Below are 261,112 nucleotides of genomic sequence, written 5' to 3'. Positions count from 1 at the left end.
AAACAGTGAGTGTGCCCATCCAGCTGCAGAGCAGCTGTTAGTAGTAGAGGAGGGTCTCACTAGACCAACACAGAAAGATGTTTTGCCAGCTGCATTTCCTCCTTCACAACAGCTTTCCTCCAGTCTACCTCATCCAAACTTTCATCTATTTGTTTCAACCTCTCTCTGTTTATCACACCACCACTTTCTCCGGAGTCCTGCTCTAATCCTCTTTTCATAGTCTGTAGACAGTGGCTTGCACTATTTCAGTCCCTAGATACAACTCCTAATTTAGTATCACCATGTGGCACAACTGAGAGACTAGAAGAGCTTTGGCCTAGTTTCAGATCAGAAACTTTTGGTACGATTAAAGATGACATCTTCGAGACCTACAGGACTTCCTAGGGCTCCATGGCAGGATTTCTCTGAGTCTACCTGCTCCCTTACACCTACGCTTTCTCCCTGTTGCCGATACAAACCCATCCCAGACAGTAGGCAGCAGATGTAGGTGCTGATCTTCATAAAACTTTCTGTAAGAAATTCACTGTCTTCAGAGAAAACCAATAGATATAGCCAGGAAATATTCCACTACAGCTGGGATATTTGGGAATAAAGGTTCTCACCTTGAATTTTTCCACTAAATGCCACGAGTCTTACCATGAACTACTGAACACACACGTTCAGAACAGAGACATCAGTAACTTATCACTTCTCTATGGATTGACAGAGCATTTGATCTCCAGTCTGGGAACGTCCACCTTCATGAAGCTGGGCAACGGGGTCGAGTTTGGTAACATGAGAAGCAGACCAGGGAAGGGATTGAATTTTCCAGGTGCAAAACAACAAAAGTATTTAGGCAACTGATTCCTCGTGGAACTTTCAAGCTTAAATATTGCACTGTGCTTATTTGTAGCTAGACAACTAGTTCATTTTTTGATGTCTACATGAAAGAGACCAGAGCTCTAGAGAAGAGCTTGTCATAGGTATGAGCGCGCTGCAGAAAGAAAGCACACTGACACCTCTGGAACACAGAGCTGCCCATTAGAAAATTCATCTTCCAAGAAGTCATCATAGGTAATTATAAAACATCAGGTTCACCCACCCATAGATGTCTTCTACAAGCTCAGAGGCTTCAGAACGGTGTCAGCTAGGCAACGGTGTCAGCTAGGCAACGGTGTCAGCTAGGCAACGGTGTCAGCTAGGGCATAAAAATGCCAACGCCTGGTCCGCATAGTGACCAAAACTATTAGTATTTGGTTGAGTTTTGAGCCTGTTTCCCAGTTACTCCTGCACAACTGGAGGTTAAACTCTGCAAACTCACTGATGTATTCAGCAGCATTTGGTTTCATCCCTGTTTTTCTATCGTTTGAAAGAGCAGTAAGTACTTGTCTAAGATTTCAGTACTGATTTCACACACAACCCCCTCCTCCCCTGATTTTTCTTGAAAGACTATATCCAACCCAAGCTTCCCCTGGTGTGCAAGCTAACTTCAAGAGTAAAGGAAGAGAAAGCAAGCAGCTCAGTAGTGGTAGCCTGAGTAACATCGCACACAGCGTGCAGTTTACATTCATATATGGCTAGAGAAGCCCTTTGCATTGCAAACTTTTCACATCTTTTATTGCCACTAGCTTAAATACTGGATATACTGGATCTTCAGTACAAACAAGGAAATATCTAAGCTTAATTCTTTTATTAGTCTTCTCACTAAAGGGTTGTTTTTATACAAACAGCTCCTGTGGGTATCAGTTTTTAGTTTGCATGGCCAGCCAGTACATGGAAACATGAAGCATCTGCTCAGCATTACTGATTAAAACCCAAAATCTATAAGGGTATTTTCACAAGACACGTGGCTAAACATGAACCATGAAAGGGATGACAACACGCACACTTCTTTGAGTCAAAAATGCCGTTCTGCATTTGTTTCTTTCGTACTGTGCTCAGTCATGGTGTGAGATAACCTGTTTAGTGGCATCTACTGTTTTCTGTTCATTGTGAGTACACAAAGCAGTTTTTCTCATAAAGCCAGCAAAGTGGTCCAAATCTCATATACAAAGAACACACTGGTTTTGCATTCAGTACCATAATACTCGGGCCTTGGCTTCTCCAAGCCGAAAACACAGATCTCTGTTTTTCTTTCTCCAGAAGAATAAGTTCCTTCCAAAAGAAGAACTTTGAAACATCGGAGTCTGAATTATTTTCAGGTTGCTTATATGACATTTACCAAGAAGATAAGTAGGAACAAGCATTGCATACCACCACCACTGACAGCATTTTTCCAATAGCCTCACTTACACCAAACAAGCCGTCAGAATCATCTCGTGGAGCCCTCTTCCACCCTCTGCTCCTATAACCAATCCCGCACTAAGCCATCCATCATGCATTTTGTTCATTCACAGCTACAGGATTGCCACCTTGCTTGGAACTCAGCTCCAAAAGCCTTGTGGGCAGTCCATTTCCTTTCTTTTTTGGGATCCTCACAATCTTTCCTTTTTCATTGCACAGCTCATTGGGTGGGGGCTTAGTTGGGTTATGCTGTTCTTTGTCACAGAAAAGAGTATTTTGGGAAGTATTTTTGATTTTTTCAAGCTGTTGAGGAAAGGCATCATCATCTAAGCTAAAGAAACCTCTCAAAAGCAAACAAGCTCCACACAACACAAGAACCATTGGAGGGTGGAGGATCAGGAGCCATGAGATGCACAGGCACCCTCTGAGACCTACCCTGAGGCCCCTTCACTGAGAAAACTAGGTGAGGAAAATAATCAGCAGCTCTTCCCCCACACCAAGAGAAACTTCTCAGTGATGGAGAAGCTGGTGTTTTTGCAGCTCATCCCACCGCATGAGGCACACCACTCAGCACACCTGGCCAAGCAGGGGCTCTGTCAATGCCAGAAGCACCACAGTGGCTTCCGCAATAGTGAGGACGCACCAAAACTTGAACTAATGTCCTTGACTTGACCCCAGCAGATCACAGATACACCAGGACACTCACCTCTCTGCACCCCAGCACACTCAGCCCTCTCTGCGATCACAAATCAGGTGGTTTGGCTGCTACTAAAGCCGGTCAGACAGGGACCTTTGAAAGCTGATCCCACGGCATCACTAAACCTGGTCCCTTCAAAGCAGCCATGTCCTGACAACAACAACAACAAAAAAAGGAAGTGCTCATCAAAAGCCTTTAAAGACTGATCCTCTGTTTTGATTCAAGCTGCATAAAGTGTTATCAGTTCTCCAGCCTGACAGCCATGGGGACTTTTTCCTCTCTTTTCTCACCATTTGCCTTGGCATCAAGGCAGTAGCTCGCCCTTTGGCAAGTGACAGCCCAGTTTCATCTGCAGCCAAGGCACTGCCACTCACAAATGCTCAGGCACAGGTTTTTCCCCAAGGGAAAACAACTCTGGAAACCAAGGATTTCTAGGTCTCAGCCCATTTGTCACACAACACAGTTGTCATTGCTAAATCTGAGTTCAGCAGCCTGTTTTAAACAGACCACATCAATGCAACACTACACTGTGGCAAGCTAACACAGGGAGGCTTGGCTTTGCTGCAGTCATTTCTTTCCAATCATAGGGCCAGGTTTCCTGGGTTCCCTTCAATTCAGACATCTTTAGATAGGCAAAAGTAGTGGTGAATATCGTCTCCAAACTTTAAACTGGTATTACATGGTACTATCCAGGAGTACCCATCCCCACACACTCGGCAAATGGAGGTTGCTAAGCTTCCATGTGTTGGGAGACTACATTTGTGCACACCCACAAAGGGCAGAAATACAGGCAAGCAGATTTTAAAGCACTTCAGGATTTAAGCATTTTCTACACCTCACTTTCCACACCACTTTTGTGGCTCATGGCAAAACTGGAAAGCACCAAGGCAAGGGGGCATGCTTGTGACTGGAACACCAAGCCCCCTCCCATGGCATTGCAAAGATAGAGGGACAAGAGCCCACAGACACAGTTTCCCATGCTGATACATGTGAAAATTTTCACATGTATCAGCATCCACACCCCCAGGAAAAGGCCAGACAGCCAAAAGCCTCATGAAGGTGACAGAGCAGCCAAGGAGAGGAGAGAGGTGGCTGCGGAGGGTCTCCCCCACCTCTCAGGGACCAGAACCAGGCAGGAGAGCACTGTCTGGACACAGCAGGCCCAGGGCTGAGCCCAGCTGGGCTCCCCAGAGGCTCATGCCCAAGGGAGCCAGAACAGGATTTAACATCATTTAACCCAGCCCACAGAGCTAGGAAACTGGGGGGGGGGGTTGGCCCCAGGTTTAGCAAGCAGATGGATTAGCAATTCAGCAGCCTCGCATGAGGTAAGGACACGCTGCACCCACAGCTGCTGCATACAAGCAATGACAAGTTTTTACAGTGAAACAGCTGGGGGATATTACAGCAGGAACACAGGCAAGGGGAGCTTCTCCTGGAGGAGTTGGACGACACTCATAGGAAATGGCCAATGCCACCTTTCTCCAAAAATAACTTCTGCTTAGTTGGAGATAGAATAAAAACAACCATAGCAGTGTAGCACCATTACCTGGTCTGCTCAGGGGAGGGGAAGCCATCACAGCGATTGAGAGTGCAGATCAAGTTCATAATAGGTGGAGCATCATTAATAAATGAGCTCATAATCCCATTTTACTGGGAAGTGGCAGCTGCAGAAACATCCCAAGCAGGTAAGGCCTCCCCCTTTCTCCAACCTCCCTCCCTCAAAGCAGGGATGTATAGGGAAACCAAGGCATCTGCAAAAGGCTGTGGACCCAAACCTCCCCCTAATTAAGAAACAGTTCACTCATACAGGACTCTTATTTTTCTTAGCAGCAGCAGTAAATAATTAAGTGCCTCAACAGATGTTTAGGATCCTCAAAATATGAAGTTTATTATCAGACTTAATTAAATCACATACCAGGGGGTGGGTGGCTCAGGGCCAGGTATAGAGCCAAAACACCCATAACAAAACCCATGCCTTCTTCAGTAACCAGAGCACTTCGCCAAGGTAGCTTGGTCACAGCAGTACAACCATCACCTGAACACAGATCAGAGCTTTGCTGCCATCACAGCAGCCCCACTGCAGCTGGTGGGCTTCCCAGCCTCAGAGTGCTTCAGAGGACAGTTCTGTTCTCAGGTCAGCTCAGCACTCAAAGCCCTTATTGCCAGGGAACCCCTAAACAGGTCCACAAACACCAAGGTAGTGAGACAGCTCTCTTCACCCCATAGTAACCACTTATCCTAAACCTACCCCATGAGAAACACACACCACAGGTACTGAAGGGGTGGGATAGGAAGGCTTCACAACACCAAGACACACCCTAGGCAGCATCCATTAAACCTCATCTAATCCAGGAAGACATACCAAGTGCACACTTGCCACAGGGGTCCCTACAGTACCAGCAACATGTTGCTCAAACAGCTGCCATCACTGCTAAGCTCAGCCTGGCAATAAAAGAGATGGCTGCTCTGCACTTGGTTACTACACTGATCCCCTCTGGTTTACATCACCTCAGAGGAGGCACTCATGCTCCTCTTCCATATTTTGCATTGCAATTATCTTATTAACAGGAGACCCCCCAAGAATCACTAGTCACAAAGGTACAGTCCCAGAAGACAGCAGTCTTACAGCAGCCCTCTGGTCCCAGGACACACTCGGGGTCACACACATGCATTGAGCCTTTCCCAGGCTGCACACAGCTGAGAGATGCTGCAATCAGGCACTAGAAGGGAAGGTCAATCCACTATTGATGCAATGGTAGAAGAAGAAACACCCAGGATTTAAAATAAAAATCAAATAGATGTAAAGGGTTGACATATACCTGAACAGGCCAACCTCCATGTCCTGGATCCCAGAGGAGCAGAGCCAGTGCAGACCAACCCCCTAATGCAAGAGGGCAGCTTCACAGAGCACTCATCCCACCTGAGCACCATACAGTGTTGATAACTTGCAGCCTTTTACTATATCACAAATCCCAGATTTGACATTTTAATTAAGTTCCTGCTTCTACATTCAAAGTAGATTTTGAGAGGTCCCAGTTCTCATTTTAAAGCAAAAATACAAACACACAGTTTTCACAGAAGTAAAAACAAAACTTAAAACCAGATGCTGGAGAAAGTCCAAATTCAGCAGGAGAAATACAAGTTGTGCTTAGGCAAAAAAAAAAAAAATTAAGACTCAAAACTTTTCAATAGGTTCAGCCCTTGAAGTAAAAGAAAAAAACCAAACCAAAACCCCACAACCTAGTTGCCAAGCTTCTCCACTTTCCTGAAGGAGAACTGCTGGCAGCATTCAAGAAGGCTTCCCTCACACAGTCAAGAGAAAAAGCCAGCAGCATGCTCACTTCTTGCCTACATCAGTCCTTTTGAGCCGGGGGAAAGGTGGGGGGGCGGGGAGGGGTGAGAAGCCCCTACCACCTGGAGCTCGTAAAGCCTCACCCAGTTGGGTATGGGTATGTGGCCTCCAAAAAAAAAAAGGTGCTGTGGAGAGGAAAGTGATGGTGTTTTGGTTGGGGTTTTTTAATAAATCTTGACTATTAAGTTTGAGTTTCTAACAGCAAAATAACAGGAGAAGGAAAGGGGTGTACACACTCTGCTTCCTTCTCTGTGTGTGCTGCTTAACTTCGCCTTATTTAAGCAAAGCCAGTGGGTGCAGCAAGTTGTATAACCTGGCTGCCACCTGTGAGCTGCAGGGCTACTAGAGAGGAGACAAGTCACTCTAGAAACACTGGAAACAATAAGCCAAGCAGGATGAAGGAGCTAGCAAGTTTCCAAGATCATTTTCAATTAGGAGCACCGTATTTCTCTGTGCTGGAAACAAGCAGCATCCTGTACTTGGCTCCCTTAGGGAGGTTTAAGAAGCAAGATCATGGCTTGCAGCTGTGAGCACATAGAAAAACACTAAGTCGGCAGGTTGTTTTGTTTTCTTTTCTTTTTACCAAAAAGAGCACTACGAGCCCTGTGAGAGGGCACTACCTTGCTACAGGGAAGTGGAAAAGCCAGGTGAGAAGCAGGAGACTGAAGATGCTTTTCTGCTAGTCCCTGCATCCAGGGTATTTGCCATGGTAGTAAGTCTCTGTAATACTGTATCGTGCTGAGTAGCACCTCAGATATTTAGGAAGGGAAGGCGACCTCATTCACAGCAGGGAATCACCCCGAAAGGTGTAGGTGCGCTTACAAAGCAGCTTGGACCATCCTTCCCTCACCCGGTGCCGGCCCTGTCCGTTTGTCCAGCCAGGCCACCGGCAGCAGCGGGAACGTGGAGAAGTGAGGAAAAACAGCCCCATCTACCGGGATCTGGGGAATGATCCGCACCTTCGCGTTTCGAAACTGCAAAACCCATCGCTGTCATCCACCCGAAGCCTGCCGGGCAGGAGCGATGCTCAGGCATTATGCCCACAGAACATAATTTTTGTTAATAAGCCTGCACCTGAGCGTGGCAAAGGCTGGTAGGGTCATCCTGACCTAGTTCAGACCTAAAAGGCAAATATTCAGAATCACAAGGTTGGAAAAGACCTTTAAGATCATTGAGTCCTGTTCCTGTCCTAAGCTAAACCATATCCCTAAAGTACCTGATCTACCCTTCTTTTAAACACCTCCAGGGATGGTGACTTAACCCCCTCCCTAGGCAGCCTGTTCCAGGCCCTGACAACCCTTTCAGTGAAATTTTTTTTCCTAACATCTAATCTGAACCTGCCCTGGTGCAGCTTTGTGCCATTTCCCCTTGTCCTGTCACCTGTCTCCTTCACTCTCAGCATCTCCTCAGGTCTCCAGAGGTGAGGTGGCAAACAGCCTCCGGCATCAGAACCAGCTTCTTGGGCAATGCCAAGAAATTGAGCACTACAAGTGGTGATTAAGAGATGTGAGCTTCACAACAGCTTTCTAGGTTTCATGGCCACAGACTGGGATTTCCAGCCACGGCACAGTAACGAGCATTGTCAGCATATGGGGTTATGGCAAAGGTTTCTATCCAGCTTTGATGCACCAGCCCTTGTGGCAGAGCAGCTCTGAATTGTCCAACATGCCACGTCGAGCTCCCTGCTTTGTGCAACCCTAAATCAAAACCTAACCCACATACAGGGTAAGCTTACAACCCCTTTGAACAACTAGAAGGTTAATTTTTTTTAGTCCTCAGCAACCAACTCTGGCTCATACAATTTGCCCCGCTCCCTTTCCTTCTGAGCTGCCCGCTGTTAAAAACCCAAGCCCCCTGATGAGACCCTTCTGGGTGCAGTCCAATGGTGTTTAAAACGAGCACAAAGATTTTGTACTGGAGCAGGTTTCTCTGGCCTTCAAATCATCAAATGTTCTTTAGAGGGTTTTTTTATTTACACTTGAGCAGTACTAGTAAAAACAGTGATCTTGTAGCCAGTGTAACAGACACTGGCAGAAATATTTTGGACTACACTCAGGTTTTATGGACTTTAGAAACTGATGTTTTAAGCAGAAAACTAGAAAGTATATGTTCTTTCAACTACAGAGGTAGCTAAAACAAACAAAAAGTACCTTAATTATGTTGTTTTATTCAGTGGCTACTGAATGTATACAGGAATATGTATAAATAGACGTTACACGCTTTCCAATTTGGACAGTTAGAAAGACAGCAGTGAGCATTCTTAGAAATGCAAGTATTAAAAGAGCAAATAAAACCAGTTTCAGAAATCAGTGTCTGGGGAAGCAAGAGATCAGTCCAGAAGAACATGGTCTCCACTGTCCTTGTTCAACATCAACACTGCATTTCCCAGAAAAAAAATTGCAATAATAACTAGCTGTCTTCTCTAGGAACACCTAACTCCTCTTCCTATCCCTCTGCACTGCCTCAATAGATCATACATGCAAGAGGGTTGCCACTGGGGAAGCTCTGGCAAGTAAGATCTCCTGCCCCATCTCTGCTGCTGCAATCTGTGAAGTAGAACTTTACAGGGACAGGAAGGTGTTTGGGTTAGTGCTTGGGCACTGTTTACTTTGGGGATAAATGTTGTGCTTGCTTTGCTAAGGACTCAGAGGACTGAGAAGCAGCATGCTTTGCACTAAGAAGTGTCCTTGGAGAAGAGCTGAAAGCCTGATAGGAAGGGAACACCCTGCCCCAGCAGGCAGAGAGCTGGGGCATTGACTTGAAGGCAGCAAAAATCAGCAGTGACTAGGGGAAAGGTAAAGGTGGCTGGGGGAGCTCATGACCAACCACCCAATTAAAGGGCTATGCAAATTATAGACACACACACAACCCCCTTCAAGGAGCGTAGGTGCTAATCTGAAGATGCCTGACCAATTGTACATGCAGCAATTACTAACCAATTAGTGTAAATTCAGGCAGGTTTATTTAATCCTGTAACAGGAGGAGTGCATTGTAGATTCCATGCGCTGGCTTTGTGGAACTAGCACCTAGCACCCATCTCTGCAGACATGGAACAAATCCAGTACCTCTGCTTTGTGTATATTGGCATGCTGACAGCAGTAACAACCTCACTTTTGGGACAGCTCTACCTCTACCCACCTCACCTCCCCTGTGCCCAAGCATGCTGAGGAACACAGCTTTACTGGAACATGTCCTCTGCTGCTGCAGCCAAGGCTGCCTCTTCTTCCAAAGGGCCACTATGCATCCCCTCTGTGGAGCTCCAGTCAAACAAGCTCTCCTACCTCACCTCAGCTGTTCCAAAAAGGTCATTCTGAATGCACACACAGATGTCCAATTCCTGACCCTCTCTTGCCCAGGCTGTGTGAATCCACCTCTCACTAGCCATACTTGGTCCTAATCTATTATCCTAAAAGTCAAAGTGATACTTCAGGAAATACTTGGATGAAAATAATCACTTTCCAGTAACGTGCCAGAAATATTTGGGTAGCAAGTACTCAGATGCAGCTACTGCTGGTTTTAAACAGCCCTGTGACCTGCACAGGGTCTGTCTGATGACCACCACTGTCTCCATACCTGGAACATACTGAGGTGTTGTGGTTTTGCATGGCAAGGTTTTGGTAGTGGCAGGGGCTGGGCTGCAGGGGTGGCTTCTGCAAGAAGCTTCCCCTAGGTCCAACAGAGCCGATACCAGCCAGCTCAAGGATGGACCTGCCACTGACTGAGGCCGAGCCCATCAGCAATGGTCATAGTGCCTCTGGGATAATACATTTAAGAGGAAAAAAACCCAAACACAAGTGGATAACTTGTACTGCCAGAGAAAGGAGTGGGAAGATCTAAGAAACTTTGCAGACACCAAAGGGGTGGAGGAAGCACTCCAGGTGCCAGAAGAGAGATTGCCCTGCAGCCCATGGAAGATCATAGGGTGCAGAGACCCCAGCTGCAGCCTGTGGAAAGGCCTCATGCTGGAGCAGGTTTGCTGGGGGACTTATGACCCCATGGAGGACCAGGCTGGAGCAGAAAGGCATTCTGTGATTTATAACTGCACCCCACAGCAGTGATCTATGGAGCAGCTGGTGAAGAGCTGAAACCCCGTGGGAAAGGACTCACATTGGAGAATTTCATGGAGGACCCCATGCTGCAGCAAGGGAAGGGGGTGAGGAATCCCTCCCCTAAGGAGGAAGACAACCTGTGAGGAACTGACCATCCATGGGGACTTACAAAACATGTAATGAAAAGGGGCAGTGGTGAAAGAGCAATAGCAGCAATTCAAAGCACAGGGCAGTGAGCCTGTGCTCCCAGTCTGGATATTTTTCATGTGGAAGCGAAAAAATACAAGGGCAACAGGCTGTTTTGGGCAGCCTCTGAGCTGGGGAGCAAATTCAGCAGATGCTGTACAGTCATAGTCCAAGCATGGCACCCACACAGAGTCCCACTCACTCCAGCTGACAGGCAGTGACAGACCTCGGGCAGCAGGAAGGTGCTGGAAGGTAGAGGGCTCAAGGATGTGCCTGAAACTCACACCCAAAAAATGCAGTGCACGGAGTGGGAAGGGCCCTTTCAGGACCAAGTAGTAAAGTGCTCACTGGCCTCTGAGCTAGAAGCTGTTAACTTTTACCAGAATCTCTTGTATCTAAGAGGTAAATACAGGAAGACAGATGGGTTTCCTTTGGCCAGATACTGTGCAAATACTACACATAGCTTAGGGTAGGGGTTATTTACTGTTAATATACATCTTACAGTAAAAGCAAGCAGGCACATGTGCTAAGGGCAAACACGTCAGGTGCTCTTTATAGGTCAATTGCCACACCTCAAGTGAGAAAAGGAATAGCAAGACCACAGCACATGGAAAAAGGGATCCTACTGGAACACTTCAACAAAACCCGTTCTTCTCAGTGAAGGGGCTGCCTTCCATTACCACTGTTAATCACAGGGATAATACAATCCTCAAAGCAGTTAAAGCAGTTAATTATAACTTTGTTTTTTTCTTAGGATTACTGCAGCTTTTGAGCAAGAACTCAGCAGGGACATCAGAACTGGTGTTTCACCACGGGACCAGCTCCCACTCAAGGGCTCTCCTCTCCACGTGGCCAGGCTGCCCCCTGCATCTAGGACCACCTCGCCCCACAAACGGATGACACCCCGTGCAGGGGCAATGAAGGGCCACATTTGCAGTGGGGTGAGATTCACCCGCTCACCACCCTGCAGTGTGCAGGGACTGGCAGGAAAACCAGCACACTGGACATCACCCAGTGACCTCCCCCTCACATCCAGACAATCCAGACACCACCACCAGCCAACAGGGAGCCAATGTGTCACCAGGGAGGCATGGAGCCAGGGAAAACAGGCAATGGGAAGCCTGTAGCCAGTGCAGCAACCCACCACATAAGGAGGGCCACCCAGTGCCCTGCCACAGACACAGCTGGGACCCACAACCCCCAGTACTACTGAAGGGGGTGAAACAGCTCTTTGCAGACCCTCAACCCTTGTCCAAGGACTATGCCCTGCACTACCCACATGCTTCACCTGCCAGAAAGTGTAAAAAAGTAGTATCAAGCACAGTGTGTATTTAAACCAGTCTTTATTTCTCTCACAGTACAGTGAGGCTGAAGTTAAGACCACTCTGTGGCAGTGCCAACCCACTCGGTAGCCTGGGCCGTGGGAGCTGCTGACCAGTCCTCGGTGGCAGGCTGGGCACTCCAATCCTCTGTAATTACAAAGACAACAACACTCAGTGCACCCCAGGTTCTTCCCACACACTACAACACACACCCCACTTCCCAGAGACACGTCCCAAACTGACCTGTGGGGAACTGCTGGATGGGCACAGAGGGGACCTGCACTCCCTCAGACCAATCTGCAACCTCAGGCTGAGGAGGAGCAGTGAACTCCGGGGCTGGGGCCGTCCATTCTGTCTGGAACTCCTCCTTCGTAACAGCCTTCTCAGCAGCAGCCTGCTCCTCCTTTTCGATCTGCAATGCAAGAGCAGAGCCTGAATCCCTCACAAACACCTGGCCAACCTCACTGTAATCTTCCAGACAACATGCACCAACAAACAAGGAGACTAATTAACCACCACCTTAAGTGCAAAGCGCAGTTACTCTATTGGCAAAACCTGCCCTCAAGGGCAGGCACACAAGCAGGACATCTCACACAGCCTGCCCACAGGTCTCCTACCTCCTCAGGGTCCCTGTAGAAGTACAAGTCAGGCATGACCTCCCAGGGGTGCTCGCGGGAGATGGTGCCACGCATGCGCAGGACCTCGCGAGCCAGCATCCACCACATCAGACCCACCGAATGGGCTCCCTGGAACAACAGAAAGATCTTCTGTAAAGCTATACCTTTTAAAACACCTTTCTTCTTTTAAAAAGCAAGAGACTTCTTTGCACTCAATCCAAGGTTCTTGCTTGGCGAGAGAAGCACTGCCTGCTAATGCCCAGACTTATGTACTTGGGACTCTCTGGAAAGGGAAACATCTTCAGCTCCCAGTGTCTCCTTCTCTGGAGATATTCCAGACCCCTCTGGACGCCTCCCTGTGCAACCTGTCCTAGGGACCCTGCTTTGGCAGGGGATGTTGGACCTGATGGCCTCTGCAGGCCCCTTCCAACCCCTACAATTCTGTGACTCTGTGACATTTCCAGGTCTGCACTGCAACCACCAGCATCTGGATTTGCTGTGTACAGCACAGCCTGAAGCAATTCTCCTGCTTACAGAGTTTCATACCACTCACTACCCCCCATGCATCTTGGCATTAGTAGCTTTGGTAAATGACAGCATCTAGATAAAGAACAAAGATCGCTTCCCATCTCCCCAGTCTTTACCTTTCAGGTAAGCTTCTGGCAAGATAGTGCTTCAGAGCAGTTTCTTCATCAGTTCACTTTATCTTTCACTCATACTGATCAAGTGTGGCAAGAATGACTATCAAACTCCACTCAGCGGGCCACAACGACCCTCGTGACACCAGTGAAGAACCTTGCCAGGTTACTATATATCCTACACTTGAGAGTTCCTTGGCCAGAAAACGGCCTCAGCTCCAAGTTCCAACAGTGTGCAGCTCATCTCCTCCTCCCCACCCACATGCTAGCTTGCAAGAGGCCTTAATTAGCTCATCACAACAGGAGACATGTGAGATACAAGCCAACCCTGCCCCTGCAGAGACTATTCTTGCAACCTAGGGCAGAAGCTCCGGAGGAAGCAGCTCTGAAAGCCGTTACCTTGTTGTTGCAGGGAATAGCAATATCCACGTATCGCAGCGGGGAGTCAGTGTTGCACAGGGCAATGGTGGGGATGTTGACATAAGACGCCTCTGTCAGGGGCTGGTGATCAGCCCGGGGGTCTGTGACAACCAGAAGTCGTGGCTCGCGGAAAGCTGCTTGGATCTGGTTTGTGAAGGTACCAGGGGTGAAGCGTCCAGCAATAGGAGTAGCCCCAGTAGCAGCCGCGAACTTCAGGACAGCACGCTGCAGAACAGGCAACAGCAAAGGTGAAGCAGGGAAAGCGGATTCCAACAACGTCACCCAGTGAAAACACACAAGGCTTCTTCCATTATTTGGTTCAACCCCCGTGAACTCAGGGCTCACCCTCAGCGCTCTCATTCAAAATGAGAGAAAATAAAAAATGCTTCTAGGAAGAGCTACATCAACAGCAAGAATTAAAAAAGATCCTGTCTACCAGCAAAACAAGAAGTCGGGATACAGACTAAACTTAAGTCTCATAACCAGATCATGAAAGAGGGGATAAATCAAGCAGCTTGATAAAAAAGCAGAGCCAATATTCTCCCGTTACTTCTACACCCTTTCACTATCCAGCAGCACAACTGAGGAACTACAGGCGCTGCTCAGCAATAAATATACACAAACTGTAGCTGCACCCATTCACATTGCAGTTGGCAGCTCTTGCTCGCAGGAGCTTTCAACTCATCAGACATCAGCCAGCTGGGCATGTGGCAGGGCCTACTATGCAACCCCATTCATGGAGGGAGGTCCTCTCCTGGCGTTGGCAAATACCCTGCGCGTGTTTGCTGTAGCACACTTCCGACACTTGAGAGCTCATTGGCCAGAAACTGACCTCAGCATCAAGCTTTAACAGTGTGCACATCAAGTCCCTAGGAACCGAGGCTTTTTCTTTGTAGATCCACCCAATGTCATTGTCAACCCTCCTGATTCCTGTGTTACTCCAAAGAAACTAAGCTCACAGCTAAAACTTTTTTTTGCTATAAAATCTAGAGGTTAAATTTAAAAATACAGCAGTTACTATACCTTGCTTAGTAACAGAGAAAATTATTTCCTTAGAAACTTTTCTATCAGACACTAATTATCCCCAAAAAGCAGTGCCTGTGACTCACAGGATGATTACCAGGGGAACCAGGGGAATAATACATCAGAAATGCAACAGGAAGCACCCAGAGGAGAACATGGAAGAAAACCAAATTGCCAAATGCCCTGAAACTACAGAAATGGCAGGTGGGTTTCAACTGATCTCTTCTAAGCTGCAGGTGCAACACAAGAAACATGTTTCCAAAGAAGTGTTCCTAGAGCCAAAATTTGCCTTACTCTCTTTTATCATCAAGTCATTACTGGCAAACAATGATGCATGCAAAAGTGGTGTTCCCAAGACCACAGGCCTCATAACCAACAAGTGTCCATACCTGTCCAGTATTTCTAGAAGAAATGACGCTCACATCAGCTGGGTTCTCAATGGCAACAATGGCACGGGCTGCCAGAAGGAGCTTTTCCCAGGTCCTCTTCAGATTGATGATGTAAATACCTATCGGTGACAAAAGGCTTTAGAGCAACCACCAAATACGAGATCCTAAACCAGTATAGCACTCTTCTGCCATTAAACTTGTCACATGGCAGTGGTTACTCCAAAATTCTTGCTGGTGGGAAGCTATTCCAAGTCAAATCCTCCTGCGTGGCTTTTAATTTAGCACACTTCCACCACCTACCAGCATGAACAAGGGCCTGGATATGAGCTTCAACCTTTTACGTTAATAGTCTGCAGCTCAGATTGAAGATCAATGCAAGCAAGCAGAAGCAACCACTGAGATATTAAAGCCATTCTGTTAGCAGTCAGGAGCTAGTAATAGGTCCAGAACTCTGGCTGCATTTGCATTTAAGGTTATGAAGCTGGTACTTCATCCCCCTTCCCTGAATAGCGCAATTCAGCCGCTGAAAACGTTTGCGCCCTTACAGGCCACAGAGAAACTGCTGGAGAGCTCAAGCCGGAGTACGGTCCTGCTTCCCTCAGCCGTGCCCGCAAGGGCCCTGCCGCCCGCCCCACGGGTTTACCATCGCTCTTCCTCTTGTAGATGTACTGCTCCATCTGGAAGTCAAGGTTGGTGCCTCCCAGGTGGGTCCCGGCAGCGAGGAACTTGAGGACATCCTCCTCCTTCATCTGCAGGACGTCGAGACCTCCGGACATTGTGGGGTTTCCCTTTGGAAGCAACGACAGGGAACCTGCGGGCATCCAACACCAGGCTCAGCCATCTCCCTCCGCCCCACGAGGGCCCGAGACAACGCGCCCGCCAAGAGCCCCGGACGCCATCTTGGCTGCGCGGGCCGCCTCCTCCTCCCTGCGCACCCCGGCAGGCCTCGGCCTTCCCCGCGGCACGGCCGGTCCAGCCGCCGGCGCGGCGTAGAGGCGCGCAGAGCCCCGCCGGGGCGCACGCACCGGCCCCCCCCCCCCCCCGAAGCGTCTCCCACACACACATCCCCCAGCCGCCGGCCCGGACTCACGCTGACAACGCCGTGTGGAAGCCTGGCCGGGCGCGGAACGGAAAGGAAGGCCGCTGCCGCGTGACGCTTATATATGGCTTCCCCGGCCAATGGGGAGCGCGGGAGCGGCGCGGCTCCGCCCGCGGATGAGGCAGGAGGCGCCTGGCGACCGCGGCTGGGGCTGACTCTCTGCCCGCCCGCTCGCTGTGCCTGGGCTGCGTTCGGGCGGCGGCTCGTCCGGGTGGCCTCACGGGCCTTACAGGCTCCTTCCCGCCCCAGCTCTGGGAGCGGTGAGGTGGGAGGGTGGCCTTCAGTGCGCTCCGAGCGAGCTTCAGGCCGCTCGGGAGCCTGTGCAGCGCCCGTCGCTCAGTGGTGGGTGCCACTGGTGGGTAAGGGAAGAGCAACTGACAGCGTCTGCCTGGAAGCATTTGGGTGGGTAAGGAATTGGCTGGACAGTCGCAATCAAAGAGTTGTGGTCGAGGGCTCGATGTCCAAGTGGATACCAGAGACGAGTGGCATTCTGCAGGGCTTGGTACTGGGACATCTCTGTCACTATCATGGACAGGGGGATGGAGTGCACCATCAGCAAGTTTGCTGATGGCACCAAGCTGTGTGGTGCAGTAGACAGGCTAGAGGGAAGGGATGCCATCCAGAGGGACCTTGACAGGCTTGGGAGGTGGACACATGTGAACTGCATGAAGTTTTGCAAGGTCAAGTGCAATGTCCTGCACGTGGGTCGACACAACGCCAAGCACAGTTACAGGCTGGGTGGAAAACCGAGTGAGAGCAGCCCTGAGGAGGAGGAGGGGATGTTGGTGGACAAGAAATTCAATACAACACAGAAATATGTTATTATAGCTCAGATCACCAACAGGATCCTGGGCTGCATCAAAAGAATGGTGCATATCTGTCTTGGTTTTACCCCGGCTGACAGCCGAGATCCACAGAGCTGCCTGCTCCTTAAAGGAAAAGAGGAGGGGGAGAAAGGGGGGGGGGGGGGAGGGTGTGCTGAGGCAAGGGAAGGGAAAAGGAAGGGGCGAATAACAACCCCAAAACCAGTAAAGATAGTTTACTAAAATAGCAGAAAGATAAAATATAACAATGCTAACAGGACTGTAAAGCAAAAAATACATGAAACTGTTGATGCACAATGCAGTTTCTCACTGAACCACACAGCTCAGGCCGTGCCACCCAGAGCCATCCCGGAACCCGACCGTCTCCCAAAAACGTGTGTCCTGGAGCCGCCCGCTCCTCCTCCCATCAGCCCCCCGTTATACTGAGCAGGACGTAATTGGCATGGAATACCCTCTTTGGCCAGTTTGGGTCACCTGTCCTGGCTTCGTCCCCTCCTTTCTCATGAATAGAGAAATATGAAGAGCTGAGAAAGTCCTTGACTGCTTGACCACAACTAAAAACATCAGGGTGTTATCAGCACTGCTCCCATTTTAACTCTCAAACACAGCATTCCATCTGCTGCTACAAAAGAAGTTAATTCCATCCTGACCGAAACCAGGACAACATCAAAGGAAATTATTCTGCCCCTCAAGTCTATTCTCGTGAGACCCCACTGGGAGTACTGTGCCCAGCTCTGTGGTTCCCAGTACAAGACAAACATGGCCCTGTTGGAGTAAGTCCAGAAGAAGGACACAAGGATGATCAGGCAGCTGAAGCACCTCTCCTATGAAAACAGGCTGAGAGTTGGGCTTGTTCAGCCTGGAGAAGAGAAGGCTCCTGGGGGACCTTACAGCAGCCTTCCAGTACCTGAAGGGGCCTACAGGAAAGCTGGAGAGGAACTTTTTATGAGGGAGTATAGTAATAGGACAAGAGATAATGGGGAGCAGACTTAGATTAGCTATAAGGAAGAAACTCTTAACTGTGAAGGTGGTGAAATATTCACACAGGTTGCCCACAGAAGTTGTGGATGTTCCCTCCCTGGCAGTGTTCAAGGCCAGGTTGGATGGAGCTTTGGGCAACCTGGGCTAGTGGAGGATGTCCTTGCCCATGGCAGGTGGGCTAGAGCTAGATGAATTTTAAGGTCCCTACCAACCCAAACCAGTCTGGGATTCTATGACTTTTGTAACACTTTAGAATTCTGTAAAATATACTGTCTTATTTTCACAGGTTGATGGGTATTTGATGAATTATATACAGAGTTTCTAAATTGCTTAGAGTGGGAGGAGGCCTTTAAGAGGCTGTAGCATCTCTTCTGCTTTCCTGTTCCTCCTTCACTCATTGGCAGTGCCTGCTGCCATGGTGGCGCACCTTTTGGGAGAGCTTGTGCAGCCAAGGCTGGCCCTGTCTTTTAGAGAAATTACAAATTCCAGGAGAAGCAGGTTAAACTGGCACTGAACTCACTTGTTCTGTTCTGCAGTATCATAATTTCCTCTCTGGGCCGTTTTTGTTTGTTTGCTTTTAAGAAGTAGGAGAAAGTGCTCATACTTCACATGCTCTGTCATCTTTGTCATATTCAGGGAGCAGACACAGCCATGAGAACAGAGTTTCTTAGAGAAAAAAAAAAAAAACAACAAACAAAAAAAGTGATATTTATCTTTCTGCTTGCTGTCATCCAGGTCTGGATAAATTTCTGGTTGGTGCAAACACTATGCCAGTGCTTTCTGCAAGTAATAATTGGTGTTCATGTCTAATAAACTGTGCTCCTTTAGTTTTCTCTTATCTCTTTGAACCTAATAGCAGCCTGGTCGAGCATCGAACCTCCCCCATAGCCCCTTTGCAATGACCATGCACCAACTTCCTCTGGAGGAGATTATTTAAGTAGCAGCTTACAACATCTCACCTATGTTCTTCACTTCCTGTAAAATGAGACCTTGTCCCGTTGCGTGATGTCCTGGTTTCGGCAAGGATGGAGTTAATTTCTTTCTAGCACTGGGTGTAATGCCCTGTTTGGGAGTTAGGATGGGAGCAGTGCTGATAGCACATGGATGCTTCTAGTTGCTGCCAAGCAGTCAAGGACTTTTCAGTTGTTCATGTTTGAAGGGGCTGGTGGGGGGAGGAGCAGGCAGCTCCAGGATGCGCAGTTTTGGGGACGGTCCGGTTTCAGGATGGCTCTGAGCTGTACAGCCTGACTAGTGCAGTTCGGTGAGAAACCGCGTTGTGTATCACCATTTTCGTATGCAGGACTGTAAAGTCCTGTTATCATTGTTACATCTATCTTTCTGCTATCCCAGTAATCTGTCCTTATCCCAACCCGCGAGATTTTGGTTCCTTGGGGTTTTCTTCCCCCTCCCTTTTCCCCTGCGTCAAGTCCCCCCCACTCCCTCTTAAAGAACCAGTGGCTGCGTGGTGCCCGGCTCTCCGCTGGGGCAAAGCCACGGCCGGTGAGCAGCAGTTTGGGCGCTTACCTCCAACCACTTCCCATGACTGACACAAAACTTCAGCCCGCAGGTCAGGAGCTGTCTCTCCCACTGTTCTTTTCTGCACGCATGCTAGATGATCTTAATTAGCAAGATTATCACATCAGAGTATCGTTTAGGAGGCTAATTCATGCATTTGCCACATGGTGGCGAGAAAGGTACGTAAAAGGGGAGCCAGCAGTTCCTGAGTGAGCTCTCGGCAACATCAACTGTACAGGGGTACCTAACAGGCGACAGACTTTTGTGACACTTTGGTAACTGTGCTGGGGATGGTGAGAGCAGACCTGTTGTGACTATGTACTGCGTGTATCTCCTCATAGGAGCACGATGCAGAGGGGACATGGTCGTGTTACTATAGGACACACAATGGATTTAGTCTGGAGAGCTCTTCTGCATCATCAAACACAACTGTATTAAAAGTGTGTTTGAACATAGTGATTGGCTCCAGGGAGACCTAATTACGGCCTACCAATACATAAAGGGTCCTAGAGGAAAGCAGGAGAGGGACTGTTATCAGGGAGTGCAGTGACAGGACAAGGGGCGATGGCTTCAAGCTGAAAGAGGGAAGGCTTAGGTTAGGCATTAGGAACAAATTCTTTACTATGAGGGTGGCGAGGCACTGGAACAGGTTGCCCAGAGAGGTTATAGAAGCCCCATCCCTGGCAGTGTTCAAGGCCAGGTTGGATGAGGCTTTGGTCAACCTCATTTAGTGAAGGTGGCCCTGTCTTACCATGTATTTTAGACAGTGTCTCTCCTCTCACTGTTCAGACCAAACTTGGTTATACAGTGTTATACAGAGTGTGGCAGACATTGTTTTTTAAAAATTTGAGTTAACTTCAAAATATTCTTTAACCTAGATAAACTTCTTACAGCTCAGACAGCACAGCTGATTATAAAGCTATTGAAGCTGATACTAAATGTCATGAGATTGAATGCAAAGGATAGAAATGTTCCTACTTCTGTTGTGCAAACTATTGTCAGTCACTGACAGCAATCAGGCAAATGCTTGGAAGAGCCCCTGGAGTGATGCATTCTGTGATCCTCATCACAGTTGTGGGAACAGCACATGTGATGGGCAAAGGTATCGAGTAACTCATGTGTCAAAGCCACAGCCAGGGCTGTTTGTGTTTGAGCTACTCTGGTTTGCTGTATGGAGAGGTCTGGGGGGGGTGTGGAGCAGGCATCCCACACAAATAGCTAGGACAGCTTATCTGGGAATGGCTTCTGTAGCGTGCTCACTCCATGGGCAGACTGGACTTGCAGAAGCCAGATCAGCCAGGCTGCAGTAGAGGTGACCTGTCACCAGAAGGGCTCCTGTGACCAATGATACCGATGGTGCCTGGGGAAGAGGCTCAGGAGGAAAGGTGTTTGGGCAGTATCTATCCCACCCAAACTGCCACTGGGCCACATCCAAGAGATGGTGTGGCACCCCTAGAGCTGGGCCCTCCAGAAGACAATGAGGAACCCATTGAGATTGCCCCACCTCCAGCAAAACCACATCAATACCGTGCTGCTTCATAAATACAGTCTTGAGTTGTGTTTCAGTTACTTACTCTTTTCATGTGTTGGGAAAATACACGTCAGCAAATCTATTCCTTGTGGAGGTCTCATTTTACCCTCTTGCTTAGTGTGATTTTTACTAAAACTCCTTAATGCATTATGGTAAAATTTCCTGAAGTATGGTGCAGTGATAAAACTGGAAATTAGGAAACAGTGCAATGGGGAAAATGAGCCTGATACTTTGAAATCAGAAGCAATGCTAGAAGGGGTAAGTGATGAGGGATATTTTCCAGTCAGGATTAATATCAGTAATTAAAAATAAAAATTTTTAAAAAGCAAGCAAGCATGTGCTTGTTTTTTTGGTGAAAGGGAGATCCATAATTCAATATTTTATTACAAGGATAGTGCCTCTGAGCTGTTCCTTTTCTATCTTTCCCACTCTCCACCACCCAAGAGGGTTAGGGAGCCTCCCCGCTATCTCTTCTCACAGCTGGGGCACCTGTCAGCAGCACCAGAGAAACGCCCTCGGCACTCAAGGCTGTTCTCCAAGTCGGGGAGAGCTCTGGGGAGCCTTGCACTTAAAACAGCAGGCACTATTGCCAGCCTAATTTGATCATCAGGTACCAGCATTAGCAGTTCAGGTCCAGCTGACACAAAGCTGCACACCAGGACTGTCTGGACAGTCTCTTACAAACAGGTAATTCTTCACAAAAATTGTTCCATATTAAGAATGCATCATCTAGAGAACATCTGGAAAAAAGGAGGAGTCTGGGGTCTTCACAGCTGGAAGAGGGACATGGTGGTATCACCATTGATGTTTTACCTAGCACAACCTGCCTCCTACCAAATCTCTGGACCATGCTGGGAGGAAGATCTCCCAGCAATCCAGCACTATGCCTCAGAGCACAGAACCGAGTCCCAGGCACTGCCCGAGCAGCAAAGGCCTAAGGTGGCAGGAGATTAAAACCAGTCCCTCCCCAGGGTGCCCAAAGGCCCACCATCCTACAGGTGGGTACTTCACCAGCTGGCATGGAGATTCTGTTCACACCAGCCTTTACACACAGCAGGCAGGCAGAGGAAGCTGGGAAAAAGACAAGATGCTCCATCACTGAGTGGTTTTTCCATTTAAGTAAAGCATGTATTATACCTTGTAGAGAAGGAGAATACACGTTGCCTTGTATGGGGTCTGAACTCATCCAATAGTCCTGCTCTCTTGTGAAACTTCTTTTCCTTTCTTAAGTCTCTATTCCATCCCTTCTGGGTTTGACTCTTTTGGAGGCAGTGGGTTTTTTTTTTGAAGTAACACTGAAGAGATGACACGGCTCAATTTGGCAACCAGTTTTTAATAGAAACATATAACACATCTTCTCACATAAATATTTTACATAGACACAAAAACACTCAGAATACTCAAAGCTATATAGTGTTCCAAAGCTCCAGTTCTGCTGAAACAGTGCAAGGGGGAGGGAAATCAAAATCATCAGCACAGGAAAAATGGAAATGTGAAGTTTCAAACCCACACAGAGAATCTCACACACAAATAATCAGACTATTTCTTTTGTGTCCTTACACTCCACTCAAATACGGACTGACTCAACACCTGAACCAGTTGTGTTCTTACACCACAGCTCCAGGGGCAAGCAGAACCAATGCAGGTTCACTAACAGAGGTCATTCTGAGAGGATCTATAGGAGGGATCACACCACCTTCTGTTAGGATCATTCCTGTTGAATTGTTGGCATGATGCAGGCAGGTGATTAAGCACCTACAACAGATCTTTTACTTTGTGTTTAGGCTGTGCAGCGACCAGATGTTAATTAAAGCATGCAACCTCGAGGGCAATATATCTAATCTTCAAGCCTGCACATTTGTTTTTCTTGACTTGCTGCAGCTACCAAGAAGTAACTTCAATAAATCACTTCAGAAACAGAATGTTTTTGAAGAAGGGAAAAGGATGAAGGATGGTAAGAATCAGTGCTGGGAAACAGATCTGGTACCTGCCTATGTGACACAGCTCTCAGAAGACAGTGAAACACAACTTCAAGCTTTCCCTTTCCTCACATATGAGAGACCTGACAAAAGAAATAAAGGAAAACAAACAAACTTGCACTGCAAAACCCACGCTCCTCAGCTCATATGTAGACAAGTTTTAGGATCTGCAGCACCAAAAGTTGATGAAACACAGTGCAGTTTAGATTCTCTGTTTCTTAAACTCAAAGGAGCCCGGGCTAATTCACAAGTCAAAGCCACATACTTTTTCATTCTACTGCAACAACAAAGAGCACCATCTTTCTCCAAAAAAGCAGGCTTTGAAACACCAGCACACCAGAAAAACTCCTCTAGTTCTTTGCTTTGTTACATGGGGCATAAAAGCCACTGAAGTAATCCTGCATTTCAGGCTTCTGATGAGGACATTACTTAGTTCAAGGTTTATCACCTGGCATTCTTTGCTTGCTTACTTCATTTTTACAAGCCTGAGTCTCTGTCTGTGGAAGCTGCACACTGCTTTGCCACCACTGAATCGGGAACTAAAATATTTGTGGAGCACCTTGCAGGTGACACCACACACAGCCCCTGACTGCCACAGCCCAGGGTGAACAGCAGATCCAATTCACACGCCAAATGAAGGAAGCCCCAAATCAATTCAGGCTTCCTGTATAATGTGCTGGTTTGATCCCACACAGAAGCAAATAAAAGACACATTACTCACTTAACTGCCACCTTACTCCACCCACTCAGCACTCCATCCACTCAGACTTGGTTCTCCAGCTCCCTGTGCCAGTAGTGCTCAGGATAACAAACAGCAAATGCACAGCTGCTGCTGTTCATGCACCCTCACAAGTTCAGGTCACTAAGGGTAGGAAGGGCAGTGAAAGAAAGGAAAAGCTCTTTGTATTTAGGGTTTGGTAAATGATGTGCTCACGTGCCTGACAGTGAGAAACAGCAGAGGGAATCTGGCAGCTTGTCATTCACACCATGGAATGATTTGGTGCAGTGCTCCATTATTAACATACAGATGTGCACATGGGACCCTCTACCACCCCTCCTGGAAACTTCTGCACTGTGTAGCACCCCTCACAGAGGTGCTGAGGCTAAAAACAGTCTTCCAAGACTTCCAACAGACTTTCCAAGCCTGCAGCCTATCACCTTACACTTCACTCAGACCTACCTTTCACATCAGTCATCAAACCTTGGAGTTGGAACCTGGTAAAGAACATCTTTTACAACCCCTGTTCCCTCTGTTATTGTGCTCAGGAAGTTGCCAGGGCAAGCAGAGATTGTGTAAATTACACTCTGTATTTTACAGGTAGGTAGTACAGGGGTTTTGTACAGCTACAATGTCTTATCTTCACATTTAGAAACATCTGCTCTGATCCTAAAGTGAACTGTAGTATCATAATTGCAAGGCACACTTCAGCACAGGGTGTATGCTTCTATGTCCAGCTTTGTGGTAATGCCAGTGGAGCTGCCAGAGTCCCAAGCCAGCCACCCAGCAGAGAGGCACAAGTGAACCAGGGTGCAGGCTGCACCCAAGTTTGGACAGCACGCACTATGAGGTCTTTGTAACAAAGTAGGAAGGAGGAAGAAGGCACAGTGGATAAGAAAAGTTTAAGCCTAAACTGAGGAATACCAAATACAGACTACTTGCTAAGAGAAAATGATCAGCTGGGAAACTGAAGGGTCTGTGTGGAGCCCAAAGACAATTAAAATTCCCTACTCATAGGTCTCAAACTTTGGAGGAAGCTTACAGAAAGGAACAAACACAAAAGGTACTCCACATGCAATCAGCAGCAGCTTTTCAGGAAAATCTAACTGTCAGTACTGACATCTGCTTCTGTTATAAGTTTATACATTATGAGCTGTGACCTGAAAAGCTACATCTAAGGACCAGCTCGCACTGAGGGTGCTGATCCAGAACTAACAAATAATAAGCAATTAAATGTCCGGCACAACTGGATTTTAAAAAAAATAAATAAATATTGAGCCTTCCTGATAAAGTCAGACCAGCAGGAAAAGTGTTTTTCAGAGAACAAATAGAACTTTGGTAGCAAATCAACTCTAAAGTGTCTTATGCTTCTTAATTCCTGTGCAAAGCCTGCTGCAGAGGCAGAAGGGCTTTTCAAGAGCGCTAAGATACTCAGTTACATAATAACAAAGTACGGAGGTACCGGTTACCTTCTCTACAAGCACAGTGGAAGTGATGACAGAGACCATGTTCCTAGGTTTCCTTCAGCACTTCATTTCTCTTCCACCAGCTCCTGCAATATAAGCATTAAGAGACACGTCTAGTCTCCCACTGTAGTCTGCAACATTGCCCTGTGAGAACAAAGTGTATGTGGAAGGAGGATCTACATCAGACAGTCTGATGTCCACACACTGTGGCCTTACTGGCCAGACCAGCAAGGAACAGGCTGGCAGGTTCTGCAATCACTGTCTTCTCCTCAAACACTTTTGCTCATCAATGCCTCACTGCATTAGGGTGGTGAGCACTGAGTAGAATGGGCTCTTCTCCCAGCATAGTTACCAGGCTGTGGAAATGCTGCCATTTCCCATGGCAGTCTGCAAGCGTGGTCCTTCTGGAATGCATTGATAAAAGATGCAAAGATCCAATCCTTCTTTCCTCTACTTGCCAAAAGGCCTAATATCCCGTCTCAGAAGGGCTTTCTTCCTCCTGGCTGAGCAAGGCTTATTCCTCTGTGGAACTGGGAACTTCCTAGCGCCAGTTGATCACAGCAAGCAGAAGGAGTGAAGCTGATCATTTCTTGTGCAAGTCAGTCAAGATTTCAAGCCCATTTTTTCCATCATCTGTTCATACACTGTCCATGCCATCGCTGCCATCAGAGTCCGCCTGAGGGCACGGGGCACGCCACCCTGGAAAAAGCCGACCAACCCAAAGTCCTGCAACAGGAGATAAACAAACAGCAAACCATCATAATCTGCCTGTAACGTTTTAATTTCTCATCACTTATTACACATGGCAGCACAGGATATATTTCAGCTCAGACCCAGATCAGTTACTGACATGAGTCAGACAAATAACATTTCATGTTCAGGAAGAACCTGTGGCTATGGGCAACTGCAGACCTACCCCAGCAAGCAAGAATGGCAGGGAGTGGAGAAGGGAATGCCATGATGGAACCAACGGATGGGGAAAGCCACACTGCAGCCCAACAAAGAGAAGGCAAAGGTGTAACAGTTTCAAGACGCTTCAGGAAAATAACTTGTCCTTATTTTGGAGCTTCCTATTTACAAAAGTCACTTACAGCTATCCTGGAAAAAATGAGATTTGGAAGTACTGAAGTAAAAAACCCCTGACATTCTGATGAGAGAAAAAATGTGCTGTGCACAAAAAAAAATCCATGTGCAAATAAACAGATCCCCACTGAGGAATAGATTCAATATGGAACCAAAGCAAACCTGTCAAGATACAGCAGGATGGGAGAGGTGGGCTTTGAGTACATCTCCATCCCATTCCTGGCGTACAGATCTGGGCATTTATTACTCTTTTAATGTCCAAAGGGCAAAGAACTGTTTTGTAACTGGCTCATATCTGAAACCAACATTTCACACCACATACTAAAGAAACCCTTTGCCCCAGTGTGGTAACCACAGATGTGCCTGCACCGATAAACCACAGGCAGCAGTGGCTGTAAGCACAGCTCCCCCAAGCCTTCACACTAAGCTAGGCTGAAATGAAACCAAGGTGAAACAAGCTAAGCGCTTTCCACCACTGTGAACATCAACACGTAGCAGAACTGAAATTATTCACCAGCCTGAAATATGAGGCAGGCCTGTGTGGAGAGACACTTACTGGAACATGCCCACCTTTGCGTTCCAGACCTCTGAGCTTGCTCTCCATTCCCCCATTTTGAGGAAACAGTTACAGGAGTGAGGAACGGCAAGAATAATCATGGAGCAAGTTCTCTGCCTCGCAGTCCACTCAGAAGGAGCAAGGATCACCTCTGAGCAGTGACAACAGATTCTCTAACAACAAGGAAGAGCAAGGGACGGACTGAAGCCTCCGACTGCTTTCAGACCAACCACCAGAGTACTTTCCAATTACAGAACAAGTCTGCACATAAACCAGCAACAAAGAGATTCAGCCTCAGCTTCTGAAAACACTGACACCAATTAGCCTGACTACAAGAGCACACCAAGCAGTTACATTTATTCACCTCCTTTTAACTCAACAACTTTCTCATCACAGCTGTGCTGCAGGTGAAGAGATCAAAAGCGAGGCTGTGATTGCACTTATCAGAAGGGATTCACCTCACCTTGTAGATGAAGGCAATGGCTTGGCTCGTCCTGCGGTACTTTTGGGGGGACAGCTGCATGTGTGTTTTGATGACATCAGCAGGCTGAGTGGCCAGGGAGGCCAAGATTCCCGCAAAGATCCCACAGCCAAAATTCAGCAAGGGCATGAGCACTGGATCCAACTGGTCTGCAACAGAGCAAAGGGAATGCACTCAGGCACAGAACAGACCAGGAATACTCACACTGCATGGCAAAGTGAAGAGTTACTGAACAATTAAATAAACACCGGGGTCTAAGAAGATTTTAAATCCATGCAGGGTAGAGAACCTTGGCCACAAGGTAAAAGTTAGCACTGTTAAAAAGCCTCACTTGCTAGGGAACCAAATTTCACAGGAACCCAGAGAATGAGATATTGTGCAAGCATTGCCCCTGCTAGTTCCAATATCAGAGAAACCCCAGATGTGTGGAAATTGATCAGTATACAACCAGCAGCAAAAAGGAAAACTTCACTAACCAACATTACAGATCAGTCTCTGTAAAGACAATCAATCAATTTAGAGCCAATTTCCATTTCTAGACTGACCTGAGCTGTAAGTCTACATGCCTCCACAGGACAATGTGCATGTCCCACCTACAGCCCTATAAGAGACTGATTTATCTACTGAGGCTGAGGGCAATAAGCAAAGCACACAGGCAGTCAACTGCAGGGCAAGATGCAAGAAAAGAAACACCTCCCATTACAGCCTCCAATGTCCAGCCTTACCCTGAGGTGTCAACTTTTTGGTCTGTGTGTAGAACATCAGGTAGATCCCAGAGAAGGGTGCGTCCCGTAGCAGCGTTGCAGTGAGCCCGCTGAACATGCCACGAGCCCCTTCCGTCTGATAGATATTCTTCAGAGCTCCATACACACTCCCATAGCCAAATCTTCCACTCTGCAAGAGTGGACATCAGTCGGTCATCCATGTGCCAGGAGACCTATGCACCCCACAAGGCCACCCTGCCCAAAGAAGTGTTAGTATGCGCTCCATGTGACACCTTAAATGACAGCACAGAAGGCAGCCTGAGGCAGAAACTAGGTTCCACCTACCTCAGGTTTCAAAGCAATCCTTCAAGAAAGTAAAGTAAGAGAGTTCCTAAAATGACACAAACACTGTATATAGCCAAAACTTAAAACAGAATCCACCCTGAGATTTTTACCTTACACTTCTTGCCTAAAAGTCAGCACATGGCTTTTCCCTGCACCGACTCAGGATGAAATAAGGACTACAGCCTAAGTGGCAGCAACCTTCTCCAGATGGAGTAATTTCTTTTTCATCACAAAGAAGGCATGTGACATCATTTAGCAGGGAACTAATTAGAAAGTCATACTCACTTCATATCGGGTCTTGACGACAGTCACTGGCAACATGCAAATCCCAGACACTGCACGTGCGGTGGCACCCAGAAACACGGACTCCAGGGCTGTGGGCGAGCGGTCCATGAGGAACTTCTGCTTCATCACGTACAAAGTGCTGAAGTAAATCCCAACCCCGGGAATGCATCTCGCAAAAGACTTCAGAAGAAAGAGATGCAGATGAAGAAAGGAAAAGCCCACGTAAGACAAAATGTACCACAGAACATTTGAGAGACCACTAAGCTTGATGGGGAACTTTGACATGCAAACAGAAAAAAAAAAAACCTCAAAACACTAATGCTGGGGAAAGACTGAGAGCAAACTGATTCAAATGATGAGCAAATTGATTCAAATGATGCCAGGATTTAATGCATTCCTCAAGTGTATTTTTCTAGGAACAAGATATTCCAAAACGAAATGAAGTTGGTGCAGTTGCCACACTGTATTTGCAAAAATATTCGAGTGTTCAGCTGCTCAGGACTGCAAAACCACAGGGATCACCAGGACAAAAATCACTGGAACTCACAATGTTAACTCCTTAAGGATTTAATCATCCTAAATCACAGGGTTTCATTCATAATTGTACTGAAGCTGGCTATTTAAATCCCATCCAGAGAAATAAACAGTAGGTTTATTTATCTACCTCTTTTTAGCAGTCAGGATTAGAACAGCCACTTACTGGAGAGACACCTTTCCATAGCCCCAGAAGACTTTCAGTACGAACAACCCTGAAGAGGAGTGTTACCATCCCAGCACGACCGGACCTGTATGGATGACAAGACCAGAACTGCTTATGGTTTGGCAGATGTACTCTGTAGCCACTCCCTTGTCCTCATGTCTCTGTGTAGTAACCTAGCACCTCAGAGGTCCTTCTAGACTCAGCCTGCTTTCCTTGGTCACTCTTTCCAGGGCTTCTCTGGCACCGTCTGTTTTCCCACCCCTTGTAACACGTTAGAGGCTTCTCTCATTAGTGCCTTTAGTTGCTCACTCCCTTCATCAGCGCAGTGTAGTTGACTACACTGGGCTAACAGGAGCAACTGCGCACATGGACAGGTTATGTGGCAATGACACACAATTTTTCAGGCAGGAAACATGTAACTGAAGTACTATTCACAAGAGCAGCCTTTTTTTTTTCTCATTTGGTGCAAAATATCATTCCTTCTCCATGCTATTAAAAAACCACAACCAACCTCCTATGTCAGGAGGACTCAATATCCAAATTACAACCCTGAACTCCAAGCCCCAGCCAGCAAATCAGGTGGAAGCCTATAGTGGAACACCCCCACACCCCCCATGCATACACACTCACACTTCCTTACCCATTCACAGCAGGCTGCAGAGTTTGTAGGCGGGTTTTCAGCAGGTCAAGGGGTTGGAAGAGGAGTGTGGAACAAGTCCCACTAATGGAGCCACACACAAAGGCCTTTAGGACTGGATGCATCTGGAAGAGAAAGATGGACTTTAGATGGCCACTGAATAGCACAAGACAAAATACAGCAGCTGATATGTTGCATGTTATGTGAAAGAAAGACAAGGTAAGGACTGCTGCTCAGGGCAAAGGAAACTTTTTCAAACCTTTTCAAAGCCTGATTAAGTTTTATTTGTGGTTTTTGGTCCTTCTGCCTTTCCTGGGAGAATGTTGCAGAATCTCCTTGCAATTTGGTGGTTGGAAAAAGTTTTCCAAACACCAAACGTTATTAACACCCCTTCAGTAACAGCTTACCACGTCAAAGGAAACAGGTGCCCCCTTCCCAGTGCCCTGCAAGTACCTGTGCCTTAGCCCAAATCCCATCCACCTCTGCCAGAGGTACCTCCAACTCTTCTTCCCCATCCCACACCAAGGTTCCCCATTGCCATAGGCCTTCACAGAGCTCTCCCTTAAAACTGCCCCCCAGCCAAACCCAGGCCAAAGGCACCCAAGAGCACGGCACGGCACGGCACGGCTTGCTCCGCTGACCACACCGGCTGCCGCCTGCCAGCACGTCTGCAGCGCTAAGGCAGGCGGCACAGACCACACAGCGAGCCGGAGACTTTCTTATGAAAACACGTCACGGTGCTTCCTTAGCGAAGGGGGGATTTCTACACCCCCCCTGGAGCGGAATCGCCTCAGAGGAGGGCCTCGCAAAGCGGCGGTTGCTGGAGGGGCACGCCCGCCTCCCAACGCCGGCCGTCAAGCCGCTCTCAAAGCCCGTCAGGACCCCCCACCGCCCGCACAGCCCCGCTACTTGCTCCCTTCGCTGCGGCCTTACCGGGGCAGGGCCCACGCGCCGCGCCCACCCCTCAGGCCGGCCCGGGACCCGCCTCTCAGGAGCCGGGCGGCCGCGGGCCGCGACCGGGGTGAGGATGGAGCGCAACGACCCGCCCCCACCCCCCCGCCCCCCACCCGGGCGCTGCCACCGCCGGGCTCTCCTCCGCGGGGTGAGCGAGGAGGGCGCGGGGCCAGCGGTCAGTTACCGACCTCCCGACGGCCCGTGACGGCCCGGCCGCGGACCACGACCTCTCGCGCCGGCATGCCAGCACCGCCCCGCAGCCGGCCAGGACGGCGGGCGGGAGTGACGTGCCGAGGGCTGCTCCCGCGCTGGCCAATCAGAGCAGCCAGCCAGCCTGGAGCCAACCCGCGGGAGGGAGAAGTGCGGCCCTGCAGTGCGCATGCGCCTGCCCGTAACCCTTCCCGTGCCGTGCTCCCCGCCCCGGCTCCCCGCGGCTGCGGCCCGGCGCCGCCGCCCTGAGCCGCGCCCAGCCGGGGCGAGGGCTGCCCAGCGCCGGGCCGAGGGCTGCCCAGCGCCGGGCCGGGCGCCTCGCTGCCGGGATGGCGTTTCTGTCGCGTCTCCAGCGGCCGCGCCGCAGCGGGCACTGTCAGGCACGGGCAGCGAGAAGGAGACGGCTTCGTGTCTTCCCCCGGTGCCGCCCCCCCGCCCGCGGTTGCGGCATTCAAAGACCTGAGAGCCGGCGGGACGCCTTCTCACCGCTCCTGTTTCCTCTTGGTCTCCTGCGTCCTGGGCCTGGAGCGGCGGAGGGCTGGGTTCCCAGAGCATCGAAGGAGCGAGGCGCCGATATGAGGCGCTTGTGTTTCAAGACCCATGTCCGCCCTCAGACTACGCGCCTGCTCTGCGCCCGCAGAGCCAGCCATTTCTTATCGGTGGGGCTGGGGAGGAGAGCCTGGCAGCTTCCACAGCTGCTTTTCTGAGAATCTGCCCTGCCAGCTCGCTGAGGAAGCTGCAGCGCGTACAGATGTGTCACACCCCAGCTAAGCTGGGCTCTTCCTAGAAAGAAAGTCCTGGATGCAGCAAATAGCCACGGGCTCTAACCACTTAGGCGTGTTTTCTTGCTTTGCTGCGCGGCAGCCTGTCCCGGCTTCCACCAGGGGTAGAGTTAAGTTTCTGTCTAGCGGCTGGTTAGTGCCTGTTTGGGATTTAGGATGAGAGCAGTGCTGATAACACACTGATGTTTCAGTTGCTGACAAGCGGTCAGTGACTGTCCAGCTTCTCACACTCCCCTGACAAGGGGGGTGGGGGGGTGGGGGGGGCGTTGGGATACCCAAGGAGCTGGGACAGTCTATCCAAACTGGCCAAAGGCATAGTCTGTGCCATGTGACATCATGTTCTGTGTATAACGGTGGGGGGGTGGAGGGTGTGGGGAGGGCAGTGGGCTGGGAGGCTGCTCAGCTTGGGGCCTTGCGCAACATCTTAAATTGATGTAACTTAAGACATCATCATTTACAAATGAGACAAAACCACAGACACCCCTCCACCCCCCCGCTACCAAAACCTTGCCATGTAAACCCACTACATCATCACTGATTATGTAAGGAAACTGGCTTGGAGATGCATGTAATTTTCAAAAGCACTTCTTGGCTGATTTCCTTTGGTGCGTTTCTGCTGTGCTGGGTGGGACTGGGTAGGGTCTGAGTCCTTAGAGGGATGTTTTGTGCTGTGCATCACTTGATTTACATATTATTAATATCCATAATATATTAAGCATTAAACTAATCGTTTTCTTAATTATAAATTAATCATATTATCAATTATTCACATTATTATATTTTTTTTTTGTCTTATTAAACTGTCTTTATCTCAACCCACGAAGTTTTTTTCCTTTTCTGGTTTCAGTTCTCTTCCCCATCCCACCAGAGGGAGCAGTGAGCAAACAGCTACGTGCTGATTTTAGCTGCCAGCCAGGTTAAAGCATGGCACAGCCCCTTAAGAAAGAGGGAATATACTACTCTGAGAAAATGTAATATACAGGATGTACGGGCTAGGAAAAGCTCTTCATTAGGGGTTCCCTCTTCTCTTTTGCAAACTCCTCGTTATGCAGTTCCCTCTGGGGAGTGACTGTCATGAACTGACTCTGCCTGCTAAGTCACAGCAAAGAGAATCAGCTCACCTCCATCCTTCTTGGTGCTTGTTTCCCTAGCTCACATCTTGCTTCACTGTGCACCTCCACGGGACACAACCTGCCCCACCATGGTCTTTGCCACAGGCTGCAGGGGAATCCCTGCTCAGGTGCCTGGAGCACCTTGCTCCCTTCCTCCTTCACTGACCTGGCTGTCTGCAGGGCTGTTTCTCTCATGCCTTCTCTCCCATCCCACAGCTGCTGTTGCAGTGTTTTCTACCCACTCTTAAATACATTATCACAGAGACACTACCAGTTCTGCTGACGAGCTCACCTTTGGCCAGCAGCAGGTTTGTTTTGAAGCTGCCAGGAACTGGATTTGTCTGGCAGCTTCTGGTATCCTCACATAGAAGCCACTCCTGCAACCACCCCGCTACCAAAACCTTGCCACATAAACCAAACACATTCCACCACTCAGCCCTGTGAACCACATACTTGCCATTATTAAAATATGCATTCATCACACAATCTGCAATCTTCACCAAAGTCACTTAAACTCGACAAAAGAATTCCCCAGACCAAAATCAAAATAACACCATGGTAACACTAATAGAATAGGGATGATTTACACACATTCCATCCCATGGTGCTTCACCAAAGTTACAACAACAAAAATTGATAGGCTTGCTGCCCTGTAGCAGTGTTCAGTCCATGTTTTACCCGTTTCCTCTCCAAGTCACTATCCTTACCTCAAATTGCTCCTGCCCCACTTAAGAGTTGAGCTTGGCTGGCTCTCAGGTGCTGCAGATCTCCCCTCCATACCGTCAAAGGACAAGGGGAGGAGATACGACAAAGGACTGAGGTGAGGACAAGGAGATTGCTCAGCAATGACTGTCATGGGCAAAACAGATTCTTTTTGGGGAAATTAATTTATTGCCAATTAAACACAGTAGAATAATAAGAAATAAGAACAAATCTTCAGAACACCTTCCCCATAACTGTTCCCTTCTTCCCAGGCTCAACCTTCTCACAGAAGCCACCCTGCAGCCCCTTGCTACCAAAACCTTGCCATGTAAAGCCATGTGGTGAATGTGCCAGGTCATCAGATCCACACAGCCCAATACATCTGATTATCCCTTTCCTCCATCTGGCTGGAGGCAGGGCCCCTCTAATCATGCTCATCATGTTTGCTGCTCACTTCTTGAAAAAAACTTAGAGGACCCTTCAAGACCATCACAGGTACAATTACAATCAGTCTGGTGGGCTGCCTACTGGAAACTGGTGCAGAATTCTTCCTGGGGGAATCTCCCTTTATAGCTGTTTTGCCTGGCAGCTCCTTCACTCAGGCTTAGAGGGCTGAGGTAGGTTTCCCATGACACTTCCTCATACCTTTACCATAGTTGCTCAGATAGACCAAGACAGGATGCCTGTGGTCTGCACTTTTTACAAGCTCTTTCTGGAACAGGATCGCCTACTTCTGATGGCTGAAATCATGGTCTGCACAGGTGGGCAGTAGGACAAATTTTCTTCAGGTCACTGGAACTTCCAGGACAGTTTCTCCACAGGTGAGACAAGGGAGGAAGAAAGACTTTCTTCGAATAGATGGAGTCAGACAGCCACCTCATCCACTATCGGTGCTACTTCTTTTCCTCAGTCTGTTATGGCCAGTGAGTTGGCGTACGATGCTGGTGCACTCCGCACAAACTTACGCCACGTGGGTCGGGAACACTGGACTCCATCAGGATCGGTGGGCAGCTGCAAATCGTCAGGATCATAGTGAATCGTCTCTCGTACGGCTAATGCCCTCAAGTACTGAAAACCTCGCTCCATGGCTGTCAACTTGCCTGGCCGGCACACAACATCTTCAGTGAACAGGTACATTTCTCTTACACTTGATAGAAGTCATTTCCAGAGGCTGAGGGGTTGGGACTTCTTTCCAATCTCACTGTCAATGCCTCCTTCTCTGGGCAGGGATCCCAGCCACGTAGCCTCCCTTCCTTCTAATTAATGGCTTCTGGCTCCATTGCCCCAGAATCAGAGTAACCAGGTGATGATGTGCTCCCCTGGAAGGCAGCTGAAATCTCATATCTCTCAGCTCACTCAAAGACAAAGATCAGATCGAGTTATAACCTCTGGTACTGCCTCTTCTTCAGGTTCTCACAGTGGTCCCGGTTCATCGTTTTCCACAATAGGGACAGATTTCTTCATGTATTTCTTCTAGTGTATAGGGGCAACCGATACTGGTACTGGGCGGCTTTCTAGCTCAGCGACATGGTTGGCATCTGAGGTTTGGGTAGCCATGGTTCTTGTGGGGGTTGGAGAAGCTGCAGTCTCTGAAGTCTGAGTAGCTACTGTGTCTGTTGTAAGGGTTCTTTCTGGCTCAGCTACAGTGTTGGTTTCTGAGGTTTGGGTAGCCACAGTGTTTGTTGCATGGGCTAGAGTAGCTGCAGTGCCTACAGGTCTGTTTTTCTTCTCTAGGTATTTGCTCATACCCTCCCATACGCCATGCCACCCCTGACCCTTTAGCCCCAGGGAAGATCTCTTGGCAATAATCTTGAATTTTAACAGTTTTTGATAACACTTCTGACTTGAAATACATTCAGGAGAGTGAGCAACAGGCATATACTGGTCTGAACATCCCAGGGATAGTCAAAGTTCTCAAAAGATGCTGTAATAAGCCTAACATAAAAAAGGGAAGAGGGTCTTCTCCCCATCTTCCTCATAAATTGAGTGTGATTATTAAATAATGCTAAGGTATGTTGCCAAATAGATGGAAATGTCAGAAATGCCATGTATAAATTCCGTCGGAGACTCACAAATACAAATAATATCTCATCATAACTTGATATCACACAGTACAAGGAAATTAGAATCCTGACTCCCCTCCCTGAGGTAATAAACGACACAGCAGGATGTGGTGGTTTAGCCCTTGCTGGAGGCCAGACACCCACCAAAGCTGCTCTATCACTCCCCTTTCCAACTGGACAGGGGAGAAAATATATATTGAAAGGCTCAGGAGTCAAGATAAGGACAGGGAGAGATCATTCTGCAATCAGCGTCATGGGCAAAACAGACACAGCACAGAGTGAAGGACAGAAAACTCTCTAATTTATGACACTGCCCTGCACACCCAGTGACACCAGAGTCAGGTAATGAGAAGAACAACCAGATCTTAAAGCACCTCCCCCCACCCCTCCCTTCTTAGCAGACTTCATCTTAGTCATGATTTCTCTCCCTTCTTCCCTGCACTGTGTCACAGCGGAAGACAGGGATGGGGGGAATGGGGGTTTCAGTCAGTTCCTCACAAGATGTTCTCCTTCTTAGCTGGGGCGTTGGGGAGAGGGAGTGGGGAGGGCATTCCTCACACCCTTGTCCTGCTGCACCATGTGGTCCCACCCACGGGAGACAGTCCTTCACAAACTTCTCCAATGTGAACCCTTTCCCACGGGGATTCAGCTCTTCACCAGTTGCACCAGCATGGGTCACTGCTATGGGGTGCAGTCATAAATCACAGAATGTCTCTCAATCTCTCAGGCCCAGACTGCTCCAGACTGGTCCTCCATGGGGTCACAAGCCCTCCCCCTCAGCAAACCTGCGCCAGCGTGGATCCCTCTCTCTTGCTCATCTCTGTGTCTCTGTCTCTCTCCATGGCTGCAAGTGCTGGCAGAGGCTTGCTCCAAAGCAGGTCACAGCATCTCCTGCATGTCTCCACCTGCTGCAGTGTAGAGCCTCTCCACAGGCTGCAGGTGGGATCTTGGCCTTTTCCATGGGCTGCAGGGGGACACCCACTCCACCCTGGGTTTCTTTCTGTCCAGCACCTGCAGTGCCTTCTCCCCCCAGCTTCAATGGCCTTGGTGCCTGCACAGTTTCTTACATTTCACTCCCTTCTCTGGAGGAAAAACGTGGTTGCTTGCAGGTTTTTTTTCTCCTAAATGTGATTCCCAGAGGCGTTGTGAGCATCACTGATGGGCTCAGCCTTGGTCAGCAACAACTCTGGCCTTGAGCAGGCTGGTGTTTGCTCTGTAGGGCCTGCAGAGAGCTTCTGGCTGCTTCTTGCAGCAGCCACCCCTGCAGCCCCCCCTTTTCCACCAGAACCCTGCCACGCAAAGCTATAACACAGGGATTACATAAAGTGGGTGTGGGTTCATATACCAGAGCCAGGTGATCAGACAAAACATCATCATTGCCATCACCTCTTTGAATAACATCAGGTACAGATATCCAACCTTCAATCCCCACTTTGGGTGCCAAAAAGGACTGCAGTGGTTCAGCCTCAGGCAGTGTCTAACCACCACGTGCCACTCTCTCACCCCTCCCCACGAGGAGAAACAGACAGAGCCTCTTGGTACCAGCCAAGTCAGAGCACGGGGCTGAGTGCATCGTCCAGACTCTTCTTGAACTCAGCCAAGCTGGGTGCTGTGACCCCTTCCCTGGGGGGGCCTGTTTCAGTGCCCCACCACCCTCTCAGTAAAGAGCCTCTTCCTAACATCCAATCTAAACCTCCCCTGTCGCAGCTTCATGCCGTTCCCTCGGGTTCTATCACTGGTCACCAAAGAGAGGAGATCGGCACCTGCCCCTTCGCTCCCCTCATCAGGAAGCCATGGACCCCGATGAGGTCTCCCCTCCATCTCCTCTTCTTCAGGCTGAACAAACCGAGGGACTCCAGCATCTCCTCATAAGTCTTCCCCTCCAGACCCCTCACCATCCTCACTGCCTTCCTCTGGACACTCCAATATTTTTGTGCAGCTCTTGTAATGTGGCACCCAAAACTGCACACAGTGCTCGAGGTGAGGCTGCACCAGCACAGTGTAGAGTGGGACAATCACCTCGCTGGACCGGCTGATGGTTTAGAGGAGTGAGCTTCACAACTCCAATGATGCAGACAAGCTCAAGCGATGCTTTCTAAATATTTCTGTGTGGAGATGAGCTTTTGTGTGGAGATGAGGTTGGTGTGGCTGGATCCCCTCCCTCCGTGTCTTTGCGTGGAGCTGCAATGGACACTTGCTTTGTTGCCTGAAGCAAAGCAGGGGCTGTAACAATGGTGGCCAAACAGTGCACATCCCGAGACAGAGCTCTTCCAGCCTGAAACCCTGGCAGTAACTGAGGTATACAGGTTCTTGGTTTGGGGTGGACCTGGAAGAGTTTTGCCGCCCATCTCTGCAGGAATTATTTCCATGCCTCACTTCTCTAGGAAAAAAACCCAAAACAAATGTTGCAGCGAGGTGGGAACCAAAAGGAGAAGTGTCGCTGACTCTCCTGAAGGACACAAGTCTCTCTGCTTTGAAGAGAGCAGGAGAGACCAACACAACCCAAGATAATTTCCAGTTACAGCACTGCTCAACATACCCAGCTCCACTTCAGAGGCAATGGATCTGGGGCTGTGGAGTGGTCTTCTCTCCACAGCGTGTCTTTCTGGCAGTCTGACAAGCATCACTCAGGTGGCACTGATGCAGTTGATCTGGCTGTGACCACAGAAGTGGGCTAGATTCTTCATCCCAGTTACAAAGAGGGACACCCCAGCACAATGCAGACACACACGTGTGAGGGAGGCACAGATGTGGTTCATGGTGCACGGGGGTAGGGCCACAGCGGAGCACATGAGCAAGGCCATGTCCTGCCATGTTAGGCAGATTAGCAAATGGCCATGACATCCCTGAAGGAAGGGTGCTGCTGGCAGAACTAAAGCTGGGGGGTGTGTTTGCAGCAAGCACCCCCTCTGCCTGCACTTCTGCAGCTGAGCACCGCTCAGTTGCTGAATGTACAAAATTTGTAGATATGAGTTAAGAAAGGCCTTCTCTAGCTCTTGACCCATCCCAAAAGGATCCCCAGGGGAACATGTGCTTTCTGCTCCTCTGGCACCTACCTCTCTACTTCGTGCTCCTCCTTCTGTCCTGCTGACATCACTCCGGCAAACAGGGAGCAATGGGCACCTTCCCACCAGGGCTGGTGGCCAATTTGCTGCCTTCTTGGGCTCCACCCAGACCAGGCTTCCCACCACTATGAGGGGTACAGCCTGGATCTCCTGACAGGACCGTTTGGCCTCATCTCTCCCCTGTGCACGTCACCAAAACCTTTTGAAATCTCATCTCCTCTGGCCAGAGATTCACCCATAGGAAGAACCCTGGATGGAGCTCAGGGAGCTGCAAGCAGAGGTGCCCTCGTGTGTCTACAGCCAGGGACCAAGCCTGACCCCAGGAAGGCCTGTGAAGCCACCAGCACTGTGGGTGAGGGGAGCAGCACTGGCTCCAAGGGTGCTTTGTGCCGCTGTGTCTGCGCCAGCCAGCACAGGCACCAGAGGATGTCCTGCCACGGGCTCTGTGCAGAGAGCAGGCAGCCTGCTCCCTGTCTCACTCAGGCTCGGTGAGACACCTCCCCCAAGCACCGCATCTGTGGTGTCAGCATCCCAGGTGTCACCCTCCAAGCTACCACGTGGGGTGGCTTGTGAGCTTCTCTCCTTGCTGCATTTAGAGATGCCAGCAAACATCCCACAGCTATTTTTGTTTCTTTCTTTGCCTCTGAGCAAACAGTACCTCATGTGTGTCTGTCAACATCCGCACTCCTGTGGAATGATCTGTCACCTCTCACAAACCCTCTGAACACCTACCTTCATTCACTGTCGCTGCAAAGCTGGTGTGACTTGCCTGAACTGCAGTAAGATCAGCAGGCTCTAGTGAGGGGCAGCAGCATTTAAGGAGGTAACACACACTTCAGGTGTTGCCTGCTGTTGAGTAGTGTGTCCCTTTCCCATTTGTCTTATGTCGTGGGGGAGCTGGGAGACAGCTGTAGGATGAAAGCCCTGCTGGGTCAGAATGAGACCCCAAAGAGAGGCGGTGGAAATCCAGAGCTGTTTGGGGCTTTACTTCAGTACCAGTCACTGAGAGTGTCCTGCGGGGTGCATGTTTCGGGAAGGAAGGTTGATGGGGACTGGGCAATGTCAGGTTTACTGTTGAACTCGATGATCTTGAAGGTCTTTTCCAATCTAAATGATGCTACAGTCAGTTCTGTAGAGTATTTCTCTGGGTCTGTGGGTGTATAGGTAAGATACTTGTCAAGGGAAAAGGTCAAAGGAAATATGTGCCCTTTGCCATCACACTGGTCATTAGCATCATTGGCCCATCCTCCCCCGGCACCTTCAGTGAAAATCCTTGGAGCAGGGGCGAGGCAGCGCTGCTTCCCCTCTCCCAGCCAGGGTTGCTTGAGGTGAGGGATGAGGGCCCATTGCAGACACCTGGGAGGGGTTGTTAAAAATTGCCTCCACTGACATTTTTATCAATACTCAAAGTCAAAGAGAAAACCACTGAGGAGACAAACCTGTTTCCGTTACTCTACCGTGGTTTAACTCACTGGAGATATGCACCTTTAATGTGAAATGCATCACAGAGGAAAAGGCATTTCACGACTGTGCGCTGCCGGGGTGAGGACCTCACCTGTGACTTGTCTCTGCAACTTAAGGTAAGTTAAATACTGCCAGCTTATCTCTGTGAAGGTGTGCCTGCTTCTTGAATACCTGTGATATAAAGGCTTTTCTCTTTTCACATCCTTTCAGACACAGCGTTGGATAATGGAGGGGATCTTTACATACCTGCTGGGCAGCGGGGCTGCCATGGACATGTCGGTGAGTCACTCCCCACCAGGCTGCTGTCGCACAAGCCAAGGCCAGTCGCACATCTGCAGGGGCCAGTTTTGACTAACACAGGGGAACACATAGGTGTTTTAGACCTTAGGACGCAAAGGGTTATCGGTCATTGGAACAGGCTGCCCAGGGAAGTGGTTGAGTCACTGACCCTGGATTTAACTAAGAGATGAGGTGCACAGGGATATGCTTTAGTAGAGGACGGTGCAGTTGGACTCAATGATCTCAAAGGTCTTTTCCAACCTAGTGATTCAGTGCTTCTGTGTGACTGCTGCTGGGACAGTGACAGCTTAGAAGAAATCTGTGTGATTGTCGTTCTCTGGAAAAACAAACAGGGAATGGAAGTATCTTTGGCTGATGAGATGAGGGGATGAGCTGCCACTCATGTTCTTTAGCTGTTTGCTGTCACAGGGGCTGCCTGGGGATGTGGGGGGTGCTGCTTGGGGCTGCAGGGGGACCAGGGATCAGAGAAAGGGAATGTACTGCTGCTACTCTCTGCTTTTGGGGAGTAACCCCTCTGGCCTGAGCTGCCACCACTGGTCTGACCCAGGGTGGAGACAGCGTACAACACGCAGTACCCACTGCTGACCAGTAAGTGCTGGTGGCTCTACAGCTGAAAATCTGCTTGAACCATGTGGGAATCTTCTACAAAAGTAACTTGTCCCACAAAAGGCTATTTCTGGCACAAAGCTAATTTAAATGCAGCTTTTAGGAGATGATCATTTACATCCAGATCTTCCCTCAGCACTGCTCCCCTCCTCCTTTCTGAGGGAATCATGGAATAGGACCCTAATACCTTTGTCAGGGGTTCTCATCCCCACCGCCATACCAAATAAGTTGCTGGTTTAGGGATGCTCTGTGGCTCTGGCTCTGGTGCCCCACCTGGACTGGAGGCATGGGGCTGGGCACCTCACAGGGAGCTGGCAGGGTTATACTGGTAACCTATTGTTTGCAACCACAGCTGCATTTTCCGTGATTTCCTCTGCGCCTCTGGTGCAAGAACCCTGTCTTGTAGGGGAGGACTGGTCACTCAGACTCATTCCTTATTTGCATCCTCCAACACAGCTGAGGCACAGTTGTTTTTTCTTCAGTGTGGCTTGGTGTGTGTTCACTTGTGCCTAACATAATTACTGAGAAGGTAATTTGGGATTTGGGCCTCATGAACTTTATTGTCCTTGGACAGGTGGGCTACAAGTCGCCAGAATCTAACTCCACTGCAGCCTATGACTACGCCGCCTTGTACGCAGAACTGGACACTGTGACCCAATGTGATCCTGAAAATATTCCAGCATTTGCATCTACCTTTTTTCCAGTGTTGTACTCCCTACTCTTTGTGATTGGCCTCGTAGGAAATTCTTTGGTCATTTGGGTCCTAACAGTCTTCAAGAAAGTCAAGACCATGACTGACGTTTATCTGCTGAACCTCGCCATCTCTGACCTCCTCTTTGTTTTCTCCCTTCCCTTCTTGGCTAACTACACCATCAGGAGGCACTGGACTTTTGGAAGTGTGATGTGTAAAATCATCAGCTCAGCTTACTTCATTGGTTTCTATAGCAGCGTCTTCTTCATAACCATCATGAGCATCAACAGGTACTTGGCCATTGTCCGGGCTGTCTACTCTCTACAGATTCAGACAACTGTCCGTGGGGTCATCTCCAGCTTGGTCCTTTGGGCAATTGCCATTTTAGCATCAACACCAGACTTCGTTTTTTTCCAGGAAATAAATGACAATAACCAGACGAAGTGCATCCCTCACTATCCTGATGGCAACAATGGCTGGAAGACTTTCAGTAATTTCCAAGTCAATGTCCTGGGCTGGTTGATCCCTGTTGGTATCCTCATTTTCTGCTACCACAGCATCTTGAAAAACCTGCAGACGTGCCGTACTCAGAACAAATTCAAAGCGGTGAAACTGGTTTTTATTGTTGTCATTGTATTCTTCCTCTTCTGGACACCCGTGAACATTGTGGTTTTTCTGGACTCTCTAAGGCACATGCACATCATTGACGACTGCCAGACAAGCCAAAGGCTAGATCTAGCCATAGAGCTGGCTGATGCACTTTCCTTTGTCCACTGTTGCCTCAATCCGATTATCTATGCCTTCGTGGGTGAGAAGTTCAAGGAGCATCTCCGCAAAGGTTTCAGAAAATACGCACATTTTCTGTTTGTCTGCAAAGACTACCATGCTTTTGGTAGGTGCAGCCCAGACAAACACTCCTCTCTGCATGGGACGTCCTCACAGTCGTCTTTTGCTGGCACTGTCTTGTAGAGCTGCAAGTAAAAATCTTTCATCCTGAGCTGGTCAGCTGAAGCTGAGAAATGCTTTCAGCAGGGCATCCATGGGGTAGCAGTGTTTGGGCAGTCTTTTAGGATAGGAAAAGTGGAAGCATCTGCTTCTGCTTGCTTTTACTGTAATTGCTTTTGGGGCTTTTTACTTTTTGGTGTCTTTTTCAGCTCATGCATTTTATTCTGCCCTGGGCAGTTGTAAAAAACTGATAATCCCTCCAGCTGCCTCTTCTCTCCCTTTTTGGCTTGTTCAGCCTGGAGAAGAGAAGGCTTAGGGGGGGACCTTATAGTGGCCTTTCAGTACCTGAAAGGTGCCTATAAGAAAGCTGGGGAAGAATTGCTCACCGTGGAAGAAGAGCATGTAACATGTAGAGTCATGAGTCAGAGTTTCCGGTGGACCTGCTGCCTGATGAGCCCCAGATCGGGGTGATGGCTGCTGTCAGCAGAGCCCTGACCCGCTGGCTGAGGTGCTCTCTGAATGCCCAAAACAGGATGGAGAGAGGCACAAAAAAGTGTAATACACATCCTGTAACTCAGGTGGTATCTAAAGAAGATCAAACTGTATGGTCTGAGTGGCCAGAGGCTCCGGAGATGATTGAAACCCTGATGATACTCACACTTCCCATAAGGGAACGTTTTGAACACTTGAAGCAACTAATATGCTAGTACTGTCACTGCCCTTCAGTGTATGACTCGAGTTGTCTTCCAAGTTATGGTTTTGCCATTGTGGGTTTGCATGGTGGGGTCCTGATGGAGGAGGGGGGGCTGCAGAGGTGGCTTCTGCAAGAAGCAGCCAGAAGCTTCCCCTGGGCCTGACAGAGCAAACACCAGCTGGGCTCAAAGCCGGACCCACCACTGACCAAGGCTGAGCCCATCAATGATGGTCACAGCGCCTCTGGGAATCACATTTAGGAGAAAAAAACTGCAAGCTACCACGTTTTGCCTTCAGAGAAGGGAGTGAGATGTAAGAAACTGTGCAGGCACCAAGGCCAGGGAAGAAGGGAGGAGGAGGCTCTGCAGGCACCAGAGAGGGAGATTCCCCTGCTGCCGTGGAGAGGACCATGGTAGAGAGGGTGTCCCTCTGCAGCCCCTGGAAGATGATGGAGATCAGAGATCCCACCTGCAGCCCATGGAGGACCTATACTGCAGTATGTGGAGACATACGAAGGACACTGTGACTCCATGGGAAGCCCACATTGTAGCAGGCTCCTGGCAGGACCTGCAGAGCATGAAGAGAGGCCCACACCAGAGCAGGTTTGCTGGGGGCAAACTGACTGTGCAAACTTTGACTTGTGACTCTGTGGGGGACTGTGCTGGAGCAGTTTGGGCCTGAAGGTCTGCACTTCATGGAAGGGACCCACGCTGTTTGTGAAGAACTGAAGCCCCCAGGGAAAGGATTCATGTTGGAGAAGTTCTTGAAGGAGTGTCTCCTGTGGGAGGGAGTAGTGGTTTGACCAGGGCTAGAAGCCAGACACCCACCAAAGCCACTCTCTCTCTCCCATTTCCAGCTGGACAGGGAAGAAAATACATATTGAGAGGCTCAGGGAGAGATCATTCCGCAATCAGTGTCATGGGCAAAACAGACTCAACACAGAATAAAGGACAGAAAACTCTCTAATTTATGACACTGCCCTGAACACCCAGTAACACCAGTCAGGTAATGAGAAGTACAGCCAGATCTTAAAGCACCTCCCCTCACCCCTCCCTTCTTAGCAGACTTGACTTTAGTCATGATTTCTCTCCCTTCTCCCCCTGCCCAGGTGTCACAGGGGAAGACAGGGATGGGGGTTTCTGTCAGTTCCTCAGGAGGTGTTTTCCTTCTTAGCCGGTGGAGGGGTCATTCCTCTCCCCCTGCTCCAGTGTGGGGTTCCATCCACAGGGGACAGTCCTCCACGAACTTCTCTAGCTTTATTCCCAAATTCTCTACCTACTCCCCCTGAGTGGCACAGGGGGATGGGCAATGGGGGTTAAGGTGAGTTCATCACAAGTTGTCTCTGCTGCTCCTTCCTCCTCAGGGGGAGGACTCCCCACACTCCTCCCCTGCTCCAGTGTCACGTCCTTCCAACGGGAGACAATTCATCAAGAGGATGGCAAGCTGGCAAGAGGATGGTCCCTCCCCAGTACCACTGAGCATCTCTGCTCAGGGATCTCTCCCTCCTTTCAGAGGTTTCATTGATTGCTGTGAGGCTGTGAGTGTGAGGCTGTGATCCAGAGCTTCTCAAGCACTGTAGCCCCGCAGCATGAGAGTAGCAGCCTTTCCCTTCTCACATTCTCACTGCAGCCTAAAGGACATTTTCCCCCTGTTGCAGCTGCAGCACTGCTTGCAAAGGAGGCAGGGGATGTTTTCTGCTGCTTAGAGGATTTCCTGCCCCAGAGGCAGCTGCCTTCCACCGCAGTAGTAACATCAGGAGCTGGACCTGAGCTCAACGTCTCCTGACAGCCAAACTGCTTTGAGCTGCTACTGCTGCCTTCCTGTGAGATAGAAGAGGTGAGACTCACATCCCAGGGCTGCATGGCCATCAGGAGCTGCCATGTGTTATTGTGGTCAGCCAGGAGCACCCCTGCGGGTCTCAGAGCTCACCTCCTATCTGAGGGGACAAGCCTGCTGCCCTGCTGGCGCCTGTGAGGGCACTGAAACAAAGGAGAGCAGGAGGCATCTTCTTGGATCTGTGCAAACTGCTGGGCAGCTGAGGGTAACACCAAATTTTAGGTGTTACCCTCAAGAACTGGGAGCACAAGAAGCTGGGTGCACAAGAAGCAGACAGCTGCTGAGGGCAGATCATCCTGCACAGCTCCCGTGTCTATTCACCTGCTTGCATGGAAAGCGCATGCACTACGGTTGTTACACTGGTCCCGACAACATCTGATCTTTACCTTTATCTTTTGCTTTTGTGCAGAGATGATGAAGGTTAAAGAGGATTCAGGACAATGTTGGCACACTACATAGTCAGATATTGTCCTATTGTGGCTTCAGTGTGTCATCTTCAAACAGACCAGAGTAATTGTAGCCAACATTAAAGCTTAAACCTAAAGCATATACTTGTTTTCTTTTCACTTATTGGTGCTCACTGCATCAGAGGGTACCTTCAATGGAGGGTGTCTGTTAGAAAGATGGAGTCTTTGTCTGAGGCCACCCACAGCTCTTGTCATGTTTGGGTGGAAAGGCTGTGACAAGCTGGGTTGCTGCAATGGCATCTTGTACAAAGGCCACTCGCCGCACTGTGCAAACCTGTGTAGGAGGTAACACACACTTCAAGTGTGTATGTTTCTTGTGTTGTGGGGGAGCTGGGAGACAGCTGTAGGATGAAAGCCCTGCTGGGTCAGAATGAGACCCCAAAGAGAGGCGGTGGAAATCCAGAGCTGTTTGGGGCTTTACTTCAGTACCAGTCACTGAGAGTGTCCTGCAGGGTGCATGTTTCGGGAAGGAAGGTTGATGGGGACTTGGCAACGTCAGGTTTACTGTTGGACTTGATGATCTTGAAGGTGTTTTCCAATTTAAACGATGCTACAGTCAGTTCTGTAGAGTATTTCTCTGGGTGTGTGGGTCTGTAGGTAAGATACTTGTCAAGGGAAAAGGTCAAAGGAAATATGTGTCCTTTGCCATCACTGGTCATTGACATCATTGGCCTATCCTACCCAGGCACCCTCTGAAAATCCTTGGAGCAGGTGCAAGGCAGCTCTGCTTCCCCTCTCCCGGCCATGGGTGCTTCAGGTGAGGGATGAGGGCCCATTGCAGACACCTGGGAGGGGTTGTTAAAAATTTCCTCCACTGACATTTTTATCAATACTCAAAGTCAAAGAGGAAATCCTTCAGGAGACAAACCTGTTCCTGTTACTCTACAGTGGTTAACTCACTGGGTTTTGTGCAACTTCTCTGTGAAATGCATCACAGAGGAAAAGGCATTTCACGACTGTGCGCTGCCAGGACGAGGACCTCACCGGTGACTTGTCTCTGCAACTTAAGGTAAGGGGAATACTGCCAGCTTATCTCTGTGAAGGTGTGCCTGCTTCTGAAAAATCTCTGATATAAAGGCTTTTATTAATTTTTTTACATCTTTTCAGACACAGCATTGGATTATCAAGGGGAACGTGACATACGTGCCGTGCAGAGGGGCCTCTGAGGACGGTGTCGGTGTGTCACTCCCACTGGCCCGCTGTCCCGCACATCTGCAGGGGCCACTTTTGCCTAGCGCAGGGTGGCTCACAGCTGCTTTAGACCTTAGGAGAAAATTTTATCTGAAAGGGTTGTCGGGCATTGGAACAGGCTGCCCAGGGAGGGGCTTGAGTCACTGACCCTGGATGTAGTTAAAAGACAGCTAGACAAGGTGCGCAGGGATATGCTGTAGTAGAGGACACATTACGGTTGGACTCAATGATCTCAAAGGTCTTTTCCAACCTAGTGATTCTGTGCTTCTGTGGTACTGCTGCTGGGACAGTGACATCTTAGAAGAATTCCGTATGATTGTCGTTCTCTGGAAAAACAAACAGGTAATGGAAGTATCTTTGGCTGATGAGATGAGGGGATGTGCTGCCACTCATGTTCTTTAGCTGTTTGCTGTCACAGGGGCTGCCTGGGGATGTGGGGGGTGCTGCTTGGGGCTGCATGGGTACCAGGGATCAGGGAAGGGGAATGTACTGCTGCCGGTGCATCCAGAGCTGCTGGTTTTGAAAGGAAATCCAGAGTGAGGTGTTGGTAGTCATGAGGGGTTTGTGTTAGCATAAGCCAATAGGGCAAAGTTTTTCTTGGGGATGGGGGAAAGGAAGGGTCAGAACACTCTCTCTGCTTTTGGGGAGTAACCCCTCTGGCCTGAGCTGCCACCAGTGATCTGACCCACAGTGGAGAGAGTATGCAACACGCAGTACCTACTGCTGACCCGTAAGTGCTGTTGGCTCTACAGCTGAAAATCTGCTTGAACCATGTGGGAATCCTCTGCAAAAGTAACTTGTCCCACAGAAGGCTATTTCTGGCTCAGAGATAACTGGAAACGCAGCTTTTAGGAGATGACCTTTTCTTTACATTTAGATCTTCCCTGAGCACTGCTCCTTTCCGCCTTTCTGAGGGAATCATGGAATAGGACCCTAAAACCTTTGTCAGGGGCTCTCATTCCCATTGCCATGCCCGATAATTTGCTGGTTTAGGGATGCTTCCTGGCTCTGTTGCCCCACCATGTCCACCTGGACTGGAGGCATGGGGCTGGACACCCCACAGGGAGGTGGAATGGGTGTGGTGGTAACCCCTGGCTACTGCCTGGTCTGTCTTCACTCTACAGATTCAGAAAACTTCCTGTAGGGTCATCATCATCCTGTTTTTTGGGCAACCGCCGTTTTAGTATCAGTGCCAGACTACAACTGTCTTCCAGAAAATGAATGACAATTACCAGATCCTCATTTTCTTCTACCACAGCATCTCGAAAAACCTGCAGAAGTGGCCATACTCAGAAAACAATCAAAGCAATGAAGCTGTTTTCTATTGTCCTCACTGCGTTCGTTCTCCTCTCGACTGATGTAAACTGCATGAACGTCAGCAAGGCCATGTGCAAGTGCCTACCTCTGGATTGGTACATTCCCAAGAACACAACTAACTACAGGCTCAGTGGAGAATGGATTGAGAGCAGCCCTGAGGAGAGGGACTTGGAGGTGCTGATTAACAACAATCTCAACATGAGCTGTCAGTGTGCACTCGTAGCTCAGAAGGCCAACCGTGTTCTGATCTGCATCAAGAACAGTGTGGGCAACAGGTCGAGGGCGGTGATTCCGCCCTTCTACACTACTCTCGTGAGACCCCACCTGCAGTATTGCATCCTACCTCAGGGTCCCCAGTACAGGGAAGACATACAGACATTGGAGGGAATCCAGAGGAGGTTCACAAAGATGATCAGAGGGCTGGAGCACCTCTCCAATGAAGACAGGCTGAGAGAGTTGGGCTTGTTCAGCCTCGAGAAGACAAGGCTCACTTCCACCACCTCATTTCCAGAAACCTCTACAACTCAACACTGAATCTGCACAAGATACACTAGGCCTCCCCAGAAACATGGTGCCAGGTAGCATAAAAGATGCAGAGGGCAGGGAATGGGGGAATGCAGGGTTTCATGAGGTACTGACTAAAACCCCCATCCCTGAGACACCTGACGAGAAGGGAGAGAAATTATGAATAAAGTTACGTGCACAGACAAGGGAGGTGTGAGGGGATGTGTTTTAAAATCTGGTTTTACTTCTCACCCTACTCTGCCTTCTCTGTTTGTGTGAATGCAACTGAAGTGGTTTGACCCTGGCTGGAGGCCAGTCACACACCTCAGCCGCTCTGTCACTCCCCTTTCCAGCTGGACAGGGGAGAAAATATATATTGAGAGGCTCAGGGACAGATCATTCTGCAATCAGTGTCACGGGCAAAACAGACTCATCACAGAATAAAGGACAGAAAACTAATTTATGACACTGCCCTGCACACCCAGTGACACCAGAGTCAGGTAATGAGAAGTGCAGCCAGATCTTAAAACATCTCCCCCCACCCCTCCCTTCTTAGCAGACTTGACTTTAGTCATGATTTCTCTCCCTTCTCCCCCTGCCCAGGTGTCACAGGGGAAGACAGGGATGGGGGTTTCTGTCAGTTCCTCAGGAGTTGTTTACCTTCTTAGCCAGTGGAGGGGTCATTCCTCTCCCCCTGCTCCAGTGTGGGGTTCCACCCACAGGAGACAGTCCTCCACGAACTTCTCTAACTTTATTCCCAAATTCTCTACCTACTCCCCCTGAGTGGCACAGGGGGATGGGCAATGGGTGTTAAGGTGAGTTCATCACAGGTTGTCTCTGCTACTTCTTCCTCCTCAGGGGGAGGACTCCCCACTCTCCTCCCCTGCTCCAGTGTCACGTCCTTCCCACGGGAGACAGTTCATCAAGAACTGTCCTGCAGCCCTTCTGTGAGGACTATGGGACAGGTGCTGGAGTCCATTTGCCCAAGCTGGCAAGAGGATGGTCCCTCCCCAGTACCACTGAGCATCTCTGCTCAGGGATCTCTCCCTCCTTTCAGAGGTTTCATTGATTGCTGTGAGGCTGTGAGTGTGAGGCTGTGATCCAGGCCTTCTCAAGCACTGTAGCCCCGTAGCATGAGAGTAGCAGCCTTTCCCTTCTCACATTCTCACTGCAGCCTAAAGGACATTTTCCCCCTGTTGCAGCTGCAGCACTGCTTGCAAAGGAGGCAGGGGATGTTTTCTGCTGCTTAGAGGATTTCCTGCCCCAGAGGCAGCTGCCTTCCACCGCAGTAGTAACATCAGGAGCTGGACCTGAGCTCAACGTCTCCTGACAGCCAAACTGCTTTGAGCTGCTACTGCTGCCTTCCTGTGAGATAGAAGAGGTGAGACTCACATCCCAGAGCTGCATGGCCATCAGGAGCTGCCATGTGTTATTGTGGTCAGCCAGGAGCACCCCTGTGGGTCTCAGAGCTCACCTCCTATCTGAAGGGACAAGCCTGCTGCCCTGCTGGCGTCTGTGAGGGCACTGACACACAGGAGAGCATGAAGCATCTTCCTGGATCTGTGCAAACTGCTGGGCAGCTGAGGGTAACACCAAATTTTAGGTGTTACCCTCAAGAACTGGGAGCACAAGAAGCTGGGTGCACAAGAAGCAGACAGCTGCTGAGGGCAGATCATCCTGCACAGCTCCCGTGTCTATTCACCTGCTTGCATGGAAAGCGCATGCACTACGGTTGTTACACTGGTCCCGACAACATCTGATCTTTACCTTTATCTTTTGCTTTTGTGCAGAGATGATGAAGGTTAAAGAGGATTCAGGACCATGTAGGCACACTACATAGTCAGATATTGTCCTGTTGTGGCTTCAGTGTGTCATCTTAAAACAGACCACAGTGTAGCCAGCAGGTCAAAGGAGGTGATCCTCCCCTTCTACTCTGCCCTGGTCAGGCCCCACCTGGAGTATTGTGTCCACTTCTGGGCTCCTTGGTATAAAAAGGACAGGGATCTCCTGGAGAGAGTCCAAAGAAGGGCTACGAAGATGATTAAGGGCCTGGAGCATCACCCCTATGAGGAAAGGCTGAGTAAGTTGGGACTGTTCAGCCTTAAGAAGAGAAGACTAAGGGGGGACCTAATTAAAGTCTATAATTATCTGAAGCAGGGGATGCAGGGGGAATCGGCCAGCCCCTTTTCAGTGGTCTGTGGGGACAGGCCAAGGGCAATGGCTGCAAGTTGGAGCACAGGAAGTTCTGCACCAACATGCGGAAAAACCTTTTTCACAGTGAGGGTGACAGAGCCCTGGGACAGGCTGCCCTGGGGGGTCGTGGAGTCTCCTTCTCTGGAGATATTCAAGACCCGCCTGGACACCTATCTGAGTGATATGTCCTAGGGAGCTGCTTTGGCAGGGGGATTGGACCTGATGATCTCTCGAGGTCCCTTCCAACCCCTACAATTGTATGATTCTATGAATTGTAGCCAACATTAAAGCTTAAACCTAAAGCTCATACTTGTTGTCTTTTCACTTATTGGTGCTCACTGCATCAGAGGGTACCTTCAACGGAGGGTGTCTGTTAGAAAGATGGAGTCTTTGTCTGAGGCCACCCACGGCGCTCTTCATGTTTGGGTGGAAAGGCTGTGACAAGCTGGGTTGCTGCGATGGCATCGGCGGGGTGCATCTTGCACAAAGGCCACTCGCCGCACTGTGCAAACCTGTGTAGGAGGTAACACACACTTCAGGTGTTGCCGGCTGTCGAGTAGTGTGGCCCTTTCCCATGTATCTTATGTCGTGGGGGGGGCTGGGAGACAGCTGTGGGATGAAAGCCCTGCTGGGTCAGAGTAAGATCCCAAGGAGAGCTGGTGGAAATCCAGAGCTGTTTGGGGCTTTACTTCAGTGCCAGTCACTGAGAGTGTCCTGCGGGGTGCATGTTTCGGGAAGGGAGGTTGATGGGGACTGGGCAACGTCAGGTTTACTGTTGAACTCGATGAACTTAAAGGTCTTTTCCACATCTGAGCTGCTTCCCCTCTCCCAAACACAGGAGCTGCAGGTGACGGGTGAGGGCCCATTGCAGACACCTGGGAGGTGTTATTAAAAATTTCTTCCACTGACAATATTAATGTCCAATTTTCCAAGTGAAAAGAGGATATAAACCATTGAGGAGACAAACGTTTCTGTTACTCTACGTGGCTAACTCACTGGGGTTATTCAACTTCTATGTTAAATGCATCACAGAGGGAAAGGCATTTCCCAGTCACTATCCTTGTCTCAAATTGCTCCTGCCCCACTTACAGTTGAGCTTGGCTGGCTGTCAGGTGCTGCAGATCTCCCCTTCATACCGTCAAAGGACAAGGGGAGGAGATACGACAAAGGACTGAGGTGAGGACAAGGAGATTGCTCAGCAATGACTGTCATGGGCAAAACAGATTCAATTTGGGGAAATTAATTTATTGCCAATTAAACACAGTAGAATAATAAGAACAAATCTTGAGAACACCTCCCCCATAACTGTTCCCTTCTTCCCAGGCTCAACCTTCTCACAGAAGCCACCCCGCAGCCCCTTGCTACCAAAACCTTGCCATGTAAACCCATGTGGTGAATGTGCCAGGTCATCAGATCCACACAGCCCAATACATCTGATTATCCATTTCCTCCACCTGGCTGGAGGCAGGGCCCCTCTAATCATGCTCATCATTTTTGCTGCTCACTTCTTGAAAAAACACTTAGAGGACCCTTCAAGAGCATCACAAGTACAATTACAATTAGACAGTCTGGTCGGCTGCCTACTGGAAACTTCAATGAACAGGTACCTTTCTCTTACACTTGATAGAAGTCACTTTCAGAGGCTGAGGGTTTGGGACTTCTTTCCAATCTCACTGACAGGGAGAGATCATCCCGCAATCAGCGTCACGGGCAAAACAGACTCAACACAGAATAAAGGACAGAAAACTCTGATTTATGACACTGCACTGCACACCCAGTGGCACCACAGTTGGGTAATGAGAAGTACAACCAGATCTTAAAGCACCTCCCCCCACCCCTCCCTTCTTAGCAGACTTGACCTTAGTCATGATTTCTCTCCCTTCTTCCCTGCACTGTGTCACAGCGGAAGACAGGGATGGGGGGAATGGGGGTTTCAGTCAGTTCCTCACAAGATGTTCTCCTTCTTAGCTGGGGCAGGGCATGGGTCAGGGTGGGGATGGGTGAGCGGCATTCCTCACACCCTTCCCATGCTGCATTGTGGGGTCCCACCCATGGGAGACAGTCCTCCACAAACTTCTCCAACGTGAGCCCTTTCCCATGGAGATTCAGCTCTTCACCAGCTGCCCCAGCATGGGTCACTGCTATGGGGTGCAGTCATATATCACAGAATATCTCTCAGTCTCTCAGGTCCAGACTGCTCCAGCCTTGGGGCTGTGTGGCTACCAAGGATCAGGGAAGGGGAATGTACAAAGGCCATTTGCCACACTGTGCAAACCTGTGTAGGACTTGCTTAGAGAAAAAGGGTATGATTAAGACCCGTGCTGTTGAACCACACTAGCAAAAAGTGGGATCTATGAGGACATGCCAGCTTAGGGGTTGCTAGATCCCCAGGGAAATGGTGTGAAGTGGGACCTGATGGATTCTTCCATATCTTTACTGCTCTGAGCTGCAGGACTGCCACTTTATCACAGACATTACAGCGTCTTGTTCCAAAACAGCATCCTGGAGTATAAAACTAGTCGATATCTGCCTTTATCTGGCATTATTCTGAAGCCTCCTTCCTAAGACAACATGGTAACAATGCTAATCTTTGGTAGAATTGCCATCTTTCAAGTCACTTGTTCAGGCTGCTGCATACAGACTGGGGATGAGGATGGGAGGTTCTCAATTGATCCTTTCCGGAGGAGTCCTCCCAGCCAGCACTGCTTCTCTGCCTCTTTCTGCCATGGGAGCATCCTGGAGGTCAGAACCAGCCGAAAGTTTTATGAGGGGAAAACCCCCAAATATTAATGAAGGGTATTCTTATCCCACACCTCTCTGGGCTGAGAGATGCTCCAGCGCAGGAAAGGGCCTGCATTGGCATGCACAAAACTCCCAGCACCCCTGGTAATTGTATCGTGCACAGGATAAACCTTGTTTATTTTTCAGCCTCTTGAAAATACTGACTTACTATACCAGCTATGAAGCACCGTGGAAATTATTACCTGTACCAGAAGAGGATCCAGAAAGGATCCCGACAGAGACAAAGTAAGTCTGACTTCAGGTATTGTGTCTGGATGTCAAAAAACTTGGAGAAATTGGAAGAGAATTATATGCTTGGCCTGAATATGTCAATTTTGAGTGTAACATGTGGGCTGGCACCCATATTTTGGTTAACATTTGCAACTCGAAGGCGGCAAGTAATGCTGGGCAAAGCGAAGCTGTTGCTGTACTACGCCCAGTATTAACGCACGGCCTTGGCGTGGTCTTCCTGTGCACATCTGCATTTCTGCTGACTGGGATAAAACACCAGAGCACACAGAGGCAGATAACAGAAATCCCCACCTCACTAGAGCAGTCAGCAGTCTGCTGACAGGTGCCTCTGCGGGGGCCTCATCCAGCCCAGCGTGCTTTCCGGCCGTCGGAGGAGCCAACGCAACCCTGACGTCAGCAGCTGCGTCAGGCTTACTGCGTAGGATGAGGTACACGCGAGAGAAGAGCACTGCCCAGTGAACAGCCACGTCTGCCGGTTACCTCAGTAAAGGCTGGTTTGCTTCACCCTACTCTGGTGTCCAGGCAGACATCCCACTAACAGTAATGAAGGTGCAACACGTGCGTCTGCATCACCAAGAGAATGATCCCCTTCATCACCTGGAACTCTCTGAAGATGTTCAGCCTCCGTAATCCTCCATGTGCTTGGGCGTAGAGAAGTTAAAGCATTGGAGTTTTGAGGGAACAGGGCACTCCAGCACCATAAAGAGTCACATCTCCCCACTATTAGCTGCCTGGATAACCATACCTGTCATAGAGGATCCTGCAGCACAGGTTCAGGAGGAGCTTCAGATAAGACTATCATGCCTTCAGCACTCCATGATCATCATTTCTACAGAAAAAACAGAACAAAACCAGCCTGCTAAGTGACAAAGTGCAGCAAAGCGATCATTTCCTAAAGCTCTGACCATTTCCTGACCCATACTTGGAGATAAATGTGACCTTTCCAGAAAACATGAATGCAGTGCCAAGGCACAGGCTGAACATGGGAAATGATCTGCAGGGGTAAAGCATGGTCTGAACTTCAGCTCGACCAAAGGGAGATGGCATACTGAGAAACCGAGCAGAGACGAGGTGCTTTGTTCATTTTTCCATTCCCTTTGATCATCAGCCCACAAATAAGCTTCTTCTGTTTCAAAGACGTCATAGATCTCTCAGAAGCATGATAGCTGCCACAGAGGAACATTCTGTGACTCATTCCCGAACCTGAACGCTGCTGCTGAACTTACTGATGGATGGCTGTGGGGCTCCTATCAGATACAAGAATGTGAATCATGATCCAAAAGAAAATACCCATTTCGGTACCATTCCATCGACCCAGCACCCAACCCAGAGCAAGGGTTGTGCAGGTCTTGGTGGATCAGCAGAGAGATTCATGTCTGGCTGGGCAGGCTGTAGTCTTTCAGGAAGGCCACGGGGGTTTCTCCATGATGTTTGCCCCTGGGACGGATGTTGCCACAAATCCTTGATGAACACTTAGCACGGCACAAAGGATGAGAGGAGATTTCATCTGGGGTCTTCAGAAAATATTTGTCTTTAGCAGTAGCCACAGATAATGCAGTGGGCTGTACTCCCAGGTCAGTGACAGCCTGTGTTGTACTGTCACCAACTAAAGTGAACTCAAACACAAGTTGGTCAGAAATGTCCAGATCAGCAGGTTCTCTTGACTTCACAATTAAAACTCTGCTGAAGCTGTATCTCCATTATATCTTTCTAAGCCAATAGCATCAGACAACTACTGGACCAGCACCCAGCAAGTACACAGCACGCACTAACAGGCAGGTACCAAGTAGAACAATCATATAGAGGAATTTGGCCCCTTCTCTACATGGTGTCTCCTAAACAGAGATGACAGGCTGCCCGCTCAGAAGGAACAAGCAGCCCCAGCAGCACTGACACTGCGGGGGAGCTGTGAAAAGCCCCAGCATCTTCAAACACAGCAAGGAGAGAAGCTCACAAGCCACCCCGCGTGGTAGCTTTGAGGGTGACATCTGGGATGCTGACACCACAGATGCGGTGCTTGGGGGAGGTGTCTCACCGAGGCTAAGTGGGAGAGGAGCAGGCTGCCTGCTCTCTGTTTGCACAGAGCCCGTGGCCGGACATCCTCTGGTGCTTGTGCTGACACAAAGTACCTGTCCTGGTTTTGGTCAGGATGGAGTTAAATTCATTTGTAACAGTGGATGGAATGCGGTGTTTGGGAGTTAAAATGGGAGTAATGCTGATAACACCCTGATGTTTCTAGTTGCTGTCAGACAGTCAAGGACTTTCTCAGCTCTTCATGAGAAAGGAGGGGCGAAGCCAGGATAGGTGACCCAACTGTCCAAAGAGAGTATTCCACGCCAGTTACGTCCTGCCCAGGATATCAGGGGCTGATGGGAGGAAGAGCAGGGGCAGCTCCGGGACGCGCGGTTCTTGTGGGACGGTCGGGTTCCGGGACGGCTCTGGGTGGCACGGCCTGAGTTGTGGGTTTGGTGAGAAACTACATTGTGTATCAACAGCTTCATATATTTTTGATTTAAAGTCCTGTTATCATTGTTATATTGTATCTTTCTGTTATCTTAGTAAACTATCCTTATCCCAACCCACGGGCCTCTTAATTTCTTGGTTTTGGGGTTATTTCCTCTTCCTTTTCCCTTCCCTTACCTCTTCCCCTCCCCCTCCCCCCTTCCCTTTTCCCTGCTCTTTTCCTTTAAGGAGCAGGCAGCTGCGTGGATCTCGGCTCTCAGCTGGGGTGAAAGCACGACAGTACCCTTTGCTCCCCGCACCCACAGTGCTGGTGGCTTCACAGACCTTCCTGGGGTCAAGCTTGGTCCCTGGCTGGAGACACCCAAAGGCACCTCTGCTTGCAGCTCCCTGAGCTCCACCCCTTGTGAACAGCATCCACCCTCAGCAAGTACGCCAATGATACAAAGCTGGGAGGAGCGGCTGACACGCAGGAACACAGCGCTGCCATCCAGAGAGACCTGGACAGGCTGGAGAGCTGGGCAGTTAGAAACCAGATGAAGTTCAAGAGCAAGTGTAAAGTCTTGCACCTGGGGAGGAACAACGGTATGTATCAGTACAAGCTGGGGGATGACCTGCTGGAGAAGAGCTCAGTGGAGAAGGGCCTGGGGGTCCTGGTTGATGACAGGTTGGCCATGAGCCAGCAGTGTGCTCTGGTGGTTAAGAGAGCCAATGGGATCCTGGGTTGTATCAGGAGGAGTGTGGCCAGCAGGTCAAAGGAGGTGATCCTCCCCCTCTACTCTGCCCTGGTCAGGCCCCACCTGGAGTATTGTGTCCAGTTCTGGGCTCCCTGGTATAAAAAGGACAGGGATCTCCTGGAGAGAGTCCAAAGAAGGGCTACGAAGATGATTAAGGGCCTGGAGCATCTCCCCTGTGAGGAAAGGCTGAGTAAGTTGGGACTGTTCGGCCTTGAGAAAAGAAAACTAAGGGGGGACCTAATTAAAGTTTATAATTATCTGAAGCAGGGGATGCAGGGGGAATCAGCCAGCCCCTTTTCAGTGGTCTGTGGAGACAGGACAAGGGGCAATGGCTGCAAGTTGGAGCACAGGAAGTTCCACACCAACATGCAGAAGAACTTTTTGACAGTGAGGGTGACAGAGCCCTGGGACAGGCTGCCCAGGGGGGGTGGTGGAGTCTCCTTCTCTGGAGATATTCAAGACCTGCCTGGACGGCTGTCTGAGTGATATGTCCTAGGGAGCTGCTTTGGCAGGGGGGTTGGACCCGATGATCTCTCAAGGTCCCTTCCACACCCTACAATTCTATGATTCTATGATATTTTTTCCACTACCGAAATGCAGCGAGTTTGGAAGTGGTCTGTAAAGGGCTTTAGGCAAACACCACATCCAGCCTGGGCAATACTTCTAGAAAAAATTTGACTGGATGGGAGCTGCAAAAGCAAAGGTGGGCAGAGATCCTGCAACCTCTAGAGCTTGAGTTTGACAGGAGTAAACTGGGTTTTTCATAGGAAAATTCTGCTGTGCTTGGGACTTGCATGGATGGGACTTGTGCCCTTGCTGGCAACTGAGTATCCTGCTGGGACAAAGGTTTTGTACCACCTAGCAGATCTCAGTGAGGGACCTCGCAATGGTAATAGAGACAAAAGGGAAATGACTAAACCTAACCCAAAACCGGTGCATTTATAAATAGCTTTTCTGTGAGATGGAGCCTTCAAACTCTAGACTGCCCTGAATCAGGGCTTCAGGTCCACGCTCAGCAGGGCTACCTATTCCTTCTGATGCCAGTGCTGAAAACTCTGCCTTTCACCACCAAGCCATTTCCCAGCTCAGTGTGATGCTCTGACTCTGCTGCATTTCTAAGGTGGTTAGACCTTAGAAGTTAAAAACCCCAAGAAGTCACTGGAAAGAGCTCAAAGCAGCTCTTTTCCCCAGCAAAGGCATAGATAAAGGGATTGAGACAACAGTGGCTGAACGCAATGGTTTCAGTCAGGTACATCGCATAGTCCAGTGATTTAATTTGGTTGCAATTGGTGAACAAGTCATAGTGCTTCAATGTCTCCAGAAAAATCAGTACTTGGTAGGGGGACCAGAACAGCAAAAACACCACCACCACAACCATGATCAGTCTTACGGCTTGTGCTTTTTTCTGCTTTTTGCAGGACAGCAGGGTTTTGATGATCCCACGGTAGCTGTGGCATATGATACAGACTGGGATGAAAAAGCCAACGGTGTTCAGCTCCACATTGCAGAGCACCAACCAGATGTTCTCCAGCTTCTCGGGGATGACAGTAACACAGTCATTTTCTACCAGCTGAGAGAATACAAAATGTGGCACTGAAACTAAAACTGCTATTGCCCACACTCCACAGGTTACAAGCAAGCCGTGTTTCGCTGTTCTGGATTTCAGAGAATATGTTGCCCCGACAATGGCCAAGTATCTGTCGATACTGATAACAGTAATAAAGAACATACCCCCAAAGAAACCGATGTAATACAGCGAGGAAACTGCTGTGCACGCATGAGATACAACTGCATGAGATACAACTGCAGTTTTCTTCGGGAAAATCAGATCTTCTCCAGCTTCTCGGGCATGACAGTAATGCAGTCATGCATTACAGCCCATTGAAATCAGGAGAGACACCTGCTAGCTTGGATCGGCTAGCAGGAGCCAGGAACACTGAGTGCATTTCTGGCACTAAATGTGCATTCCGAGAGAACTTTTCCTGTTAACAGTAGGATTTTATTAGGTATAAAAGCACAGTCAATAACTGCAAAATCCATTCTGTATGCATATACAGCATCAAAATGATACCCCTTTACTGTCAAAAGCAAGGAGCTTAGGTCTATGTACATTCATACCACCAGTGCATAAACCAAAACCGATACAAGTTACAGTGTCTTTGTGTGGAGCTACAATGGACACTTGCTTTTTTGCCTGAAGCAAAGCAGGTGCTGTAACAATGGTGGCCAAACAGTGCACATCCCATCACAGACCTTCCTGGGGTCAAGCTTGGTCGCTGGCTGGAGACACCCAAAGGCAGCTCTGCTTGCAGCTCCCTGAGCTCCACCCCTTGGATCGTGGCTGTTCCTGGCTAACACCTAGACAGGTATCAGTTCAGTGGTTATTTCCATGGGCACTTGTCATGGAATCACAGAATCATTTAGGTTGGAAAAGGTCTCTAAGACCATCAAATCCAAGTGCCAACCCAACACCACTGTGGCCTCTAAACCCTGTCCCAAAGTGCCACATCTACACATTGTTTGAACACCTCCAGGGATGGTGATACCCATGCAGCTGACATCTCTGGCATAATTGGGCTGATGTTGGAGGCCCACAGTTTGACCTTTGCTATATTCCTGTGTAGCTCTTGGGGATGTAACCTTTACTAGATAAAGCATAACATGAAAAAAACCAATGTAATTGGCAGAAATACAACAACTAAACTTATATGAGAATATTTGCCTGGCAACTCCCTGTATTGATTTAACTGACCCCCAATGAGTTGTGTATAACTGTGGGGGTCCCCAGTGCGAGCCTGTGCCACCCCTTTTCCCACTCCTGTAGTCCTCTACACTGTATGCAGTGCCCCCACCGCTTGAAGCCCCCGCTTATTGTATCAGACTTGTCTTTCTCTACACTGCATCATCTAGTGGGAGCAAATAATGTCTTACTGTGCATAGGACAGGGGCAGCCAAGGAGGTGAGAGCTTTCACTTGCTGAGTATGAAGCTCCTCGGGCATTTCTGTCGTCTCCTGTGCAAGTCCTGTCCTCCATAAGGACTTCTGCCACTCTGAGTGGTGGCATCCTGCTCCAGGATTTCACAAGGAGCTGGAAGGACTGGACCAGGTCACATTTAATGCTTTCTCAGCTCAGCCCTGAAGCTCAGCCCAGGAAGCTGCCCTGTCTCGGCATAAACACTAGAGGAGACATGTGTTTCCCAAACACACTCAGCTTGAAGAAAACATTGGTTTTCAATGCATCTATGAAATAAGGTAAGAGACAATTATATTTTTACCTATAATTAGAACAGGATGACACAACATGCTGTCTTGTGATTTTAAGGAAACCCTTCACTGTTTAGTGCTTGGAATCCAAATGATACTTCATTTGAATAAAGGTTATGTGGGTAAAGTTTAAAACCTGTGAAAGCAGAAAGGGGAACATTTTTATCAGTTGAAGTTGACCAGGGCAGAGAAGTTTTACTCGAGGACTAATTATTTGTGGCATCTTGTGGTAAGAGAAACATTCACCCTGGCTGGAAGTCCTCAAGGTTACTGCAAGACGCTGGTAGATGACTAGCATCAGTGTCAGCCCAGAAGGACAGACCAAAAATACACAGCCTTCGTAGTTCTTCAGGTGTTTTCTTGTTATATGTCTGCAGAGATTTCACAATTCACCAGCTATGCTTACTTTTTGTTTTAGTCAGCGAACCAACAGCCCAAACCTCACTGACACCGAAAACCCAACACAGAAAATCTGTTAGAGCTGACACAAGGTGTCTGATGCTGACAGACTGGTAAGGGAATGGCAGAAATTCAACAAACTTGATAAGCTGACTTTCTGTATGACCACATTACTTAATTTCTCTGTGGCTCGGATTTCTATAGGAAGGATATTGCACAAAGATGTCTGCTGGGTTGGGTGAGACATTTGGGTAATACGGCGGTTGCAGCTTGGAAGGTACTTGTGTGATACAAACACAGATCCAGAATCAGTGGCTCCCAAAATCTGGTCTGTTGGGGCAGACCCTGCATGAGGTAGAGCAGCCAGAGGCAGGGAACTGGGTGATGGGATAGAAGACAGCAACTGCAACGAATTACAGTGGTTTGGGCAGTGCAGAAGAAGCCCTAAAGGGAGAGAAAAAGGTTAAATTTTGACAAAGGAGAACACAGAGGGAATGGAGAGTAAATCACAAAGTAAATTCGCCCTTACCAGGAGAGGTCTGGCAACTCCAATAGTTAAATCTCATCTGGACATGGTCAAAGTGTAAATCCTCTGCCCTCTAAAATGAGGATGGAGAATATGATTTAACAGATCTCCCACTTCTAGACAGCCGTCTCTGATCTCTCCAGAGTGCCAAGGTAATGTGAGCTTATTAATAACAAAAATAGGGCGGGTAGTAATCTGGCACGCTGATGAAAAGTATTGAGTAGATGGAGCAACGGTAACCATAAACAGTGCACACAGCTACAAACAGTTGTTTGCTTTCACTGTCCGTTCCACAGAAAATGCAAAAGAAGTCTGAATGCTGTGTAAGGAGGTAAGGCCTGGAAGAAAGCAATACTGAGGAAGATCAGGTAGGAGAAAACACAGGCAAAATGCTCAATTTTATATGTAAAAAATCTCTGAGAGTGTCACAAGCAACTGTGCAAGCAGGGAAGGACAAATAGGGGAGTTAACAAGCTGGAGGAAATACCCATGAAACAAATTTTCCTGATTTCCTATCCCCTGCCTGGAAACCATTTCCATTGTTCTGCCATAGGACCAAGACCACAAAATCATGAAAGGCACAAGCGATTTCTAAAAGGACAGAGATTCAGACTGATGCCCTGTGGGATTTTTGGAAGCCCCCCTCCAGGGCTTAGCTCCCATTCAGAGGAATGATTTGAATCAGTGATGGTAACCCAGGAAAATGCCTTGATGTAACTTTATGTGTATATATATATATATGATTTTATGTGTGTTTATGTTTATATTTATGTTTATATATATAAAGTGCCTATCATTGCATTGATAAATCATCACTTGCTCAAGACCCTCTACAGATCATACCCTGAAAACTGAGCCTATGCTTTGCTCCACCATGGAACAGGTGGGACTCCTGGCATGCAGGCAGCAATCTTCTGCATGGCCACCCAGCCAGCTTCAGAGGGGCTTTGTCCTCCCCGGGGTTGAGGGAAGGATCTGAAACCATTTTAAAAGCTCCAGCCTACAGCTTTTGCTATAAATACACAAGCAACCGCAGGGGCAAGTTGCCAGGGGTTTGGAAGGGTTTGCCATACCCCTGGCAATGTGGTGCATCACTGTGGTGCTCCTGTCCCTCCTAGGTGGCTGACAGCAAGTCTTTTTGGTGGGGTGACAAAACAAATAACTGGAGGAGTGTTTCTGGGGCAGGATTTGCCCAGGGTGTGGGTGCATCGGCCCTTGTGCTCGCTTTGCTGGGACAGTAGCACAACCAGCCCGAAGGAGGCCACTGGCCCGGACATCTGGACCATGCACTGATGGAGCAAGAGCTAAATCTCCAAAATAATACCTGTGTGGTTGCTTTGAAGCACAGGTGGTGAAACCCTTGCCACCAGCAGAGAAAGTAGTAAGTCCATGGTTTTGTGCTTCTTTAAAAATCAAAGTATATCTAATTTGTTGCAATGACTTAAGCTGAGACTTGTTCCCTGGTTGCTTAGTGCATCATGAGTATTTCCCAGTTAGCACAGAGCATCTTTGAGAAAGCACTTTCCAGTACTATGAAGCCTTAGGCAAAGGTGAGAGAGACCCTGGGGATCTGGACTCTATACTATCCCTTCCTGCCCTCCCTGATCCAAGCCTGATCTTTTCAAATACACTTTTTTACAGATTTGCACGCTGTTCACCTCCAGCTAGTGGTGTCTGCTTCTGATTTAGTTTGTGATGTTGGTATAAAAACTGTAGAACTGGTTCAGGGAAGAGGCATTTTTTTCATCTCTTTGACCTAAATGTAAAGGGGCCACAGGCCTCTGCAATATGCAGGCTTATATTTATCTTAATCAGCAGGGGTTTGATTGGCTTCCATTTCAGGGTTCTCTATTTAGGACACCTAATTGTCAGAAAGCCTCATCATCGTGTTTCTACGCTTTCAACTCCACCCAGAGTTGGAAAATACCATAAGGAAGCAGCCCAGATTGCTACTTGCTTTTAAAAAATGTATCCTCAAAATCCTGGGGGAAGCCTCCCAAATCAACAAGCCTTTACTAAGTTTTCAGAACTCTGGCTGGCCACAGAAATGGTCCATCTGGTCTGAGAGTAAATCACAGAAGAAGAAAAGAAAGAGGAAATACCAAAGGCAGGAATTTCTTCACCCTAAAGTCTTTAGGGAAGGACTGTGGGAGCAGGGAGGAAGGATGCATCTGGGATTACACTATATCCACTCAGAAGCATGGAGGAATGGCAGAAGAACTCATTGGAAGTAGAGAAAACATGCAGGGTTTCACAGAAGCAGTGCAGGCTGACAGCACCCCCACCCCCAAATTGTGCCACTTTCTTCCCACAGCCGCCTCACAGCCTCCCATCTAACCCTGCAGCTGCCCCCTGCTCTTCAAAGGACCCCACTTCCTTCCAGGGAGTCCCATCCTGGGTTTTGGGCCAGCTACTGCCGGTGAATTACCTGGGGAGAGGATGGTTTGGCTTTTTCAGTCATTTGTTACCAAAATGGAGTCATGGTTGCTAAGACAAGTGTGCCCCAGTAGCCCACTTGCTCTGCCTCCGTGTCAGGGGCTGTAGGGGTTCACCCTGCACCCCGCTCTTCTTCCTCACCAAGCCCCACTGCATCTGGCAGAAACACATTTCCCAGACTGGCTTCTTCTCTTGCCATGGAGACTCTCAGACCTGCAGAAGCTCTCCTTTCCCTGTCTGAGCTCTGTTCCAGCCATCAGCCTTTCACCGTTAAAAATGCCTATCTGATCTCCAGCTTGCGTGGGTCTGGTTTGAACGTGCATCAGTTCATGGTATGGCCAACGCCACTGAGCTATCAAGATTACTAACGAGATCAATCAAGTGTTATCAAAGTGTGCCTACAGCCCCCAGCACCAAGTTCTGCAACGGCAAAATCTTCTCGCCTTTGTTCCCTGCCGTTCACCTCCTCTGTAAACACCCAGGGGTTGCATCAGCTTTTCTTACTGCAGCACCTGCCTGGGAGGTTTCAGAGCCTGCCTGTACCGGCAGTCAGGTTTCCTAACAGATGTGCCACCACACTTTGGGCACGGTTGGTGTTGTTTAACTCCTACACATGTCACTTTAGCTACATTAGTGCCAACGTGAATCATCTGAGAAACCTGTGGTTACTCAGATCTCACCGAATCACTGTCCAGTTCTCTAACGCTTGCTGAAACCAAGTTTCAGACCAATGATGAAAAAAACTTAAGAGGTTTTGGCTTTGAACTTATAGTTCCCACAGAACTTTTACAAGCAATATTCCCAGTTCAGGAAGATTTCAGGTGGGCTTTTGAGAGCTGAAAGCCAACCAACCCAATCCCCATCATAAGCCTTTGTTGGGCTGTTGTTGCTTTGGGCTGCTGAGATGTGTCAAGCAAACAAGCAAGAAGGGTCAAAAGCTCCAACTCTCTCATGCAGTACTCCTTCTCAACCTTGTCGTATCACCAGATGTCCAAACTAAAGCTTCTTTTCTATAAAGCCACGCTTACTGGCCTTAGCTGCACTCTCCCCCTTTGCCGTTTGAACTTCATTTTGCCAGGATAAGGGCTGGGTTACACTCTTTCCCTTTGCTTCTTCCTACTTTCCAAGACCTATGCTGTGTCAGCTGCTTCCAGCACCTGTAGGGATGGAACACGGAGAACATCTCCCCACTTCAGGAGTGAATGGAAGACTCATATTTAAGATCTAAAGTAACTGCACCTGCTGGGCTGGGCCTGCTTTTGACCCTGGCTATCTCACACAATACCAATCAAGTCCAGTGACCATCCCCTGATGGATGGAGCTGCCCTGCTCTGAAAGACAACCTAAGCGAATTACAGGAACCAGTTGGGTGCAGGACTAGAAACCGAGCCCCAGCTCTGGTTAACGTATTGCCCATAAGCCTGAGTTTTGTTTTGATATCACCGGTTAGAGGTGTCTGTGGCAGTCTGCTGTGTGCCACCAGGCTGGTTCAGAGTTTCACCCAGAGCGCTGTGAAGACCTGCATCTCTCCTGTTAAATTTCCACACAGTTATGGATAATCCCCCTAAGATCTCTTTCATGTGTGTTTTGGAAGTGCCACCAGCTGCTACAACATGTCATTTTGAGGTACCTGAGGACATTCCTATGGCCTTGCCAAGAGTCACTGTCTGGCAAGGAGCGGATGGGTGTACTTGCAAGTGCCAAAAAACAACACTGTTTATATTTGGGTTGGGCGGTAGCAGCTGAGATGGGAGGGTGAGAAGGCCATAAAGCACCCATAGGGGGTTTCACATGGTTTCCCACAAAAGGCTTCCCTGGCCCAGCAGAATCAAGCCCATCCATCATTCGCTGAAAAAACGCTTCCCTTGCGTGAGAAAAGAGCGCAAGACAGCCTCACCCAGAAATGCTGACTAAGGTGTGAACATTTTTTTCTGAGGCTTAAATATTTGCATCGGACTATTGTGCAAATCTGAAGCGTGACCCTTTGGTAGAGGTCTGGCTTTAGGTTATGTTTTCTTAACTTCCTTTCGTCTGGGGACAGTGGAGGCCTCACGGAAGGGCGAAGCGCTCTTAGTGGGAAGGCTGAGCTTGTAACATGGCACTTGGTTGAAGTGCCAGGAGTAGTAATTGGAAAGATAGGATGCATGAGCAGGATTTGGCTCTCGTGCCACCCAGCCTGGTGCCAACACACTTTGAAGGCTGAAACGTGACTTTGGTCACTTAGGGGAGTTTGTGTACCTTCCCCAATTTCACTTCCCTACGTACTACATATAGCACCCATGGCTGTTGGGAATAGCTGGGTTGAGTAACCCAGGGTTTATTCCTGCAGACTGTTGTCTTTTAGATAGCTATAAATGTGATGAAAAGCAGAAGTGCTTCTTGGGAGTGGGGTCTAAAACTGCCAGGGATAGCTTGGAGAGAGAGCGAAGCAGTTGAGCGCTCCATGAGAAGCAGAAGTGAATCTACTATTTCCTGTAGTCAGCAAGGGAAAACGTCTGGAGGAGGGACCCTATAGCCCTGAAGTCCTTCTTCAGTGTCCTCTATGCTCCACAGTTAACTTCATACTTCATCCCTTAGGTGAAGGTTTATTGTAAGCACGAGAGAGAGATCGGGTTGAAGTTGGCAGTGAGACTGTAGCGTGCGCTGCGGTGGGCTTGGCGAGGCTGACGGAGAACACCTGGTGGGGTGGGCAGAGGTAAGTGTCCTGGCTTTAGGGTGTGAGACAGTTTCATCACGTTATGCCTATCTGGCACGGGCTCTTTTTGGGCACCCGTTGGAGTTTGGAGATGACCTGTTGAGTATCCTCAGCTTTAACTGAGCAGAAGCTGAATATTCAAAAAGAGATCCTTAGGGGCATTGCATATGCAGGATGAGTGGTGGTGGGAGGATATGAGTATGTGGCTGGTGATATATAGAGTGAACAAGCCACACACTGTGCCAGCAGTTTTGGAGGCCAATGTCATTTTGGCAAGCACAGTTCTCACTTGCCTCTGGACGTACCGTGCAGCATCTTGCCCTTCCTGTTGGTTTTGCAACCACCCATCCAGGAGTAAAGGAAATAATTTGCTACTGTAGAAACAAAGGTACTTCAGGAAAAATCCCAGCCCAAGCGATGATCTTCTTTACTTCAATAAGGCCAGAAGTTCATCCTGTACCTCTGTGTAGATGTTCTCCTGTGAAGAAGGTGGTCATTCCCACACTCAGCGATCTCTCCAGGCAATGCCAGTGGGAGCTGCCTGTGCAGAAGTCTGCCAGACCCAGAGTCTATCCTGTGATGGGAGCTGCATTCCTTACGCGTGTGAAATCCATCCTGTGCCCCTACAGAGCTCAGAGCCCTGTACAGACACATAGGAAAACTCTCAAAAGGAACAAGCTGTCTTTTTAAACACCATTTAAGACAACAAGCATGGGAAAGACCAGCACAGCTGTAGGCTCTCAGAGGAGAGTGAACCAATGTGTGCTCCCTCTCTCCAGATCAGGGATTTCACACAGCACGAGCAGCTCAGGTAAGCACACCCCAGCAGCCCTCTCTGGGCAGTTACCAAAGGAGCTTGTGCCATAGAAGCAGGTATCCATTTGTTTTTATTTCTGTGCCAGAGAGGACTCCTACCTGTTGGAGCAGGAGAGAGGTGTCTGAAACAGGAGCTCACATGGCAGAGAAGAAGCTGGGGTACTTCACAGGGATATGGTGGCTTCTGTCTGACTTGGTCACTGTCACAAAGTTAGGATGGGACTTCTGCAGGTGTCTTGTCCAAACTCCTGCTCAGAGCAGTGCCGGAAGAGTTTCAAATATCTCCAGGGTTCTCACAAGCTCCCTGAAGTGTTGTTCTGGTGTTTGACCACCTTCACGATGAAATTTGTTATTCCATATAGCAACAATTTCCTATGGCCATTGCCTCTTATTCCTCTGAAAAAACTTGTCTGCTTCACCTTTACACCTTCTCGCTTAGATTCCCCCTGAGCTGTCTCTTGTTATGCCTAATCAAGCCCAGTTCTCAGCCTCTTTGGGTTTGCGCCCCACATAGGGAGCCACTACTGCGGCAAAACGACGACAGTCCCCTTTGGCACCCAACATGGGGCACAAAGGTTGGGATAACAGTAGATCTGACCCGACTGCATTAAAACCAAAGTTGTGATAAGCATTATTATTTAACAGTAATAACCAGGTGCTCCAGCCCCCGGCCACTTTGGTTGTCCTCAACCACAGTTGTCTTCCCCTACACTGGGGCAACGGTGAAGATCCAGCTGTGGGCTGGATAAGGCAGAGGCTCAGGTGCTGTTCAGGGAGGAGCAGTAAAAGCTCAGTGGCAGGAAGCCAGTAATGCTGGCGTACTGACTCATACTCAGAATGAAATACTTGGTGTACCCTAACACCTCTTTTTGACTTCATGCATCTCGTCTGAGAAGAGGAGTGTCTGGGTGGAAAAGCAGAAAATGATGGGTTACTGAGGTTACGTACAGTGTCTCCTGCCCATTTCTGTATCCCTCACAGACCAGATAAAGTAATGAGTGGGCAGACATGTGAAGAGATGAGGAATCTGTCACACACCTCTTAGGCAACACTAATTAGTTACCTCAAAGTAGAAAACTAGTATCTTGTTTGCAGTTACCATCAGCCTCTGCCCCAGCACTTGGGGATTTCCTGTTCATACCCTTTAATTCTGTTGGTGTCAGACAAGACATCTCCAGAAGCTGGACAATTAAACTAGGCTGTGAGCTTGGGTCTGGAGAGGTTCTGCAGGTGGGCTTAGCTCCCAGTTCCAGTGGAAAGGCACTGCAGGAGCCGCTCAGCCCATGGCTGTGCCTCTGTGTTGCAAAAAAGCCCTCCCCACACTGTGCCCATTCCCCAAAACTACTGATGCTGAGACAGCCCTTCTAGACTACTCTTCCTGAGTAAAACCACTAAGATGACTGCCAGGACTTCTCATTTAAGTGTTTTGGGGACAGCTAGGCATTGAAACTTCAGAATAGGAAGACATTTTAAAATGGAGAGCCTGTGTTTCCAGCTAGTGCAAAAAAAAAACCCTCTTCAAAAAGCGATCACACTTGATTTCCTTAATTTTCTACAGTGAATACTTACAAGTTCTTTACCCCAATGAGAGAGCGGAGCTAATGCAGTAACACCTGCACCCCTCTAGGATTTTTGGTTCTTGCAAACAGAAATCCTTGCAGAGACATGAACATCCCATCCCAGGGGAGCACAGTGGAACTGACGGGTGTCCCAAGTTACTGGGTGTGCAGACCAAAGAGCCCAGAAGTCCTTCATACTCTCGTTGGGTGAAGCCTCTGAGCTAAAAAGTCCTGACTCCAACCTGACTACCCTATAGCTGAGGCAGGAGAAGATATGAGATGCTTTGTTGCTCGAGGAGAAGTGTAAATATATTTCTTTTCTTTTGATGTTTGGATGACTTTTCTAAAAAACCCCATCAAAGGTGTGCTTGCTCTCCTGAGCGACATCGCAGTGTAAACAGCTCCTCCCACACTGGCAAGCTCTTACCACACTTCCACTCCCAGGGTTAGCGTGTGGTGAGAATGTGCTTTTGGTGGTGGCAAGAGGCACCACATGCTGATCAGCAGCTACAAGTGAGGTATCGCTTCCTGGCAAGCACTGTGCATCAGACTGGGAGGGCACCTGCATTAGGTTGGGTTAAATGGAGATGAATGCAGTTGGCGGCTGGTCACGAGTGGTGTCCCCAGGGCTCCGTGCTGGGGCTGCTCCTGTTTTAACATCTTTATTGATGATCTGGATGAGGGGATGGAGTGCACCCTTACTAAGTTTGCAGACAGCATTAAGCTGGGTGGAAGTATTGATCTGCTTGAGCATAGGGAGGCTCTGCAGAGGGACCTAGACATGCTCGATCAATGGGCCCAAGTCAACTGTATGGGTTTTAACAGGGCCAAGTGCCAGGTCCTGCACTTCAGCCACAAGCCCCGGACAGCACTACAGGCTTGTGGAAGAGTGGCTGAAGAGCTACCCAGCAGAGAGGGTCCTGAGGGTGTTAACTGACACCTGGTGGAACACGAGCCATCAGTGTGCTCAGGTGGCCAATAGCATCCTGGCCTGTATCAGGAGCAGTGTGACCAGCAGGACCAGGGGGGAGTGATCTTACCCCTGTACTCAGTCCTGGTACCTCAATTACCAGGTCCTCAGGCCACACCTCAAGTCCTGTGTGCAGTTTTGGGTGCCACAGTATATGAAGGACGTTGAGGTGCTGGAAAGGGTGCAGAGAAGGGCAACTATGCTGATTAGGGTTCTGGAGAACAGGTCTTATGAGAGGCTGAGGGAGCTGGGGCTGTTCAGCCTGGAGAAGATGAGGCAAAGGGGAAACCCTATCGCTTTCTTACAGCTTCCTGAAAGGAGGTTGTAGTGAGGTGGGGTTTGGCCTCTTCTCCCTAATAACTAGGACAAGAGGGAATGGGTTCAAGTTGCACCAGGGGAGGTTCAGACCAGATATTAGGAAAAATTTCTTCACCAGAAGAGTGGTGAAGCATTGGAACAGGCTGCCCAGGGAGGTGGTGGAATCACCATTCCTGAAGCTGTTCAAAAAACCTGTAGATGTGGTGTAGATGGTTTAGAGGTTACAGTGATGTAGGGTAGGGCTGACGGTTGGACTTGATGATCTTGCAGGTCTTTTCCACTCATGATGATTCTATGGTGTGTCACCTGCAGAGCTCACTTAGTCAGATGTCAGTCTGCCGCTGCTTCTGCTGCTCCTTCAATAAGCAGGGGCTCATCAACAGCCCCTGAAATGTTAATATATTTTTTTTTCTTATCCTAAAGAGCTGATTTTCAGTGAAGTACACGTAACAGCAGTCTGGGCTTTTGGTAGTAACTACCATCACCCTTGCAGTAATACAATTCTTATTAACCCAAACAGCGACAAAATCCCAAAGCACCCACGGGGAGGTCTCAGTACTTTACCATAGCACATACCTTTCTCTTCCCTTTCCATGTTGCCTCTAGCCAGGAAATCCAGCATGACGGAGGTCTTCACAGACACGACAGATGAATACACTTATGATGAACACGCCTTTTCCTGCAATAAGACTGACATCAAAGAATTTGGGAAAATATTTCTCCCCCTGTTTTACATTGCAGTGTTTGCTCTGGGCCTCACCGGAAATCTAATGGTGGTTTTTGCCATTGTGAAAGAAGGCAGTAAAAAAAGCATCACTGACATCTATCTCCTGAACTTGGCTGTCTCAGACCTTCTCTTTGTGATCTCCCTCCCCTTCTGGGCTTACAACACGGTGAAAGGATGGACCCTGGGGACTGTTGCGTGCACAGCAGTTTCCTCGCTGTATTACATCGGTTTCTTTGGGGGTATGTTCTTTATTACTGTTATCAGTATCGACAGATACTTGGCCATTGTCAGGGCAACATATTCTCTGAAATCCAGAACAGCGAAACACGGCTTTCTTGTAACCTGTGGAGTGTGGGCAATAGCAGTTTTAGTTTCAGTGCCACATTTTGTATTCTCTCAGCTGGTAGAAAATGACTGCATTACTGTCATCCCTGAGAAGCTGGAGAACATCTGGTTGGTGCTCTGCAATGTGGAGCTGAACACCATTGGCTTTTTCATCCCAGTCTGTATCATATGCTACAGCTACCGTGGGATCATCAAAACCCTGCTGTCCTGCAAAAAGCAGAAAAAAGCACGAGCCATAAAACTGATCGTGGTTGTGGTGGTGGTGTTTTTGCTGTTCTGGTCCCCCTACCAAGTACTGATTTTTCTGGAGACATTGAAGCACTATGACTTGTTCACCAATTGCAACCAAATTAAATCACTGGACTATGCGATGTACCTGACTGAAACCATTGCGTTCAGCCACTGTTGTCTCAATCCCTTTATCTATGCCTTTGCTGGGGAAAAATTCAGGAAATACCTTTATAGTGTCTGCCTAAAGTACTGTCCATTCCTGTGTTTCTGTGGCCCCTGCAGTCGCTACCAGGTCACCTATTCATCTAACTACGGAGAAAGCGCTGTGAACAGCAACATAACCCTCAACACCAGTGACCAGGATGGGTCTGTCTTCGCCTAAAAGGCTCTGTGAAGAAGGAATGTGTGTGCAGATATGTCTTCTGCAGGTCTAAACAGCGCTGAGAGATTGCCCCGGCCCCTACAAAGAGACTCCGTGGCTGCACTGCATTACTGACATGCCTCCTGTTAAGCATTAAATAATTTAAAAGACTATTAAAGGGATTAGAAACAAAAGCAGCAGAGTCAAGGCTGTGCATGGAACTGAATCAAGAGATGTGAAGAGAGAAAGTGGTAGCAAAAGCTGCAAACTTCTCTGTGTGTGGCAAAAGTCACACTTCTCTGTGCCTAGAATGGGAGACAGCGGAGAATTTAAGGACAGAGGAGCTGTTAAACCCTTTTGCCACTGTAACTTTTGGTTTTGGTTTATGCACTGGTGATATGAGTGTACATGGACCTAAGCTCCTTGCTTTTGACAGTAAAGAGGAATCATTTTGATATTGTATATGCATACAGAATGGATTCTGCAGTTATTGACTGTGCTTTTGTACCTAATAAAATCCTACTGTTAACGAGAAAAGTGCTCTCTGAATGCCACACGTCAACACTGAGCGTGCCTGTGCCATCACAGACACAAATCTGGGACAAAATAACTGCTTGCCCGTGGCACTTACTGTATCCTTCTTCAACCTTTGTGACATCCTGCACTAAGGGCTGATTTTCCCGGAGAAAACTGCAGGTGTATCCAGATTCCATGTCCCAAATAGCACATTTATCACGTGCACTCTGCAGCCTCCAAATACCCTTTTTACTGTTCCAATGATAATGCATTGGGGGTGGACAAGTATCAATCAGACAAGTGAGAGACCTTCCCCAGGGCCCTCTCCAGGAAGCTCCTGCCATCAACTGCTGCAAGAGCACAGGAGATTTTTGTTGGCACTGTGGACTGGAGTTAGGTGAGTGGAAAAAAGGGTTGTTGCCATCTATGAAGCTGAGATCACCTTACAAGGAAAAATCAAGGACAAATCTTGCAAAATGAGTCCATGCCAGTGGGACCCTATTACTATACCCTGATGGAACTGGCAACATATAAATTCTGAGGAAACACTCTCACTCTCCAACTAACCTAAAAGAGTCCTAGAGTGTCACTGGGAGGAGCAGGCTGCTGCTTTGTGGACCTCATCACCACCTTGCTTCTAAGAAAGCTTGGAGGAGAGTCTAAGCAATTTTCCTTGTTCAACAAATACTAAATATTCCAATTTTTGCTACTGAACATTCAATACAGTCTGCAGTATAACAGCCCCTTCCCACAAAAGGCCCTGTATTAGGTGCAAACACACGCTCATCTCTTAAAATTTCAGCTATAAATGGACTTCCAGACTCCAGACCTACTGGCTGAGATTAGCTGTAGCCTGAGTGTCGATTGAAACTGAATTATTTTTTGAAAATCCAGCCTGTCTAAGCAAGTGAGACAAGACAAATCCCTCTGCCCCCACCCCTAAACAAGTAGGGCTTTTAAAAAATGGTATTTTTATGAGGGTTTTCTTTGTTTTTAAAGAAATGCTAAGATGTGCAGAAAGAAAAGAGGAAGGGACTCTGAGTCTGAACAAGTGGTCTGCGTGAGAGCAGCCTGAAGTGGTTGGATTGCCAGGCTGGGCCATGCAGCCTCACTTGTTTTTGTGGTGGTTTTTTTCTTAATTTTCCTCTTATTTTTCAGACAACAGTGAGTTACCAAGTGGGAAGAGTAAAAAGCACCTTTAAATGCGATCCACGTGCTGTCTCCAGAGCGAAAGGCCCAAGGCCAGAGCTTTCTGCCAGCTCTCTAGGAAAGGAGAGTGTTTCCCTCCCTAGCCACTGTGGTTTCCCAGCGATCCTGCCGGACACCAGCACAGCACATCCTGGCACACACTCCTTCCAGATGCATCTCCCCAGGGCAGTGCAGACTTGCTACAGCCCATCAAACTGCCTTGGCGGGCATGGGCCCTCTGCAAGCTGCACTGTGCAAAACTGCACCGGCAAAACCCCTTCCCTCCCAAGCCCAGGGGCCCTCCTGACAATCCGCACTCCTCCTGTCTTCTCTGCCACACTGTGCAATGCAAGACTGCCAAGGGTAGGCAGCATGACCTCAGCAGTTTTCATGCCATGTATTTGTAAGTCATTATATAGAATCTGCTGCCTCCAAGGTCTCATTTCTGGGTATTTGAGCATTTGTGTGAGAGAAAAAGAGCTTTGGGGTGGGTTTCCAGGGATTGGGCTTTGCAACAGGCAGCTAGTTTTTACACATGGCTCCTGGTAGCAGAAGTGGTAAATCTTTGAGAAACCAAACCCAACATTTCTGGCTACTTTGCAGTAGCAGGACAAGTTTTGTTGCAACTGTTCCTTAAAAAACCTTCAGCCTCCATGAACCACACGCGCTCTTAGGGCAACCAGTAACAAACCAGGACTGGTTTCAGTTGGCAGCTGAGACAGATATCGCTTCCTGTCACTGTACTGCATGGTGCCAGCAAGCCTGAGGAAATGCAGCCCTGTAGCTCTGCCAACACACACCCCTGTTGTGATTAGTGACAGCTAATACTACATAGTTCCTGGGTCTATGCTGAAATTACACATTACGATCCTTGGGGTAATTTTTTTTGCACTGTTTGAGCCTGACTGAGAGCCCACTGACGTGGCTTTAAGCCTCTCCAGTGGACTTTCAGTTAACTGTGGCCTTTATTTAAGGATAGTCCTTCTCTTTCCAAGGCTCTGCAGCAGGAAACTGGTGCTTTCTAACTGCCCAGCTAGTTAGAAACATACAGCGCACACTTTTCTGTGTACAGCCCCAACAATGCATATATCCTTCAGCTGGGTTAGCACTTCCCCGGGGACAAGCGACACCCTGTTCCTACCCATTACACATGACAAAGTAAACCAGCCTCTCAGTGAGGGACAAAACCCTTCTGTCTGCCATAAATTACAGATAAACTCTTGCTTGCTTAGAAAGCTACAATTTACACGTGAAAATGCACCCACACAGGTGTACACTTGTTACAACTATCCACTGAACTGCATTTGGTTGTGCAAAAGAGGTCAGGAAATCGCTGGGGTTTGGCAGAGCGAGGGTGGTGGTGTTGCGGGATTGGGCTTTGGGGTTTGGTGGGTAATATTTGCATCTTGCATTTTCACCATGATCAGCTTTTTTTCCTGTTTGAGAATCACACTGACTCTTAAGACAGATCTTTTCCCAGCTCCGTTATAGTTTGAGGAACTAATAAAACCTGAACCCTGTTTTTCTCAGCAGGTCTGTAATTACACTTCTGCTTGTTCTGCCTATAAACAGAAGGAGCAAGACTGCTTGCAGTCAGAGAGATGTGGACATCTGTATCGTTTTTAGGAGCCACTGCAAATCCCTCTCATTCAACTATGTCACAGTCCCAAAATCACAGGATTTATGTGTCTTTGTCTTTAAGCCAGGCATCCTGCTTTGAGCTCTTTCCAGTGACTTCTTGGGGTTTTTAACTACTAAAGTCTAACCACCTTAGAAATGCAGCAGAGTCAGAGCATCACACTGAGCTGGGAAATGGCTTGGTGGTGAAAGGCAGAGTTTTCAGCACTGGCATCAGAAGGAATAGGTAGCCTGATGAGAATGGACCTGAAGCCCTGATTCAGGGCAGTCTAGAGTTTGAAGGCTCCATTTCACAGAAAAGCTATTTATAAATGCACCGGTTTGGGGTTAGGTTTAGTCATTTCCCTTTTGTCTCTATTACCATCGCGAGGTCCCTCACTGAGATCTACTAGGTGGTACAAAACCGTTGTCCCAGCAGGATACTCAGTTGCCAGCAAAGGCACAAGTCCCATCCATGCAAGTCCCAAGCACAGCGGCATTTTCCTATGAAAAACCCAGTTTACTCCTGTCAAACTCGAGCTCTAGAGGTTGCAGGATCTCTGCCCACCTTTGCTTTTGCAGCTCCCAGCCAGTCACATTTTTTCTAGAGGTATTGCCCAGGTCGGATGTGGTGTTTTGCCCAAAGCCCTTTACAGACCACTTCCAAACTCGCTGCATTTCGGCAGCGGAAGAAATATTTTCTGCATTAAGTCCTGCTCAAAAGATTTACTGGCTGCACTTTGGTTTATAAAGTGTGAGACACCCAAATCTCCAATGACAACCTGGGACTTCCAGAGTTAGTTGTTGTTTTCAAATTCAAATCTGGCAATTAAAGCTAAAATGGGGGACAGTTTGTACCTATTAAAGGGATGGCTTTTGTCACTTCTCATACCCATGCAGCTCCTGCTGAAGCTGGCAATATTTCTGCTGCCATTGTCAGCAAGAACTTCCTATTTACTAGTAAGAGTTTGGTTTTCAACACGTACACCCTCAAACCTCAAGGCCTGAGTTTTGCAGTGCTAAGTGTTAACACATTGTTTTCCACGTGGAAAAATGTACTGACCAACTTCTCCTGGAATAATGCTGTTGGCTGCACAGATATCCAACGCACAAATGTCAGTAGTTAACACTCTGCAGTTCTCACGCCTCTCCCTAAAGAAATACCATGGAGAAGCTCCCACTGGATATAGGGAAGATGCTTTACATTCACCAAATTTCCAGCTGATCAGGCTTCCTTTGAGCAGCAGGCAGCAGCAAGCTTGTGAATTAGCAGAAATTAGTGAATGATGGAGAATGCAAGACAAGGATCCTGGGTGCAGCTTTTTCACTACGGTATTTTATATATGTATACATATAGATATGGATTATATATTATCTCTCTGTGCAGCTATAACTGCAGCAGTCTGTTTTTCACCCTGCATAGTATTTGAGTCTCGGGTAAGTTCTGTGCTTTTCTCACTGCTCCATATTCAGCTGCAGCCTACCAGCCTGGCGATGTACAGCTCTGGATGCCAGGACATGCCGGCAACTGAAAGAAGCTGCATTTCCCACACAAAAAGTTTGCGTTTAGCCCCGAAATGCTACATTTGCCACATCGAAATTAAAACCGTGACAGCAAGCACCCCGCCACAAAGAAATGGGAGTGGTTTGCCTGGGCTGTGATTTGCAGGCACGTTGGAGGACACCGAGGAACCTGATGAAGCAGAACAGTAGATGGCTCCACACCTCTGCTGAAGAGACGGTTCTCTCTGGTGCCAGACGTGCTGTTATCTCTGCATTCAATTTCCCATGCTCTTTACCACCACAGTTCCTGAGATTGAAACATTGCTTGAAACCCTGCACTGCAGCTTCAGTTATTTTTAACGGAGCACAACCAGGTAGCAGCAAAGCAGGAGGAAATGGAGCATCTCCCCTACGAGGACAGGCTGAAAGAACGCCTTGAGAAAAGAAGACTGAGAGGGGATCTTATTAATGTTTATAAATATCTCAAATGTGGGACACAAGGGGCAATAGCCAGCCTCTTTTTAGTTGTCTGTGGGGACAGGACAAGGGGCAATGGCTTCAAGTTGGAGCACAGGAAGTTCCACACCAATATGCAGAAGAACTTTTTCACAGTGAGGGTGACAGGGCACTGGGACAGGCTGCCCAGGGGGGGTCATGGAGTCTCCATCTCTGGAGAAGTTCAAGACCCATCTGAACACCTATCTGTGCGACCTGTCCTAGGGAACCTGCTTTGGCACGGGGGGTTGTACTTGATGATCTCTGGAGGTCCCTTCCAACCCCTACAATTCTCTGTTTCAGTGGTATGTCCAAGAGGCACCAGGTGCAGGTTTTGCACCATCTTTGTCCAACAGACCTTTGCCATCCCCTCTGCCGTGGGAAATTGCTGAGCAACAGAGGCACCAACTTGGCCATAGAAATGGGCACACTGAAAATTTGGCACATGGAAAACCTGGCATAGGGAAAGGAGAAGCATTTCCCACTGGAAGGGCCTCTGGTGGTAATGCATTAGCGGCCTGAAACCGCTCAGGGGTGGGGAACTGGGTAAACGCTCACAGGAATCACTTCTCAGCACTTCTCAGGGACATCTTGCCAGACCTCCTGGTGCAGGCAAAGGACCTTCACCAACACATTCTCTTAGTCCTGGAAGAAAGGTGTCTGAGGAGGATCAAAGCTGCGTATGTCTCTTTTGTACCTGACAGCATTACAGCCCGTCATTTGATTTGCTTGAAAAGCAAGTTGAGGATGAAAGACTGAGACACCTCCTGTGTAAACAATTGTTGAAAGATAACGCTAATGATGATTGCTGTAAGATCATAGAAGTGTTACTCGGGGATCCCTCTATAGAGGAAATGGTGACTGCCTGCTCAAAGATTTGCACTGTAGAGCATAAAACGGCCACTCTATCTGCCGTGCTGAGAAGTAAATCGGCACTGAGATCACAAAATAACAGAATCACAAGGTTGGAAGAGACCTTTGAAGATCATCAACTCCAACCATTCCCATCCTAAGCTAAACCATATCCGCAAGTATCTCATCTACCCTTTTTTTGAACACATCCAGGGAAGGTGACTCAACCACCCCCCTGGGCAGCCTGTTCCAGCCCCTGACAACTCTTTCAGTAATTTTTTTTTCTAATGTCTAATCTAAACCTGCCCTGTTGCAGCTTTGTGCCATTTCCCCTTGTCCTATCATCTGTTGCCTGGCTGAAGAGACCATCGCCCACCTCTCTACAACCTCACTTCAGGTAGTTGTAGGTGGTGATAAGGTCTCCCCTCAGCCTCCTCTTCTCCTAGCTAAACAGCCCCAGCTCCCTCAGCCGCTCCTCATATTGATGAATCATAGAATCATAGAATCATAGAATTGTAGGGGTTGGAGGGGACCTCAAGAGATCATCAGGTCCAACCCCCTTGCCAAAGCAGCTCCCTAGGACATATCACTCAGATAGGCGTCCAGACGGGTCTTGAATATCTCCAGAGAAGGAGACTCCACCACCTCCCTGGGCAGCCTGTCCCAGGGCTCTGTCACCCTCACTGGGAAAAAGTTTTTCCGCATGTTGGTGCGGAACTTCCTGTGCTCCAACTTGCAGCCACTGCCCCTTGTCCTGTCTCCACAGACCACTGAAAAGGGGCTGGCTGATTCCCCCTGCATCCCATGCTTAAGATAATTATAGACTTTAATTAGGTCCCCCCTTAGTTTTCTTTTCTCAAGGCTGAACAGTCTGAACTTAGCCTTTCCTCATAGGGGAGATGCTTCAGGCCCTTAATCATCTTCGTAGCCCTTCTTTGGACTCTCTCCAGGAGATCCCTGTCCTTTTTATACCAGGGAGCCCAGAAGTGGACACAATACTCCAGGTGGGGCCTGACCAGGGCAGAGTAGAGGGGGAGGATCACCTCCTTCGACCTGCTGGCCACACTCCTCCTGATACATCCCAGGATCCCATTGGCTCTCTTAACCACCAGAGCACACTGCTGGCTCATGGCCAACCTGTCATCAACCAGGACCCCCAGGTCCTTCTCCACTGAGCTATTCTCCAGCAGGTCATTCCCCAGCCTGTACTGATACAAACCGTTGTTCCTTCCCAGGTGCAAGACTCTGCACTTGCTTTTGTTGAACTTCATCTGGTTTCTCCCTGCCCAGCTCTCCAGCCTGTCCAGGTCTCACTGGATGGCAGCGCTGTGTTCCTGTGTGTCAGCCGCTCCTCCCAGCTTTGTATCATCGGCGTACCTGCTGAGGGTGGATGCTATTCCCTCATCAAGGTCATCAATGAAGATATTAAACAGGACTGGACCCAACACTGAGCCCTGGGGAACACCGCTAGTCACAGGTCTCCAGTCAGATTCTGCTCCACAAATCACAACCCTCTGAGCTCGGTCCGACAGCCAATTCTCAACCCACCTCACTGTCCACTCATCTATCCCGTGCTCTCTCAGCTTTGCTATCAGGATGTCATGGGAGACAGTATCAAAGGCCTTGCTGAAGTCAAGGTAGATGACATCCACTGCTCTCCCTCCATCCACCCAACCTGTCAAGAGATTGTAGAAGGCTATGAGATTGGTCAAGCATGATCTCCCCTTGGTGAATCCATGCTGACTACTCCTCATGACCTTCTTCTCTTCCAATTGCTTGGAGATGGCATCCAGAACAAGCTGTTCCATCACCTTTCTGGGGACAGAGGTGAGGCTGACTGGCCTATAGTTACTAGGTTCCTCCTTCTTGCCCTTCTTAAAGGCTGGAGTGACATTGGCTATCCTCCAGTCTTCAGGCACTTCTCCTGTCCTCCAAGACCTGTTGAAGATGATAGAGAGCAGCTCAGCAATCACCTCCGCCAGCTCCCTCAACACACGTGGATGTAACCCATCTGGGCCTATGGATTTGTGTGCATTAATCCCTTTGAGCCGCTCCTGGACCTCCCCTACCTCAACCAGAGGGAAATTCTTCATTTCCCAAACACTCCTACTTTCATTCAGTGTCTGTGGGTCCCGAGGGGCCTTTGAAGTGAAGACTGAAGCAAAGACAGCATTCAGTATCTCCACCTTCTCAGCATCCCCCGTTACCAGGACACCCTCTTCATTCAGCAAGGGACCCACATTATCCCTGGTCATCCTTTTACTATTCACATACCTGAAAAAACTCTTTTTATTATCCTTTATGTCCCTTGCCAGCTTAATTTCTAAGCAGGCCTTAGCCCTCCTAGTTGCATCCCTGCAGGCCCTGGCAACATCCTTATATTCATCCCATGATTTCAGACCCTGTTTCCACAGTTTATAGGTCTTCTGCTTCCCTTTGAGTTTACTCAAAAGCTCCCTGAGTATCCACACAGGTCTTCTGCCTCTCTTTCCCAATTTCTTGCTCAAAGGGATGCATCGTTCCTGTGCTTGGAAGAAGCGCTGTTTGAATAATAGCCAGCTCTCACAGGCTCCCATTCCTTCTAACAGCACAGCCCACAGGATAGCCCCTATTAAGTTGCGGAGGAGATCAAAGTTAGCACTTCCAAAATTCAGGGTAGCTATCTGCCACAACGAGAGGGAAGAATGCTGCCAATCAATGTGATTGACAATGCAACTTCATTGCAAGCACACACTTCCTTTTATACTATTCCTACCACGTGTTATACTTGTCGTATTCTAATTGGCTCTTAACTAAAAGTTACATTTACATATTCCACCCATCTTGCAGCCTGGGAATCGTGTCTTCTTCTCAGTCCCAGGAACACTGAGTCCTTATCACACCTCCTGCTCCCACATCTGGTGACCATGCTGTATGATACACAAAAATACGCTGACCGATTCTTGACCCTTCTGTTCTCACCAAGACAGCGTGGGGCCGAGTCTTACTAAACTACACAGGCGACTGCTTGGACAACTGCTCCATAGACTCATGGCCTTGCTTCTCAATCCATTCTGCAACAGCTATCCTACTTTTTGGCTTGCTTCTTCCAGTCAGGATCTTGAACTCAACCATTTCATGGTCGCTTTGTCCTAAGCTGCCCCCGACCTTCACTTCCCTAACGAACCTGTCCTTGTTAGTGAAAACAAGGTCCAGCACCCGCCCTCCCCTTGTAGGCTCCTGCACCATCTGTAGCAGGAAATTGTCTTCAACACACTGCAGAAATTGTCTGGACTACATATGACTGGCCCGTGTTGCTTGCCCAGCAAATATCTGGATAGTTGATGTCCCCCATAAGGATCAGTGCCCGGGATCTTGAGGCTACTTCTTACTGCTTGTGGAATGCACTATCAACCTGCTTCCCTTGATCAGGGGGCCTATAGTACACTCCCACAACAATGTCACACATACCAGTTTGCCCCTTGATTTTAACCCACAAGCACTCAACGGATGGTTCATCCTTCCCCAGGTGGAGCTCAATACATTCTAGGTGCTCTCTCACATAAAGAGCAGCTCCTCCACCTCAACTCCCTAGCCTGTTTTTCCTAAAAAGCACATAGCCATCCATGACAGCACGCCAGTCGTATGGGCTGTCTGTGATTGCAATGAGATCATGGCCATGTGACTGCACAAAGATCTCTAATTCTTCTTGTTTGTTCCCCATGCTACGTGCATTCGTATAAAGGCATTTTAGTGGGGCAGCAGATGTAGGCATCCTCAAAAGCCCACAGCGAGATTTCTGACAGGGGACTGGCAAAAGTGGCTCCACTGAGGAGTATTCAGAGCAATCCACAGAATTTTCCATACTCTCACGTGGAAAAACGTCCCCAAGTCCACCACTGTGCTGTTGGTATTTACATTTTTCCACCATCAACTCTCGTTGTGACTCCCGAAGCCCAACCCCAGCAGCCTTCTTAATATCCCCTTCCCCCTCAATGGCTGTTGATGGGTGCTGATGGCTGCTGATGGGTGCATTGCTGCCTCTCTCCTTTTGATCTTTGGTGCTTTTTGTTAGTTGCCCTCCCGGATCATACCCGGGGGTTGTTGCTTGCAGAAAAGGATCCCTCGACGGAGTCTCCAGCTAGAGGCAACATGGAAAGGGAAGAGAAAGGTATGTGCTATGGTAAAGTACTGAGAGACCTCCCTGTGGGTGCTTCGGGATTTTGTCGCTGTTTGGGTTAATAAGAATTGTATTACTGCAAGGGTGATGGTAGTTACTACCAAAAGCCCAGACTGCTGTTACGTGTACTTCACTGAAAATCAGCTCTTTAGGATAAGAAAAAAAAATATATTAACATTTCAGGGGCTGTTGATGAGCCCCTGCTTATTGAAGGAGCAGCAGAAGCAGCGGCAGACTGACATCTGACTAAGTGAGCTCTGCAGGTGACACATCATAGAATCATCATGAGTGGGAAAGACCTGCAAGATCATCAAGTACAACCATCAGCCCTACCCTACATCACTGTAACCTCTAAACCATCTACACCACATCTACAGGTTTTTTGAACAGCTTCAGGAATGGTGATTCCACCACCTCCCTGGGCAGCCTGTTCCAATGCTTCACCACTCTTCTGGTGAAGAAATTTTTCCTGATATCTGATCTGAACCTCCCCTGGTGCAACTTGAACCCATTCCCTCTTGTCCTAGTTATTAGGGAGAAGAGGCCAAACCCCACCTCACTACAACCTCCTTTCAGGAAGCTGTAAGAAAGCGATAGGGTCTCCCCTTTGCCTAATCTTCTCCAGGCTGAACAGCCCCAGCTCCCTCAGCCTCTCATAAGACCTGTTCTCCAGAACCCTAACCAGCATAGTTGCCTTTCTCTGCACCCTTTCCAGCACCTCAATGTCCTTCCTATACTGTGGCACCCAAAACTGCACACAGGACTTGAGGTGTGGCCTCACCAGGACTGAGTACAGGGGTAAGATCACCCCCCCTGGTCCTGCTGGTCACACTGCTCCTGATACAGGCCAGGATGCTGTTGACCACCTGAGCACACTGATGGCTCATGTTCCACCGGGTGTCAGTTAACACCCTCAGGACCCTCTCTGCTGGGTAGCTCTTCAGCCACTCTTCCACAAGCCTGTAGTGCTGTCCGGGGCTTGTGGCTGAAGTGCAGGACCTGGCACTTGGCCCTGTTAAAACCCATACAGTTGGCTTGGGCCCATTGATCAAGCATATCTAGGTCCCTCTGCAGAGCTTCCCTATGCTCAAGCAGATCAATACTTCCACCCAGCTTAATGCTGTCTGCAAACGTAGTAAGGGTGCACTCCTTCCCCTCATCCAGATCATCAATAAAGATGTTAAAACAGGAGCAGCCCCAGCACCGAGCCCTGGGGACACCACTCGTGACCAGCCGCCAACTGCATTCATCTCCATTTAACCCAACCTAATGCAGGTGCCCTCCCAGTCTGATACACAGTGCTTGCCAGGAAGCGATACCTCACTTGTAGCTGCTGATCAGCATGTGGTGCCTCTTGCCACCACCAAAAGCACATTCTCACCACACACTAACCCTGGGAGTGGAAGTGTGGTAAGAGCTTGCCAGTGTGGGAGGAGCTGTTTGCACTGCGATGTCGCTCGGGAGAGCAAGCACACCTTTGATGGGGTTTTTTAGAAAAGTCATCCAAACATCAAAAGAAAAGAAATATATTTACACTTCTCCTCGAGCAACAAAGCATCTCATGTCTTCTCCCGCCTCAGCTGTGGGGTAGTCAGGTTGGAGTCAGGACTTTTTAGCTCAGAGGCTGCACCCAACGAGAGTATGAAGGACTTCTGGGCTCTTTGGTCTGCACACCCAGTAACTTGGGACACCCGTCAGTTCCACTGTGCTCCCCTGGGATGGGATGTTCATGTCTCTGCAAGGATTTCTGTTTGCAAGAACCAAAAATCCTAGAGGGGTGCAGGTGTTACCGCATTAGCTCCGCTCTCTCATTGGGGTAAAGGACTTGTAAGTATTCACTGTAGAAAATTAAGGAAATCAAGTGTGATCGCTTTTTGAAGAGGGTTTTTTTTTGCACTAGCTGGAAACACAGGCTCTCCATTTTAAAATGTCTTCCTATTCTGAAGTTTCAATGCCTAGCTGTCCCCAAAACACTTAAATGAGAAGTCCTGGCAGTCATCTTAGTGGTTTTACTCAGGAAGAGTAGTCTAGAAGGGCTGTCTCAACATCAGTAGTTTTGGGGAATGGGCACAGTGTGGGGAGGGCTTTTTTGCAGCACAGAGCCACAGCCATGGGCTGAGCGGCTCCTGCAGTGCCTTTCCACTGGAACTGGGAGCTAAGCCCACCTGCAGAACCTCTCCAGACCCAAGCTCACAGCCTAGTTTAATTGTCCAGCTTCTGGAGATGTCTTGTCTGACACCAACAGAATTAAAGGGTATGAACAGGAAATCCCCAAGTGCTGGGGCAGAGGCTGATGGTAACTGCAAACAAGATACTAGTTTTCTACTTTGAGGTAACTAATTAGTGTTGCCTAAGAGGTGTGTGACAGATTCCTCATCTCTTCACATGTCTGCCCACTCATTACTTTATCTGGTCTGTGAGGGATACAGAAATGGGCAGGAGACACTGTACGTAACCTCAGTAACCCATCATTTTCTGCTTTTCCACCCAGACACTCCTCTTCTCAGACGAGATGCATGAAGTCAAAAAGAGGTGTTAGGGTACACCAAGTATTTCATTCTGAGTATGAGTCAGTACGCCAGCATTACTAGCTTCCTGCCACTGAGCTTTTACTGCTCCTCCCTGCACAGCACCTGAGCCTCTGCCTTATCCAGCCCACAGCTGGATCTTCACCGATACACCAGTGTAGGGGAAGACAACTGTGGTTGAGGACTACCAAAGTGGCTGGGGGCTGGAGCACCTGGTTATTACTGTTAAATAATAATGCTTATCACAACTTTGGTTTTAATGCAGTCGGGTCAGATCTACTGTTATCCCAACCTTTGTGCCCCATGTTGGGTGCCAAAGGGGACTGTCGTGGTTTTGCCGCAGCAGTGGCTCCCTATGTGGGGCGCAAACCCAAAGAGGCTGAGAACTGGGCTTGATTAGGCATAACAAGAGACAGCTCAGGGGGAATCTAAGCGAGAAGGTGTAAAGGTGAAGCAGACAAGTTTTTTCAGAGGAATAAGAGGCAATGGCCATAGGAAATTGTTGCTATATGGAAAAACAAATTTCATCGTGAAGGTGGTCAAAGACCAGAACAATGCTTCAGGGAGCTTGTGAGAGCCCTGGAGATGGATACCTGCTTCTATGGCACGAGCTCCTTTGGTAACTGCCCAGAGAGGGCTGCTGGGGTGTGCTTACCTGGGCTGCTCGTGCTGTGTGAAATCCCTGATCTGGAGAGAGGGAGCACACATTGGTTCACTCTCCTCTGAGAGCCTACAGCTGTGCTGGCCTTCCCCATGCTTGTTGTCTTAAATGGTGTTTAAAAAGACAGGTTGTTCCTTTTGAGAGTTTTCCTATGTGTCTGTACAAGGCTCTGTGCTCTGTAGGGGCACAGGAAGTATTTCACACACATAAGGAATGCAGCTCCCACCACAGGATAGACTCCGGGTCTGGCAGACTTCTGCACAGGCAGCTCCCACTGGCATTGCCTGGAGAGAACGCTGAGTGTGGGAATGACCTTCTTCACAGGAGAACATCTACACAGAGGTACAGGATGAACTTCTGGCCTTATTGAAGTAAAGAAGAACATCGCTTGGGCTGGGATTTTTCCTGAAGTACCTTTGTTTCTACAGTAGCAAATTATTTCCTTTACTCCTGGATGGGTGGTTGCAAAACCAACAGGAAGGGCAAGATGCTGCACGGTACGTCCAGAAGCAAGTGAGAACTGTGCTTGCCAAAATGACATTGGCCTCCAAAACTGCTGGCACAGTGTGTGGCTTGTTCACTCTATATATAATCAGCCACATACTCATATCCTCCCACCACCACTCATCCTGCATATGCAATGCCCCTAAGGATCTCTTTTTGAATATTCAGCTCCTGCTCAGTTAAAGCTGAGGATACTCAACAGGTCATCTCCAAACTCCAACGGGTGCCCAAAAAGAGCCCGTGCCAGATAGGCATAACGTGATGAAACTGTCTCACACCCTAAAGCCAGGACACTTACCTCTGCCCACCCCACCAGGTGTTCTCCGTCAGCCTCGCCAAGCCCACCGCAGCGCACGCTACAGTCTCACTGCCAACTTCAACCCGATCTCTCTCTCGTGCTTACAATAAACCTTCACCTAAGGGATGAAGTATGAAGTTAACTGTGGAGCATAGAGGACACTGAAGAAGGACTTCAGGGCTATAGGGTCCCTCCTCCAGACGTTTTCCCTTGCAGAGTACAGGAAATAGTAGATTCACTTCTGCTTCTTGTGGAGGGCTCAACTGCTTTGCTCTCTCTCCAAGCTACCTTAGTCAGCATTTCTGGGTGAGGCTGTCTTGCGCTCTTTTTGTCACGCAAGGGAAGCGTGTTTTCAGTGAATGATGGATGGGCTTGATTCTGCTGGGCCAGGGAAGCCTTTTGTGGGAAACCATGTGAAACCCCCTACGGGTGCTTTATGCCCTTCTCACCCTCCCATCTCAGCTGCTACCGCCCAACCCAAATATAAACAGTGTTGTTTTTTGGCACTTGCAAGTACACCCATCCGCTCCTTGCCAGACAGTGACTCTTGGCAAGGCCATAGGAATGTCCTCAGGTACCTCAAAATGACATGTTGTAACAGCTGGTGGCACTTCCAAAACACACATGAAAGAGATCTTAGGGGGATTATCCATAACTGTGTGGAAACTTAACAGGAGAGATGCAGGTCTTCACAGCACTCTGGGTGAAACTCTGAACCAGCCTGGTGGCACACAGCAGACTGCCACAGACACCTCTAACCGGTGATATCAAAACAAAACTCAGGCTTATGGGCAATACGTTAACCAGAGCTGGGGCTCGGTTTCTAGTCCTGCACCCAACTGGTTCCTGTAATTCGCTTAGGTTGTCTTTCAGAGCAGGGCAGCTCCATCCATCAGGGGACGGTCACTGGACTTGATTGGTATTGTGTGAGATAGCCAGGGTCAAAAGCAGGCCCAGCCCAGCAGGTGCAGTTACTTTAGATCTTAAATATGAGTCTTCCATTCACTCCTGAAGTGGGGAGATGTTCTCCCTGTTCCATCCCTACAGGTGCTGGAAGCAGCTGACACAGCATAGGTCTTGGAAAGTGGGAAGAAGCAAAGGGAAAGAGTGTAACCCAGCCCTTATCCTGGCAAAATGAAGTTTAAACAGCAAAGGGGGAGAGTGCAGCTAAGGCCAGTAAGCGTGGCTTTATAGAAAAGAAGCTTTAGTTTGGACATCTGGTGATATGACAAGGTTGAGAAGGAGTACTGCATGAGAGAGTTGGAGCTTTTGACCCTTCTTGCCTGTTTGCTTGACACGTCTCAGCAGCCCAAAGCAACAGCAGCCCAACAAAGGCTTATGATGGGGATTGGGTTGGTTGGCGTTCAGCTCTCAAAAGCCCACCTGAAATCTTCCTGAACTGGGAATATTGCTTGTAAAAGTTCTGTGGGAACTATAAGTTCAAAGCCAAAACCTCTTAAGTTTTTTTCATCACTGGTCCGAAACTTGGTTTCAGCAAGTGTTAGAAAACTGGACAGTGATTCGGTGAGATCTGAGTAACCACAGGTTTCTCAGATGATTCACGTTGGCACTAATGCAGCTAAAGTGACACATGTAGGAGTTAAACAACACCAACCGTGCCTAAAGTGTGGTGGCACATCTGGTGGGAAACCTGACTGCCAGTACAGGCAGGCTCTGAAACCTCCCAGCCAGGTGCAGCAGTAAGTCTCCATGGCAAGAGAAGAAGCCAGTCTGGGAAATGTGTTTCTGCCAGATGCAGTGGGGCTTAGTGGGGAAGAGGAGCGGGTTGCAGGGTGAACCCCTACAGCCCCTGGCAAGGAGGCAGAGCAAGTGGGCTACTGGGGCACACTTATCTTACCAACCATGACTCCATTTTGGTAATAAATGACTGAAAAAGCCAAACCGTCCTAGGTTGGAAAAGACCTTTGAGGTCATTGAGTCCAACCGTAATGTGTCCTCTACTAAAGCATATCCCTGCGCACCTTGTCTATCTGTCTTTTAACTACATCCAGGGTCAGTGACTCAACCCCCTCCCTGGGCAGCCTGTTCCAATGCCTGACAACCCTTTCAGCTGTGAGCCACCCTGCGCTAGGCAAAAGCAGCCCCTGCAGATGTGCGGGACAGCGGGCCAGTGGGAGTGACACACCGACACCGTCCTCAGAGGCCCCTCTGCCCGGCACGTATGTCACGTTCCCCTTGATAATCCAATGCTGTGTCTGAAAAGATGTAAAAAAATTAATAAAAGCCTTTATATCAGAGATTTTTCAGAAGCAGGCACACCTTCACAGAGATAAGCTGGCAGTATTCCCCTTACCTTAAGTTGCAGAGATAAGTCACAGGTGAGGTCCGCGGGTGCGGGGAGCAAAGGGTGCTTTGTGCCAGCACAAGCACCAGAGGATGTCTGGCCACGGGCTCTGTGCAAACAGAGAGCAGGCAGCCTGCTCCTCTCTCACTCAGGCTCGGTGAGATGTGACTCTTTATGGTGCTGCAGTGCCCTGTTCCCTCAAAACTCCAATGCTTTAACTTCTCTACGCCCAAGCACATGGAGGATTACGGAGGCTGAACATCTTCAGAGCATTCCAGGTGATGAAGGGGATCTTTCTCTTGGTGATGCAGATGCACATGTTGCACCTTCATTACTGTTAGTGGGATGTCTGCCTGGACACCAGAGTAGGGTGAAGCAAACCAGCCTTTACTGAGGTAACCTGGCAGACGTGGCTGTTTGCTTGGCAGTGCTCTTCTCTCGCGTGTACCTCATCCCACGCAAATTCTCTACCTACTCCCCTGAGTGGCACAGGGGGATGGGGAATGGGAGGTTAAGGTCAATTCATCACAAGTTATCTCTGATGCTCCTTCCTCCCCGGAGGAGGACTCCCCACACTCCTCTCCTGCTCCATTGTCGGGTCCCACCCATGGGAGACAGTCTGAAATGAGCTTCTCAAATATGAGTCCTTTCCCACAGGGCTTCAGGTTCCATGGGCTGCAGGGGAATCTCTCTCTCTGGTGCATGGACCGCCTCCTCCCCAGCTTCATCACTGAAGCGGTGGGTCCAGCCTTGAGCTGGCTGGTGTGTACTCTGTTGGGCCTGCAGAGAGCTTCTATCTGCTTCTTGCAGAAGCCACCCCTGCAGCCCCCCTCACTCCAGGGAGTGAGAAGATACATGAAACAGTGCAGGTACCAAGGCCAGGGAAGGCAGGGGAGGAGGCACCTCAGGTATGGAAAAGAAAGATGCCCCAGCAGCCCATGGAGAAACCCAGGGTGGAGTGGGTGCCCCCCTACAACCCATGGAAGAGGCTGAGACATCACCACCTGCAGCCTGTGGAGAGGCCCCATGCTGGAGCAGATGGAGACATGCAGGAGATGCTGTGACCTGCATTGGAGCAAGCCTCTGCCAGCACTTGCAACCATGGAGAGAGACAGAGACACAGAGATGAGCAAGAGAGAGAGATCTATGCTGGCACAGGTTTGCTGAGGGAAAGGGCTTGTGCCTCAGTGGAGGACCAGTCTGGAGCAGTCTGGGCCTGAGAGACTGAGAGGTATTCTATAATTCTATGACTGCACCCCATAGCAGTGACCCACACTGGGAGAGGTGGTGAAGAGAGGAAGCCCTGTGGAAAAAGACTCAGGTTGGAGAAGTTCACTGTCTCCCGTGGGTGGGACCCCACAATGCAGCAGGACAAGGGTGTGAGGAATGTGCCTCCCCCCCCCGCACTCCAGCTAAGAAGGAAAACATCTCGTGAGGAACTGACCAAAACCCCGCATTCCCCCAATTCCCTGCCCTCTGCATCTTTTATGCTGCCTGGCACCACTTTTCTGGGGAGGCCTACTGTATCTAGTGCAGATTCAGTGTTGAGTTGTAGAGGTTTCTGGAAATGAGGTGGTGGAACTGAGCCTTGTCTTCTCAAGGCTGAACAAGCCCAACTCTCTCAGCCTGTCTTCATTGGAGAGGTGCTCCAGCCCTCTGATCATCTTTGTGAAACTCCTCTGGATTCGCTCCAATGTCTGTATGTCTTTCCAGTACTGGGGACCCTGAGGTAGGATGCAATACTGCAGGTGGGGTCTCACGAGAGTAGTGTTGAAGGGCAGAATCACCGCCCTCGACCTGTTGCCCACACTGTTCTTGATGCAGAGCAGAACACGGTTGGCCTTCTGAGCTTGTTGTCAATCAGCACCTCCAAGTCCCTCTCCTCAGGGCTGCTCTCAATCCATTCTCCACTGAGCCTGTAGTTAGTTGTGTTCTTGGGAATGTACCAATCCAGAGGTAGGCACTTGCACATGGCCTTGCTGAAGTTCATGCAGTTTACATCAGTCGAGAGGAGAACGAACGCAGTGAGGACAATAGAAAACAGCTTCATTGCTTTGATTGTTTTCAGAGTATGGCCACTTCTGCAGGTTTTTTGAGATGCTGTGGTAGAAGAAAATGAGGATCTGGTAATTGTCATTCATTTCCTGGAAGACAGTTGTAGTCTGGCACTGATACTAAAATGGCGATTGCCCAAAAAACAGGATGATGATGACCCTACAGGAAGTTTTCTGAATCTGTAGAGTGAAGACAGACCAGGCAGTAGCCAGGGGTTACCACCACACCCATTCCACCTCCCTGTGGCGTATCCAGCCCCATGCCTCCAGTCCAGGTGGACATGGTGGGGCAACAGAGCCAGGAAGCATCCCTAAAACAGCAAATTATTGGGCATGGCCATGGGAATGAGAGCCCCTGACAAAGGTTTTGGGGTCCTATACCATGATTCCCTCAGAAAGGAGGAAAGGAGCAGTGCTCAGGGAAGATCTAAATGTAAAGAAAGGGTCATCTCCTAAAAGCTGCGTTTCCAGTTATCTCTGAGCCAGAAATAGCCTTCTGTGGGACAAGTTACTTTTGCAGAGGATTCCCACATAGTCCAAGCAGATTTTCAGCTGTAGAGCCACCAGCACTTACAGGTCAGCAGTGGGTACTGCGTGTTGCATACTCTCTCCACTGTGGGTCAGATCACTGGTGGCAGCTCAGGCCAGAGGGGTTACTCCCCAAAAGCAGACAGAGTGTTCTGACCCTTCCTTACCCCCGTCCCCAGGAAAAACTTTGCCCTATTGGCTTATGCTAACACAAACCCCTCATGACTACCAACACCTCACTCTGGATTTCCTTTCAAAACCAGCAGCTCTGGATGCACCGGCAGCAGTACATTCCCCTTCCCTGAACCCTGGTACCCCTGCAGCCCCAAGCAGCACCCCCCACATGCCTGGGAAGCCCCTGTGACAGCAAACAGCTAAAGAACATCAGTGGCAGCACATCCCCTCATCTCATCAGCCAAAGACACTTCCACTCCCTGTTTGTTTTTCCAGAGAATGACAATCACACGGATTTCTTCTAAGATGTCAGTGTCCCAGCAGCAGTCCCACAGAAGCACAGAATCACTAGGTTGGAAAAGACCTTTGAGATCACTGAGTCCAACCATAATGTGTCCTCTACTAAAGCAAATCCCTGCGCACCTTGTCTAGCTGTCTTTTAACTACATCCAGGGTCAGTGACTCAAGCCCCTCCCTGGGCAGCCTGTTCCAATGCCCGACAACCCTTTCAGATAAAATTTTCTCCTAAGGTCTAAAGCAGCTGTGAGCCACCCTGCGCTAGGCAAAAGCAGCCCCTGCAGATGTGCGGGACAGCGGGCCAGTGGGAGTGACACACCGACACCGTCCTCAGAGGCCCCTCTGCCCGGCACGTATGTCACGTTCCCCTTGATAATCCAACGCTGTGTCTGAAAAGATGTAAAAAAATTAATAAAAGCCTTTATATCAGAGATTTTTCAGAAGCAGGCACACCTTCACAGAGATAAGCTGGCAGTATTCCCCTTACCTTAAGTTGCAGAGACAAGTCACAGGTGAGGTCCTTGCCCTGGCAGCGCACAGTCGTGAAATGCCTTTCCCTCTGTGATGTATTTACAGAGAAGTTGCACACTCCAAGTGAGTAACGGAAACAGGTTTGTCTCCTGAAGGATTTCCTCTTTGACTTTGAGTATTGATAAAAATGTCAGTGGAGGAAATTTTTAACAACCCCTCACAGGTGTCTGCAATGGGCCCTCATCCCTCACCTGAAGCCCCCATGTCTGGGAGAGGGGAAGCAGCGGTTCCTCACCTCTGCTCCAAGGATTTTCAGTGAGGGTGCCGGGGGAGGATGGGCCAATGATGCCAATAACCAGTGATGGCAAAGGGCACATATTTCCTTTGACCTTTTCCCTTGACAAGTATCTTATCTTATCTATACTTACACACACCCAGAGAAATACTCTACAGAACTGACTGTAGCATCGTTTAAATTGGAAAAGACCTTCAAGATCATCAAGTCCAACAGTAAACCTGACGTTGCCAAGTCCCCATCAACCAGCCTCTCAGTGAGGGATAAAACCCTTCTGTCTGCCATAAATTACAGATAAACTCTTGCTTGCTTAGAAAGCTACAATTTACACGTGAAAATGCACCCACACAGGTGTACACTTGTTACAACTATCCACTGAAATGCATTTGGTTGTGCAAAAGAGGTCAGGAAATCGCTGGGGTTTGGCAGAGCGAGGGTGGTGGTGTTGCGGGATTGGGCTTTGGGGTTTGGTGGGTAATATTTGCATCTTGCATTTTCACCATGATCAGCTTTTTTTTCCTGTTTGAGAATCACACTGACTCTTAAGACAGATCTTTTCCCAGCTCCGTTATAGTTTGAGGAACTAATAAAACCTGAACCCTGTTTTTCTCAGCAGGTCTGTAATTACACTTCTGCTTGTTCTGCCTATAAACAGAAGGAGCAAGACTGCTTGCAGTCAGAGAGATGTGGACATCTGTATTGTTTTTAGGAGCCACTGCAAATCCCTCTCATTCAACTATGTCACAGTCCCAAAATGTCAGGATTTATGTGTCTTTGTCTTTAAGCCAGGCATTGCTGCTTTGAGCTCTTTCCAGTGACTTCTTGGGGTTTTTAACTTCTAAGGTCTAACCACCTTAGAAATGCAGCAGAGTCAGAGCATCACACTGAGCTGGGAAATGGCTTGGTGGTGAAAGACAGAGTTTTCAGCACTGGCATCAGAAGGAATAGGTAGCCCTGCTGAGAATGGACCTGAAGCCCTGATTCAGGGCAGTCTAGAGTTTGAAGGCTCCATTTCACAGAAAAGCTATTTATAAATGCACCGGTTTGGGGTTAGGTTTAGTCATTTCCCTTTTGTCTCTATTACCATCGCGAGGTCCCTCACTGAGATCTACTAGGTGGTACAAAACCGTTGTCCCAGCAGGATACTCAGTTGCCAGCAAAGGCACAAGTCCCATCCATGCAAGTCCCAAGCACAGCGGCATTTTCCTATGAAAAACCCAGTTTACTCCTGTCAAACTCGAGCTCTAGAGGTTGCAGGATCTCTGCCCACCTTTGCTTTTGCAGCTCCCAGCCAGTCACATTTTTTCTAGAGGTATTGCCCAGGTCGGATGTGGTGTTTTGCCCAAAGCCCTTTACAGACCACTTCCAAACTCGCTGCATTTCGGCAGCGGAAGAAATATTTTCTGCATTAAGTCCTGCTCAAAAGATTTACTGGCTGCACTTTGGTTTATAAAGTGTGAGACACCCAGATCTCCAATGACAACCTGGGACTTCCTGAGTTAGTTGTTGTTTTCAAATTCAAATCTGGCAATTGAAGCTAAAATGGGGGACAGTTTGTACCTATTAAAGGGATGGCTTTTGTCACTTCTCAGACACATGCAGCTCCTGCTGAAGCTGGCAATATTTCTGCTGCCATTGTCAGCAAGAACTTCCTATTTACTAGTAAGAGTTTGGTTTTCAACACGTACACCCTCAAACCTCAAGGCCTGAGTTTTGCAGTGCTAAGTGTTAACACATTGTTTTCCACGTGGAAAAATGTATTGACCAACTTCTCCTTGCATAATGCTGTTGGCTGCACAGATATCTAACGCACAAATGTCAGTAGTTAACACTCTGCAGTTCTCACGCCTCTCCCTAAAGAAATACCATGGAGAAGCTCCCACTGGACATAGGGAAGATGCTTTACATTCACCAAATTTCCAGCTGATCAGGCTTCCTTTGAGCAGCAGGCAGCAGCAAGCTTGTGAATTAGCAGAAATTAGTGAATGATGGAGAATGCAAGACAAGGATCCTGGGTGCAGCTTTTTCACTACGGTATTTCATATATGTATACATATAGATATGGATTATATATTATCTCTCTGTGCAGCTATAACTGCAGCAGTCTGTTTTTCACCCTGCATAGTATTTGAGTCTCGGGTAAGTTCTGTGCTTTTCTCACTGCTCCATATTCAGCTGCAGCCTACCAGCCTGGCGATGTACAGCTCTGGATGCCAGGACATGCCGGCAACTGAAAGAAGCTGCATTTCCCACACAAAAAGTTTGCGTTTAGCCCCGAAATGCTACATTTGCCACATCGAAATTAAAACCGTGACAGCAAGCACCCCGCCACAAAGAAATGGGAGTGGTTTGCCTGGGCTGTGATTTGCAGGCACGTTGGAGGACACCGAGGAACCTGATGAAGCAGAACAGTAGATGGCTCCACACCTCTGCTGAAGAGACGGTTCTCTCTGGTGCCAGACGTGCTGTTATCACTGCATGCAATTTCCCATGCTCTTTACCACCACAGTTCCTGAGATTGAAACATTGCTTGAAACCCTGCACTGCAGCTTCAGTTATTTTTGACGGAGCACAACCAGGTAGCAGCAAAGCAGGAGGAAATGGAGCATCTCCCCTACGAGGACAGGCTGAAAGGACGCCTTGAGAAAAGAAGACTGAGAGGGGATCTTATTAATGTTTATAAATATCTCAAATGTGGGACACAAGGGGCAATAGCCAGCCTCTTTTTAGTTGTCTGTGGGGACAGGACAAGGGGCAATGGCTTCAAGTTGGAGCACAGGAAGTTCCACACCAATATGCAGAAGAACTTTTTCACAGTGAGGGTCACAGAGCCCTGGGACAGGCTGCCCAGGGGGGGTCATGGAGTCTCCTTCTCTGGAGAAGTTCAAGACCTGTCTGAACACCTATCTATGTGACCTGTCCTAGGGAACCTGCTTTGGCATGGGGGGTTGTACTCGATGATCTCTGGAGGTCCCTTCCAACCCCTACAATTCTGTGATTCTGTGGTATGTCCAAGAGGCACCAGGTGCAGGTTTTGCACCATCTTTGTCCAACAGCCCTTTGCCACCCCCTCTACTGTGGGAAATTGCTGAGCAACAGAGGCAACCAACTTGGCCATAGAAATGGGCACACTGAAAATTTGGCACATGGAAAACCTGGCATAGGGAAAGGAGAAGCATTTCCCACTGGAAGGGCCTCTGGTGGTAATGCATTAGCGGCCTGAAACCACTCAGGGGTGGGGAACTGGGTAAACACTCACAGGAATCACTTCTCAGCACTTCTCAGGGACATCTTGCCAGACCTCCTGGTGCAGGCAAAGGACCTTCACCAACACATTCTCTTAGTCCTGAAAGAAAGGTGTCTGAGGAGGATCAAAGCTGTGTATGTCTACTTTGTACCTGACAGCATTACAGCCCGTCATTTGACCAGATCATAACCCCCAAGTAGCTTCAGAGCCACTCTCCAGCAATGCTTTGCTTTACTGTAGCCCCTCTCCCCCTTGTGGTCCTATGGAAGTGGGTATCCTGCACTGCGGTCGGCTGATTCTTTTAAGGGAGCTCTCACCTGAATTATTAAGGCTTACCATCTCTTGGGCTCTTGTTCAGTTCCTTCTTTGTGTCCCATTGCTGGTCCCTGCTCTCCAGCTGCCCCCAGTAGGTCAGGTTCCCAGAGACTACAGTGCAAGGGAAGGACAAAATACAAGCTACCATCAAGGCAACACTCAATGCACAGGCCAGAGTTTACAGCTCAACCCAGATTCAGAAGAGACAACTGCAGGCAACGGCATACATCTTACACAAGGCCAAGTATTTCCAGAGCCACCATAACCTCTTGCTGTTGGTCTAGTCACCCTTGCTCATCTGCCCTAAGTTCCATCCATCATTTCTTGTGCCCGTGTTCAGGGCCAATGTTTGCTTCGCATTTCCACCAGAGGGTGGCATTATAAAGCTCTGTCTGGCTTGGAAGTCGCCCGTGGTTAAAGCAGGGCAAATGGAGTCATTGATAAGCAAGTACAGGGTGGGGAAAAGATATAACTTTATATATATGAAAAACAAGAAAAAATTAGTCACTATGCTGGGCTGCTGGAAGAAATGTCTATTTCTTTTTCTTTTGATCTGGTTGTTGCTACTGAGCAAATGACAGCCTGCGATCACCAAATCAGCTATAGGTGGTTTCAACAATTCGCACACCCCGTCACATCGTATGAACTACAAAGACCGGAGAGGAGTTCCAGTGGAAACCTTTTGTTCTTGCTTATCAACGTTTTATTTCAGCGGCCTGAGTGGTTTCCCCCGATGCTCAGAGTGACCAAACGCTACGTAAGTTGTCTCTACATCTTGTCTTGAAAGAGGATTTGCAGTGAAACAGCTTTTACCTTCTGACAGCAGAGTGTCTGGGTCTTAGCAAACAGAGAAAGATTAGTAATTTATAAGAGCAAATATCGGTTCTATCTCAGTCTTGATCCTCTGCAAACACTTGGGTTTTATTAACTAGCTTCCTTTTCGTTACAACTGCCATCCAAAACTACATCTTAGTTGTAGTGTGTGTTGCGTAGATGTTCAGAATGAGGCCAAGTCATGTAGTTAGCTTTTAAAGACTACCAACAACTACAGTGTTTGAGACTGGGGGGGCACTAGCACAAAGCAAACAGAAACCACAGCCTTTCCGGCAGACTGCCGCCTTTCCTCTCTCTCCAAACCCATTCCAACAGGTATCAAACAAACCGGTCCAAGGAGACCTCCGCGATTCAGCGCTGCCTTGTCTTTTTCTTCAAAGACACCAGCCTTTAACTGAGACATCGTAGCGATGGTTAGGTGATGGCTGGGGAATTTAAAAGAAAAAAAACCCCAAAATTCTATCTATCTCAGGTATCAGCTGCTGCTCAGAGTGGAAACAGCCCAAATTTGTCATCTTCCAGAGAAACAGCTAGGGAACTTTTGACAGATCACTGAACCAGACAAAGAAAGCTCCTCATCGTGTCATTTCACATTTAAGAAGAACTCAACTTGTGGTTTTCGCATTAGCATTTTTATTTTAGGTAAAATTCAGCACAATTACTGTTTCTGTCATATTTGGGTTGAGGTTTCAGTTCTTTTTTTTTTCTCTCTTGAATACAGCAGCTTTGCAAGCACAGTGTGTGGAAAGCAAGTGAATTAAGAGAGGAAAAAGGTGGACAATACCCTTCACAGAATCACCAGTGGACACCACCAGCAGAATGGGTAGGACTGGCCCACTGAAAGAAAAAAAAATATTTGGGGAATTGCAACTTAACAATGTTGAGCAGGGGAAATATGTTTCAGGCTTAAACCTTTTTTTGCTTGTCAGAGCAAGAGGCTGAAGGGAATTTGTACGTTCAAAAAGATCAAGATAAACTGTGAGTGAATCACCTGGGCCGGTAGGACAGTGGTTGTCTCTAAAACCAGGAATTTGGTTGACTTTTCTTTTTTGTTTCCCTGCCAGACTGCTGCAGGTTTATTCATGCACAGGAAATCTGGAATCGAATAAAAACTGTGAGAAAAGTATGATGAAGCACAATGAGTAGGTGGCACAAACACTTTGCTAACGGGCAAAGATTGAAGCTACAGATGTGCAAACTGCAATTGCAGAAGAACTGCACGAGGCCTGACCATGCAAGAAGGGGTTGGCTGCCTGATGGAGCGGAAGGTTGGTTGAGAAAGGTAATTGTTTGATCATTTGCCTAGCTGCAACTTTGGGAGCCTGCATCCTGTGCTGATCAACACAATCAGTCAATACACTGATTTTTAGAGTAGTTGGCTATCTTTAGCTACAGTCATCTGCAGCTCTCTCTCCTGTGGCAGTCTCTTCTGGGTGAGGGCTGCTCTAATAAACACTTCTGAATCATCTACCCATGGCCAACATGGGTATCGCAGGGAATGGGCAGTGCAGAGTGTACCAGAGGTATCTCACAGCCTAGCCAGCAAGTTAGGTAAACGTGTGCCTCCTGTCCTTCCCTGGGCAAGGCTCTTACGCAACCTATAAAATGGCAAGCTACTGTTTTAGACTTTCTGAAACAGGTGGGAGTCGCTGGAATCATCATCTGGCAAGCAGCAAGGGTTCAAATGGTTTGTGTTGTTCTGCTTCTTGCTTATTAAGTTCCTTTATGTTGGTTTTAATGTGGGCTTCTTTCCCCTCCCCATCCCATATAAAAGCTTAATCTCCTCTCAGTTAGGCTAATCAGGTTTGATCCGCTTCTCCTCACTCTTGTGATTTATTTGGTCAGTGCCACATGCCTGATACCACCTAGTAAAGAGGTAAGACTTCTTTCTTCCCCTCTTTTCCTGAAAACCTGCTAGTTTTACAGCAACACCCTCTGCATCTTGTTGACATCCCTTCTCCCTTTCCTCTTAACCTCGTGGTCTCCTGCCATCCCCCTTTTGTTAGTCTCTGCTTGGTTCTTCTCTGGGGAGGAGCTCAGAATAACCATGCTGTCATGTTAGAAGGGGACCTCAAAGCTTTCCCGCTACAGTCTGCAGTTATATTTAGTCCCTTCCACCCTTCTTTCTTTGCAAGCTATTGGAGGACTTTCACTCACACCACCTTTCATTCATTTTCTGCATCGGCTCATTTGCTGAAATCTTCGCTTTTTTAAGTCTTCTCAGCAGTTTTCCTCACAGGTTCTCCATGGGACTCTTTCCATTGGTAGGCCAACAGAAGGTGCTACAGGGTTCATTTTCCTCCTCCTGATTTTCACCAACTGCCAGATTAATTTTTTTTAAGCTTAATTTTCTGAAGTTGATACATCCTAAGTTTCATCATCTGTAGCCACAACCATTCTTCTCTTTTTTTTGTGGCTGAGCATTCCTCTTTCTGCAGACATGCTCAAGGTCTTACAAAGACGGAGACCTTCCCATTTGCTAATGTAGCATGAGACCCATTGGTGAGGCAGCCTTCAGCAGCACAACTATGTCTTTGCAAGAAAGCATGGTCCAGCCATATTTCCTCACCATAGCCACACACGTGCCCTGACAAGAAGCCTTTGCTGCCCTACTTCTGTGTTAGTAGAAGCCCAGCTTTACATCCAAGGCAGCCAGCAGGTAAAGAAAGCTGCTTAGGAAGCATTTGCTACTTGCAAGCGTTGCTTCTGAGGAAGCAACAGGGCAAAAGGCAATAGGCCTTTTGTCAGGACAGTGCCACGTGAATCAAGCTGAACTGGCGCTAAATAAGGCTGCAGGCTTGGTCCCTGGCAACATTATGATTGAAAAACAATAAGCACATTTGAAGTGTGGCATGTGTGCTAAGGACAGATCGACAGATCTCAAAAGGTTGCTGGTGATGGGATCCCATAACAAAGAAGGGTTCTTACAGGGTGGAAGAGAGATTGCATCTGAATTTAAGTCTGTTCACCACTTGATCTGAAAATCACAACACACCACTGCTGAAATGCAAATGACACCTAGCTTGATGGAGTAGAAAATAATGACTGTGACAAGGCAGGCATGCAGATGCATTGTGGCTTATTAAGGCAAAAGCATTACAGCCAAAACTAAGATGGAACAATGCCTATAGTGCAACAGGTGATTTTTTTCCCTGAAAAGCTGGTGGTTAAAGAAAGAATTTATGTCATTGTTGTTGTGGGTGAAGAGCTGAATTTATGCCCCTAGAGCAGCAACATGTCAAAGGAGGCATTGATGAGGCTCTTCAGGGACAGAAGAGCAGCAAGAGGAACAGCTTCTAGTTGCTGTCAGCAGAGCTGATGAAATTGACACCACGGTGTTGCCTGCTGATGCAATCTTTCCTGGTAGAAACACTTCAGACAAATGTAAGATATTGGGCAAAGTAACAACCTCAGAGGCATACGGGATAGCAGTAAATAGCATAACTGAAAGAAAAGCTATCCCTGTGTCTGGAACACTACAGGCTGACCTAGAAGACCTATCACTTCTCCTGGACTGAGATCTATTATTCTTCCTACCCTCCCCACCACCTCCTATAGCTTTGTCGTTTCTTCCTCTAATTATGACGCTCAGTTTCTCCTGCTGACAGTCTCTCCTGTTGAGAAACAGCTTGTACTTCTGTTTGGCTGGTCTCTTGTAGGACAGGAGAGCAGCACTTGCCAGCTGTTAGCACAGCTTTTCTGCTGTCAGGACTCAAGACCATCCCATTTAACTAGCACGCATCCTCTGTGCAAGCCCTACCGCCTGGGTCTTTTTTTCAGGAGAAATTCATAGAAGCTGCTGAGCTTCCTGCTGTGACAAGAACCACACTAAACCTTCACACCTTCTGCCCTTAGACCGCACACGCTTCGTACTTGGTATCATGACCACTACTGCCGTCTGCAATCGCTTGTAGTAGAAAGTAAATTCACTGCAAATAAAACCCACTACACGAGACATCAATGGGGGGTGGGGGAGAAACCCAAACAAACCCAAAAAAAAAGCAGCACGAATTAACAAGGCTTTGTTTCTTTTTTTAGCAAGATAAACAGGAGTTAGGAAGATGGAGTGAACGAGTGAAAACAGCTTTCCCTGGACTAAGTCTATAAAGCTATTCTTCCTAGTGTAACAAGCAAAATTAGCTATGTGATGGAGAGGGAAGAGAGAAACACCTCCCACACGCCCACCAAGTGACCTTCTCCTTTCTCCTCCCTACGGATGACACTTTTGATAATTTTTGTTCTGATATTAAGATGCACTTTTACAACCCATAAGAAGCAACTACGTCTCTCTTGAATGAGAGCTGCTGAATGACGTCTACCGCTAATGATTATTAGATAAGATGAAGCTGCTCTAACAGGGTCATCAGACGCTTGATGGAAACTGCACTTTCCTACATACTGTCTTTAATTTTATTTCCGAGTTTAAGTGACCCAAGTTGCCAAAACTTATTCTGAGATAAGATCAGTAAGGAAATACGAAGCTTCCGTTGTCAGCTACCTAGTGACATCTACTTTTTGCAGCTGGTGGATATCGGCACATAGGCAGCACCTTCCTGACTGAGCTACCTGGAGAGAAGCAAGTGATTCGGCACCCGTAGAGCAAAGAAGCTTCTGAGAAGAGAAAAGGTAAAATTGACAAAATGCAGTTCCTGACAACGTGTGTATCATGTCTGTTCCTCATTTTAAGAACTCCTGCATCATCAGAAGCAAGTGTATGTGCATTATATGAGTGTATATTCTCAGTTTTAAAATGTTTAAGAGTAATTTATGCTGAAACTAGATTAGATTCAGGTAGTCTAGGGGCAGCTGTTGTGAAACTGTCACCTCTAGTGTGGCAGCTGGCCTAGGTTTTGTTCCTGTGCATTGTAATTCAAATTAAATTGCTCAGGAACAGAACTGCAGGCTAGAGAGGTGTCACACACAGTAGGGGTCAGGTTAACGATTCGAGGTATTTGTTGTTATGTGGCAGCAATATGCAGCACAAGGACAAATAAAGCAACTTTTCTTCTGCTTTCCATTCATTAAAATTCTTGTTTGTTTTAGGCTAAAAAAGTCCAAGAGACACTTGCCATGATGTGAACAATACACAGACTAATACATCAGCAATGCATTTGCACTGCATCCTAGTTATTTACCTCAGAGTAACATCTCTTAAAGCTGTCTGCCTGTCAGAAAACGGCACATTCCTGATATTCATTTAGCTACTGAAGCCAGTACTTACTGAAAACTCCTGTCAACTTTCAGTAAGGGTAATTTCGTTAGAAGGAAGGGCCAGATGCATTTCTATTACTGTCTTCTTATGGGTATATTTGCCAGGTTGGAAAGGTGGGTGAAGTCCTGAACTGCTGTGAATAGCGGCTTTGCTCTTTACTTAATTCTTCACAGGATTTATCCCTCTCACAGTGTATGTGTGTGGTCCGTACCTTTCATCCCTATTTGCTCTCCTCTCCGCTGTTGGAATAATGCTCTGTGTGCCTGGCATCCAAGCTGCACAGCACTGCAAGGTCTACAGCACACGGATGTTAAGGATGGCACATTTTGCAAGTGTCCATATGCATCCCATAACACTTAAACAGTGTTTGGGAAACTGTAACAAGACGTGCACTGGAACTGCAAGTTAGTCACTGCTTGAGGTTGAGGCTTGTGGAGTAACCACACGGTCTTCACGCGCTGGCGGCCACTGACATTTTAATACTTTTTCTTTCCCAGGAACTGGGGAAAAACCATGATTTCTTCAAGTACACAGTCCTCTGAAGTTGAAACCTCATCCTTTTATGACTATTACGATAATTATAATGATGCTCCAAAACCATGCAGTAAGGACAGCGTCAAAAGGTTTGCAGCCTCCTTCCTCCCTCTTCTGTATACCCTGGTATTCCTGGTCGGGCTCATGGGAAACATCCTGGTCATTGTGGTCCTCTTCAAATACAAGAGGCTGAAGAGCATGACTGATGTTTACTTACTAAACCTCGCCATCTCAGATTTGCTCTTTGTTTTTTCCTTGCCGTTCTGGTCTTACTTCACAATAGACCAATGGGTTTTTGGAACTCCCTGGTGTAAAATCATTTCATGGATCTACCTGGTCGGGTTTTACAGCGGGATATTTTTTATTATGCTTATGAGCATAGACAGATACCTGGCGATTGTTCGTGCAGTGTTTTCCTTGAAAGCAAGGACTGCTTTCCACGGCGTGATCACTAGCTTTGTTGTATGGCTAGTAGCTCTTTCAGCCTCAGTTCCAGAGCTTGTATTTAGAGAATCTTTTAGTGAACACAATTATACTACCTGCAAGCCAAAATATCCCGGCAATTTCACAGCATGGAAACTTTTTGCCACTTTGGAAACCAACATTTTAGGTCTCATAATCCCTTTTATTGTCATGACATTTTGCTATTCCACAATCATTAAAACATTATTGCACTGTAGGAATGAGAAAAAGAACAAGGCTGTGAGGCTGATCTTTGCTGTCATGATTGTGTTTTTCTTCTTCTGGACCCCTTACAACATCGTTATTTTCTTGCAACTACTGGAAATTACGGGAGTCATTAGAGACTGTCAAATGAGCAGGAATCTGGACTATGCTTTCCAGGTAACAGAAATCCTCGGCCTTTTTCACTGTTGCCTCAATCCAGTCATCTACTTCTTCATGGGGGAAAAATTTAAGAAGTACCTGAAGATGCTCTTTAAGAACTGGCGTTTACCTGGCAGTATTTGGAGGTGGTGTGGAGTTAACATCAGTTACCACACTGAATCTACCACTTCATTCCACACACAATCTACAGCGGATCAAGACGCTCTGTAACGCGCTTCAGACCAACCACGGACCTCACCGTCAAGCCAACTGACAGGAGCAAGAACTTGGAAAAGCTAAGCAAATGCACACGCAGCAAGCAATAAGCTAGTGCTGGATAACTACTTACTTCAGCTTTGATTTCTGCCTCTAGACTTTCTGACTAACATGGCAGGTGTCCTAGATGTGAAACGTGAGAGAGGTGGACATGCAGGATTTATCTGCTGTGACATGCAGGATTTATCTGCTGTGATTTCAAATCACTGCTCAGATAGAACAGCAGCGTCAGCTCTCTGCAAAGTGCTGCGCTGCTTCAGCAGCAGTAGGACGGACGCAGCACTGCATGGAGGGGCAGAGGAGAGACAGATACCTGTCATCAGCATGTGCATTTGGAAAATATATTCATTTATTTGGGAAGGATCGTTATTACCTGTTGGCTTTGGGTTTTTTTAATTCCACAGTTGATCTGTGTAGGATATGTTCGCTCTGATTCTTAGCAAGCTATTAACAGTAGCTGCTGCTATTAAACATTTCATCTTAGGGAGAGGATACCCCCTCCGTCATTAAGGAAAAGTGATGCAAACTGTATTCTTTATGTGCAGGAAGGTGCAAAGCAAACGCATTACATCATGTTAGAGTCATATTTTCTCTTGGGTATCCAATATTTTCTCTTGGGTATCCAAGCTGCCACATTGGTCTATGTGTAGGTGTATAATACATATACAGGCATTTTTAATTACTTGGTCACTGTAATTCAGTATAGCTTTTCCATATTTTAATGGAACAGAGAAAATATTGGAAATATTTTTGAATAAAAACAGTTTAAAAAAATTATTTTCCTGCATACGTGGATAAATCTGAAGCATCTTGGTTAAAGTGTATCTTTTAGAGTGGATTTCCTTTGTTCCAAGAGTATTTAACCCTGAGGCTCATTTTTCATGTAAAAGCTGTGGTTGCACAGAAAAACTCTGCCATAATTTAGAAACCACGCTGAGAATCCCAGCATTTGGTAACAGCGAAACGCGAGGAATGTGATGCCCCAGTAGCCACTCACAGACCTACGTGGTGTTAACCAGAGATGTGGAACAGAAAGGAAACTCACACAGCACCGTTTAGACTTTTTGGCACAAAAATAACTTAAAAATAGGCAAGAAGTCAGTTGTGTGATGACAAACTTAGGGTTGACAAATACCGCGCTGGAAGACATTCTTCTTGTGTCTTTTTGCTGGATGAGAACCATCCAGTGGGAAAACGTTTCTTTTCCTTAGGCTGTCAGTGAGAAGTGCCTGCTCAGGGCAAAGAGCTGACCAGCCATTAAAGCGCCATCAGGAAAGGGATGGAGTAGTAGTGCCAAAATACCACAACGCCCTGGTTGTCGGCACTCTAAATAAGAAAGGCTAAGTGGAAGCTGACCTCCACATGACCTCTGTCATAACACGAATGAAAATCAAAAGCAGCGCACTTAAATACTCAGGCACACACCTCAATCCCTTATAATTAATCTGGGGAATTCATTATTGGTACTAGCAGTTTGCTGAGGGGAACAAGCAAGGATCTGCAAGCAATGAGGTTGTGCTAAGAAAGGGCCTTCCTTCCCAATAAAAGACTATCAAGTCTTACTACTCAACAACTTTTCAAGCCACTGAGTAAATCAGTTGGGAAAAAGCCGCTGCAAGGGGTGTGTTAAGCCATCAATTGCCTATTTCGAAAAAGAAGAGGAAGGTAATTTGCAAGTGTCAGGTGCTTTAAAGTCTCACAGATGTCACTGAACCCACCGTGTCACTCCCAAGCCAGCACGGCACATTGTCCTCACAGATGTGACACAAATGGCACAGGCACCGTGAATCCTTGAGCTATTCATCAGCCAAGTGCCCAGGCTAAGCTGGAAGCCAGACAGCGTGCTGTACCTGTATTTTTTCTTTCTTTGTCCTACTCTGGGACCCTTCTAGTTGGAAAGAACAAGCAGGTGGCTTTGAGAAACCTTGCTTTCCTGACCAAAGGGGAGGGATGCCAGAGCTGGCCTGGCAAAAGTCACGATCAGCAAACAAAAAGCAAGCCATAGGCTTGTTACAACAGTGAGATGAGGGAGATGTGAGTTTCAGAGTGGTGTTGACGAATGGCACCAAGATGGGCAGCGGCTCACAGGCTGGTCCAGCTGTGGGCACACACCCTGTGGTGGGAGGGGATGCCGAATCTGCTCATGTGTGGAATGAACGGGCCGCACCCAGCAGCCGCGCAGCGCTGCCATAAACGGAGCAAGGGTAAAGCCCCTTTTCCACACAAAACTCAAAGGTGCTTCACAGTGCTGCTCGGCTCTGAGCGGGTTTGCTCAACGGGGTGCAAGGGGGAGCTCAGCTTTAAGTGATGGGCTCGGGAATACAGGTCCTGGGACTGGAGGTCACCGAACTTGGGTGGTTTCATCCTTTCTGTCACCTAGAACAAACCTTCCTCCCCCGTGCACCGAGCTACAGTGGATAATGTCACTCCTCTTTTGAGAGATAGCTTTGAAATCTGCTGATAAGAAAGGATAATATAATAGTATTAATACAGACAAATACAAAGTAGAGATTTTCAAAATGTCAGTTGCCCAAAGGTACCATTTTAGCTGAACAAGAATTTCCAAGTAATGAATGACAGTACACACAAACCCACTGAACCACGAAAGGGAATGGATTGAATTAAAGTGACTAATCTGTAAACCCACATTTTTACATCGGGGCTCCTTTGAGGGACAGTCTCCAGCTAAGCTGCCACAGAAAGGTAGGCTCAATTATATCAAATATAAATAATGATGAAAAGATAAAAACAAGTTGGTTGGTTTATTTTCATACAGTGCTTAGGCCACCACGGGCACTTCCTAAACATGAAGCTGAATTACATGCTTACCTTTCACTCTGGAAGATGGCTTCATCCCTTTTGATTGTGCAGAAGTAGTATCATGGTCAGCAGCCTCCTCTCAGACTGAGAGCCAGCCCTGGAAAGAAGGTAAGGAACTGCTGTTCCCCTTCCTACACTGTTACTTGTTACTGCTTGCTACTGCTCCAGCCCCAGCTCTGGATGCCTGGTCCAAAGGAGAGTGCAATTCAGTAGTGCTCCTCTGTTACCAGGATGCTTCCAGCCTAAAACTGACATCAGGGATCTACACTCATCCATTTTCCTCCAGGACCTCTTAACACTTTCCAATTTTATCCAACATTTCTCTCTCAACAGCTGGAGACCAACATTATTAACTCCCATCTCATATGCAAATATCTCCACTTGGTTTGATTTACAGTTAGAAATCAAGAGCCATTTAGTAACATCAACCAGAACAATCACTAAAATGGTGCTTAAGGCCATGCCTACAGAGCTCAAATGGACTTCACTACTGCAGGCATAAAAGCAGATTTTAAGTAGGAGACTGGAAATAAATAGTCAGTGTAACCGTGGTGAGATTTCTAGCATTTGCATAACTGATAAGACTATTCAAAGGTGATGCAGAACTGGTCCTTATCTGCAGCCATCTAACTGTAACCCAGCAATGATGTATGCAGGTGCCACTGGCAGTCAGGGAGAAATCACTCCTAATGGAGCACTAACAATGAAAAGACACCAAGTTAGATCCTTCCAGGATGATTTTTCTTTTCCACAGTCATTCAGCAGCAGAATCAACAAAAAAACATCTTATGTAACAGTCACTGAGTCAAAGTCACAGACATAAGACTCACAAGTAGCAGAGCCCTTTCTCTTGTTCCAGACCAGCAAAATCCAAGTCTCCTCCCAACTTCTTGATGGAGCACTGGCACAATTGACCAACGCTGATGTTCTTCCCCTTGGCAGAGCACACCCCTCCGTGTAATCCCTCATGTCCTCAGCTCACAGGCCATCCCCAGGCTTTTGTTTTATTTCTGATCCTCCTTTGAACTCTCAGAAATGGTGGCATCTCTCTACTGAACTGAATAATTGTCTTGTCTTCTGCAACACTGGCCACTTGCCCTTACGTTTAAAGTCTTATAGCTGGAGGAGCTGAGGCACAGAGCAAGAGCTCAGATGGCACGAGCGCAAGGCACATTTTTGAACAGGGTCTTGGGGCCCTCCTCACTCTTCTTGGTAAGGAGGATGCCAGGTAAGAGCCACCCACACTGTACCCTTTCTGGTAGCCAAATCTGAAATGGGCAAGCCAAGAAACTCCCCATCTAGTTTCAGTGAGGACTGCCACAGGTTAGTGTGAAGGTTATCTGGAGGTAAGTGGATGAAGGTGACTAGTTAATGCCAGCTTCTAATAAAAGATGTTCTTCACTGGCACAGATAACAGAGGACATTATGTGTCTTAAAACACCAGAGAGCAAGGATTCCTCTTTGCAGGTGGGCAAAAGAGAAAAAAAAAAAAGTCCTTTGTATAAATGCAGCCCAAATACACAACTCATCAGCATTTCATGCTCCTTTAGTTTTTGTCTTGTTTGACTGAGTTTGGGTTTTTTTGTTTTATTTTTTAAAAATCTATTTCAAGTCGTCTTGGAAAGGCTCAAGTTGCTCTGCGTTTTAGTTTCTCATTTTTGAGTAGCAGCATGCATGCAGCATGCATAGCTCACTAAGTGCACTTGCAAGCTCTTATCATCTCAGGTGATAAAAACTACTGCAGCACTAAGGCTTTTTTTTTAAATTCCAAGAAGATGTTTGTTTCCTTGCTTTTGCTTTTAATGACTACAAGCATGTAATCAAGAATCTGATCTGTTTCCACAGATATAAAACCCTCATTGAAAGCATTCTCAGTGCTGCCAGCAAGCTGTAAGACAACAAAACTTGAATGAAGACCGACGTTATCAGCCCCACGCTTCTGCTCAGAGGAGCCAGTGGCATCTGATCAGTGTTTTCTGAGAAGCTCCAAGCAGTCGAATCTAGGAAGAGACCTTTTTACCTCTTTAAATTATCTCCTCAGAAGTGCTGCAGACAGGTAGATCAGAGGCACATTAATGTGTTGCAATCATACACAAACAGAAAGAGCAGTACCAGCTAATATTAACATAAAAGCATCTTAATCAAAGTGAAAGCCCACAACACATCTCTGTACTTGTTCAGGAGTAAACTGCAATTTGAACGCAAGACCATGACTGCAGATGACTTGTCATTTGGTATCAAGGCAGGTAAGAAAGTTATTTTAAAAAAGCACATCAAGAAGAAAGAGAAGAATGCCTTTTCCTGATGCTCATGCCCTTGTTGCTCCTTCACAAGCACCAGGAATGGAAAGAAAATAAGGTCGGTTGACTGCAGGGAACAACAACGTTGCCTGCAGGCTCTGCAGAGAAACAGTGCTGTGGAGCAGGAGAGGTCTGCCCTTCCAATCAGAAATCTATGCTTTCTGGAGGAGACTCATAGCATGAGGTGTCACACAAACACCTGCACGTTGCAGAGAAGTGAAGAAGGACAGAAAAATGAAGTTTGGATTTAGGCTGTTTCCTCATCAGTTCTGCTTCACCGACCCATCCTTGCATAATGCAGGTCAGTACTCGCTTCCTTTCTTCAGAAACGACAGGGAACCCCCAAAATCCCCCATGGGGAGGCTGGCTCCCATTGGCTCCTGGCTTTTTGCCTGAATGCTTGTGCCACAACCTCCTCTCCCATAGTTAGACAGAGTTCAGAGCCTCGCCAGCTTCAGCACGTTCTGCACGCAGCAGTCACCACGTAGCTCGCCCGGTTGTTACGCTGGCAGAACGTCCTGCATTTCAAGAGTGAGGTTCATGAAAATCTGAGCACTGGAGAGAACTGATTTTTGGTGGCAGCTGCACTGGCTAGGGAGCAACACCTTTTAGCCCTGTTAAAATAATACTGTTTGCATTTATCAACTTAAAAGTACTTTAGAGTAAGCACAGATGATTTTCCAACATTCCTGAAACTGAGCATTTCATTACATCTGCCCTGAATTTTTGATAAAAATCTCCCTCTGGTGGGGGAAATGCTTTCACAAGTCCTTGTATAATCAAAACTCGTAGAAAGAGCTGATGGACTTGTCTTGTTGAACACGGTTTTTGTTAACAACTTCAACATCAGGAATCTACTGCCTTGCTCAGTCAGTAGCTTATTCTGCATCCCCAGAGGAACAGGACAGAGTTTAGAAAAAAAGCAAGAGTTAGAAATAAAAATTTCAGTAAAGTGATGAATGTTACTGTAGGAGAGTATGAGACAGAAAAAAGACCAGGTTTTGTTGTGGGTTTTGTTTTTTTAAGTCTACTGACATAAAAGGAGAATTCGTGAGAATTTGCCTCAAGTGAACTTTTGTTTCTTCTACAGTGTAAAAAAAGGTGATTCTTATCAAAGTGGGACTATATGAATAAAATGTACATATCAAACCTCGCATTAGTATTTTTTAAAGGTCAACTCTTAAGTGATAATTAATTATTTCACAATTTGTGTCAGGGATTGAAAAAGTGAAGTCAGCACTAGATATCCAAGATTCTGCAGAATTTCTCTTTGCATTTTCGGGGGGTTTTTTTGAGGGTGGGAGTGAAGTGGTATTGTGCTTTGGTTTGTAGGGGTTAATTCCAGGAATGGGTTTGTATGCATGCAGGGTAACTATTAATTATGTCATGAGTAGAAAAAAAACCCCAAACCTCACCTTTTCTGTAAGGTAATTCACAATAGAAAATTCTGTCATAATATGACAGGACTGAACCTAGTCTGGATTTTCAGGGGTGGGGCACATGCCCAGTTCATGAACTGTCACACCAGCATAAACCACGGGGTATGTACAGGCTTTCAGGTTCCTGGAAAAATGTAAAAAGAGCACTACAAACGTCAGCTACATGCACAGAAATGGCTGTAAAAAAGCTGATACTCCCTATTGATGGAGCAAATAGGTAGCTAGTGTCAATATTTTAATGACACCTCTTAACAAAATCTGCTGTGTTTTCTAGACCTGGGCCCACAAGATCCCACAGTTATATTGGTTTGGATAAAGCAAAACAAAACATGGTTACAGCAAACAAAGTTAAAAACCAACCAACCAAACAAAAAACCACCAAATAAAACCCCAGCAAACCAAAACAATAAAAAACAAATAAATCAGTGATATCCTTCACAACAAAAGCCATGTCTGCCTGGCCAGTGAATGGTACAAACTAGCTGTACCTTCTCCAGCTAACAGCAGCAGCTGAGGGCCAGGTACAGGGTGCCTTTTGACCACCAGAGCAGTGCTCCTCCTTTCTGAAAGCAAACACACACACACACTCCCACGCAGACACAGAGTGTCATGAGCATCACACTGGCCCTGGTCACATTCACGCAGGCAGTGCTTGTGCTGAGGAAAAACACCCCCACGTTTTATCACGTGCATCTGACTAGGTGGTGCCCACTGTTTGCACCGGTTTCCTTATCGCACGGAGCCGCAGGCTTCAACCGGGCAGAAGCAGCCCCAGCACATCCATCACTATCACTCGGAGGTGATGTGCCCAGAATAGATCATAGCACCCTGATGCTTTAACTTTTCCATGGAGAAACAAACCAAAAAAAAACAACCCAAAGTGCCTTTTTTAAAGGTTTTTTCAGCCTTGCCAGGGCTCCCAGTCAATTCACCTCTTGCATCTGCTACACAGAAATCAAGACTCTTCCCTCCTTTGCAAAACAAGGCATTTTGTAAATGAAAAGTACTGCAGCAAAACTAAGTATTTATTACTATAGAGACAAATATCTGTGTGTTGCTAGATTTCTTGCCTTGTCTCATGACATCAAGAGCCAAGCATGTTCTTTTATTCACAGCCCTGAAAGTTCCATCTCCTTCCACAGAAGACGAAAACCACTTCATAATGCATTATTAAACCCCCCACCCCAACCAAACCCAAATAACCAACCTTTGGTTTTGAGCAATTTCTTCCTGACGTTTCTCAGACAGTGGGTGACTGTTGTACTGAATCATGAAGGTTAGCAGACAAAACCCCCTAACCCTTATAGACTTGCTTGTCTGATTTACTTAATACTTTGGTGTTTGTAATCAGCAGGGTCTTTCACAAACTTGCATGAATGTACAAAAACAGGTAGCAGGAAAGAACTAAATGCTTCCAAAGAACAAGAACATTCTTTCCAAGTCAAACCAGCATCACACTTTCACATCAAAAGGCACATAGCCTGGCAAATAAGTAAGTCCCAAAATCAAAATACACAACGGAGCACAGACCAATGTGGTTATAAAGAGAGCTGATCCTTTTAAATAATCTCAATTGCTGTACAGCAGTTTATATTGCAGAGTTTGAGCTTTAGAGTTCAGGGGGGTCTCTTGCAAACAGTCATGGTGAGCGAGCAGCTGAATCAGCAGTCAAAGCTGAGTCTCTTTACTGAAAATACTTTAAAAACACTGAAGTTCCACTTCAACTTACTAGGAAGACAATACTTCACACCTGAAGGTTTCGGGTGATGAGGTTCAGAAAGACGTGATCAGATACACTCACCTTCAAAAGAGGACACAGGGCTCGATGGACTTATTCAAACTCAGTACAATTATTCTTATATAAAACCCCCACACTTTTATTAAACAAGAAAAAGAAAACAGAGACAACAAATACAAGCTGAGCTCTGTGTATTTTTGAAGCCCTCAGTCTCCGAGACAAAAGTGTTCTTGCGTGCCGTGCCAATGGGGCAACAGACCCTTGACAAACTCATTACACAGAGAAAAGAAACGGTGGGAATGTCTGAATGTTCTTTCACTCACCTCATGGGACAAGTACAACAACATGGTTGTATTTCTGAAGAAAGTACTTGCTCACCAAAAACTGTAGTGAAACCAAATGAGGCATCACCTAGCCTTGTGAACAACTGAAAACATGAGATGCTTATCCAGAACTGTTAGACAAAAGATGGTTTCTACCTCAAATTGCAAGGATAAAATGGAAGACAAGATGGTTTATAAGCAGTTGGGGAGCATGTACCACCAGAGCTATGGGTAGGTGGATTTTTGCTTGGATTTAGATATATTTTCCTCACCCTGCACATCCAGTCAGGGGAGCCGAGAGACTTCAACCCAGTTCACCTCCTTGCTTTCATGGAAAATTTTTCCTACTTGTAGCTTTGACAATCTGAAAACTGTAGAGCTCAGCATCATTCACCTTTGCCATTTTAGTGAAATGCAAAGTCACAACATGTAGGTGGTTGATGGTGGCTAGACAACAAAAGGGAAAGGGAAATGATTTTCTTTCCCATCCTCACTGTCAATCTGCTTCAGTTTGCAAAAAATTAAAAGGAACCAACCAAAAAACCCCCAAAACCCCACAACAAACCACCATTTACCTGGCACTTTATTATGCTTTCCTGTCTTCACAAGGCTTCTCATCCAGGTTGTGTTTGTAACACCGAATATTCTCATTTGCTTCTATCTCTATAGCACTTAAAAATCCTGTTTCAGCACTGTTCCTGTAGGTACAGTACAAAGTAGAAACAAACTCCATCTGGGTTTAGGTCAGATGTTAGGAAGAGGCTCTTTACTGAGAGGGTGGTGGGGCACTAGAACAGGCTCCCCAGGGAAGGGGTAACAGCACCAAGCTTGGCAGAGTTCAAGGAGGATCTAGACAATGTGCTCAGTCACATGCTCTGACCTGGCTGGCGCTGTGTGTGATGCCAGGGGTTGGACTCAATGTTCCTTACGGGTCCCTTCCAGCTCAGGATATTCTAAGATTCCTGCAAGTTAAGGATGTACTACTGTAATCTTACTTCTGCATCTCTAAGCAGGTTTGGGTTTTCAGAATTTAAAAAAAAGTGCCTTTGGGGTGATTTCAGCATAGTCAGCTTTAGCTTCCGCTGTAGCACCTGAATTACAGGTCTCTTCTGGCTAAAGTCTCTTTATTTCCTAGAATGAGTCATCAAGCTTAATTTTGGGGTGGGGTGTGTCCTTTTTTTTTTTTTCCAATAAAAGGCATTTGGCTAATATTAGAACACCAGCTTTCCTGGTGTCAGTTAAAATTAGAAAGGATCCACGTAAGCTCTAGGTTTTTTCCAACACCTCTGAAGCCTTCTGAGTCAAAACAAATAGACCTGAGAGGTTAGAATTGAAAAGGTAAAAAAAGAAGAAAAAAGAGCTGCTTCAGCAGATGCCAACCAGCAGCGATTTTCAGTGCTTTTAGATAAAGTCACATCTGCAGTTGCCTACCCATGGCTGGGGTCAAAAGTCTCACATCAGTTTAACTTCAGTTTTTGAAGCAGCTACTGCTCTGGATCAAAGGAGCAAAAATGCTGCATGGAATGCACTCCAGCAGAAGTAACTTTTGAAAAAAAATTTGCAGGAAACGATGCTATCTTGCTAGTTCAATACTTGGTCTCAGGTTCTTGTGAACACACCGTATTTTCATGACTATCACAAACCACAGCACGTTTAACAGGTTCACAGTGTGTTTACAGGATTCAGATCAATATCTCAGACCCTGGTCTTCTGAGATGCCGCTCTGCAAGAACAGTATTTCAACATCCAGAAATAAAATTTAACATGGATGAGGCAAGAAAGGAGTGCCAATTTTCCTCATGCACAGTTACTCTTCTCCCATACGTTCCTGCTATGAAAACAGCAGCTAACATTTTTAGTAAACAAGGAGAAAGATTACAGCCTAAAGCTTATCAGCCGGGCATAAGGAAGGCAAAGAGTAAGCTCTTACATTTCTTTTCCTTCTCCTCAACTCTTCTACCTATGCTTCAACTGTAGTGCAGGAACACATCCAGATCCTGCAGCTACCACACAGTCTTTCACCTTCTCCCAAGGCAAGCACTTTAGCAAATGCTATTTCAGAAGTCCACAACTGGGGAAGACTTCTGGTTTAAAGTTAGACTAGAGATCCATAGTGTTCACTCTCTGCACCAGCTAATTTCATAGCTATAGCATTAGGAGGATGAACAACAATTGGGAGGCATTCCCTACCCCACCCCCCCGTTGTGCTCAGATTTGTGCTCTGACTCACAAGCACAGACAACACTCAGTTAATATTACTATAATAGAGTATATTAATAATATATTAATATTAGGATAATAGAATATAAGAGAGACATCAAGTTTTAAAAGAGAAACAGTGTTACAAAGACTAAGGAACAACAGAAAAATCCTTTCAAACCACAGATTCCAGCTGCATTTTCCTGTGGGATTTGCACCAGTATTCAACTGAACCACTCAAAGGTCTTTACTGTCGGTGTTTCAAACTCAATTCCCAGTTCCATTAGGGAGGGGTCCCCCAAAAAGGAAACCAAACCCCTAAATTAAAAAGGCTAAATTAGTCATGCAGCTGTAAGCACATTACCAAAGTGCAGGACAGCAACCTTGGGAAGACGCTTGCAGAGTCAGCTATGAACAGGTGCTAGGCAGTCCCACAAACTAGACTGGGCTGCCCATTACAAGACTACAGAGTTAACAGTAGGACCCTCCTAAGACCCTGACTATGGAGTCCTATCTACATACTTGGCTCCTGAGGGATAGGTGTGTGTGTGTGTGCTGAAGTCCAGAACAGGAATTCTTAAATACATTGTTGATTCCTTGGCCACAAAGACCATATATCCTACTGAAAGGGGATTGCCAAGGGCCTGAAACCAGCACAGGTTCAGTGAAACCTCTTACAGGTAACACACACCTGCAACACTTTGCCCAAGAATAGGGACTCTGGCTCACTGCTCCAATCTTTGACAGCATAACAAGCAACAGAAAATACCTTCTGAAAAGGGATTTTAAAACATTACATGTTTTCCAACAGTTTTTCCTCCAGCCCTTTGTCTCAAGCCTCAAGATCATCTTTTCCTGCCCAGTTTTGCCTTCTCATTGAAGGAGAACCACTAAAGCAAACCTCATTCTTCTGTCACTTCCAATTCTCTCTGTTACACAATGTTCCAGCTTGGACCTCAAGCCTGGCTACAACACTTTTAAAGTCCTGGCCTGCAAGACATCTTTCTTGCAACTCAGTAATGTCTTTCCAAAAAAGCTGCTGCAGCACCTGGACCAGGTCATTCAGGACATTCTTACCCTTTCCCATCCTTTCTGAGTCTTCTTTATTGCTTTACACCTCTTAAAATTTCAGTACAGGCAGTGTATCAGGGAGGTGAGAAAGTTTCAGACCACAGATACTGATTTCACATCAGCTGTGGGCAGAGTACCTGCTAACCAGCTCACATACAGTAGCGAAGCCTTCCTTATCTGTTCACAAGTTTCCCAACAGTAAACACTAGAATAGCTTGCCTAGGGAAGTCTGGAGTCCTTATGACAGGAAACTTTGAAGAATGAGTTAAACAAATACACTGGGAACACTTCAGATACAGATGACCTTTGCATAAGATAAGAGGCACACAGGGCTAGATCATCTCTTGCAAACTTCTCTTATGAATGTAGTAACTACTAAGAGTAGTCTCATACGTAGGTTAAGAAAGATAATTTAACCATATATCACAGACTATTCACCAGGTCATGGCCACCTACTTGCTCTTTCTTCTGGGTAATCACATCTAATAAGATTTTCAATCAGGCGTAGGCGGGATTACTGTCTAACCTTACAAACCTCACCCAAGAGCTGGAAAAAAACATCTGTGCTAAGCTGAGCCCCTACAGCTATGTGTTAGGGGAAGATTACAAATGGCATTCCCCTACTAAATTGCAAAGGTCCCCACCTTCCAAATGGGACCAGTGTAAAGCATCCACTTCTTACAGTCCCAGGATCACCGCGTGCCAAAGCTAGGAATCCTAGGGTAAGCACCAGCCTTGCAGCAGCAGCACTGGTGTGGGTATAAGGATACAGTATGAAATGTGGGAAGGGCAGAAAACCCTCCCGAAACACCTACAGACACATCTTTGGGTAAAGCAGCAGCAAGTGGCAACAGGTTCTTCTTGGCAGTGCGTGCTCCGACAGCCCCTTGTCAGAAAGACCTGCCTTCTGCAATAAATACCACACCACTCGGCAACCTCCAGCAGAGTTTTCATGTAGGTACCCCAGGATTAGGAATCAGGGCTCCAACTTGCCATTCTTTTCTGTAGACAAGAGATCAGTCACTTCACTGAGAGCAGTAAATAGGCAGGTGTGTTAATGAAGCTATCTAGAGTCTTACTTGAAAAACTTTAAGCCCATTTTTTTCCCCATGTTCTTGTTAGTCTCATCTCTAACCTGATGTGTGTTTGCAATCCTTGATGCAGAGCTGTTCTGCTTGTAACATTTACAGACAGTTACAGCCAAAAGTGGAGTCTCATGGATTAGACTATGTTTTACAAGTGTAACGTTAAATGAAATTAAGTTAGAATGAGAGCCAGGAGTTCCCCTCCCCTCACAGAACTGCCTCTCAGACAAACAAAAAAACCCTCCTGGCTCCTGAAGTGCTGAACTGTTACAGGAATGTATGGAAACAGTACTGCCGTTCTGCTCACTTCAAGCCCCAAAATCCACAACTTGTACAGCACTTATTCTGTTCCATTCCTTACTTTCAAGGCCTGGCTCTGGGGTAATTAATACTTCACAATTAACTGCTTGCATGCTCTAAGGGCTGCACAGGGATGGTGCCATGAAAAAAAAGAAATGTGGGGTCAGAGGAGACTGCTTTATTCCAAGAATGAAATATGTCTGGTACTGAACACAGCCATCAGACTTTGCATTTGAGGTGAGAATTTAAGAGTAGAAGCACTATGTCTTGGGTGAACTGCACATCTGGTTTGAAAGCCCATCAAACACATAGCACAGATGTGGATAATTAAGGGAGTGGAGCTCCTTTTCACTGTTTGCTCAGGTGACAGGAATAGTCCTCATCCACTGAGAAGTTTTTGCATTGGCCATCCCAGAAAAGGGTTGCACCACCAAGGCACACACAGCCCATTACAAGTACTTTGTCGTGCTTTGCACACTTTTGCTGAGCAAAGTGTTAGTTTTCTTCACAGTAGGTGGTGTGGGGCTGCAAAAAGCCTTGACAGCACAGGGATGGTTTCGCTACCTGCCGAACAGAGCTTACACAGAGCCAAGGCTTCTTCCACTTCTTCCACCGCCCCGCCACTGAACAAGCTGGAGGTGCACAGAGCTGTGAGGGGACACATCTGGCCCCAACTGACCAAAGGGGTATTTCATACCATATGATGACATGCTCCATTTTATAACTAGGGAAGCTGTCTGGGAGGGGAGGATTGTGACTCAGGAACTACCTGAACACTGGCTTCAGATGGTGAGAAACCACTGTGCATCACCTGGTTTATATTATTGCTTACTGTTATCTTCCTTTTCTGTCCTATTAAACCATCTTTCTCTCAAACCACCATTTTTATGATTTTCTTTACAAGTTGCTGCAGTAAGCAAGCAGCTCTGTGGTTCTTCTGGCTGCACGAAGACAAACCACATTTTTATAAAATGCAGAAAGCAGAGACATTGACAAGAACAACTCCTTGTTCCATACAGACTTTACAATCTTGTTTCTCTCTTAATACTGTAACTTTTAATATTAATATTTTAATATTTTAATTTTAATATTGTAACTTTTCCTCATCCCCTTTTTCCTTCCCAAACACACAGAGGAAGGATTTAGTCTTTAAGGAACCATTTTAATAACATCAGACAAAAATCAAGACAAGAAACCACAGATTATGAAAATACTTGATTCCATTCTTAAATTTTTGTTGTTCAGATCTCACCAGGGTTTGGTTCACACCAAATCTGTAAGATCTTAAAAGAAGATTCAGTCTGCTGTAGAAAGTCAGCTTTACTGCCAGAGATGGCACATCTCTGCAAGTATCAAACCTTTACCAAGTTCATCATTTACTGGAACAAAACAGAAGGTGTGAGAATGAATGATTCAAAGACAATTAAAATTATTTATCTTGAAGCCTTCCAGTTCCAAGGTGTGCTGGCCTATAAAAAACAGGTACTGCAGGACCAATAGAGTTTAACCAAAAAAACCCAAACAAACCAAAGATACATTAAAGGAAAATTTGCTCACTTTAAGACTACATCCTGCAGGCAGGTTAATTGGAGGCTATGCTCCACCCAAACCAGCCTGAATTTTACATACATCCTTGTACTTACCAATTTACTTCAAGTCTTCAGAGACAACAGAAGGGAAGCGTTAAATTGGCTTTCCAAGAAGGGGCAGATGCAGACTACAAGTTCCCTCCATGTTACTTACATTTGAGCTCTTTCTTCCACAGTTCTCACCGCTCCCGCAAGAAACCAGTGGAAATTTTTCCAAGGTCACTTGCACAGAGGTGAAAAACAAAAAATTAGATGCACTCTATGTTGGCAATGAGGCCCCTTCAGACTATTGCTATTAACTAGATAATAAAATCAGCTAGAAGTGTCTAGTCTATTGGCATCTCTGACCAGACAAGTAAAGAGCAAGCTATCAGGACTCTGTACCATTTTGTAGGCTGCTCCAGTTTTAAAACAAGGAGAAAAAAAAAAAAAAAAAAAAAAAAAAAAGCATAAGAGGGTTCCTGCAATTAAAACAGCCTACAAGGTCTACATTTTTACTAGACTGATGTGATCTTCCAGTTGAATTCAATTTCACAGTCCAAGGCAAATTCTAAAGCTTTTATTTTTTGAAGAAAATTTCAGTATTTAACCACGTCAGATTTTAACAGGAAGGACTTTGAAAAGCTGCTGCAACTGACTGATTAGCAGAGTCTTTAAGAAAAAGAAGTGTGGCTTGAGGGAAAGGGAAGCAAAATGGGGGAAGATAAGGAAATACTCAAATTATTATAGATGGTTTAGCCATATATGTCTAAAGAAGAGTCGTGGGGCCTCATTTCCATGCTGTACAGTTGCATTGATATTTGGTTTGTCTACAAATTCTATCTCGCATGCCTGGGTGCTGCAAGGAGAATGCTCCAGCTCCAACACTGTTACGTTGTTTGGCACCGACGAAACGAGTATATTCCTTGGGACAAAAAGGGTCAACTGGGGACCACGGGCTGGCCAGTAGCGACCAAGGTTAAAGCCATTGATCCAAATTTGCCCCTGTTAAGAGAGAAAAGAAAAGAAAAAAAACACAACAGCATTTTAATAATTTGACAGACATCAAATGATGAAATAGCTTTAAGCATAATGCTCTTCATACAGTAACTGAATTTCCTCCATCTTTCAGTTTGAGAAAACGTGAACATAGATCTGTTGAAGAAAACGCTAGTGACAGTCAAAAGAATCTGAATTCTTTGATGTGTTAAAGCCATCATTAGTGTTTAAAAAGGCAGTGGTCAAACACCGCAAGAATTCTAAATATGACAATACTTAGGAAAACAGATTTGTGGGTTGGCTCCTGACACCAAATTTTGCACCAAGCTTCAGACCAAAGCAATCCTGAACATTGTATTTGCTTGAAACTGATTGTTGAAAGAAGAAAAAGCTCACAATAGAATAAAAAAAAAAATCCTAATTCTGTTGTGGCTGCCTATTTAAATGTAAGGGTACATTATCCTGGTGGTGCTTTCTTGTTGCACAATTTCATGAGAATGAAACCCTTTTAAGATTCCTTTCCAAAAGCCAGATGCCTAATTCTAATTCAAAGAACTGTTCTAATATTATCAGAGAATCATAGAATGGTCTGGGTTGGAAGGGACCCCAAGAATCATAGAGTTCCAGCTCCCCTGCCACAGGCAGGGCCACCAACCTCCAGCCTGGATCTACACAATGTTGCCCAGGGCCCCATCCAACCTGGCCTTGAACACCCCCAGAGATGGGGCATCCACCACCTCTCTGGGCAGCCCGTTCCAGCATCTCACCATGCTCTCTGTAAAGAGCTTCTGCCTAATCTAATCTAACCCTTCCCTCCTTTAGTTTTAATCCATTCCCCCTTGTCTTGCCATTATCTACCCTTTTAAAAAAATTTTTCCCCTCCTGTTTCTATGTTCCCTTCAGGTACTGGAAGGCTGCAATGAGGTCCACCCCGCAGCCTTCTCTTCTCCAGGTTGAACAAGCCCAGCTCCCCCAGCCTCTCTTTGCAGGGGAGGTGCTCCAGCCCTCTGGTCATCTTTGTGGCCTACTGAGTTGAGTTGAATCCTGGTTCATTAAACACATGTCTTTTCACCAGGTCAGAAAACAGTTCAGTAGATAAGGGGCAGAAACACAACTGTATCTGTGTTTTCTTTCCCAGTTTGGCCACCGGTAATCAGAATTTAGAGGAAAACCAAACTAACTTGTGGCACTGATGTATATAGATAAAAATAATAAAGTAGCCTGAATCAGGGGAAAGTAAAGACTTCTACCACACTCTTGGCGATTTCTAAAAGTTTCTGGGCAAGCTGAAATCAGTATAATACTTTTAAGGGATTTACAGAAGCAGAACTGTATTTTTTTTTTGTCATTCAAGCTGCTTTGGAGGTGTTTTTCTTCTTTTCAAGTACTTACAAAACAATTTTTATGAAACTGGAAAGAAACATTTTATAAGGAGTCAGTATATTCACAGAGGTCGGTGAGTCATTTAAGCTCTGTATTCACTTCCATGCTAGAAGATCCTATTTTGCATAGTTAGTCAAGTTAGTAAATTTTGATCTCAAAAATTAATTTAATTTTCTCTTAAATCAAGTTTGTCTTGCTTTTAAACTTGTTTTTTCTGTATTAATAGGCAAGAGAAGAGCTATTTATTCAGGCTCACTACTCTGCTTCTGTAGCAGTTTTAGAAGCAAGCAGTTTAGAATAAAACATGCAAGCTCCCCACGTACAAGATGAATTCATGACTCTGCCCTCCAGACCCAAGTCTACCCACTACAGAGAGTGACTGTAACCCTGGAGGAAGTAGGAGTCAACTGTGTTAGAGGTCTAACAAGAAGGTATAACACAGACAGGTCTCTGTTTCTGAACTTAATCAGTCCTTGGTTGTAACACATTTTTTCCAGTAAAGCTATGAATTTAATTTCTCAATTCCAAACTGTCCTTAATAACACTGGAGCTTCTACAGACTATACAACTCCAGAATTTGTATACCTCAAAGCAGAAAATCATGACATTACACGTGCTACCAAGAAATATGACCTAGACAAAATAAAGGAGAAGAAATCTCTACCTTCAGTAGCAAGATTTCCTTTACCAGGGTCAGCAACTACAACCCATGATTCCACAGAAATCAAGAACAGTCCTGACTCTAAATTCTCTTTTCTGTTGAAGGAAAGAATAGTCCAATAAACCTAACCATATATGTACACTTACGGGCATCAAGCTTCCTCAAGTGAGGGCAGAGTAAATTTTACTGATAGCAAAGGGTTTAAAAAATACTGAAGGCAAGCAAATGACAGCAGAGGTGATGACTGTTAATGTTGTAGCCTTCTTTCAGGCTGTTGAGCATGCCATATTCCTTGTCTTAATACGCAAGGCAGGATCATCAGTAGAACTGTGCTTTCTCAGTGCCTCCATGGCTTTCCAGCTACCCAAACAGGTGGGATTTATCCCTTGCCAGAAGAGTTCCTCTCCACAACTTGGCATCAGCAAGTCATATAGTGCCACTCAAGGAATTAAGGCCCAGAACCAGTGGGACCTCAGTGGAATTTATACCCTTACAGCCCCCTGCCTTACAGGCATTTGCTCACTGTTAGTGTTATCTGGACGTCTCAGTTTCCACACCCCATATCACCTCAATCTTATTACTTCTGGATATCTTATTTAAAACTTTGGTCCAATCTCTATCTTTTGGGTTTGCATGGCAGGGTTTTGGTAGCAGAGGGTCTACAGAGGTGGCTTTTGCAAGAAGCTGCTAGAAGCTTCCCCCATGTCCAACAGAGCAAATACCAACTGGCTCCAAGACAGACCCACTGCTGGCCAAGGCCAAGCCCATCAGCAACAGTGGTAGCACATCTGTGATAACACATTTTAGAAGGAAAATGTAGCTTTTGCAGTCATAGAGAGGAGTGAGGAGGTGTGAAAGGAACAACTGCAGACACCAAAGTCAGTGAAGAAGGGGAGGAAGTGCTGCAGGTCCTGAAGCAGAGATTCTCCAGCAGTCCGTGGAGAAGACCATGGTGAAGCAGGCTGTCCTGCTTGCAGACCATGAAGATGACAGGGAGTAGAGATTCCAGCTGGAGCCTGTGGAGAACCCCACACTGGATGCACCCAAAGGAAGCTGGGACTCCATGGGAAGCCCAGGCTGGAACAGGCTTCCCTTCAGGACCTGTGGCCCTGTGGGGGACCCATGCCGGTGCAGTCTGTTCCTGAAGGTCTGCACCCCATGGGAGGGACCCATGCTGGAGCAGTTCATGAAGAACTGCAGCCTGTGGGAAGGACTCACTTTGGAGAAGCTTGTGGAGGACTGTCTCACATGGGAAGGACCTCATACTGAAACAGGGGAGGAGAGAGAGGAGTGTGAGGATTCCTCCCCTGAGAGGGAAGAAAGGACAGAGACAATATGTGATGAACTGACCACAGCCTTCATTCCCTATCCCCCTGCACCACTGGGGGAGAGTAGGTAGAGAAATTGTAAGTAATTTAAGCCTGGGAAGAAGGGAGGGGTGGGGGTAGGTGTTTTAAGATTTGATTTTATTTCTCAGTGCTCTACACTGTTTTCCTTGGGTAATAAATTAGATTAATTTTTTCTAAGTTCAATCTGTTCTGCCCATGACAGTAATCTTCCTGTCCTTATCTCAACCCCAGAGTCTTTCATTGTATGTTCTCTCCCCTGCCCAGTTGAGATGGGGGAGTGGAAGAGCAGCTTTGGTGGGCACCTGGCCTCCAGCCAGGGTGAACCCACCACATCATATAAAGCCTGAAAGATCAATTCAATAGCCCTACTAACAGTTTGTCTGAGGTCACAACATACTTCTTACTGCAGAAGTCTGAGATCGCTGACCTGGTGCAAAGAGCTACTTCTGGATTTTATTCAGTGAATTGTGTAAGATATGAACATATAAGGAACAGCAACTAAGCCAGACTTCCTCATCCAAGCTCACTGCCAGCAACACTAAGCGGCTGCAACGAATCAGTTTTCTGCATATTGGGAAGTGCTTAAACCACTACAAAGCTGTAGGCAGATCACCAGCAACTCCTTCCCCTGCTCTATTTTAATAGCAAGAAATGAACTGTTTCAGAAAGCAATACTTTTTCTACCTAACACGATCACAGGCATTTCCCCTGAAGCGTGGAATTAAATGTTTAGGTCTCCAAGAGGAGTGGCATTTCAGTGCACACATTCTGCCCTCTTTACCTCCCACCAGCTAGTCTGGGCTGGTCTTTACCCATCCTGCACACCGACTCTTTCAAACACAGCACTGTGAAACCACACTCTAGCTTGCTTCAGCTTGATGAGAAGTTCCCATCAGCAGGTACCTGCCCATAAGCTTCTCCCAGCAGTGCTCTCTGATCTGTTCAGTCCAGTTACAGGTAACCTCCAGAAGAGGAGCAGTAACATATTCCATGCACTGGATCCATATCCATAGGCACAGCACCCGCAGTTGTGCCCAGTACTCTCTATGCTTTGTAACACAATCCATAGTTCCTCACACAACACTGCAAACATGATCTTACTTTTAATCAGATCAATGTAACCTGAAAAGTGTCCTGTAGCATCTCACTTCCTCTAGAATAAGAAACTGTTTTATCTTAAGGCATGCACTCCTAAAAAGCCATTTCTGCACCACATTTCAAGACCACCCTCCCCCTGCAAAACAACACAACTAAATGCAACATTTCCAAAGAGCTTGACAGTTCATCTTTCTCACTGTTGAAAAACTAGGGTGGGCTGCTTTATTTGGCAATGCTTCACCTTCTAGGACAATACTATATATCTTTTGATTACATTTCCCTCCTCTTAATGGTTAATTTCCAGATTTACTTAAAGCAACGAGTCAATTTTCTAGTTGTTTAAATATATGTGCAACACTCCACCACTACAACCAGCTTCTGCCCATCCAAGAGAGATGGACTGTCATAGTTTCTGTAGCTTTCTGAGCAGACTTTAAATTTTTACAGCAAAATGTTTTACCTTTGTCCAGCCAGGGAACTTGACATATGTGTCTTGAGGCAAGTCTGGAATCCCTCCAGGAATTGAAAGTGTACCGGTGTAAAAAGTAGGTGCTTCATAACTCAGTGGATTGCCAACAGATCTCTTTGGTAGGTCAAGGTAGCCATTAATGCCATGCTTCACTGCTCCATCTATGTCTAGAGGATAGATTTCCCATTCAACAAGTGTATCTTGATCAAGAGTTAAATTTGAAACTAGACCCTGGGAGGTGGAAAAAGATAACATAACATAACATAATTAGCTTCATGTTATTGAAGTTATTTGGCTGCAACTATAAATACGTCAGGAGTAAAAATTGAATCAAAGTATTTGCAGCAGCTACCAATCTGTGTATGAAAAAACCATCTCATCTTCACAAAGTTATAAGCTCTGCTTAAGAATAAAGTGTTTCATTTATTCCCTGTGAAAGATCTGTTCCTCTTCAAAGTTTCTGAGCTTTCACCAAGGGCTACACCAAACTCACCAAGAGGCTTAATAAAAAGCATAAAAAACATTAAATATCCTAAGCTTGAGATACCATCAAGAGACTGGGTAACACTGAGTCACTAACCCAAGACATTAACCCGGACAATAGCGGAGAAACCAGTACTTACTTCCTACTATCTTCTACAGCTAAACATAGAGAATCACAAAATCAAGGCACATGCTTTGTCACCCTATTCAGTGAAATACCTTAAGTTCACACTGAGCTTGAAGCTCAGAGTTCTGTTTCACTTCCATGGAACTGTGCGTGCAGCACAGCAGGGTGCTTGCACAAGGACTGCAGAAGCAATGTAAGGTCATTTAAGAGGAGTGAAAGGCACATTAAGTTATCCCTGCACATGTCCTAACTGCATTATAATATTAATTTCTAAAATTGTGCTTCAGTGCAATGCAAGGGGTTGATTTTAAACCAGTGCTGCTACATCCACATAATTGTTTGAACAGACCCTGCACAGAAGCTGTTTTGTGGTGCAAATGAAGTTCTGCTGCAGATACCACATATGAAAGAGGAACGACGTAACCCACATTTTCTGACCTTGAAGGGCTGACACTGTCATGTGCCTGCTCTGCTGTCTAACAAGCATCATATTGACACCACAGGTCTCACCATCAGTGTTAGCACTAAGTGGCTTTCTTGTCCTTTACCTAGATGCCCACTTGACAAAACAGGAACTTGTTTTTCTGATGCTACAAAATATCTGTACAGAGCTAAGTAGCAAAACTTTTCTCTACATCCTAGATTTTGCCTAGCAATCCATTCAAGTAATGCAACAGAACTTCAGCCCAAACTTTGTAACCTGCTCCCCTAAGCTCATCTTTAGGCACTATGAACAGTGTGATTTTTTTAAAAAAGAGATCAAGTGCCTGCTAGCCTTCTTACTTCACTCTGCTTAAAATAGGTAGTCAACAGTCCAGATATAAATTTTCCAAGTAAAACAAAAATATAGGTGGTAGTGAGCCTGTGAAAAAAAAAATGTAGGGAGAACCGCCCCAGAATCGACACTCTTGCGTTCTATGAGGCCTTCCACAAGAAGGCTGATCTGGTTTTTGGCTGGGATAAAGTTAATTTTCACAAGAAGCTGGGAGGGGACACCAAGATAGCTGACTCAAACTAGCCAAGGGGATATTCAGTACCACATGCATTGTACACAAAAGGGGTTGGATGGGTAGGAGGGGTTGCTGCTCAGTGGTTGGATGGTCAAACTGCATTGTATATCACCCACGTTGTATATTCTAAGTACTGTTATTTTCCTCTTCTTTTCTGCCTCAGCAAACTCACTGTGGGTCCACCAGTTTTACCTTTCTCCTCACCTTACATGCATCTCACTATTGCTAACGATTGCTTAAGGCTCTGCAGTCACGTTATTCCTTTATAAGGCAGTTGTTAACATTCTTGCAGTATCTTATCTGGTTCTCACAGGCATCTGCTCTCCTGTTACTACATACTGATCATGCTTTAACATGTCTTCACTCAACCGCTGGGCCTGATTTTATGGGGGTCCAGCCATGCAGCGATAAATCTGGCTGGGCCACAAACCCACTCCTCTCAAGATATATTGTCACAAAAAACCCTTTTAAGATTCCTTCCCAAAAGCTAGATGCTTAGTTCCATTTCAAGCTCATTTAAAAAAAAAAAAAAAAGTTGTAAGAACAGCCAAAGAAAATGCAGAAAAACTACCCAATTTACTTAAATGTGCAAGGCTTCATAAGGTAGGAACTTCTTCCCGTAAAGTTGTTTTTGAAAACACAAAATATCTAAAACCCAACATAGAATTATTCCCAATTTTCAGAATCAACAGAAAAAACAGTGTGAGGGAGGGATTCTACGGGAAGAAAACACACATTTGCCTCTTCTACATGGAAGGATCCTGCTTTTAGAGGATTAGTCTCTCAGTGAACATGCCGACTGAACTTGCTTTCACTCTTAAATCCTTAAAAGGTGCAAGTGTGAATTTCATATCAACCACAACCAACACTGAGCGCACCTCCCTAATTAAATCTCTAACCATCTATTCTGTTGTCTTAATTTAGTACTATGCACAGAGGTTCCTTACCCTCTAGTAAATAAAGGCAGCATTTCTGTTGCCTCTACATGAAGGAAAAACACTGCCTTCTCTTGCCACTCAGATAAAGACAAATGGCATTCAAAAGACAGTATAAACAGAGTTTATACTCTGTTATATGCCTGCAGCCCACTGAATCTATGAAGAAAACTTCAGTTGCTGATGCTTTTAATTCAAATGCTTTCATACATCCCAAAAATTCCCACACATATTTACTTTTGCTCTGATTAACATTTAAGCAACTGTATACCTTCCAAAATGTGACAGGTGAAGCTACTTTGAGATATGGTACAAACCTGTAGGCTATCACCTTTGCAAATGCTGAGAGTTATATACTGCTTTACCTTGACTACAGTCTTATCATAATTGGAAATACACCTAAAAATCCTCATCACAACAGACATAAGAGAACTGGTAAATTAGTCTCCTTAAATCAGGCCTCAGCTTCAATCCTTTTGTCTGCTTCATCAAAACCAATATATCCTTCTTTAACAATGCAAACAGGCCCACATGGCAACATGAGTGTGAGAACAGGAGATTCTGCCTACAGGAGATCTTGCAAGTCTCTTCCCAGTCCATGTTTTATTATTGAACTGGATTCTGTAACAAGCCCAAACTCAACCAGAGCTTCTGGCCTCAGCCACTTGGCTACTCAAAACACACACACATTTGGGTTTACTTTTTCCCCTACTTACAACCTTAAAAATCCTGTTTCCTCACAGCATGTGGGCCTTTGCTTGATAACTAAACAACATTGTCCAGACACGTCTCTCCCCTGTAACACCTATCCTTCTCCAGCTCTTGCATCCAAACTAGCAGAGAAACACTTTGGATATCTTTTTATTCTGCTCCATGGTCCCTGTCACAGACAGAATTTAGACTGAGAGGAAACAGAAACTTTTCATTTAGCTGCCATCACCTGCACACCAAAAGGCACCACAAACACCAGACAGCTATTGACCTGAACCGTCATTTAACACTTGACAAGCCTTCTGAACACCACCAAATCAATTTAGACCAAATCAAATCTAGGGAATGTTTAAAAGATTCTTGCAGATAGGGGGCTGAAAATCATTTTAATTGTAAAGCTCTGTCATTACTTCATCATTACTTGTAACCTAGTAATATATAGATAGTAAACTATTTAAAGAAAAGGCATGCTGTGGCATGACACATGACAAAACACACAACATTGTTCTCTCCAGAGTACATCACACAGCACTTGGGATCTCCATTTTGCCACTTCCCTTCCTAGTGTTATGTTAGTGGCATTGCCACTAACCTACTTTTTAGTAACAGGGGCAAAGGGGCTCCAGGGGTGGTTTGTATGAGAAGACATCAGAAGCTGCCCCCATGTTGGGCAGAACTAGTTCCAGGCAGTTCCGAGACGGACCCACTACTGGCCAAAGTTGAGTCTAACAGTGAGTCTGGTAGCACCTCTGTGATGATGTATTCAAAAAGCGTAAAAAAAACACTGTGTAGCAGCTGTGGGAGAGGAGTGAGCAAAGTAGGAGGGAAACAGCCCTGCATACACTAAGATCAGTGCAGAAGGAAGGTGAGGAGGTGCTGTAGCCACCAGAGCAGGGAGTCCCCTGCAGCCCATGGTAAAGACCACACTGACGCTGGAGCAGGTTTTGTGGCAAGAGGGGTGACCTTTTGGTGGGACCCACAGTGGAACAGTCTGTTCCTGAAGGACTGCACCCCATGGAATGAAATCATACTGCACCAGTTCCCTAAGAACTGCAGCCCGTGGGACAGACCCATATTGGAGAAGTTCATGAAGGACTGTATCCTATGGGTGGGAGCAGGGGAAGGCCATGAGGAGGAAGGAGTGCCTGAGACAAAGTGTACTATTAGTACTGTTGGTGATTTCCTTATACCACACCCCCCTTTTTTTTTTTGGAAGCACTGTGCTCTACGTGCTCATGTACATTAATAATTTGCCCTATTTACATTACAGTTAATGCCCTGGCATAATACACGCATGCACAAATTCATCATATGCATAAGCTCAAGCAACACTAACAATACACATCATCTGACTGCATTCTGCATCCCCCTGCACCTCTCAGGGGAAGAAGGCAGAAGAATCAGGAGTGAAGTTGGGCCTGAAAAGAAGGGAGGGGTGGGGGGAAAGGTGTTTTTAAGATTTGTTATTTTATTATCCTAGTCTGATTGGCAATAAATGAATTTCCCCAAATTAAGTCTATTTTGCCTGTGACAGTAATTGCTGAATGCTCTCCCTCTCTCTCTGGAGTCATAAACTTTTTGTCCTATTTTCTCCCCATCCTGTTAATGGAGGGGGAGTGATAGAGCAGCTTTGTGAGCACCTAGTAGTCAACCAAGGTCAACCCTAAACCCACTGCAGCCACTCATGAGGGGAGGTGACAGTGCCAAAGTGCAGCCTGGACCCTGAAGCATTCAGAAGCTTTCTGGTAGTTACTGATAACATGTCATCAGTCTGAATCTGAACTGCCAATTTTGCACGGTGCTGATGAGAAAGCTCTTCCTATCCTAACCACCCTGAAAGTGCTGCAAGGGTATCGCCACAATGAAGTGTGACAGGGAAAGAGATAAAAAGAGTACGAGTGTGTGTGTGCACACACACACATATAACCCCAGGATTCACAAGCCCTGAAGTACAACTAACGTCTGAGACCAATTTTTCAAACCATTTTTGGAGTTCAGATAAAGAGCTTTGCATATTCTAAAACATTTAACTGCAGGCTCAAGTCAACTTGAAAATCTTGTGGGTGACAGACCCTTGGGTTGATAACAGAGTTAACAAACAAAAACATTTAAAGGATGTCTGTGTGTCTGATTTTGGTGACTGGAAAAACTCAAACGAAAACTAGAGAATAGTTGTATTTTGATGTAAATTTACAGCTGTGTAATCCTGATACTTTTGCTTTTTCAAAATCACTACTTGTTTAACCCATGGAAAAGAAGAGAAGCCACCACAGTCTAGTAACTAAATTGATTTTACTTACCTTGAAGTCATTATTGTATCTACCAAAGTTGACTCGGCCCATATTCTCTACCACAATGTCCAGATTTGCTCCAGCCTTCCCAGTTATATTTATCGTAAGTGATTTGTCCCTTTCAAGGATACCTTGAGGAACCTATACAAATTACACCAAGAAAAAGAAAAAAAAACATTGAAAGCCAACAAAACCCTGTTATTTGCCTCATTAACTTGCATGAAGAAAAGAATGGAGGCAAAGGAAACAAAAATGTAAAAAAGAATAAGTATTTTCCTTTCCCCTTCTTGCATGCAGTTGTACACACACAGACACAAAAAGCTGCAATACCAATATTCACATTTCAGTATGTCAGCTGGACATGCTAGTAGGCAGCATTTGTCCAACTGACACATCTCTTTCCTTAGCTGAATTCAACCCAACCAGTTCTCAAGTTTTGCCAAAAACTTTTCGGTCACCAGGCTCTCTCAGTGATTAAAAGGGGCCTCATCTTTCAGTTAAGCTCACATCACTATTTAGTTTTATTTATTCTCATTCCCACAACAGAAGGAAAGAAGAGCTTGACTCAGAAACAAAGGTGATTGGAATCAGCAAATTAAAAAATAATTTAAAATAGGCTAGCAAAGTCTAACACTTGATGTTAATTGTCATTAAGCAGGAACAAAATGCTGCTCGAGGGAGGAAAGGTAAAGTTCACATTCTGTATAATAAATTATTTTTTTAAAAAAACTTGTGGTCTGAAGCCTGTTTCAGGCTGAGGCTTTCATTACCCCCTCTAAAGGAAAAATAAAAATCAAAAAAACCAAAACTAATCCATGGGAACACTGTAGAAGTCACCAAGCATATATATATTGTTAATGTATTTCATGAACCTGCAAATAAATCCTCCTAGGCTTTTTATTTTTCACCAAAGTCATGAATCTGTATCAATATTCAAATATCTCAGAACTGGAAACAATTACATTTTCCTTAGAAACATCAGAACAGTTGTATTTTCTGAAAGAAAAGTATGAATCAACATTTAGTATGAATCAACTGCATACTTCCTTGCTTCATCTGATTAAATGAGATTATCTAAAAGCTGCTTTGGTAAAATGGAGAAGAGATATTTCAAAGAAGGGCAGATTGTATCCATGACTTTTGTGAAGGCCACTCATAGCAGAAATGAATACCAGCAAACAATGTTTACCCCATCGACAGAGACATAGGCACGGTCATGGACTCCATTTAAAGGTGAAGACAGCTGCGTTGGCTCCGTACAGTTTTTTGGAAGCTTGGTTCTGTACAGTACAAACCCAAAATACTAAGAAAAGAAAAGACAGGGAAAAAAAAAAAAACCCAAACAGATTAATAAAACAAGTCATTCCGTAGCTTCCCCTCAGGTCACCAATCAGAAATATCCCACATTCCTGCCTACACCCTCGGAATAAACCTTAACTTTCATTCACTTCAGACAGCACCTATTAGAGATAGCAGCTTCAGATTAGACTTCACTTTGACCTTTAAGTAATGGGTGTAAATTCCACAGAGTTTCCATTTTAAAATGTTTCCTCAGAACATTTACGTAATTTTAGAAGATAAGGGTCTTCGCTATGAAGGTACTTCCTCAATAAAAGGGAAAGAAAAAAAAGCAGTTAATGACTGAAAATATTATTTCACTATTAAAATCACTGAAAAAAATAGCTGGAAAACACCTTCATAACCAAGTTTATAGAACTAACTTCAAAGTGCACTTATCACCCAGTGCCCATAAACTGACATACGCATCAAATCGATATTATCTATTTTAAAAAGTTACTTCATTTGTGTCAGGAACATTCTAGAATATTTTACTAAATTCTCCCTCAGGAAGGGAAAAAAAAAAGAAAAAAAGAAAAATAATTAAGAAAGAAAGATTTTATGAGAACAAATCCAACTAAGTGAAATACAAAGTAAGAACAAGTCAAAAATGCTTCGTCTCTTTCACTCAGTAGCCACAAAACCAGTTATCTTCAAGACTTGGATTAGATTATAACCATGGCAGGAAAAAGTGAGAGTAAAACCCTTGCCATTCTGCTATAATTACTGCATCACATTTGTAACAAGGTGCCCAGAAAAGAGGAGGAAGGGAAAGAAAAAAAAAATTAAACATGCTAGGAAGCTCGGCTGGCTGCCCTCTTCTCTCAGGAGCAGAGTACTAAGGGGCAGAGGGCCAGAAGACAAGAGAGAGACACTCATTATAAACTACCTACAGCCACAAAGTACTACCTGCAGCTTCTCTCACATCTCGGTATTACTGGCTTGGAAAGGAAAATCTGAGTTTTGAATCCATACTTGACTAATGCCATATCCCAGGTATCTGCTGAACTTGTTCCCCCTCTTCTCCCTCCCCCAGCTACTACCACCATCGCATTCTCTTCAAGTTTATCTGCAGGCAATTGGCAACCACGCTCCACTTTCTGCAAAAATTTGGCACATAAGCGATCAAGGAGCAGAACGGAACAACATAGTCCCCAGGCAGCAAGGGAAAGATCTTTCAGTGTGAGGGAAGATACAGAGAGCCACCAAAACCAACAGGTTAACTGATGCAGAAACTGACAGAGAGGGAACATACGGGAGAGTGGCAATCAGCAGAAGCCACAGAAAAACGTGGGGAAAGGTATTTTTCCTATCTCAAGCAGCGGGGTGAACGACCTCAATAGTGGGTTGAAACAACTCCAAGGGACTGCTCCCAAGGCCCATAGAAGTGTCAAGTAGATTGCATCCAATCTCCAGGTGCCTTGTCCCTAAGGGAAAGCAGTGTCTCTGCCACTGTGCTCACAGGAGGTGTAAAGGGGCAAATTAAAAACAAGAGGAAAATTGATAGTGAAGGAAATAATGGATTGAAACAGTCTATTAAGAACCTGAAAGTCAGTACTGCAGGGAGAAGAGAGGTAAAGGTGAAAACTTGGACAGCATATTGTCCTGGTTCTGGCCAGGACACTTTTGCATTTATGGAAAGAGGAACATATTGGGAGCAGAAGAGGTGCAGGGTAAAATACAGAAAGGTCTCCCAATGCAAAAATCTTGGACACCTTTGTATGACTATTACTTCTGTGATGAGATAATGTGTAAGACACTGGACACAGGAGGAGTCATACGACAGAAGGTTGTTCAAATAAACTTCACAAAATTACTTCAAAGTGCCTACTGAATGGAATCCTCACCTGCTTTATCTGAACAAATGTTAATGGGTAAGTGCTTCTCACTGGTCCAGCAGGTGACAGTTTGTCAAGAATTTCCACCACCGTTCCCACCTATAACGGAGAAAGCAGGTATGTATGAAGGCTGGTAAATCTCAAACCAAATGTAACAACTCACATATCCAGCCACCTCACTGCATCTGCCCAGAGAGCAATCTTCAGCCCCTGCATCACCCTTACAGACACATTAACACTATCATACGGTACAGAGAACTGATGAACCCTGAAAGAAACGTTACACGTGGAGCAACGTTTTAAAAATCAAGATGTTCTAAATTTTCTGTGCTTTCATAAAACCAAAAGTGACCCGTTATTAGCTAATGAGAGCTAACCCAGGAGTTTCTTACGAAAGTTGCATAACCAACCACAACTGGTTTGAACAATTAAGACAGGACAACTGCATTATCTAAATTTTGCTACCAATTTCCAGTGAGTTACACTGCAATCATTTTAGGCTAAGTAAGGATGCAACTTGCTCCCATCAAGAGCTATCCAAAATTAATTTACCCTATTTAAAGTGACTTTTAGAAACCCTAAGGTTGTAATTCAGTGTCACATTTAAGTAGCTGGACTGATTTTAGTGAGACTGGGAGCAAGGTTTAGGCTAGTTACATGCCTAAGTACCTTGCTGAATAAGGTTTTACATGTGTATAATTAAATTACCTTTTGTTACCATCTGCAATTTCTTTCTGTGATGATATACTCATCTCCAACTCTTTCTCAAAGTCTGCTATCAATTTTATGTTAGTCAAGATGCACACAATATGCTGTGTCAAAAGTAATCAATTGTATTTTGTATTTTTCATGCAAGTTATCAGTGTTCCATCAAAAGTATTGCCGCTATTCAGTGGTAATTACATATCAGACAGTCAAAATATTTCTCAAATGCAAATTTAATTTCAAATGCTTGAGAAAAAAAAAACAGTAAAAACCAGGCATTTAAAAACATGGAAAGTACTGAATTTTTGCAGAGCATACATGAAATTCAAAAACACTGCAATTATATATTAAAATGGATAGGACTGTGCAAAATCCTATATGCAGTAGAAGTCAGCCTGAACCACTTATGTACATGCAATTATTTTTTCAGTATAGTACCAGTACGGGCTGGGATAGAATTGAATTTCTTCATAGCAACCTTATGGGGCTGTGTTTTGGAATCGTGCTGAAAACAGTGTTGATAGTTCAGGGATGTTTTTGTTATTGCTGAGCAGTGCTCACACAGCATCAAGGACTTTTGCGTTTCTCACGCCACCCTGTCAGCAAGTGGGCTGGGGGTGCACAAGATGTTGGGAGGGAATGCAGTCAGGACAGCTGACCCCAACTGACCAAAGGGACATCCTATATCATACAATGTTGTGCTGAGCAATAAAAGCTGAGGGGGAAAGGGAGGAAGGAGAGGAAACCCATTCAAAGTTATGGTGTTTGCCTCGCCAAGTAACCGTTACACGTGATGGAGCCCTGCGTTCCCAGGGATGGTTGAACACCTGCCTGCTGCTAAATAGTAGCAAATAACTTCCTTTGTTTGCTCTAGTTGTGCATACAGTTTTTACTTGACTTGTTAAACTGTCTTCGTATCAACCCACAAGTTTTCACGCTTCTCCCCTTCTCGTTCTCTCCCCTGTTCCACTGTGTGACTCTGAGCAAGGGGCTATGTGGGGCTTCGCTGCCAGCTGGGGGTAAACCATGACAAGCAGGTAGGCATAGATATAAATGGACTTTTGAAATGAGTTTCAACTCTTCAGATAGGAACAAGAAAGCAAAAGGAGGCCATTAGCTGTACAAATGGTAACACCATCATGAGCTGGAGATTGGGTCACCCTTATTAGTCCAGAGGTAAGCATGTTCACTCTGGTAAGAAGGATGCCAATCAAATCATGCCTTGCAAAATTTTGAATAAAGTAGTTTGCTCTTACATTTTCAGTTTAAGCATTATACCTAAAATAACAAGTCAGCTTTTGTGGAGTAAAATTCCCCAAATGCTCTGGGCTGTGCACATGCTCCATTCCTTACCCTGTGCTCCTCCAAGGGAGCCAGTGATGCTAAAGCTATACGCAACTGCGAGCGGGCCACAGGACAGACCGAACTGCTGGATCTTGTACAACAGCTGTGAAGCAAGAGATGAGTATCTTTGCACAGACACTGACAGAGTTGATTCACAGAACTAAACAGCAGTCCTCCAAGCATTAACAGCCTTGGCCCCAGGTGAAATTAGAAATTAACGTAGGCAGTATTAAGATGCTCAGAGTCACTTGAGTGAGCTACTAACCAGCAAGAAGTGCTGCTTTCCATCTTGCTGAACCAAGTATTAGCAGCTTGCACATGTGCCTGTTTGACCTTCTTTTAAGTTCCTGCTGCCAAGGAGGCTTCTGTTCTGTATACAGGTCAGTGGCACAGGATTCACTTACAGACTGGTCTGGTAGAAGCTTATTTCTTTGTAACTACAAATTGATTCTTTTTGTTAAACTTTTCCCTCTTTTGTACTGTGTGTACAAAAACCAGCCCAAAACAAGATCTGCTTTTGCTGCAAGCTCCTGTTGCCTGCTTCTTAGTACTTAGCGGACAATCAGTATGACAACAGAAACTTAACAGTAAATTTTAAAGTTACAAATGCTGTCAAGGATTTTAAAAATTCAACCTGTAAAACAACAGATGGCTACTAATAAAATATTGCAATAGGTTTGGGTTTTTTTTTTCCCCTTCAGAGCAAGGTCTTAAAAACCAAAAGGTAGAGATGAAACATGAAAAAAAAAAAAAAAACAAACCAAAAAAGCATAGCTTCAACAGAAATTATATCAACTACTGGTAGCATCCTGTCTGCTTAACCCCTTTTTACCCCAAAATCATATCAGTGTTACCTGCTATTGCTTGAGCTTTCCACGTCTCAAGAACTGACTACAACTCCAGAACATAAAAATCTGCAGGCTGTAGTACTGGAATAGACACTTTTTTGTGACCACATGGTCCTCAGGGCTCTCCAAGTAGTGACCAGAGACTATGAGCTACTCACAAGCCTGTGTAGCCGCATTGTAGGCACTGAGACTCATTCACTTCTCTCTGGTAAAGATGCTCTCCACATTCTGGGTCTTAAACTCCTAAACTCTGTCATCTTGCTTACATTTCTTGAGCCCATCTTTTGCTGTTCAACCTTTGCCTGCCCTCATTCCTCATCTTCAACACTTCTTTTGCACCTGTGCAGGAAGAATTTTTCCTCATTGCCTGCTTTTCTGCTCTTCTGCAGCAATGCCAGCATCCCCAGCATCTTTGAATAAATTTCCTTCCAACCCCCCCAGAGAATTCTTTAAAATAATTCAATAACTCAAAACGAAAAACTGCCTGAACTGGGAACGGCAGGGACTTTTTTCAAAGTTATTTTTTATTTCTTTTCCCTCCCCAACTAGCCTGGGTTCCCTGATTATTTTCATCTGGGGCAGCCTATTTGCAAATCTCCAAAAACCAGCACTGCTAAGGCCAAAGATCCCTTTTCCTCAAGTTCAGGTCCCGAATGGCTCATCAGGTACTTAAGGACCAAATTGTCACAGAATATCTTGGGGGGGGGGGGGGGGGGGGGGGGGAAGAAAGAAGTGCCTGCTCTGGTAGCATATACCTCTGAAGTACACCAGACGACTCTTGAAAATACTCTACAGAAATGTCAAGGGAGTTGGTTCACTGCAGTAGATTCAAAGCTCTGCATAGTGGATAGACTGGTGGACCTCGGCTGCACGGTGAAGCAGCACAGTACCTGCTTTATCACTGACACTACAAATGATACAGCTGGAAGCTTACTATTACCAGAGTTCAGTCTTAGCATTTAAAATATTCCCTCTCTGATATTCACACAATTATATTCAGGCTTTGCCCTGGACCTGGTCCCAGCAAGGTCTAAAATGCATGAGAAGGTTGGGAGGACAGCTTTGGCCTGGAGGGTTTCTCCCAAAAAACAACTCTGAAGACTTTCAGTGCAGATGTAACAGGCAACAACAGGAACATTATCACACCTGGCAGTTTAGACATGCCATCTGGATTCCTACAACTGCTGGGTGGAGAGTAAAACATCTCCCCTTGTAAAATCCACACCCGTGGAAGATGAGAAGGTGCAGGAACAGAGCTCCTAATATGATGGCCAGGTCCAAGCTATAATATTTGAGCAAGTTCAGCCATCTAACTCCTCTGTAAGACAGGTGTCTGGGCCAGCCTCCCTACAGCATTCATTTATTGCAGGCATGAAAGTTCATCTTTCTAGTGAAATTGGACAGCCCTATCGGAGAGCCATAGACAATGAGAAGATGGGACAGTCAAAACCTGGTTGCTAGACTCCTATACCAGCAGCCTACAACAGCAGCAGTAATAATGGGTGTACTGACGATGGTATATAATTAGTCACTACCAGATATAAGCCAGTTCAGCAAAACCTCACATGGCAACCCCTGCTGTAAAAGGTCTGAAGACAGTCAAAGGTTGGTGAGCGCACTATGTTTGCTTCAGCTTCACCGGTGAGCTTTTTACTAAAAGTATATCTGCCCACCACTTGAGTGGGATGACTTGAACACACCTGCAAAGTCTTATCACCACCAAATTTAGCAACATTTCATCTGCAGTGCATAACAGATCAGATACGCTGCTGATTGGAAAGATAGCTGCCAAATTAAAAGTACAAATTAGAAAATCAAAGCATTATGAATTACAGCACCCAGCATACTAACTGCAGTAATCCTCCACTTCAAAACAATTTGTTTGTGTCCAGTAGAAGGAATATAGTGGAAGAGACAACAGGTATGAGCTGGGCTATTCCCCTTCTCCCCCCACTTAAAGCACCCTCCACACTTGCTGCAGGAACCTAGTTCTTAAATTGGATTTCACAGAGAATTGTCACTGGTCCAAAAATGATTGTGCGATGGACAAACCTCAGTTACTCACCTGCTGACCATTTAAACCACTGTTGTCAGACAGGATATAGCAGGACTGAGTTCTGCATGCTAGGTTCTGCATGCTTTTCACTTGGCAGGAAACATTTAATTTCTCTCATCAGCTACAGATTTTCACAAATCTTGTAAGAAACTTTTATCACTAACACTTTCAAATTAAGTGAAAAGTGCCATATAAAAAATTTAAATACTAAGATGTATTTAAAAAAATATGTGTATCCTACCTGCAGCTTCTACTTCAGGGACATCACTAGCTACAAAAACCACTCTTTGCTCATAGCTCTCATGCTAGCATTCCCCCAGTTACAATACTCATATGTGAGTTACCTTAGACAACTATGACTCTGTTGTGTTAGTAATGCAAAACAGAAATGAATGTAAAACTTCAGGCACACGCTGCATATTGTAAAAATCATCTTTCTTTTTATATCCAGAGAACATGTTTTCTCATTTTCCACCATGAGTCCTAATTCCCAAGCTGTGCTCCCTCTTTCCTGAAAGTGTTTTCAAGGGTTTCCTCTTTATTTTTTATATCTAGACATCATTCCCACATAATCATTTTTTTGCAAAAAGCAAACATACAGCATTTTGGAAAGATACACAGCTTATTAGAGACGTAAATTTACCTTCTGCAAGCGAACCTTCCCATATGCAAGTTTTGGTGTTGTTGGAGGGATAAGACCATCTGGTAACTCCTTATACTAGAAAAGGAAGGAGAAGAAAAAAAAACAAACAACACACCACCACACAACACTTACATACATGCTTTAACTGATTTCACACCTACCATTTCACAAGTCACAAAAGTAGAACTTCAGCTAAAAGCAGATAACACCACTGCACTAAAGGGTTACAGTTGCACCTAGTCTAATATGAAGGTGTTGGGTTATTGCCGGGTGGGTTTGAGGTTTTTTTTTCAAGTCTGACCTGATCACATACGATAAACGATTTTTAATAGCTATTCGAGGTAACAGTAAAAAGCATAGCAAACAAACGAGCTGACAAAGAAACAAACAGTGCCCTCCTGTGGCTAGAGCTTGCCTTACTGCCTTCAACAACCCTCCCACAGTCAGGTCCCCAGTCCCTGGGAGCTTGAGTTCACCTGTCCACGTCTGTAGGGTAGTATTTCTACCTGATCTTTCTTTACCAGCACTTGGGGAATCATTAGCCTCCTGTACCTTTCCTTTCAGTGTCACTATACTCCACCACCATCACCAATTGCTAATCCTTTTCTGCCTGGTCTGGTTTCTTAGAGAAACAGGACTTGAGACTACAACCCCCTCCACAGCTCCATTAAGTCTTTTGAAGTCCCAATTGTCCCTAGAAAACTGACCAACGAATCACAGGGAAACAAGATAAGGCAACACTGACTGCTGGGCTATTCTGGTTTACTTCTTGACCTGTATCTCTAGGAAGAGCCACCCAAGCTCAGCAGAGAGAAGGGGCTGAGGATATTCACCACTTTTTTGACACCTTTGCGTGGCAAGTCACAGAATCACAGAACAGCAGTGGTTGGAAGGGACCTCTGGATATCATCCAGTCCAACACCCTGCTAGAGCAGGATCACCTAGAGCAGCTTGCCCAGGATCACATCCAGGCGGGTTTTGAGTATCTCCAGAGACACCACAAACTCTCTGGGCAGTCTGTTCCAGTGCTCTGTCACACTCCAAGTGAAGATGTTTTTCCTTCTATTCAGATGGAACTTCCCACATTCCAGCTTGTGTCTGTTGCCATTTGTCATGTCACTGCAGCTCCTAGCTGTGTTTATTAATAATTTTGGTGAGAGGCTGAAAGGGCACTTTTCTCAAGAGATGTTAATTTGATTTAATCATGAAAGTTTTAGCACAAGGCATGAGTTGCTGAGCAAATCATCACTTATACATGGTATACCCAGCATAAAACTCATGCTTAAAAGCTCACTTCTGCACCAAGACAAAGTGGGGTTTGTTTAGTTGGTTTTGGGGTTTTTTTCTTCAACAGAACACAGCAATGCAATTCCAAATGACCTCGTGTCAAATCTTAATTAGGGACTGATGATACATCTTTTCTGTAACAAGTTCATCTCTTCTTTGTATTTCAAAATAATCAAGTTACTCGAGCTTAAAGAAGAACTATATTCACCTAAAATAAGTCAAATGTAGGAAATTTCCCAAGTAGTAAAAAAACCAGAATGCTTTCAACAACTGAAAGAAGCTGTAAACTGAAGCCCTTTATTACATTTATTAACAGAGGGAAACAGAAAAGGATGATTGGGACATAACAACCCCGTGCTGAGCTACTGGCTTGGGGAAGAGCAGTTGGAAAGCCGCCTGGTAAAGGATCTGGGGGTACTGGTTGACTGCCAACTGAATATGAGCCAGCAGTGTGCCCAGGTGGCCAGGAAAGCCAACAGCATCCTGGCTTGTATCAGAAACAGTGTGGCCAGTAGGTCCAGGGAAGTGATTGTGTCCCTGTACTCAGCATTGGTGAGGCTGCATCTCAAGTACTGTGTTCAGTTTTGGGCCCCTCACTACAAGAAAGACATCCAGGCCCTGGAGTGCATCCAGAGAAGAACAACCAGGCTAGTGAAGGGGCTGGAGAACAAACCTTACAAGGAGTGGCTGAGGGAACTGGTATTGTTAAACCTGGAGAAGAGGAGGCTGAGGGGAGACCTTATCACTGCCTACAATTATCTGAAAGAAGGTTGTAGAGGGGTGGGAGATGGTCTCTTCAGCCAAGCGACAGGTGATAGGACAAGGGGAATGGGCTCAAGCTGTGCCAGGGCAGGTTCAGATTAGACATTAGGATAAAGTTCTTCATGGAAGGGGTTATTGGCCACTGGAACAGGCTGCCCAGGGAGGTGGTTGAGTCACCATCCTTGGACGTATTTAAAAAGGGGATAGATGAGGTGCTTAGGGATGTGGTTTAGTGGAGGACGGGTATGGTTGGACTTGATGATCGCAAAGGTCTTTTCCAACCTTGTGATTCTGTGCTTCTGTAAAGCATTAGCCTTGTAACACAGCTAATGTTGATTGTGGTCCTTAGTTAGAGGCAACTTAATTTTCTTTCATCACCTCACCTCAAAGTGTAACTGAATAGATAGACTGTTTTGAACCCACAGCAGAGGCAGGAAAACTTCACTGAGATCCTATGGATATGGAGCAAACAAACCACATGAAAACAAAAAGCTGTACTGTGACCCCAACACACCTTAGGTTATACTTGATACCCCAGATCTTATCAAGGCTGTCTCAGAGCACTAGAACACTGCTTACATTTCAGATAGCAACCCTGCCTTGAAGAAAACAACTCAAAAACAGGAAGTTTGGGAATTTCTCTGGTGAGAAAAGCTGTATCAAGACAGGAGGTTCTCCTTGAAAGGCTATCAAAAATATCCCCTCAATAGAAAGCTTAGGGGTAATGGAGAAAATTAATAAAATGATCCACAGCAGGCCTTCTACAGGTGGATATAAAGTGGTCAACCCCAGGGAAATGTAATACACTTTTGGGAGACGTACTCCTATAAAAAAAATGTCTTCTAGAGAATAGGAATGTTGTTGGCATGCAACAAGACAGTGAGTATATACCTGAGCCCATGGAACCTGCTTTTAAGCCTCATCTGAGCAGCCTCCAATGCAAGTCTACTCAAAAATCCAGGTTCCATCTTTCAATTCAATCTCCAGCTTGTAGACATACTGCACGTTCCTACAGCAAAGGCAGTAGTGCCCACCTGCTAGCTACAGTCTGTGGCATTACTAAGACAAGACATTTTTATTTGGATAAGCACGTTCCTTCTCAGAGGCCTAAAGCCACAGCATGAAGCTTGGGATACAGCCAGCCATAGCACTAAGCTACAGTGCATATCAGCCAACATCAAGTGATGAGCCTGGACGACAGATGCTGCAAGGGAAAAGCTCTGTTCAAGCCTCCTCCATCTCTAGTCTTTCCCACTTTCCTCTCTGCTCCCCCTGTGCCAGCACTGGCTCTCATCTGACTGAGTCAGCCCATTTGGCTTAGAGAACTTGAGCTGAAAGAAACAAACGCAGCAAAAAAGCAGAGCTGAATCATATCAGTGTCAGACCTCCACCTCTATCCCCAGCTCTGAAAGGAAGGAGGCAGCCATCAGGACAGAGAGGTGCAAGACATTTCTTTCTCTTTTTGTACCAACAAGCAGTTAGGTTGGCCCTATCGCCTTGTTCTACTTCCCTTACCTGCAGAAAATAACAATTTCAGAAGTGACATATCAACACAAGAGGAAGGGAGTTTGCAGAGAACTTTGTTTTTCAAAGAACCATTCTAATCATGTCCTAGGGACACTTACCATACCAATGACTTCCCTCAAGACAAAATATTTTTCTGTCAGATCCCCCGCTTCACTCAGTGGAGCATCATAGTCATAACTAGTGGGCTGTGGCATGTAGGGCATATTAGCACCTAAGGGAGGGGGGGAAAAAAGAGCAAGAGAACAGTGAGAAAGTTGTTTTGTTTTTTCCATAGGTGCATACAGAAACTTTTCCTGATGGAGGAAATCATTCTTCTGAGCTCACAGTGCCCTGTTACACCTTCTTCGGTGACACTCTGAAGAGAAACAAATTTCTGTGGGTTTCAACTGTTTCACAGGACTGAGTGAATCAAAAGTAGCCTTTGCAAAGATAAATACAATGTGAGTTTACATTGTAGTTTTGCGTGGTGGGGAGCTGCCAGGGTGGCTTCTGCAAGAAGCAGCCAGAAGCTCTCTGCAGGCCCCACAGAGCAAACACCAGCTGGCTCGAGGCCAGAGTCACTATTGGCCACTTGTGATGGTCACAGCACCTCTGGGAATCACATTTAAGAAGGAAAAAACACTAGCAGCTACTTTTTGCCACCAGAGAAGGGAGTGAGAAGGTGTAAGAAATGGCACAGGCACCAAGGTCAGTGAAGGAGGGGGAGATGAGGTGCCAGAGAGATTCCCCTACAGCCCATGGAGAAGACCATGGTGAAGCAGACTGTGCCCTTGCAGTCCATGAATGATGACAAGGAGTTGTGATCCCATCTACAGCCCATGGAGGACCCCACACCGTAGTGGGTGGAGATACCAGAAGGACACTATGACCCCACAGGAAGTCTGCATTGGAGCAAGGTCCTGGCAACAAAACCTGCAGCCTGGAGAGACCAACTGGTGCCACAGCAGGTTTGCTGAGGGGATTTGTGACTCCATGGAGGAGACTAGGCTGGAGTAGTCTGGGCCTGAAGGTTGGCACCCGATGGAAGGGAGCCATGCTGAGGCAATTGGTGAGGAGCTGACACACCCTGATAGAAAGGACTCGTGGAGAGGTTTGTGGAGGACTGTCTCCCATGGGTGGGACCCCACACTGCAGCAGGAGAAGGGTGTGAGGAATGGTCCCCCCAGCTAACAAAGTAAACCGCTTCTGAGGAACTGACAGAAACCCATTCCCTGCCCCTCCCCCTGCCACAATGCAGGGGGGGAAGAGGGAGCAAAATCAGGACTAAAGCAAAGTGCTAAGAAGGAAGGGGTGCAGGGAGATGGAGGCATTTTAAGATCTGGAGAAGGAAAACCACTAGTGAGGAACTCACTGAAACCCCCATTCCCGCAGTCCCTGTCCCTCCCTGTGCCACAATGGGGGGAAGAAGGGAGAGAAATCATGACTAAAGTCAAGTCTGCTAAGAAGGGAAGGGTGGGGGGAGGTGCTTTAAGATCTGGCCACACTTCTCATTGCCCGACTCTGGTGTCACTGGGTGTGCAGGGCAGTGTCATAAATTAAGAGAGTTTTCTATCCTTTACTCTGTGCTGAGTCTGTTTTGCCCATGACACTGATTGCAGAATGATCTCTTCCTGTCCTTATCTCAACTCCTAAGCCTCTCAATATATATTTTCTCCCTAGTCCAGCTGACAAGGGGAGTGATAGAGTGGCTTTGGTGGGTGTCGTGTCTCCAGCCAGGGTCAAACCACCACAGTTTAGTGCAACACACTGGAAATAGAGAACAACTAGTGCAGTCATCTTTTGTGAAGTGAAAGCAGGCACACCTTATACTTTCACAGAATACATCACTACCTGACTCAAACAGCTCCCCTACATAGTATAATTTAAAGAATTTCTTACCATTCCAATAGGCGAAGTTAGTCCCACCTATAAACATGTACCTAAAAAGGAAAAAGTCATCCACTTAAATCAGGTTTTGCTGAACTGGGAAAAATAAATTCCCCCAGAATTAACCTCTACTGAACACACACTTACAGGTTAACGTTAGCACCACGTGCCAGGATTTCATTTAGTGTTTTAGCTATAGTTTGTGCAGGCACAACAGAGTGACGGTGCCCCCAGTGATCCAACCATCCAGTATAAAACTCAGAATTAACCTGAAAGGAGGAAGGGCAAAAGAGGAAGGGAAAACATGAAGAGGGAACAAGAACAGAATGCAATATAATTTAAGGTTACTGACTGTCAGAGGGAAGGAAGAGAGGCACCTTGCCTCATTTGTGCCATTTTTAAACTACCATAATTACAGCAAAGTATACACACTAAGTCAGTCCTTTTCAGCAGATTATGGGTCAAAGAAATTAAGGGATTGTTTCCATTTTATAGGGACACTTTGAAAACAATTGCTCAAGTAGCAAAGAGCATGGGTTTCCTTGGAACTTGTCCACACGAACATGTTTCAGATGCTTAACATTCAAACCAACGATGAATCAATGCAATCTCTGCAGAATAGCATATACAAACTAGATGCAATGGAAAACAAATCTTTCAAATACTCAAACTGCATTCTAACCAATTTCACAGTGGAGAGAGAATCTTGTTCCCTCGATTGAACTTTATTAAAACAGCTTCCAGAGATCTCACATCCTATCATATCTTTTGTAAAACTTAAAGGGTAGCTCAAAACAGGAAGCCCTTTGAATATTAAACTTCCACCTACCCACATACTTAAGTCAGTCGTCTAATCATACGTACTGTTTCCGCTGCTTTGTAAACATGTCTCTTTAGCAAGGAAAAAGTACTGAAACAAAAGCAATACCTTTTGGGACTAAAATACTATTTGCAGAGCAGCCGTTAATGAGTATTTGACCAACACAGAAGTTCCTCTATTCAGTTTTTCTGACGTGAAAATTCTGTCTTCATAAACATGACCCTCACCCTGTCCAACTCACTATTGTCACCTTTGCTCTTATTTGCCACGGCAAGATTAGGAATGATACAAGAAGTTTAAGCAAAATGACATACCAAAGGGCCCGCAGGTTCACTGCCCCTTTGGGCTAAGAATGCTGCTGTGACATTGCCACCTATAAGCAGATAGAAATAAAATTGAGTTGCTACACTCATGACTTGTGGAGTTTCTTTCTCTGAAGGCATTCAAAACCCACCCAGATGCATTCCTGTGTGACCTAATTTAGGTGATCCTGCTCGGGCAGGGGGGTTGGATTAGATCTTATGAGGTCCCTTCCAACCTTGATCATTCTGTGACTTCTTTCAGTCCTTCATTTTACTGAAACAGGTGTCTTACCTCCCTTCCAATATCTAGCAAAAACCCAGACAAAAAAAGTAACTTCAGGAAGCAGGAATGGATTGCAGTGTTTAAGTTGGGGAACTTACTTAAAATACATACATACATGTATTCCTGCATGCAGGTATGTCTTTGCTTTTGAGATGTACTTTTTGAAAACCCAGCTTTTGCCAGGAACAACAACCTGGCAGCAAGAAGTCTGAGAAATGTCAAAATTGCTACTTGATGATAGTAATAGTAAAATTTAATAGTAAAAGTACAGACCTGGGGTTGCCGTACCAAGACTACAGCGAAGAAGAGAAGCCAGGCAATATGCTATTTTTTAGGAGATACACACTATGAACAGTGTAAATTGTTTATTCATTATTTCATCATGTGAGGAAGTGATTATGACTCTCTAACTGGGTGCTGTATGTTTAAGAGTACACCAAATATACATAAATGCTAGGGAGTTGGACTTGATGATCCTTGTGGGTTCCTTCCAACTTGAGATATTCTATGATTGTATTACCCCTTTTAAACAAAACAAACAGGTTTGTCAAGCAGTCAGGTCAGTCTGTCTTGCCACAAACACACACAGCAGATTTTTTTGGTAACAAACCATGGTCTCCAACCTGGGGCAAAATCCACTGTTGCATAAAGGCCCTGAAGAGCTCCACATCTCAAGTGAAACTGGCTTGCACCATCAGTTGTGAACAGCACCACCTCATCCCCAAGGTGCTGGCGGAAGAGCTTCAGAAGGGAACGCAGGTAGTCATAGTCGCAAGCAAAGTAGCTTCCATACTCATTTTCTACCTGCACAGCAAAAGTAAGTTAGTTAGAAAAGCTTCTTACAAAACCACCCTCCACATAAAAATCTCTGCCCTGGGCTACTTAGCAACAGCAATCAAAACAGTCTTTATTAAAAAAAATGAAGACCTATAACCCACTTTCCAAGCAGAACAATTAAACCATAGAACTTGTTGAGACATGATCAAAACTGCAACTATATTTTACTTCCAGAACAGCTTTCAAGCTCCAAATCCGACACCAGGCACTCTTTCTGCCAAGGAATAGCTTTCTCCAATGCCTTTGCTCAATGGACAGAATACACTGATCAAAAACAATGATGTTGGGCACATAATGAAAAAGGTCTCCTATCCCATCCTGTGCCAACCAGGGAGTTAAAAAAAATTAAAAATAATTCAAAGCAAAGCTTTTCTTATGGTCAAATACTGAGAATATAAAACAATTCACCACTGCACATCTAGAAGGAGTTTAAGACCAAAGCTACTCGCCATAAACACACAACACTGGGTCCTGAGACATGCACAGTTTACATTAGGTGCTAAGATCTAAATAGCCTAAATTTTGAGGCCACTTTGATCACAAGTTTCAGGCTTACTTCATACTGGTTTGGCTTCTACCTGCAGGTGTACTTATTCACTGATTTTCTGTCAGAGGGTTTCAGGGAACTGTAATGTATTGTGGCATTATATGAAACTCAGATGAAAAAAGCTCCACTGGTTTTATCTGTTGCTTTCTACTGTTGTGGGAAGCAACTTTGATGGAGCAGGCAAGTGCTCTCTGAATTCTGGAAACAGTGTATTTGGTTCTTTAGGACAAAGGATTTCATCAGAATCTTTCAGCTACTGAAACTGCGACACCTGTGACATTACCATTCAACACCCACTGAGTATCTGCAATAGCAATGTAAGCACCCAGGCTGCTCGGGTTCACCTGATTTTCAGGATGTTACCTGCACCATGATGATTGGACCTCCATTTTGATAGAGGTGAGGCCTCATCTTTGGCAAAAGGACACCCATCCATCTCTCTACTGCTGCCAGGTAATCTGTGATACACAAAGTAGAAGTGTTCCACAACTTTTCTGCTCTTTTCTAGTTTTCGTTATAAATCATAAATGGGTTGTGCCTACCTACTCTTCTAAATATGTAGAGTACAACAGAACAGCATTTAACGAAGTGATGTGCTCTTTTATTTGTTCATAAATGTCAGTTTACGGTACAGTTTGCTAAAAAATAAAGTATTTAAATACTGATGAACTTTGACTATCACCAGAAATCACTTCAATGTGTCTCACACAGGTTCTTCTAATACATTTCAACAGGAAAAGAAATTTGAATGTTGCTATGGGCACTATTTTTAAAAATAGACAATTTATCCCACAGAGCAAAACTGAAGTCAGTTGTCCCCTGTAACTAGTTCTGGAATTATATGCACACTGACCAGCCAGGAAAGCCCCCTGCAAAGAGCGGCTGGTTGGCCACTGCAAAGCCCCTCACAGCTAAGAGTAACCTGTTTTTTCTTCAGTGGTGTGACACTGATTTCTCTTATGGCACCAATTTTCATGAAACTCATCAATAGCTTGGAAACCTTCTACCCTACTTTGTTCATTCTACATACTTCTTGAACACACACTTCTTATTAAAAGTACTGCAGATTTTACCCACAAAATAACTTAAGCCGAAATATGAATTATCTAGTCACCTTGCTGCTAAAGTATATTTTTCTAGTCCTTTTTGATGCTTCTACCTGAATCTGAAGACCTGAGAACGATAGATTCCTTCTCCAACAGCCACGCAGGAAGGCCTCCCTGGAAAAAGAAAGGGAATCACTTCAGTGACAACGTTTAGGAAACTTAAGAAAAACTCAAGTCCTTTATCAAAAGCACTGATAAAATTTACTGAGATCAGATGATTGATTTTCTACAAGTAATAATGCCCATGAAAAAACCAAACACAAAGTCAGCTTGCGTTGCAAGAAGTCGCTTAGGATGCATGGTTAATATGCTAAACCAAGTCTTGTCCAAAGATACACCAGGCACGTTTGCCTACTCCAAGACAGAATTTTTTTCCATTAATTTACCCTAGAAATAAGATAACTCTTAAAAAAGGCTGTACCATGTCCCATTCTGCACAGATGTAAGGTCCAGCTCTCAGGATAACCAGCAGCCCTGTGTCGTTAGCAAGCTGCAGGAAATACTCTAGATCTTTGTCGCCAGAAAAATCATACACGCCCAACTGGGGTTCGTGGTAGTTCCACGGCACATACCTATGAAAAGAGAAGGTCACCCATTAAGGAACAGAGACAAAACCAGAATTCCAGTTAACAACTGTTTGCAGTACACACCCCAGAGATCTCTTCAGATTAGTAAAAGCCAAAAGTACCTCAAGCACTTTTTTTTTTCTGTGAGCTCACGCTACAGAAGGTGTTAAAATTAATACTGAAATCAGGCTCAGTACTTGGCAGTATGTCTGCAGGAGTCCATATCAAAGCAAGAACTGGTTTGGAAGTGCCATTTAGAAACCACAATGTCTATTCTAAAATGTTAGCTAAAAGTTTTGACATTAGCAAGTCAGTTGTCACTGGTTTAGAGGTGGGAGTTGTGAAATGAATACTATAAACCACCCCAGGAGGTGGTCTGGAACAAGCTTACCCAAAACAGCACATGACCCTTTGTGAATCAAACATCCAGCTTGCACAAGGTAACACCAACTAGGCTGATAGGTCCATGCTGCTATCACTACAAAGAACTTAAAAATGTCACAGAATCACAAGGTTTTAAGTTATCTTTAAGATCTAGTCCAACCATTCCTGTCCTATGCTAAACTATATCCCTAAGTACCTCATCTACCCTTTTCTTAAACACATCCAGTGATGGTGACTCAACCCCCTCCCTGGGCAGCTTGTTCCAGACCCTGACAACTCTTTCAGTGAAGAATTTTTTCCTAACATCTAATCTGAACCTGCCCTGGCACAGCTTTGTGCCATTTCCCCTTGTCCTATCACTTGTTACCTGGCTGAAGACACCATCTCCTACCCCTCTACAACCTCCTGTCAGGTAGTTGTAGGTGGTGATAAGGTCTCCCCTCAGCCTCCTCTTCTCCAGGCTAAACATCCCCAGCTCCCTCAGCCGTTCCTCATATGATTTGCCCTCCAGCCCCTTCACCAGTCTGGTTGCCCTTCTCTGGACACACTCCAGGACCTCAATGTCCTTGTTATGGTGAGGAGCCCAGAACTGGACACAGCACTAGAGGTGCAGCCTCATCAATGTTGAGTACAGGGGCACAACCCCTCCCCAGACCTACTGGCCACACTGTTTCTGATACAAGCCAGGATGCCATTGGCTTTCGTGGCCACCCGGGCACACTGCTGGCTCATATTAAGCCTGCAGTCAACCAACACCCCAGGTCCTTCTCTGCCTGACAGCTCTCCAGCCAGTCTCCCCCAAGCCTGTAGCACTACATGGGGTTATGTCCCATGCATAGGACTCTGCACTTGGCCTTGTTAAACCTCATCCCATTGGTCTCAGCCCATAGATCCAGTCTGTTCAGATCTCTCTGAAGAGTCTCCCTACCCCGAGGCAAATCAACACTTCCTTCCAGCTTAGTGTCATCTGCAAACTTACTGAGGGAACATTCAATCTCTTCATGGAGGTCATTGGTTAAGATAATAAACAAAACTGGCCCCAGGACTGAGCCCTAAGTCTTAAATGATGTTACATCTAGGTCCTGAAAGCTTCCACTGACTGGGAGCAACAGGCTCTGGAAAACCATCATGGGAAGAATGATTAAGTTAGAGGATGCTGCGGTGCCCAGGAGCCTAGGCAGAGTTAAATTTTGTTTCAATCAAGTGATAAAGCTGCCAAACAAGCAGGTAACCATTTGGGAGAACACTTCTCTCCTACTTCCACAACTTAGGAAATCACAGCTTCATCACAGAACACCTCACAGAAGATAAAAAATACACTTGGTTGTAAGACAACAAACAATCATGTTGTCTACCAACTATTAAGTGTTGCACCTTATGGCCATTTGACAACCACGCCACTTTTGACTTGGGACAGCGCTAAGCAGGAGTCATTGCACAGGCAGATATCAGGGATGGTTACAACCTGAGCAACAATTCAAGAGAATGGGAAAACTCATTCTCTGTGCTCTGACCTTTTTACACACAGGTTTGCAATCCCTCTAAGAGGGCGGCTGCCACTGTCGCACAGAGAACAAATCTGAGAAAAATAATCTGTAAAACCCAACTGGGTTAGTCAAGCAAGGATCCTCTCAAGCAACAGCTCTCAACGTCTGGGTTTGTTTACATGCTCCAGAGTTAGCTTTGTGAGAGCTAACCAAGAGGGAAAGAAAGTGCAGACAACACCGCTTTCAATGAGCAAGAAAAACAGGAACCCTCCCATGAGCACACGACCGAAACAGCCACACTCAGGAATAGACACACTTTAAATACAAAGTTCATAATCTCTCAGCAGCATTAGTTAATACAGGCTCACAAATGTCAAAACCTGTCTGATTGAAAAGATAAAGCTTGAAGTTTGTGTGGCAGGATGAAGTCCCAGCAACACACTGAGGCATCAGAACGCTGCCTTGCCCCCTCTACGCAGTATATTTTGTTTCCCTGTCACCATGCGCTAATTGTGTCCAAAACTCTCTAGCTCGCTTGTGGAACAAACTTAACTACACACAATGAATACATGAAACATGTGAAAATACAGTTAACATGGAGTTGTGTGCACTGTGCCTAAATTTCAAGCAGATGAGCAAGTTGATTGCTGACACAGATTGGATAAAGCCTAAAACTATTTAAAACAAACAAACTGCCAACCTACCTGGAAGCTGAAACCAAAGCATCACTGCAGAGTAATTTTAGTTTTCTCTAAGCCTTAACAACAATGCTATTTTCAAACTTAATGCTTAGAAATACAAAAGTCTTCAAAGTTATATATACACAACTATGGATTTGCCAAGAAGATAATTTTAACTCCATTTCTTCACGGGAAAACTTGCCTAAGGATTAGGGAAAACTACAAAAGGTGATGAATCTTGACTCATCAGAGCTTTTGATAATCTGCTGTACAATGCCTCTACAAGCAAGTAAGAAAAAAAAAAAAGTTACTTGGTGTAAATAATAAAAAATGAACCACAGAACAACTCAATTTGCTGGGAAAGCAATAAGATATTTTGGGAAGTATCCCAGGTCTCTTTGGTAGCTTATATCAAAAGCTTTTATTGAAATCTGGGTGGCAATGCAGAGCATTTGCTTTGCAAATGGGGAACGGTTGCAAATCCGTCAGTGAATGAGATCAAGATTGTAAATGCTCTTAACTCACGAGCAACATGGTCTGCTATCAACAAAGAACTAAGAGCTGCCACTTTTTAATTCTCTCTTGCAATGGAAAAGGCAAAAAACCACAAAACAAGATAGACATATGGAAGTGGCATTAACAGGAAATGGGTCTGCAGGTTCCACCTGCAGTACCACCTGACCACAAATACACAACATGAAGCTGCTGTAAGAGGCAAACCCCTTCTGGAAGGGCTTGACATGTTGATGGAGCAACTCATTCACTGAAAAATGCTTTGAGCAGAGAGCTGCACCAGTTTGAGCTAAAGATGACTAGATATTAACTTCAAAACAGTTTCCCACTGCATAAAATGCTACTACAGCAGCTGCTTAAACTCGCTAACAACTGTGTATAGTCTTTTCTCCTTGGGCTACCAAACAAGTGAATTACAGGTTAACATGAGAAAAGCATTCTCGCTGTCACTGAACAAAACCTTGTAACCTGTTAGTTACAAAAATAAGCTCATTTGAGAGTTTTATGATTTTTTTCTAGAAACAAATCTGAAAGTCTAAAAGTGCTTAAAGTACTGTCTGAGGCAAAGGCAAAAGGGTTTCTCCAACTTCTTCCAGAAACAGTTTAAATTTATATTCCATGCTTCCCCACAAGGCCAAAAAACTCCCCCAATTTTATATAGAAGGGAAGGAAGAGGAAAAAAACATGGAAAACTTTCTTACATTTATATCATGATCCATTCTGCATTTTAAACACTGGTCTAAAAATCATTACTACTACACTTTAAATCCCTAATGTATTTTCTACAGTTAGCAACATCCTCAATTTAATAAGAGTTTTAAAATTAAATTATTTACGAGCAAGTGTAATTCCTATATACCATTGTATGCATTTACAGTCAGTTATTAATGCTGTACTGCTTTAGTGATGGAATCATAAATTTATAAAGGAATGCCACTTTCCTTTTTCAAACTTGAAATGTGGTATTTCTTGGGCGTGAGTAACAGCATTTACTCTCCATTTACATACAAGCTAAACTTTACCTTAAAAGCTCCTTTTTCTTTGTAAGTCACAGCTTTCATCTCCTGTTTCTGAGAGATGTTAACAGGCAAAAAACCACCCTCACATTAACCACCTTAATGTACCAGGATAATTGCTTTGTGGGGTTTTTTCAATAATGTGAAATTAAATAGCTTGTACTAATTTTATAAATAACAGAGCAGCATTTTACACATGCTAGTTAAACTGCACAGGTAAATAGTGCTTATTTTTTAATTAGTAAATATTCTAAACAACAGCTCTTTCTTAGAGGGAGTTTCTGCAGCTTTGCAGTTTCCTGCTCACTAGTCAACAGATACAGTAAAACAAATAAAACGCCTGACATCCTTTAACCTTCTATGAACCTGTAAGGTAACTGCCAGGCAGCTTTTTCCACTGATCTGTAAATCCTGTAAATATTTAGCCCCATCTAGTGGTTAAGTGCTTATCTCCTTCACACCAAAATAAAAGTAAAATACTAACTTTCAGTCCTTTCTAGATGTCTTTGATAGCATTCGTTTCTAGTTGGCAGGCAATTCAGGAGCTGAAGCCAAAGGAAAGTGGTACACCTCCATCATCCTCTGAGATGTCACACCAACCCCATCAAACTTCAAACCTACTCTTTAGAAGGTTTAGGGCTTGAAATTTTAATCTTTAACGTAAGATCAAGCTTCCTTCACTCATTTTCTCCTATTCTGTTATTGCTTCAGATGGTTATATATAGACCTCCAGGTGCAGATGGTTATACACACACACACTGACTTCAGCCATACTTTCTCAATATTGAGGAGCTGTCTTTCATCAAAGTAGAAAAAATCCAAAGGTAAGCAGTGATGGGGGAGAAAGAGAGTCCTGGTCTACTGGGAAAAAGAAAAAGGAGGCTGTAAAAAAAAAAAAAGACAAACAAACTCAAAAACCAACCACAAACCAGCAAACTGTTATGTGTTATGTCATCAGTGCTCCAGCAACAACACCTGAAGCCAAATAAAAACAGGACAACACTTGCTAGCTGTACTATACCTCCTGTGCTTAAACAGAAACAAGTCAGATCTCCCAAGACCAACAGAGACCAGTCAACACCAGCAACACAGGACAATCTCTACTTCTTCCTGCACAGCTGGACACTAATGCAAAACAGTGAAGCACAGAATAAGACATCTCAGCAAGTGAGAAAAAGAAAATAAAGAATAGCCTTGTTAGCAGGAGGTTATGAAGGAAGGAACAGGGGAAAAAAACCAAACCAGCACTGCAGCAATTTTGCCATTAAACCACAGGGATGGAGGCAGGGAATGGGAAAGAAAAGATTCCTGTCTCAAAGACCCGTGATGCAGCAGACACATGAGCAGGAAATGTCAAAAAAAAAAAAAAAAAAAGGAAGGGACTGCTTAAACCAGCTGGAAATTAACAGAGAGCACATATATATGGGTGCTGGGAGAAGGGATAAAATAAATCAGAGACGTATGGGAAGTATGAGACACTGCAGACCATACACTGTCAGGACCCAGACTGATCTTCATGCCAGACATCAAAAGGTGTAATTTTCAAATCCATTTGAGATTACTCTTTGCTGCAACAAAAATTAATTACATGGGCAATTTCAGCAACTCTGTCACAAGCGTGTTACTTAATCCCATTGTTCTTATTTGAGGGAAGATAGAACTTGCTTGCTAAGAAAACAATGAAAGTCACCCACCAAAAAGTCCCTACATTACCACAACACGGGGAAGAGTCTTAAGACATACCCCCAAAATAATATCCTGATCTCTGTATTTGGGAGGAAAAAAAAAAAAAAAAACAAACACAAAACCAAAACACCACAACCCCCCCACCTTCTTTTCTTTCCCTACTATCTCTTCTTCACATCTTACCCCTTACTAATCACATCCCCAATTACACAAGGCAACCCTCCAACTTGCAGGTCAAACAAAAAACAGATTTCAAGGGAGGGGAAGGAGAAATGGTGCAGCACTCCCACTGAACAAAAAGCCCTGGCCTAAAGAACTGACACTGTCCAGCTGTCCATAGCACACAGCCATTACAATGCCCTTGTTTCAAAGGGAAGCTCTAAGCCTTGTAACGGTTTATGAAAGAAAACCAAACACTCTTGGGAATTAGAACCATTGCCTGAAAAGACAGCACCACACATTGTTCAACCACTCTTCTTCCCTTGCCAAGGAAGCTTTGGCAAAAATAGAGCAAGCTGCATTTTTTTTCTAATCTGTGCCTTACCTATTGTAGTAAGTACATAACCAGGTAGGAGAGACAAGAGAGATGGATTAAAGGTTTGCTATGCCCAACTGAAAGCTGTTTGAACTTTCTTTTAAAAAAAAAAAAAAGTACAGCTGCATCCCAACCATTTTTCTAAATTTAAATAATCCTGGTGACACAGCCTTAAATATTGCTGTAGCCTAGGCTAGTATTTTCAAGGCTTCAGGGCAATATAATGTAGGCTGTATCACGAGGTTATTGTCCCCTCTTACCCCATCTGCCTTTTGACCAGAAATTACAATGCCCTTGGCAGAGCCCACACGACTGTTTCCTAGTCACCAAAGTTCACAGTCCAACAATTTATTTCAGGTCACATTTGCACGCTGCGTTGTGAAGCAAGAGGTGTTACCTGTCAGCAGGGAAGTGGACTGTTAAGTATCACCTCCCCAGCTGTCCCAGTCTATGCTGTTAGAGGTCATCCTGCACCACTTGCACTCCCCGGCAGCTTTCTCACCTTTTACTTAAAAATGAATAAATTGAGTAACAAGGGTTACTCAGCATTCCACTTCACTGCTTCTCAGGTCTCCCAGGACTACAAATCACTTTGAAAGACAGCAGCTACTTACGTCTGAATGGCATCAAGTCCTGCCATCTTCATCTTCAGCAAGCGGTCTCTCCAGTAATACCGGGGCACCCGGGAGTAGTGAATGCTACCTGAGATGTAACGGAAAGGTCTCCCATCCTTGACAAAGCAGTCACAGTCATAATCAATCCCAAAACTCCTCTGAGGTATATTCTGCATACAAAAAAAAAAAAAAAAACCAAACCCAAAATAAAACAAATGAACAGAAAAAACCCCACCCAAACCCAAAAACAAACCACACAATACAATCTTTTTCTGCTTTGAATGACACAGTATATAGTCTGATAGTATATCTGATGGTGAATAGCTCTTCACTAGGTACTTACAGCTCCCTTCACCAGGTACATAGAGCCCGACACACCAAAGGACTACAATGTATCAGCCAACCACTCAGCAATGACAGGATTCAGGCCTACGCCAAAACATCTCACGTGCATTCCCCACTTTTAACTATAGCATCATCTTTCTACAGTGATACACACTGTAGTTCCTACTCCAGTGCAAATGATAAGGAATTAATTAGGGGAGATTTGGTGTGTGCCCACACTTCACACTCAAATGCTTTAACTTACTGAACTGCTGGAAAACACAACTGCAATTCCAATTTGATGTTACTCTTAAGTCTAGATGCAAAAGCCAGCTGAGAACGTCTGATGAACAAATGCCACATACTAAATACTCCAGGGCACTGATACCTGTTTGAAAGCTTAGTTTCTAGTAAGTATAAAATAGTATCACAAAATCACAATGATAGATCAGTCTGGCAAGCTGCTTAAATCAGTCACTAAAAACTAGTAGTTTTTAGACAAAGTTCTACTTTTAAGATTTTTCCAGCTAAACACACCCACAACAATGAACTTAGAAGCAGGTAATATAAGAACTGGCACTTCCCTGCCTTAAGAAAAATACCTCAGCTTGACAAGCAATGGACTACTCCTCAAATGACCTCGTGATCTTCGACTACTATGACCAACAGCAGTACTTCTTTTGCTTGTTAAAAACAAGGAGAAACAGAAAACCTTTTTTTTTTAAATGTGCCTCACCCCATGTCTTTAAGAACCTTTATTTTCATTTGGGGTTTTTTTAAACAAACCTTAACATCTCACACCTTGCATCTCCCACGCATCTGTGGTATCCCTGTGTGGTGGTTCAGCCCCAAGCAGTGGCTGAGCACCACACACTGCTCGCTCACTCCCAGAGGAGGGAGACAGAGCCTCTGTGAGTTGGGATAAGAACAGTTTACTGACAAAACCACCTTGAATGTAGAATAACGACCAATTACACTCACACCCGGTGATAAAGCACAGTACCTTACTGACCTGACAATTACAGAGTGCTGCCTGGTGGCATGGACCAACCTACACCCTGACTCAGACTGTCGTGAAGGCACCCAGCCCCTGCCTCTCCCCAACCAGCCCCTTTTATGGGGGAGTGATGCCAGGTGGTGAGGAGAACAGCCCAGGCTAACTCAGCTCACCTGGGCTGGCTGCTTGGGGAGGTTGACTCTGGCCTGGCCAGAACCAGGGCAGTATTATTTTTGTTCTCCACAGACCACTGAATAGTTGGCTGTTTGCCTTCATGTTCTATGACTTTGCATTTTATCAGCTTAATTACTGAGCACATTAAAAAAATAATAAATGCCTTCAATGAAATATCAGTAAAGATGTAAAATCACAAGTCAGTAACTGAAATCACTTAGTTCTCCATATCTATCAGAAAAATAAGTCAACCAAACCTCATGATTCATTGGACACTATATTAGTCCAAATGAAACACACTATTTATTAGTGTAAATGAAAAGCTGTTGAAGGACACTGGCCTTGTTCTTGAAAAGACAGGGCTCGGCCACTGAGAATGGGGCTTACCAATTACAAAACTGATTACATGAAACAAAAGCAATGAAATTAGAAAGGCAAAAGCCAGATGTAAACCATCATAAACCCTCAGGTGACCCCTCCCTACATGAGAGCCATCCACCATCTGAGCAAATCTACCCAGAGGTTAAGTAGGGACCAACAGACCACAGAGTTTTCATGAAGCTTCCCACAAAACCTCTTCTTTCTGTTAACTGCTGAAGAATTTTGTTACAATAGTGTGTACAACTAAGGTAAAGAGACAGGAACAGAAAGAGTGAAATACGGCAGACACCTATAACCATGAAGCTGAAAACACTGAGACTCCTGGCCCACAACTGGACACAACAGCCAACCAAGACCATGTACTCTTAGTGCACCAAAAAACAGCAGAAAAGAGTCAGTGCAATGTGTCACAAGTGAAAAGAACATGAGTACAAAGAAAAAAAACAAACTGTCCTGAAAAGTGAAGGATCAAAGGCTGCTATTAAATGGAGCAACTGAGCAAGGTAACACTCTACAAACCTTTGAAGATGACAAACTTCAAGGAGGACAACTACAGTGCATTGCAACTGTGATACAGGCATTTCTTCACAGAAACAAAGTTGTGGAAAATGTCTTAAGTGCACATAACAACCCAAAACATTCTACTAACAATGAACAAGTGAAATTGTCCATGATGGATGTGTAACAACAGATCTGAGACTATACAGCTCTGAGCTGGCCAGGAAACAACTGTAAGGGACTACAAAGTATTGCATAGAGGAAGCTATTTAAGCCCTGATCCCACAAACATGGAACCATTCTTAACACTATTTTGCATGAAAGTTGAAATAAGTCTTGACTAAACAAAGGTATGGATGTTCCTGCCAGTTGTACACAAAAGCAGATCCTTACAGATCTGAGAAACACAAGCCAAACTGCTCTAGAACAAAAGTAACTCAAAGGTGGTGATTGTCTCTGTGAGATTTTGTTGTTGTACCAACTCCAGGCTGTTAAACTGCAAGTAAAATTTCCACCGCAGAGGATACACAATATCTACCATTTGCTTACTTTCTTTTCAGTTGAAATCTAAGTGACATTTTGCTGATCTTTAATTTATAACTTGCACCTTGATTCCCTGCACTGGGATGGAATTGTACTATTTGTCCCCTCAGGAAAACATTAACCCCAAGGAACACCCAGCAGATGTTCCACATTCTTTGGATGGTTTTTACAGCACTATGACCAAATGCAGCATTAATACAGTAAGTAACAAGTGTATCAGCACGTTTGGACTAAATGAAACTCATGACTCAGGTGCAGCAACAGGATTCTGAAATATTTAAGGAAAAAATCAAAACCAACCCACAAAAAAAACCCACAACACAAACAAAAGAGGAAAGCACCAGGGGAAAAAAAGCACATTAAAGGCCATTATCCCTGGAAATATAAGACAGCCAAAATAAATTGCTGTTGTTTCCCTCTGAAAAGAGGATTTTAACCCCCTAACCCAGACAAACCCATCAAGAGGCCTGTGGGAAAGACACTTGTTCCATTTATGGCAGGTAACTGTTGAGAGATGTTGGACATCAAGTCAACTCTTTATGTAGCTCCACCCTCAGGAAACAGGTCTGGCAAAGAAACAATTTCATAAACCAAGAAAGCAATATAAAGAAGATATTAATTATTAAAATTATCATCATTAACTGATTACTATTTTAAAGGCCATGCTTTTGAAGCTGTGACCATACACTTCCTGACACAGTATTATTATGGAGAGGAGGAGAGGGAGGAGGCTTCCAGAGCACTGACCTCATTCATTGCCCATTGTAAGCAGACTTCCCTTCATGATCAACTCTTCAAAATTATTTTATTGTCACTGCACAACTCTACCCAGAGCTTGCAAGGAAAGCAAAACCTTTCTCCTAATGAATTTGTGTTTGGCTCTGTCAATAGTGTATACTCACAGTTGGGATATACAGCAGGAATAATTCCCTGCATCTCCCTAGAAAATGAGTGAGTCTGCTAGTTTGGTAAATAGATTTAAGAGACACAAAACTAACCACACACTGTTTAGGAGGCCAGTTCATTCACAGAACATTATGTTAACATCCAGCTGAGAATTCAGACCCTTACAGGCAACGATATAAAGCTGCATCTTACATGCTCAGAACTAACTCAGAGGGAAATGGGAAGAACTACAGTATTTGTCCTTTCTTAAATCAGGTACCAAGTTGGTTTTGCAACCTTCATGTTCTTGCAACATTTTACAATGCATTGTCACAGGAGAAAAAGACCCGTATCTTCAGCACACAGAACTATTTAACAATGGCTAGAATCCTTCAATCTCCAAATTCTCAATGAACCTGTATCAAAATTTGTAACCACAAACCACTCATTTTCATCTGCTACTTCCAAAAACTGCCCTTGGTATCCTTTCTTTGCCCTGCAGTGGTTCTTTTATCTGCATCACACCCTCATCTCCCCAGCCTGCACTTCTTCCCCCTAGTATGCATTAGGCATATTTATTAGTGTCCTTACCTCTCCCACTTCCCAGCATGCCTCATTTAGTCCTATGGGCATAGGATTTACCCAAACTGGTCATATTTATTGTCTGTAGCTTTTACTCAGTAAACAGAATTAGTGTGTTAAAACTATTCAGCATACCACAACAATAAATATCTGTACAAAATAAAAGGTCATTAGAGGCATCTTTCTTGATAAGAGAATAAAGTTTTATTAAATCTGACCATTTAAAGCATTTGTTATACCACAATTTACATATTTTCAAATCCACTCTATTCTGATTATATAATGCAATAAATACAACTTTGACAAAGTGATAATACTATTCTACTTCAGTGTTATTCTGACAGCAATTAACTACTACAACCCCAGTGAACTGGCCTTTTATAGAAGGAAATATATATTCATTAAGTCCTCCAGATCAAATACATTTCACACACACAAATTACAAAAAATATTTTTAAAAATTACAAAATAAGCAGCAATTTATTTTCATCTGGAATACTGAACACAGGTCTAAATCGTGCACATTCAAGTCAAACTAGAACAAGTATAGGAAAAACCTTGAAGGACAATTAGGGATTGCTTTCTTAGCAAGATTGCAGAAAGTCAATTCTTCTTACTATCAAATAAAAAGTTGATCTAGGACAACTTCCATTCATGTATTTAAAAAAAAAGGCAAAATAGAGAAAGTGTTTTGGCATAAAATGAATCACTTGAGGTGCTAAACGGAGCAAACAAGCTTTCAGAGGGAGAAAGTTTAAAAAAAAAAACAAACAAAACAAGGCCTAAATTAAATTAAGAGAACTCAATAAATTTATGAAATGACAATATGACCAACCCAAAAAGGACTGTATCTGTTCCTAAAAGGATACACAAAGATCTTCAAAGCGGGGAACGTACAAACTAATGAAGTAATCTATGCACCCCCGGGATGCAAGGACCACTTCAGATAGGGTTTTGCACGCATTTAGAGAGAATGAGGACAGAAACAAAAAGGGTAGGACAAAAAAAAAAAAAGGGGGGAAAAAAAAGAAGTAATAATACTAGCAACTCACTGAGAAACTAACACCATTTAAAACCAGTCCCACAAAAGCTTCCCTATAAGGAAACTTGCTTACAATTAGTCTTCTTAGAGTAATAACCCCCAAGGTAACAAACAAAAAGCTATCCTTCTGGACCACTGGCCTAGAGGGGATGTTCTGCATTACTAAAGCCAGACCCCGGCTTCTAATTGAAGGCATGCTGGTAAGTAAACAGAGGATATGGTATCAAGACTATTAAGATTATCTCTACATTAGATCCTTCTGTGTTACCCACCACTGGGAAAGAACCTCAGAAGGACCCCATGTGGGCAGTGTTAAATACACTTGGGAACTTTAGAATACTCAGGTATTATTGCACAAGCATTAAAAAAAACCAAACAAAAGAAAACAAAATTATAGGTGCTGGAAAACAGAAATTATCTGTCTAGCAAGTAGAGACCCTGGCTGGTTAGGTGTTCTGCTTTCAGATTAAGAGAGGACTGACTTCCCCAGCTCTTCCACCAACCTTCCAGTGCATGTGGCACATCTATAGTATTTCTCAACACTCCTGTGAGTAAAAACACAAGCTATTTGTAGAGAAGAACAGGATACGAAACCACCTTGACAGTTAGAAACTGCTGAGGAGGCTGAAGGGAGTGGAAGAAGTGAAACTTCACAATTTCAACTTACGGAAAAACCTCAACTTTTTAAATACACCCACACACCTCTCCTCCAAAACAAGAATCAGAGATGAAGCAAAAACACAGAGGACTTGTGTCTGGTTTAGGATCACACAGGACAGCAGGAAGAGACTGAACACAGCAGTTCAGGTCTTGCCATTCTCAGCCTCCCATGTAAGCACTGATCTCTTTTGGCCCATGCTACTCAGATCATCCATCCTGAGAGAAACCCAGGTACTGGTGCGCAGACAGGCAGACCAAAGGAGACCCTGTGGCTACAGCTGGAGACCTCAGAGGCAGGATTCCCACACTTGTTTGTGGTGTTTCATTCAGCAACACTGAGGTGTAAGCGGAGGAGAGAGTAAGATGCACAGAAGTAAATTCTTTCATTGGCCTGGACAATACGTGCACATTAATTTATAACCTGGCTTTCTTGGATAAACACAAAGGTATGGAAGCAAGAATTATTAATATTTTCTAATTACACAAATTTCCAAGAATCATATTAATTTGTGTTAGAATTATATTAATTTGTATTAAGCCCTTCTAGGAGAGAAGAGAGAAATCTGCCATCCCTCATTATCCTGCAGCAGTTATTCTGTTATATGCCTAGCAGACAACCAGGACATTAATGCACAAATGATATTAAGAAGTCACCTACTGCAGAGTTTAGTCTCCTTAAAAAGGACACCATTTAATTGAAATATTAAAGCTTTAAACAAAATTCAAGCATTAACCTATCTGCATTGTTTGCAAATAGCATCTCCTTACTCTTTTAAGAGAAAAATCACAGAAGATAAATTAAGCATAAACAAAAAAATACAGTATTAAGAGAAAAAAGACTCAGCATTTCAGCTTTGGGTTTTGTGCTTACAGGTACTGTATACTCTGATAGAAAACTGGTAGTTAACTTCTATTGCTTTCTCATATGTTTTTATTAGAGCCATTTTCAGTAGTTAATTACCAGATGCCCACTTATTCTAAGGAAAATGCCTCCAGCAAGACAGCTACTTTCACCCTTCAATATAAGCCTCCTCAGCTTTTAAACTGGAAAACATTGAATGTCAGGAACTGATGCCTGGCATCTTACTGTACTTGTAAGCAGTTCAGACTGGAAGCCCTACTAGTGCATGCAGTAGACAGGATAAATATATCCAGCCTCAATTTTTAAAAAAATCAAAAAAAAAAAAAATCAAAACTATTACCTTCCATAAAACATGTATGAGTGATTTCACTACAAGAGATCAGAACTTCACCTATCTGAAATTCGATAAGGCAGCTGTGTAATGGATCATAAACAGAGGAACATGAAGTAGCTGCAGGACTTGGGTATTTCTAAACATGCACAGGACACGCAGTATCTCCATGACATCATTATCTTTAAATGCAGAACATCATTAATAATGAATTCAAGGAATTAATTTCTTCAGTATTTTATATGCCCTCGATTTGTTTCATATGCCCAAGACACAGTTAGTGCTTACTGCTCAACCTTAGAGCAGCCTTCAGCAGGTTTTGTTAACACATCTTCTCTGACTGCCCAGAAAAAGGATTTGCTTGCAGAGCTGAAGAACCAACATACTGACCAACAAAAAGGACAGTGGAAGTTTGTCATACGGAAAACTCCTCAAGGAGAACGCAGAATTATCTCTGTTATTTCCGCTCTGCTGCCCAGCCTCATGGGTATTCCAAAGTACACTGTCCCCGGGCTGACATAGACAAAGGTGTTCTGCCCAACTTTGTACAAGCCCACAAAGAAGGGGTTCAGAAAATAAGCTCCAGCATTTAGTGGGAACATTTGCCCTCCGTGAGTATGGCCAGAAAGAATTAAATTTATGTCTGGTCTCTCCTGAAGGGCCCACTTTGCAGCAATGGGCTGATGAGCTAACAGCACTATTGCATGCTCACTGCTACAGCCTCTGAGAGCTTTCTTTAAGTCCATACCATGCCCTGAGTAGCGCAATACGTCTGCTTCAATGTCATCAACACCAGCCAGGCAGAACCAGTCATCAGTGCTCTTCGGCGAAACAATCTTCACGTTCTCATTATGGAGTGGCTGAATGTTAAATGATTTTAACAGCTCAAACCAGTTGCTAACGTCTGATGTGTAGTACTCGTGGTTTCCTGTAACAAAGTAAATCCCCAAAGGGGAGCTGAGTTCTCCCAGCGGTTCAACAGCAGGGCGTATGATCTCTGCCTCAGAGTCGGTCAGGTCCCCAACAATCACGGTGATATCTGGTTTCAAAGCCTTAACCATTCTCACAATCATGGCAAGCTTGGTCTTCCCAACTGTAGGCCCAAGATGGATATCTGAAAGCAACACCACTTTCAGGTTATTCATTGTTGAGGGCAGCTTGTGAACTGGAATCTCCACTGAATTCACGGTGGGAGGCTGGGAAGCATTTAACAGCCCGACAACAGTCAGCACAGCAGTCAGCATGACCGCCACGACTGGTTTCATTGCTGTTCTACTGTTCTTGTTGCCAGTTCCCGCCTTAGCTCCTCTTCCAGCCAAGAACTTGTAAGCCTGCTCTACAGAGCCTAAAGTGAAGAGGAAGAAGATAAGAATAATATAGGCCCCCAGGCAAGTGTAGGCAGCTAAAGAAAAGAAATAGGGCTCTTCCGCAATGAGAAATAGCAATGTGAAGAAGCTTGAATGAGCCAAAGCTAGAAACACAAACACAGCTATTTTCCACAACATGAAACACAACGAGCTGCCAGCAGCTGAGGACCTGGAGAACGTGGTGACTGTGCTTCTCCAAACATGAAGAGATCCTATCAACATGAGCGTATTAGCAAATAGTGCCATCTGCAGCCTCAGAAGCCAGCGCCGCGTCCTGAGCTCGAGCTGTTCTGCCAAATAGCTCCGTGATAGCATCATGGAGAAGAAAACCACTCCTGCAGCCACTGCAGCCTTTGCTTCAAGAGGCAGTTGCTTGAAGGAGATCATCTTTGCTTCCTGACCATTCCCTTCTGTTCTGCAGAAGTCTCCAGCAGGCAACAGTGTGGTTATGAAGGGATGCCTTGGGTCAACAAAGCCTGCAACCAGGAACCAGTATCAGCCGTTTTAAAATATTACACACATTCCCTTTTTTCCCAGACTTCAATGAAGGGCTGTTACTCACATACTATCCTGGACACTATGTCATGCAGAATCTCTATCATAAGGACAGAGAGAAGATTTCGTCATGTGGAACAGACCAGACAACTGAAAACACTGGATTCTGGCAGCCGGCTTCCAAGCTCCCTGCCTGCCTTGCTCCATGATTCCTCCCCTCCACCCCACCCTTTTCCTTTAATGTGCCATTTCCTCATTACCACTTCCTTATAGTAGATGGCAATAGATCACAACAGTGATACAATGAGCACAGGAAACAATCATTATAGTATTGCAAGCAGTTATTATTATATTTGTAAACCCTGTGCATGTTCCTTGACTAAGCTGCTTCTGCTGTTAACATAGCACGTTTTCTGTTCTTCTTCCCAAGCAGCTGGCTCCATTTCAAAAGCAGGAATCACCTGACGCTGTTCTTACCAAATCCAAGAGGTTCTACTAACATATACTACTACAGCAACAGTGAAATCCCTACTGGAATAGCTACCAGATGCAACTGCAGATGACATTGTTGACATGACACTCCTGCCTCCAGTCGTAAACATGACTTCCTCAAAGCCCTCAAAATTAGTAGAACCAGAAAAACAAAACCACCCCAAACAAATCACATTGTGTTTTGCTGCTTACTTCTACTACATGAACAGTTCCCAAGACTCTACACCTGTTTTGGAATATCCTAGTCTAGGAGGATGCAATTAAGTTGAAAAAGGATCAAAACATCACTCACTATGCTCCCTTTAAAAGTAAAAGGAGCACTCAGTCTAAAGCATTTCTGCTACCAGATTATAAGTAAATAAGCAAGCATCAGTTATGCTGAATCATCAAAAATTCCCAGTTTTGCTCAATGTTTCCACTCATGCCCAGTTTGCACATGGCTACCTAAAAAAAACCTACTGTTTTAACTGTAGCTGAAAAAACTTCAGATGGTCTTTCATAACATACAATAGAAACCAAGTTTGAGATAACAAACTACCTTATTTAAAGTAAGCATAAACCACTGCATGGCTCTCAAAACACTTCCTGCCTCTCAGTCCACACTTGCATAGAGAAAAAGTAAGCAATCATTGCAGCCAAAAATATCTCAGAACTAGGGCACAAAAGCAGCCATGTAGGGCTTTGCAGTGAGATTGAGCCCAAAAGTCTGCAAACCCCAGTCTTCCAGGTTGCTTTCCTGCAGCTAATTTAAAAGAACAATAGCACCTCTGTGATGATAGGACCCCACTATGTTTTGAGGACTAGATCAAGTTTTAAGAAGACCCTTTCCCTCAGTGGCTGGTCAGGGAATTGTGGGTTGATAAGAGAAATCGTGCCTGCTGGCCTCAGTTCCTCAAGCCTGCTCAGGTGTTACAACACTACTCTTAAACAGTGCTACTGTACAAACATGCCTCTACGGAAAACAAACAAAGCAAGGAAGATAAAAGTATAAGAAATGCCCTACTGATTTAAGTCTAAAGTTCTTCTAGACACCAGGCCGTATTTGGTCTGGACAATAGCAGTAAGAAACGCTGTTCAAAGCAACAGAATGACCCTATCCACTTTCTGGGGTCTGCTTCCTTCATACTCATACAGAAGGCAAAGTTGTAGCATTAAGATCTTAGAAGGCAATTCCTTTCCTTGCCATTTTTGGATGTTCTTTATGAACCTGATGTATTTTCATTTCCCTAACCCTTCTTTGGGAATCTGTTGAATACTGTGCATGTATGCAACATCCCATGGCAGCAAATTCCTGCAATTCACTGTATACTTTTAACGTGTTTTATCTGTTTCAAACTAATCTGATCAATCCACCGAGTTCCCCACTTCTAATACCACCAAACCTGGTGACAGTTCTCCATTCCTCTTAGCCACTACCTTCAGAATTTTCTAAGTCTCAGCTATAATCCCACCCCTCAGAGACCATACTTACTGTCATCCCACCTTCTCTTGGCTAAATCTCCAGCATGGGGTGGGAGGGAAGCTACTTTTCACACCACTTGAACCATTCTGTTCCAGCATTCATCAATATAATACCAATACTCTGCTTCAAACTCAAAGCATAAGTGACAAGGCACAGCTCCCCCAGGAATTAGAGAGTAAAGGTTTCCCTAGGCTGCTGTTTAGGCAGCGATACAGCGTGCCACTGGACAAGGCAGCAACAGGGAAGTGGATACAGAACAAGGGCAGAACAGGAAAAACTCCTTCCTCTCCCTCCTCTCCCAAACCAGAGGAAGAGCAGGTTTTACAGAGGCCTTGCAGGATCCCCTTTCTCTCAGCAGCCTGAACGGCGGAAGGAGCACAGCTGGCAGCACCGTTCCAGCCCGCGCTCCCAGCGGGCAGCAACCCCGCAGGCCATGCCCTGAAGGCGGGGGCTCAGCTCACCGCCCGGGCTGCAAGGGCAGGCAGCCCCAGCCCTTCCTCAGTACAAAACGGCGAGGGCCCCTCGCCGCGGCAGGCGGAGCCGGGAGCGGGCAGGCCTGCTCAGAGGAAGGAGCCGGCCCCGCGCCTCTTCCTCCAGCTGCCCTTCGGCTCCATCGCAGGCCCGGCACCTGCGGCCTGAGTAACGCCGCCCGTGAACCCCACATCGCTGCGGAATTAAAACAGGACCCAAGTCAACCGCCCAACACAGGGGGCGGGAAGAGGCCCGCTGACCCTCTCAGGGGCCTCCCCCAGCCAAGGGGCCGCACGGCCCGGTCCCCCGATGCCGCCGCGGAGCGGGTGCCGTTAGGGAAGGGGACCCAAGGGGACTCACCGCCGCCCGGACAAACAGCGCCAAGCCGGCCAGCGATAGTAGAAGCCGCAGCGGCAGCATGACGGACGCTGGCGGCAGGAAGGAAGGAGGAAGCGGCGGCGGCGGCTGCAGCAGTAGCAGACGGACTCTCTGTAGCCCGCCGTCCCGTAACAAGGCGGGGCTAGCTGACTGCCCCGACGGGGCGGGCTGAGCCCGCTCCGCCCCGCGCAGCCCTCCTGCCCACCGCACCCGCAGCACAGCCGCTCCGCCCATCCGCCTCCCACTGACTTAAGTCTCTGTCACCCGTGTTTAGCACTCCACAAGCTGCATCCGGCCCGTATCCGAGAACTTGCCCGACATCCTCAGAGGGGATGGAGGAATGCCCCATACATACATCCCCGCCGGCCTCGGGGGGCAGAAAGACCTCGCACGCATCCATCCATCCATCCATCCATCCATCCATCCATCCATCCATCCATCCATCCATCCATCCACACACACACACACACCCCACCCCGGAGGAGATGGAAGATATGTCTCAGCCTGCCCGCAGGCGAGCACTGAGGGCAGTGACGCTGAAGACCGCGATGCTGGCCGGACGAACAGGAGGTGGGAGATAGCCCTACACCCATTTACATCCACTTCCTCCCCTACGGCCAGTTTCCCGTTGCGTGCGAGGAGGCTTTAGAAGGACGACCACGAAGTGCAGGGCGACAGAGGAAGGGGAAGCACCCCAAAACGGAAAGGAGCAGAGGAGCAAAAAAGGGTAGAGTGGTTGGGGTCGCTTCCCATCCCAGTAGTAGCCGCGCTCTTCTCCTCCAGCGCCACTTTCTCCCACGTCCACGCATTCCCGGGGCGGGGGGCTCCACCGGGCCCGCCCTCCGTTCCGGTCCCTCCCCTGCCCCTTCCTTCTGTCTCCGCCTCGCTGCTCTTCTCTCCTCTCCCCGTTACGGCGACGTGGTGGCCGGTCGGCGGCCGAAGCCGTAGCCATGTGGCTGGCGCTGGCGGCCTTGATAGCGGCGGCCGGAGCGCAGTACGAGCGCTACAGCTTCCGCAGCTTCCCGCGGGACGAGCTCATGCCGCTGGAGTCCGCGTACCGCTATGGCCTGGACCAGTACAGCACCGAGAACTGGCCCGAGAGCGTCAACTACCTGGAGGTCAGCATGAGGCTCTACCGCCTGCTGCGGGACAGCGAGGCCTTCTGCCACCGCAACTGCAGCACCGCCGGGCACCCCCTCGCCTCCAGCACCGCCGGGGGAGCGCTGGCCGAGCTGCGCTTCCTGTCCGGGGTGCTGCGGCGGGCGCAGTGCCTGCGGCGCTGCAAGCAGGGGCTGCCCGCTTTCCGCCAGGCCCAGCCCGGCCGCGACCTGCTGGAGGAATTCCAGCGCCGGGAGCCCTACAAGTACTTGCAGTTCGCCTACTTCAAGGTGAGGCCCGGCCCGTCATCCCTCTTTGCTTTCCCATCTCTCTGTCCCGGCTCCGCTCTTCCTTCCCCCCGGACTCATCTCCCCAGAGTGTTGCTCGGTGTTGTGTCATCCTCCAGCCAAACCTGCGCTGTGGTGGAGGGGACAGCATGGCATGTCCCTGCACGGCCTCGACAGATGTGGGTGCCTCGTGCCCGGTGCTGGAAGAGCCTGCCCCTGTGCTGACCCCTCACCTGGCCCTCAGAGCGGGTTACTCTGGGCTGTAGCCTCCTGTGCGTGAGTTTAGCTGCTGATTGTTGTCCATCCCATCTCTATTTACTCCCGCTCTGTGGTTGGGCCCCCCAGTCTCTGTCCTCCTGATCTGTTGGCTTTGCACATCATCATCATCATCTTCTCTCCAGTAGGTCTTTCATCCTCTTCCTTCTTCCCACCCACTTCATGTGACCCACACTGGGACCACTGTGGGCCTTTTCCCCTGCTTACCCATATAGTTCCATCTAGCTTGCTCTTAACCAGTTTTTTTCTACAACTTATTCATTATGCCCCCTTGATTAGCTCGTACAGTTCTTCCCAAAGCCCCAGCCACTGGACCCCACCTCCTCGTCTAGTAGTTCTTCTGTTCCTACCCCTGCCCTGCTTATCTTTCCATCTTACTTTCTTCTAACCTTCTCTGACACCTTCAGACCCTTCCTGTCCCTGCCCTGCTCTTGCAAGCATTTACTGCTTCCTCTCCCTCAGCATGTCCCATCTTCCTTGCCTGCTGTCTTCTGGTCCAGTTCTTACAGGTGCAGCAGCTCCGAGCTCGTGACTCACAGAGAGCCTGATGCCTGCAAAACTCCTGTGTTGTTACAGCCTCAGGAAGGCAGAAAGCAATAACTGGCTGCTGAAGTGTGACACTAATGCTGCCCCTGGAATGGTATATACTTTTTGTTCTTGGGTCAGCCAAGACTGGGGACATACACCTCTTTTAACAGATTTCATCCCACTTTTCTGGCTTCTTGTCCTGTCCAGGACCTAACTGATGATTTTCTCCCTCCATCTCATCTTCATTGTCTGTGCTCTAAATCAAGGTCTGTCCCTCATGCCATCCCTCAGATACTGCAGGCACTCCTCACAGTCTCAAAGCCATGTACCCATACTGGCATCATATCGCCACAAATGTTTCCATTTCTTGTCTTGCTTTAACTATTCATCCCCCCAACCTGTGGAATCTACAAACTTTGAAAAGTGTGGATCACAGCAGAAAACATTCTTACTTACTGTTTCTAATGCACTTAGGTAACTGGCAGGTAGGGATGTGAGAAGGAAACTGGAGAAATCCTTCCCTCTCCCTTTCAGTCACGTTTTTCAGTCGCATTTGCAGTAGGTTTGTGTGGTGCAGTCTGGTGGGTTTGCCTTTAGTGTCCATTGCTTGTATTGTCTGTATTTTTAGATTGTAGTTCAGCTCTGAGCAATTCTCACTCAGCTCAGAATGTTCAGAATGGGCCTTATAGAGCTACAAACTGCTGCATACAAAGGACTTTTTCCTAGCTGGTGGTTTTCCTAAGAAAGGAGTGTCTCTTCTCGCACCAGCACTCCCACACACACACACATACACACTGCCAACAGCATTTATAATACAGGAGGAAGGCAGAGGGAAACGCTTTATGTCGTTTTTTAGAGTGATCCTGTGTTTATTCAGGTGGGCTCAACAGTGAAATCTTGCCACGTCTTAGATCGTGGGAGTAGATGTTTCTGTGCTGCTGCTTGCTCCTCTGGAGGGAGCCTTCCCGTAGCGACTGAGTTGGCTTAGGAATGTGTTTCTACAAAACTTCCCTGGGTTTGGTTTAGGTTTGGGGGATTTGTTTGTTTGTTTGTTTCTTTTCCCCCCCCCCCCGTGGCAGAAGTGGAAACTAAGGGCATGTTCTGGACTAAGCAAAAACGAGAGACCTGTCAGCCTACCAGCAAACAGGGTTAGAGCTTAAAGAACAAAAGCAGCCAGGCATTTGACGAAAGTGCAGCTGAAATTTCCCTGCGCGTTTAGCTCCGACTGGAGCCGCATAGTTTTGGGACAGCTGGGAAAGGCGGCTGGCGGCCTTCCAGGGCGGGTGCATTGCAGCAGCACAGCAGCAGCAGGAGCTCCCATTGGGCTGACGTCTTTCTTCGGTGTAGTTGCCTCTCAAGTCGCTTTCTGAAACGAAAGGGCACGTTTTACGGGTGCTGACAGAAGAGTGCACGCCCATACGGGCTGGTGCTTTTGCTCATGGTTTTATATGTAAACTTCCAGAAGCTCTTTCAGATGTGAGATGGAAGCTTGTACCACCCACACATCAGCATGCTGAACAGATTGATACAGATCTTGGCTTACAAGGGAAAAGGTTTTGCGTTTCACTAATCCTTAGGAATTTTCCTGTCTCTATTGCTCTTCCTGAATATGTGCACATAGACTATATAATTTGTCCAAATATGTAAATACCTAAAATCAAAAATGTGCATCCATGCACTCAGAAGTACATGCGTGTTGGGCACATGCAATTGTAAATGTAGCATAGCTGGTAGCCAGGTATCTGGGGCTTTGTCTGTAATGGGCTTTACACTCAGTTTTGAAATTGACACAGGAAATCACATAGTACATTGGGACACAAGTATGGAGGAAGTCCTTGTTGTTTGCTCTAACTTGGTACAGGCATCAGGATGGTACATTCTTATAACATTATCTTCTGTGCCACTGGACAAGAAAGCAATGTAAAGCACCATGTGGACGTGGTAGGTGATGACTCCAGCCCAGTATCCATAGGTTAGCATCAGTAATGGCTACGAGATCAGTCCCAAAAAGGAGCAGCAGTATACTTGTGTGCCTTCTCAGCTTTATGATGAGGGGAGGGGGAAGGGTAAAGAACAAACCAGATGATGTTTGCAACAATAACCAGTTTTTAAAATATAATTTAAAAAAACCCAGATGTTACTCATGATCCAGAAGTACAACAGAAGAAAATTCAATATTAGTTTAACTGAACTATTGTATCTGCTGAGACTGGTTTTAGTAGGAGTCAGTTTTGGGGTATAAAGGCTGCAGGAATATTCATTCACAAAAGTAGATAAACTTTGAAATGTTTTTTTTTCCAATTACTCTTCAGGCTAATAACCTTCCAAAAGCTATTGCAGCAGCTCACACGTTTCTTCTGAAGCATCCAGATGATGAAATGATGCAAAGAAATATGGCCTACTATAAGAGCATACCTGATGCTGAGGAGCATATTAAAGACTTGGAGACAAAGCCCTATGAGGTATGCTTTACATTCAGAGCCTGGTCTTTTTGAACTGTTCTGTTACTTCTATTATTGTGAGATTCAAGGGTGTCATTTGCTTACGTGTTTTCAGTTCTCAGTCTTCTTTCCCTCTTGCTGTCTTGCTCAGTCATCTCTGTTCTGCCTTTTTGTTGCATTCAGCAATTCTGACCTCTGCTTTTCACTGTTCAGTAAGTCACAGTAAATCACAGTCAGTGGCATACTTGAAAGTCTCTACATGCAGTTCACTACTGGAGCTAGGCATGTGCAGAGTTAAGTTAGTCAAATGCATGAGTGCTGTAGCCATTTTTAACCAGGCCATTTGGTGTTAATATTAAATTGAAAATCTTTATAGGAGCCTGTGCTTAAGAATCGCACTGCTCTCTCTGTTTAGCAGGTTTTTCTGTTGATTTGAAATAGAATTAAGTACACTACTCTCTACAAAATTCCCAGTAAAATCCATTAGCTATCTGTATCCCTTGTCCTGATGCTCACTGGGTAGGAGTTAATAGTTTATATAGTAATTTAGAAATGCAGAAACATCATTTACTGTATTTTAATTTATACACAGCTGTCTGTAGATCAGTTACTGTTGTTTTTCATTCCTGCCATTTTTTTAGACACTCTTTGTCAGGGCTGTAAGAGCATACAATGGTGACAACTGGAGGACATCTATCTCAGACATGGAACTGGCTCTTCCCGATTTCTTCAAAGCCTACGATGACTGTATAGCAGCCTGTGAAGGCTCCAGAGAGATCAAAGATTTTAAAGACTTCTATCTCTCCATTGCAGGTGAGTGGTTAGGAAACAGTAAGGAAGTGTCTCAAAAGTACATTTCAGCTTATCTCAAGGATTGGCTACCAAAGTCCTGTTCCTTGGTTTACTTTCCATGTGAACTGCACATGGTGTCCCCTGTGCAGTTTGGGCTAATGCAAGTTCTAGATTGTGTGAAAACTGCTTGAATACTGGTTTTTTTTTTTTTTTTTTAAAAAAAAAAAAGGGGCACATAAACGAGGGCTGTCAGGAAATCACAGCAAACAGTTCTTAAGTTAACATGGAAATTTAAGTGTGTATCGGAATACAAGGCAAGCATAAGTAATAACAACTAATCCATCTGGCTTCCAGACAGATCTCTTTACCTAAATTTCAATATGATTTTGGGCACCTTTGAGGCTCAGTGGTTAGCTTGCCCTAACAATCTGCTTTGTGGTTTGTTTTGTCGCTAGAGAAATGTATCATAGATACAACAAGTTTCTGTTGCCTGTTTTTCACCTTTTCTCCAGTAGAGTTTTGCTAGCAGATAACTAGAACCTTTGGTCAGAAATTTGCCACACAAGCTTAGATAATTTGCTTTCACATGCCAAATTTGGCTAACAGGGAAACTAAGGCTTTGAAATATTTCTGTTTGGTGGTGGTGTTGTCTAATGTCATGCCTATCATCAAAATGCTTGTTATTCTTTGATGGAAGGTTTTCCTGGAATGTATTTTCTTGAAGATAAGATCACCTCTAGTCCTATCCCATTGTACCAAACTTTTTTTAGACTGGGTAAGCTTGTGAACTCATTCTGGCTGGAAATTGTTCTCTGGTGAGCAGCATATTTGTGTCTTGTCTGCTCTTTCACAACATCCAAACTGCTGCTGGCCTAAAAGGCGGCCATCTCCAAAGCTAATTTTGCAGTCAGCTGCTGTGTGTCTCTGTGGCACACTTGTAGTCAGCAGCATGTGGACCTTATTCGTGCAGTAATTTAATGAAATTGCAGAGGATCTCAACATTTAAAAAAGAAATGGCACTGTTAAGTTCACAGCGAGGAAATGCTCTTACGCAGACTGCCTGTAGGTGTCAGTGAAACCCAACTGCTCGGTTCTCTGGAATTGCAGCTTTGATACGGATCAATTCCTGATCACACTGAAATTTTTATGGAAGCGCCCAGTAGTGGTTCTTGGTATGTATGTCACATGCAGTTGTAGATGCTTGGTACTTCCAAGCAGCAAGATCTAGATGCACAGGGCCCACAACAGCATTATAAGGCCAAAATGTAGCTAATGGAAGGGGTTGTAGCAGTTCACTGTGTGCTATCCATATCCCATGTTTTCTTCCTTCTAGATCATTATATTGAAGTCCTTGCATGCAAAGTGGAGTGTGAGAGTAACCTGACACCCATTATAGGAGGTTTTGTTGTTGAGAAATTTGTGGCCACCATGTACCATTACTTGCAGTTTGCTTATTATAAACGTAAGTAGTGATTTAATGTGCCTAAATAATGTTGGGATGATGTGGGACAGTTTCTATTCATAATCTTTGGCTCTATTTATAATTTTTTAGAATATAAACAGTGGCCTCCAGAATCTGCATTTTAACTTGATCTGGGGCAAAAAGACTGAGCTGCTTGGCATCTTTTTCTCCCTGCATAACTGTAGTTAGCAGACATGTGAGATAAACATTATGTATAAAGCCCATGCTCATAAAATTGTCCATGACAAAATAAATTGCTGAATGCAAGTCTTGTAAGGAGTGGATTTTATCTAGGACAGGCCCTTTTGTTTTAAGTTATGTGTGGCTGTGACTGGTCTTCACTCGGGTGCTGGAAAAATAAGATTGTTACAGAGTAAGTGTGATCTGATCCATCACCACCCTTTGTTCTTAATATGACCCCTCCTACAAGCAGCAGTTGATTACACTTTTCAGAATTTCATACAAATGATAAACGTTCATCATGTGTATTTTAGATCTTTAAATGATACACCAAATCATCTGCCTTTCTGCAGTATCTCTTCAATATGTTACGGTGAAACGTGTCAGCCACTTCCTATAGATCAGACCACATGCAATGACACAAGCCTATTTTGTCACCATAGTTTGTGACAAAAAGCCTTGGTGGTCAAGCTGTCAGGCCCACGTGTTAGTTAAACAGCTGAATATATAGCTCTAACAAGAAGCTTTTTCTTAATTTTTTTAATCAGTTACAGAGAAGAAAGATTGTGACTTCAAGGCAACGTTTAACATGCCACTTACTCTGTTGGATACTCAATTTTCAATTTACTTTTCAGAATTCCTTCCACAAACAAACCTGCAGAGTACTTCACACCACTTGCTTTTTCCTAGTGGATTCTTATAATCCTGCTAGAATGAGCCACATGGAGCTAAATGGGTTTTGAAGAAAGAGGGGACCACTTAACAGAAATGGTAGTGTTCTGGTCCTCAGTGATATTTGATAGAGAAATTGTTCAGTGAATTTTGTGGGGTTTTTTGAGAAACCACTTGCACTGTAAAGAACAGTTGTAGCTCCTACAGCTACTCCTGCTGGTTCCAACATCAAAGGGAATATGCATCCAGCCATGTAGCATCCAGCCACTAATGACTTTTGCTTATGTTGTTTGACTACGTTTTACACATTGACTCTTCCCTCTTTGCCAATTCTAGTGCAAAGAAGTAGGGTTTCCTTTGTTTGTTTTTTAATAAATCCCCCAGTGGGGATCACCGAGCTGTGGGCTGATACATCACTGATACTGGGTTACCTGGGAGGGACAATTGGTTGGAATTTTCATGGAGCACCATCAGAGTTAAGTCCCCATTTTTGAATCATGGCCTTACTTGTTTCAGAACACAAAACCCCATGTCCTTTCTGGGAAACAGAGTGCAGGTAGAACAGGTGAGGAGGTAGAAAATGGGTTCTGTTTCTGACTGAGTTTTTAAGAGCATATGTAATAGTAGGGATTTGTTCACTTACCTTATCTGGATTTTTTTCTGTTGCTTATTAATTAGTGAATGACATGAAGAATGCAGCTGCTTGTGCTGCTAGTTACCTTCTGTTTGACCAGAAAGACGAAGTAATGAAACAGAACATGGTATATTACCAATACCACAAAGACAAATGGGGACTTAAAGAAGAAGATTTTCAGCCCAGATCGGTAAGTGAATTGCTTAAAATGCCTTCTAGGCACATTGAGGTATTTCCCTGAAAGTCACTGGGTGACAGACTGAAAATGGGGCTTATCTGTTGGTTCTGGAGTTAAGCACATACTGTTTTATTAAAACCATGTAGAAAGTTTTACACAGAGATGTACTATGTAACGTAACAGTGAATGTCATTACAGTTCTTCCCTTTGTGTTGAAATATCATGTTACCTCCTATTGTAGTATGTAGTGATGAGTAAATTCATGCTAATACTTGTCTGCCACTTATGTATATTTATATCTTTATTTACCATGACAAATAAAGCAGCTGTCCCTGAAATCTGATTAAAAGATCGCTCCAGTAACATTCAGGCTTTTGTCAGTTGCTTTCTATATACCAAGATGTCACTGCTCACCTTCTTGTTATTTCAGTTTCTGTGTGCATTGGAATGTGTCCAGATACAATAACCCCAGCTAAACTCACTTGACACTTACTCCATTTAGAACATAGTTGGGTTGATGAGGATGGAAAAAGGTTCATGACCAGATTGCACCTAATTATCTGAGTTAGAGTAGTTGCTGCAGAGAACCCACAGTAAATATCAGTCCATCCAGCAGTGATTGTGGCCTGACTGTGAAAAATTACTCTAAAAATGGGTTTCTGTGCTGTTCTTAAATTTCCATGTCCAGGGAAGTTTTACATATAAAAACATCTTTGCTGTGTTTCTGGAGTCCTGCAGCCTGGACTCTGATAATCCAGTTGGATTTTCCATTATTACTTGTTACCAGGATTTATTGGTTTGTGACATGTGAGTGACTGCTTAGGCACCAATGCTACCTGCTGTACAACATCATTTCAGCAAGACTAGGTGAAGCAATGGCGAGCACCCCACGGGGTAGCATTCCAGCCACCTTTCCCATGTTGCTTCTTTAGACACCTCAGTCACTGATACTTGTACTGGCCTGAAGGCATATATATATATATATATATATTTATTCTTAATGCTGCATTAAGCCCAGTACATACATGTGGTGCTTAGGTGACTGGCTTTGTCAGCCTCAACAGTTCAGAGCACTTAATGTATGCAACTCCTAGATCGCACTGATTTTATAATAACAGTTTCTTTCTTCTCAGGCCAGCCAGCTCAAAGTGAAAAATGCCACTCCATTTGAGTGAAGTGGGTTTTGGTTGTGGGCAGCTGTTGAGTTACATGTAACACGCTTGATCTGCACACTGGAAACCCGGGCCTGCCCTGAAGGGCCAACTGAGACAGAAGGTGGCAGGAACGCGTTTGGTTCTTTCAGGCAGCAGCAGCAAGCCTGAGCTCACAGGGGAAGGGGACCACCGCTTTTGGGAACAGAACTGTGCTTTGTAGACATACTGGAGACAATGTTTGACAGTGGTGGGAGTGAGGGGTAGCAACGGTGTAAAACGGCAAACCACAGGTTCAGCATACGTGTGCAGAGAGGACAGAACAAGGGCCCTACACATTAACTCTGAATGTTTCATTGATAACTTCTCAGGAGCTGGGATCTACAGATAATTTAATTTTTAAATATAGTATATTAAATGCACACAGCTGTATTTGCTCGTACTTTGATCCATGTAACTATGAACAGAAGTTGCTTGCTTTCCTAATTGCTCGTTGTGAAAACCATGATGCCTCTGGTTTGTTTTCACAAAGTGGTAATGGGGTGACAGCAGCACTTGGCTCTGGCACTAAAGCTTCAGATGTTCTTGTGAAAGAGGAAGTATCCTGTTTTCCTCCCCAAAAAGTGTTAAACAGGATAATCAAAGCAGATTACTGCTGGTATCCACAAATGGAAGAGTAGGTGACTGAGTTAGACAGTGCTGTCCAGGCAAGCAGCCAGAGAAGTAAGGATGGACAGGTGGGCAACTGTGTAGAATTTCCCTAGCCCAGACTCAGGCTGGGGCGGTGAGTCATTATCATGCAAAATAGCTTAGTGTCTCTTTTTCCCAGAACTGCCTGCTGCCATACGCCAGCGCAGAGAGAGACAGAGGCTTTCTCACATCCAGAGCCCGCTGGAATGCCGGCACAGGCTGCTGCTCAGCTCTGGCAGTCTCATTCCTTATTCTCAGACTCGCCAGGGCTTTGAAACATGAGAGAGAGAAGAGTGCTTTGTTATTCTCACACCGGTGGAGTTTGTGCTCAGATCTACAGAAGACACTGGATATGCTGCTTGCTGTTCTGCTGTTTCCTTTCTCAAACATTATAGCCCACCCTGGGAATCTGCCTTCTACTAAGTCTGGGCCTGACTTTATTGGGATAGCTTTAGGTGACATGTGATGATGCTTTTGCTACCCTAAAGTAGAAATTTTGGGTTTTTTTGATAGGAGGCGATTCGATACCACAACATAACCACACTCCAGTTGGAAATGTATCAATTCGCAAAGGAACATCTGATGGACGATGATGAGGTGAGTTTTCTAGAAAGGAAATTGTGGTCAAAAAAACCAGCAGTCACATTGAAGTGAAGATGGTGCATAAATGGAATTCCAGGATTCAGCTCATATGGAAAAATCTTCTTGTAACCGTGACCAATTTATCATTTGTAAATGGAATACAAGAAATAAACCCAAAGCACATCATGTACCATTAAAAAAATGTGGGCAGTATTAACACAAAGGTAACTGACCCCACAAAAAAAAAAAAAAAAATCACTTTGCAAGCTGTAACACCAGGGGGCAGAGAAGTAGTGTTTTTATGTTTATATTTAAATCAAACATTTTTCCATTTTCTGTTGGTTTGGGTTTTTCCTGATTTTTTTTTTTTTTAAATTAGACTTAAAAATCCTTATGATTTTGTCCAGAAGTAACCACCTAAATTGTAATTTTTTCTCAAAAGGAAGTCTTGGTTTCTGTTTTGGTTTGTATTTTTTCTGCACAGTAATATTTTAGTCACCCAGTCTTGCTGCTTAAATGGTTGGAATTCATGGCCAAATTACGTATAATGACTACTATTAGACTGGAAATATGTAAAGTAGATTTTTTTGTGCAAGAAAAATAGTTAAATTGTTGAAAGGGCATCTCTTTGTCTCCCATGGCTGAAATTCAAGTATAAATCATGGAGGCTTTAGATTGCCTTTTGTTTTACTTCATTTGCCTTTCATTTAAAGGTTTTTTTAAAAAATCTTTAAATGATGGAACAGTTTGTTGTTGGCATTGGCAAAAAGCTATGTTCAGTTACGGCATGGGGCAGAGTACTTGTAGTGAGCACTGCTGAGATGTTTTCTACTTAGAAAAGAGAAGGATGGTTTACACTAAATAAAATGAAAACACCTTTGCAATTTTTATGTTATCTAGCATACTGGGAGAGATAATATTTTATAGCAGAGAAGTAATAACACATCTGTGCTGCTTTGAGTATACTACTGACCTGAAAATAACTCTTATGTGTAAAATTCCATTGCAAGGTAACCAGACTTGAGGAAGACTTTCCACTGTGATAAAATTCTGTGAAAGACAGTTTAATAAACTCGTTATAAGGTTAAGCTTAGATGAGGACTAGCCTGTATGGATTTTCATCAGGGTGTGAAATACTTGAGCGCTTTTTTATATTCCCTTGATGGTTTGGACTGGTTGTGGTTTAACCCCCTCTGGCAGCGAAGCCTCATGCAGCTGCTCCCTCGCTGACACGGGGTGGAATAGGTGGAGAGAATCAGAAAAGTAATGGTGAGAAAACTCGTTGGTGAGATCAAGACAGTTCAATGGGTAAAGCAAAAGCCATGCACTCAAGCAAAGCAAACCAAGGAATTCATTCCCCACTTCCCGTGGGCCGGCAGGCGTTCAGCCATCCCCAGCACTGCAGGGCTTCATCGCAGGTAACGGTTACTTGGGAAGACAGATGCCATCACTCCAAACATCCCTTTACCTGCCGAGCATGATGTTATATGGTGTGAGATATCCCTTTGGTCAGTTGGGGTCAGCTGTCCTGGCTGCGTCCCATCCCAACTTGTGCACCCCCAGCCTCACTGGTGGGGTGGGGTGAGAAGCAGAAAAGGCCTTGGCTCTGTGTAAGCACTGCTCAGCCACAATGAAACAATCCCTGACAATTCTGTTGTCAGCACAAATCCAAAAGACAGTCCCATGCCGGCTATCATGAAGAAAATTAACTGTATCCCAGCCAAAACCAGCACAGGGCTCTGCCCACCATGCTTTCTTACGTTAGGTGTAAACTTGATTTGTAGTGTTTTCCTTCTTTCACATCTGCTGCTTCAAAACACAGGGATGAGTATTTAAGGAAGGGAAGAAGCATTCTGTTGTGAGGGCTTTCCCTGTATGTTGTTACGAGAAGGGATTACAGAAACAGCTTTCAGCCTCAAGCACTGTATAGAATAAACAAGCGTTCATTTGCTGGCGTTCATTCCTGCAGCCCATTTCATTGGTGCAATTATAAATGGCCTTGCAATCAGCAGGAGGGAAATACATTTGCAAAGTCGGTTCAACTTTTGGGGAAAGAAAGTTGCTTTACAGAGGATTATTGTATGTTTGGGTTAAACAACCAAAATCACCATTGCCACAGGTAGCCCTGCCCCACACTTTCATCGTTGTTAGGAAGGTTACCATTCTGCTCTCCTGGGAAAAAGCTGAAGGGCCTGTGTGCTCTGCCTTCCTAGGCCTGAAGAACCTGGGAGGGATAGAGACTGCCCACGCCTCTGGTTTGGCTCTGGTTTTTGGTAGTGAACTCATAAATCCCTGGCTACCAGAACTTGTCTTTGGCTGCAGGAGCCTTCCAGGGAGTCCAGACAGAGCAGGAATAGCACAAAGGTGAAATCGCCACCTTGCAGTTTCTGCTGTATGGGAAGGACCAAGTAGTGGAAGTGGAACTTTTTTTAAAAATATTTCTCCTGGCACGAATAGCAAAGTTTATTCCATAGGAATGCTGAAAACTGATGAAAAAGCCAGATAAGGTGTTACAGTAAAAGCTTTATTAAAAATTGTTAAGGATGGAGGCACCCTCTCTTTTTAGTGTGCTCTGTTTATTTAAACCATGTGCTTCTTGGACCATAGGCCATATCTTTTGTGAGTTTCTGTGGTCCATGTTTGCTGCCTGTGAATTTGTTTGTAGAGCAACAAGTCCATAAAATAATCTGTAGGGGGAGGGGGGGGGAGAAATAAAATCATTCTCTTTCCTTGAGTGAAGCAAAAGGATTGATGTGGCAAAAGGATTTCTTCCTATTCCCAAATGGAGAATCTCACTTTATTCAGCCTTCTCAGTGCTCTCGTGTCCCAGATCATCCATGTGTCTTTCTAAATCCCGTTAGCAGAGCGAGTGAGAACATGTGGCTTCTTCCAATAATCCACTGCAGTAATTGCAGAGGCTGGAACATGCAGTAATGGTTTTTGCATATGTCACTACAAGAATTACTGTCCTGTTCATGTTACTTTATTAATGTTTTTCCACAAGGAAATGAAAAACTGTAGTTCAAGCATTTAACACAGTGGAGGTGACAGAGAATATTAGCGCCAACTAGCTACAAATTACTTTTTCTTAAAGGTAATTACTGTTAAATATCCTCATGGTTTTCCACAGTGAGGTTAAAAGAACGTTACACAGTGTTGTCATCTTAGTTGGCCGTGGATAGTCGAGCTTTTGGATGTCTGTTCAGATGTGTAGTGCTTAAAGGCTGTAATAGCTATAGCTCCTAGTACAGCAGAGTGAAATGCTGTGAAGAGCCAGATACTCAGCTAGTGCAGATAGGACTTCAGCACTACACTAATTGTATGAGACATGTTTCTGGCCCATAAAATCAGTGTTCATGAGGAATTTTTTTTTTTTGGTGATAGCTACTTAGCTGTTCTAAATTACCTAAAAACCACAAGCGTTTGGCTGGGGTGTTCCTACAATGTGATTTTTCTTTCAGTACATAATCAGCAGGTGAAAAACTGTTGGCAGCTTTGTGACCCACTTTCTTGGCATCTTGTTCTTTTTATTTGTGTAAAGTGTGTGTGTCCATTTGTACAGAAGCTGATACTGAAGTGCTCCATTCCGAAGTGTGATGCAACAGAGAATAAGTGCTGAACTAATGTGGCTGGTGGAAAGGGAATATACAGAGTAGCATCAAAGCACAAGGGCCCAGTGGATTACAGAATTAGCAAATAATAATCTGAATTTGGCCTATTTTTCTGTTTAGCAACATATTTTCAGCTTCAAAAATGGACTTTTTGCATATGTTAAAATGTTTCATACAAGTGTGGTCATAACAGCTAGTTGTAAATCCAGACCTGTACTCCCTACGCTGCCTCTGACCTCAGGCCAACACGGCTGCAGCTGCATCGCTATGCTAAGCTGGTGGCAGCTATTCCAGGGAGAATTGGCAGCTAATTGGCATTGTTATGGTCCTTGTTCAACATACACTTTTTCAGGAAAATATAAAAAGTGGTTTTTTTCATCCTCGTGTCCCAGTGGAGGTGGTGTCCATGTGGCTGGCTCTACAAATCCTTCCTGCTTTCCCCTCTTGCTCCTTTACCATTGGATGTTTAGGTGTTCCTACACATCCTTGGGTGAAGGTGTTCCTCCCTCCACAGGAAGCTGCAAGCATGGCTGGGTTTAAATATCAGGATGTCCCCATGCTGAAGGTACTGACATTAAGAGGAATTTTTCTCTGCCAGGAGTTTCTTAAGCTTCTGCATGCAGCATAAAGCATAGAGCATAAGCAGAGTGCAGAAGCACAGCCACTAGAAGGCTTCTCTGTTCTGTGCAATGGCAGCAGTGTTGAAGTTGCTCTGAAACTGGGTTCACTCATGTTCTCTAGATGTTATAAAAATGTTAAGAGGACAGCACGTTTAGTGGTTTAAGATGCTAGTGCAATAACTGCAGTGTACTGAAGTCTCCCATAGTATATGGGAAGAGAACAGCTACATGTTCAGAATGTATCATTTAAAAATGAAGCAGAAAAATAATTGAGAAAATAAGTTAACTTACATGTGAAGAACAAATAAGCTCTTTTAATATTAAAAAAAACCCTACAAGCATGTGACAGTGGGTCACATTGAGGACTAAGTATCTGAAAAATAAACAAGTTAAGGGCCAAATAATTTTTCTACACAAAGAATTGAGGGATTTTTTATTTTTTTTTTCTCCCTGCAAGAATGTGAGGAATGTCCAGCCTGGTCTGTAGTGCTCATGGAGGATCTGGGAGGGCTTTGAGGTGGTTACAGTGAACACACATGTTTTAACTGAAGGGCAGATCATGAACTTTTTCTCAGTGAAGGCTGAATAAACCTTTCAGGCTGAGCCACTCGTTGACACATGCCATACTGTTACCCTGAGATAATGTCATTCTTCCCCAAAATATCACTGGCCAGTGGCCTGTGTGGTGTGTGCTTGCAGGCTCTATCATGCCCACAGTGCACATAGCCTCCACAGTTGGCCAGGATGGTTATTCGTCCTTGAACAAAACCTGCTGTTTTCCATGAACCTAACTCCTCATCATTACTCCCACTGGTTACTCAAATTAGTTACCAGGCCAGTTACTCATTAGTTACAGGGCAGCCCTCACCTCTCCTCTGAGGCCACCCCTGCTACCCCACCCACTACCACAGCCTTGTCCACCCAGTACATAAGGGAATCAAATCTGTTACTCTCACTGTTGAGGAATTTTCCAGTCATAAAGATCTTTGAACTTTAGCAAAATCTGAATTTTTGCTGTGGAGGACAGCTGGGGGACATTTTGTGGGATAAGTATTTTCCTTCTAGGTCACAGATGATGAGGAAACAAAGATGCAACCAATTCTTTCTCTGTGAATTGTCACTTAAGGCTGACTTTGTTGGGTAAGCTAGGATAAAGACTGTTTCTTACTCATTCACTGATAGTCACATGTAAAAGCACATCCATAATATTTTTCTGTAGGTCTTAATTAGTTCTACAACACTGATGTTTTAATACTCTCTGTTAGTTCCTTGAATAACAGGCTATCCCACTGCAGTGCACATGGAATCCTTATAGAAAAGGCAATCAGCAGATCGGATGTAATCTGAAAGCAGGAGTCCACAGTCCTCAGTCCACACTGAGAAAGGACAGAACAGATTGTATGTGGAGACAAGGACCCACAGATGATTAATATTTGCTACACAGAAGCAATGGTTAGTCTTAGTAACCATAGAATCATGGAATCATAGAATCATAGAATGGCATGGGTTGGAAGGGACCCCAAGGATCATTGAGCTCCAACCCCCTTGCCACAGGCAGGGCTACCAACCTCAGGCCTGGATCTACACAAGGCAAAGTGTCTCAATCTCTCAGGGAGCAGGACCATTGCTACTGGTTGCTACTATTTTTAAATGCTGCTGTCGAAGGTAAAGTTGGTACTGGACTGTCAGTCTCAAGTGGGCCATGACTGAGCCGTTTATCAGTAGCTGTTCCTCTTTGTTGTTCATACCTGGCTAGGAGTCTCCAAAGTACAGATGTTTCTGCTAAGAGGTTGCATTTTGTGTGTGTGAACATAGAATTTCGTGTTGCAGAAGGGCAACAGCGTGTGGCACAATGTGCACCTTGGTCTTGGATGCTCAGCTTGAGGTGAGAAGTTCTGCATTCTTCTCCTCTTTTAGGCCTTATTTTTTTCAGATGCTTTGGCTTTGCTTATAAGTTCCCCAGTTTCACTTGCCCCAGTTAGCTTATTCAGAATTCGACCAAATTGTTTTAAAATTCTTTTTTTTATGATGCCCCTATGTACTCTCTGTAAATCCTTCTTGATTAGCTTCCTGTGGTACAAAACTTGTTCCTTTCATTTGTGCCTCTGGTGATTTGTTAATCTAAGACAAGAGTGCTCATTTTGCATATTTTGCAGATAATTAGAGGCTCTGGTTGATCAGATCAGCTTCCCTGATTCTTCCTACCACTCACACCAGTCTGGGAGCATTCCCTTGCTGCTGTTCGATATTATGCCTCCCATATTTCAGGCTATACCTGTCCCTTCTCTTCCCATGCATCCTTGCTGTCACTCCCGTGTTCCACTGACTGTCCCTGGACTGGGAGAGGGAAGAGGTTGGTAGCAGAGGGAGGGAGGTCATGGGTTGCTGTACCCACGGCACGTACCTGGTCTCTGGTGCAAACCAGGAGAACCAGTGGACTAGCTTGCCAAAGAGGATGTGCTTCACTGCAGCTGACCAGGCAGTCCACACGTGGGTACTTTCCAGTTGCTGGCTGCCTAGCTGTCAGGTCTGTACTGGTCTGGCGTCAAGCCCTTCTCGTCCCTGAGCTTAGTCAGACTTTACCTTCTGATTTACTAGCTACCAGCCCGACAGCTGCGTCACGCTTTGGGCCATATATTGCTCAACTCTGATTTACATCAGCGCTGGTTCTGAGCAGCGTATTTATGGAACCTGCCTCAGAGCCTGGTGGCTGTTGTCCCCTCTAGTAGCTGGCAGCAGAAAGAATTATTGGTTTGCAGCTGACTCTACCTGTAAAGTTTCTGTCCTTCGGTAGGTAGGAGGCAAAGAGCACACCAGGCAGCAGGAGGAACTCTGACTGCTTACATCGTATCAGATAATCGTTGCCAGACTCCAGGTCTGCAGCCCAGCATGATGTTGCTCTCAACCAGCAGCAGGCTTTTTCCCTGGAATGAAATATTTACCGTAAAATATTTGCTGACTTCAGTCATGCAAAATGCTTGTTGTGGTGTCAAGTGAGGACTAATGGTCATAGCTGCTGGTGTCACAATGTGATCAGCTCTGCTGACATAGCAATACCATCTTTTCTTTAGGCTGCCAACCACAGCATGGACAGCTTGCCTATGTATTACATTATGAGCATGAAGGCACAGGCAAAAATATTTTAGCTACAGGTTTTGCTTGGTTTTAACTGTAATCTGGAGTTTCTGCCTTTTCAGAAATAACCAACATCCAGGCAGTTACTCAGTTGCATCGCAGAGTATTTTTTGTATATTGTTTCAGCAAGAAATATTACATTTTTGTCTTAATTCAGCCTCTCCTACTCCCCATTACTTCTCATTAGACCACAACAGGTTCATTCGTGCTTTCTTCAAGAGGTCAAGTTCAGGTACTGGAGATTTCGGTAATTTATTTTTTCCTTCCAAATACTGTTGCTTTTAAATATCCTTCCCCATTTAAAAATTGGGGTTCTTACATCTTTCTGGGTTTGAAAACACACACACCAGAAGAAAAAATAATAATTCTCTCTGGATTTTTATTTTGTCTTCTGAAGTATCCTACCTTCCTGATGAGCATGACAGTAGGAATTTAATTCAGTTCCCATACGGTTGACTTACAAAAGGTATAATGCAGAAATTCCCATGTCTTCCTTCTGCTTAATTCTGGGTTGTCCAGTCAGATCGTAGAATAGAGGCTTATGCCCTTCACCCAACCTCTCAGACTCATACCTTTTGAGGGCTGTCTTTGCAGTTAGCCCAAGAAGATAAATCTTTTATCTGTTACTCTTTCATTAATCTATGATCCTGAGGTGTGAAAGAATCTGACTTAGATCTGGGACCACTGTAGTAGACACCGGTATTCCCAGTCTCATAATGGTGTTGGGAATTGATGGGACCTGCCTGTCTCTAGTCTTTCAGGAGGCACCTCAGTCTTCGTGCCTATGGTTTCAGGAGCTGTGCTATAAAACTTCACCTAAAGTCCTCTGTGCCTCTGCTTCTGTCTCTCTCAGCTGCTTGTGTGGTGACTGTTGGAGCGGCGATTTTTCTTCAGGTGCATTTGTGAAGTGGTATGGAGTTCCTCACAGGACTGGGCTCCTAAGGAGGCAACCAAGATACATCTAACTAAGGAAAATGGGCAGAAACGTCAAATTCCTGTTTCCCGATTGCCAGGCTTCCTGCAACTGGGAAGACACAGAGCGAGTATGAAAGTGCTGGCATGTTTTACTGAGCTTTTATTGGATTGGATATTTGGAGGTTTTGAACAAATTCAAGGCAAAATATATTGCCACCCTTCAGGACTTGCTAAAACTGTTTCATAGTTGCAGAAACTCAACAGACCTTTTAAGGTGAAATTGAAGTAGGGAACAAGAGCAGCAGTTATTTCAGCAGGCTTTTCTCCCGCTTTTTTGTTGGATTGTTTGTTTTGCTTGGTTCTCCTCGTTTCTCTCCTTGCTAGTCACACTGCTGAAAAATTTGTGTCTGGGTTTCAGCTGCCATAAAGTTAATTTTCTTTCTAGTAGCTGATAAAGAAAGTGAAAATTTCTTTGGGGAAAAAAATGAATGACATCTTAAAACCTTTTTTAGAATGTAAGTTTATGTTAAGAAAGGAAGGACAGGAAATGAAAAAAATAAACCCCCAAACCAAACCAAAAAGAGCACAAAACCCACAGTTAAATTAAAACAATTTAACAGAACGTTGTAGTTATCAGAACAAAAGGTTGAAAATGTAACATTGAGCATCCCTGTCTCTCTTACAGCTCTGTACTTGGGTTGCATAAAAAGTGAAGATAGGCACAGGCATTCCCACAGGGTTTCCCATGTCGGGCAGAGCTTTTCCTGAACCATGTGCAGAAGGCAAACTGGAAAACCCTATTATTTCTGAAGAGTGCCAGCAGATGGGCTGCTGCCGCCGTCGGTTTTGAGCCGCCTGAGATGCTGCTGCACATGTGCTGTTCACTACTTGCATTTTGTTGCTGAAGGTGTTAACCTTGAAGGGGCTGGAAGTGGTTACAACGGGGTTCCTCAGCAGTGAATTCCAGCTGGTGGGGCTGTGTCACCCCAGAGTACCTGGGCGTGACTGCAGGAAGATATTTGACGATGCTGTATGACATGTAACTGCGTCAGGAGCAGTTTAAATAACGTGAGACTGTTGTGTTGGTGCCCTGTATCCGCAGAGTGAAGCTTGTAAATAGAATATTTTTTTCTCTGAATCTAAACCAAAGGTATGTGTGTCCACACAGAAATTCCAGTGTCTCTGGTTCTTTACAGCTTTGCTGTACTGAAGCTGCGCGTTTTAAGAGCTGTGGTTGAAAATGGAGGAGGTCTGTGTGGAAGGGTGTAGCAGGGGACATAAACGGTTAGAGCAAACAGATACAAAGTCAGTGTTGTACAAAACCCTTTTGCTTTGACTTTTTAAGCATTCTCAAATTCTTTAACGTTTTGTGGTATTTTTAACAACTTCCTAATTTAACAGGTGCTTTAGGCACGTATGCCTCTATTTTCTAAGTTTGAGGACTTCATTGTCTATTCAAATACCTGGAAAAGTACAGGAGGATTTACTGTGAAGTGTAACTTTTCCTTTTTTTTTTTTTTTAGAGGTCTGTATGCCACTACAAGTGCTCATGCTACCCCTATATGGACCATTAATTTGTGTTTTATAAGTTTGCTGTGTTAGTTTCTGTATGAAGGATGTTAAAAAAATCTTCAGAGATGTGTTATTACAGTTTATGGTTTGATTAAAGTGGTTAGAATTTTCGACTGATTGTCCAGTACAGGGTTAACATGTTTCTGTAAAATTTAATCCTTTCTAGGGTGAAGTTGTGGAATTCCTTGATGAGCTGTTAGAAGTGGAGGAAAAGAAGGAATCTTGATGAGTGACATCACCTCAGAGTATTTTACAAAAGTGAAGACTCACCATTGCTCCTTCTTACTGTTTTTTGGTCACCTGTAGTTCCAGTTAGATATACCTCAAAAATGCTCCTTTAAGCTCCACCTTACGACACAAGACCCACTCCTGAAACCTCAGATCCACGCTGCACTGACTCTTCCGTGAGCATGGCTTTTCCCCATGCATTTACAGAATTGGTGCATCTGGGTTTTCCTCTTGAGCTTGCTTTCCTTTACACAAACTCAACAAAACACTAAGGTTCCCCATTTCAGTGCTGTTCTCCTAAGTTATAGCAGTACAGCTAAATTCCGAAGGACTTCTGTCAGATGATGAACCATGGAAGACATAAAAGTTGCTCTAGACCGAGTCGTGTATTGTATTATTTATATATGTCTTTTTCTGGGATGATGGATAAAGTGATGCCGAATCTCACTGCACCTGAAAGATGTTAAGATGCATTGAAATAGCTGAAATAAGATGATTAACAAAGCACAACTAGTGACCTTGTAAAAACTCACTAAGCAGTGTTGATCTTCCTTAGAAACAAGCAAATTCCATGCTGTGAAACTGGGGTCACTTAAAATTGAACAATAAATAATTCATTCTTCCTACCAATTCTTGAAAGAACTTGTGGTTCATGTGTACGATGGGGCCAATCTTGTATAAAATTATGATGGTCAGTGTGTTTCGTATTCTCTTCTGCAGAAGACAGTTTGCATCTCTTTCTTTCAGTCTGGTAGGACTATCTCTGTGGTTTTTATCCAGAAGTAGGTACAGGTGGACACTGAGGCAGTGGAATCATGAAAGATACTTGTGTGTGAATCCTTGACATTTTTAACCATATGGCAGGGTCCTGTCCAAAAGTACTTTGAAGGCCCAAAATACAGTGTTAGCACTGAGTAGTGAATTAGTCCACAGCAGTACTGAAGAGCAGAAACCCCACTGACCTCAGAGGAGGAGCCAGGATTTCCTCTTTTGCTTTCCTCTCAATTACAAGAACCAAGTCCCACAAGTGATTTCACCCTGTTTACAGCTAAGGCAGGCAAGAGTGCTCAGTGACCAAACCCTAACTCGACTGAAGGGAAGCCAGTTGCAAAACCAAAATCAGCTTTAGGTTTTTAAAAAGGCAAAACATGATCTTGGCTGAAGTCAACTTGTTGCTGCCTGCTATAGCTTCACATGTGCTGTAGAAGTACAGTGCCTATGCTGTTCAGCATTTAAAGACAGCAAGGATGGGAACCAACAGGATCAGGTTTAAGCGTCCTGTGGCCTGTGACAGCAATGAAACATTTTAAAATGTTAAAGTTGCCTGTGAAAGGTGCTTGGAAGATTGGATTTGGGTCCTTTCATAGCGCTTTAATCACAGCTTACCTGTTGAAATTGGTGGGCAGATGAAGAACCTTTTAACTTTTTTACCCAGCTCCACCTGCAGTATGAGACCAGGTTCTGGCTTGCTGTATGCCTTGGACATACAAAGGATGTACTGGATTTCCTTATGCTTTCTTGTTCCACACAGTATTAGTGCTTCATTTATTGTAATTTTATGTAGGGATTTGACTTTGCTTTTAAAACTGGCAAGCGGTTTATTGTGAACTATCACTTAGTTCCTCCTGAAATACATGTATATTTTAATACCCAGCTGGGGTAGCTTCTCCAGTTGATCCCTGATTTTCTCTTGCCGGACGTACGGGTGTGTGCTCAAGGGAGAGGTAACTGCTGTGGAGGTCTCTTTTGTCCTTCTGCTTTCCAACCTGTGTAGGATAGGTCAGGTTTTCTCCTCAGGAACTACACCATTGATGTTAAGATCATACGCCCAAATAACCTCAACTATCACACTTTAGCTTTTGAACCTGGAAATCCCACCATTAAAGGGCATGGAGTAGTTTGGGGGTGGGTGGTTCTGTCTACATTGCCTTTGCTTTACAACAGTTCAGGTTTTTTTCTTGCTACCATTCACCAAATTGACTTAGGACTCTGCCAAGCACTGACAACTGTTGTCTAGCTGTTGGTTGCTGTGGTGCTCTCTCTCTCGTGTGCTGTCTGTAGGTACTGCAATGCAAAACCTTACAGGCTTCCAAGAGAGGTGCCTATAATTCAAGTTCCCGGGCCTGAGGTTTTCCATAACTATACACCTTGTGTTTTAATAACATGGGGGGTGTGAAGCTGCTAATCAGATCTTGTCTGTCGGTGAAGCCAGTGGGATAGGCTGCACTAGGTATGAGATGACAGAAAATACACCTCCCAGAATTATTTCTGCCCAGTTAAAGATCTCCGTTCCTCTCTCCAGCACTAATTGTCAGATTCCTATGATCTTTTTTTTTTTTTAGAGAACAAAGTATGCAGTAAAATACTGTAATACTGTAATATTTTCATTTCACGAGTAAAATGCGGCTCGCCAGAGTGAACGTGCTTTGTGATTAATTTGCCTTCAATGAGCCACGCTGGGGATACATTTAGTGCCTATGAACCCTAATTTCTTCCTCTTCATCGAACAGTTTTTCAACCATTGCAGATCCCTGGGGTATTATCAATTTTCTGGTAAGCTTGCGATTCTGTCTTTAAGGCTTCATTTGCTGATCTCTTTTCATGTCCGGTCATTTCCTCAGCTCTCAATCTTACATCTAAAATCCCTTGCCATTATGCCTCCTCAGGTGGGGATATAATGATTTGCTAAAATGTCCATTAACCAGTGATTTATTTTTCTTAAGCCTACCTTAAGTCAGTCTGATGTCCTTTACCATTTCATTTAACTTGAGGAGGCAACTGATACTCTTGTGGCCTCCCGAAATGGCACCGTGATCCCTCTTTTATTCCGTTCAAGCCTCTGTGGATTTTTTCTGGCTTTCTTAACTTCCACTACATATGGTCCCAAGCCAGTTCAATCTTAATAAGTACAAGTAGTTCTCAAACCCTTGTTCTTTCCTAATGAGAAATAGCTCCTCTTCCAGTTCTCCAGTATTTATTGTGGCTTTTTCCAGCATTCTCAGGTTCTTTTAACTGATTTTTCTTTTCACTGCTGCTATTGTTAAATGCCAGCATTTACATGCGACTGCAATAAATTACTGTCTTTTCTTCCACTTCTCTGATCCTGCCAGCTCATTTTGGTTCTTGCCTCCCTTCTGCCACCCCAAATTCACGCAGTTGTGAGTTGTCTGCCTCAGATGCTAGAAGCTTCTGCCTAACCCAATGGGATATTTAGATTTTCCCTCCATTTCTGCAATAATTCTGAGTGCACGGTTGGTTACCACTTGCAGGTGAATGGTGGGTGAAGTCCATCTTCTGACAGATGGCTAGCACAAGAGTGTGCACACAGTGGGAGTCCTGTGCTTATCTCTTTAATGGGTGAGGCCCCCGGTGATGGGAAACTGCTTGAAAGCTGGAGGTCGAACTGAGTCACAAATGCTGATGCACTGAAGTGGACATTCGGTTGCATGAAAAACACAACTGCTGGCTGTCAGGGTAAGCTTTCCTACCTAGGAACCAAAGTTTGGGCAAGGGAAGAGATTTACAGGTTGGAAATCAGTGTATCTGACAGACTGTGCTAAGTATGGAGTCTTTTTTCAAATTTAATACTTGATAGTAAGTCCTAATGTGTTAGTGGCTTCCTGCTAATTCATCCTCAGAAATATTCATTGAAAAAGGATGAAGGGTAGTAAGTGATTTTTCTCCTCGAAGTTTAATTCTTCATAAAATGGCATCGCAGGCTCCATACTTCTGTGTCTCAGCAACCCTGATAGCCAATAACGTCAGCTACGAAAACCAAATACTTCCAGAATGATCTGAGCTGGCAAATTCAGCGGGATTCAAATGTCCTGCTGGGCCCTTTCGTTCACCGTGGCGATTCTGCAAGGATACCTTCATTGCTTCTGTTGACAAGGCATGAGCCAAAAGCAAATTCAAATTGCATTTTCCAGAGCTTTAATGCTGTGGAATGCTAAAAGAGAAACCCAGAAGTCAGTCGGATGCTGTTCTCAGTTCACCTGGAGAGCCTGTCCAACGGAGAAGGTGCCATTTCTTCATGCTTGCCACAATAATTTCAAGGCAGAATTGAGGATGAGTCTCCTCCATATGAGCTATTCTTCTGAAAGCCTGAAAGCTCTGTGCTTTGCAAGGCTTTTGCAGTTAACGCCCGCCATGTGTCTCTGCAACCTTTACAGCGAATTGTTGGTCTGTACTGATAATGAAGGCAGGCCTAGAAAATCTTTCACCTTCTAGAGAGTCTTCATTTAAAAAATGGCTTAAACAGCATGCAAATTTTACAGCTCTGAAAACGGGGTTGTGATTAGACAAAGATTTGTTGGATTATAAAAGTACAAGTGTTTATTATGGCTGGTACTGAGAATAAACAGTTGCCTGCATATGCCAGCTACTATGGAAATATGTTTTTAAGTTCTAATGTGAGCTGTAAACCAAAGCTACTTCAGTTAAAAAAATTCAATACTTAAACTGTGGGGAGAAGCAGTCGGTGCCAGAGAAAACATTCCCGTTTAATAATGTTTGAACATAGAGCTGTGATGCAGTTTGTAGCAAGGCAGTGAGAAAAACCCACAACTAATCCTTCATTGCAGCTGTCTGAACTTTTGGTTGTCTGCCATACTTTAAACAGCGACTTCTTTTTTCTGGTGACTCAAGACTTGAATGACCTAGTGTGGAGAGTTTAAGCTATATACAAAAAAGAAGTAAGAAATAGCCCTAGCTGGGTTGTGCACCCCAGCAAATCAGGGTTTTGTATCTTAAGTCCTCTTCAATGCCTAGGAAAAAATATTAAAATAAATAGATACCTATTTATTTATTTATTTTTGGCAAGGAAATATTCAGTGGTTTAGACACCCACCTCTCCTTCCCCCCCTCTTCTCTCTCCTTAGAGTACTGATGGTATATGGAAACTAAGTTCTGTAGAGAGTTCTGAAGCTTTTAGGTTTATAAATGCTAACCTTTTCTCTAGAAAATCTTTCTAAGTTTTCTTTGATTATTTTTAACTTTCTCCTCCCTTTGCGGTACCTCATGGGTAGTCCTTTTAAGCAGCATGAAGTAACAAATGTGCTTTCCCCCCCACCACCAATTAATTCTTTTACAGAGCGATGGAACATTTAAGTGCAAATATGAGGGTCAGAGGTATAACTTCATCACAGAATCACAGAATTGTAGGGGTTGGAAGGGACCTCGAGAGATCGTTGGGTTCAACCCCCCCTGCCAAAGCAGGTTCCCTAGGACAGATGGCACAGGCAGGCATTCAGATGGGTCCTGAATATCTCCAGACGAGACTCCATAACCCCCCTGGGCAGCCTGTCCCAGGGCTCTGTCACCCTCACTGTGAAAAAGTTCTTCTGTATATTGGGGTGGAACTTCCTGTGCTCCAACTTGAAGCCATTGCCCCTTGTCCTGTCTCCACAGACCACTGAATAAAGGCTGGCTATCTCCCCCTGTGTCCCACACTTGAGATATTCATAAACATTAATCACATCCCCTCTCAGTGTTCTTTTCTCAAGGCTGAACAGCCCCAGTTCTTTCAGCCTATCCCCATAGGGGAGATGCTCCACTCCTTTAATCATCTTCATAGCCCTTCACTGGACCCTCTCCAGGAGATCCCTGTCCCCCTTATACCAGGGAGCCCATATATATTCGTGTGACTACTAACTTGAAGGAAAAAAAACCTGGGGCTTTATGGCTTTGCCCCATTCTCGCTGCCACTTATCCGAAAAGGGATTAAACATTTGCATATTATCTGGAACTGGTGCTAACCCTGTAGCTTGAGAAGTCTTCCATCTATCTAATAATTTCTTCTTGCCTGATTTTTAAAATGGTCATTTGTAGTTACATATTCTGATCTTTCACAGCTATGTGTTGTATTATAACTTTGCATTGCAGATTATTGGATATTAAGAAAACAAAACAAACCCATGAATTATTTTTGCTGAAGGAAAAATAATCAATCTATGCTGGCTTTAATGCCCATGGCAACAAGTCCCCAATGATAGCAGCTCCTGAGGTACTGAATGCAATGGGGCCATACAACTCAATAAGCCTTATATTGTCATCTAGCTGGCAAATGAAAGGACAAGCACAGAAATTGAGGGGATTTCAGCCAGAGAACTTACTGACTTCCTAAAAATCCATGATCCCAGTGTTTCTGTATGAAGGGCAGCAAACACCTTTTTGGTGCAAGGGCCTGAACCCCCTATCACTGCCAGCAGCTTCAATGTTACACCCCACGGTCTCCCTTCTCAGCTTGCCTGACAGCAAATTTATACGTGGCTCTGCCCAGGCCCAGCAGCAGCACATGGTCAATACGAAAGGGGGGGCCCAGTTAATAGGTAGTTGTTAATAAAAGAGGGGGGAAAGATGGGAAAGGAAGATCTTATCTCACTCCTAACACCAGTGAGCTGGTTCTGGCCAGCTTGTTGTAACATCATCCTTCTTCCCTAGAAGAGAATGATATACGCCTTTTATCAGAGAGCAGCAGATCAATCTCTCAATGACTGGATGTGACTGTCACAAAATCACTCCCAATATTTCTTCTTTTCCTTTTCCCTTTCCTAATTTTAACCCACAGCTGCCACTTTCAGCTCTTAACTCCTGTAATAAATAACTCATCCCCTACTGTATTTTCACCATATCACCTTCAGATTTTTTTTTTTATTTACTATACAATATTTATTGCTGGCCATCCCTGCTTTCTTTGATTAGCCAAGTTTCACACGCAAAATGAGGTCTAAGTCAAGTATATCATTCGTGGGCACATCTTTTTCTTAGTCTGTCCAAACTTTCAGAACCATTCTGGTAAAGCAAAAGCCGTGAGTACAAACAGATGCTGACACAAAAGGGTCTTCTAAAGCAGAACTGGGCTAGCAGCCTAAGCTAAACACTTCTCAGATTATTTTTTTTAATATCAAAGCATCTTCTGCAAGAATTATCCAAGTGACAGACCTATCTTTTCTCCGTGAACATGGGAAAACTGGATGATTTGCACAAGAATGCACACAAGCGCTTCCTTTCCCCTTTTTTTGTAACTCAATTTTTATTTAAATACCTCCAGAGCATTATGTTAATGTACATTTTCTTCTGGTTCATGAATAACAAGTATTTCTGAGTCTCAGAGAAGATCCCTGTACAATTTTTGTTTTAATTATATTTTGAGCCTCATTTTTCATGCGTTCTGCTCCTGAGCCGAATGGTATTGACATTTCATTTTGAATGATACCACACAGAACTGTAACACATACTTGCACGTTTCAGTTAAACAGCATTTTTAATGGATGTCCCTGTGTTTATTTCTCAGCATGGTTCCAGACATGAGATTACAGACGGTATGTTTTAGTTGAGTTAACAGTCTCCATAAAGTTGCTTCGTGCGAAATCTGTTGTTGGCCTTTATTTTATTTTATTTTATTTTATTTTATTTTAAAGTTACTGCATTAAAAAAATAGTTTACAATAGAAATTCTAGGTTATTTCATAGTCTAGAATGCATTAAAAGCATAAAGTCATGCACATGTCAGGGAACACTATATTTACAGATCTGTACAGTTCCTGTCCTCCTTTATTTACTGTGGTTCTTACCAGGCAAAGAGATTCCGCTCTTCCCACTCCGAGGTCAAATCCTGCAAGATAACTTACAGACAGCTTTGTTTTCCTTACCAGCGCTGAGACTGACAGCTGTATGTACAGCAGGGCCTGATTCTGCACTCTGTTTCATAAAGTCCACCTTCCACGGGGTTCCAGGTGCCTACCACCGTGACTCGAGGCTGGACACAGGAACGGGTGAACTCCACCCAGTCACCTTTTCTTTCTCCAATGTTTTGATGTGCTGAACTACTGGCGTGGTTTGGCTGAGTTTGTTTCTGACCTGCAGATTATTCACAGTTGCCAGTCTTTCTCCTGTTCCTTTGGAAAGGTAAGGAAGAGCATTTCATGCTAAACTCACCGGAACAACATTTTAAGGGATTCTAGAACACCTCCTCCCTGCCTCTCTCCCTGTTTATTTTCAGAACTGTGGGAAATGGAACACGCTGTCGGGAAAAGCCTCAGTGTTTTTACACCAACACCCATATCAACAAGATGCAATTTCTCTCTCTCCCAGGTTTGCTTTATCTTTAAAAACCACAATGAGCAGCATTCAAAATGGATACCCCACCTCCCACACACAATGCCCACCCCAGGCACCCCTCCAGCTGATGAAAGAGCAGAATGGTGAGAACCAGTCCTTCCACAGAGTTCATATGGCAACAGTGTTTGTGCATGGCTTCAGTCGCCAGAGGTGCTACTGGCTGTGAATTACAATTCAGTATCTTGATGGGCCGGCATCATGTTCAGAGAAGCAGCCGACTTAATGTACGGTTCCCCTGGAAAGTGCTTCATCCCCGTTTGGCTCTGCGATAAGAGGTCATTCATCATAACACCTGGAATCAAAGGTGCTCTGACTCCTCTCCTGCTGATACTCAGGGAAGAAATGGCACTTACAGTAGCCTCTGAATTTCAGGGAGACATCACGATTTCTATAAAAAGATTAGTATAAGAAATGGCACTCCTTTGCTAAGTCTGAAAGGACACCTTCCAGAAAAATAGCGTGGTAATCCAACACTTGTGGCTTGTTAGATGCACAACGTTGAAGAAAAGTACCTTAGTAATCGTTGGGATACTATCCGTTAAAGTGTGGTAGCAAATAGGTTTTCTCTGTTTAAGACCCGTCAGGTAATACTTCGTTACAGTGGTTTACCCTGACCAGCTTGGGCAGGCTCTAAAAGGGGAACAAACGCCAAATGTGTGGTTGCTCCAAAAACAACCTTCTCCCCCTCCTTCCCTCCTTCTTTCCCTCTTCCACTGAGAATAGACCGAGAAGGCCTGACCAGCCCTGCTGTGACATTATAACCAGGTAACACAGAAATTAATCAATTAATTTATTATTAATAGGAGCAAAATGTAAAAGCGGAACAAACTGTAGATGTACTACCAAGCACGCTGTGTCCTGCTGATGTCTCCAGAAGACCCTTGTGATAAAAACATACAGATTCTTTGGCTCTGTAAGGTCGAACATGCTGAACTGCAGTTCCAAAAGGGTGAGATCTTTTCTGTCTTCCATGTTCTTTTAGCATTCTCTTTTTCTTCTGCTTTCTGCGCTGCTGGATTTTAGCATCCATGAGTCATGTGATCCTTCTAACATCAATATGTTGGGTTTTTTTCGGATTTCTAGCACCTCAGTCAAATGACCCCTGGTTAAACTTTCTGCATTTCGATGTGCTGCTGGTGGTAGTGGTGGTAGCAATGATGTCTGGGTTGACACCTCCCATTTAGTTTATAAACAGAATTTTTCTGCTGCCGTTTTTTGAAAAACCACACAGCCAGGACAGCTGCAACCAGTAACAAGCATAGAAGGATCACAATTACTGCTATGATAGCACCTTTACTTGACTTAGGACAATCCTCTCCCTCACATGGCTCAGCAGTTGGGATGGGCTTTTCTCCAAGGCCCTGGGTGAGATTTTCTTGCTCGGCTAAAACCTGGGATGATGTGTCTGTAATGATGTCTGGAGCTGGTGCTGTGGTCGCTACTTGTGCTGGGTAGTCAGTTGTTCCTTTTGGTTCTGCATATGGAGTGTGATCAGAGGGGCTGACCATCACAGAGGTTTCTGACATGGACGTTTTTAAGCTGGTTATGTCAAACAGCATTGTTGTACCAGGCTCCTGAGTCAGAGTTTCTGGAAAGATGGTTGGGTGGTCCCATGCGGTATCATCATAACCTCTGCTCACGCTCAGGTTCTCCAGGCTACTTACTGATGTAAGCGGTACCAGTGTCTCTTTGGCCCCTTCATCACCTGTACTTGTTGTTGCTGCCACAATCTGTGTTAAACCTTCCTCTGGAGCTGGGCTGCCATTGCCCGATTTTCTTACTTCAATGTGATTTGGTTGGTCAGTTGTGAGGATGACATCGTCTTCTGTTCCCATCGAACCATCAACTTTATCCCCCTCCTCTTCATCATCCTCTACCACTTCTTGTGTCACTGGGTAGCCATCCAACCACGACTCGTCAGTAATAGCAACTGCATCTATCTCTGCCTTTGTATCATTAGTTGTGAGAATGGGTCCGATGGGGAAATCCTCACTGTCGTAAAACATTTTGGCTCCAGGTTCATTGTAGACTGTCTTTACTCCAATGTGGTTATCCCCTTCAGAAATCTGCACTTTAGTGGAATCATCTGTCTCTTTCTCTGATTCAGGCTCACTGAAAGCCTCTGATGGAAACCAAAACAGGTTTTTTTGGCTTAGGAGTGACACAGGGGACTCAGTTGGTGCCCTGCTTCCTTTTTCAGAAGTGTCTGTGTCCTGAGTAACATCTTTGGTACTTCCAGTTCTTCCTTCCTCTGAACTTTTACTGAAGGAAAGCTGTTCCTGCTTCTGCTCAATTTCAGCTTTGCCATTGACATGTTCATTCTCAACAAGAGGTATGGATCTGTCATCAGGAAAGTTATCTTCATAGTCAATGTGGGCCTCGGTTTCATCTAGAAACATTAAAAAAACCCACAAAAGCCCATATTTAATTTCTCCAGAAAAGCACTGTGGTCATTTGTTACAAGAAGACAAGAAGAAATGTGCAACGAAGAGTGACTTTTAGATAGTATTTTTTCTTCAGTGTTATGACTTATTTGAAAAAGAGGATGGTCCATCATAAGCTGATAGCCAATATCAAGGGTTTTTTTAAAAAAATCAGGACAGGTGTCTATGCTAACCACTAATATCTTATCTTTTCAGATTTCAAGCTTTATAAAAATAACTTACTGCCTGCAGTTAGAGGGCTTCCTTCAATTGCTTATTGTTTTCTCAAACCTTCACTCTCCCTAACATGATGCTTTTTGCCAGAATTGAAAAATTTTCACCCAACTTAGGCAAGAAATGGGTGTAGAGGGGAATGTATAACAAAAAGTAATCAACTACTAATTCGACTTTAAAAAAAACATCAACCAAACCTAGAAGTTTTACAGCAACTTCATCCCTTTTGAGCCAGCTGATTTTGAAGGATTATATTCAGTTCTTGTCTTCAATTTTTAATTGTTACAGTACTTTTCTTCAATGACCTTGGTGTTGTAGTGATACCACACCTGGGGCCAGGTGAGCTGTATGGCATTGATCATCCCACAATAGCTCTTCAGAGCTGCCCAAAAAAAGACACCAGCACCACCACCCCACCAAAACTAACACTGAGTCCTGCTCATCTTCCTCAAAAGAAAGCAAAATGCACCCATGACTGCAAGGATAGAAAACTCTGTCTGCAACATTTAAAGCCTAACACCTAAGTATCAAGATAACACAGTCTGTAATCCACTCTTAGGCTTCCAATGTTAAGAAACTAAATGTCACCAAAAATAAAATGGGAAAAAAAAAACCACCACAAAACGAAATCCAGCAAAAGAGCAACTGAGTGCAGCAGAGGGGTGGATTCCTCACAAAGCTGGAGTTTGATTTTGAAATACTCGCCGTGCCTCAACAGACCTACCACTCATAGCAAAATAGTCTTGACTCAAAGCATGAAAGTAAATGTTAGAATTTGAATTAAATAATGCATTGTAATTTATATTTCTTCCACTCTTCTAAAACTTCAGCTCAATGAACAATTTTCCAAACGAGACAGGGTGGTTGATTTTCAGCTCACACAGGTTTTACTCCATAGAAAGTTGATGTAATTGCTGAGATTTATGCTGGCATTAAAAGTCCTAGAAAATAGTGCCTTGGGATATGGAAAATAAAATAAACTGAATCACGGTGAGAATTTTTCTTTTTAAGAGAGTGTTTAGTCTTCCGTGAAGACAGTGAAGCAATAGGCCTGGCATGACATGGGAAACAAGAAATGCATAAAAGAAGCTGTGTAAGAAATCAGTGCATTCATAAAGCCTTATCTTTTTTTTTTTTTTTTCTGCCTTTTTACACTCAACCAACTTTGAATCATATTTTCATCTGGGGCCCACCTCGATTTCCGAATGAGTCACATTCTCCTCGGAGGCTGCCTCTCAGACTTCTGGCAGAGCCATATTTGGTCTCCTCTTAGGAAAGATTAGAAATATTGTCAAACCAGTCTGACCAAAAAACACTTAGTGGTGATACAGCTCGCACCAGCCCGCTATTTGCCAGAAGAGCTTAAGCCAGGTGCCAGAACAGAATGAGTACTAGCAAAAGGTGTTTTTCTTGGAATAACGTCCAGGTCTACCATAAACCAAAGCAGTTAGCTGAGGAAACCGAAACGTGCGACGTAGCCTGCGGAGAGTTAATACCTCTGTGAAAGATATCGTGCTGGAGAACTGGATGTTCTCAGCAGGTCTTCTCATCTCACAGCAAAGGCATGAGGGTGAAACCTGCACACCATACGATAGCGCGAACAACGGACCCCTCTCCCTCCTCATCTGCTTGTGTAATCCTCTAGATCCCCTCTGTCCTCTCCAAAGTAGGAAAATACTTCCATCTGGTGCAGAGATGACTTAACAGACAGGGAAAACCAGCTCTCAGAGTGGAAAGCTTCCCGGTAGGACTGTCACTTTTCTCTGATCCATCCTAAAACCTTTTCCAACGGTATTTCAGACTTGTGTTAATAGCTGGAGGTTACCTCTGAACACCAAGGCATTTTAGCAATACATTTATGAAGCTCTGTGTGGCACTGGCCATCTCTACATAGCACTTCTAACAGCCATAAAATGCTAGTCTCACTTTGTCCCTTGCCTTAAGAATGTTTTTACCTGGCCCTCTCTTTGCATGGACACAGCACCTTAAGCCATTTTGTCCTCTTAACATCCAAACTTCTCCTAAAAGTTGGTACCTGGGACACCTGCTTCACTGAAGTAACCTCTCTCAGGGCAGCCTATGGGTGTCTGTTGGATATATGTGAACTGTAACATCGAAATGTGAGCGCTCACCTTTTCCCAACAGTGATGGCCATTGCTTTCCTTGAGCTGAATCATTTCACCAGTTGGTCTTCACCTGTGTGTCTCTTGTACCTCTATTTTTGCCACTCATTTACTTTTCAGACTACAACAATCCAGCTAAGGAGTAGACGTGGATTTTTACGTTACAGTGTGCTAGTGCATGCTCACACACCTGTGAACAAAAGTTACAGTCCTATGCTTGCATTGTTTCCTCCAGACTTACTCTTTGTTCAGCAGTATGGATGGACAGCTAGTATTCATCTGACTGACCCGGATGGATCATTGGTGAATGCTTAAGAACTGTAGAAATACATTTTCTGTAGAATTTTCTGTAGAATTGGAAATTCTTCCCCTTTAGTGCCTCTGGTGCTGAGTACTTTCAGTCTCACAGAGGCACATCAGGAAAGAGCATGTGCTCCTCAGGAAGATACGAGTCCTCAGTTTATCAGAACATCTTAAGGGTTTGCTGAGCCATCAATCAAGACTCCATCAAACCTGCTGTCTTTGGGCCTGATCCTGCATGTATAGAAATGAATCGGTGCTTTCTTAATGGTCACCTGAGGAAAGAAGAAGTCCCTTGTAGTGTAAAGAGAGCCTGAGATTGGAGCTCATTATGCGCTGCTCGTCACTGCATAAGGGAGTCTTGTTCCTTCTGACAATCGGATTGTGGCCCAAGCTGTAAAGCTGCTACAACGTATTTTCATATGTGATCTCCCGTATTTGTAGAGTTTATGGCAAAGACTATCAACATAACTAATGTTAGCTTATGGGATGCCAGAATGAAAGCAACTATTGAGCTCTCTAACCATCAAAGGAAATACAGACCCCCTTTACTCTGAAGCTTTGATTTATGTGATCCTGAATCGACTTACACAGTAATAATACTCTATTCTTTCTTCTGGGCCTCAGACCTTCAAATGGGGCTTGAACTTAGTATTTAGTGAGTTTGTGTTACCATGACAATCTTATAAGTCAGCTGTGGGCTCAATTTTCCAGGAACAGATTGCACAACTTTAGCACTTCTGTTTGCTCACCTCCTCAGCACTTTCTTGAGCTTTCCTGCTCCTTGAATTTTAGTCTCAGTACTGAAGAGTAATCTACCAAAGTAGATTCAGCTCCACTCCTTCCCCAGGTAGTTGTAACCTTTATTTAGACACATTTTTAAAACAGCTAGCTACTGATTAAAAAATGGTTGCATCTTCCTTTCTATCTCTACAGGTCTGGTTTCAAGAAAAGCAAGCACTGCAAATAATTAGTCCAAGACAAAAATCTTTCCATAATTGGTCATTGTTACATCTTACCCCTACCCTCCTCCAGCAGACTCAAGGATCTGTGAGTTTTGATTCACTGTCTGAGGGATTACTGGGGCTGAAATGAACATTCTACAGCAACAGATGCTGAAATGGCATACTACCAAAGATGTGAAGCTCAATTAAAAGGTAAAATCCTTTTAATTTAGCCTTGTCCTTTCTGGGAAGTATCCAGAACTAAAGAGCTTTCATCTCCTTCAACTTTTGGTCCTAATGTGAAAACAGTGACCAAACACAGAGACAGGCAAAACAAAGAGCCTGGTTTTCCACACTCTAGGATCAGTTTAATTTTTCTTCTAGATAGCATATTGGCATCTGAGCTCTATTTTGAGTGTTGCTATTTTGGACAACCAAAAAGTGCACTGCATATTTTGTGGATGTATTTTTGGAGTACAGGAAATTGAAACTTGATTCTATGTAGACCATCATCATAAACATCTCTACGGTATAAAAACATCTTTATTCTAGGAATCTCAAAGTAGTTACAGCCACCATTAACAAGCCAGCATCTGTCTTTTAGAGTGGGAAGGAAAAGAGTACACAGACCGATTTGCCTAAGACCAGCCACATTTATGAACTATAGTATCTCAAAGAATTATCCATTTGATTTGCATCAGGTAAGTGAGCACACTCCTCCAAATCAACCAGAGTACACCAGACAGAATTCATGTTGCCTTTTGTCATTTGCAACAGCTACAAGGAGGGTGTTTTTTATTTTAGCAGAAAGCCTACTAATATAAATAAATAACTCATCATAATTTTTTGAACTAATTTGATTTGGCAGAATCAGATCATGCCCGATCAATACTTTACATTAATCTAATACGTTTGCCCAGTGACAGACCTGAAAAAAGAACTAAAGTTTGTCATTAACAATTGTTTTGACAGGCCATGGATATACTTTGTTGCTGATTTTATTTGTCTGTCACAACTCTCCCTTTGCACTCTCAAAAGAAAAATAAAAAACAAAAGGAGCATTCCCAAATAAGATCAAAAGCCAGAGACATTTTGGTTTACTCTTCCCATTAAAAAAATAAAAGAAACATAACCAAATGTTGCTGGCTAGCCACACTCACAGACAACATGAATGCAAATCAATACTATTCTTGAAAACTTGGAAAGCAATGCTTGAAGTAATGAGACTACTTGAACCAGGCAAAAAGACTGAGAGGTGCAGATGAAGCTTTCAGAGGTGGCCAAAGTCAACTGAATGCTCCTTACATTGAAATCAGAAGTACAGTCCTCAGTGTGGAAAAGTTAGACCAGCTCCGAACATGCTAGACAAGTATCCAAATGTTGGCACTAAAGAGATTCCTTAGGTGTGCAGAAGATACGATCTCTCCTGACAAAAGCTTATAGCTGGAAAAACCCAAAGCAGACAGGGGAAAAGAATAACTGCAAGACATTCTTCTTAGCCAGTTTTATGGCAGAGATGTGACATGGTGTCTCAGCCAGCTAATCCGTAATGCAGCCCTGTCACCCATCCCCCCCACTGAGATGTTAGCATGAATGCTTCAGATACCAAACCTCTGGTTCACTTTGGGAAAGAAACAACTGTTGTTTAGCAACGGTCACCTCGGGGTCTGTGCCTGCAGGACAGCCACAGCGTGGCACATACACATCTGCTTTCAGACCTTGCTGCAGTGCCAATCCCCAGGATATATTTTGTGAGATGAATGTGTTGTCTCCACAGCAGTAGAAAAAATATAAATGAATGAATGGCAAAAGCCCCATGGATTTCCCTGTTCTCTGCTTGAGGTTGCTTTGCTGGGCTGGGTGTCCCTGTGTTTTCAGCTAGGACAGAGCATCTCCTCATGACGAGAGGTTGCGGGAACCGGTAGCTGTGCAGAGCCACTTTTTTCTCATAAAAGCATCTTGATTAAAAATTACAGTCCGTTACCTGGTGTGCTTGTAATCTAGTGCTTTCCCAATTTCCAACATACCTTACTGTATCTAGAATCCACTTAATATAACCCCAACATTATTTTGTTTCAGTTATGCCCATAGCCAAGTTTTGCTACATACTTTGGATTAAAACCCCAGCATAATGCTGGGGGTTGGGTTTTTGTTTTTTTTTTTCATTTAATTTACAAATTTGCCAACTGTGCATTTCTACAATTACATCCTGAGTGCCAGAGTGGACAGTATCTCTTCTAACTAGATGAAAACAGAGAGGAAAGATGATCATAAAGCTACTTCAAAGAACACTTCCGTGCTGCATTTAAACACTGATGGTTCTTTGACTCAGTATGTGCTCTAGGTGAGCAACTGGGAATGTAAAACAGGCTCAGAGCTTTTACACAAACGAGAGAAAATCCCAATTCACTTGTTGCTGTTTTCTCTGACGTTGTGCTTGGGCAGCTGGGCATGATAACACGGTCCTTACCAAGTAGGTCAGTAACTGACAGCTAGTTAGTGGGACATCAATAACATCTGCAAATCTCAGAAAGCTTTATACAGTTGGAAAAAGGTTATTGAGAGGAGTATTGTGACTTGTGCCTGGTCTCAGAGACAATGCAAGATGTAGGGAAAGGCCTTAAATCTTTTAAAATCCTCTGACCTGCATTTTCTTCCTGTGGTCCAGTTGTGTTGGTGCAAGAGCATCGGGACCCCTTCACATTTCCCATGGCTCACCCAGCGCAGATGCAGAACAAGGGAACTCGATTGTTTTACCAGTCTCTAACCATAGCACCTCAATCTCCACTGAAGTGGCTTCACAACCATCTTTTTTCTGATGTGAGCCAGTTCATTCTGGCAACAGGAATGTAAATTCTCCATTAAGCCCTGTCATTAACCTTCACAATAGGGAAGTTACTCTCTTGCCTCAAAGCACTTAACAAGCAGTGTGTGTGCTGACTTCTGAGGTATTTTATTATAATTATTCTTCTCTCTCCTATGACCCCAAAATATCTCTCAACTGTAAATCAAGTTTCTTTTAATTAAATTCCTTTTTTTTTTTTTTGGTTATTTTTCACTGAATTCTTACTTCTTTTGCAAATAATGAACCCTACATCATACATTTTAGACTTCCTACAAAGCCCCCTTTCTCAAAGAATTGTGATCCAGAGGATCTAATATATATAATTATTAATTAAACATTTACTGTATTTTGTATCCTGGGTCCTTAAAGTGTTTGAAAAACATTAATCAAAGGAAGCCTCTCAGCATGAAATCTACATTTAAATCATTTAAAAAATCATAATCCACAATATTACATCTGCTCCCAAGTTCCAGTGTTGATGTTTGTGATTTTACAGCCACACTTTCCTATTTCTTTTCAAAATATTTTTCTCTCCCCTGCGGCTGTGTGAAAGGCTCAGGCAAAACAGGGGAAATAGACTATTTATTCAAGGAAAACAGTGAAACACACACAGCTTAAATGGTCTGATTCTTTCCCTTCCTTACTTTGGTGTAATAGAGTTTTATTTCTATGTAAGATAAAGTTACTAAGCTCAGTGAAGGAAAAAAGAAGTATCAATTTGATGCAAGTTATAGGAGATCCAGACCCGCTGAGTTATCAAAGGTAGATACTCATTTTTCCCTTCTCTCCCTTCTATGCTCCTCGTCCACTCCCTGCAGTATTTCACTTAATCAGCTGAACTGCTGTTTGTAAGAACAATTCTGGAAGCTGAAATAGTTCAGAAAGATGTCGGAAATTTATTTTATTTTATTTTTATATCCCTATACCACTTGGATGGGTTTGAATATCTGGCTCCCTAGTGCACAGATATAACCTGTTTCTACTAAGAACAAGTTTGACCTTCTTGTATGATTAGCCACTGCCTGGTGGTATATATTAATGTGTAAAAATATCTCCTTGCAAGCCCCTGGGCATTAAGGAATACATAAGTTCTGAAACTGATATGTTAACTCCAGCTCATATACATAGCGCAGCTGCCCAACAGCTGCCCATTCCTTTGCTTAAAATTTATCTGTCTTGCCAGAATTATCATCTTAAAGGTGTGATATCTCTCTGGAAAAAAAAACCCAAACAACCCCTAACCAAAGTACTCTGATGACTGGTCTTAAATGTTGCAAACAATTGAGAACTTTATGCATTGAGCAGGGCAGCATGAGAAAGAGAATGAGAAAGCAGATTTCAGATTGCATCCACATCTGGACTTAGGGTGCTATTTAGCTCCTTTTTAAACAAGGAGAAAGTTAAAAGTTTGTTGCAGAATCTAACTAACAGAGAAAGGTGGGTTTTCTTGAAGGTTTAAATAAAGAAAATGTCATTATCATAATTTCCCAGAGCTTTTTGTTGTTTTATTAAAATCCTGATTCCTTGAGTCAAGTTATTTTTGTAAGAAAATCTACTTCCATTCCTTTGAACGGAGTAAATACCTGGGTAGCTACTGTGGTGTCTGTAGACAAAAATCCTGAAAGCACAGTTCTGGATGGACTATTGTATGCCTTTTTATTAGCCAAAGCTAAAATTAACACAATTTAAAAGAAAATAAATTTCCATCTGGCTGCTTATCTCCAATGCAAACTGCATTTCTGCCCTTCTGTCACAGAATGCTTCTGTAGCACAGGCTGCTCTCTCAGCTTACATAGGTCCTTAGTTTTCCTAACCTGCTAAAAGGAAGCGGCCTTTATCACGTAAGTGAGGCCAGAAGTTGAAAAGTGCTAAAGCAACTATTGGGAAAGGGCTGGTAAAAACTCAGCTCAGCCAAACTAGCTTCTTACAAACCAGTGGGCAAAGTTTGGGGCTTGGAAGACAGACAGTCATTGCATTACCCATTTTGTATCCCAAATAAAAATCCAAGAACACCTAAAGATGGTCAGCTGGTCAGCTCAATTCAGCCTAGAAAGTATTAAGAAGTGGAGGAAGCTCTCTATGGGTCTGTGGTGCCTTTGGGAGGTTACTGACCCGTGTCTCCATGGGACCACAGTACCACCATGGCATCTTGTCTTTTTGTAAGGAGGATGCTATCACACTGCCCTCAAAGTGTAGCATCATATGAAGACGTAAGGCAGGTGATTGGGTGATAAAGCCATGGACAGCCTCAGCAGGTCTGTGATAAGGAAAGATGTCATCTTAGCACACGCCTACAAAAAGACACTGCTTTTCTCTGTGCTTGCTCTAGGTTCCCAGAAGTGGGAACAATCACAGAGTTTTCAATTCAGTAGTCTGCTCTGTACCAACATTGTGGCTTTATGTGAAAATAAACTCAGCAGAAGACATACAAAACCTACATTGTACGATCTACCTGGTAAACAATGTCTTTGGCTCCTTAACACTGCCAGGGCATGGCTTTTGAACTACTCTGAAAAAAAATACCTCCAACATTTCTCATTAGCGTCCATAGTAATCCCTCCTTTCCTTGAGTAAATAAAGTACATTGAAAAGTTACAAACCTCATCTAGTTACAGAATGAGAGCATACAAGGTTATAAATAGCTGATTTCCAGAAAGGGGCTGATTCTGATGTTAAATATGCAGGTGAAGGATCTTCCCAAATATTATTTTGCAGTAATCAAAAATTTTGATCAGTACTAAAGAAAAAGGGTATTGGTGGAAAAAAGAGGAAAGATGGTGGGCTAGGAGGTAGGAGCTGAATGATAACCCTAGGATAACCCTAACCTCCCTGAAATGGGGTTAGCAGATCTGGAAAAAATAAATGTGACATTAAAAAATCTTTTTTTTTTTTTTTGAATGGTTCCTGCTACCTAGAAAGAAACTTTATGTTCATGTAATGATGATCCTCCTCGGTGCTTTACTGGAGACACCTACAAATAAAATTGTAAAAGCCCTGTTGGGCCAGCTATGACATTGACAATCTAGTCACCAAGGCCTTCTCTGGGACTTCACATGCCCAGGAGACACCCCTGTAAGCCCAAAACCATCTCTGCAACCTCTCAGAGGGATGTTCCATGTTCTGGGCAAGCTTACCTTTGACACAGGCCTGAACCTGCCCGTACCACTCCCCGCAGCTGTCGCAGAGCAGTGTGAATGCTGTCTCCTTGTTGCCCATGACGTAGCCCTGGGCGCAAACGTACAGCAGCTCATCCCCCATCTCAAAGCCAGTGTGGCCATGCAGGATGGTGTGAGGGAAGGATGGCGGGTCCCCACAGGGCTTGTCTGAAATGAAAAACAAAATGATGTTGTGGAGACCTTGCAAAACTCTTTAAACGCTGTGCTACCGGTGGTGCTAAAAGAGCTACCCCGAGGACAAGCTTACATCCGTCTGCAGAACTCATACATCTCACCTGAGTCACCTCCTTATCCTGCTTCATAACTGTTTTCAGCTGTAACTGTGAAGGTATATAGTGGGCAATAACTGTGATGTGATAGCTGGGTGTTACTGCACTAACCGTGCTACGGATGTGCAACAGCGATGGGTCTAGAAGGGCTTTGTTTCCAACAAGTCTGCCCACAACGTCAAGCTACAGCTGTCTTCTCTGTCTGCTGCTGCAAAGGCTAACAAAGGCTTGGATAGGTTGGGACTGGACAGCAAAAGCCTGGACCCTTTCTTAGCTGCAGGAAAGGTTGTGAAATCACTAAGACTGGCACTTTCCTGTCTACAGCAGAGGCTGTGTACAAACCTAGTCCACGTCCACAGAAAGAAAAGGCCCAGGTGGACACCAGCCATTTTTCAGACTCTCTCTAATATCCGGTCTTTCTCAAAACCAAAAGTTTCTTCCCAGGCGCTCAAATTTCCTCCATTTTAGGTTAGAAACACCCTAAAGAAAATGGTGACTCCTGCTCTTCAACTTGACAACACCCTGGGGTAACACAGCACAGCTCTGGGACAATCTGAAGAGCTAAATTTATCAGGATATAAAATCTAACATGATGTTTGATAATATGCTGACAGCACTAAAAGCCAGAAAGCAAAAATTACTGTAAACAACAGCAAAACTTATTCAGTTTTTTTTTTGTTGCATGAAAGAAGTGCAGAGAGGGGGAAGCCAGACAGCTGCCAACACCGGTATAAACTGAATTTTAATTCTTTTTCAGGTTTGAACAGTCTTGGCTATTGTTAACAAGGTGGGTCAAGATCTTCTAGAGACCATCTAAGCATCGAAGTTTCTCTTCTCTCAAAGGTCTTCCTCTTTTAGAAGTACTCTTCAAGAAGGATTTACCATATCCTTTTTCCTCCAGATTTTTTACAGTCCCTTTTTAGCCATCTCTCGGTAGTCAGAAAAACAAGACAAATGAAAAACCTATAATGCAGGAACATGATTTTACCAAGAAACCCAACAGGCGAAGTGTGCAGTGTTGGTACCAATAAACATTTCTATATCCTTTCCCAAATCTGGGTTTTTTTTCTAGCAGTTCTAGAGCCCCTAGTGATTGTAAAAGAAAAGAAACAACTGCTCCACTTGCCAGAGTAACTGAAGATTCAAAACCTGCTTTTGCCCTGATACAGAACAACCAACATTTAAAATGTTCTGGTAGTTATATGAGATACAGAAAACTTTGGATGAGGTCTGTGTTCTAGCATTGATCGATCCCTCCTGTTGAAACAGTTTGCCTTGGTACAAAACCCTAATTACTTAGGCTAAGCAAAAATTATATTCCTTGGAAAGACTTTTGTTTGGAAGCTGAAAAAGTGACCTCCACGACTACGCCCCTAAACATACAGAAGGAGAAACATCTTCAGATGCTGGAGTCTACTTAGTCCTTGCTACTTTGCTAGAGTCTAATTTTAGGACAGCATCAGCACAAGATCTTACAAACAACATTTCCATTGACACCAGTTCACATCCACAGTTCTCAATGGGCAATGGTTCTGACAGAAAAGCTTTTTTTTCCTACTCTGCTTTCTGCAAAAGCTCAGGCTTTCCTGCGTTTTCCCCTGGGGACATCCTGCAGGATCCTTGTGAGTCTCGGCTGCAGCTTTTCCCATCATCTGACCTACATATAGGTAAATATATGTTTACTTAGAAATATGATGTATTTAAATTGCTGGTTATTTACCTCATAGTGAAACGAGCACCTTAGGATAAACATCTGCACTCTGTGAAAGTTCTTTTGGATCAGGCTTTTAGGAATTGTCTGATAGGCCTGGCTAATCACTCCTCAACCAGCTGTGCTGAAAAACATCTGCCACTGATTTAAGGGATATGCTATTGAAGTCAAAGCTTTGAAGTCCATTCTCCGTACTGTACACATGCATATATACTGCCTAACACCTCCAGAAGTTAGCAGGAGTTATGCACACACACTGACAGAAAAAACAAGCTCTTGAGGAGGCTACACAAAGCTCAGTTTATGTACAGCCTTATGGAGGCTTGGCATCCGAGGAAGTGAGGAGCAGTTAGCAGCTAATGCCTTTCCTGTGAACTGGTTGGATGAATGGAGATTGATGTGGATGAAAGGAATTAAAAAAAACCCATTTTATTGCCTCGTAGGAAGGCTACAGACCCCTGCATTTCATGTACTTTATTTATGTAGCTACTTCCATCAGTACAAATGGGACCTGTGTATATGCTTTGAGGGAAGTATTGATACCAAGCCTGTATGGGACAATTAAATGTCAGAGTGCATTCTCATCTACAAAGCCTTGCTACTTAACCCTGTGGCCAGAGGAAGTAGAAAACTCACATCAGTTATATATGGTAAACCCACTCAAAAAGTGCATTATAACCTTCCCAAAAAGAAGAAAGCTGAATGGGAGCTTTACCATAAAATTTGGCAACAGAGATGGTAACAGAGAATAACGAGATTCTGAAAGGAAATCTGGCTGACGTGTGGCTAGAAGGAAAAGCACAGATTTTAAAGGTGTTTGTGGATGACCATGGTATGGGGAAAACATTTGGCTCTCTCATATGAGACTTTGTAAGGTCAGGTGCAGAGCATATTTGGTGACAGCAGAGACAAGCATAAATGAAAGCTGATGTCCTGCAAAGATATACTCAAGTTCCTAGATCCATTTTGCTGCTGCCCTCTCCTGTGTAAGACGGACGTGAATTTTCCAGGTTGCAGCATCTCACAGCTCCCCGTCCTGCTGCAGTGCCAGTTGCTATGACAATTCCTGTTCAGCCTTTTGCCAAACCTGTGCTTTCTGGTACACGTACAGGAGTGACACTGGCACAGCCGCGCATCAAACTGAGCCACTTCTGGGGACAGGCTTCAGGTTTTTGTCTGCAGCCTTTGTACCAGGAGCTGGCAAAGCATGGGCTGGTTTGAAACAACAGACCGTGCTCAGTGCTGGCATTCAGGCCATTCTCATGCTGGAAGGGAGGAGGCAGAGCTGGGCCACGAAGCGTGACAGAGGGTGTGTTGGCAGCCGCTTGTCACGTAGAGGAACAGTAGTGCTCTTTGTTAAGGAGACCACAGGGGTTGCCTGGAGTGGTGATGCTAGTACATGAGGACTGGACTCCTCCAGTGCTGAATTCTCCCTCTGGAGCATTGCTTTTCCCTTCATCCATCCTCCCATAAACCAGAATATTTCCTTAGCACTGCCTAAAAAATAAGCCATATGGATGCTTCTCATGTGAAGACCCTGATGTGTTTGACACTCAGGCATCATCCAGCAGATCCCGTGCTCCGCCTGCCTGTGTGCAAGCTCACAACTCAAACCTGGAAACTTGGAATCCAGTTCTGGACATCATGACACTGCCTGAGCTTGCCACATATTGACAGTGAGGTCAAACACCTAACAGAGCTCCATACATTGATAGCTGACCTCCAGTGAGCAAGGATGGTTGGGTTACACAGCAAGACAACACAGCACAGATACAAGGCAATGGTGAAATACACAGAAGATCCTCATGTTGGTAGTAATTTGGCACAGGTTGTCTCCTGGAGTGAAAATCACCACCACAGTCAATAAAGAGCTCAATATACACGGGTAGAAATCAGAACAGAGTCAACATCTGGCAACTGAATGCGAATAAGCGGCACAGCAAAGATGTATGTGTTAAGAAGAGATATGTCAGGGCTAGTGATGACTCTCATTACAGACCTCTTAGAGACTCAGTAACAATTTTTTTAACAAAAGACTGAAAACTCCTCTTGTGAAATGGGTTAGTATATTCAATCTTGATTTGCTTTCAGGAAAAATGGCCCCTCTGAAGAGTAACTTTAACCCCAAAGCATGTGTGGAAAGGAGTTTGTGACAGGTATTTCTGGCAAAGAGTTGACACAAGCCACTAAAAGAACACACCACTTCTCCCCAGTCCAGATTCCTCCAGAAGCATCTTCTTGATGTAAATCACAAACATCCCACCAGTTTGTAAAGGTTTTTTTTTTAGATGACTTGACAAAATACTTTCTAAAGAAAGTACAGACCAAGATCAATGCAAAAAAATAACCCCATTAATATTAAAAAGATGCAGACTTCACCTTCCACGTCACCTGGCAGAACTGGGAGCCTACTGAAATCTGATTATCTGCAATTGCTACTCTAACTCCACACCAGACTCTGAAAGCTGACATGAAACATCATCTTTGATGCAAAACATCCCCTGTTACAACTGCCCTATGCAGCAGAGTTTTTCCAGAGAGACCACTGGAATTTATAGGATGTCATCTCATCATTAAGAAATTGGAAAATGCCACTCTCAACGCTCAGCCCTGTGAAAGACGAGTGTGGATGTTTGTTTTACTTCTTGATTGCACAGACACTAAAGTATATGTAATCCTTCTGTGGATAAAAATACTGAGTACAACTAAGAATACAAAGAACCAAAACTCAGTCATAGCCAAGTGCTGCTTGTAAGCTTCCAATGTTAGAATGCCAATACCTCTTCAGCAGATATGTCTTGTAAGAGTTTATTAGCTTAAATAGCATCACCCAGTAGCTAGAAATTCACTGACAGCTACACTCAAAGCTCTGGAAGATAAAGCTGTTGCTTAGAAATTAAATAGAAATTTAATAGAAATTAAAAGCTTCATATCCACAGCAAAGCATGACAAACCCGATGAAATGGTTCAAATATTACATAAAGCAAACTGCAGTTTGATTGCTCTGGCAAAGCACGTTTCATACAGTTGCTGTAAAGAACACACTGATTTCTTTTCTTTTTTTTTCCCCTTAATGCTGAAAAAGGCAAACTGAAATATGTACATAAACCATCAGGCTTTGATGGGCATCTGGAGCCAGCAGTCATGTTTAACAAAGTTTGATTTGCATTTATGCTGCACGCTACTACAAGTTGCTGCCTGTTTAGTTTTTCTATGGTGGCAGCAAATCAAAGCTTTGTGGAGTAGAGATCTTACTTGCTGCCTGTAAATACCAGTGGGTCACCCAAAGAAAGAACCAGTAAAACTTGGGAGCTATTAACAGAGAGACCTTTCCTTTGTCATGTTTGAAAAAAGCACACAAGAAAGAGAAACAAGAAGATTACTTAGATATGGAAATGAATGGTATCTGTTCCTACAAAAAAAAAAAAAGAAAAAAAGACTGGCAGGAAAAATTCCAGCTTTCCATTTTTCTGGCTTAATCTCTCCTATACTTTGAGGCATTTTCTCATGAGCTTCAATAGACACTCGATCAGTCAGATCTGACTAAATCCTCCATTATCAGAATCGGCAGAAACTAATATATTTTTAGGTAGTTTTTGACACTTGGGGCAAAGAGAGAAACCTTCTGATCTCAGCAGACTCTGAGCTCGTACAGAGTTGTCTTCCTGGCTTTAATGGCTGCATAAAACATTTGTTTACAAGAAACTGAGAAGACACATTTATCTGTACTGCAAAAACCTGCAGCTATACTCACAGCATTTATAAAACATTACAGCTACATCTTTCGCTGTCAAACATAACGCTGGGTACCAATTCCCTGTAAAACATAGCTCTTAGTATCAAAGATTGCTGTGATCCTTCTGTGTGTACAGAACAAAATCCATTCCAGAAACGGCAGGAAAAAAAGAGAAGGTATCTCTTTCTTCACGATTTTTATTTGTAAAAGCCACCCAGAGCTCTGGGTAGCATCTAACTGCTGCTCAGTCTGTTGAGCCATGCTGAGGTGTATGCTCAAGCAATTCAGCTGAACTCATTTGCATGCTAAATGTTGATTGAGTAAGGATTAATTATAAATCAAGACCCGAGAAGGGAATTTTGTGATGATTTGTACTAAAAGTTTCACAGTGGTTCAAGATGCCCTTTGCACAGCCCTAAGAACTGAAGGTAGAGTTGTGAAGAGCTATTGACATCAACTCAGTTCCTGAAGAAGAGAAGGCTGATATAACTGTTCCCTCTGTCCATACTCAACCTTTCAGTCTCTCTGAGTCTTAGGCTGGTTTTAACCAAGTCGGACAAAGAGGGAGAGCAGTTGTTGAGTGTCTGCTTATTTTGGTAAGGTGAATTTAAGAGAGGAAAGAGCCAAGCCAGGCATCTTTTCCACTGGGATGAGCAGCAGTAGGACTCAACTCTTACCCACTCCCACAAGCATACTCATACCTCTAAGGCAGCCACAGCACATATGGTCCCCTGCCCAGCCAGCCATGCACAGACCCTGCAAGGAGCTAAGAGTGCTCTGAAGGCGGGGAGGGTGAGGTGATGGGTACAGGGTGCAGTTACAGGTACTGGAGAAAGAACCAGATTAATTTCATATGGGACTGCAGGTTATCGGTTGGATGGATATGGAAGAAATGAAAGGGCTTGCGGTTACTGTGCATGGGGACATAGGTCTCAGTGTAAGAAACCTGGGATTTATCACTTCTGGCAGGGCAAAACAACTTCCTTTTTGTACTTGATATCAATACACAGGTCTTAATACTAACGTATTACTGTATTATAATTTAAATTGTATCAATTAAAAACAATGCCCACTTTTTATAAGAAAGAAGTACTCAGGAGGTTTCAAGTCATTAATCATAACTTAGGTAGTTATTAGCCCCATGTACAAAAGAGCAGAACAGATGTGGTTTGTCTGAGGCTATGGTGCCAGGATTCCTGTGTTCTGCTTCTTACTGGATATTTACTTCCCAAAACTGAAAGTGGCATCCCTGAGGTGTAAGATGTTCCTTCATTAGTCAACTGCTTTTTGCTGGCTTATGTGTTACTGTGTGTTAAGGCTATTTCCTTTCTGAACTCTGTTCTTTTGATAGCAAGTACAGAGCTGGCTCTGCCACACCACTTCACTTGAGCCTTTCTATTCAAACGTTGACTCTGCATCCCAAATTTTTTATATATTCAAAGAAGAGAGGACCTTATTGTCATCTGGAAATGTTTCTGTGTGCAAGGACTGTTTAGAGGGTGCATTGGCCTGATATCCTATTCTGTCATCAGGAAACTCTCTGCCTGGTACAAAACAAGTTGTTCACAAATTGTCTCATTTTTTGCAAATGACCCAAATTTTCTCCTGAGTTTTAACTATGCAGTTTCTGAGTCCTGTGGAGTTCTCCTTTCTGACAAGCATTGTCGGACGATGCTTTTATCTTCACCTTTACTATCCATTTACTGCAAGCTGTAACCAAACGCAAAAGTCAAGCTTGGGTCCTTCCCTGAGGTCCAACATCTACGTGTAAGCTCAGGCACAGCAGGTGGAGATGGGCAGGGGAGCACAAGGGCACAATGGAACAACAGTGGCCAGAGCAATGATTTCAGCATCCCACAGCTGTCCCACCCACTGCAAGACTTTTCTTGGGGGTGGGGGGGGACGGGATGGACTATGACAAAAGGGAGATTTGAAGGAAGACAATGAGAGAGTTTTGTAGATGTTTACAGGGAGCTGCTCCTATATGTGAGGACCAGCATGGAAGAAAGCACAAAGGTGCTTGTGTGACAGCACTAGCAACTGGGTGATGGAGCTGGCATCGCTCATAGCAGCACGGAGCCCGAAGCTGGAATCACAAGGGCTTACTTGAGACAACGGTCAGTCAGACTCTGTGATTTTTGAATGCCTGGGTGCGCATCAAATATGCATCACCTCTACCACAATTTACTTCAACCATATTTTCATTTCCACTGCTGCCACGGACTGTTCATCAGAATGTCCCCCCTGTGTTGTGAACTTGCTGTTCCTTAGTAAAAGCCATCTGCTAGCACCTGCTTCTCTTGGAAATGAGGTGCAAAACTTCACTGCAGACACCAACAGTCTCTTTCAGGGGTTCCCAAACTTCATTATACAACCCTGCCTATCGGTAATAATTTAGTGTTTGCCTCCAGAGTCCATCTTTCCTTGTGGGTGCTGGCATCCGAATATCAAAAAGTTTCAGCATCAACTTAAATTGGAAATAATTTGTGTTTCAGTGCCATCCATGATACATCAGAATCCCTGGCAGGCTGGTTTATGCTTGCTAACCAAAAAAAAACCAACTCCCAAACCTCAAAATTAAAATGGAGGCAATAAAGTTAATTGTGTACAAATGTTGTGTACTGATAGATAAGCCACAGTGTGGCATTTTGCAGTTAGAAGACAGCTTTCTGAATTACATTCGGGTACAGTGCTGAATGTGGGAGATGCTTCAGGCACCTCAGTTATATTGGTGCCAGATATATTCTTTCCCATAAAGTATGTTCCGTGAACACAAAAATGGGTTGTTCCACATCTGAAATGCTCTTTGAACTTGCTAAACTGCAACGAAGACAAAAGCAAATGCAATTTCTTTCCTGCCACCAACGTCTTTGTATCTGTTGTTTCACTAGGCGGGCAATTACCACCAAGATTTATTCCTTAACGTTCCTTCTTTGCCTCTCAGTAGTACAGAAATTTAAGGCAAACATTTCTAGTGTTGCAAGACAGCTATGACTGCGTATCATTTCAACAGTATGTTAGTGCTGACCTTCATCCTTTACACAAAAAGCATCATATTGGTCATTCACAAAGGGAGCGGTTTCAATTTTAACATCAACGGTTTTCACGCTGTGCTGTTTTCTGCCCGTCTTTCTGCATATAATTGTCCTAAAATAAAGAAGAAGAAGAAAAATATAATCAGAAATCTTCTGGAGTTGTACATGCAAGTGAAATTCGGAGATCTCTCACCACAGTACTCAGGCTTTAGCCTCAGCTTAACTGTTTTGTCTGTTGGCACGTAAGGCATTAGTGCGGGAAGATGTATGAAAAAAGCCAAGGGAGAATTAGAAGTAATAAATGTTTGCTGTAGGTCAGTTCAAGGCATAGGAAGCAATAAAGAATGTTTATCTAATTATGTTATGCAAAAGGTTTAAACATCTGACCAAGTCCCATTGTACTTAAAGTCACATTCTGCCCTCACATTCCAGCAATACAGATCCCCACCATGGCACCTGGATTAAAATGAATTGAAAACTCAAGATTTGATCTGAAAGATTACAAATCATTAGCATTTTACATTAAATGACCATTCAGGTTGCATATTTAACTGCCTAAAAGCTAACAAAGGCAAGCTCAGAACATTGATCTTGAAGTCTTGAAGAAAAACTCCTATCTTTTTTTAATAAAAGTAATTCCACACCTTTGTGTAAATTCCATTTCTTCTGGTTTGGTACACAGCAGTACCTAATCCATCCTATTGCCCTTCACAGGCCTGAACAAAGGTAATAAATCCATGTTTGGTTTTACAACTCTGTAGATGCTGAACATGAAGGGAGAGACTACTAATTATCTCATCTCTCCACTGTACTGGATGCTTAAATCTAACAAATAGAAGACTGTTTGTTGTACAGAACACCAGTCTTAGTGTTACACTGAAGGTTACAAAGCCTGGGAAAGCCAATTCAGGCCGAATTTTTGCAGCTGGATATTAATGGTGTTATTTTGCGGACAGCAGGTTTGTAGCAGTGTTGCACAGTCAGCTCCCCTAGTGAAAGCAAGACAAAAATGCTTTCCGCCGAGGAATCATTCCAGCAGAGGAAATTTATCATTTTCTATTGTGCAAGGGTTGAACTAATTTTGCTGTCAGTCCCACACTCAATTTGGGGAATACAATAGATGGTGACTAACTGCCCATTTGCTGAGCATGGAAATGACCCAGCGGAAACCCAGTATTTGATCGTGCACTTAAATACCATATAATAATTGATTTACACAAGTGAGCTGAATTATGACTGTACAGACCATCTTCATTCTGGCATGTGTGAGCTTTTGAGCAGTTAAATATGCAACTTTAATGTTCTTTTAATGTAAACAAGCAAAAGCAATGTGAAACAAGCCATATGGTCATGGTCACGCATACGTACCAGAATGGTTCCTACCACACTTAGGCTCTGGAAAATGACATGATGTCATCCCTTACTGAAAGCCAATTTAGGATTTCAAATCAAATATGTTTCTTTTTTGTTAGGAAAACACCCCTCAATTTTTGGAGGCAGGTCCCTTGAAGTCCAATGTTCTCCATACAACTTCAAAAATAATTTCTCTAGGAATTTAAAACATTTGAAGTCTGAGTCCTCTAAGTCAGTAATCGGGCACCTAGATAAAAGTGATGTGATCTACCAAAGTGAGTTCGGGTGACTGGGAGAATCAGGCCATTGTTTAGAAAATTTTGGTATGTGGTCATGTACTGCTCCACAAGCTCTTGCAAGGCCTAAGCAAATGAAACAGTTACGCCCCCCCCCCTTCAAAAAATGACTTACCAACCTTAACCTTGCCAAGAATTACTCATTTAGGTACCTGCACCAGTTACACCTCGCAACACTGAGAAGACAGGTACTGACATGTCCTTTTGCCTGTAATTTGTACTTAAATCTCCAGACACTCTTAAAAAACCAAAGTTTTGAAGATTGTTGCCATGATAAAATTTTTGTCTCTGAAAATCAGGCCACACTCCTTTCCATGCTCAATCATGCAATACATTTCCTGACACTTGGAAGACACTCTTGAAAAACTTATCTTGAATTTTCTGATTTCTAATTCCAGTTCCTACTTAATATATTTTGCTTCTGCCCAAAGCGCTGTAATTTCTTTACCATTTCTTCAGAAAGCTAAGAAGTTATCTGTGGGTGATACATCCTTGGTATACTCTGGTCATCTCCAAAGCAGGATACCTGGCTCAACATGTAAGGTTGTGTATTTCAAGAGCAAGTTGTTCTTTCTTTCTTTTTTTTTTTTTTGTAAGTATTGTACAATGAATTACAAGTTTGCAGTTAATTAATTTTAAGAGCATTTCTTATCTGCTATCCAACAAGACCAAATTTACAAGAATGTATATTTCATATAGTATTAATATTTTGCATTAAAAAAGGCTTTAAATGATATAAAGATTTTTAAAATGTATTTTCACTAACCTTTTTTCCTATGTGAAATTTAAAGCTTGCTCTTCCTGTCTATCTCTTTTTTTTTTTTCCTACAACAATCTAGACACTGGTTAATCTTCTACTCAGGACTTTAATTTGTGGTGTTGTCATATAAAAACTGATCTGATTAAAACTGAAAACATTCTAAGTAATTCTTAGATTAAACACATCATGTCTTCTCCAGATTAAACAGATCATACCAAAAAAAAAAAAGAAAAATATCTATTTCAGCTCTCCCATTCCTCCTTCTCTACCACGCACTCAATCCTGCAAGCTTTAAGCATCTTCAGTAACCTGTTATTACTGCTGCTGAAAGGAGTTTCAAGAGCGCTCAGCATTTCTCAGTAGTGGGTCTAATGATCAGACCTGCAGCGCCTTTGGCGCAGAAAGAGTCTCATTGCAGTCAATAGGACCCCAGGTATGATTAAAAATGCACAGTAACAGCTTCTTTTATCTGAGTTCTTGAGGGTGGGTATGTGTCTCCCTAAATCCTAAGACGCTAGGTTTTCACCTACAATTATAGGCTAAATACATAGGTACACTTTCGCCCCAGTTCTAAAGCCTGGGTTTTGATGCTTTTGTCACATTTTTCATTTAAGGACTAAAGAAATGGCTATCAATTCAGAATTCAACATATTTCAAAATTCCTTCAGTAACACTACTGCCATGCTGAAAGGAGAAGCAAGAGACTCATGCATTTTTCCTACTCTTTCCAGAACCCCCCTTGAGAGGCTGTGGAAATGTGTCGCCAAGTGCATTTCTTTACTGCTTTGAATTGTTGCACTGGGACATGCATCATGGCTGAGAGAATGCCCCAAACTTTATACTTTTTTAGGGATACATCCACCTACCCAGCCACTTGGAAGAATGTAGTCATGCAGGGAATATTAATTCTATTTGTTGCTACTTAAACAGACTTGCTTGTTACTCATCTTAGCATACATTGTGATTTGGTGCTTAGAGAAGCCTAAATGCATGATTTTGTACCTTGTATTTAAGAAATAGATTCAATTTTATTTTTTCTGGAGACCTCTTCTAAAAGAAGATATGCTCAGAAGAAACATACTGAGTTCAGATTGCAGATCATCCGTAATAGTCCCCTACATTTAATACATATCTGCTTTAAAAAATCTGTGTGTCCTTGAAAACAAATCTTATATGGCTATGAACTCACAATCACAGAATAAAAATCAATTGCACATACTATCTCTACAGACCGTGTAAGTACCATACACTACAAGTAAGGTAAAAATATAGTTGTGAAAGAAGGGGTTTTAGCAGGGAAAATGGAAATGCCTAATGGAAAGTAGGAGGGTGACTGATGGCATCTCCTTTGGTTCCTTGACAAACCAAGACAAAAACTACTGGGAATCTTCTCAGTCTACTACTACCCAGCCAAGAAAGACAACCTGCTTCATAATGCCTCCTCTCCTCTATGTTGAACTCAGCCTAATTTCTGCTGTATGACTCGATTCATACAACTAAGAACAGTTAAGAGTCCTTCCTCTGTACCTACCCTGACAGAAAGATCACAGGTTGACCAAGCTGATTGTTGCTTTTCTGTTCCAAGACTCAGGTATTGCATTTATCATGTGCACAAGAGGAGAAAATTTAATATGTAGCACAATGAGGTATGAACCAGACTTCCTAGAAGCCTTCAATTTATTCTTGTGCTGGTTAGTTTTTTTTCTTATCTGTTATGTAATTGATGAGCAATTGGCATATTTTGCCCTTCTTCTGACTCCGCAGTTCAAAGAAGGAAATAGCAGAAAATCTGGCATAAATAGTATTTACTTTGGAATATGTTGTAATATGCCATTATGTAATACATATTATTAAAGTATAATATCTAAGAAACGTATTATTACTATATATATTAATGATACACTTGAGTCAAAGTAATGATACCTCATTTTTATATTGTGTATATGCATGTATAATAAAGATATATAGGTAATAATTACAAAATATTAATATATAAATTATAAATTTTAGTACTTGTATTACCCACTGGTACTTCTACTTTCTAAGATAATTGCATAGCTATTCTTTAATCCTTGAACATTTTTCAGTAAGCCCAAGTTAAAACACACGGAGTTAACAGCTGAGTTTGTATGACATAGCGTGATCCATCAGCACAGAAACCAGTAGGTGGGACTGGGATATTTTGTAGTCGCTACTTTATCTGCCAGTTGATCGTAACTTTTGCAGTCTTAGTCAATAAATTCACTGAACTGAGTCAGAACCGTCTTATGACATTTATTCATAGTAGTATGAACTTGCATATGAATATATTCAACTCAGAAGAACATAATCAACAATGTGTTAGTTGAGGCACTGTGAAAGTCTGGTTCACAACATAATATAACAAACCTTTCCCTAATTAGAAAGTTAAAAACTTCATCACTTCTCTTAGTCAAGATCGATCTCTAACATCCTGTGCTGATTTTTTTTTTTTGTGGGGCAGCTTTAACACTTGTATTTCAGTAACTAGGTGAGAGGAAAAAAAAATCAGTAGTCTGGAAGCCAAACTAGGGGATTTTTATTCTTAGTCTTTCCCTTCTGTAGTTTGGGAAACTGCAAATTATAAAGCTGGCTCTGACGAGGAATAAAATATAAATGACATGTTCACGATTACCAAAGGGAAGAAAATATCCCTGAAAAGTCATGAAGGGGAGGGAGCACAGGTGGGCTTTGGAAAGTCCATTGACCGGGAACTATAGAGGCTAATTTTGGCTGGATGCAACCCAAAGAAAGCAGCTGCTAAGTGTGACATGAAGACATTCCAACAGCAATACTGCCACTGGAAATGTCAAAAGGAGGTCTTACCAAGGCAGAACCAATATCCTTTAGATTCTTAAAAATATACATCAAAATGCAGCCTTTTGTGCTTAAAATTGTACATAGGACTACTGAAATAGTAAGGCCTCTGTTCATTAAATAAATATGGCCCATTCATGCAGACTTTCATACTGTAGCCTAGTATGAAAGATTTTATATAGACATTTTACCATAATGCCACTATGTACATACAATTTGAGCATTCTTAGTACATGTAAAGGAGAATCGTGTTGCTTCCTGGCCTGGACTAGTTGGGTGCTCAAAGACACATCAAGTGACACTACAAAGTTGGTTTTACTCAATTTCATTTTATGGGCTCCATTTTAATCCCTGGCTTGCATAAGGGATGTTATTTATTAGGTAACAAAGGGTTTAAAAAATAATTAAAAAATATTTGCTGACTGCTATGTATTTACAAAGAAGCTCAGTTCTCAGACAAAAGGCTTTCATATAGGACAAAACGTAACAGAGATTATTCAAAAAAAAGAGGGGGGGGAAATTATGTGAAGTTCTCCTGAAAATTTGAAAATCAACCTCATTAGAACTAACCAGCAAGTTAAAATCCTGGTATTAGTCTCTCTTGTGCATTTGTGAAGAGTAAGCATATCCTCTGTCTGTCTTCATTTTGCTAGGCTGAACCAGCTGATCACCTTTAATCACTTTTGATAAGAGAGGTGCTTTCTTAGACTCATCCTCATCTGAGTTTATCCCTTCTGAGCCTGGATGCCAAAAATTACATTGCACTGTTTTAAGCAGTGTCTCACCAGTGCCTTGTTCAAGCCCTTCGGTACTGCCCTCACTCTCCTGGAAGAGCTGCCGGGTGTCTCTTAGGAGGACTGATTTTCCTTTTTTCCCTAATTTTATGTAAGTTATTTTATTTTATGACAGGCTCACCGCTGTCTTGTGTTCTGTGACTACACCCAGCTCTTTCTCCTGTGCTGTCTTTCCCAGCTGAGCTGCTCGCTTAACAGAGAAATTCCTATTAGTCTTGATGTAATACTGCTACATTGCACCCCATGCCTGCTGCTTCATCTCTTAAGTCAGGCTTACCATTCTTGTTCAATGTTGTGATTTTCCTTGGTCTTAACCATGAGTTCTAACCTTCTGGCACTAATGCATTTCATTAGCATACCCCTACTTTTTGTGCCAAAGTTTCCTGGAGTTTTGCTAAAGCCCTCAAAGTTTGTTAAAACAAAACCAGTAAAATTATGATTTAAAAGTACAAGTCCCAGCTAAGTAAATGGCTACTCCAAGGACTGTGACACTGCAGTTTAGCAGATGGTGTTTTGGGTGCTTGTCCGAGGAAATAAATCAAAAATGTCTATTCTTTTGTATGATGCTTTTCCTGAAAAAGTACATTTCCTAAAAGCTCTTCCATTATTGAACTGTCTGTTTTATGAGACCCATGGCTGTCATATCTTTCCCATGCTGCCTTCCCAGGTTGTGCTGAGAAAAGATTCACATCCCAGCCAAAGCTGATGCAAAGCGGTTCATGTCCACATTGCTCAGTGACACCATTCCTTGGAGTACACTGACCGTGTCCATACATTAAATTCAGATGTCTTGACTGAGCTTCATGTAGAAATCCCTATTCCTAAAACACAATTACATTGGTTTATCTCTGTATGAGACTTTCTGAGTTGATTGGTGAGAGAGATTGGTGAGAAGACCAAGTCATCTTCTAGCAGAGCATGACACCAGCTGTGGACTGTGACATGTTTGTGACATGAAGACATTTCAGACCTCCTCAGACCTCCTTGTTTCATGAGCAATTTTAGCATTTTGAATTGGACTATGTCTTGCCAGCTATGTCTGGATTTTTCTCTTGAAGGGAGTTAATCGACCTACCTCATGCACATGTCTGGGAGAAAATTCATATGCATTATCATCAGGAAGCAAAGCACAGCCTTGAAATAAAGCAGAGAGCTTGCCAAACTGACATATCATTAGGACCACTTCTCTGCAAGTAAGCAAGCCGGCCTGTGATAGGGTGTACACCAGAACAAATTTCATGGGGCCCACAAGGCCACACACTGGTGAGAGGACTGGCAAGTGTTAGCAACTGACCCTCATTTCACTCCTTGGGTATTGCTTCTTTTCTTTCCCAAGAAATGTGCTGTTATTGCCCTACTGCCAGGTGCTGGGCAAGCCCCACACAGTGAGCAGAAAAAGAAGTAGGTAGTCTTCTGAAATGTCATTTCTGAGTCTTATTATTACATTTCCCACTGGTGTCATCTGCAGCAAGAGCCCTGTTGTGTTTGACGCTGTAGAAACATTCAATAGGAGTCAGTGCAAAGCCCAAAGAGCTAACAAAAGGAAGGAAAAAATAGAGATGAAGTCATTTTCCTAGCAGCAAACATCTGGTTTGTGGTCAGCCAAGAAAAGAACTCCAGCCTTCGGACTCCCACAGTAAGACTTATTCTAGCTGATTCTGCTTGCTCACACCAGAGTTATTCCCTCCAAAATAAATCCTCCAGAGACTGGGTAGGAACCAGCCCAGGGCAATTTCGTGCAAAGGAACAGGTTGACAGCCCTGCAGGAGGTCTAACATAATAAGACATCTGTGCTGAGTTGCAAAACCCTTATAGGAGGAATACACAGCTTCATTCTCTTGTAGGAACGGGATAGGACAGCTTCAGCTTTTCACTCCCAAAAAAGTGGTGGAAATGAGTAAATTTGCTATGAATACCTTAATGCAAGCTGATGAGGATGTTTACAATTTTGAAAATAAACAGCTGCTTTATAATACTCTGTGCACAGGGCTGATCATAAGAAAAACTGTGCCATGTTCACTTTCCAGATTTCAAAACCCCCAGAAATGAGCATAAGCCTATACAGGACACACTGCCCAGTGCTGGAGGGCTTGACACGAGGTTTTCTGATGTGACATCTGAATTCAAAAGATAACAGAGAGAGCCCTTCAGAGAAACCTGCCACCTTTTTTCATTTATATTCTGGCAGATCTGGTTTTACTGACTCACTTGTCTGACATGCAAATAAGTCATAAGAGTGTCATTTTTTTGTATAAATAGCTATTAGGGCTCATCTGACAAATGAGACCTGCCTAACGACATTTCATTTCCTGAGATGTAACAGTGTGTAATGCTTTATAAGTTACATGTGTCAGGACTGACTTGTAAATGGTTTACTTCTGGGCTGCTGGAAGAAGTTACCCCTTATCCTCTTAAGACAGTGGCTTTTCTCTAAAGGTCCCCAAGCCCTTGGACCTGCCAGTGACTCGCTCACACAAAACAGCCCTGAACTCTGAACTGCGTTGGTCTGAACAGCTGAAAGCGGAAGGCAAAAACATCCCCTTATGCCTGTGAAAGAGGTCCTGTCCCAGGCTGCTCAAACCACAAAACCACCCAGCCCATTGTCTCTTTGGAGTTGCTGGCAGGGATCTATTTGTTTAAGCAATTTCCATCCTACACCAGTTGAAGTGAATCATATTTGTTGAGACCTGCTGCATGGGCTAGTACTATATGCAGGGACTGATGTGAGTTAGAGAGTGAAACCTGAGCATTTCCACCAGCAAATTGCTGTATTCTTCCACCAGCATCACTCTCTGCATAACACTGGGATTTTAACACCCTTACTAATAGCTGGTTGCCCACTTTTTTCACTTCTGACTTAAAATAGACAAGAGATGAGCACCTCTACCAGCACAGCTGAGGAGGCAGCAGTCTCTGCAGTGGGTCAATAAGAAGTATGATATAGTTAGCTGCGTGGCCACAACCTCATGTGTTGTTTGGTTTAGTGGGGAACTTGGCAGTGCCAGGTTACTTGTTGTAACTGATGGTCTTAAAGGTCTTCTCTAAGCGGAGTGATTCTACGATTCTCATTGGAACCAACAGTGGATATGCCATTATAATCCTAAAATTATACATGAAGACCATGAGAGGGGAGCAAATCTCTGACTTGTTCAAAACCTGGAAAACTGATCTAGAGGTGAAAAAGTCCTTACATCTCTGTTAAAACTCCTGGTCAGTCTTAAGTCTGTGAGGTGGAAGGAGGAGACTGGAGCGTGTCAGAAAATCTGCAAAACTATAATGACTTCACTCACATTGTTTGTTTGTGTTTACTTCTACTGCCAATGTCTAAGCCATTTTTCCTCAGGGGAAAGATTCAGATACCTTCCAGGCACCAAATAAATAAACCAAATGACATTCTTCCTGAAATTAGGAACTTCTCTTATCATCTTCCCTCTTATTCTTCTCCTTTCTGATGTACTGTCCAAGAGGATGTGGGACAACATTAGACTAAAGCTCTGTGATCTCCACTGGAAGCCAGTCAGCTGCTGGGACCAGTCCAAGGTTTTAGATCCACTCTGTAAGTGGTGGATCAGGTGGATTCTGAACAGTTTTGGACCTCGCAAACATGGGGAAGTCACTTATCTCCCTGGACCATTCAAAGATGTGGAGATCCATTAAAATAAGTAACGCAAGGTGTGCCACGTGAAGAATCCTTCATTTTGGAAACAATTTTCCCTACTTTTGTAACCCTCTGGACATGCTGTGAAGCTTGATTTCCCCTAAGTATGGATTGAGGTTTTTCTATTTACCAGCTATCCCTTATCTTTGCTGTCATGTTTCCATTTATCAAGTATATGCCCAAGGTATTGACTAGGTAACTGTAGATGTATTTTTTTAAATAACCAATTTAGTAAAATACTTTGTGTCCCTTCTTAATAGATTTCCACTCCATTAATCATTCTTAAGTCCTTTTTTGAGCCTCCTTTAGTACATTTCTTAAGATGTGGTCACACTAACAGTATTCAAAAGGAGGCTGTTACACTGACCAATATGTGTGTATGTGTGTTTATATACACATATCTGTTTATATATATATATACATATGTGTATTTTTCATATTCTCCACCCCATTTCATACGCAGTCTAGAAACATCTTTGTTTGCTTGTTTTTTGCTTTTACTACAGCTGCAGTTTAACAGAGCTTTTCTTTGGGATGTCCTCCTATCTTTCCTAGGCTGACAGAGGTAAATCAGAAACCTGTAAGATATTTACAGATAGATTGCATATTCCCCCTGCATGCATTATCATTGAATTCCATTTGCTGTGATATTGTCCATTCACCTAAATCCCTCTGAAAAACCTCTATATTCTACTCTTGAGCTCGAATAGCTTTGTTTCATTTGCATGTTTTGCACTCAATTGCTCATTTCCTTCTCTAGAGCTTCATTAACTAACAGTGAAACCAGTTTAGCCTTTTTAGGCATTATGCTTTTCCCCAGAGTAAAAGAAAAATAAAATGCAGTTCACTGAACCAAGTAACATACATTCCCAGCCACGGGTAAAACAGTCCCAGAGAAGAGAGCATAAAATTCCAGCTCTGAAGAACTATTCTGTCTGGTGAAGCTCTGCAGTGAAGGTCAGATGTGATGATGGCACAGCAATGGCATGCTGACGTGCCCCCACAATGTCCTTTCTGACAAGAAGTTGAGAGACTCACGTATTAAGGACAGGTTTACTGGAGGAACGGAGTATGGAAAGTTCCTTCCCTTCCCGTTACTATGATGAGTACATTCTCACATCACTGCGGTCCGATGTGTACAATAGTTTCACTGTATCCAATTTTGATACTGAAGATATTCAGGGACAGGTCCACCACTGATCTATTAATAGTTGTAGCTCCAGTGCCTGCAGTAATTAATTGAGGATCTCTCCAGACTAACTAGCAGTATTGTTTAGATAAAGAAGGGACAGTTTCTTCTCCAACACTTGTAATCATTCCTTACTTCCACAATACAGAGACTATATAAAGGAACCTGTAAAACAACCCTGCCATGCTCTTAGAAATGGATAGTTTTCCTGGCTCTTCAGCCTGCATGACATCTCAGTAACCGCTTAGGAAAAAAATAGTAGTGTTTACACCCCTGTCTTACATCCTGAGAGAATTCTGGATGGGTTTTAATGACCAAAAGTACATACAAATGAATTTTTAAAAAAACTTTTACATAAAAAAAAAGGCATCACCAGAACTAGTTGCTTTTGCTTGAAGTTGTTCAACTATCACCTTGCATTAATAGTAGCAATTTTCTGTCCTTTGGAAACTTTGTCACTAAAAATACACAAAACACTAATGCTTTCTTAAATAACTGGTAACTGTCACAAAGTCCAGTAATACAGTAAAGTTTGGGAACTTGGAAACAGTATCTTGATAAAACAAAAGTTTATCACCATTGAACGTTGACAGGAGATTAGATATTGCCCTCTAACTCGTGAGAACTTTGTAAAGCACCTCAAGGGAATGAATCTACGTATTATACTAAGGCTGTGGCTGGTAAGCATGCTGAAGGAAAGATTCAAGAGAGAAGGGGCTTTGGATCTACCCATGGTCCTTCTGGGAAATTCCTCTATGGTCCCAGCTTCAGTGATATAAGACATTCGTGCAACCCTCAGCTTTTTCTTTTGCTTTTTTTTTAAACAAATCTGAAGCCTGTCTACCTGTTCCTGAGGCATGCTGTGAAGACTTTCAGCTTGGAAGAGATGGTGCAGTTGGGATGAAGGTGCTTGGACCAGTGTAGTGCCACTTAGATGGACCCAAGCAAGACTGAGTCTGAGTTAGCTTGAGTTCAAGCCACAGCAGAATGGCATGGTGACAGGGCCATGCTGCTCCCAACATAACAGCTAGCACCTCTGTGGACATACGTTCTCAAAATCTTCAATGTCACCGAACATCATTGGGACTTCTGCAGTACTTGTGAAGGCTGAATTTAGCCTCCTGAAACTATGATCAACAGAGAGAAGCAGCTTCCACCACGGGACACTTACACATTCCTGCTTTGAACTGTTCCCTAAGGAGGCAGCGATGCTTCTTGGGGAGGGTGCAGGAGGCCAGTACATCTTGCAACACGATCTGTAAAGCGAGGCACAGCTCAGCCTAGTGCCATGTCAACTCACCTGAGCTACCTCAAATAATAGGATTCAGCACATCAAGTGACAGCTATCAGTTCTCTGGTGAACCTTCTCAACAAACTCTCTATTACATGTGCGTTATCATATCTAGAGTCACACCTTTTTGAACGTGCCTACTGTCTATTCGGACATGCATAAATACGTAAGACAGATAATGTGGTTTCCATAAAAAGCTAGGTTTGCTGTGTAGAGAATAACAACAGTCAGTGGGAGCACTGACACCAACTCCAGCACCGTGACCTCAGCCTGTGATCTCCTTTAGGGCTCAGCACCCCACTACAGGCCAGGCGAAGAGGAACTGCTCACCTTTACTGTACAGAGAGGTTATAGAGTCTCCTTCTCTGGAGACATTCAAAACCTGCCTAGATTCGTATCTTTGTGATTTAGTCTAGGTGATCCTGCTCTGGCAAGGGGGTTGGACTAGATGATTTTTTGAGGTCCCTTCCAACTCCTAATGTTCTGTGATTCTGTGAACCACAATGACATAATTCAATAGGAAAGAGGAAAAGGAAATTGCTTCCGATATGTGAAATACATGATCTGAGACCAATAAGCAATTGTGTCCCTGCAATATTAGCTGTACAAAATTGATTTTGCAGGGAGAGTGGCCGTATTTAGCTATATGACACAGTGCTTGAGTTGTGGCCAGTCTTTTTTTGGTAACATTCTTAGTCAAGGAGGAAAACTTGCTCGACAGCTACCGTTTATACTTCTCAAGAAGGGTTATGTTGTTGTCCTTACCCAGTGGAGCCACCAGCGAGCCATCCTGTGGTGCAGTCAGCAAAAGCGCAGTCCAGAACAGCCCTTCTCAGTTCTTCTGCAGTTGCTAAGCGAGCGCTCAGGTCAACACAAGCTTTCTCAGCTTCAGCTAAATCCAGACCCTGAGAGTTGTTCTTGGACTCAAGTGCAAATACTTTCCCTGCAGCACCAAGAAAGGACATGTCACTCATCATGGTATTGTACACGCTACGTATTCAACGAAAATATTGAAAACTATCACCAAATAAAGTCTCCTTGGTTTTACTAAATTCATTTTAATAGGCAACCTACTCCTTGGAATGAGTAAATTTATCAACACTGTAAGTACCTTTGCCTTAGCTTTACTTTCAGTTTTGTTCATCAAGAGAAAAACGAGTATGGCTGAGGCCCTGTTCACTGCCAGCCCACAGGAGAAGCTTGTCCTGCCTCTATATGTATATGCTTAAGACCTGGAGAGACAAGGCATGACAATACCTCATATGTACACACATAGACAAAGTCATAACATCTCCCATAGGCTGTAACTCTGGAATGAATTACTAAGCACTTTACAAATACATTTATAACAACTTCATCCATAAACTGAGCACAAGTCAGTACTGCAACCCGGTCTTCCGTGTTAGAAATAGATTTATACTTATATCTAAAATCAAAACAAAGTCATTCTATGACAACTTGTGCCCAAATGCTGCTGCAAAGCCACTCTGTTTCCATATCTTTCTGGAAGGATAGACAGAATTTTTTTCTTAATGCAAAGCTTTTTTTGAATGAGCATGAGAACATATTTAGCATAATAATTTCTTGTGTTATTTTTATTTTCAGTTTAGTTTATTTTAATTTATCTAGCACAGTGAAAGCTGAAAGGGTGAAAGAGGTTTTGGCAACTGAGAACAGGGAACTTGGGGTTTTGGCAGTGAAGCTTGAGAAGTTACTGGGTTATGGAATAAACACTTTAGCTGGATGTCTCCAGAAAAGAAATAAACAATGAGACAGTTAACAATGCTGGCATTTAAATTGCCATAAGTATCTTTTTTCTGAAGATAACATCCCTCAGAATACTCTCTAAATTTTAAAGGTACAAATTTAGGTCACTTGCAGGTGCAGAAAGACAACTTTTAAGAACTGTTCATTCAGTAAATGCCTGGAAACACTTATGTCATTTCAAAAGTAAATTAGTGGCAGTGGTTATATGAATGCAAAGCCTCCAGCATATACTGAGCATTCACTATGTAGCTAGCCTCACACTCATAGGATGTATTGACCAATATCAGGAGTCCTTCAGACTCATTCAGCCCGATTCTGCTCCGTGCCACCCCCACCGCACATTATTTCAAAAAAATTGGTACCTCTGAATCTAGTCCTCAATATAGGGAATTGCTGCAAGGTAGGTCTCTCTGCTCTTACCTGTGCTCAGTTAAACCCACTGGAAGGATCACAGTCCTTACAGCAAAAAATGCAAAGTTTCTTTCAAGTAAATGTGTTTACATTAGCAACCAAGTGCAGATGGGTCCTAATGAAGATTTCTACTTTGGTGGGAATTCTACATGTGCACAGTAAGCAGTTGTCCAGAATTGGGCAGATAGCAACTTAAATTTAAGTGGGACAAGCAGTGATGAGAAGGAATGTGAATTCAGAGTATGCAGAGTGATTTTCTCACAGTTAACCAAGGATTGTTAACCAAGGATTCTGGGGACTGGAGCACCTCTCCTATGAAGACAGGCTGAGAGAGTTGGGCTTATTCAGCCTGGAGAAGAGGATGCTCTGGGGAGACCTAATTATGGCTTACCAATACTTAACCAGGTCCTACAGGGAAGTGGGAGAGTAGTGATAGGACACCAGGGAGTGCAGTGACAGGACAAGGGGCAAGGGCTTCAAGCTGAAAGAGGGTAGATTTAGATTAGATGTTAGGAAGAAATTCTTTCCTATGAGGGTGGTGAGGCACTGGCACAGGTTGCCCAGAGAAGCTGTGGCTGCCCACTCCCTGGCAGTGTCCAAGGCCAGGTTGGATGGGGCTTTGGGCAGCCTGTTCTATTGGAGGGTGTTCCTGCCAATGGCAGAGGGGTTGGCACTAGATGATCTTTGAGGTCTCTTCCAACCCAAAACATTCTATGAGTCCATGATTGCAACCCAGAAGCACAGATCAGGGTCCTAACCACTAGATTACATAGTCTCTTGCTTCTCAATTATAAGCACTACCATGAAATGTAATTAGAACAGGGGAATTTACACAGAGTGGTGAAAACAGCAAGCCTCTACAGTTACAGCCCTGAGTACCAAAACCTCAGGAGTATTTCAAAATGCCCCAAATAATGCACATGACTCTTGTTGTTTCCAAAGTCATGAATACACGCAGTGAAGTATGTGTGGGGTAAGGAGATAATATAAGCAGAAGGATGATGGCTTTAAACAACAATTCCCAAGTTATGGAACAACTTTCATTAGTAAAGGTAATCAGGGATTAAGTGTAACACTTTTACTGAGGCTTTGTCCCAGCTAAATATTGTGCATTTCGCAATTTCTCTGTCAGAATTCAGACATATAGGTCAATTTTGTGTAGCATCTGACTTAAATCATAACTGTTAGTTTGACATGGCAGTGAGCCCTTTTTTCCAGCCATTAGTATTTCAGTTAGAAGACTTGAAAAAACCCCCAAAACCAAAACCAAACCCAAAATAACAAAACATTGATTTCCATCTAGATACAATTAGAAAAAATAAGTTAATCATTTGCTAACATGTGACAACTTCATTTTTTAAATTACTTTAGCTAGCCAAGGCTGAGGCTGAGACAGTTTTCTGTAACTGTTGCTATGTGTTTGATAAAACTTAAGATAAATTAACTTTTTAATAGAAACTACGAAGATGCTGGTTGAAAACAGACTCTTGTCCTTTCAAAAAGTGTCTGGGGTGTCCAAATTATGTAAGCAAATAGGTTTTAGGGTAATCTAGGAAGGACTTAAAGGTTGGGAAAATTACAGTGAATGGCTTCATAAGAAATTCTGGTTAGCCAGAAGTGGATAAAGAGGGTTGACCAGCTTACTAGACATACCTGGGAACCTTCTCCAAAGCTTTAGAAACTCTATGGTTATCTACCCAGTTTTTAAGTTGTGTTTTGCCCAATTTATTACTTAGAAAATGCAATAGCCAGTTATGGTTCACTTCTCTGACACTTGGGCAATGGAACAGCTGGATTCCCAGTACCCCAAGCTGTGTCACATCACTGAGGGGCATTTACAAGGAAAAAAATATAGCAGACATGCTAGCATGGTAATAGGAAAAATACAGAAGCACTCCAAACCAGGAAATCACAATTGAATTCTGCTTTTTACAGGGGCATACAAGACAGGAGGTGGTGTGGAAATCTGTTCTCAGAATAATACGTAGTTTTCTAAAGACTTTTTAAACAAAGCCAGTCCCTTTGGTTTCAAGATCAAGATAAAAATCCATGCAAAGTAGTCTTTCTCAGGAGGCTTAAAACACATCTTGAGTTTAGCAGGTTCAGAATGAAAAATTTCCTTGTCACAGTTAAGTTTCTTTCAGGTTTCCCTTTGAAACCAGTGAAAACATTTTCACTTCAATGTTAAAACATAAATGATAAGACATAATTCTTCCAACTAGAATAGCTGGATTCATAGTTCTGAAGAAAAAAATCACACTTGAAACCAAAAAAATTTTTCTTTAATAACTAGCCTGTATCAGTAGCCTCTACTATTCTCTGGTAACTAATGTTGCAGAATATTGATTATGTTTTGATATATTGATAAAAGAATTATTTTTATTCTTGTTTGGCATGAAAACTTTGTAAACAAGCAATAACTGAATATAGTTTTCACTTAAGAGTACCCTAATATAGTCTGATTGAAAACAGACCCATACAAGCATGGATCTCAAGTCCCCTAAGATTCACTTTTACCACCTTGTTTAATTCCTGCATAAATAGGCTGCAGATTTCCCCTAGTAATTCCAACATTGAGTCCAAAATTTCATGGCTGAACTGGAGCATGTCTTTACAAAAGGCATCCAGTCATGATTCAGTGGCTCCAAGTAATGGAGAATTTACAGCATGCTTTAGAGTAAACCATTCCAATGGTTCGTTACTCTCACTCCACCTTATTTCCAGTTTCAAATTTTGCTAGACTCAGCTTCTAACAGTTTACTATGCTTTTGAGATTAAGGAGTTGTCCACAATAAGGTACATGGAAACACAAAAAAGGGACTCCTCAAAAACAAAACCAGTCCAAAACCCATTTCTTCATACTTTTAGGTACCTCAGTGGTATTAGCAGAATTTTCTTCGTTACCAAGAAGGCAGTTTGGCTAATTTATTCTAATACAGTAACAGATACAACAAGAAGTTCTGAGGCGTGTAGGCACGGTTCAAAGCCCACTGAAATGAGTTCAAAGCTCTGTATGTCTTCAGTGGGAAGAAGAAACATAAAACTGCATAGCCAAGAGTACTTTGAAATAAAAATGTCTTTCCCAAATAATATAAAATGAAACCACTTTAAAAGGCATGCCCAGTGTGCTGATCCCATGACATGATACTTAGGAGCTCAAAGGATAAAACCTAATCAGCAAAAACTTTTAACAAAATAAATGTGGTGAAAGATGTGCAAATGTGGAGTCTAATTTATTTCTACTTAAATGTTAAAAAATTAAAATTGAGGTAAAAGAGAGCAGAGGAAGGGAAGGTCACTTCTGTACTTCAAGAGCAAGTTAATTTCCATTTCTATGGCCGTGTGTAACAATGGCCTTGATTGTAACAGTAAGGGTGGAGGTTTGAGTAAAACTGTACAATTACAGTCAGAGATTTGGGTAATTACCAGTTCTCCTTAGTGTTCATGAATGCAGAGTTTATTCCTGTGAGAAACTAAAGCGAATGCAGTCTCATTTACTTCAAGTAGTTTAAAGTATCACATTATCTGGAAAACAGCAACACTGGGAGATTACCTTTGAGTTCTTCCTCACGTAAATTCAGTTTGAGCTTAAACTTTAATTGTAGCACACAGTCTAGGATCAAATATTTGGAATTATTTATGCGTTTATTTTTGCAACATAGAAGAACATGTGCTGTTTTGTCAGTGGAAGCCTGAAATGCTTAGACACCTGCTACTTCTAGAGAAGGCACAAGAGAAAAAACATATTTTTTTCCCTTTTTTTTTTAAACAAAAAAAAAGTGTAAGGCAAGCCAAAGAAAAGAGTACAGTAGGGTTTTTTCCTATTTCTGACATCAGACACATGTGGTTCTAGGTTAGAAGTATGTATCCTTCAGATCCTCGCCTAACTGCGCCTAGCTTTCTGGATTCAGGGTCTTTCCAACCACAGCCTCTGCAGTCACTATGCGTGGTCACTACCAGATGACTGGCTTGACCACTACATCTTCCATGTAACCTAAATTTAGCCAACAGATCAACTCCATTCTGGAACAATTCATAAAGCTTTCCAATGAGCAATTTATTTTCAATTCAGGAGTGTCTTTCTACAGTAGATTAACCACCATCATTCTCTCCTGATACAGTCCGTGTCAGAGCAGGTACTCCACAGAAAACTACAGTTCACAAGTATGGACATTTTAGCAGCTGTGAGAATCACAGAATCGTAGAATCATGGAATGGTCTGCGTTGGAAGGGATCTCAAGGATCATAATGTTCCAAGCCCCTGCCACAGGCAGGGCCACCAACCTCCTGGCCTCTATCTACACAAAGTTGCCCAGGGCCCCATCTGACCTGGCCTTGAACACCTCCAGGGACAGGGCATCCAATACCTCTCTGGGCAGCCTGTTCCAACACCTCACCACTCTCTCTGTAAAGAACTTCCCTCTAAGATCTAATCTAAACCTTCCCTCCTTTAGCTTTAGTCCATTCCCCCTTATCCTGCCATTATCTACCCTTTTAAAAAGTTGATTCCCCTCCTGTTTGTATGTTCCTTTTGACAAAAGGGGAATAAAAAAAAAAAAAAACAGAACAAAACAAACCAGAGGTGACTCCTGTAGAGGACATGTGAAGCCACATCCTTGTTCTCCTATCCCAGTGCAGCTGCAAAGAAGATTTAAAGAGCCTCCCCACACACTGGTACAATGGAGACCCATCGCAATAACCCACGTCACTCTCCAGTAGCTGCACTAACAGCAGTGGCACGCCATGGCACATCCCAGCAGGAACAAGCCCTCTGAGAAGCCTTTCGTCTGCCTAACCCCAACCTCAGCCACCCTTAAAAAGAAAGGTGCAAAGCAAAACAAAGCTATCTTGTATGTCGGCATTTACCTTGGTCTTTCTGGAGTTTATCTGTGCTACAGCAATATGTGCTGTGATAAATACTAGTCAGAAGAGATCAATTAAGCTTCGAGGCTTTACGCCTTCACCAGACCTCGATGGTCTCCTGTTTTATTGCCTGCTCTCGGTCGTTATTTGTGTGGGAGACAATAAAGTGAAAGTCTTCCTCGGGGAAATACGTTGTAAGTGGTGTCGGAGGTTTGCCTGTAACAGGGGCCAGTCTGAATTTCACAGGGTTTTTACAAGGTGAACACAAAATCCCTTCAGCAGTTTGCGAAGTTTTACTTTCAGTTAAAAACAACAAATACACACGTAGGTACGTGTCACCCAGAGCAGTCCTTTGGCACTTAAGTGACATTTGCATGTATGAGAGAGTTCACGATTGTATTTTCACCTACAACTTACAAAATGAGAAGGAGGGGGGGGGGGGGGTCTGTCTGGATCAGGCCAGACCCTGCTATAAAAGAAAGTATTAATCCTGTTTCATACTTTCAGATCTTCTTAATAATGTCAGCCTACCTGCAGTGGCAAATTTTAAAGTTCACATAGAGTGATTTTTTTTTCCCCTGTATCAGCTTATAATAAGGCATATGGTTTATAGGACAGTGTTGCAATTATTATATTTATATTAGGAGAACACACTACAGAGCATGTTAATAGAGGACCCGCATATTTTTCACGGTGATACTCAGAATTAAAATAAAAATAGAAACTACGGTATTATAATAACACTCTACAGCTGTAATATACCTCAGATATTCTACCCTTTAATTCTTGTAATTGCTTTTCCATGTGTGAAGTAAATTTGGCAAACTGTTTAATGACAATTAAAATCTGTCACAAACTCCGGCTTAAAACCATCTCCGACACTTTTTCCCCTTTGTCTTTTAGAGGATGTCTGTTTAGGAACCAAAAAGATGACATTAATTCTATAGAAATAATTCAAGTTAAGAGTTGCTCTTGAAAAGATAAGGGAATTCTTCAGATGGAGCATTTTTAGCAGAGGAAATTAATTATTCCTGCCCTGTCTCCTTCCCTTAAGTTCCTCGGAGAACCTTCTTGCAGGGGTATGCATTTCCCCTCCACCCCGTATCAGAGGCATTTTGCTAGGGAAGGAGTATTTCCTAAAATCAGAATCACAGTTGTGCCTACCGCAACGCAGTGCAGTTGCCTGACGCATTTCTTTTCCTTTATTCTTAATGAAAAGTAATTTTCTTCAAGTTTACACGACAGGGCTCTGTTATATAAACAGTATTTTACATGAAGCAGGAGAAACATGCAGGCAAGATTAAGTTTCTCCTTTTCCTTTGCCGTACTTCATCATCAGCTGAAATAAGCTTAGGTTAAAGAAGAAAAATTCTCTGAGAACAATAAGGAGAGGTTTTTATTGCCCTGTAATGTTTAAGAGCTGTTATCTGGAATAATGCAGCAAACATCGATGGCAAAGGATTAGTGTACCAAAAAAAAAAAAAAAATAATGCTCCTGAGATGGGGCATAAATCTATTGCAGCTGTGAAAGTGAAAAAAAAGTGGCCACTCAGCATTGAAACCGTTGTTTCAAAAATAAATCATCTTTTTGCTACGGCAAGTTGGTCCTCATCGCTAGAGGCTTAGTCATTAAAAAGGGCAATTGGCTACAGGAAACTTTCAAGGGATGCAGCTAATCGGGATTGTCATCAGTGAGGAGAAAGTCCCGTTTCAGAGTAACTGGCACCTCAGTCAAATTCGTGTCCCGATCACGTCCCCCGGCAGTTGACGTGCAGCTGAAACTCAGGTGCAGAAGGGTGAGCAGTCATCTTCCCTGAACGTGTGTGGTACCGAATGGAAAAGTTTATAAGGAAAAGCTTCTGACTTCTTGCCTTCTCTTCCTCAAGTACCTGCCTGTATAAATCGATCTTGGGGGGCATCTGTAGTGGGCAGATGGGGAGTTCTTTGGAGAAAAGATACTTCTAATTACACAGAGAGCTCTCCTTAAATATAGCTGAGTCTTCTTATTCATGTTCTGGCTTTGTTTTATTATTCTTATTTCCTCTGGAAAAGTTCACTATCCTGTCATTTTGTTGTAATAAAATAATCTTAGACTTCTGGGATCTTATTTCCTTTCTCTGCTTAACCCCAGAATATTTGTAGAGTCTCAAAAAAACTCTGAATCAGATGTTTTCTAACCCAAACTGGGGCGTGTATTTAAGTTTCTTATTTAAAAAAAAAAAAAGTAGGGTTGTTTTGGGGTTTGGTTTTTTTTTTCTTCCAATAACACATTTCAACGTACAGCTCTCATTCCAGCCTTAGCAACCCAGCCCAAACTGAATGGGGGACTCACCATCAGCCTGAACAGAGATGATCTGAAGGATGAAGAAGACAGATCCCATACCCTGGAGAAAGGTGAGAGAGAATCTCTGAGAGCCTGAAGCCATTGCCCTGCTCGCAAAAGCCCTCAGCCGCGGGAGGTTGGCTGCCGAGGCTTTTTCTCTCTCCTCCTCTGCACTTTCGCAGCGGGGTCTGTGGTGACGATTTCAAGGAGCACTTTCCCTCGGCAGGATCCTGCGTCTTGGGTTTGCACTGAAGGCGGGAGGGGTGGAAAAAGAAAGGGGGAGGGAGAGAGGAATCCTTGGCTTGGCTGGTGTGAAGGGGAGGGGAAGGGGGGGGGGGGCGGGTGGTGGTGGGGGGAATGTCCAGCCAGCTGAGGTTGGGGAGAGGCTTTATCCAGCCCAGTCTGCAGGGCACTGCACACATAGAGCCGGTGTGAAAAGTCACATTACCCTGTCAGTAAACACCTAATGGATCACGGTGGAAGAAATGTGAAAGCCAGGAGGCAGAGAAAAGGCGGGGGAGAGGGGGGGATGACAGGCGATGAGCAGAAGAAATCCCTGGCTGAGAGGAGAAGGGGAGCTAGATAGCTGGCGCTGGTACACGGTGAGTTTGCGGGTTTAGCTGTGCATCTCCGGAGGGATGGGTTCGGACACAGGGAGTGCTTTCTCCCTGCAACATGAAATCCGCCAGCAGCACGCTGCTGAGACTTGCGGGGCAGGGGCAGCAGCAGCAGGAGTCGTCCTCTTCAGGTAAGGGCTGAGGAAAGGCGACAGATGCCATGGGACCCTGTTGGCCGAGCCTCCCTGAAGATCGGGATTGGGATGGGTTAATCCTGTTATTGCAGATCCCGCTTTCGGGACGGGCATGAGGAATTGAAGGCTGAAGCGGGAGTCTGTCAGCTGGTTTCCATCAGTGCTCCTGGTTCAGATGAATGGGTCGGTGCCGGTCAGGTTTAAACACTCTGAAAACAGCTGATGAAAGAAGTGTCCAACTCCCACTAGCACTTACAGCAGTACCATCTGTCCCTTGCTCTCATTCATCCTATATTTGTCCCAACACAATTCAAAAGAAACCCCAACAATGAGAAAACATACCGGTAGTGATGCCAGGATTTATTTCACTAAATATATAAACGGAATAGTTTTGTGTTGCTGTTGGAACTGAACACCGCTCAGAAATGTTGTTTTCATATTCCCATCCTATTTTGCTTTTATTTCAGCTTCTTAAAATTTTTTCCCTTAGCAATTCAAAGCTGGGCAAAAGCCGCTCGGTGTGCTAGAAGCTCTGAGCCACCGGGAACAGAAGGACCCGACCCTCCCCATTGCCAGAGGTCCCAGTGTCCTCCATGGCAAGCTGCCGGTAGGCAGTCACAAGCATCTTCTGATAATGATGAACCTTCTCAAAGCTGGTTTCGGTCTAAGTGAAACAACTTAAGCTCAGGAACTCCTATCTACGGTATTCAAGAAAGCAAGTAATGCCATAATACTAGAAGCTTTAAAAATACCTAAGTTTCATGAACTCAGCCACCTCTAGGATTTGAAGAACAAGCAGTTTCCTGGTCGGTCCATCCTTAAGGTGGGACAGTTGGCATAAAGTAACCGCACTTTATTTCAGCAGAAACTGGGTGCCCTGTACAACAGAAATTAACATGCTACGTGACAGAAAAAGGAACAGAAAGCCATGGCATTCTTGGAATTTATTTGTGTTTCTTTTACTAGTGACACAGCTGATGGCATAAAATGCAGTTTTAACCTTCTGACACACTTTATTTTAAAATCCAGTGGACACCACAGAATGAGCGATGAGATGAAGCAGCTGAATGAAGATTCTATGAAACTGCGTAAGCAGTTACAGTAAGACACACAGCCCTTAATAGAGACTTGACCACAGCAACAACTCCATGCTTCCTCAACGCTTGTCAAGGGCTGATGATATTGTTGGCCCTTGGCCAAAGCATTTGGAGGAAAGGACAGTATCTTTCCTATTACCATCTAAACTTCCAAAGGTCTGTTGGATTAGTTTTGCTATGATTTGATTATTTCCTTGTGTTGATATATGTAAAGGCATGTTGCCACTCTGTCTCCCATCTTGGAAAATCTCAGTTGGTCTTATTGATTTTAAAGAATTGCAACAGATTGCAGGATCTCTTCCTTTTCAAAGTCATGAACAGTTCATAGAATGATCTGGCTTCTTCTCAGCATCCCATCCCAGCTGTAAAGGAAGTCTGTAAGTGTGGAAAGGTAAGGACACCTACCAGTTATTAAGTCCTGGAAGGTGGTAGCTCACTCCAAGAAGTTGTCCTTCCAATCTAATATTTCTATCTGTTCCTAGTGTATTTTGGAAAGTTTACATAAAGATGAGCAGATTAGGTTTTGTACTGAAACGCTGTACATGTTGTTTTGCATTTAAGTCAATATTAATCTGGCAAAATCCTGCCTTTAGATTTTGAGCTTCTTGGAACCAAAAATTCAAATGAGATATGAAAGTTACAATGGTTGGAAAGAGGTACAACCTTTTTCTCTGGAATTCATAGCACTACAGTTATGATGTAGAATGTGTTATGACACATTACAAAAGATGAGTTGTAAGCGCAGCTTTACACAACTCATAGATTGAGCCTTCCTTGGGAACAGTGAATGGGCCAACGGTGATATTTTATGTAACAGTGCTTCACTACATGGAAATTTTTACAAAGGGCACTGGGCCATGAAGTGCATATGTACATATATGAATGTACACACACAGAACGCTCACACATTGTGAAGACCACAGTAACGGTCTGGGCGTCGAGTACCTGAAGAGCATCTACACACACTTACATCTGGAACATGTCATTCTAGTTAGAGCAGATTTTTAATACTAAATAAAACACCTTAAAAAAATATAAGTGAAAAAAAGGACACATCTGAAAACAGGAATGTGCATATTTACAACAGAGGTTATTGTATTTGGTCTCTTTGTATCTAGCACTAGGAATATTTAATTTCTGCCATTAAAAATGTATATACTATGAACACTACAGATGTAGAGACCCCAATTCTGAAAATTCTAATGCATGATCTTCAGCCTTTGCAAGATAAGAAGCTAGGTCCTAAGGCCTTGAGCAAATAGACACACTTACAAACATTTGATATCTTAAACCAACCTGGGCAGATGTTGGCACATTTGTTAAAGTGCTGCAGCTGGCAAATAATCTGGTCTTTGAGGAATGCTGGAAAGTCATAGGAAAGGTCACTTTTCATACCAGAATAAAGCACCATAGAAACAAACTTCTGTTCAGAAAAAGATAGCTCTCTTTTCTGTCACTAAGCATGAGATTCTATTTAACTTGTTTCTCTGCATAATGCAATAGCTTCAAATGTTGACAGTCTGCATAATTTAGCTTGAAGAAAAGAATTTAAATGGAATATAGGCTTTAAGTTTACTTCCTATCCTAATTTTTGATTCTTTCTTTTTTTAAAGAAAGAGATCTGCAATAATAGGTGAGCAAGGTGGTGACTAAAGCGCTATAACCGGAATAACTATTAGAATTTATCATACTGTCTGGAGCTTCTGAAGTACTCTCTACAGGTGACACTGAAAGGAGATAAATACAGAGATAACTGAGGCACAGAGCTTGCTATGTGCTCCCCACACAGATGCAGAGCCTGCATAAAATCATGTTACTACTGGATAACTCCATTGTAGTTTATCATGATCCATGCCCAGGTATGAGTTATCATTTGCAAACTTTCATATATCATTTGATATATGTTTCCCACAGAGGTTGTGGAAGCCCCAGCCCTGGAAATGTTTAAAGCCAGGTTGGATGAGGATTTGGACAACCTGATCTAGTGAAGGGTGTCCCTGCCTATGGAAAGGGGGTTGGAACTAAATGATCTTTGTGGTCCCTTCCAACCCAAACCATTCTGTGATTCTACGATTTGGATTCTGCATCTTACTAACACATCAACTCCTAAGTCTGCACAACCTCTTCAGGCTCTCTCTCTTCATATATAAAGGGACGTAACCAACTTTACACACCATTCTGATACACTCTCAGTAAATCAATCTAAGTTTCTTTACAGACACTTTTGTAGTATTGTATCATTATTATGGTGGACATCTGCTTTCCTGAAGTCTATGACTTGAGCTGCTGCTAGAAACAGGATGTGAAGAATTATGGCTTGGCTTGCCAAGCACCATTTAAAGGGATCTGAAATACCTAAAGGACATTTACCTACAAGCGCTGCAATGATTGACATCTCCTGAAGGATATGGAGTCTGTACGACTGAAAGGCAGGCAGGAAACCTTGGTAGTACTGTACACCTATTGTATTCACGGATAGTACACCTACTGTATACTGGGATGCAAACTTATTCTGCAGCTGTATCCAAACTTCTAACCCTCAAAAGCCAACTGGAAAAAGAGAAAGAAAAAAGAGGGAGAGAAAGATTTCTTTGTTTATAAGACGTGAATCGTTAAGCAACAGTAGCAGAGAGACAAACATTTTTTCAGTGTCTGGCAGTCTGCAACAGTCTACTACCTGCAGGGAACTTTTTATTTTATTTATACAGAGTGTTTGCACTTAATTAGAGGGAAAAGTAGAAACGTGCAGAACTACCTGAAAGTAATACAGGGAGCTGACCAAAAAAAAGGGGGAAAGGTATATGCCCCACTTTGTGGGTGGTGTGTCAAACACAAGGACCTGTGTCGTGGCGCTGCTGACCCTGAGAAAGAATGTGATTTTTACACTTAAATCACATTATGTGGAGTCTCGAGTTGTCATGTGACAGGCCATGACCCTCATATAAATCGCTGCCGTGTAAACTATAAAAATCACACTTCATTTCTTGAAGACTGAGAAGCCTGAAGAATAAGAACGAAGATACTTGGCCATAAAACAGCAGCTCAGTATTACTGGTGAACATAATTAACCCCCTTTTTTTTTCCCCAACGAACAAAGGTAAACCAAACAGCTGGCTGGTTCTTGTTGGTGTTATTTCGCCAGTGGGAGGGTGATAATTTTACTTTCTTCTTTTCCTAAAACCCTGCAGCAGTTTAATGGGTGAAAATTATGTAGCAGTGTAAAAAAGTACTCAAGTTTAGCCAAGTGCTTTCTCTTTGGTCTCTGTGGGCATCTGTAAAAGTCTGGGTAGAGACAGAATCTAATACTTTGCCTGGACTTCCCTCTTCAGCCTGCAGACAAACCACTCCCATTGCACAGTTTCACCCTCCTTTTCTCATACCCTCTAACCTTCATCAGCCACGGTCTTCAGTTAGATGAAAGTTCAATCAAATTCAAGGCTACCTGCACCTACCTAGTCAACAGCTGACTGCATCAGCATGACTCCTCACCATCCCTGGCCAACAACCAGAGAAAAGATGTATATGTGCACACACACAAACACCTCACACACACCCCCCACACCCCCTTACTGCTGTCGCAGTAAGCAGACATGGTAGAGTCATGAAATGTGAGTTTCAGCCTGGACACCTTGCAGTTTTCAAAGCATAAGCTTTTTGTTGAACAGGAGTATTTTTAAGTAGAGTTTACACAAACTCTGAAGTGCTGCATTTTCCTAATTCCACTTGGGGGAAAATGGCATTGCTCAAACCCTGGAAAATGTCATGTTTCCTCACTCAGCAGAGCTGAGTACAGGGAAATGAAGGCATGGCTGTTGTCATCAGTCTTTGAAATGCCTTCCCTGCTTGCACAAGACAAGCGTGCCCAAGTGACTTCTTGGTAAGAAAACAGATAACAGGAGAAAGGCAAATGCTGAAGATTTGAGCCTTTCTTGTCATAGACACTCATTCATACTTAGTAAGGAAAAACCCTTCCATGCTTGTCTTTCCTCCCTCCAGTTTTCACACTTAGTTTTCATAGTCTGACCTCTTTCACATCTCTCCATGCTCTCTCCAAGATAGGCAGGTACCTGAGGAGAGCAGAACTGAGCATCCGGGAGCATAAAGCTGCTGAGTGATATGTATAAGGTTTTATTCAAAGGCTGTTGGAGGAAATTAGCATGACAGAGAGTCTATTGGAAAAGCTAATGCAGATGGTACCAAGCTACTGTGGGAGGCCGGGGCACTGAAGCATGGGGAGAAGGAGGATAGAAAGGAAAAGATCAAGCTCTTTAGCTCCTAGGCTGGGGAAGTCTAACTTCTGTTTTCTCAATCTCCTGCCTACATCCTTGCCCACAGTGTTGCTTTGCAACTTTTCAGAAAATATGTTTATCAGGTCCCTCCTCTTCTCCTGTATGTTTTCTGTATCTTTTCTCCAACTCTTCCAACTTCTGAGTCTCATGCTGACACTCACTTTATGGGTGTGATGGGTGGGGGTGGCGGTGGGAGGCAGAAGGTTGAAGAAGCAGAGCCAGATTTGCTGGTCAGAGACACAGGGCCAAGAAAAGTACAGTTAATTCAAAGCCAGTGTCAGGGTCCTGAGCAAGGTGAGGGTAACCAGACGCTCAGATGTATGGCAGTTGGTTTGGGCTGCATGATGATACTGAGAATGTCATTTCAAAGAGGATCAAGTAATTAAGCAAGCTGCAACAGCAGACCTACCTGCCATCAGTTTTACAACGACTAGGTCACACTTTGGGAATACTGTCTTGCATCTTCTCCCTTTCAGTGCAATATTTCAGTTTGTGTCTGGGAAAGCCAGACACACAATATTCAAACCGTATACACACTGCCCACCAAGTACCATCCATGACATCTAAAGGTCACTCACTACAACACATCCACCCCACCTGGAGTATTGTATCCAGTTCTGGGCTCCCTGGTATAAAAAAGACAGGGATCTCCTGGAGAGAGTCCAGAGGAGGGCTACGATGATTAAAGTACTGGAGCATCTCCCCTATGAGGAAAGGCTGAAAGAACTGGGGCTGTTCAGCCTTGAGAAAAGAAGACTGAGAGGGCATCTGATTAATGTTTCTAAATATCTCAAGTGTGGGACACAGGGAGAAATGGCCAGCCTCTGTTCAGTGGTCTGTGGAGACAGGACAAGGGGCAATGGCTTCAAGTTGGAGCACAGGAAGTTCTGCACCAATATACAGAAAAACTTTTTCACAGTGAGGGGGACAGAGCCCTGGGACAGGCTGCCCAGGGGGGTTGTGGAGTCTCCTTCTCTGGAGATATTCAAGACCCATCTGGACGCCTATCTGTGCAATCTGTCCTAGGCAACCTGCTTTGGCAGGGGAGTTGGACCTGATGATCTTTGGAGGTCCCTTTCAACCCCTGTGATTCTGTGATTCTGTGCTATTGTCAAAATTGACTCCCACTTGAACGGCTGTTGAAGTACACCCTACAAGCCATAATGACAACTGGGGTTGGGCAACAACATAAGTTGTGTATCAAAATCAGTAACTGGTCTTAGCAGCCCAGGAGTTAATGTCAGCTCCTTGAACTGGTCAGCTCTTGCAAATGAGTTTCAGTTGAATAATGTGAGAAATGGTGACTGGTGTATCCCCCAATGCAAGGCTGCTAACATTGCAACCATCGATTTTCATTACTCACTATAAAAATAGTAGTGTATTATTATTAGCTAAAAAAAATACTGAAAATATATATATGCTGTTACATTAAATTTAAACTGACATCAAAACATGCATTCTTAGCAGTAGAAGCAGCCAGGATATTTTTGATACTAAACTATTTATCTTAAAAATAGAAGAAGTATTCTCCCTCATTTGGTAAAAGAAAAATCAACACTTTATGTCCTCAAAGAATTGATCATTTTAGCTCTATAAGTAGAAGGAAATTTATAACTGGATTCCCAGTTCAGTCCAGGGGTTGAATATTCCTATTGAGGAGATGACTAATTTTTTTTTGATACATAAATCATATATTTCACTTGCAAATGAAATTAAAGTCTGCCCTGAAGTTTGTAGCATCTGCAATTCATAATTGTACAAAGAAGCTGGGAGAACTGAATCAAAACAGAAGCTTTTTGTGCGTACGTGCACGTGTGCACACACACACACACGTGTGGGTGAGTGTGCTTGTGTGGGTGTATGAGAAAGAGGGAGGGAGAGAAAAAAGGAGAAAAATTCCCCTTGCTGCTTTATTTTTGTAACTTAGGACCTGGCAATAGGTGGTTTCCAATCAAGGATCTAATGTTGCAGACCTCATCACAGGCTGATACCTCCAAGGTTAGATTTGTGCCTAAAGCTTCCTGCTTGGAGAACTTTGATACATTTTCCATGCACCTCATGATGTGTGTCAGTAAATGTATGAAAAAGATGCTCTACAGCAAGAAATGTCGCTACTCTTAAAGCTCAGTATTTGCCAAAAAAAGCTTATGGAATAGTAAGGCTAATTAAGGCTAATTAGTATCTGATAAAATATTTGGATAAACAAACTTGTATTTAATGGCACAATAAATATTATCTCATTTCAGTAGCTGAGGCATCGCTGACCAAGTTACTTTACTAAGAGCCAACCTGAAATCAGCAATGAATCACTGACCAATAGATGATGCCTAAAGTAAGACCTGCTCATTCTGGTCTTGGTCTGTGGTCATAGCAAATGTATCGATCCATCTTTTCTTCTTTCTCTGACTGATCCTTTTGGTCACTTTCCGTCTGCTTGTTGCGCCTGTGGAGCACAACCAATTCTAAGACGAGGAGTCTAAGAGGAGGAGAGATGAGCGCACGAGAGCTTTGCACATGAACACAAGTGCAAATGTTCTGTGCCTCTGAGTGCAGCAGAGAAAAGCTCATTTTTTCAGAGTTTCAACCTTTTAACCAGTCAGTCATACCACAAGAACGATCTTTGCTTCTCATCCAAGTCACAGGATCAGTGCTTCTGTGATTACCTTAAGACTTCTGTAGTTTGTATTCAGTGAAAACACTTCCATCTGGGGACACTGAGAAGGGAATCTTCTTTTAATTTGGGGTTTACATTTGAAATCTGGGGGGGAAAATCCTGACATGTACCCTAGATTAAATATGGCTCACCTCCTACAAGGGTAAATACCACCTCCTGAATTACACAATTTACTAATTGTTCATTGTTCCAGAGGGACATGGGATAACCATGACACATCTATTTCACAAGCTGAGTAGATGGATACAGAAAAAGTACATTATAGCTAGAAATCTTGGGAATTCATTGACATATTTAAATGGAGATGGGAGGCTGTGCAATGTACATTTAGTAGGATGCTTCAGATTTTCGAGGCAGAGAAAAGAACATTAAAAAGTCTAATAAAAGAGAGCAATGAAAAGACAATTTGGCATCAAATGTAAGGGAGAGGAATGCTACAGGAGACACACTAGCAAAAATATATAGTGAAGGATAAAAGGGTAAGAAATTCTAAAAAATAAGAAGGACCTTCTACTTTGAAGAAATAACCAGGCTTCAGTGTGTTTTTCTGAATTATTCCTTCAAGCCTTCTGAAAGTCAGACAGCACAAATGCTCAGGTTATGGAAAAAGCAAAGTGTTACAGCCCTAAGCAGGGTTACATGCCTTCTAAAGAAAACAACATTTTGCAGATTTAATTTCAGACCTAAGAATTTTAAGAGTGTCTCTCCAAGTCAATGCTCCTGGAGATGTCTAAAGTTAACTTTGCCCTCCAGAAGACACACACATGCAGAACAACGGGAGTGCACAGCATTTAAAAGCTCAAAACCACCTGATCTCCAAAGACCCACATGCCGCTCCCCATTTGTTTTGGCAGGGCTAATCCTTGGTTAAATATTGGCACAGATTCAAATCATTAATTACAGATAAATGGCCATTTATAACCCTGATAGCTTCCAGAGCCCTAAAGCAGCTGCCACACTAAAAGCATAGGCTTATGTGGAATGATTTTGTGTTTGTTTGTTTGTTTTCTCATGAGTCTTCCCATTGTGAATATTACCATCCTCCTGCTTCATCTCTGTTTCCACTCTTGCTTTTCTTTCTCCATTTCATCTATTGAGTTGCTACACTGGCTTCCATACCTCTCTGTTCTTGTGTTTTTATTGATATTAACTCACTGCTCTCTTCTTTCTCTGTCATCCTGCCCCAGACTAGAACAAACAAACCAAAATACAAGGAAAACGACACGAAGACTTGTGATTCTAGGATACTTACTGAACTTCTTGTGCTGGTTGGTATGTGAAGCCTTAGCACAGAGGCCGGGACTTGACTCGAGTAATAGTAATTTTTATTTGGAAAAGAGAAAGCAGCTTTCTAGCACACGTGGTTTCTGAGAAAAAACATTATCTGAGCGTACCCTGAAGGCTAAGAAACCAAAGGCAAATAAAAGGAACCTCAAATTGATTATTTTTAAGCCAGAAGGCAAATAAAAAGGAACTCCAAATTGATTATTTTTAAGCCACCCTCATCACGTATTATTTTGGAACACTTAGCACTGGCAGTGCTGCAACATGGATCAAGTGTAGGATTTGCCAAAAAATCAGTCTGAGCTTCCTCCATATGTTTTCTTCCTCTTCTACTCTTACATATTAGAGCAGGATATTTTTTTAAAAAGACTGACTGTCAAAATCTGTCACCTGCAAGCTAGCAAATGGGCAGTGTGCACCCTGAAAACTGGTGAAAAGAAGCAGCAATCTATCAAGGGGTAGTGCTATTTCGTGACTGCCATGCTTCCCTACATTCTTGATTCACAAATGATGGGATCTGAGTCTGACTCTGACACCAATGCACTCTTCTACCTCATTTCTGGGACTGGTTCGCCAGGCCAGGTGTCCTTTAACGGCCACGGCCAGCAAATAATTACTAAAACGAGCAGTAGTGTGGCAATGCGGGCTGTTGGTGAGACTTATTTGTCCTCACTTTCCCAGAGGTGAGAAGGGAACGTGCTAAGCCACAGCATCATCTTCCTCTTGGGTCTGGGGGAGGCGGGGGGCAATGTATTTGGTTTCCTCTAGTTTGCTTTGCTTTTAGTAGCCTTAACCGCATCTCAGCAATGGCTCAGCTTAATTAAGAAACTTCTCCAAATGTGACCATATCTTTATGATGGATGAAAAAGTGTTTAACTCTCAGCTGCTGTGCATTTTCTCTTTGTTTTGTTAGGAGAGGGAGCAGCAGCAGCATAAAAAAATTACAGAGGTGTGGTGGTGGTCCCTGTCCTCAGTCATCTCCTCCTGTTTGTGTAGCTACGGTACACAAGGCACCCAGGTAGGTTTCTGGTTTGATTAATGCAAATGATACTGGCAGCACCACATGACACGCTCCTCTCTGTGCAGCTGCTACCTGATTTTTCACTAATTTTCAAGCACAAGTCTGTCTATTCTGCTCTACGCCGATCTCAAGCTCAGAAATCAGAAACTGTGGAATCCACAGAGGAAATAGCACACAAAGAAGAAAAACAGCTATTTACAATTACAGCGACGGGTTTTTCCAAGAAATTCTGATTTTGTGTATTCCTCTGCCCACGGTGTTTCAGTTTTTGTGGCGGACAGCTTGATAGATCTGCACTGGAATGACGTTCAGCACCGGAGAGACAGAAACAAGTGCAGAAACCTTGGCAGGGCTGTTGTTGGCTGTTTGCTGGTGGCAAGGATACGGAGACTAGTCGTCAGTGTAGTTCAGGACACGGTGAGTTAGGATTTAATTGCTGAGAGCAAGCCATGGAAGGGATTCAGTAATTCCTGCCTAAACTGAACCTATCACAAGAGTTTTACGGGTGTATTGCAGAGGCACGTGTCGGCTGTGAATGTACCTATGAGGTGAGGTTGCTGAATGTTTCTAAAGTCTCAGCAATGCTAGGAGAACATAGATTCAGGTTCACCTTTCCAGAAGTGCATCAAGCCCTTTCAGCATGTTAACATCACCCTGTTCCACCTCTACATGCAGGCACAGCCATCTCCCTCCTGAACCTTCTTGCTGTGGTGAAGATATCATGTTACTGGGTAAATGGGGATAAAACAGAATCTAAACTTATCCTGTCTCTTCCGTGAAGCGCCCAGGAAGAGAAGGTGCTTAAAATCGGCAGTAATATCAGAGGCTGAATGGTGTGTTCAGGAGCTGTCAGAAACTGGCTTTTGAAGCAGCATCTTTTTGAAAGTCAAAGGGTCTCAGAGATACAGCCAAACTGTTAGAAAAATTCCTGACTGTAATGCTCATTTGTCCAGTTCATAAATCTGCCTCTCTATTCTTCAAAGTGCCAAAAGCTATCTAGCCAGACATCCAGCTTTTATAAGACAGTCTAACAAGCTGTCTGGCTCAATTAGTTGAACTCTGATGGTGCTCCAGATTTTCAGTCAGCAGACCACTTTGTAAGGAAAATATCTACTTGCAGACCCCATTCCTTTCCGGTACCGGTAGCTTAATCTACCACGCTATAGTTCTAAAATGTTTTTTTTCAATGAACCACAAGAAAAAGCTCTGCAGTCCATCCACACACCACAGTTTCAGATCCTTGATTCCTCAGCCTTTTTTTTCTTGGCCTTCTTCACCGTAAATGGTGGAAGCGATACTTTCTACGGTCTGGTTGTGCATAACACGATGTGGAAAAAAAACAGGGGGGGGGGGGGGAAAGCTGCATACTTGGTTATGACTGAGAAATTCTGAGTACAAAAGTACTCTTTGGGATTTCTTCAGCCTGAGCTCACTCTGTTCTGGGATAACGCCGTAACAGACTGTTCTATATGATCACAGATGCAAACGGCCCCACAGAAGCTGCACTCTATTACCACGTTAGACTATATATGGTTCTATCTAATCACTGTTTCCATTATTATTTCTATCAAAAAGCTGGTATGGCTCAGTTAAACCAAAACAGACCCTGTAAAAGCACAGTCAGGGCTTTTAGTCAATAAACAGTGAAATAGCCGCCAGAATTACAGATCTGCTGTGATGCCTCTTCCCAAATTATGACAATGCTTAGGAAAGTAATCTTTTCTTTTTTTCATTGAAGCCCAATTAACCCAATTCTTCACATTTTACAAAATCACAGAATTACAAGTTTGGAAGAGACCTTTAAGATCACTGAATCCAACTGTTCCTGTCCTATGCTAAACCATATCCGTAAGTACCTGATCTACCCTTTTCTTAAACACATCCAGGGATGGTGACTCAGCCACCTCCCTGGGCACCCTTGGCAGTCAGCACAGACACAGTGAGATTCTCTCCTGGCAGACCAGGGGCAGAGACATTCTCACCTTCCAGTGTTTCTACTGTTCACTGGTAACAGCTTCAGCAGTGTTCCCACCAGCGCTTTGGTGATCCCAGCTACTTTAGTGATCACTCGCTGGTGACGTAGGCACCAGTAACACACACAGCCACGCAGGCAAGACTTCAAGGAACACAATCCAACACAAACCTGAAAAAACAGAGGATAAAAACTGATTAATCCCCATTATTTCATTCACTCTTTTTTTTTTTTTTTTAGCAGTTTAAATGTAAAGTTTGTTGAAATGCATCCCACCCTACGACTGAAAACTGATGGTGATAAAATTCTGTCAGGCAAAACACAAAGAAGAAAGGTCAATATACAATGGGAATGCAGTTAGTAGATGCAATTAATAGAGCTCTTTATTTTTTTCAGGATTTACTACATTTCAGCAGGCAAATTCAGCAAAACCATAGAGACTCATCTTTTGTCCATGTTTAGACATACAAAATGAATCCAAATAAGAGGCTATGTCTGTGCACTACACAGTTAACTTAATTCTGTACAAAGTTTCAGCTAAGTGCTTAAAGCACAAGGTGACAACTTATCATCCTATATGAAGCAAATATCAAAGGAGAAAAGCTATTTTTAAACTAGTTGCACTGATTTCAACACATTTTAGAGCAAGCCTTATTTTCATAAACTTCACAAGTTAATATGCCATTTTTATGAGAGATAATCACCAGGATTATGTGGAAAGATGTTGGCAAAGTAACACATAGAGTACAACAATGCTCAAAATACTAGTCATTATTCTCAATTATGTTTTCTATTTGATTGTTAAAAGCCAATCTTGTTGACCCAGCAATATACACTTGGCTTTGCAGCCACTGTTGCTGCTTTGTAATGTCTTGGGAAATCCTATGCCTTTGAAAGTCTATGCAAATGGTCTAAAAGGAGCCAATGTTAACACTCAGGCTGAATTAGAAAATAGGAAAATACACAAAGTAAGTAGTTTAAGGACAAAGTTGTCTCTAGCTAAAATTAAGCTCTGATTCATGGTGACATTATAAAAACACTAAACTGTACATTAAAATTCCTAAACATCACTGCTATTCACAACAGGCCAATGCAAACATTCGTTACTTCTGTGCCTGAGAGTGAATTTTTGAGTTAGGAAAATGATGTCAGTATAAAAGAATTCAAAACTAATTTTATCTGATTGGCAAGTGAGTTCAAGTACTGAGATACTAAATAAATATTTGACAGCACCATTCCATAGCATAATTTATTTCACATATGCACTAAATTAAAAGGAAAGCTTTTCTAAACTGCAAGCAATTTCCAGGTACACCACTAAGCAGGATGATGGTGATGGCTGCCATTGTGTCACTGTAGAGTACCTTCTCACCCTTGCAAAGGTCACCGGCGTTTTGAGCAAATAATGAAAACCACAAGGCAGAGAATGGTACAGTAGGTCTGCTTTTGTCATACTTGTGGCAGGGAATTTAAATTTATACTGCTGAGTGCTTCTGCTCATGGGGGAGTGGGAAACAATGCTGAATGCCCAACCTTGTCTTTGTGTCATTCAGGCTACCACGATGGACAAGGAGTTCGGAGTTTTGCCCAGCAATGGGCATTGCTGGGTAAATTCATTCCAGCGTGACAGGGCTGTTGTTAAGATCCTGTTTAAATATATGATGTGTCTCTAGGAGCGTGAGGAAATGTGTTTGTCACACAACAACCAATGCTCATGGGCACACGACGGAACAGGGAGAGACACAAGAGGTATGCAAGAACTATTAGAGGTGATGCACAAACAGACCCTCAGCTCAGAAATCCTTTCAAGGAAGAAACTGAAACACTGTGTGCACCTTATTTTTCAGTTGTATGTTGAAATGGAAGTTGGAGAGGAGCTGTACTTTGAGGTTCCCTCAGTTTTGGAAAAGATAGGTTTTTCCAGTGGTCCCTATCAAAGCAGAGGTCTGTTATTTGACATTCAAGCGAAGAACAAAGAGTTTCACATCACTGATCCTGAGTTTCACATTAAGGATATAGGGCTGCATTTTTAATGCTGTAATTATGAAGATAGATAATCAACCTGATTTAGACCTTGCTGCAATGCTGGGGTCAAAGTTAGAACTGGAATTCCTTCAAATTGAGAGACTACTATGCAGAACTTTTATTTAAATCCCCATAGAGACAATAAACAGCTGCACAGTTCAGCTGGTTTATATCCCAGAGGACCCATCAAGGGCAAGGTTCATAACTAATTATGAGAAAATATAGGTAACACTTACCCTGACTGCAAGCCTTACCTATATGTAATACCACATGCTTTTGAAATACTACAATGTACATGCTACACCAATCTTTTGGATGTTAAATGCAAACCAAAAAGCATTCAATAATAGTTACAGTTACTTAAAAAACAATCATCAATCTGTGCTTTTTTTCCCCATTACAGAAAAAGGAGGAGAGTTGCAGACATCTATTTATCAAAAAACTAAAAGAAACAAAATGGAAATGAAAACTGAATTTATATGGGGAAATTAAATTCAGAGTAACATTTTTCAGGTTTTTTATAGTACATTTTATGTTTCCTACTTCATCCTCTTTCATAACTCTTTCATAAGACTAGAATATCTACTGATTATCCCACAAATCATGACACCTTAACCAATACCTTAACTAATACACCATTAAAATACTTGAACTATTACAAGGAAAATTAGTGCAGACAGTATTGGAGGTTCTATAATAGTCTTCACTCTCCATTTAACCATTTAAATCATATGTGAATGTATACACTCCTGTCTTCTCCACGTACTTTCTGTCATGTACACAGGGTCCTTTTCTTTCTAGAGAGCTCTAATAGAGAAAAATGCACTGGTTGTGAAGCTTGGCTAATACAATGCAGAGTCTGTATAGTACTTTGGCATTGTTCCTGATGAAAAGCATTACATGCACGTAAGCTGTGGCATTTCAAAAAAAAAACAAACCACAAAACACAACAAGTTGAGAGATTAGGAAGAGTGTAAAAGATAAAGAAAATGATGGTTCTGAAAGAAAAGGATGGTGCTGGGAAGTCAACATTCAATCTTTCTAGGCTTGGAGTGCGACATAATTAGCAGTGTGAAGTAGCTGTTCACTTCATCATTGCTAAATAAACTCTCTTCGTGTGCATGGATGTTCTGTTGCACCTTGGAATTAATTACTAATTCATGGCTATTGAAATCCCAGCAATAAGCCACTTTCTAACTCCGTGTAGGAGGAGCCAGAAGGCTGACAGACTCACAAGTCAGTACTTACTCGGTTACCTCCTAACCTTGTTTCCAAAGTTCAGAAGTCTCAGTCTCTTCTTTTACCCTTTCTTCTGCTTTAAAACTTTTGGCCCGGATGTCCCCGCACAGATGTTACACGCTCAATCTTATGGGCAAGTACATGTGCCCCCAAACTGGGCACTGACTGGATACAACAGCTGGTTTTGTGGGTGCATAAAAAGGTATTTGAATGACAGGGTTAGGTAATATCATGTGCAATTTGGACTATCTGTATTATTTCAAACTACAGGGAAATGAACAACTGTTAAATTTAACATTACCTCCGAGAACAGGAGTGTATAAAGCTGTGGCATAGTGAATGACTACAGAATTTTTTAATAACACTGCAATTAAACAGCTACTGCAGAGCCAATGTATTATTCCAAAATGTATCGGCCTAAAATGGTGAAATTCAATTAAATATATTACAGCTATATACTTGGTTTGAGCTGAAGTGACACATCCTGATATCAGACTAGGTTCAGTGGCAGTCCAGAGCTGACTTTGTTTATTCTAAGATTGACAGGAAACATCTTTTTTTTTTTTGGTCAGGAAATAACTTGAATAAAGGAAATAATTTTTTATCACCACAATAACACTGTTTTCAACGTACTATTACTAAAAAGTAAGCTTTTAGTAGTGAAAAATTTTGACATAGGCTCTAAAGGCAATTGCACTGCTCTTCTTCCTCTCATCTTTGATTACATTGACATTCTTCCAGCCTTTTCTACCTTGTCATCTCCTGTCATGACCCTAATGCAGCGCTGCGTTGTCCGTCAGACTGTACCAGTTTCTCTTCTGGCCTGAGCACAGGCTTATTTCTCTGAGCACAGGCTTCAATTTCCTCCTGATCTGTACAGTGCCTAGAGAATTGGTTTGTTTTGAAATGAGGTTGGTTTACCACCCTGTGTTGTAAATGCCACTCTCAACAGCACAAACACATATGCTGGTTTGGCTTGGCCGTGTTTTTCAAGTCCCCAGTGCAATGGTCCAGTAAACTTTACCACAGAACCTTTGCAACAGGCACTTTCCACCCACCCAAAGCCAAATTGTCTACAAATATGCTCATGCAAACGTCTTGCTTCTTGGTATCATTTTCTACTTCCCTTCTGTAGCATGGAGTGGACATTCTGGCTGTCAAATGTCATTTTCATGTGGAAAGGGCAAAAAGACAAGGAAAGAAAAACAAATAATTCTAAAAAAAAGAGATAGACAGAGCAACTGGAACTGATAAGGTTCGTTCATCAGCGATTTCAGATTTCACCATGTGCAATGAGGATGTGAAATTAAGATTACAGACTTTTCCTCAGCTGAAAAAGAGCAAATGATGGGAGGAAAGCAATTGCTGAGGGAAATTGTTAGTATAGTCCCTGCCTCACATCTGCCTCAATGAAAATGGAGCCTGGCTCTCTTCATTCACTATAAAGGGAACACACTTTGTTTACAGACCCCACACATACCATGCACGTACTTCTACCACATCCCAAGGCTGCAGCTCATTTTGCAGCCTGAGACCATTTTACCCTCTCTGAGAAGAAACCCCCTTTGTTCCATCTGTCTGCAGGGCAGCTGGAACCTTCAGATTCCAGAACCATGTCAACAGAAGGGGTAACAGTGAGTGGAAGGGGTAAAGTCAGAACAAAGTGGAATCCCCTTGGGCTGGGGCACAACTCTGTGGAAAAGACTCTTGTGGTGCTGGTGGTCAGCAAGCCAAGAAGGAACCAGCAGCAAAGAACATCAGCCTTGGCAGCAAAGGCAGCCAACTGCATCCTGAGCTGTATTAACAGGGACACAATGGATAGTTCCAGAGAATTTATTATCTCCCTCTACTCAGTGCTTATTAGACCACATCTGGAATACTGCATACAGTTTTGGATCCACAGTACAAGATAAACTGGAGAGAGCTCATGAAGGGTCACCAAGATGGTTAGGGAGGGCTGGAGTGCTTGTCCTGTGGGGAGACGTTGAGGGAACGCAGCTTGTTTAGCCTGGAGAAGTGAAGACTTTCAGTGGACCTAATAAAAGCCAGCTAGTGTCTGTTGGGAGACTGTTGGGAAGATGGAGCCAGGATTTTCACACTGTGGTGCATGATCGGAAGAAAAGAGACATCAGACATGAGATAAAAGAAGAGAGGTTTTTCTAGATATTAGGGAAACCTTTTCCTCTATTAGGATAATCAGGCAGTGGAACAGGTTGCCCAGAAAGATTGTGCCATCTCCATCCTTGGAGATTTTAAAGATCAAGCTGGCTAAATCCCCGAGCCACCTTCTCTGATCTCAGAGCGAATCCTACTCCAAACAGCAAGTCCTACAGGATGACTGCCTGAGGTCCCCTCCAAGCTAAATTATTCTGTGATTCTGTAATTTGAAAGCACTAAGTGTGCTGTTCAGAAAAGTAGCTGCTGGAAGAGGCAGCTTTAGTTACCTCTCATATGTTGGTTTCACCCTGCCTGAAATTCTGCACATGGATGAGACTACATTTTAAGGCCAGTCTGACATCATGCCTGCCTTTCCAATTGATAAGCTCTGTAGAGCTGACTCTTCAGAAATGTTGAGAATTAATGGTGTTTCCATTTGAGACTTTTCTTCCAGCATCCTATCTCCTAAATCCGTACCTCAACTCCGTACTGCTGCAGTAGTCAGTGAATGCCAGGAATACAGCAGGACCATGACCATGGGTAACTCCAGTACAACCACGTAAAATCACAGAAGCAGCACCAGGAAGAGCTAATGCTGCAGAATGCTATAAAAAGGAGCATTTGTGAGCAAAGTAATTTAATTGGTATGTAAAAAAAACCTTTCTCTGCTTTCCTCACATAAGATTATGTTGTTTGCCTTCACTTCAGGGTTGATAGTTTTTCTCAGCAAAAATAAAAGAGTATATACCATATAAGGTCACAGCATACATTATTGGTAGTAATAGCTTAGCATCAATCTCACACTTTAAATACCAGTAGCTACTTCTGCTTGAAACTTGCTATTGCTTCACCCAGCTGTCTCGATTCCTCTGTGTAATATTTGTTTCCCATCCCTCCTTGCTTTCCTCCAAATTCTGACTTTTCTCCCCATAATTTCAGAGATCATTATGCCCATTTTCTGACTGGTTTCTGCCTTCAGTGTTAGCCAGACTGTGACTGACAAGAGGAGAAAACATGTAAGGCCAGTCACCCTGCTGCCAAAAACATAAACAATGGATGCAAAAATACACAGCCTTGCTAACTATAGATGAAAAACATAGGGAGGAAGCTTGCTCCAGCAAGTGACCTTAAATAATTAATTAATCAAGGTAAGAAAGGAGACATTGCACTCAAATTGACTTCCTGTGAGAATGGCCAGAAATCCAGGATGTTTACAAGACCTGGTACCTATCACCCATGATGAACTTGGATGCCACTTAGGTATGTTTCCCCTTGTGGCAGGTGATGTTCAGGATCTTCAAGGAACAACATGGAGGATTTCTTTTGTGCCTCCTCCCAGCCATGGGACATCACTCCAATGACAGATGGGACCATCAGCAGCTGTTCAGGAGATCAGCACCTCCCCACACACAAGGTGCATGCTTTCATACTACTTAACACTGAATACAAGTGGCTTCTGAGGAATTCTTAAACCATGCCAAGTCTTGATCCACTGAGATGTGTCCTGTCACCTATCCAAGTGACAGGTAATAGGATAAGGGGAAATGGCACAAAGCTGTGCCAGGGCAGGTTCAGATTAGAGATTAGGAAAAAAATTCCTCACTGGAAGAGTTGTCAGGATGTGGAACAGGCTGCCCAGGGAGGTGGTTGAGTCACCACCATCCCCGGATGTGTTTAAAAGATGGGTAGATATGGTACTTAGATATATGGTTTAGCATAGGACGGGAACGGTTCGACTTGATGATCTTGAAGGGCTTTTCCAATCTTGTGATTCTGTGATCTTTCCAATGGAGTCAATGAAATCAGGACCTTGCCCCTAGACTGAAGTACTTGTACTGTTCCATATCTTGGACAGATTTGCTCTTTTTGGGTGTATTTGTTGTTATTCTGAAAAATCTTTATTCTTGCAAAGAGCTTGTCATCCAGAAAATTAAAATGGCATTATAACACATGTACCAAAGAAGTAGGTATTGCAATGGATAACCTCTATGAAAGCAGATGCCATTTCACTGATAATTTCTATAAATCCCATGGGATTGCTTGGTTCTTTCTATTTTCTGTATAAAGTATAATTAAAAGAAAAAAATATTAGTGAAATTCACAGTATAAATTCTTGAAGTACTTTAATTGATGTCAGTAGAATTACAGTGGAGATTAATTTAGTTCTGTGTCTGTCAAGGAAAGAAGCTGTTAAAGTTATGGATTTCTTTTTTGGTGCACATTTATCCTTCTGATAATGAAAGGAAAAAAAATTACATTCTGTATGGATTCATATATTGTCTTAATAACATATCAATCTGAAATAAACCCAATTCACCCTCCATAATTTATTATCTTCACTAATGTGCTTATTCCAACAGACAGTTGAAGGGTTGCCATTAGTATTTTGTCACCATTTCATGTAAACCAAACTGAAACTTATTTTTAGATCTCATGTATTCAGTATTTAAAATATATTTCCTATATAGAAATGAAGATATTATGGAAAATCTTTAGAAATATGATCTTGGCCTTGTTTTTGCATGTTTTTCTATGTTGTTGCACACTTTTTTGGATATGTTACAGTATTTCCAATCAATCATTAGTAATAGGTTTAGCAGTTGTTTCAACATCCCTCAAAATTCTTGTTTTATTCCATAGAAGGCATTTTAGGGATCCATCTGCAAACACTTGCTGTCCAAAGCAGTGTTTGATACTGTTAATACTGCTTGTGAAATCAAAGTGGCAAGTACTCTACCCAGTAATGGGGATCTGGAGGATCGAAGCTTGGGTTGCAAATGTTCATTTCATTTGGGGGAGACATTCAGGCAACCCATGTTTCACACTACAGGTGTATACCACGCTCTGGAATTCCTGCTTTCTATTTCTAACACTACTTCCAGCCAGCTGTATCTACTTGAACATGGACCGTGCTGTCTTCAGTTTACCTGTATTCAGAATAGAAACAAAAAACCATATTTGGAAACACAGCCCTTCATTAGGTCATTTGAGAAGTAACTGTGCTGGTTACAGAACTACATTGAGGTCCTCAGTGGAAATGCACCTTCCTGAAGAGTCCATGAAAAGCAACATTTTCAAACAGATCTTACCCTACTCTTTACTTCTGTGTGGGCAACACACCTGTAACTCCCACTGCCTACACTGTGTAGCAGCAGTATCTAGTGGTCCCACTCAGGGGCTCATTACACTAAACACTAAAGAAGACCATATTGACAACATTCATACTTGTGCTTCAGTTTGCCCATCTTGAGGCATCTCACTTCAAGTTCCCTATGTGGTCAGTAGAGAGCAGGTAGATTTTTAACTTCTCATGGGGCATTATAAAGGGAATCTCTTCATCTAATTTAAGCAGCTATTTTAGATGCCTAAAACTTGCCTGTGTCCAAAACTGTGCATTGAAGCAACCGAATATAAACAAAACAAAAAGTCTCTGGCATCCAGTTCAAAGTGGTAATTTGGGAAGAAATCATCACTGAGAGAGGGACAATGACTGTAAACCACCCAGAAGACTGTATGAAATAGGTATCTGTGCTATCTCTTCATCTCAGTTCCCTACTGTGCTCCAAACTTCTGTTAGAAAGTCGGATGAGAAGGATCTCTCTGCATTTAAATGTAACCCAAAGTCCAGTGTTTCACAACATTTCCTTTTTCAAAGAATTAAGTGCATTTTTTTGCATTTAAGA

At 44.4% G+C, this 261,112-nt stretch overlaps 10 protein-coding genes across 11 annotated transcripts; 4 read left to right on the top strand and 6 right to left on the bottom strand.

Annotated features, from left to right (window-relative positions):
* Positions 1-11,872: 11,872 nt before the first annotated feature.
* Positions 11,873-16,074, bottom strand: RPSA (ribosomal protein SA). The gene is made up of 7 exons (XM_084279987.1): positions 16,046-16,074; positions 15,599-15,766; positions 14,956-15,074; positions 13,523-13,768; positions 12,486-12,614; positions 12,112-12,280; positions 11,873-12,015 (listed from the first exon to the last, which is right to left on the bottom strand). The coding sequence occupies exons 2-7, from the start codon at positions 15,729-15,731 to the stop codon at positions 11,921-11,923; spliced, it is 891 nt and encodes a 296-aa protein (XP_084136113.1). The 5' UTR covers positions 15,732-15,766; positions 16,046-16,074; the 3' UTR covers positions 11,873-11,920.
* Positions 16,075-25,671: 9,597 nt separating this feature from the next.
* On the bottom strand, positions 25,672-30,232 carry SLC25A38 (solute carrier family 25 member 38; the record flags this gene model as incomplete). Of its 2 annotated transcripts, XM_084260881.1 has the most annotated exons (7): positions 30,109-30,232; positions 29,863-29,984; positions 29,223-29,307; positions 28,523-28,702; positions 27,914-28,082; positions 27,171-27,337; positions 25,672-25,794 (listed from the first exon to the last, which is right to left on the bottom strand). In XM_084260881.1, exons 2-7 carry the CDS (start codon positions 29,982-29,984, stop codon positions 25,672-25,674), a joined length of 846 nt encoding a protein of 281 aa, XP_084117007.1. In that variant the 5' UTR covers positions 30,109-30,232. The 2 variants fall into 2 exon arrangements, with proteins under 2 accessions (XP_084117007.1, XP_084117008.1); XM_084260882.1 differs by lacking the exon at positions 30,109-30,232 and having other exon boundaries at positions 29,863-29,987.
* A 10,252-nt stretch (positions 30,233-40,484) lies between these two features.
* On the top strand, positions 40,485-42,777 carry LOC311189069 (C-C chemokine receptor type 8-like; the record flags this gene model as incomplete). The annotated part of the gene is made up of 2 exons (XM_084260652.1): positions 40,485-40,490; positions 41,692-42,777. The coding sequence occupies 2 exons, from the start codon at positions 40,485-40,487 to the stop codon at positions 42,775-42,777; spliced, it is 1,092 nt and encodes a 363-aa protein (XP_084116778.1).
* A 15,545-nt stretch (positions 42,778-58,322) lies between these two features.
* On the bottom strand, positions 58,323-70,789 carry LOC311189068 (CX3C chemokine receptor 1-like; the record flags this gene model as incomplete). Its single annotated transcript, XM_084260651.1, has 2 exons — positions 58,323-58,972; positions 70,744-70,789. 2 exons carry the CDS (start codon positions 70,787-70,789, stop codon positions 58,323-58,325), a joined length of 696 nt encoding a protein of 231 aa, XP_084116777.1.
* Positions 70,788-72,024, top strand: LOC311189067 (CX3C chemokine receptor 1-like; the record flags this gene model as incomplete). Its single annotated transcript, XM_084260650.1, has 1 exon — positions 70,788-72,024. The coding sequence occupies one exon, from the start codon at positions 70,788-70,790 to the stop codon at positions 71,850-71,852; it is 1,065 nt and encodes a 354-aa protein (XP_084116776.1). The 3' UTR covers positions 71,853-72,024.
* A 30,373-nt stretch (positions 72,025-102,397) lies between these two features.
* On the top strand, positions 102,398-103,474 carry LOC311188787 (C-C chemokine receptor type 4-like; the record flags this gene model as incomplete). The annotated part of the gene is made up of 1 exon (XM_084260293.1): positions 102,398-103,474. One exon carries the CDS (start codon positions 102,398-102,400, stop codon positions 103,472-103,474), a length of 1,077 nt encoding a protein of 358 aa, XP_084116419.1.
* A 15,459-nt stretch (positions 103,475-118,933) lies between these two features.
* On the bottom strand, positions 118,934-167,646 carry GLB1 (galactosidase beta 1; the record flags this gene model as incomplete). Its single annotated transcript, XM_084260648.1, has 16 exons — positions 118,934-119,367; positions 124,313-124,552; positions 129,888-130,019; positions 131,068-131,181; positions 133,064-133,153; positions 138,651-138,725; positions 142,325-142,437; positions 144,105-144,145; positions 144,240-144,361; positions 145,227-145,285; positions 146,121-146,301; positions 147,245-147,339; positions 148,041-148,101; positions 148,409-148,559; positions 155,469-155,638; positions 167,395-167,646. 16 exons carry the CDS (start codon positions 167,644-167,646, stop codon positions 119,107-119,109), a joined length of 2,157 nt encoding a protein of 718 aa, XP_084116774.1. The 3' UTR covers positions 118,934-119,106.
* On the bottom strand, positions 163,179-164,501 carry TMPPE (transmembrane protein with metallophosphoesterase domain; the record flags this gene model as incomplete). Its single annotated transcript, XM_084259994.1, has 1 exon — positions 163,179-164,501. One exon carries the CDS (start codon positions 164,499-164,501, stop codon positions 163,179-163,181), a length of 1,323 nt encoding a protein of 440 aa, XP_084116120.1.
* A 716-nt stretch (positions 167,647-168,362) lies between the features above and the next one.
* CRTAP (cartilage associated protein) lies at positions 168,363-189,085 on the top strand (the record flags this gene model as incomplete). Its single annotated transcript, XM_084260561.1, has 7 exons — positions 168,363-168,800; positions 171,914-172,063; positions 172,684-172,855; positions 174,168-174,296; positions 175,827-175,972; positions 178,315-178,398; positions 188,403-189,085. The coding sequence occupies 7 exons, from the start codon at positions 168,363-168,365 to the stop codon at positions 188,460-188,462; spliced, it is 1,179 nt and encodes a 392-aa protein (XP_084116687.1). The 3' UTR covers positions 188,463-189,085.
* An 8,605-nt stretch (positions 189,086-197,690) lies between these two features.
* On the bottom strand, positions 197,691-239,023 carry SUSD5 (sushi domain containing 5; the record flags this gene model as incomplete). The annotated part of the gene is made up of 5 exons (XM_084280010.1): positions 197,691-198,973; positions 208,588-208,776; positions 217,374-217,492; positions 230,322-230,499; positions 238,930-239,023. The coding sequence occupies 5 exons, from the start codon at positions 239,021-239,023 to the stop codon at positions 197,691-197,693; spliced, it is 1,863 nt and encodes a 620-aa protein (XP_084136136.1).
* Between the last annotated feature and the right edge of the window lie 22,089 nt (positions 239,024-261,112).

The sequence above is a fragment of the Gallinula chloropus genome (genome assembly GCF_964237585.1).
Source record: "Gallinula chloropus genome assembly, chromosome: 2".
NCBI classification, from domain to species: domain Eukaryota; kingdom Metazoa; phylum Chordata; class Aves; order Gruiformes; family Rallidae; genus Gallinula; species Gallinula chloropus.
Note: the sequence above shows the minus strand (reverse complement) of the source record. Positions and strands in the feature narration are given on the sequence as shown.

Excerpts from the sequence above, each read along its gene's own strand:
- RPSA (XM_084279987.1), bottom strand. The coding sequence starts at position 15,731 with ATGTCCGGAGGTCTCGACGTCCTGCAGATGAAGGAGGAGGATGTCCTC. Across the intron at positions 13,769-14,955 it reads CTTCTAGAAATACTGGACAG|CGTGCTGTCCTGAAGTTCGC; the intron begins GTATGGACACTT and ends CCTGTTCTGCAG. Across the intron at positions 12,615-13,522 it reads CTATTCCCTGCAACAACAAG|GGAGCCCATTCGGTGGGTCT; the intron begins GTAACGGCTTTC and ends CTGTTGTTCCAG.